This window comes from Puntigrus tetrazona, chromosome 3 (genome assembly GCF_018831695.1).
Source record: "Puntigrus tetrazona isolate hp1 chromosome 3, ASM1883169v1, whole genome shotgun sequence".
NCBI classification, from domain to species: domain Eukaryota; kingdom Metazoa; phylum Chordata; class Actinopteri; order Cypriniformes; family Cyprinidae; genus Puntigrus; species Puntigrus tetrazona.
In genome coordinates this window covers 12,564,104-12,852,461 of record NC_056701.1, presented here as the reverse complement: position 1 = coordinate 12,852,461, position 288,358 = coordinate 12,564,104, and the positions used below count along the sequence as shown (strand labels likewise).

The 288,358-nt window shown below is 39.0% G+C and overlaps 5 protein-coding genes and 3 pseudogenes across 11 annotated transcripts; 4 read left to right on the top strand and 4 right to left on the bottom strand.

Moving 5' to 3' along the window:
• Nucleotides 1–12,773: 12,773 nt before the first annotated feature.
• LOC122332176 lies at nucleotides 12,774–17,827 on the bottom strand (annotated as a pseudogene).
• Nucleotides 17,828–73,159: 55,332 nt separating this feature from the next.
• Nucleotides 73,160–76,866, top strand: LOC122341300 (annotated as a pseudogene).
• A 72-nt stretch (nucleotides 76,867–76,938) lies between these two features.
• On the top strand, nucleotides 76,939–79,245 carry LOC122341299 (annotated as a pseudogene).
• Nucleotides 79,246–80,279: 1,034 nt separating this feature from the next.
• Nucleotides 80,280–81,890, bottom strand: alkbh7 (alkB homolog 7). Its single transcript, XM_043235716.1, is given in 10 exon segments — nucleotides 80,280–80,321; nucleotides 80,324–80,394; nucleotides 80,397–80,401; nucleotides 80,529–80,650; nucleotides 80,740–80,757; nucleotides 80,760–80,846; nucleotides 80,848–80,916; nucleotides 81,595–81,625; nucleotides 81,627–81,778; nucleotides 81,780–81,890. Coding segments are annotated over 10 exon segments (693 nt in total). The 5' UTR covers nucleotides 81,876–81,890.
• A 7,481-nt stretch (nucleotides 81,891–89,371) lies between these two features.
• cacna1aa (calcium channel, voltage-dependent, P/Q type, alpha 1A subunit, a) lies at nucleotides 89,372–170,472 on the top strand. Its single transcript, XM_043228204.1, is given in 50 exon segments — nucleotides 89,372–90,392; nucleotides 103,353–103,458; nucleotides 103,650–103,789; nucleotides 113,129–113,220; nucleotides 113,860–114,012; nucleotides 114,128–114,315; nucleotides 117,252–117,355; nucleotides 117,706–117,821; nucleotides 118,054–118,110; nucleotides 118,463–118,537; nucleotides 119,271–119,477; nucleotides 120,587–120,699; nucleotides 121,081–121,193; nucleotides 121,307–121,438; nucleotides 121,582–121,654; nucleotides 121,743–121,860; nucleotides 121,962–122,029; nucleotides 122,391–122,497; nucleotides 123,817–123,949; nucleotides 124,628–125,133; nucleotides 125,549–125,886; nucleotides 125,980–126,118; nucleotides 126,471–126,600; nucleotides 126,836–126,895; nucleotides 127,146–127,252; nucleotides 135,152–135,248; nucleotides 135,708–135,868; nucleotides 135,946–136,086; nucleotides 136,190–136,391; nucleotides 136,522–136,686; nucleotides 137,095–137,205; nucleotides 138,428–138,511; nucleotides 141,455–141,571; nucleotides 142,372–142,437; nucleotides 142,564–142,661; nucleotides 142,753–142,903; nucleotides 144,060–144,187; nucleotides 145,984–146,080; nucleotides 150,099–150,204; nucleotides 150,447–150,554; nucleotides 152,157–152,257; nucleotides 155,652–155,761; nucleotides 156,405–156,540; nucleotides 158,491–158,604; nucleotides 161,110–161,151; nucleotides 163,480–163,678; nucleotides 163,773–164,017; nucleotides 166,085–166,172; nucleotides 166,175–166,223; nucleotides 166,225–170,472. Coding segments are annotated over 50 exon segments (7,023 nt in total). The 5' UTR covers nucleotides 89,372–90,120; the 3' UTR covers nucleotides 166,685–170,472.
• Nucleotides 170,473–172,704: 2,232 nt separating this feature from the next.
• Nucleotides 172,705–174,066, bottom strand: ier2a (immediate early response 2a). Its single transcript, XM_043228192.1, has one exon. It carries the CDS (start codon nucleotides 173,949–173,951, stop codon nucleotides 173,382–173,384), a length of 570 nt encoding a protein of 189 aa, XP_043084127.1. The 5' UTR covers nucleotides 173,952–174,066; the 3' UTR covers nucleotides 172,705–173,381.
• A 1,732-nt stretch (nucleotides 174,067–175,798) lies between these two features.
• On the bottom strand, nucleotides 175,799–190,781 carry LOC122329583 (nucleus accumbens-associated protein 1). Of its 4 annotated transcripts, none has more exons than XM_043225909.1 (6): nucleotides 190,648–190,781; nucleotides 185,491–186,528; nucleotides 184,286–184,456; nucleotides 182,885–182,990; nucleotides 182,704–182,801; nucleotides 175,799–180,731 (listed from the first exon to the last, which is right to left on the bottom strand). In XM_043225909.1, the coding sequence occupies exons 2-6, from the start codon at nucleotides 186,497–186,499 to the stop codon at nucleotides 180,424–180,426; spliced, it is 1,692 nt and encodes a 563-aa protein (XP_043081844.1). In that variant the 5' UTR covers nucleotides 186,500–186,528; nucleotides 190,648–190,781; the 3' UTR covers nucleotides 175,799–180,423. The 4 variants fall into 4 exon arrangements, with proteins under 4 accessions (XP_043081844.1, XP_043081853.1, XP_043081824.1 ...); XM_043225918.1 differs by lacking the exon at nucleotides 190,648–190,781 and adding an exon at nucleotides 189,955–190,176 and having other exon boundaries at nucleotides 184,286–184,453; XM_043225889.1 differs by lacking the exon at nucleotides 190,648–190,781 and adding an exon at nucleotides 189,955–190,163.
• On the top strand, nucleotides 190,614–281,434 carry LOC122329559 (protein phosphatase 1 regulatory subunit 29). 4 transcript variants are annotated; one of them, XM_043225878.1, is made up of 6 exons: nucleotides 190,614–190,667; nucleotides 190,742–190,803; nucleotides 224,855–225,014; nucleotides 258,997–259,157; nucleotides 259,505–259,588; nucleotides 269,962–281,434. In XM_043225878.1, exon 6 carries the CDS (start codon nucleotides 270,220–270,222, stop codon nucleotides 272,920–272,922), a length of 2,703 nt encoding a protein of 900 aa, XP_043081813.1. In that variant the 5' UTR covers nucleotides 190,614–190,667; nucleotides 190,742–190,803; nucleotides 224,855–225,014; nucleotides 258,997–259,157; nucleotides 259,505–259,588; nucleotides 269,962–270,219; the 3' UTR covers nucleotides 272,923–281,434. The 4 variants fall into 4 exon arrangements, with proteins under 4 accessions (XP_043081813.1, XP_043081804.1, XP_043081792.1 ...); XM_043225869.1 differs by lacking the exon at nucleotides 190,614–190,667 and having other exon boundaries at nucleotides 190,719–190,803; XM_043225857.1 differs by lacking the exons at nucleotides 190,614–190,667; nucleotides 190,742–190,803 and adding an exon at nucleotides 195,628–195,787.
• The last annotated feature ends 6,924 nt before the right edge of the window (nucleotides 281,435–288,358 follow it).

Below are 288,358 nucleotides of genomic sequence, written 5' to 3'. Positions count from 1 at the left end.
AATAACTCGTGTTGTTACTATACAAATAACATCGCTTTTCAATTGTAGTAATGCAGACAATCAGCTACAACCTTATTTTCCTGGGGAAAACTGATTTTAGATTTTTTATACATTTTTATTAATATTAATAAATATTCAATAACTTCACTGTAACACACTGTTCTGTCACCAAATTCAGTTCACGCATCACTGCAGTGGTGCTCAGTGATACCAGGAAAGTGATACCATTTGGTACTTTTGTGTAGCATCCATTCATTCATTTAAGTTTGCTTTAAATTGCAGATGTTTTTTTTTTATTATTATTTGTTTTATTTTTACATTGAGCAGTTACTACAAATTGATTATTAATTGAATGTGTTACCAAATGATATTTATTTGATATATCTTTTTTCACAATAACAGTTATATTTAAATGTTATTGTATGTTGATGGCATGACTGTAAACAATATAAAGATTGCAATAAACAGTTTTGAAGAAAAATCTGCTAGAGAAAAAATATAAAAATAACCATAATGCTACAAGCTACATTATGATAGAAGCAAAGTTTTCGACTGTGTTGACATATTTTTATAAGTACAGTTTAACTGTATTATTTGTGTCCCCTTCAGAAATTACTAGTGAGAAATTATAGTTTGTTGTTCATCACTAATGCTAAAATAAATTTACATCCATGCATGTACAGTAAAAAAAACATACTTTCCAAAAAGCCAACAATTCATTCATCCTCAGTCTGTGTGCATTGAATTTATTTAACACACAAGTTTTACAATTTGAGTTGAGTTACTGAAATAAATGAACTTTTCCATGACATTCTAATTTATTGTTCATTTACTGTATGATCATGTTGAAAGAAATAGTTCTGCCTGGCCAAAGTCACTGTTTGTATTTAAAAGCAAATGCTTACGATTTTAGGACTGCAATATTTTTTCCTGTAATTACTGGCATGTTGTTTGTTTGGCAGAAGTTCTCTTAACCCTGATACAGCGTGTATCTTTTTATTTCTCAGACAACCATGGTTTGATTCTCCCAATGCCAGTGATAACTTAGAGCATGCAATATTCAAACTCTTATTAAACTATGCATATTGTGAACCCAGACAAATGAGGTGGAACCAGGGTGCTACTGAGCAGAAATATCCATGTTTTTTTGGGGTTTATAAAGTAAAAAGTTTGACTGTGGCTATTCCATCCACGATGATGCATGCTTCACATGTGACAGACTTTACAAACAGCAGCACATTTTCTTTCTGCTGCGGGTTCTTTTAAAAGCATAGACTTTAAATGCACGGTTTAGCCTTGTAATGTCTTTTAAACTACAAATGATAGTGATCCGAAGTGATAGTGATCACTAGTGATCACAATGAAGTGATCCGAGCAACAACAAATACACGACAATGTATTTCATAATTCATAGACTGATAGATTGGGATTTTTTTTCAACGTTCTTTCAAATTTAAATGTTAATATAAGCACAGTCAACTATAGCCTAGCAGATTCTTTATTAATCATACGAGGAACGAACATTTACTGAATTCTATTGAACATTTCGGGCCTATATTTAATAATAGGGTTATTAATCGATGTGCTCCTTTTGATTCGTGGACTAGATATTTCGTTTAGTCTCGGGTCTCACAGTGTTTATGTTCAGGTGTAAATCAGCGTGGTTGTAGTTATCACAGTAGTGTGAAGTCAGACAATAACTGTGCTACGCTATAGTGTTTATAAAGTTGAGTACGAGAAAAGTTTCAGACTTACTGTTACTGCTAAGATGATTCAAGCAACAATTAATCCCACATGCAGAAAAAAATAATATGGAGATTTAATTATGGAGCTTCAAAATAATAAAGGGGGGGATATATGCCGAAGATCGTACTTACAAAGATTCATTTCTACCGAACTTTTCCACGAACCGTTCACACTTTATTGACTTGGCTTAATATCCCTGAATGTCATGAAACGTTCGTTTTGAAGATTTAAAAAAAGTTTAAGTATCAAAATCGCATCAAAGGTGAATTAATAAACTATCGGAGAAGACGGAGCAGTGGATAGGCTACGCGCTGCCTTTTAGCTCCGCCTACTGGCGCGTCGCGGTACTGGAGTAGCCTGCTTAGAATTAAAATCACTAAAATCTACATTGTGATATGTATCGTCTCTTGACAACGGCAGCTGTCAACATAAATCTGCAGGTAACGGACTCATTCATTTCAAAGTTTTGTCGTTTGTCGTTAGCTTTGAATATCCATCTCGGTATCGTCGCTTCCTATACGCAGAATGAGCAATCTGCATAGGGCACCAACTCCCAGGGGGGCGCCATCCCAGTTACTCAAAACAAAGCAAAAACGTCTATGTTAATAATATATACATATGTATAAATACAAAATGTAAACACGAACATACATGTATTATAGGCTAAATGTATATTTGTATAAATATATATAAATGTATATTATAAAAATGTAGGCTTTTTTTTTATGATGAACGCAATGCCATATATGCACACGTGGCACGCATTCCCGCCTCATGTTAAGCGCAACCCTGCACAAAGAAAAAAACAAACAAAACACAAATAAACCCAGAAATTTCAGGTAATACCTTCTTAATCCTTTTGAAATTTTTTAACTCCAACAACGAAGCATGAGGGTTAATATTCCAGTTTCCGTTATCTAAAATGTATCAAAAACAACGAGGCAATATATGGTATATGGTTTAATTATGTTTTAATTGAATTGCACTGTTCGGATATATATAATGTAATACAAAATAAACAACTTAGCTACATTATTACAAATGCCTACAAAGGGCACCAAAGACCTGATAATTGATGTTATTGATCAAATCTTTCTTTAATATTGACCAGAGATTTAATTCCGATATCTATTTTATTATTATTTTTAATTTTGCAAACTGTTTGCGATACAAATGCTACAGCCTATTTAATTTCTTCAACATCACATACATTTATGGGACATCACAACCCTTACCAAAATTCACCGTTGTTTTATCATAGGATTTTTATCTATTCTGCTTATGGCACCCAGCCCTGATCCATCTTTCCATGCACTATCCTATAGGGAGCATATTCTAGACATTTATATGTATAGAGCAATGAATAAATAATTCTGTCATAACTAAAGAGACACAAATTGATAAACACACACAATACATGATGTCTCATATATATGTCACGCCCACCGGTTGCCCCCTCCTGGCTCTGCTGCAGTTGCTGGCTAGGCGACAGGTGACATTAATTCCTCATCAGTTTTGCCGGAGAGGGGAAGAGGATACAAAAGGTCCAAGAGGTAGACAATGAAAGGTTGTTGTTTGTTTTCTGATGCTGTTCTTCCTTTACTTAACACCCATACCCATGTTTAATGATTTAATTTCAATATTTTAAGAAGAGAGTGGATTTTAAAAAAGGTTAGAGTCATGGAATTAAAATATTTTGAAAGGCCAATGTTTTGTGTAATTATATGAATTGAGACAATCATGAGACAATCATGTAATATTTCTCTCTCTCTCTCTCTCTCTCTCTCTCTCTATATATATATATATATAAAAAATGACATTAACACCTGGAGCCTGGTGGAGCTGGTGGACTGACGGACCACGGTGGAGAGGAGGGAGCTAGTAGCCTAGGGGGAGCCGACGGGTCCATGAGCCGAGGTGGAGCCCGGGACTCAGAGGTGGGACGGCGAAGTGAGGGATCCTCCACCCACGACGGCGATGGAGACCGGCAGACCCGTGGCGAGCACCAGCTGGTGAGCTGAGGGTGAGCGCAGGGGCTGCTGGGATCAATCGACGGTGTATAGTATAGGCAGGAGGGTGGGAAAATGTGCTCTGGAGGGAGCGCACGAGGCGCGGGCAATGGAGGGAGTTTTTGGGGATCCGGCAGCCCCAGGTGGACAATCAGCTCACCCTCAGCCGTGGTGCAGTGGGCGGAGCTCTACTCCGCGCTCTCCTTGCAGTCGGCTGTCTCCACTGTGGCGAGCTCTGTTGCCGGCTCACGCACCTGGTCTGACGTAATCGGCTCGGGTCCTGTGACGCTCCACGGCTCTGTCGCTCTCTCTGGCGATGGGTCTGTGGTCGCGCTCGACTCCGCGCCTGTGTTAGCGGTGGGCTCAGGCTGGGGCTCCACCATGCAGTGAAGTGCTGGGCTGGGCTCTGGATCCTGAGTGGGGCTGGTGTCGTTGTCCTCCAGCGCAACAGTCATCGACGAATTGCATGACACCAGCACCCACTCGACTTAAGCGGCGATGCTCTCTCGAGGACCGCTCCCGGACAGCTGCGCCTGACTGGAGATGTTTAGTCCACGGAAATAAATTCCGCACAGAAAGCTGTCCGGGTAACGGGAGTCGTTAGCGAGGTGGAGGAATAGCTCGGTATACTCCTCGAGAGAGCAATCCCCCTGCTCCAGCAGGAGGATGAGGAAGTTTGGGTCTTGATACGGGGAAAACATTATCAAAATAAAAGAAAAATAAACGCTGCTATACTTTTATTGGTACTTTTGTATGGTCCGATCTTCTGTCACGAGTGTGGTAGGCAGGAGAGCACGCAACTTGTATAAAGGTAACAAAAAGGCTTTATTCTCCTCAGAGATGAAAATAAACTATATAATTACAGGCAGGCAGGCAGACAGGACAATATCACACGTAAATACGGACGAAATCGGACACACAGAACTGAAAACACAAGACTTAAATACACTGGGTAAATGACTACATTAACTATACACAGTTGAAGACAATTAACTAAAAGTAGGTTGAACGGAACACATGGCACATGACACAAACAATAACAAAGTCCATAGAACGTGACACAAATGTGATATTGATTTTATACAACAGTTAAATGAACTATGAGTTAATATCAAGAAACACATCCAAACACAGCACTTGTTTTGTGTCTCTGAACAGTGAATGAATCAACCATTTAAATAATTTAGTTGCAATGACTCATTTATTTTATTTCATTTTACTTTTTAAATAATTTCCAATATCAGTTTTTAAATGTTTCCTTATGAATATGTAAATGCCCATGCTGCATTAACAAGTGAATATACATGTAAATGCCGTAAACTTTGGCAAAGATTATACTCATTTTAGATATCAAAAACTTTAGTAGTCAGCTGTCCATGACAGTCCCTAAGATATCAGCACAATAACATTAGTGTCTAATTTTATCTATAAAATCATATTTTAGTCAATATGCAGGTCCCTAGTACATAAAATTATTTTCAATGGTTGCTTTGTCACGTCCAGTGTAGACAGCCTCAAGATGATGGATTATTCTCTGTTTTTTTTTTTTTTTTTTTTTTGCCTAGCGGAAGTTGTGTATAGCCGGTAACACCTTACTAGTACTCTTTTCCCTTCAGAACCACATTAATCCTTCGTGGCATAGATTCAACAAGGTACTGGAAACATTCCTCAGAGATGTTGGTCCATATTGCCATGATAGCATCACGCAGTTGCTGCAGATTTGTCAGCTCAGAAATCGAGACTAGGCAACATTTTTCCAATCTTCTGTTGTCCAATTTTGGTGAGCCTGTGCGAATTGTAGACTTAGTTTCCTATTCTTAACTGACAGGAGTGGCACCCGGTGTGGTCTTCTGCTGCTGTAGCCCATCCACCTCAAGGTTTGTGCATTTATTAGAGTTGTAATAAGTTGCTATTTAGAGTTGCCTTTCTATCAGCTCGGACCAGTCTAGCCATTCTCCTCTGACCTCTGGCATCAACAAGGCATTTGCACCCACATTTGCACCCACAGAACTGCCGCTCACTGAATATTTTTTTTTTTCAGACCATTCATTATAAACTTGTGTGAAAATCTACACTAAAACACTACCAGTCATAATATTTTTTATGTTTTGCAAAGAATTTTCTCCCGCACACCACTGGTAACGAGTTATGTGCGTACTCAACCCACGAGAGTTGTTGACACCAGGAAGCGGGATTCTGCGCCACCAAACATCGCAAACACCCTTCCAGATCCTGGTTAGCCCGCTCAGTCTGGCCGTTGCTCTGAGGATGGAAACCAGAAGACAGACTAACGCTCGCCCCAGCAAACGACAAAACTCTTTCCAAAATTTGATACAAACTGGGGTCCCTGTCGGAAACCACGCCCATCGGGAGGCCATGAATGCGAAGACGTGATCAACGACAGTAACCGCTGTCTCCTTAGCAAATGGTAATTTAGGTAAGGGGATGAAATGAGCCGCTTTCGAGAACGGTCCACTACGGTCAAAACAACCGTATTGCACAGGGAGGTGGGAGGGCCGTGATGCAAAATCTAGCGCGATGTGGGACCAGGGTCTCAAAGGGACAGACAGCGGTTGAAGTAATCCTCTGGGGTCGATTGGAAGTCTTACCACGAGCGCAGACTGAACAGGCCAAAACAAAATCCCGAATGTCCCGAGCCATGGCGGGCCACCAGAATCGTTGGTTAACTAGGAAACCTAGTACGTCCAATTCCTGGATGGCAAGCCACATTGGAACAATGACCCCACCGATAACGCCGGACCTTAACCCCTCAGGCACGAATAACCGGTTCGGTGGGCACCCGGACGGAGGCGTTACCCCTTCTAAGGCTGTGCGAACCTTCGATTCGATCTCCCAAGTGAGTGTAGAAACAATGAGTTTCTCAGGTAGTATGCACTCAGGAGACAACAGGCGTTCTGAAAAATCAAAGATACGGGACAGCGCATCGGGTTTGATGTTTTTGGACCCCGGGCGGTATGACAGAGAGAAATCAAAACGAGCGAAAAACAGTGCCCACCGAGCCTGCCTGGAGTTGAGGCGTTTAGCGGATCTGATGTACTCTAAGTTCTTATGATCGGTCCAGACGATGAAAGGTACCCCCGACCCTTCTAACCAATGACGCCATTCCTCCAAAGCAAGCTTAACCGCCAACAACTCTCTGTTATCAATGTCATAATTGCGTTCAGCAGGGGATAATCGATGGGAGAAAAACGCGCAGGGGTGCATCTTGTCATCCGAGGAAGCCTGCTGGGACAGCACCGCACCTACCCCCACCTCTGAGGCGTCGACCTCCACAACAAACTGACGTGTGGGATCAGGGGCAGTCAGAATGGGAGCCGAAACACAGCGGCGCTTTAGTTTGGCAAATGCAGCCTCAGCTGCATTGGACCACCTGAACGCCGTCTTGGTGGAGGTCAAGGCCGTCAGAGGAGCGGCTAGTTGGCTGAAATTACGAATAAAACGTCGGTAGAAATTGGCAAACCCCAGAAACCTCTGCAGGGCCTTACGGGAATCAGGGGTTGGCCAATTCACCACAGCCTTGATCTTGTCGGGGTCCATGTGAATTCCCTCGGCCGAGACGATGTACCCCAAAAAGGGAACTGACTGTGCATGGAAAGCGCACTTATCCGCCTTGACAAAAAGCCCATTCTCCAACAGCCTCTGGAGCACTCGCCTGACATGCTGCACATGTTCCTGGAGAGATGAAGAAAAAATCAATATGTCATCCAGGTAGACATATATGAACTGATCTACCATGTCTCTCAGCACATCATTGACGAGTGCTTGGAAAACTGCGGGGGAATTAGACAGCCCAAACGGCATGACCAGATACTCAAAATGCCCCCTTGGGGTATTAAAGGCTGTTTTCCACTCATCCCCCTCCCTTATGCGGACCAAATGGTAGGCGTTACGCAAATCTAATTTGGTGAAAATGGATGCTCCCTGCAACCTCTCGAATGCTGAAGACATTAACGGCAAAGGATAGGTGTTCTTTACCGTGATGTTATTCAAGCCTCGGTAATCAATACAAGGTCGCAGAGAGCCATCCTTCTTCGCGACAAAAAAAATCCTGCCCCCGCTGGAGAAGAAGAAGGGCAAATGATCCCGGCTGCTAGAGAATCAGAAATATATTTCTCCATGGCCTCCCTTTCAGGAACTGAAAGTGAGTATAACCTGCCCTTAGGCGGAGACGTATCTATCGCACAGTCATAGGGACGATGTGGAGGAAGAGAACCAGCCCTGGACTTACTGAACACTTTCTTCAGGTCGAGGTACTCCTTGGGCACGTTTGACAGATTCACCGTCTCATCCTGAAATGAAACACAAGACACAGGAGAACAAGCAGACACAAGACAAGAGGCATAACAGTTCTCGCTCCACGCAGTAATTGAACTCTGGCCCCAATTGACCCTAGGGTTATGCCGAACAAGCCAGGGATGGCCTAGCACCACAGGGATGAGAGGTGAATCAGTCAATAAAAATTTAATTGTCTCTGTATGATTTCCAGATGTGACAAACGTAACAGATATAGTGGCGTGAGTGATGTCAGGAAGGGCTTGTCCATTGAGGGCACTGACAGAGATCTTGTGACATAGAGAGACAGTGGGAATGTGAAGTTGACGAGCAAGAGTTCGGTCCAAGAGGTTACTTTCAGCCCCCGAGTCCAGCATGGCTGAACAGTCATGTCTTCCGTCAGCCCACTGTAGTCTTACCGGGAGGAGGGTGGTGGTTGAGGATTTGTTCAGTGATACTCCACCCGACAGTAACCTCAATTCTACCGCCGGGCTTGTGCTTACCGGGCAATCCACCAAAAAATGGCCTGATGCCCCACAGTACATGCAAAGTCCGTTGGCTCTACGACGATCTCTCTCTTCCCGGGAAAGCCGAGCTCTACCAACCTGCATGGGTTCGGTGTCAGATGAGTGACTGACCATGCGTCCAGAGTCAACAGGAGAAATTTCAGTAACTGGTGGTAATAGCTGACGACATGCTCGCTGGTCGCGTTGCTGTAATCGAGAATCCACACGGAGAGCAAGATCAATCAGTCCATCCAAGCTGTTGGGTAACTCCAAGGTAAATATCTCTCTCTGGATCCGGTCAGCCAACCCATGCAGGAACATGTCCCACCGCGCCTCCTCGTTCCATTTGCACTCAGCCGACAGGGTTCGGAACTCGATGGAAAAGTCTGAAACAGATCTTTCACCCTGAAGGAGATCGGCCAGTCTGCGTGCCGCCTCACGCCCCGACCACTGCACGATCGAAAACTCTTTTCATCTCCTCAGACAGTGCTTGGAACGAGGAACAACAGGGATGGCGATTCTCCCACACCGCCGTTCCCCATGAGGCTGCCTTCCCAGACAACAGGGTGAGTACCAACGCTACCTTGGACTCTTCAGTAGCAAAAGTCTGTGGCTGAAGTGAGAAAAACATTAAGCACTTAACTAAAAACGGTCTGCATAAATTAGGCTCACCATTATATCTTTCCGGTGTCGGCAGCCATGGGGGTGGCGCAGTGGGCATCCGCAGTTGTTGGAGTTGATTGGTGAGCTGGGACACCTGCACCACTAGCGCTTGCATGGCTCGTCCAGTCACGAGCATTTGCTCGTCTTGACGATCCAATCGTGCATTGTTGTTCTCAAGCAATCCTTGAATATTTAGAGCTTCCGCTGAATCCATATATGGTCAGATCCTTCTGTCACGGGAATCAAGAGAAGGATTTAATTGCGGTTAACAACAGTTTATTAGGCGATAAACAAGAGAGAAAGTCACTGATGGCGGTGGAGCTCGTGCAGCTGAGGACGGAAAGTGGGTGCAGGGATGCCGTGGACAGCCAATCCAAGCGGAATCTTCTGAAGTCAGGAACAATCCGGAAGACCGACAAACAGAGCAACATCAAGACAGGAACTCAGGACAACGGTGAGGATCTGACAATGAGAGCGGCGTTAGCTGGTCTTAAATAGCCCAAATAATGAGCCACAGCTGGGGCTAATCAGATCGCAATCAAGCTCAGACACACCCAAACACTCAGCACATAACAAACAGACACACAAGATGAGAAAATGAATCCATGAACCGTGACACAATCGAGACAGCAGCAAGTAGACATGGAAGTAGACAGGGCCGCGGACTCTCCAGGAACTTTGGTTTATAGTAGATAGTATGTCTGAGACAAGGTTAATCTACACGTAAAATGCATTGTATACTGTTAAATCTCACATGGGTCATAAAATGTCAATGCCGTTGGCTTTACCTGACGACTGTCAAACATTAATGTAAATTGTTTTCACCACTGAAGGGCGCAAGGGCCTTACAATTGCTGGTCATATAATTAGAATATCATCAAAAAGTTCATTTATTTCACTAATTCCATTCAAAAGATGAAACTTAATTGTATATTATATTCATTCATTACCCATAGACTGTATATATTTCAAATGTTTATTTCTTTTAATTTAGATAACTATAACTGACTACTAATGAAAACCCCAAATTCAGTATCTCAGAAAATTAAAACATTACCTAAGACCAATACAAAGAAAGGATTTTTAGAAATCTTGGCTATGAACATGAAAAAATATGAGCATGTACAGCACGCAATATGTTGTTGGGGCTCTTTGTGCCTGAATTACTTCTAATTATATGGCCTGCATCTGGAAAAAAAAGAAATAGTTTTATATATTGTGTATATCTATCTATCTATCTATCTATCTATCTATATATATATATATATATATATATATATATATATATATATATATATATATATATATATATATATATAATAAAAATAAACATTGTGGTGACTTTCCATAGACTTTTATTCCCTTACCCAACCCTAACTTTAAACCCCCTCATGGTGACTACAGACTGGCCCCAACAATATAAAAATGTCAGATTTGACTACTTTTGGTGGGGACATTTGGTCCACAATGTAGAATAAACAAATGATTGAATTATTCGGAATCTATCCTAGATCTTACCTTCCATTTACATCTGGAAGAGAATTTCAGTATATTCTATCTGCACAACATATTGGCTGCACTTGCATCGTAGGAGAAAAATTTGTGCGATTTTTGAATCCATGTTTGATAAGCTCCTATCTCAACAAGCCTCTTCTTTTGTGGCTGGTTTTGTTGTTCTGGACCACCATGTCAACAATGATTAAATTCTGAAAAAAACGTCTGAACATTTACAGTAAATAACAGAAGTTGCCCCAGGGGGATCATAGTACAACACTAAAGTATAATTGTTCCGAACACAACTAATGCAAATTCATCTGAAAGGCAGGCCAGATAGCCTATTTTAGTATGTTAATACTGTGTTTGTTAACCTGGATGATCTGGGGTTTTTTGTTTAGTTTTTTTATGACTGTTGTTCATGAGTCCCTTGTTTGTTCTGAATACTTAAACTTGCATGAACTTTCCAAATAAATGAATGGGTGAACATCATATACAAAAAGTAACCAGGTGTTAATTTGCTCTAAAGCATTGTTTGTCAAATCTTCCTGCATATTAATGTTGTTTTGAAGTAATTGAAGAACTATGCTTTATTAATTGAAACTCATTTTCATTCATTTCATTTCTTGGAAACTGCAGTGATACGCACTTATGCAGAACCTGATTTTGCTGAGTTTGACATGTAACTTAATCTTTGTTGACCCTGAAACAAAATTGTGATTAGCCGATCAGATTTGAAGAATCTTTCGTTTTTATGAAGTTTAGACTTACAATCAGTGTTTGGTGCTATGGTGCCAGCCGGCTGGACATACAGATCATTTTAACCTTTCTAAGAATTGTTAGTCATTAACATAAATACAGTTTCACTTCAGCAGGTGTGAGAAAAAAGAGGAAGAAAGAGAGACCTGAATACACAGATGATCTCAAATAGATCTAATTTTGACATTCTGAAAATTCCTTAGAGTGTACTTAGTCAAATGAAACACACGCCCAACATATTTTCATATACCAGCAATGCAAAATTACTTTCAAATATATAGATATTGAAATAACTGTATTAAGTTGTAAGGAGATGTTTGTAAGTTTTATTGCTAAAATATTAGCACATTATAAGCAGCATCATTTTAGATAGACCACAAAATGTAACTAAATAAGTTTTTAAGAAAATTTGAGTTTGGCTTGTAACGAAAGTGGATTTTGACTGTGTTAATGAGCATAAGGATGTTGTTACAGTAAATCAGACTACAGATTGAACAATGTTTAAATAAATAGTATACATTACACAGCATGGCAATTTGTTTTGAACTGTCTGTAATTCATCAAGCTAGTTTGCACATGGCTTGTTCAGTTTAATAACAGTTAACTATTATTTTAAAAGAAATGTCCTGGAGTGCTCAACAAGTTGCAGCTGTTGAATGTGAGTTATGCATCTGAGCTAGTGGATCCCCAGAGATTAAATATTTAAATACATCAACCGAAAAAAAAACTGAAATGCGATGGTTAACAGATTGAGGAAGTACTCCAGCTTTTCTAGGAACGTGTAATTAATTTAAAACAAACAGAAAAATAATTTATAAAAATACAGATTTTTATGATCTGATGGAGATATGACACACTCAAGCTTTACTTTATTCATCTTTTTAATTAGGCAATTCTTCTAAAATATACAGATTTTTGCCCTCATGCTTTTAGATAAGCAGCAAACACATCAAGACTGAGGTCATGACTATATGTCAGCTCATATTCTCAGTTTTATATGTCCTGACATTGCACCTCAAATATGATAGTAACATGAAAATGCAAGTTAATATTCTTTGTAGTAAGAGGCTGATATTATATTTGAAGAAATTAAATCTACATGATTTGACAAATACATCTTTATTGATGATGAGTGAGTACATATTTGTCAGTGTCTTCAGGAATGTGTAAAATATGTAAAATATGTAGTTTTAGCATCTTAATGAGTCTATAAGTTTATCAAACAAACTTACAGAAAGACAGGAACATACAGAGTAAGAGAGATAGCTATAGAGACATGGCTATTTCCATTTTGATTGAAAAAATACATTTAGACTGACATTTAAATAAAGTCACAAAAAATAGGAAACCTTGAAGTCTTCACAAGTTCTTTTAAAAAATAATCACTGCTTCACCTGGGAAGAAATGCATCTATAGTTAAAACATATTAAAGATACAATACAATCTAAATTGAAGCATGTTTATAACTGCAACAATACATATAATACAGTCAAGTAAAAGAGTGCTTGTTTAATATTTGTATTACCTTGAAGAAGCTGAGTACAGCGCTGTAGGTCAGAGAAAAGAGGAAGAGGAAGATGAATGAAGTGGCAGTGGACCAGAGACTTCTGAACTCATCCTCATCAAGAACATCTTTATTGCAGTCCAGAGCAAAGCCGTTCTCTGGCTCAGGTGGTTCCTCTGAAAACACATATGTATAGTAAGTACATCCCATGACACATATTTGAGAACGTAAATCAAGCATCCTGAATTTAAAGTCCAGTATTATTTAGTGATATATAAACACCTGAGCACATAATAGCTTTATGTCCTACATACATAGACACCTAAAGTATTCACTGAAGAGACAAACATACACTATATTATAGTCCTGTCTTTTAGACACTGTTGGTGCTCTTGAACATACAGTTTATAAAGTATATAAAGGTATATTATTACATTTATGGTATGCTTAGCAAGTACTATACTATTTTTTTTAACTTGGCATTGAATACTGACATACTAATCCAAGTGCACATAAAAACATATCCTATATAACATATGCATGTTTTATTGATTAAAAGCTCAATAATTCCACCTGACCTTGATATTTACCTTTAGAATTAAATAAATGTCTTTACTAGAGACAGAGACAAAAAGACAAAAACGGAAGAAGAAAAAAAAAAACAGGAGCAGAAAGTGAAGCACAGAAAGTTTCTGATTAGGAAAACCACATGAAAGCTGGACTAAATCATGCAAACACAAATATTTATTGCTCGTAAAACAACACAAAATGCCATGTTATATTAAAGAGGAAAGATAAGACTAACAGCAATACAGTAGGCACATAACAAAACACGAACAAGTTATATGATAATGTTCTGGCAATAATGACTTGCATGCACATGTAAGTAAATATCAAATTAAACAAATAGTACTGAGTGTAATCTGACTTTGATGTTTGACCCATGCAGTAAAGTGATACAGACGTCCAGACAAACATATGCACGAAAAACAACACACAAAGATACATAATCAACATAATAAGTGAGCAACAGGACAAAAGCAATGAAACACGTAAGAACAAATAAAGAGCTTGAACATTAGTCACATGATAATTCTGGCTCTTTACTTTTGCTTGATGACTTTTGTAATGGAAGTCTTCTATTGTTTATGCTGCCGTGAATGACTGCACAGGTGACGGCGTTGATGCTCTTATACTCATCTTGTGTTATTGTTAGGATGCTGAGGACAGAAATGGAGCCCTTTTTCTTGATGGGAGCACTGGTTGTGCCCTCTCCGTGAAGCTTATCCCCCAGTTTCCACATGATATAGACATCACCAAGTTTAGGGCTGGTGACCTCACACACATGAGAGACATGATCTGTGTCAGTAGGATCAGGGTTGTAAACGTAAATACTGGGTGTTCCATCTGAATTGGAAGAAAGGGATAAAGGTTTATTAAACAAACAGAAAATTGCATAATATTACACAGCAATAGTGAATCGAGACGAAAGCATTTTGAAAGGTCTTGCAGGCAAAAAATATTTACAACCTTTTAGATTTTATAACTGCACATAATAATATTTTACATTCACTTACCTCCTTTATTAAAACTGATCTCCTTCTTGGTTTCTTTATTATTTTTGTCACGGATGGTGCAAGTGACTTTCTCACCCTTAAACCATTTATCTGTATCAACAGTGACATTGTATTTTCTTGTAGACGATGAACTGTAAGTAGAAACAACTTTTTGTTTCTCAACATTCACTGCACATGACATATCTGCTATATCTCCAGAAAAAACGGCTTCAGCTTCCAGGACAACTTTATCATTTATAAATATGTCTGTCGGAACTGGTGGTTTCAGTGTGAGTGTAATTGGGGCTGATGATGGGTCTGATGGTGGGGCCGTGGTGGGGCCGTGGTGGGGCTGATGATGGGTCTGATGGTGGGGCCGAAGATGGGGCTGATGGTGAGGTAAAACATAAAAGAAAAAGGAGAGAGGAGAGCGTGTTAAATGTTGTTATTGTTATTAGCTGTTATTGTTGTTGTTGTTATTATTTACTTTATATGGAAAGAAGAAATAAAAATAATAATAACAAATTAAATGTAACTTACCTTTTGGAGCAAGAGAAGATGCTTTCGCGCCTTGAGAATTTGACGCTTCGCATTGGTAAGGTTTTTTGGGATCCCAATCGCTTTTTCTCACGCGCAGATGGCTGATTTTGGTATAGTCTCCGTCTCTCCCCCGAACGCCGGATACTGCACGACATCACTCAACGATTTCTTATCAAAATCCGTCCATTTGAAAGAAAGAGAGTCCGCGGGTGAGAAACCACTCGCCATGCAGCCGATGGTGATAAACCCGTCTGAATCAGGAGAGCACTGGGACATGGCGAAGATCGACTTTGGCGGAGACGGTTGAGCTGTGGAGACAGTGCATCGTTCTCAGACTAAATCTATATGCCTACAATGAGCTCACTTGCATAAATTCATTCAGTCTTTCAGTAGGTAGACCTACTTACACATGACCTATTAGACTAGGCTGCATGTCAAATGAATGAGTGGAAGGATACATCGATAAAATAATCACACGAATAAATCTGAAATAAATCGATTATAAAATTTTACATAAACGTCAAATAAAACAAAACGGTGCGATTTACTATTTTTACGCAAGAAGACGTAACTGAGGAGCCTGTGGAAGACTCCCGCGGCTGGTAACTTTGCAGATCCTATTAAATCTTGTGCCGCACACAAGCTAGGGCTAGGCTTAGCACGTACTTGACGTCAATTCTAAATATTGACTGAACTTTTTTTCCCGGTCTAGCAAAACCTATTTTACAGTTTTAGACGCAGGATGCTCGACTGACCCAATAAAAGTATTCTGACGAGCCAATAAAACACAAAATCTTGAGAATTAAGTGAAACTATTTATTTTTCGTCGACGCTATATGCTAATAAATAAAGCGTTAGCCTGTTCATTTAAACAAATGTAGCCTATTACTGGAAAATGCGACTGCATCGATTAGGCTGCTTTGCAGTTGTTTTAAAACGAATCCTTACACATAACCTATAAATGACACGTGTAAGTTAAAACAAACATATAGCCTAACACTTTAATACAGGAACCAATTTTCACTATTAAAATAAAGCGTGACCCAAACGAGCAGACGGTAACCTTACATTATTGTAACACAATGAACTTTGTAATAATTTGAAAATGAATAATTATTTGTAATTATTCATTAGCTTAAATATCGGCCGGGTATGGACCTACGTCGGTGTTTTGCTTGTTTAGATTTGAATTTGAATTATGAAATTGTTTTTTCTTAGTAATAGCGGACGTTTATTATTGTAAAATATAATCAGGAATCGCCATAGCAGTGCAAAAGTGCAAAATTAAAACGCATGAAACACGTTGCAGTCTGGTTACTATTTAGTCACATTTCGCTGTTTTCAGCTTCTAATATTCACATTTTAACACTACTTGGTTTTTGTTAGTTTTCTAGCACAACAAAACATTGTAAAATGATGTAGCCCTTATCTTTAACATTTTCTAATGAAATAATCATTTGACAACAATCAAAAGAACTCTTAAGACTGTAAATACTGCAAATAAAATGACATATACATGTGACATTTTGTCTTATTTTACGATACAACTGTCCTTACATTTAATAAAGTGATCTTACTGTTTGTTACGGTGACCTTAGTGCCGCTTCCCCAGTAGTCGAAAGCCCAGGTACACAATATTATTTTAATGCTACAGCGCAGTACAGAAATGTTTTTCACAAATGCTTAGGATTAAATGCCACGTGTCTGATTTGTTGTTTTATCCGAATACGTGGACGCATCAAATTATGTAAAATGCAGTTATTCATAATTAATGCGAATCTTTGTGTTTCTAGCAAAACTCAGAAACATACCCCGACTTTATTGGCCCTAATCGTAGAGTAAATAACCATTTAAATGTTGATTAAATATAAAAACTTTCTGACAACTTAGCCGATCTGTCACAATTGTTTGCACTTATATCAGATTTAGTTTAAAGTGTTTTTCTTACCTGATGTGACAGTGACCATGGTTCCTTTCCCCCAGTAGTCAAAAGCATCGTCACAATGACAGTTTCACCCACAGATATTGTACAAAATCGTATTACGGGTCATTTTTATTTATTATCCTACGCCACAAAATCGACTATTTATCATTTTTATTATAATTCATTCTTGCAAAACGGACAAGCGGTCTGTATATTTTTCCTATTATTCTATATTCTATATTATGAAATATTAAATATTTCTTACCAGATGTCACTGTGACCGAGGTGCCTTTCCCCCAGTAGTCAAAGGCAGCGTAGTCACAGTGATATTTTTAATTTCTTCAATGCACAAAAACTAACGATTTTTAAAATATCAGCAAACCCAGCTACAGTCCTTTTTGTTTTATGATTAAATGCAACATTGTTCGTGATGGTTTTTTTTCTTTGCATTTTAAAACAAGTGGACTAAAAATATTCTTCTACTACACGTTTTGTTCTTTCTTCTTGTAGTTTGGCTTTAACTAAACAATAATTTACGTTACAGTCATCGATAAGAGCCATAATATGACCCTAATAGTACATTTAGGTTTCGCCATATAGACCTAGATTAATCAAAGCGACTATTTTTGAGAGTTTTAGTGCGCACGTTCTTTAGGTTTTATTCGATATAGTTTACGATTACCGACGACCTTTCCACTATTAGCTCGGTCAAAAATTATGAATATTATTATTCCGTGGCAAGACCACTCTACCTGATCTTCAAAATTGTATAAAAATGGAATAACAGTAAATAGCAACAACATCTTACCTGAGGTAACGGTGACTTTGGTTCCTTTCCCCCAGTAGTCAAAGTAGACATCACAGTGACTGGTGCCTATGAGTTACTAACCAAAAACCCAAACTTCATCAAACTTCAAATTCAAAGTCATTTCTTATTCTACCTTCCTTTTAAATGGATTTAGTAAAACTTGCCTGCCTTTCTAGTATGTCAGAAACTGGATTTGAACAAAAGATATAGCACTAATGCACTAAAAGACCATCAGACAGCTGCAGCTCATCCAGAACGTTGCTGCAGGATCCTGACTCGAACCAGAAAATCAGAGCACATCACACCAGTCCTCAGGTCCTTACACTGGCTTCCAGTGACATTTAGAATTGATTTTAAAGCACTTTTACTCATTTATAAATCACTCAATGGACTAGGACCTAAATACATTGCAGATATGATCACTATTTATACACCTAACAGACCACTCAGATCACTAGGATCAAGTCAGTTAGAAATACCAAAGGTTCACACCAAACAAGGAGAATCTGCTTTTAGTTATTATGCTGCTCGCATCTGGAACCAGCTTCCTGAAGAGATCAGATGTGCTGAAACATTAGTCACTTTTAAATCCAGACTCAAAACTCATCTGTTTAGTTGTGCATTTACAGAATGAGCACTGTGCTGAGTCCGAACTGTTTGCTTCTTTTATTTTAAACTGTTTTAAATCAATCTCTTTTTGCTTTAAATTCAATTTATCTTAAATCAGTGTTTTTATTTTATTTTAATTTCTTTTATTGTTATTTAAATCTTGTAATTATTTTATTTCCTCTCTTGTAAAGCACTTTGAATTACCACGGTGTATGAAATGTGCTATATAAATAAACTTGCCTTGCCTTGTCTAATGTTTGTTGCTATTCAAAATACACTGATATTAAAACGTGAAACCATTTTTAGGCTAAACCTTTCATTCATCTGCCCCTACTAATAATTAAAACTCTGAGACATTTAGCTTTTACATAATTATCATACATTCATTAATTCATTGCGGTCTACAAACACAAGAAATTGTCATTTTGAGTAGTCTTCAAAATATAAAATGCTTTTTATTTAAAGAGAGACTGAATGTAACAAAAGGGCTTCAGACAACAGGTAAGAAAAGATGTTAGCTTAATTACAACACTGAGCAGCTGTGATTGAAGCTGGAGAAGTTTCAGTTAAGTGAAAACTTTAACTGATAGTTTCCCCGGAGAAGATCTTGCAGTAATTTATCTTTGCAGGTTATCGGTGTAATGAACTGGACTGAGAGACAGAGGTAAAGTAAAATTGTAAAGATTTTTATTGACAGATGAAATTAGCAAAATGAAGCCTGGCTAATCCATGACAATAAACCCTTAAAATCTTCTGTAACAAAATAGACTGGGACACAGAGAAGTAAAATAGTAAAGATGTTTACTGACATAGATGAGGTTGGCAGAATGAAGATGATTGATGACAGGTGAGTAAAGAATCTTTGCTCAGTTGGAAATGGCAATGGCTTGGTTTGACTTTTCGTCTTGACAGGAGCTTATATCAGGACCGGGAGCACACACCACAGACTGGAACCGGGAACTGGAGGAGAAGACGAGAGGCAAATATCAATAGACTTAGATTCAATGGATCTTCAGCAGTAGTCCACCTCATGTAGCAATGAGACCAAACACTGAGGGAACTGGGGTTGATGATGGTGGTGATGAGGATGATGTGCAGGTGTGACAGATTAGTACTCTGGTGATTAGGAACATTGTGGTTGGCTGGTTGAAGAGCATGGCAGAACAGTAACAGTCTGGATAGCACCCACCACACCACACCAAGACACTGGATATACTTAGAGGACTGGCTAGGAACACAGTTTTGTGCTTTTGTACTTGATCTTGATTGGTTGATTGTATGAGTGCTCCGCACCTGCTAAGTCTGGCCAATCAATGACACTAAAATTGTAAACAAGAACATTAATTTTACTTTTAGCAACACCTTGTAGGAGCAAACAACAAACATGTTTTTATCATGGGAAATCCTCTTAACAGCTCAAAGCATCCTACAACATAGATATCTGTGTCTTCAAAACGTTGTTTAATTGTGAATATGAGACTGGGCTGATGAAAGATTGCTGTATGAGATGCAGGTGATGCTTGCTCAGTGCAGTCTCTCTCATAACATTCTACATAATACAATAAGTTGTTCACTTCAGTGAAGAAGCCCAATATTCCTTTGTTAGTTTTGAAGTAGTCTGTAGACTGATGGCTGAAGGTCTGGAATCGATGGCAGCGTTGTTTAGTCAAGGTCTGTCCATGAGAACGTTTGACAGACATGTCAGCCAATCACAGTATGTTACATTCAGCATGACGTTTTGGAGTGTGGAAATGTCACCACAATTACAGACATATTTAACGGATCCTATGCCGCAAATGTTAAATATTTTGGCTTTCTTATTTCACAAGGGGCTTGTAGTCAGCGCAACATTGTTTTCAGGTGATGTTAAAGAACATGATGCATGTTAGATCATTTTTCAGACTCAGACCTTTGAGTCTTGTTCAGCAAAATAAATGAATATGAGTCACTTTGTTCATTTCTTTCATTTTTGTCAGGGGTTGGCAGTGGCCTGTTGTGTTTGTCTTGTGTTTTGTTGTCCTGGAGCACATGGCCTTTTTGACAGCTTGCCATGTGCTTTGCTGTTAACTTCTCCCCTCTTGTTAACCCTAATCGTTTCACACTCCTGCACCCCATTTCTGTTAATTATCCTCCCTACTTAATCTCCTTGTGTTTTCTGTCCTTTGTCAGTCTGTTGTTTGATGTTGGAGCATCCTGACGATGAACCTTAGTTTACTAGTTTGATCAAGTTTTTGTTTGTCCAGTCTTAGTCCTGTTTTTAGTCTAGTTAGTACTGTTTTTGCCTTGTCTTTTTGTTTGTTAGTTTCTCGTTTTCCCCTTTTCTGGCCCCAGCTCATCTTTTCCCTGGCTCAGGACTCTCCTCTCACTGACGACCTTTGGTGCCAGTACCTGTCTCGGCCCTCTAGCGGGCGGATGCTGGACGTGGCTACAGATTGAGGCTCCCCACTTACCGCTTTGACTGGCCACATTTTCACGCCCCACCGGTTGGGTCTGGTTCACCCTTCATCCCATCCATGGTGTCTGTTTGATGAGCCATCCTTCACCTCCTCTACAGCTGGGATTGTGGCTGAAGATGACTGCCAGTGATTTCACCCTTTTGGACTATTACATGATAACCCTTGTTTGTCAAATAAATTAACTTTTCTTCTGCAATTGGGTCTGCTCGTCTGTCCTGGCAGTACGGACTGACCAACATGGACCCAGCGGAAGACTATGTCTGTACCACTCTGACCCACCAGGTGGCTATGATTGGTTGTCATGCCAGTCAAATCTCAACTACCTCTCAGGAGGTTGATTCCCTCACCTCTCAAGTGGCTAAATTAAGCGGCTGGGTTCAAGATCTTCAGCAGGAGATACGATTCTCATCCCACATTTGCTCCAACCCTGAGCCACATGCCAACAATCCACCTCCTTATGACGGTGACTCGAACTCTTGCCAAGCCTTTCTGTCCCAATGTTCTCTGGTGTTTGCACTTCAGCCAGGTCGTTATGCCTCTGAACAAACTAAGGTGGCTTATGTCATCACTCTTCTCACGGGCAAGGCTTGAGCGTGGGGGACAGCCGTGTGGGATGCTCAGTCACCGATATGCTCCAGTTTTGTTAATTTCAGCACGGAGATGAAGTTGTTTGACCGCTCTGTCAGGGGAGATGAGGCGGCTGCCAAGCTTGTTCAACTCCGTCAGAAGAATCAAACCGTCACGACTACCTTATTCAGTTCAATACACTGTCCGCCGTGTGCAAGTGGGATGAGGGTGCGCTGCGTGCCTTGTTTCGGGAGGGGTTGGATCCGCAGATCCAGGATGAGATTGCGGCTCAGGAGACCCCGGCAGATCTGGAGGATCTTATCAGCTTGGCCTTACGCATCGAGGCCCGGATCCAACTTCGCCGAAAGCATATTTTCCCACGGTCAGTGAGGGACTTCACCAGGGACTCCCAGAGCATCGAGCGCCCACCATTCTTGCCCTCCAGTGATCCGGAGCCTATGCAATTAGGTCGTCTCCACCTCACGGCTCAGGAGAAACAACATTGTCTGGCTCGGGGATTGTGTTTGTACTATGGCAACTCTGGACATCGGGTCTCTACGTGTCCTTTAAAAAGCCAAGGCCCACTAGAATACCAGGGCGTCCTAGTGGGCTCATCTCCTATGCCCTCTTATTCCTGTACCCTCCTTCCAGCAGTAGTCACCTGTCTAGGAACCTCTCACAGTTGTGAGGCTCTGGTTGACTCCGGGGCCGAGGCCAACTTCCTCGATGCTCGGACTGCAAAGAATTGGGGAATTCCAGCCATTCCACTCACCTCCTCTGTTCCTGTCTGGGGTCTGTCTGGCCAAAGACTTTCCACCATCACGCATTCCACTCCCTGTGTAAGTCTTGTTGTGTCAGGCAATCACTGTGAGAACATTGTGCTGCTTCTCCTGGACTCCCAACAGGCTTGTCTTGTTTTGGGGCACCCATGGTTGAGGCAGCATGGTCCCCACATTGATTGGTCCCATAATTTAATTCTGTCTTGGGACAAGTCTTGTTTGGGTGCTGCTTCTCCTGTCTCTGTGTCTCCCTTTCCTCAGGATCAGGAGGTGGATGTCTCCGGTGTTCCGGTGGAGTACCACGATCTGTGTCGGGTGTTCAGCAAGTCCCAAGCTCTATCCCTTCCTCCCCACCGACCCTACGACTGTGCTATCGACCTTCTCCCAGGCACTTCTCCACCCAGGGGATGTTTATTCTCCCTGTCTGCTCATGAACGAGAGGCTATGGACACTTATATACAGGAATCTCTCCGTAATGGACTCATTTGCCACTCCTCATCTCCCGCTGGTGCTGGTTTCTTCTTTGTTAAAAAGAAGGATGGCTCTCTGCATCCCTGTATTGATTACAGGGGACTCAATGACATCACTGTTAAAAATAGGTACCCCTTACCCTTGATGTCTTCTGCCTTTGAGGTCTTGCACGGAGCTAAGGTCTTCACCAAGTTAGACCTCCGCAATGCCTACCATTTAGTCAGGATCCGGGAGGGTGATGAGTGGAAGACAGCATTCAACACTCCCTCGGGACACTATGAATATCAGGTCCTTCTGTTCGGTCTCACGAATGCTCCAGCTGTCTTCCAGAACATGGTTAACAGTGTGTTGGGAGACATGATTAACCGTTTTGTCTTTGTGTACCTTGATGATATTCTCATCATCTCCCCCTCTCTCCAGGTACACACCCACCACGTTCGCCTTGTTCTCCAACGTTTGCTAGAGAATCAGCTTTGTCAAAGCGGAGAAGTGCGAGTTCCATGCCAAGTCGGTCTCATTCCTTGGGTTCATTGTTTCGGAAGGGGAGGTTAAACCGGACCCTGTCAAGGTTAAGGCAGTCGCCGAATGGCCGGTACCCGACTCTAGAAAGGCTCTGCAGCGATTCCTGGGATTCGCCAATTTTTATAGGCGATTTGTCAGGAATTATGGCCAGGTGGCTGTGGTTGTTCCTGTGGGGTGTCCAGCGGGTCGGTTGTTCGTTCCTGAGCCCCTTCGCTCTGAAGTTCTCCAGTGGGGTCACGACTCCAAGCTAACCTTTCACCCGGGAGTCAGGAGATCGTTGGCAGCCATCCGTCAGCGATTTTGGTGGCCATCTATAGGCCAGGATGTCAGGCAGTTTGTTTTGGTTTGCTCAGTCTGCGCCCAGACGAAGACCTCTAACCAGCCTCCGTCAGGTCTGTTATGTCCCCTCCCTATTCCCACCCATCCTTGGTCCCATATTGCCTTGGACTTTGTTACTGGCCTTCCCCCCTCTAAGAGCAACACCGCTATCCTTACAGTGGTGGACCGTTTCTCAATCGGTCCATTTCATTGCTCTCCCCAAACTCCCCTCAGCCAAGGAGACTGTGCTACTGGTTATCGACCACGTTTTTTGGCTTCACGGGTTGCCTACGGATGTGGTTTCTGATCGGGGTCCCCATTTTGTCTCCCGGTTTTTACTGACAGAATTCTGTCGAAAGATCGGGGCCTCTATGAGTCTGTCTTCAGGTTATCACCCTCAGTCTAATGGTCAATGTGAGCGAGCCAACCAGGATCTTGAAAGAGCACTCTGCTGCCTGGCACTTCGTAATCCTGCCTCCTGGAGTCAGCAGCTTTCCTGGGTAGAGTACGCCCACAATACTCTACCAGTGGCATCCACAGGTATGTCACCCTTTGAATGTTCTGTTGGTTATCAACCCACTTTGTTTCCCATCCAGGAACCCGATGCTGCGGTGCCGTCTGCTCTAGCCTTTGTCCGGAGGTGTCGTAAGACCTGGAATAAGGCCATGGAATAAGGAGGGTCTTGGCCCAGACCTCTAGACACACCAAGGCAGCAGCCGACCGTCATCGGACTCCAGCTCCTCACTACATTTGTGGTCAGAAGGTATGGCTCTCCACCAAGGACCTGCCTCTCAGGGCGATTTCTCACAAGCTGGCGCCCAGGTTCATAGGTCCATACCAGATTACCAAGGTTCTCAGTCCGGTGGTTGTTAGGCTTGTTACCTTCCTCCCTTGGTGGGGTACACCCTGTTTTTCATGTATCCAGGGTTAAGCCTGTAATTCGCTCCCATCTTAACACTAATGCCTCTTCTCCCATTCCCCCCTCGTCTAGTGGATGGTTCTCCGGCCTACACTGTCCGGAGATTGTTAGACGTTCGTCGTAGGGGAAGAGGTTTTCAATACCTGGTGGACTGGGAGGGTTACGGCCCTGAGGAGAGGTCATGGATTCTGGCTCGGGACGTCCTGGATCCGCCGCTCCTCGAGGATTTCTGCCAGCGCAGGGATGATCCTCCTCCTTGATACGCCTGGGGGCGTTCCTGAGAGGGGGGATACTGTCAGGTGTTGGCAGTGGCCTGTTGTGTTTGTCTTGTGTTTTGTTGTCCTGGAGCACATGGCCTTTTTGACAGCTTGCCATGTGCTTTGCTGTTAACTCCTCCCCTCTTGTTAACCCTAATCGTTTCACACTCCTGCACCCCATTTCTGTTAATTATCCTCCCTACTTAATCTCCTTGTTTTCTGTCCTTTGTCAGTCCGTTGTTTGATGTTGGAGCATCCTGACGCTGAACCTTAGTTTACTAGTTTGATCAAGTTTTTGTTTGTCTAGTCTTAGTCCTGTTTTCAGTCTAGTTAGTACCGTTTTTGCCTTGTCTTTTTGTTTGTTAGTTTCTCGTTTTCCCCTTTTCTGGCCCCATCTCCCCAGCTCATCTTTTCCCTGGCTCAGGACTCTCCTCTCACTGACAACCTTCGGTGCCAGTACCTCTCTTGGTCCTCTAGCGGCCGGATGCTGGACGTGGCTACAGATTGAGGCTCCCCAGTTACCGCTTTGACTGGCCACATTTTCACGCCCCACCGGTTGGGTCTGGTTCATCCTTCGTCCCATCCATGGTGTCTGTTTGAGCCATCCTTCACCTCCTCTACAGCTGGGATTGTGGCTGAAGACGACTGCCAGTGATTTCACCCTTTTGGACTATTACATGATAACCCTTGTTTGTCAAAAAAATTAACTTTTCTTCTGCAATTGGGTCTGCTCGTCTGTCCTGACAATTTTAGCAAAACATAATTATAAAGATATGTGTCACTTCCCTAACGTATCTATTCATTTGAGTTGTTCGTTCATCATGTGACATCCGCATAAGCTTTAATGATTGCAGTATGAGCTGGAAATAGAATCGATTAGTTAACCTCTCCAGCCTTTCGTTCTTTTGTCACGTCATGTGACAGAGAAAGTTGAATAGAAAAAGTTCATTTATAACCTTCTTTACCCAACATCCAAGTTTTTAAATTAGATCTTGATTTTTATCTCTAAAAACTGTAATTAGCAGCATTTTTCTGTAAAATTCCATTAAATATCTGGATAGATCTTTTACAGTTTATTTTAATAGAATGGGAACTGTTAACCTACATAAACTTTTTTGTTTTTTTTTAAACAGTATTTTACAGTTAAAATAACAAATTTTTTTGGAGTGTACCAGTGAGTTAAGGCAACATACCACGGGGGTCCCATGGGGGAACTGATGGGAGTTCCAGAAGAGCTACTGGCTTTATGCGCCCAAAGCATGTCCCCGATGGTTACACTCATATGATATCGCTCATGTATAAGCTATGTTTTTGCATGTGCGCTACTGCTATTAATAATTCTGAAAAAGATAAAGTTCATTTGACATTTCTGGAACTCTCTCTCTCTCTCTCTGTTCTATAATTAAGTTGGGTCTACTGATAATTTTATATTAACCTCAACTGAATCAAGTCATAATTTTGTTTTGTTAATTTCTGCATTAATTTTGAGTGTTTATTAAACACCAAATGTCAGAGAGCATCTCGAGAAGAAAAGCACAGAGTTATTTTAACAGTTCAGTCAAGAGCTCAGAGGTTTGATTCTGACAGTATCACCAGGAAACACCTGTATTTCTGGTTAGAAGCATCTGTCCGTTCTGTTAAAAATTCCTCGAACTCATATACCACAGAACAAAGATAAAGCAACATGATTTTAGATTATAAATAAAATAATCTCCTGATTTACTGTAACTAAACCTGTTAAGGTTTAGGTGAAACTGTTGTTTAATGATGACATTATTAGGGAAGGATGTATTAAAATGCACACACCAAATAATATTCACAACAAGCAGGTCATGGTCACAGTGTATAAAAAAGTGAATCTTCACATCCGGCTTCCCCCATTGTTGTGCATTAATGAATTATTATACATTGTAAAGCCCTTATTTGACTTTTGTGCATGTTTGCAAGATATAAAAACTGCAAAATGGTTGAATGTGATGGCAGTGTAGTTAATATGGACATGTAATAAAAACAGATTTTAATTGTCTATTTTTGATTATTATTTCATTGTGTAAAGTCAAATAGAAAATTATTATCTATTTGATTGCACATGGTAGATTCACCAATCATTAATTTACTAACGCTTTAAAGCTTTTTGTAATGGGTTAAAATGTGCCCCAGTTAGAAGCAAAGAGATCTCCTCGATAAAAAAATTGTATGTAACATTTCAAATAAAAGAATGAATGAATAAATACTGAAAGTAAATAAATAATAATGCCTTAGAATTATAAGGTTCTATTGCATTTGAGCAGTTTTGAGATATTGAGCTTCTATACACCTGTGTAGATAGAACCCTTTTTGTTTTCTAAACTAAAGGCCAAAATATACACAGCTTAAAAATAAATATTGCATAATGTAAATATGTCATAGCATAAGAATATGAGAATAAGAATAATTCCAAGGTGAAGAAATATCAACAGATTTTTGAGAATAAAAAAATATGCTGCCTTACCAAAAAAAAGCCACTGTTTGAATTTAAACAAGCAAATACTTAAGATTTTAGGAATTAATTATTTCTGTAGTGATTAATGTGTTTTTGGCTACACACTGTAACAGTTCTCTGTGTGTAGCTTTTTATTTCTCAGACAACAATGTTGGAAGACGTACAGGATGACAATGACAAGATTAATAAACTCAGACTGTGAGTGATTTGCATGAGAAATTATTTTTATATGTGAATTAGGCACCATTTAATCACGTAATTTAAACATGTATCGAAAATAAAAGGTAACATGGCTAAATTGTTGAAATAAAGTGAGCATATCCTTTAAAAGAATCACATCTGATTAACACAAAATACTTCTATATAAACTACAAGAATGAGACAAATGATGTGGAACCAGCGGTCAGAATTCAGCTGATTCATTCAACAACAACAAAAGGTCTGTGTTTTCTAGGGGTTTATGAAGTAGAAATGTTTCACTGTAGCCACCCCATGCACAGTGATACATGCTTCCTCAAATAAGCTACTCCTTGTGCTTTACACACAGCAGCATTTCCTTCTGCTTCAAGATCATCTAAAGAATATTTTAGCTTTAAAATGTCATAGTTTTGACACTAAAGTGTGTCTGTTTCTGCATGATGTGTCTAATAGTGTAATTAAGAATATATTTCAGTTTTTAGATTTTGACTGAAACTGTTGTTTGACAGGGAAATATGATGAAATATTAGAAAAATATGCATTAAAATTCACACAATAAATGCCATCTATTTACTACATGAGGAAAATTGCACAAAATTGTCCCAGTGTTGTCAGCTTTCATCCCAAAACATTGTTTTACATTAATGTAATTTAATACACAATATAAAGCCCTTACTACACAGGTTTCAAAGGTTTGATATTCCCAGATAATAACAGTAAAACTAATAACACAGGCTCATCCTGGGAAATTTTTTTCTAATAAAACATTAATAAAACATTAAAACTCAATTTAGTATCATGAGTAACCTACAGTTACTTCATTCATTATGTCATCCTGGTATCGTGGACTTTTTTGTAGACTTCAATGCATTATATGATCACTAGCAAACAGGTAAGATTCTGAAAACCTTTTGTCTTAAATCACTATCTCACAATATCACCATCATTTTTTCTATGGTGAAATTCTGTGTAAGACAAATTTGTGTCTCCCTACATGTCTGTCTAGTTTGAACTTGATCTTCCTAGCAACGGCTTCTTCACCGAGGCTTTGCTTTCAAATATTTCAACTCGTATCAACGTTTTATGAATAATTATTTACTTTTGTGTCAAGAACGACAATAATGCTACTAAGTCTGTTGGGTTTTATTTTGTGATAACACCCTCCTGGATGTACACTATCTTACTTATTTTACTCTTTGTAAAATAGGTAAAAAAACCTGCCATTTCAAATAAAACAGAGACAATTTCTTCAAAAAAACATATTCATCTGCACTTTCAAAGACCTCACCTGGATTTTACAATAAATTTACAGTAAATGTAATTAAGTTTCTGTTTTAAGAGCTTGAGCATTCAAAGTGACAGATGACAGAACTGCACTCTATACTTAGAATACACTAATATAGTTAGTTTATAATTATTTTTTTCTTGGTGTAAACAAGCCTTAGTTACTTCACTGGATGGCCAATTTCAAATGCTGTATCTGTATTTATACACATTTTTCCACACAGTTCTATTGCATTTATATTTAATTAAAAAATTTTCCACTCTGTATTTTGTATTTTTATTTTAAAATAAAAATATTTATATATATATTTATTTAAAGCTCATCTTCGATGCGGTTACTATTTCTTATGTCATATACTTTAGCAAAAGTCGCCTATTGTAATAATGTAATATGTAACAGATGTACAATAACAGATTTAGTACCAGTTTTATTATTTACTATAAGCAGAAAATTACATTACAATAAATTCCAACAGTTAGCACACGCGCCGTAGTAAGTATCATTCGATCTTTCTGACCTTTAATGGGTTGAAATATTGTGCCACCTTCTCGTATATTATACAGATAGAGAGTCCATACCAAAAGTCAAAGACCTCGGAGTTGACTGATTTATTTTTTGCTTCGGCATGCTGTATGTATTACGGTGATTGACAGCACAAACCATGAAAATGAATCGCTAACAAAAATAAGTTTCAATGACCGAATTGTGTTGTATATAGTCGTTCTTTCAACATTATTAAACACATACTTTCGTATTTAATAAATTCGGTCATCACGTACAGTTGTTATTTAAATCGTATGAATGAGAGCGGAAAAGCATGCGCAAACAAAATCATGCAGCAGTCTCAGCAGCCAGAGTTAAGCAAGTGACAAATGCAGATGTTTTACAGAGTGTCACATCATTTAGCAAACGACGATTGTTATTGTGCCGTAAAATACGTTATTTTTTACTTTTGTGCGTAAGATATAAAAAGCGTAAATAAGTTACACATTTAATGGCATTTTGTGCTCATAATCATCACAATGTTAATTTGATCAGCTGCTTGATTATTGGTTTCATATTACTTTTTATGTGAAAAGATATAGAAAATATATTTATGTTGCACATAATAGAATACTATTGCATTTATTACTTATAGATGCCTTGTATTTGTTAGTCATTGTGTCTCCATAATACACAGACAGATAGTTCAGCAAAATGTATCTGGTCAGAGCATCACATTATTATTATGACTTATTTTTAAACAGAGGAGGTTGTTTTGGCTCAGCTTTTACTTCTTAAATTTTTTATTTAGTTTTAATGTTTTTAATGAGACTGAAAAAACTGTTTGTTTAAATGCTAAAAAGACTACAACATCTTTGCTATTACATTAATGTTGAGATGCGTATTCCATACGGCTAAGTGAAATTAGCATGAACTAAAATTGCTGACATTGCAGGCATCTCTCACAAATTAGAATGTTGTGAAAAGAGCACATTTCAATAATTCAACTCATTGTGAAATCTTAAAAATTAGTCGCATTGACAGACTTAGGTTAGTTTAAAGGCCTGGTTTCAGAAGATTTTTTCTATTTCATTATCTCTAACAAATTAGAATAGCAGACAGCAAATGATCATTAACTGGCCTTGAAACACTGCAGCAGGTTTCTGAGTTTCTTTCTGAGTGTTCAAAGCTTGGTTCACTATAGCTTCACATAAAATCTGCGATTCGTTACTCAGAAGACAACATTCGACAGTTTTTCACAAGAGGTTGTTAAACATTTCAGCTGGTTAAACACAGAGCGTTGCAGCCCGCGAGCGTTAACAGAAAGTTGAGTGGAAGGAAATGATCAACAGTTTTATGATTTCAGAAAGTTAAATGATTCAAGAATTTTAGTAAATCTCTCATGGCGAATACTGATTGAGGCCAAAGCATTGTAGCTACCACACACAGATGGTCAGTTCTCCGTACATTCCTTCTGTGAAGTTACTGCCGAAATCTGAGCAGCACAAGCGCCGTATGTTATATCTTATCGCTAAAGAGAAGGTTCGGATCGTTTCTCTCCTATTAAAGTTCCTTTTCGTAGCAAAGTTTTGGTATTATATTGAGGTCAGTTTCGAATTCGAGTGAAGAGAAGCTCATAGCCAATCGTCAACATGACCGAATTAACTGCAATTACCATACAAATAACAAAGACGCAGCACAATCAGTTACAACCTGCTTTTCGGGAAAACTGATTTTCATTTTTTATTATGACATCATCACTGTTTCGTCACACCAGTTTCTTCAGTATTTTTGTAGGCATTCATCTATACTCTAAGTTTGCTTCTTTAAATTGAAGATTTTTTTTGTCATTTGCCTTATTTTTACATTTCGAAATAAAAGACATAAAGTGATTGTTATTAATTGAATTTGTTACAAAATTGCAGCTTATTTGTGTACGCCAATACCAGCTAGATTTCGAGTTTCTGACTGTCAGCCTTCCTCGTTTTTCCACGCCCACTTTCCGGCACATTTTAACCAGGCTCAGTCAACAGCCTGGCGGTACAGTGCCAGCTCATCACTGCATACATTTTCTTGAACTTTCATCGCAGTTTTCTCGATCTATTGCTCGTTTTTCGACTATCGCTTTTTGATTGTTCTCATGCTTTTGACTTACCGATTGACCGACATTGTGCGTTTGAACTTGCTCGAGTCACCGTTGAGTTTGATTGTGTTTGCCACTGTCTCTCCATTAAACTCGCGATGCGGCCATTTCCGCCTCGCTTCAGACGCCACAGAATACTCGTCATCGACCAGCCGAGCCTCACAATTGGCTAGTGTCGCATAAGCCACTCAGAAAGGAACTTACGAAGTTAGTTCATCAGGAACAAGCCGCTCGGGCGCGCAGTAAAATATCATCTGCTTCACATAATCGCCGCCACTTCACGCCATCTTCTGGACGTGGTAAGACTGAGCACGTTGCTCTGATGCGATGGTTTATTTCAACCGCTACCTGAAAAGTATTAATCGAGCTCGGCAGATAAGTGTTCATCGATCATGTCAACATGTTCGGCAGTATTACTGATATGTCGTTTGGGAGACAGACGGAATTCCAGCGCATTTCGCCGAATATTTATTAGTCCAACTGGCATGCTGACACGGCCAGATATCAACGCCGATCTTCGTCATTAATCAGAAATGCGACAGCAGCAGACTATGCCATTGAGTTTCACATTCTCAGTACACAGTGGAATGACACCATTTCAAAGTCGCTTTAAACAAAGTTCAATCCGGACTGCAAACCGAGCCTGCAGCAGATACCTTTCGACGAGCAGGCAACACGCTTGCTGCTGATACCCTGCAACGACCATGCGAGAACCTCACATCGCTTTTCAATACCTTCGCTTGCGCCTCCGCACCAGTCAAGAGCACTCCGAACACCTGCTGCAAATTGGTTACCAGCTCAGCGCCCGAGACCGGCAGAACGGGCGCCGGTAACCGACCGTTTTTGCTGTGAGAACAAGTGTTGGTCAAGAATAATAGTGTTCACGTTAGCGCTCGGAAGAAGTAGTTGAGTCACCCCGGTGCTGTGTGTTTTCTCACAAATATACCAAGGTTGTTGCCGTATCAGTTCAGAGCAATTGTTTATTTAACGGCTGCAATGTTGGCTACTGAGCTGGAGCAGCATTTCGTTCATACCGTATTCATTCGTCGTCATCATAGTCTTCACTGATACATACAGCTATTAGCCACCGTGAAAATAAACCCAGCAAAGTGCACACAGCATGTACGCTTGTTCGGCAACCGGACAGCCATACAAATCAGCTTTCGTAGCGGCTGACTGCCTGGGTATGAAATATTCCCGATATTCATGGCTTTTCATTATGACTAAAGTTTTTCTTGTTCAATGGGGAACTTCACACTGAAACTAAAGTTCTGCCGAAACTGGTCGTTCGCCAAATCGCCCATCATTGCCATGTCTGCCATTGCGGAAAGCTCCCTCAGCTCTGCTAAGATCATTTGCTCCCGCCAATGCCATACGACCGCGAAAGTTTTGGGTAAAACCGGGCGTCACCACCGCAGCACACACGGTCTTCTGGGGATCGTGCCATTGAGCCTCGCCTGCTTAAAAGTCATTCGGGGTGCAAGATTTATCATCTGCCAGGAACTCAGTTGTGAAATAGTCATATCGGGATCGTTCATCCATCTTCGCTGTACTGCTTGCCGAGAAAGATGTAGGTCGAGCTACTTCCAGGTGTTCAAATCATGTCAATGCTAGTTCTCAAGCACCATGAGCCACCGTCCTGCCGCAGTTGGAATAATTCTGGGCCAAAGATTTACCAAACTTATCTGGCAGCGCCTGCTTCATCAGAATCAGTGAAAGGAGATGAATGGAAAACCGTGCATCTGTGGGCAATTACAGCAGCGCAGATTCTTTCCAGCGCAGGCTTCAGTCCTTCATCAACGAGATCTTTCAGAGAGTCGCTTGTATCTACATGATATGCCTTCGATCTACTTCCAGATTCGAGATGAACATGGATCATGTGTGAGACGTCTTCTCGTTCTCTAAACATGGCTTGCAGCTATCAAGGCAGAAATGTGAGCTGCCTCTGCACGTCTCTTTCAGGACACAATATGTCATCACAGGCGTGAAATGGACAATGCCCATTTCCGTTGTCACGACGGTTCAGCTCATTGGTCAAAATTGCTGGTCTGTTCTCAGATTTGCCATTTTCTATGCCAAGCTCATCGAAATGTTTGATATTTCCTCTGTACTCTCTTCGATCAACAGCAGATCGCCTTCGCCCCGAAACCACTTTATTGTTAGCCCATCTCGGTATTCACTTTATCTTCCATTCATCCCGGAAAGGACGCTTCCGATTGTGGCGGCCGCGCGTGAAAGCCACAGTCAACCAAAACAGTCTTCAAAAGCTTTTTCAGAAAGCGTTAAAAGAGCACACGATGTCGGGTAATGAACTTCATGGCAGTTGAAAGAGCGGGCATTGGGTTGTAGCGTTATTCAGTTGCAACACGACAAAACCTGAATATAAATAAAGTTAAACAGTTATCAACTCCACGCCGTTAACGATGGTCACTTTTCGATTAGTTCATCAAACATTATCGCCTGGTGTTATCAGCAAGACGCCAGCAACACGAAACAGCGACTTCACGACACATACCAATCAGGCCTGAATTGCCGATTCAGTCAATACTATAATGATGAAACTGGCCAGTTACTTGTCATTTGCCGTCGCCATCTAATGTTCCTCTCATCAGAAACACGTTTCACAAACAGCCAGTTGAGCGATGCAGTGGAATAGCCAGGCCATCCAGCCGATCTATCGCTACCATTTCCCGGTGTCTTCTTTTTATGACGCGTAAGAGTCATCACAAATATGCTGCACCAGTGTGCTCAAGCTGTTACTCACCTTCCGTTACCAATGAGGCCTTCTCATTCCATAAAGACGTTCGCAGACTTGCCATTACCTCTTCACCACCCGATGGACTACCACCATCCCGGTGATGCTGACGATTTCTCCAGTGGTCGCTTGTTCACTGTGCGCTCAGCCACAGCTGCTGAAATAGCTCAGCCACGTTTTCATCATGCGCTTCAGAAACTATGGAATACCGAGATTATCGTACCAGCATAATTACGTCCTCGTGTTTGGAGAAAGCCTTTGGGAACATTGTATTATATCAAAAGTCAGTTATTCGTTCATCGCCCAACGGGCAGAAGATTAAAGATACTGGGAGACAGCCGCCCGAGAATATACAGAAATGCAGAGCAACACCGCTGACAGCATCTTTTCCTTTCGGATCGAATATGTCAAATTACTGACTGATCATCCACAGAGCTCACAATCTCTCAAACCGGAGAAATTGTACTCAGCACGACTGGATTATGAGAGGGCGTGGGGACAAATATAAAACCATCGCGCCGCAATCGCACTGGCATCAAGAAAGCCAGTAGTAATGACGACGTCACCATTATCCTCCCTAATAGACAGCCTGGCTCTCCACGAGGGACTAAGTACATTTCAATGTGTTAGAGTCAGCCTGCGCTGGTTCTTTCGTCATTCGACAACACGAGGTCACATACAGTTGTGAGCTCCTCGTCAACTACCGCATTCTTCACGCACAAAGCCTTCTCAGCTCCCAAACTACTGATGTACACCAATGAGGCCAGTATTTAGTGAAATCATCACATCGCCGCAGATGATCAATGGCACATTGGACAAAATTTCACCAGAAAGACCAGTGGGTCAGCTCAATACCTGGTGACTGGGCATCTCCGAAGATGCCTGCCGACAGCTGGGACCCTCTCACCGCAGGAATACAGAGCCAGACACCTGCCTGGCACCACGATCACGGGGAGCCTGGTCACGCACACCGGTGAGGCAAAGCCTCAGAGGGTGTTGCAACGCCACATCATAGAGGGAGAGCCTTCCCCAGAGTTTCGACCGTCAGCTCTTCCTCCGCTTCCACGCTTCACCTTCTTATGCCATTTTAACGCTCAACAACAGCTCGGCGCGAAGCAGCCGTCAGCTCATCACTGCAGCGGTCACATTTCTTTGTTCGCTCAGCTTCTATCGCGTTTTTGACCCACGTTCGTTTTTCTCGACCATCGCCTTTGGGATTGCCCTCAGTTTTGACGCATCGACCGACCGATTGCTGCGCCTTCGCGATTATTTGGACGCTGAGTTGGATTGCTGGATTTTGTTTGCCGTCTCCACAGTCCTTCAAGATACGGGAATTTCATCGCTTCTCGCCTTCAAATGCTGTCAATAAAGTCATATTTTAAATGTTATTGAAGCAAGCCGAGGCGGCATTTATCTTCTTTTAAACAATAGTAAACATTGCAATAAATAAAGCTTGAAGAAAATTGTAGCAGCATGTGTCAATTGAGCACGTTACAAGCCGGTTACTGAGCGATAGGAAGTTGTGTTTTTGATTGTGCCGACATTAGCTTTATAAGCAGCAGCTTCAATCAGAAGTTGCTTGGTAAACCCTTCAGACACAGCAGAAATTGAGTAAGTTTGTTGTTCATCATCAATACGTCAGCCTCTACATTCATGCATGTACAGTAAAAACATGTTAAAGCTGGAAGAATTATTCTTCATTCGCCAGCATTGGAATTTGTGGTCACAATGTTTTTGCCAATTTTTTCACGAACTTACGACATTTACTTATTGCTCATTTACTGCGCGATCGCAGTTGAAAGAAACAGCTCGTCACTGCTTGGTAGTTTAAAGCAATGCCATGATTTAGATCGCGTTAGTTTTTTCCCGTAATACCGGCATAAACAGTTTGTCATGGCAGTCTTTCTTTACCGATACGAAGCTTTTTATTTTCAGAAACCACCATGGATTGCCTGGTCGCCATTGATAACTTGAGCATGCAATACCAGCTCTGTTAAACTGAGCGCATGTTGTGAACTCAGCAGTTTAGTAGTTCAGGTGTTATTGTTAAAATATCCATGTTTGCTGTTTATAGCAAAAAGCCACTGTGTTAGCTTGCAAGCCACATGCATTGCACTCACAAATAGCAGCACATTTTTCTTTTCGTTGCGGGTTCTTAAAAGAGATTCTTTGTGTCAGCAATGAAAGTTTGGCTTTTGTATCACCTTTTAACCACAATGAAATGTTATGCAGCGGACACACAGGTTGAAACATTTTTTTAACCAGTTTTTGTCATGCTTTTTGTCACCGTACGTTACAGTTGCACAGCAACAAGTTAAATATTATATTAATGGCTTCATAATTACAGACCGATAGACGATTTTTTCAACGTTCTTCAAATTTAAATGTTATAAGCACAGCCACCGCAGCTCAGTTGCATTCTTTGCTAATTACATGAGAACGAACATTTCACTAGTTTCCTCATTGAACATTATGATCCATGAATTCGAAAATGTTAGGCTCATATTTAATAATAGGTTATTAATCGATGTGTTCTTTTGATTCGGTGATCAGATATTCTTTCGTTTATTCGTCTCACAGTGTTTATGTTCAGGCAACGCGTGTTGGTCACAGCAGCGTGAAAGTCAGACCGTGCTGGCGCCATAGCAGTTTATAAAGTTGAGCGTTTATATTAAGCGTGATTCGGAATGACATGCAGAAAAAGCATAATATGGAGATTTATCATGGGACATCAAAATATCAAGGGGGATATATACGAAGGTCGTACTACAAAGACATTTCTATCGAACTCTTTCATTTAGTTCATTATCTTATTGACTCTGGTCATCTCAGATGCTCATGAGTTAGTGCCTTATTTAAAAGCTTAAGATACCGTATCGAATATGATTAACAGATAGTAGAAGGGTTGACGCGTCGGGGTGACCCTTTAGTTCGTTTTATTGAAGAAGGTAAAAACAGTGGCATTGAGTAGCCTGCCTAGTAATCAAAATCACCAAAATCTACACATACATATATACATATATGAGTTATTAAGGTTAAGGACACATAATATATACATAGCATAAGCATATATACATATGTTACATATATTCTAACATGCCCACGTGAAAGTTGCTCCAGCTGCATATTGCTGGTTGTGTTTGACGTGACAGCTGCTAGAAGAGACTACAAAGGTCTGTAAGAGGTAAAAGTCAATGCAAAGGTTGTTGTTGTTTTTCGATGCCGTTTTCCTTACTCAACACATGTTCATGTTTAATGATTTCATCAATAGTTTTAATAAATGAATTTTTTAAATATTGTTTGTTCTTATGTTGTAAAGTTATGAGTCAATTCCGCTGAATAATCGATTGTTGCTCAATATTGTGCTGACTAGTTATAGTATTATTAAAAGCAGGATGTGATCAAGACAGTAATACCGTATCAAAGCTAGCGATACGAATAAAGCCATTTCAAACTTCTGATGCGCTAGTGGGTTTTCGCGAGATGCCTCCAGCAGCGCACTGCTTTGAACGTCGTGAGCCATGGTTATATCTTCATTATTTTCGACCGCTAATAAGAAACTAGCGAGACACGCCAACCGTGCCGTTCGCTAAAAGCTACGCTTGTGGTCGAAAGAGTTACTCATGTTAGCGGTGCGTTCTCGGAAGTTGGCTCCAATGAAAAACAAACCAGTTGAAACCAGCGTGAACTGAGCAAAACACAAAGCCGCAGTTGAAGATGTTGAGTTCGAACAAAAAAATGCACCAATTCTCAGCTAGTGCAGAGGAGCAGCGAAATTAGTGAAACCGGAATTGAATTAGTGTTGCTGAAAGCCGAAGCTTTCAGACTAAATTGTGTGTCTTTTACTGTAAGCCGATAAATAAGAGGCCCACTACTTGTAGCCGGATGTAGATCACGCTGCTTCTTTTCAGTGGGATCACTTTAGAAAGTTCAAGAAAGTTTGTGTTCCTTCTCAGAAAGAAGAGTGATTTTAAAAGGTTGAGTCATGAATTAAAATGTTTGAAAGGTCATTGTTTTGCGTAATTATGAGAATTGCATTAATCATGGTCATTTCTCTCATATAATGCACATTGGCTCTTAACAGCTAACCAATCACCATGTGGTAAAGAACATCACTAACACAATTACAATTAAGAAACACTATTTAAAACTTTTCATGTTCTGAAGATTTTGGATCGCTGTCAGGTGTGTTCGATTGAGTTAAACTTCAGAAATGATCAGCAGCCTAAGGTTGGCACACGCCACAAGATATCAGGTGCAGATGCTTTGAGCTTATTTATCTCTCTTCAGATAGCCTGTTATTCTTGGTGGTTCTAAATATTACTTATCAGATTTTTCTCTGCAGCAGTAGATTCAGCTTTTGAAAACAGTCAGAGTTGCCATAAAGTGGTCAATATTTAACATCTCCATGTGTGGGGAGCCAGAACAAACGCTTGATCTGGGTTGAGTTATAAACGAACAATACTGCGAAATGATAGAGCATCAGCATTGAAGAATAAATGGTGTAGCAGCAAGATAGACAGCAGAGATCATTGTTTATTTGTAGCAGAGTTTCGGTCAGTTCGAGATATTACGCATTATTTCGTTCAGCACGGCAATAGCCTTCGATAAGCGTAGCATAAGAGTATAGTTCAACTTTTATCAGTGTACAGAAATATCGTTTTAAATAGAAAGTACCGAAATTCTGGTAATTTTACGAGATAGGTCAACGGTTGAACCAGATTCTGATATCTGTGTTAAGTTTCGCAGTTAAGAAGAACAGACCGAGATGGATCGACGTTCAAATATTGAACAGTCGAATTTTCAAATGGTGGTATGTTCCTTTTAAATGGGCAAATGTTTCATATTTAATTCTGCGTGTCAGGGAAAGCTCATGTGCAACACGTTCTGAGAATATGAATTAATTGCCCATTTTTATTCAATTATAGTTAAACAAAGTTATCGTTGTCTAGAGCGACGTTTTCTTTAAATCGCTTGTTACAAATGCATATTGATGCAATAAACAGCAAAGAACTATGATAATCAAGATTACAATCCGAACAAAGCGGTTTGTTTTGCGTTCAGAATATGACGAATCACCATTTTAAATAATTTAGTTCAGTTGAAATGACCATTTTTATTTCATTTCCAATTAGTCAATTCAATATCAGTTTTCAAAATGCTCTCATGAATATGTGCTGCCGCATTAACAAAGCGAATACACATAAACGTCGCGAAACTTGGCAAAGATTATACTAATTTTAGATATCAAAAACTTAAAGTCAGCGTCCACACAGTCCTCAGACATCAGCACAACATTAGTGTTCACTTCATATCATATTTTATTTCAATATGCAGAACTTAGTACATAAAATATTTGCAATGGTTAAGGAACATGTCCGATTAGCCCGTTAGATGTTTCGTATTTTTTTGCTCATTTGAGTTGTGAATAGTTGGTACACTATTTAGTAGTCGGTTGGCCCTTTTCTCCTGTTAATGCCAGGCATGATTCAACAGCGTACTGAAATACTGAGATGCTGGTTCATACGACATGAGTTAGTATCACGCAGCTGCTGCAGTATTTAGTAGCTGCACATCAGTGATGTAAATCTTCTTTCATTCTGCAAAGTTTATTGACAGATATCTGCGAGCCGTAGAGGTTATTTGAGCATAGTGAACACATTGTCAAGCAGCTCACAAATTGCCTGAAAGTTGAGCTTTCCGCGTTGAGTCTCGGAAGCTGGAAGTGTTATCAGAGCGGTGTACCGTGGTCGTTAAAGGGATGACATGGTACAATTGGCACGAGCTCGTGCGTACCAATAGTAAGGTCTTCACAATATTGTTGCTCGAAATCGTTGATAAGGCAGATGATTCATAGCGTTGTTGACACGACTTCATTGTCGACGGTCGCAGTGCAGTTCCAGACCATCAGTACTGCAGTTTTTCCACCGCCGTCCGCTTGGCGAGTTCTTCCGGTGCACCAGCTCAGCTCTCATTTTGCCGAAAGAGCCAGCGTGGAAACTCGTTGCCATAAAGCTCCACACTGCTTGCGCACAAGATGCCCATCGCATACCGTTGGCCAGCGCTCATTGAGCTGCCTTCATTTCTGAAACATTTTCCTTCGAGCCTTCGGTTATCAGCGCATTGCACCATTAGTACCACCGAGCCACGCTTCTTTCGGCATCATTTCGCCCCAGAGGTGCTGTGCAGTGGTTCGCCAATAACAAATTACGCCACGCTCAAAAGTCACTTAAATCACTCTTTTCCTTCTGATGCCAGCGCATCGTTTTGACCATACCACATGCCAATGGCTAGTTGTTGCTTGATGTGATTGCCGATTAGAAATTTGACGCACGAGCAGTTGACAGGTGTACTACTGTGCGGTTGCGAGATGTATATATAGCGACCGGTGTTTATGACGCACACTGCTCAATATTTGACTAAAAATATTGAATACCGAAATACTTTTTTAGAATTTGGTAACAACTGCTGCCAGCATACTTTAAAATGTCATTTATTTCGTGATCAATTATAAGGGCTGTCATTTTGTGACTATTTTTACTGCCGACCGTTGCGCAGGGGTGGGGAATGTTCATTGTTCTCGCAGTTTGAAGTTCAACTGATCAAACACAGTCTGGATCGCGTTCGATGGTTAGTCGGAAGTAGACAGAAGCGATTTTCGCACATTTTGCAAAATGCATAGTATACCGTTAGTTCACATGGGTCATGTGCAACAATGTTGGCTTACTTGACGATTGTCAAACATTAATGTAAATAAAGCCAATACTGGAGGGCGGCTCATTCGTCTTTTCTGACTTTACGATAACAACAATAAAAGTTATCATTATTTCACGTCATTAATATATATGTTGGTCATAATTAACAGTCATCAAAATGACATTCATTTTCATATTCATTTGATGAAATATAGTTCAGCTCATTACCATAGACATTATATTTTCAAATGTTACCTTCTTTTTAATTTGCATACTCACCGACAATTGTCGAAACCCCAAATTAGTGAGGTTCAGAAAATTAAAAATATAACCCAAGACCGACTAAAGAAAGTGATTTAGAAATCTTACCCATAATATGAGCAATATGAATATTGGGGTTTCTTTTGTGCCTCATTACTGGGTAAGTTTCGGCATCTGAAAAAGAAATAGTTTTATAGCATGTGTATGAGCTATACATATCTATATATATCTATATATAGTCTTATATATTCATCTATATATATATGTTATATACATATATATATATATATATACATACAGAAACATATATATATATATATATATATGTTAAGACTCACAAAAATAAAGCGAACATCAAACACATTAGAGGTTAACAGATCTTCAACAGAAGTTGACATTCATACAAATAACGACAGGTAGTCTAGAACAGCGATGCCAAGCTTAGAATGGAAATAAAGCTTTTCAGCTCACAGTAGGCTTAATTGTAGATTATTCATAAAACAGAATGAAACAGATGGTACACAGTTCATTTTTTCAAAACTGGTTCTCACACGATGACACGTCGCGCATGTTTCCACACGACGGATTTATAGCCTGCAGAGCTCCTAGACTAGCAAGATCCTTGAAAGCGATGAAGAAAACTAGTAAAGATAATCAAGGCGCTTGATGGATCGAACAGATGAAAACCAGAGATGTTTATTGCTTGTGAGTCATTGCCATTATTCAATTGTTTTATTCTCTTCATTCTTCCAGGTATAGCACTATTTCTGGGCAGTAGACTAGCCTCCATGAGCTATGTCTTCTCAGACCACGACCATTCATTAAACATGTTTAGGCAGCACATTTTCCCAGCTTCCAAGATCTTTCACGTTTGTCACAGGCTCAGTGGCTGTTCCGCAGTAGCAGGGCGCCAGTGGCGACGCCACCCTCTGGTAAACTTCTGGATAGCATCGGCTCACGGTGCCAAGCAGAGCCACAGGCCCACTACAGATGCCGGGCCCTGTGTCACTCATGAAAAGCCTGGTTTTGATTGCTTGCAGTGGTTTGTGTTGGCCGCAGCAGTGCCTGCATAAAGGTGCAGGTATCTGTCCGCTGAGGTTGAGGAATTCTTTCACGTGCTCTCTGTCTGCTTCCCCGAGAATACCGCCCTCTCTGAAATCTTCTCCATGTGTTCCTGGAGATTGTGCTGGGAAACACATTAAACTCTGCTTTTTAGCACATGTGATGTGTTATCTCTAGTTGACTGTCTGCATTTCGTAGTTGAAGAATTGACTGCCAGTAGACATTATGTAAATAGAACAAGACGTAGTGAAATCAAAGATCACAGGGCAGTCTGACCTCCGGCCACAAAACAAGTACAGGTTTTACAGGAGTGTCAAGTTTCTCCCTCTGATCTTTTTGGCTGGTTTTCCACTAAAAAGGATTTTGGCTTACATAATTATCTCTACTGGCAGTATGGGAGGCAATTCTTAACTCCTACAGTAGCTGGCACAGGTGGTCCAACTTCTCCAGGACACATCCACATAAAGCAAAAGCAAGAAGGTTTAGTCAGGCTTGCACAATCTCCAGAACATGGAGGAGATTTCAGGAGACTGGTTGTTATTCTGAGAGCTGGACAGGGCCAGAGAGAAGATCTCTCAACCCTCAGCAGGACAGATACCTGCACCTTTGTGCAAGGCGGAACAGACTGGCACTGCTCGTGCCCTAAGCAGAATGACCTCCAGAGGGCTACTGGTGAATGTTCTACCCAAACAATCAGGAATAGACTTTATGAAGGGCCCTGAGGGCCCGACGGCCTCAGAAGTGGGCCCGTGCTCACTGCCCCAGCACCGTGGAGCTCGACTGCATGCCTTTTCAAGAACACCAGAATTGGCAGCCGTCTGCCACTAAGCCCCTGTACTTTCACAGACGAAAGCAGGCCCAAATTTCTGGAGCACCTGTGATAGACGTGAAAGCAGCCTGGAGAAGAGCAAGGAGAATGTTATGCTGCCTGCAACGCCGTTCAACATGACAGGTTTGGTGGTGGGTCAGGAGGTCTGGGGAGGAGATCCATGGAGGGACGCACAGACCCTACTGCCTAGGAAATGGTGCTAGAGTACTGAGGCATGAAGAATGAAACAATTGAATGGCTCGACGATCCCTTCACTGAACCCAATAGAACATCTCTGGACATTATAGCTTGGTCCATTAGTGCCGCCTGCTGCTCCTGACTGTACACAGCTCAGGGATGCCCTGACACAGATCTGGAGGAAATGCCACAAGACACCATCCGCTGCTCATTAGAGCATGCCGCGACGTTGTCGCTACGCAGCAGAAATTAAGTTTTGGAAAATGGACTGGCCTGCCACATCTTCATTTCAGTCTGATTTTATGGTGTCTACACAATTAAGCCCTCTGTAGCTGAAAAATTTATTTCATTCAAAGATTCTGGCATCCTTTTTGTTCTCAAGACACTGCCCTGTCGTTATTTGTATAGATATCCAACTTCATATTGAGATTCGATGTATCTAATGTGTTTCTTTAGTGTTCCTTTAATTTTGTGAGCAACTTCTCTCTATATATATATATATATATAGGTATATATATATATATATATATATATATATAGATATAGATATATAGATATATATAGATATATAGATATAAGTATAGATATACAATATATAAAACTATTTCTTTTTTTTCCAGATGCAGGCCATATAATTTGAAGTAATTAAGGTACAAAAGAGCCCCAACAACAGTATGTTTTATATTATGTTCATAGCCAAGATTTAAAAATCCTTTCTTTTGAATCGAACTAGTTATGTTTTAATTTTTCTGAGATACAATGAATGGGGTTTTCATTAGTTGTCAGTTATAATTATCTAAATTAAAAGAAATTAACATTTGAAATATAATAATCTATGGGTACGAATGAATATAGTTTCATCAAATGAATGGAGGAAAAATGAATATCATTTTTGATGATATTCTAATTATATGACCAGCACCTGTATATTACAAATGAAGGCTGAAATGTGTGTTTGTTATTGTTAATGGTCATAAAAGTTTAGAAAGACTGAGAAAATTGTAAGGCCCTTGCGTCTCCAGTGGTGAATCAGATGATACATTAATGTTTGACAATCGTCAAGTAAAGCCAACGACATTTCTACATTTTATGACCCATGTGAGTAGATTTAACAGTATACAATGCATTTTGCAAATGCTCTTGCAGAGATCATTACTGTTCGGCTTCCATTTAACCATCCAGACCTTGGATTAACTTGTTCAGATGTGTTTGTTGATTAGGGTTGAACTTCAAATCTGCAGGGCTGTGGTTTCTCCAGACTGACATTCCCTACCCTGCTATAGCCTATAGTGAGTCAACAAAAATATATCCAAAATAAACACCAGCCTTATAGATTTGATCACAGGAATAAATGACATTTAAATATATGAAAAAGAAAGCAGTTGTTACAAATTCAAAGATATTTCAGTATTCAATATTTTGAATCAAATGTAGACTTGGTGTGCATTCATAAACTACCAGTCATATATATACATACACTCACTGGCCAATTTTATTAGTTTTTACACCCGTCCAACTGCTCATTAACGAATTTCTAATCAGCCAATCACATGGCAGCAACTCAATGCATTTAGGCATGTAGACATGTGGTCAAGACGATTCAAACCAAGCATCAAAAAATGGGGGGAAAAGGTGATTAAGTGACTTTGAACGTGGCATGGTTGTTGGTGACAGACGGGATTTTCACACACAACCATCTCTAGAGGTTTACAAGGAATGGTCTGAAAAAGAGAAAATATTCAGTGAGAGGCAGTTCTGTGGGTGCAAATGCCTTGTTGATGTGGAGGTCAGAGGAGAATGGCTAGACTGGTTCGGATGATAGGAAAGGCAACCAAATAGGCACTTATTACAACCGAGGTATGCAGCAGAGCATCTCTAATGCACAAAACCTTTGAGGTGATGAGCTTTATAGCAGCAGAAGATCACACTGGCTGCCACTCCTGTCAGCTAAAAATAGGAAACTGAGTGTGCTACAATTCGCACAGGCTCACCAAAATTGGACAACAGAAGATTGGAAAACCTGCCTAGTCTGGATGAGTCTCGATTTCTGCTGCGACATTCGAATGGTAGGTCAGAATTTGGTGTCAACAACATGAAAGCATGATCATCCATCCTGCCTTTGTATCAACGGTTCAGGCTTTCGGTGGTGGTAATGTGGTGTGTGGGGGATATTTTCTTTTGGTACACTTTGGGCTCAAGAGTACCACTGTGGCTCATGTCCATCCCTTTATGACTACAGTGCAACGATCTTCTGATGGCTACTTCCAGCAGGATAATTTAATTCACGTCATAAAGCAAAGAATCAACTCAGATTATTGGTTTCTTTGAACATGACAATGTTCACTGTACCTCAAATGGCCTCACGGCCACCAGATCTCAACTAATAGAGCACCTTTGGGATGTGTGTGGAATGTGAGATTTGTGATCACTGGAGCGTAGTTAACAAATCTGCAGTAACTGGTGGATGCTACTGGCATGCGAATATGGACCAACATCTCTGAGGAATGTTTCCAGTACCCGTTAATCCATACGAAAGATTAAAAAAAGGTGTTCCCTGAAAGGGAAAAGGGGGCCAACCCGTACTAGTAGCAAGGTGTTACCAGCTATTCACAACTCCGCTAGGCAAAAAAAAAAATCCAGAATAACCATCATTCCCGAGGCCGTTCATACTGACGTGACAAAGCAACCATTGCAAATAATTTTACAAAAATACAAGGACCTGCATATTGAATAAAATATGACATGATAAAATTAGACACTCAATGTTATTGTGTCAGATATCTTAGGACTGTCAGTGACAGCTGACTACTAAAGTTTTTGATATCTAAAATTAGTATAATCTTGCCAAAGTTTACGGCATTTACATGTATATTCACTCACGCAGCTTGGGCATTTACATATTCATAAGGAACATTTAAAAACTTGATATTGAAAATTATTTAAAAAAATTAAAATGAAAATAAATGAGTCATTTCAACTGAACTAAATTATTTAAATGGTTGATTCATTCACTGTTCAGAGACACAAAAACAAGTGCTTTGTTTGGATGTGTCTCTTGATATTAACTCATAGTCTTCAGCTTAACTGTTGTATAAAATCAATACTGCATTTGTAATCATGCTGATTTAAAAGAAAACATCACTCTAAGGTGATACTGTTTAACTGTATAATTGAATAAAATGGTTAATTGCTCACTGATTCTCAAAGGGCATGGCTCTCTCCTGTACGCAGAGGAATCACTGAATTAAATATAAACATTTACTTTACATTTAAAGGAACATACCACCATTTTGAAAATTCATTTTCCAACTGTGTCATCGTTTTTGAATCCATTCCAATTATCTCCGGTCTGACAATAGCACTTTAGCTGCAGCTTAGCACATTTAAATCTCAAGTTCAAATCGTTAATATCTCAATAAAATTACCAAAAAGGTTTCAGTACTTTTTCCCTATTTAAAACTTGACTCTTCTTGTAGTTACACTGAGTACACATAAAAAGTTGGAACTATACTTATACTACAATTTATCAGAAATATTGCCATTGTAATTGAAAATGTCACAATACTTCAAGACTGTTTTCCAGGACACTCTGCTTCCACAAATCGACAAGCTTTGATCCTGAATCTCTGCTGTGCAAATCTTTTTCTGCTGCACCCGTTTGTTCTCATGTTTGGTCTTCTGTCAGCTCTACTTTCTTGATTGGATATTGTTTCCGCTACATAATAGCCCCAGATCCCAAGAGCCGCTTGTTCTCGAGGCTCCTCACACATCAGAGTGTTAAATATTTAGGATTCACTTTTATGTAACTCTGATGTTTTTTCTCAAGCAGATTCAGTCCTCTTAACACATATTACAATTGAGGAAACTTGATACATAAATATTTAGAACTACCAAGATAACAGGAACATCTGATTGTCAGAAGGATAAATCGGCTCAAAAATCTGCCTGATTATCTTGTGGTGTACCCAGCTCAAGGCACTGGTCTCATTTCTGAGAGCTAGTTCAACTCTAATCAGACACAACCTTGATCCAGCTGATCATTGTCTTCAGAACATAAGAAAAGTTTTTAAATGAATGTTGCTTAATTGTACTGGTGTATTAGTGATGTTCTACCACATAGTTGATTATTGTATTAAAAATTAATGTCATTATATATAGAGAGAGAAATATTACATGATTGTCACAATTCATATAATTACACAAACATTGGCCTTTCAAAACTATTTTAATTCCAAGGACTCTTAACCTTTTAAAATCCACTCTCTTCTCTTCTCTGAAAGGAATGACAAACACTTTGAGCTTTCCTAAAAGTGAAGTCCACACTAAAAGGCAAAATACAGGATCTACATCCTGCTCTACAAAATGGGTCGACCTCTATTTATCAACCTATATTAAAAGATTGAGACCACCTGAACAGGCCCAGAAGCCCAACTTCATCTCAATCAAGTTCCAGTTTCTAATTTCATACTCTCCTCTCACATGCAAGCTGGGAAATTGGGTGCAATTTTTGTTCAATTTCCAACCTCTTTAACTGCAACTGTGTTTGTAGTTCCTTATCTCTTAATGTCCAAGACCTATTTAATGTAGATTCATCAGTTTCAAATAGTTTGTTTTTCATTTTAACGCTAACTCGAGACACCACTAACATAAGTAACTCATCTTCAGCCACAAAAATTTCCTTTAACGTGATTTTAACAGTTCAACGATCCTCCTGGCGCTTTATTACTAGTCAAAGATGGGAATATTTTCCAAGCAAGCTCTGACTTGTTCCTTAGTGCACTTCTAAGAACACTCTTACAGCTCTTTACTGCTTACATCAAAGTTTAACACATTCAGTATCACACTAACTGATATCGGTAATTACTCATCTTGATCACATCCTGCTTTAACCAATACTATGCTATCTAACAATATTAGACAACAACCGGTTAACAAAGCCGTTGGCTCATAAACCGCAACATAAAAAGAACAAAAAAACAGTATTTAAAAAAAAATTCTATTTACATTAAAATATTGAATGAATCATTAAATATGGGTATAAAAGAATTAAAGAAAACAGCATCAGAAACAAACAACAACCTTTCATTGTCTACCTCTTGACCTTTTGTATCCTCTTCCCCTCTCCGCAAGACTACGAAGCACTACTACCTTGTCGCCCAGCCAGCAACCGCAGAGCCAGGAGGGCAAACTGTATGACAGGAATAGCAGAGAGAGAGATATATATATATATATATATATATATATATATATATATATATATATATATATATATATATGTATATATATATATGTAGATTTTAGCGATTGAATTCTAAGCTTACTCCAGTATCATGACGCGTCAGTAGGCGGAGCTGGGCAAGGCAGCGCAATCTCCAGGTCACCCCTGACGCGTAGCTTATCTACTGTTCATTAATCCACCTTCGATGCGATTTTGATACTTAAGCTTTTTAAATCTTCAAAACTAACTTTTCTGCGACATCCCGGGATATTAAGCCGTTTAATAAAGTGTGAACGGTTCGTGGAAAAGCCTGGCAGAAATTAATCTTGTAAGTACGATCTTCGCATATATCCCCTTGATTATTTTGATGCTCCATAATTAAATTTCCACATATGCTTTTCTGCATGTGGGATTAATTGTTGCTTGAATCACCTTAGCAGTAACAGTAAGTCTGAAACTTCTCGTACTCAACTTTATAACACTATGATGTAGTGATGAAGTATTGTTCACTTCAACACTGTGATAACTACAACCTGCTCAGATTTACACCTTGAACATAAACACTGTGGGAATTCCGGGAGACTGCCCAAATATCTAGTCCACGAACTGCAAGGAGCATCGATTATCAACCCTATTATTAAATATAGGCCTAAAGTTGCCAGTTCATGGATCGCAATGTTCAAATAGAATTCAGCAAATGTTCACCCTCGCATGATTAATAAAGAATCTGCTAGGCTATAGTTGACTGTGCTTTATATTAACACTAATTTAAAAGAACGTTGAAAAAATTCAATTCATTTGGGGTCATGAATTATGAAATACATTGTCGTGTATTTGTTGCTGTTTCGATCACTGTGCAATATAGCGGCCACGGTGATAAAAAGCCATGACAAAAAGCTTTTCCCACTCTCTAAAACTGGTTAAGTGTTTCAACTGTATGATCCAGCATGCAAATTCCCAGACACATTTAGTTTAAAAGACATTACAAGGCTAAACTGTGCATTTAAAAGTCATGCTTTGAAGAACCTGCACATAAGAAAATGTGCTGCTATTTGTAAAGTCTGTCACATGTGAAGCACACAGGAGAGCCACAGAAACTTTTTTACTTTATAAACACCAATAAAACATGATATATTTTTGTTCACTAGCACCCCTGGTTCCACTCATTTGTCTGGGTCTACAATATGCATAGTTTAATAAGAGTTTGAATATTGCATGCTCTAAGTTATCAATGGTATTGGGCGAATCAAAATCCATGGTTGTTCGAGAAACAAAAGCTACACGCTGTATCAGGGTTAAGAGAATCACAAAACAAAACAACACAGTAATTACAGAAAAATAAATGTAAACTGAAATCAAGCATTTGCTTTAAATACAAATGAAAGGACTTGGCCAGGCAGAACAATTTCTTTCAACACGATCACAGTAAATGAACAATAAATTAGGGAATGTCATGGAAAAGTTCATGGAAAATTGTGAAACTCTAGTAATATATAAATTCAATGCACACAGACTGAAGATGAATGAATTCCTGGCTTTTTGGAAAGTATGTTTTTTTTACTGTACATGCATGGATGTAAATTTATTTTAATATTAGTGGTGGACAAATAAACTATAATTTCTCACTAGTACTTGAAGGGGACACAAATAATACAGCGTTAAATCAAATTTATAAAAATATGCCAACACAGTCTAAAACTTGCTTATCATAATGTAGCTTGTGGTAGCATTATGGTTATTTTTATACTTTTCTCTAGCAGATTTTTCAAAACTGTTTATTGCAATGTTTATATTGTTTAGCATCATGCCATCAACATACAACAACATTTAAATATGACTGTTATTGTGAAAAAGATGTATCAAATTGTAATGATACAGAGGGCGGAAGCCGAGTAGATTCCATATGCGGAGTTTAATGGAGACAGCAACAAATCCAAACGAATCCAAACTCAACGCCAAATAATCAGGCAAAGGTTCAAACACAATAATCAGTCCAATCCGAAGCCGCCAAGGCAAGGTAATCTAAAAACGAGGTCAGAAAAAACAGGCAATAGGTCAAAACACGATAGAAACAGACAGATAAAGGAAATGCTTGGTATGCAGTGACGAGCTGGCAATACTTCGCACCAGGCCGTTGTTTGGGCCTGGTTAAAATGGCCGCCAAAAGGGAAGTGGGCGTGAGAAAGGAGAAGAGCTGACAGTCAGAACTTGGGAAGGCCTCTGCTGGTGTGGCGTTACAGCACTTCTCTAGGAGCACCTGGTGCTCTACGTATCGTCCTCGTGGTCGTGGTGCAGACGCTGGCTCCGGGCTCTGCGAAATTCCTCGACAAGGAGGGGTCCAGAATGTCCGGTTATATCCATGATCTCTCCCTCAGGTCCGAGCTTCCCAGCCCACCAAATATTGGAGCTGACCTCGCCTTCTGGAGTCCAGGATAATATTGACAATGTACGGGTGATCCATCTACATCCAGCGGTGGTGGTCCGCCCAGCATTGGGGTCAGCAACTGAGGAGATAATTGGAGATGACACGGGAAAGGAAGGAGAGATAATGAAAGGCAGGGAGTCAACCTGTATGGTGAGACTCACGATTTGTCGTAATGATCTTGAAAGGACCAACATACTCTTGGGCTGAGCTTCCTGCTCGGCAGATGTAACTTGAGGTCCTCGTGGAGAGCCAGACCCTTTGTCCTTGGTGACAGGGGAGGATGTGGGCGACGCGCCGATTTGCTTGCAACCTGAGTGCCAATTGCACGTTGCAGGCGGACATGAGCATTGTCCCACACCCTCTCACTGCGCTTGAATCCAGTCATTAACGGCGTGGTACAGAAGATGCACTGACCACGGAACAAGGGGGCTGGTAGCTGCCACACACTGAAACGGGGTTAGTCCTGTGGATGAGTGAGTCAATGAATTTGGAGCATATTCAGTCCAGGGAAGGAATTCTGTCCAACGTGCTGCTCTCGACTGCAGTATGTTCTGACATTCTCAATCTCTTTGATTTAGTCTCTACCTGCCCGCGACTGTGGAGAAAACCAGATGTTAAACTGACATTTATGTCTAGTAATTTACAAAAGGCTCTCCAAACCTGAGACGTGAATTGGGTTCCTCGGTCTGGAGACGATGTCCGGGTATTCCATAGTTTCTAAACACATGATGAAACATGGCTTGGGCTGTTTCATGGCTGTGGGTAGACCCTGAGTGGAACTAGACGGCATGCTTTCTTTGGAGAATCGGTCAATAATCACCAGGATGGTGGGTGAATCCAATTGATAGAGGTTGGTAACAAAGTCTACGCAGTGAGACCATGGTCTTTGTGGAATAGAGAGGTTTCAGTAGGCCAGCTGGAAGGTCTTGGGGTCTTGGCTTGAGCAATACCACTGACAGCTACACACTGAGAGAACTGCACTAAAGGGCCACCAGAATGAGTTCTGTGTTAGCTTGATGATCGAGATATTCCTGGATGGCCTGAGCTCAAAGATGTGTGAACCCACTGCATCACTCTCCTTCTTAGTGTTTAGGAACATATTGCTTTGCTAGAGGACAATTAGTTGGCTTACTGGTTCGTTGTTGGGTAGCTTGTTGGATTTCATCCATTATATCCTGTGCTGATAAAAGCGGCGATTATGGCTGGGTTCAGGGATGGGTTCTGAGGTATGTGTCTGATGAGGGGGATCATGTCTCGTGGACAATGCTGCCTGCTTTGGTTGTTCTTGCTTCTGGACGGTAAGTGACAGTGAACTGAAATCTTGAAAAGAAAAGGACCATCGTGCTTGACGGGTTGAGTCTCTTAGCAGCTTTGACATATTCGTTTTATGGTCGCGATTACTTGAGCGGGATGAAATTCCCTTCGGCTACGTCTCCACTCTTCAATGGCTGCTTTCATAGAGAGAAGTCTATTGCCTATTACATCGTAGTTTCTTTCTTGTTAGGAAAGCCAGAAAAAGCAAAGCACAGGATACAATTTTGCAGGTTGACCATGACGCTGCAGGAGAGCATCAAGACCAATGCCACAATCAGAGGCGTCCACTTCAGGATGAATGGAAGGTCGGGACGGATGTCTCAGGATTGGGGCCAGTAAAGTGGCTTTCAGGTTATTGAAGGCGGTGGTTCTGCTTGTTCGTCCAATGTAACCTGAGGGTTTACCTGAGTAGGAGGCCGAGGCGGCTATCAAACTGTAATTTTGATGAACCGCGGCAGAAATTAGCAAATCCGTAGGAACCGTTGTAGTTCTTTTTGACTGTGGAGGGCTGGGCCATTCAGACAGCAGTGATTTTTGCATTGTCCATTCCCCACGCCGTGATGACTTATATTGCATCCTAGAAAGGATGTCTGGAATACACAACCTTACATTTCAGTTTGATGTACAAGTTATGTTCTAGAAGACGGGAAAGGACAACTCACATGATCCACATGTTCATCCCCTCAGATCTGGAGACTGTGAATATCACTGTCAAGCGATTACAAACTTCTGGGTGAAGAATAATATCCCCTGAAGATCTCGTTGATGAAGGATCAAGAAATACTGCTGAGCGCTGGCAAGTCCATACGGCATCACCTGAAGTAATCACAGCCCTGAGTGGTGAAACGCAGTTTTTCCATTCATCCTCTCCTGATTCTGATGAGGTTGTAGGCACTTCTGAGATCAGTTTGTGTAAATCTTGGCTTCAAGGAAGTTGTTCCAATGCAGCTGGGACCAGTGGTGTAATGGATAACGGAATTTAACAGTGACATGGTTGGAGAGACTCGGTAGTCATACATGGTCAGAATCTCCATCTTTTTCCTCAACAAAAACCCAGCTGCAGCGGGAAGGGATGGACGAATAACCAGAGTTCAAAGCCTCATGATATATTCTTCTCATAGCTTGGGACTTGAATGCGAGGCAGGAATAAATCTTTACTTTTGGGTGGCATAGCGCTGGGCAGAGATCAATGGCACAATCCCAGGCCGGGATGGTGGCACTGAGTGGCTCTGTTTTACTAAAACTTCCTGCAGGTCATTATAGCATTGTGGAACTGGAAAGTCTGAGCTGAGGGGACTTTCCACATCGGTGTAGCGAGACACAATGATGGCAGCTAGAAGACAGTGATTTCGGCAGAACTGAGACCAGTGTGTGAGTTCCCCATTGAACCAAGAAACTGGCCATGAGTGGAAAGCCATGGGTATCCGAGGATGATTTACACGGGGTGAGTCAATTAAGGCATACAGGAAATGAGTTCTTGATGAAACAATCCAGTTTGTAGACGGATGGGCGATGTCTGTCTGGTAGATACTTCTTTATGGGTTTATTTTTCGCAGTGGTAATTCTAATGGCTGCAAACATGGTAATGGTGAGATATGGTAAGATGGAATGAGATCCTGTTTAATGAGATTAAGTGCTGCTCCAGAGTCAATTAGTGCTACAAGCAGAATAAATTCATTATTGCAGTTATCTGACTGGTACAGTAACAGCCTTGAATATTTGTAAGGAGAACCATTACAACTCACCCGGTTGAACTGGGGCTGCCTTCTTCCGGCCTTGTGTGGACACCAGGATTATGGCGGCCTTGTTCTCCGTTGTGCAGAAACAGAGATCTGCCTCGGCGCTGATTTCTTCCTGGCCCCAGATAGGTTGGCAGCTCCACCTGTACAGGTTCAGAGCCAGATTCTGCCTCAGGTGCAGCTGGCTGGACACAGGTGCAAAATGGGGTAAATGAAAGGCGTGTGGTTCTCCTACCTTGGTGCACTCCACAGTGCTGGTCCAACTTTAATGGCGGTATTGACATACCCGTGAAAGACAAACTCTCTCTCTGCAGGCCATCTCAGTTTGCAATTCCGGATTGAGACTTTGTTTAAAAACGGTTTCTTGGAGTGAGATATCATTCCAATTCTACTTAAAGGCATAAAAGAACCCAATGCATAGTCTGCCACAAAGTATTTCCTGAGTTAAATGCAGAATCCGTTGCTTGATAGACCCAGCCTCTGCAGCAGGATATCTCAAACACTAACAATTTGGTCCACAAAGATCAGCAGAAGTACGCAGATTCAATGCCTGTCTCCCAAACGGCCGCAGCCCAATCAATTGCTCGCCGACACAGTGACATGATCAGTGAACACTTATCTGCTTCCGGAATGATTAGTCATACTTTCCAGGTAAAGCAGTTTTGGCGAATAAACCTTTGCATTGCTCAGCAGAACTATCAAATCTCTGGCGGTGCCAGTCTTACCGTGAGAAAGTTGCGCGGGGTGGGAAGAACGGATATAATGAAGCAGATGAGTGTTTGCTGCTTGCACTTGAGCCAGCTGTTCCTGATAATTCTTCATAAGTTCACTCTGGTAAGTGAACGCTGGCCTGTAGTTGTGAAACCTCCGCTGGATTCGGTGAAGGCGAAGTATTTCTGTAACGATACAGAGGCGAAGCCGGAGATTCATATGGAGTTTTAATGGAGACAGCAAACAAATCCAAACGTAACCCAAAACTCAACGTCAAATAATCAGCAAAGGTCTGAACACGCAATAATCAGTCCAATCCGAGCCGCCAAGGCAAGGTAATCCAAAAATCAGAATGGAAAAACAGGCAATAGGTCAAAAACACGATAGAAACAGACAGATGTAAAGAAATGCTTGCATGCAGGATGAGCTGGTAATACTGCAGACCAGGCTGTTGTTAGCCTGGCAGCCGGCCGCCAAAAGGAAGTGGCGGAAAGGCAGAGGAAGAGCTGACAGTCAGAACTCTGGGGAAGGCTCTCTGCTGGTGTGGCGTTACACAAATAAATATAATTTGTAAATAAATTCAATTAAATAATCACTGTAGGTAAGAGTTCAATGTAAAATAAAACAAATAATAAAAATCTTCAATTTAAAGCAAACTTAAATTAATGTAATGATGCTTCACAAAAGTACTGAAGAAACTGAATTTGGTGACAGAACAGTGTTACAGTGAAGTTAATGAATATTTATCATAATAAAAATAAAACCAGTTTTCCCCATGTTGCTGTAGCTGATTGTCTGCATTACTACAATTTAAAAAGCGATGTTATTTGTATAGTAACAACACGAGTTATTGATTCAGTTTACATGTTATTGATTAGCTATGAGCTTCTACCCTCCCTCCAGAGATTCGTGAACCTTGATTTCCAAATACACACAAAAACTTATTTCATCTGAAAAGAGACTGGACTACTAGGAAGTAAAGTCCAGTTCTTCTTCTTTAGCCTGTGTGATGCTTTCTCTGACGCTTGTCTGTGGTTCCAGCAGTTTCCACAAGAGGAATGTACCTGAATCTCACGCCTGTGTGTAGGCTCCTGATGCTTGAATCTCAGTCTCATTCATTCTTTGTGAAGTTTACTAAAATTTTTCGGTAACTGATTTAGCTTCACAACTCTCACAAGGGCCATGGTTCTCTCGGCTGGTTGTGCACCTTTTTCTTCCAGTGACTTTTCCTTCCACTCAACTTTCTGTTAACATGCTTGACACAGCACCTGCATCAAATCCAGCCTGAATGTCAGGCTTAACCTCCTGTGAAGGCTGTCAGTGATTGTCTTCTGAACAACTGTCGGATCAGCAGTTTTCCCATGATTGCGTAGGAGTATAGTGAACCAAACTGGAGAGACCTCAGAAAAGCCTGGTGAAACCTCTGCAGGTGTTTTTAATATTGATTGTTGATCGCATGTCACCATATTCTAATTTGTTGAGATAGTAAATAGAAAAAATCTCAATTTAAAGGAACCAAAGACTTAAACTAGTTTCCAGTCTTGTGCATTTAATTTTTTAAGTTTCATACAAATGAGTTGAATTATTGGAATATCTTCTTCATTAAATATCTAATTTACGAGATGCACCTGTGTGTTGGCTTAGACTATGCTGAATTTCACGAAGCTGTGGAATACGCATCTCAAACATTAATGTATGTAAGTTGATTTGTGCGTTTTAGCATTTTAAATAGAGCAGTTTTTTTCAGTCTGTTAAAAGCATTAAAACTGGGAAATAAAAAATTTAAGAATTAAAAGCTGTTGAAACAGCCTCCTCTGACAAAATAAGCCACACAATGTGCGTGTTTCCATAACAGGGTCTGTTTTGCGTGACTGTCTGTCTGTGTATTATGGGGACACAGTATTTCAACTCATTACTAAAAAGGTCAGGCATCTGTAAATTAATAATCACAATAGGATTCTATTATGTGCAACATAAATATATTTTCTACATCATAATTTTCACCTTAAAAACAAGAGTGGAAATAATCAAACTGAGCTGGGATTAAATTCTGTATTTATTGTATTAGATTCATACGCAAACATTCATCTGTAGCCATTTTGCAGCTTTTTATATCTTACACACAAAAGTAAATAGTGCATTTTGCAACAATGCAAATGGTAAATCGTTCCACTTCATGATAATAAACCTCTATAAAACATCTACATTTTAATCACCTTTAATCCTGGCTGCTGTCTCTGCATGATTTGTTTGCACACATGTTTTCTCCATCTCATTCATACAGTTTAAATATAACTATTTTGTGTTAATCAGATTCTAATTAAATACAAATGTGTTTAATGTGCATGTTAGAGAACATTCATATATCCTAAATACAATTCAACATTGTAAACCTTTTATTTTTGATTATGATTCATTTTTTCATATTTCTTACTCCAGCACATCCATGTGCTTTCACAGGCAGACTGGGACTCCTATGGTGACCAAGGTTCATGGATGAATATCATTTCTCATGCTCCTTGAATCACTTTTTTCACAGTTTAAACCTGAGGAATCTTGTCACTGTCATCCTGCATGAATACATACAACATGCCAGAAATAATTCCATCTTAAATTATTTTTTAATCCTAAGCTATGAGTTTCCTCTTTGGCCAGGCAGTGTATTTGGACAATTTCTGATAATGTGATCAAACTATTTTGATGACCATGCTGAATTTCATATAGACTTTGCATGTTTTTTTGAGTCAGTCAAAAATACTAAAGCTGATTTTTTAAAGCTGTCCTCACAGACATTTATACTGCAGAATATTAGTCAGGTTTAGAATATTTTTTTATGTGTGTATGTTTTGACTTGAAATTCTACCCACATTTGAAACATTATTTTTAGGGCGTATCACTAACAGTGTCACAAAGAGACTGCACAGGAAATGTAGTGATCTGGAAATCACTGATTAAAAATACAAAAATAAATCTCAAACGTGCTCTGATACTGGGTCTTTGTTTTTGTTATGGACTCTGTCTGTGTATACGGGGTGTACAGTATTTCAAACTCATTACAAAAGGTCAGAAAGATCTGTAAATGAATGATCGCTACATCGCAGCTGTAATGTGCAGCCTAAACATGATTTATTATGTCATAATTTTTCACCTTATGAAAAGTAAAATAATCAAAAAGAGCAGACAAAAATCTGTTATTTATTACATCTGTTACATATTACATTATTACACAGACTTCCATACTAAAGTATGACATAAAGTGTAGCTTTCATCAGAGATGGGCACAAATACAAATATATATATAAATATTTTTATTTAAAATAAAAATACAAATACATAGTGAATTTCTTAAATTAATTATAAATGCAATATAACTGTGTGGAAAATGTGTATAAATACAAATACAGCATTTGAAACTGGCCATCCAGTGAAGTAACTGAGGCTTGCTTTCATACCAAGAAAATACGATAAACCAACTATACTAGTGTATTCTAAGTATAGAGTGCAGTTCTGTCATCTGTCACTTTGAATGCTCAAGTTTCTTTAAAACAGAAACTTACTACATTTACTGTATATTTACTGTAAAACCCAGGTGAGGTCTTTAAAAGTGTAGATGAAGATGTGTTTTTCTGAAGAATTTATTTGAAACTGCAGGTTTCTTTCTTTTACCTATTTTACAAAGAGTAAAATAAGTAAGATAGTGTACATCCAGGAGGGCGTTATCATAAAATAAACCCAACAGACTTAGTAGCATTATTGTTGTATAAGACTGAAAATGTACATTATGTATATATTATCCTGTTTATTACATGGCTTCTTGACACTAAAGTAAATAATTATTCATAAAACGTTGAAATATTTGGAAAGCAACGCTCGGGTGAAGGTGTCGTAGCTAGAAGTTCAAGTTCAAACTACAGACATGTAAGGAGACACAAAATTTGTTCATACAGAATTTCACCATAGAAAAATGATGGTGATACGATAGTGATTTAAGACAAAAGTATTTTCAGAATCGTACCTGTTTGCTAGTGATCATATAATGCATTGAAGCTCCATAAAAACTATACCAGGACATATAATGAATGAATTGCAGGTTACTAATATTACTAAATTGAGTTTTAATGTTTTATTACCAAAACGCAGTTTCCTACGAAGAAAAAATGTTCCTGCGGATGAGCCTGTGTTATTAGTTTTACCGTTGTTATCTGGGAATATCAAATCCCTGCAATGTGAAACCTGTAGTAAGGGTCATTATGATTAAATGACATTAATGTAAACAATGTCAGATGAAAGCTGACTATGAAGATTCACTTGTTGTACACTGGGACAATTCCTGTGCAATTTTCTGCATTAGATGGCATTTACGTGAATTTAATGCATTTTTTTTCTGATACGCCATCATCATATTTCCTGTCAAACAACACTCAAAATCTAAAAAACTTAAATATATTCTTAATTACAGACACATCATGCAGAAAAAAATGCAGTGTCAAAAACTATGACATTTTTAGCTAAAACATTCTTTAGATGGATTTTGAAGCAGAAGGAAATGCTGCTGTGTAAAGCACAAGGAGTAGCCTATTTTGAGGGTAAGGCATGTATCAGTATGGGGTGGCCACACAGTGAAAACATTTCCACTCATAAACCCCAGAAACACAGACCTTTTTGTTGTTGTTGGAATGAATCAGCTGAATTCTGGACCATTGGTTCCACATCATTTGTCTCATTCTTGTAGTTTACATAGAAGTATTTTGTGCTAATCAGATGTGATTCTTTTAAAGGGTATGCTTCACTTTATTTTCAATAATGTTAATCTTTATTTTCGATACATTTAAATTATGTGGTTAATGGTGCCTAATCTAATGATAAAAATAATTCTCTTGCAAATCACCACAGTCTGGAGTTTATTAATCTTGTCATTGTCATCCTGTACGTCTTCCAAACATTGTTGTCTGAGAAATAAAAGCCACACTGTGTGAGTTAAGAGAACTGGTGCTACTATGTAGCCAAAAACACATTAATCACTATAAAATAATCTTATTCCTAAAATAATTAAGCATTTGCTTGTTTAAATTCAAACAGTGGCTTGGCAAGGGCAGCGTATTTTTGTATTCTCAAAAATCTGTTGGATATTTCTTTAGCCTTGGAACTATACCGTTTTTGTCAAAATGAAGTTATTTACATAATCTTATCCTATGACATATTTACATTATGTGATATTTATTTTTAAGCTGTATATTTGGCCTTTAGTTTAGAAAACAAAAAGGGTTCTATCTACACAGGTCTATAGTCAATATCCAAAACTGCTCAAAATGCAATAGAACCTTATATTTCTACGGCATTTCATCGAGGAGTCAGGAGATGTGTGCTCTGACACGAGTCTTTGGTTTTGTTATGGTCTGTCTTCTTGCTTCTAACTGGGGCACATTTCATCCTAATATTATAATTGAACAGAACGGACAGATGCTTCAACCAAAAATACAGGTGTTTCTCGGGTGATACTGTCAGGAACTCAAAATCGAGACTGAACCGTTAAAATTAACTCTGGCGCTTTTCTTCTCGAGATGTTCTCTGACATGTGCTGTTTAATAATCACTCTGTTTTTTTAATATATTTTGTATTAACTATTTAATATTTTACTTTAAATCATACTCTGTAAACTTCTTTTTAATCATGCAACATAACACTCAAAATTAATAATGCAGAATTTTGTTTCATAAAATTATGACTTGATTCAGTTGTGGGTTAAGATAAAATTATCAGCAGACCCAACTTAATTATAGAACAGAGAGAGAGAGAGAGAGTTCCTAGAAATGTCAAATGAACTTAATCTATCTTTTCAGAATTATTAATAGCAGTAGCACAAATGCAAAACATAGCTAGTAGCATGAGCGATATCATATGAGTGTGGTAACCATCGGGGGACATGCTTTGAGCGCATAAAGCCAGTAGCCTTTCTCTGAACTCCCATCAGCCCCATGGGACCCTGTGTATTCATGTTGAATTAACTCACTGGTACACTCAAAAAAAAATTTTAACTGTAAAACATTGTAAAAAAACAACAAAAAAAAAAACAGTTAATATGTATGTTAACAGTTCCCATTCTATTAAAATAAATGTAAAATCTAACCAGATATTTCATAGATTTTTACAGAAAAATGCTGCTAATACACAGTTTTAGACATAAAATCAAGATCTAATTTAAAACACTTTGAAAAAAAAGCATTTGCATAAATAGTCATGTTCGTACTTTTTTTGTTATATGATACTTTTTCTGTTGTTGGAATAGATTTTAGGCAAAGAAGGTTATAGATGAACTCTTTCTTTATTCAGTGCTGCTACATCATGTGACAAAAGAATGAAAGGGCTAATCAATTTATTCCCAGCCTACTGCATTCATTAAAGCTATGCGGATGTCAACACGTGAAGAACGGTCAACAACTCAAATAAATAGATACGTTTAGGAAAGTGACACATATTCTTATAATTATGTTATGCAAAAAAAAAAGAAATGAACAAAGTGGCTCAAAAATATTCATTTATTTTGGTTGAACGAAGTCTGAAAAATGATCTAACATATCATGTCCCTTTAACATTCCACCTGGAAAACAATGTTGCGCTGACTACAAGCCCCTTTGTGAATACAGTTCGAAATATTAAATATTTAAGTGTATAGAACCAGAAACACGCTGTAATTGTGGTGACATTTCCACACCCAAAACGTCATGCTGAATGTAACATACTGTGATTGGCTGACATGTCTGTCAAACGTTCTCAAGTGGGCAGACCTTGACCAAATAAATGCTGCTCGATTCTGCAGACCTTCAGCCATCAAATATCTACAGACTACTTCAAAAAACTAACAAAGGAATATTGGGCCGTTTACCGAAGGAACAACTTATTGTGGCTATGGAATGTCATGGAGAGAGACTGCACTCGAGCAAGCATCACCTGCATCTCATACAGCACCTTTCATCAGCCCAGTCTCATTCACAATTAAACAACGAAGAAGACACAGATATCTATGTTGTAGGATGCCTTGAGCTGTTAAGAGGATTTCCATGATAAAACATGTTTGTTGTTGCTCCTACAAGGTGTTGCTGAAAGTAAAATTGATGTTCTTGTTTACAATTTTAGTGTCATTGATTGGCCAGACTTGTAGCCCTGTCATCTCATGCAATCAACCAATCAAGATCACACAAAAGCAAAACTGTGTTCCTAGCCAGTCCTCTGGCATATCCAGTGTCGCGGGTGTGGTGTGGTAAGGGTGTCTGCTGCTGCCTTCCACCAGCCAACCACAATGTTCCCAATCACCGCAGAGTACTAATCTGTCACACTCAAACATCGTCCCCATCACCACCATCATCAACCTAGCCCCCAGTGTTTGGTCTCATTGCTGCTACGAGGTGGACTACTGCTGAAGATCCATTGAATCTAAGTCTATTGATATTTGCCTTCTTTGTCTTTCTCTCCAGTTCCCGGTCCCAGTCTGTGTGTGTGCCCCGGTCCTTTGTGTCCAGATATAGCTCCTGTCAAGACGGGAAGTCAAACTGTCATTGCCATTTTAAATGAAACTTCCTTGAAAGCCCTTACTCACTTGTCATCCCATTTTGCTAATTTCATCTGTCAGTAAACATCTTTTACAATTTTACTTCTACTCTGTCTCTCAGTCCAGTTCACATAATCGACAACCTGCAAAGATACATTACTGCAAAGATCTTCTCCGGGAAACTATGAGCAAAGTTTCACTTAACTGAAACTTCCAGCTTCCAATCACAGCTCGCTCAGTGTTGCAACTGCCAACATCTTTCTTACCTGCTCCTCTGAAGCCCTTTGTTAAATAATGAATGTATGATAATTATGTAAACCTAAATGTCTCTGTGAGTTTTATTATTATAGGGCAGATGAATGAAAGGTTTGTTTGTTATAGCCTAAAAAATGGTTTCACGTTTTAATATCAGTGCCTTCGTATTTTGAATAGCAACAAACATTATGCTATATCTTTAGTTCAAACTATGTTTCTGACATACTAGAAAGCAATCTTACTAACCATTTAAAAGGAAGGTAGAATAATGCAAATGACTTGAATTTGAAGTTTGATTAGTTTGGGTTTTTGTTATAACTCATAGGCAATTCCAGTCACTGTGTTACTGACTACTGGGAAAGGAACCAAAGTCACCGTTACCTCAGGTAAGATGTTGTTGCTACTTACTGTTATTGCATTTTATACAATTTTGAAGATCAGGTAAGTGGTCTTGCACGGAATAATAATATTCATAATTTTTGCTCGAGCTAATAGTGGAAAGGTCGTCGGTAATCGTAACTATATCGAATAAACCAAAAACGTGCGCACCAAAACCTCGCAAATAGTCGCTTTGATTAATCTAGGTCTATATGGTGAAACCTGAATGTACCATTAGGGTTATATTATGGTTTTATCGATGACTGTAACGTAAATTATTGTTTAGTTAAAGCCAACTTCAAGAAGAAAGAACAAAAACGTAGTATGAAGAATATTTTTTAGTCCACTTGTTTTAAAATGAAGAGAGTCAAAGAAAAAAAACATCACGAACAATGCTGCATTTAATCATAAAACAAAAGGACTGTAGCTGGCTTGCTGATATTTCAAAATCGTTAGTTTTTGTGCATTGAAGAAATTAAATATCACTGTGACTACGCTGCCTTTGACTACTGGGGAAAAGGCACCTCGGTCACAGTGACATCTGGTAAGAAATATTTAATATTTCATAATATAGAATATAGAATAATAAAAATATACAGACCAGTTTGTCCGTTTTGCAAGAATGAATTATAATAAAATGATAAATAGTCGATTTTGTGGCGTAGATAATAAATAAAAATGACCTGTAATACGGATTTGTACAATATCTGTGGGGTGAAACTGTCATTGTGACTATGCTTTTGACTACTGGGGAAAGGAACCATGGTCACTTCACTTCAGTAAGAAAACACTTTAAACTAAATCTGATATATGCAAACAATTGTGACAGATCGGCTAAGTTGTCAGAAAGTTTTATATTGAATCAACATTTAAATGGTTATTTATCACGATTAGGCCATTGTGTCGGGGTATGTTTCAGAGCTTACAGAACAAGATTCGTATTAATTATGAATAACTGCATTTTACATAATTTGATGCGTCCACGTATTCGGATAAAAACAACAAATCAGACACGTGTCATTTAACAGATCCTAAGACGGCGCATTTGCAGTAATTGCGCTGTAGCATTAAAATAATATTGTGTAACTGGGCTTTCTGACTACTGGGGCGGCACCAAGGTCACCGTAACAAACAGTAAGATCACTTTATTAAATGTAAGGACAGTTGTATCGTAAATAAGACAAAATGTCACATGTATATGCCATTTTATTTGCAGTATTTACAGTCTAAGAGTTCTTTTGATGGTTGTCAAAATGATTATTTAATAGAAAATGTTAAAGATATGGGCTACATCATTTTACAATGTTTGTTGTGCTAGAAAACTAACAAAACCAAGTAGTGTTAAATGTGAATATTAGAAGCTGAAACAGCGAAATGTGACTAAATAGTAACCAGACTGCAACGTGTTTCATGCGTTTTAACTTGCACTGCTATGGCGATTCCTGATTATATTTTAAAATAATAAACGTCCGCTACGCTAAGAAAAAATTTCATAATACAAATTCAGATCTAAACAAGCAAAACACCGACGTAGGTCCATACCAGCCGATATTTGGCTAATGATTAATATAATAATATTCATTTTCGTTCAGGTTACAAGCCCAGTGGTACAATAATGCACTCACATTATTGTACACTGAACTTTTGTAATAATTTGAAAATGAATAATTATTTGTACCGTCTGCTCGTTTGGGTCACACTTATTTTAATAGTGAAAATTGGTTCATTAAAGTGTTAGGCTATATGTTTGTTTTAACTTATACGTGTCATTTATAGGTTATGTGTAAGGATTCGTTTTAAAACAACTGCAAAGCAGCTTCTCTAATCGATGCAGTCGCATTTTCTACATTTGTTTAAATGAACAGGCTAACGCTTTATTTTACATAGCATATAGCGTCGACGAAAATAAATAGTTTCACTTAATTCTGCAAGATTTTGTTTTATTGGTCTGCTCGTAGATTTTCTTGGGCTGGGTCGAGCATTCTGCGTCTAAAACTGTAAAATACTATCTAGCAGGCAACACTTCCTATAGGCTAGGCTTAAAAATAAATAAATAAATAAATTCAATCAATATTTAGAGTTGATGTCAAGTACATGCTAAGCTCTAGCTCCTAGCTTCTGTGCGGCACAAGATTTAATAGATCTGCAAAGTTACCTTCCTTTGCGTAAAAATAGTAAATCGCATCATTTTGTTTTATTTGACGTTTGCGTAAAATTTTATAATCGATTTATTTCAGATTCAATCGTGTGTGATTATTTTATCGATGTATCCTTCCACTCATTCATCGGACATGCAGCCTAGTCTAATAGGTCCTGCAAGTAGTCTACCTACTGAAAGACTGAATGAATTTATGCGAGCTCATTGTAGGCATATAGATTTAGTCTGAGAACGATGCACTGCTGCCTCCACAGCTCAACCGTCTCCGCCAAAGTCGATCTTCGCCATGTCCCAGTGCTCTCCTGATTCGACGGGTTTATCACCATCGGCTGCATGGCGAGTGGTTTCACTCCGCGGACTTCTTTCTTCAAATGGACGGATTTTGATAAGAAATCGTTGAGGATGTCGTGCAGTATCCGCGTTCGGGAAAGACGGAGACTATACCAAAATCAGCCATCTGCGCGTGAGAAAGCGATTGGGATCCCAAAACCTTACCAATGTTAAAGCGTCAAATTCCTCGCGCGCGAAAGCATCTTCTTGCTCCAAAAGGTAAGTTACAATAATCTGTCTACATTTTACATTAGCTATTTCACGCGTCTGTGATGTCGGACTAAGAATGCGTTGCTGTTTTGTGGAGGCTCGTGCTTGATTGGAAAAGTTTAGCGCAATCTTTGGTTTATTTAACTATGGAACTCACGCCAGAACTGTGGGATGTCACAGCTTTCCCTATCAATGCCTGATGTCAGTTAATGTTTCACCAGCAAGGCTGAGGTCTAAAAATGCTTGTTTATAAGCACATTGCTATATGATTTCTTTAATCAACGAAATGCACCTATGGGCTTTCAGAAATACTTTAGGCAATACACACCTATGAGAATTTCCACTGTATAGCAAACAAAACGGGAGAAGAGGGGGGAAAGTACGCACAAGTTTGTCATTGACTACAAGAACGTTTATTTGCTTGCTTTTAAAGGTATGTTGCACTATTTTCTTTGCTTTTCACGTCCCCTCTGCTTTCTCCTGTATGTTGCCAGCCCTGACCGCTCAGATCTGCATGCAACCCTGTTCTTAACAGAACCTACAAAAATGGAGTTAGGATAATGAAACAGCAACCTTCATGTGTTTAGCTCCAGCGGTTTTCGGGCTTTCAATGAATACACATACACATTTCAAGTGGTCTCTGAATGATAAAGAAGTGACAAATGTGACAGACACACGTGACAAAACTGGAGAAGAAAGAGTCAGCAACTAAATGAGTAGCACACAAGCATTTTGCAAATCAGTGCCGCAGACCGGAAGAAGCAAAATACGAAAATGAAGTGCTAGGTTCTGCACAAGGCGGAAATTTAGCAAAAGAGGCTGAATACTCAGGTATGTTTTTTTCAAGAACACGCAACGTTTGAAAATAGAAAGATTTTTCTGTGTTCATATTGTTAACGCTTCCCCAAATCTGTCTTGTTTTCCCAGCTTCCCATGTGTAGAGTTCAACGAAATCACCAAGTGATATTGTTCCTCCTTCACATAAAGACATGTTGAAAAACAGAACAGGAGTGCTGAAGGCAAAGTTTGGCAGAGTTTTGGGATCCTTCAACATAATAACAATACAAATCACAAGGACATTGCCAAGAAACCATTAGTGGACAAAATGTGGAACTTGACGTCTAATGTAAGGTGAAGAATGGAGAAACGTGCACTAAATTTATGCAAGGTTGAACACGATGACTTCGCTGGAGCCCACGCTGAAAAACGCGTTCAACAGAGAAAATGGTATGTTTTTTCTTTTGTACAACATCATGCAGTTCACTTCATACAACTGACTTTGATATAGAGTTTGATCAAAAATAATGGACTCATGACTCATTCTATACTTAATCAGGATTCATTACTAGTCCAGAACAGCCAAGAAACCTACAGTTTACATATTAGCGCCCCAGAGCACAGACCAGACGAACCGTGACCCTGACATGTTACGTGAAAGACTTCTTACTCCCAAAGAGGTGTTTGTGTCTTGCTTGCTGACGCATGAACCTGCGACTTCTAAATACACCACTAGCCTGCCAATTCAGAACGATCAAACTCAGTCTACAGTCATTAACAGTTAATGTCTTCCCAAATGGAAGAATGGCACAGTGTTCAGCTGTGTCGTGTATCACGAAAGCATCGGATGACAATATATGCTGCATCGAGACCAGACTCCATTACTGACGAGCACTGATAAGGCAGGTGTAATTAATCTAAGTGCATGAATACTGCATCTTGCAAGGCCTAGAGCATTGTGTATGTGGTGTCCTCCCTGTTATGCCTGTTATGCCCATTTTTGGTTTTCCTTTTGTCTTCTTTTGGGTTGCATGTCCATTTTTGTAATCGTGTTGGTCTTTAATGTTTGTGGCTTGCTTCTTTGAGATACTTTCTTGCACGTTGCATTTAGGAAGAGACTAATAAAAAAGAAACAAAGCATAATTCCTAGCATTTAATTTTTGTTATTATACTTGTTTATCGTGTTTTGTCAAAGCGGTACATGTGGAGCATTAAAGATATTAAACATTATAAAATATCATCACATAAGCTGAAATAATAAGACAAAAGTATGTTTATTGAATGGTACAAAATGTATTCGAATTGAAAGATAAAGCTTTAGCTAAAAATATCAAAAATAAAAATAATGAATCAAGCAATTTTGAATAATCATAAATTAAAAATAAATATATATATTTAATATATAAAGTCTAAATATATAACTCTGCAGTAAAATTAATATCGTTAAACCATTAGCTGGCTTAATAATGGAAGTAAATGTTTGTCTGTGTGTGTATGTATGTGTGTGTGTGTGTGTGCATATTTTTATGTCATTTGTACTGTTTGATATTATAATCACATGAAATACACTATGCTCCCATAACAGTTCAAAGACAGTTTACAATTTATAGTCACATCAGCTGATCTACAGCATGCCAATATCGCCATTAGCTGACTTGTTTGAGGCTGGGTTGTGGTCAATTTTCTGCTAATATTTTATTTCATTAACAAGACGAAGATGACAGATGAAAAGTCCCAAATTCAAAAACTGCATAATTCAATCATGGTTCTTTCTCTTCATAAAATTGCAGCTATGCCCTTTACTGAAGGGCAGGCAAAACGCTTAAAATATTGTAATTATAACAGAACATGTTGGTGCTGTACAGTGAGTCATTCAAATGTGTTCTTGTCTGTTCCTGCAGAATGTATTGTGGGGCAAGAGAATCTCTTGAATGACACCACTGAAACAGATGATAGGAGACATTGGTAAACACCGCTGTAACCTTTGTTTTCTGTTCTCATCACCTTGTTCACAGCATAGGGGCTACTATTGTTAAGGTATACATTTTAGTTTTTTGTAATTGATTTTAGTTTAGATAAACGTGAAACTAGATTTATAGGTTTATTTTAATTTGTGGCGATTATTTAATCGTTTGATGAGAGATTATGCTAAAAAGTCCATTTCACTTTGACATACATTGAGTTTTTTCTGTCTGTAATTCGTGTCAACTTGTGCTTTCAGGTGAAATGATAGACTTTCAAGGACATGCAAGATTTCTCAGAAAAACAGCCTTCCTATTATTTTTTTTCATTACTGTAAATATGTGATTGTGATGTTTGTTTGTTTTTAAATTTTGCTTTTAATAAAAGAAAGAAATCATTTGATTGCTCTTTGTATTTTTTTTCTAGCTTACGTGCTTTGATTTGCAATGATCACCTCTAACGCTGCTCTAAAGATGTTTATGTAAATCTACATATGAGTAGCATTTATTAACACAGAGAAGTATTTAAAAGCCCTTTGAAATATAATCTGATAATAATTTCTTAAATCCAAAGGTTTTGGCTTTTTCTCTCTCTCTTTTTAAGCCGAAGCGCAGCTCTTCTAGATGTGGATATTTATGAGTTCAAATATTTCATGCTGCAAAGTATATTAAAACTTGAATTGCATAACAAGCAAAGTCGCTTTATGTAAATGGCAGGTGCCCTTCCTGTGCAGATGTGCTCAGCCATGTCTCAGAGATGCAGATGGTTTTCTAGTTCTGCTTTTGGGTATTATTTCAGCTTGACTGTTACTTAACATTTAATTGCTATTTGCTATGTTCATTGAAGCATGATTCTGATTTCCTCTCTTCTGTCCATCTTGTTTTCAGTATCTGCAAGACGGTACTCCAAACAAATAACCGCCACTAAACATCAGCAGCATTCATTTTCATCAAGCATTTTCATATAATGTGTACATTTCTTTATACCAAACTACGGGTTAATTGATGTTGTCTATTTTTTAATAGTAAACGTATCACAAGGCCTTACTATTACTGTGCTGAGTAGCAGGACGCTAACGGATTATTGCGGAGTGCTGAAGGAATTATTATTTCAGAAAAATTAGTGTACAATGGCTTGAGGGGCAGAAACGCTTGTCGGGAATCAAATTGATAAAATTCTTCAGAGCATAGAATCAAATGAGAAAAACTACACTTACATAAGTCAAATATTTATCCCAGCTATTTATCCACATATCAAAACAAAACTATGCTTGTAAAGCCACCCACAATTCTGAAGTGTTCAAGAAAGAATACAACATTAAGGCAAAGGTAAGCTGTAAGGTAAATAATGAACTTTAAAATTTTATATCTGGCTCACTGAAATGTTTAAAAGGTAATTATTGTTTTGGCATCATTAAGCTTGATGGCTGAATGAAGGTAATTTTATTTTTTTCTACCTGAACCTACAGCACACCTTTCTCCAAAAAAAAAAAAAAACCCTGGTCAGTCCGGACACAGAAAGTCAATCTCAGAGACATTACAATCGAGAATGGATCACACCGGCTGTGATGTTGAAGCACCAGACAACACTGAAGTGTCAAGTGGTTAACAGAGACGGCATAAGTAAAAGAGCCACCAAAGACATCAAAGACCTGCCCACAATAATAACAGCTACTTGACTCTTTGTCCAGAAATGATTGGTTGAACTTCCATGACTATTGTTTGTACGCCAAACATCCATGTTTGAAGCAAAGGATGAAATTCACAAAAGTAAGTGATTTATTTTAAATTGATCTGCATTTCAATGCACTTGATGACATTTTTAGCTTCTAAAAGTCAAATATAATGTGATAAAGAATATTTTTGCTCTCAGATAATACAAAGACAGATCCTGTAGTGGTGGATCAGGAGGTCTCTCAGAATTCAACGCAGACAGACAGTGCTAGTTGAGTGTGTTGTAAATGGTCTCCATCTGGTGAAGTCTGAAATCAACTCAGGCCAATCATTTGATATCTCTAGATTTAATTTGTGTGGATTGGGCCTCGTCTGGTGAATGATCTGGTCCTTGACTACACATTTTACAATACCTAAAGAACACCAGAAAATGGAAAACCTTACCTGTACAGTTCATTTGCTCTTCGAATCCTGGACATCGAAAACCTACAGGAAATATTTTTGGTGAGGAATGAATATTTCATCAATTCACATTAACCTTTTCTGGGGACAGTATTTGATGTAATGTATCGAATTTTATTCATGATGTTTTTATGTTTTCTTGACTGAACATTTAACACTATTTTTTCTCAGGCGATCCTACCATAGGAGCTTGCTGTTGTTTCCAGTGTGGGTCAGTCTAGTCCAGACACACAGAAGCCAAGGTGTTCTCATGCACAGGATTCAAACCCAAAATCAAGTGGTTTTCACAGTCTAGTGAGAGATTCAGCGCTTTAGAGCCCAAAATAATGGATGATGGTCTTGTGAAAGCATACAGTGAGATACTGCTGGACACAGAAAGAGTGGAATCGAGGGTTCACTTTACACCTGTCAGACTGATAACGGATAATAGTGGAACACTCATTGAGAAAGTACCAGTATCTGCACAGGTAAACATGCCAGATGACAGGAACCCATTCTCTGTAGTCAACATTATAATGAGATACCGATATTCGATAATATTATAGTCTATGCACAATGCAAATGTAATCTCTCAACACGTGTTCACTGTCCAACAGTAATCGCATTCATCCAGTCAGCAGGCAAAGGTCTACCTGGTGGGTCCATCTCTAAGTAGTGTGAGATCTGACACCTCCTGTGAATGTGAGCATGTCGGATTGTTGGTCAGAGAGTCAATTTATTCTCCATTCAATGGAAAGTGAATGGCATCGTTTCCAGTCCAAATGGCTTAACAAAAGTTTCCAGAGTTCATGACAATGACCCAAAGCAAAGGAAGTACGTTGAAGGTTTTAGTTACAGACTGGGATTCATACGCCTCTTACCTGTGAGGTTGGGTTAATTTTGCTCAAATGGATACACAGCAGAAGAGCATCTCAAAACCTGAGGTAAGCACTCACAGTTCTGAACACTGCCCTGGCGGAAAATATTTCCTGATTTCTAATTGTTGCTTTTATATGCCCGCAGACCCAAACAACCTCTCTGTAAAATCTCTGACCCTCAGACAGGACTCTCTGGGTCCCAAATGCCAAATTAGTTTGTTTGATCAATGGCTCTTTCCCCATCTGATATCACCGTGCAGTGGCAACTAAATGAGACACAGCTGATGCATCTCAGTTCATTAACAGTCCTGGGTGGCTGCCTGCTACACTTCAGGAGGTTTTACAATGCATAGTGCCCCAATGCTGCCTGGGCATCAGAGTGGAAAGATGGCACATTCCTCATGTGTTGTTTCTCATGAATCATCCCAATATCCATTCAAGGCCACTATAGAGAACGTACGGTGGGTGCCATCTGGAAGAAATTGATGATCTGATTTAATTTCTAAAACTGTTTTCATTTTAGTTGGTTTTGATAAAACTTGATGCATTTGCAAAGCAAGGCTTAAATTTAAAGGCAGGTGAAAGAGGCCATTACTTTTGTTAATTTATTTCTATTATTTATGGGTATGATAAATCAGTATTCTGGTCTGTCCCATAAACATGTAACTTACAGTGACAGAGAAATGAGCTGCATGTAATATGAAAGTTTTAGATCTAGACAGTTTCCAGATCTGCGCATCGACTCAACCGCTCTTCACCCAAATTCTAAAAGCTGTCGGTTAATGACGGGCTTGATGAAAGAACTTGAGGCTCGATTGGACTTTTGTCATGTCAGAAAGTAATAAGACTTTCAGTTTTGGCGGATGTCGCCATCTTTGATATTATTTCAGCTACCGTCGCTATGGTTAATGAAAGAAATATGGGCTTGGATGAATTCATTGCGCATTCATATACAGACAGTATTTTAAAGACAAATGTTAGCTACTGTGTGAATGAGGCACATAATGTTTAAGAAGATATGGTTGTCCATCCCAAATGCAGGTATTTAGGAAAATCTATTAATATAATATATATAGTGTAATATATGCAAAACAAATATGTAGCTATGTTTTCATAGGAATCGTTATGTTTTATTAGATTAGAAGGAGGTATTTATATCTGCACACACAGCGAGTCAGACATGTGTCTGGATCAACACTGCTGTCCAAAATATAGACTTATCCCAATCTCTACTCCTTAAACCTAACCTACCTAATATAATCAGTGGGAAATGGTAGCTTATTCCTTTCCATAATTTCTGATCATGAGCCTAAAACAGATATTTCCTGAAAATGAAATCAGAAATCAGATTGATTGGAAACATTCATATTTGGTGAAATCTAGCATTGCTATCTCTACTGTCTTAGACTTAGTACGGAAACAGACTTAGGCCTTATGCACTTATACTTAATTTCTAAATGTCAAGCCCAAGTTATATAGCCCAATTTAAATGATTTTGTGTATGTATGGCTACAAAGTAATACTGTACATGTATACGAATATAACTATAAAACTCTTAACATTTATTATAATTTTTTTTTTAGCCTCGTTGACTCCACTCTCCTCCCTGGGTCTGTAAAAGCTGCTGCAGGGTACTAGTGTGCCTGGAGCTAGTGTGCTTGGTATTTGTTTCAGCCCACCTGACATCAACATCACCTGGTGGCTAGGTGAACTAAGATGTCTGCCGACAGCATCACAACTCCCTGCAAAAGGCCCTAATGGAAAATTTAGTATCCAAAGTCGCCTGGATCTCCAACCTTCAGACTTGACACTCCGGGTGGGTGTAAGACTTGCAAAGGTCTCTCACGTTACTGGTATCTTCAACGAGAACGTCTCAAATTTTGAGAACAAGCACACTAGATTTAAATTATTAAAACTTTTTTTTTTTTTTTTATCGTATGAAATATTGTTGTATGTTGTTAACCTATTCTTCTGCTTTTTTTTTTACAGCATTGTTTGAAGAGGCTATATTTATGAATGAGAACAAGCCCTGAAACCTTTTAAACAGGGGATACAGTGCAAAGAGACTTGGAATATGGCCTGTGTTTTCCTCATCCTCTTCTCCTCCTCTCTTTTTGCCAGGTGCACAGTGACTTTGGTTAAAATCAAGCCTACATGAACAATGTGTGTGTGTGTGTGTTGGTGCCTACTAGATTGCTATGTTTTTTTGTTGTTATTATTTTGTTTATCTTATATGTTGTCTTATAACTGACTTAGCTTTGCAAAATTAAGTGGTAAATTCAGCGCTTGGGCCTATGAATATGAATAAATAAGTGGTTTTAATACACACACTTTTAATTATATATTAGCAGTACATCACTAGATTTGTCCTTTTTCAGATTATCAAGAATGCTATCTCAAATTATGTATTGTTTTTGAATAAAAAGATCCAAATCTATTAGTCTTATTGTTATCTCATACTTTAGTTAGGCCTTACTGTTGAAATTAATATATTTTTTGACAGTTTTAACTATTTTAATCCACAAAATTACAGCTTAAATATTATTTTTGCTAATAAAACATTGGAAATGCTTAAAACATTGCTGGGTTTTTTAAAATTTCACGCATTGTTTGGATGGATTATTGTCTAAAATGTCTGTTCATAAGTTCATAAGGATGATTTTTGCAGTTTAGGATTAGCTTAAGAAAGAATAGGCACGCTATTATAGAGGGCTTAATAAAATGTAGAATAAAGAGTTAGTTAGAAAGAAATATATTTTAGGCTTTTTCTGAAGATGGCAAGGGATTGAGTTCTAATGGTAATTTGATTATAATTATAATAACATTAAACCTATTTACATTTTCTAGTTCTTCTTGAATATTAATATAGAACATCTGCTCCATACAAATAAAACACTCTGTGTTTCAGTATGATTTATAATTTAAGCATCATAAACGACCCTGTGTGCTTAACAAAAAATTTAAATGAAATAAATGATTTAATAACAAAAAATGTGTTTATTGTCTCACTAGCCTAAAGCCTGTTTACCTAGCCTTCAAAAACGTCTTATTTAGTGGTAAAGTATTGCATTACTTCTAGATTATATTTACACTGCATGTATGTCTGTTAATTATTAACATTCATCGACAACTTGTTTTTAAAAGGTAAATAATCAAGAAATACCATGATAAATGACAGAAATTAAACTTGTCATTATAACGCAATATTTGTCTAATAAGTACTTTTTCCTTTGTAATGCCATTTTTTCTAACCTTATTGAATAGATAGATAGATAGATAGATAGATAGATAGATAGATAGATAGATAGATAGATGGGATAGATAGATAGATAGATAGATAGATAGATAGATAGATAGATTCTGCAAATGCTCATTTGTGCAGCAGGTGGCAAGTCTCCAAGGAGCCATTTACGCTACAGAGAAGAAGACCTAGTTGTGGACGGTGCGGCTGTACGTATTATATCCTTAAATTTGTTTATTTTCATTTATTTATCTATTTTAAAGGCGAATTTACCTATTTATCAAATACCGCAAAGGGGAACAATATCAGCAGCCGGACGAGGATATGTTATAAAGTGAAGCTACGTAAAGCATCGGATGTTATCTGTTAGCCGGTTGAAGGTACGTCTAATTCTTTTCACACGTTCATCAACATCTTTACAAGTAGTTGATTGCGGCGAGCGCACGCGTTTTTGCTATGTTCAAAGAGGAATATCCTTGTTGGTGAATTAATACAGCACAACAAGAATATTAAGGACCTTGTCTTTAATAAAGGCTATGTAAAGTTTAAATCATTTAGATAGCCAGGTTCTGAAATATATGAATATGATATAATAAAGGGGGCTATTATATTGTTTAGAAGACGGGAAAAATTACAAATGCTAATGGACGAACGTTCAGAATTACTAACAGTTTGTATATCATTTCTAAATAATTTTTAATCTGAAATGAATTCATTTTTTCTGTAAGAATAATGTAACACATTCAACTCTTAAAATGTGTTATAAAAACATTGTTGAGGAAAAACTCAAAATGTCAGCGGCAAAAAGCTTTAGGCCTATAGCCTAATTGCCCAGAGGAAGTCAATATTAATAACATGACCGGCTCACTACATTTAGGTAACTCTTTGCTCTCCAACACTTCGGCTGACAGAATAAACTACATATGATATGTGATATTTTCATTATTTTGTTTTAGGTTCTGTTGGCAACCAGCACAACAAGAGACGTGAAATTGCCCTGTTGTACATGTATTCATACCTTGTATGTTCTCACAGGTTATTATTAATCTTAGCCTCTTGCTCTGCAGTGATGACGCCGCTGGTAAAGTTAAGGGCGCATTGGGCAGAATGCAGATTGTGTGTCCTTTTAGAAATTATTTCAAATTTGTATCTATTAAAATCATTCTACTGCACCTTGTGTGAGTGTTATCTCTCTTAGGCCTCCAAGAGATTACTTTTGTTTGGTAGGTAGCAGCAGTCTCTCCACAACAGAGCATGTTGTACGAGTTCCAAGTGTTTGGTGTTTTATTTATTTTACAATTGTACTTTAATTTGAAATTTAATTACAGTTTCTACGGGCTCTAAAAAGTGTTGACATCAGATTTTTTGTATTTGCCCAACAGAAACACCAGTAAGAAGTACAACATAATGGCTTTCAATGCTGGTGATAGCCAGTTGTTCCACATGGACTCAGGTAACAGTCATTATATGGCCACTGCTTACTCTTTTCCTATTACTTTTAAAATTTGCCTCTTTAATTTCTTGATCGCCTGTGTGTGTGTGTGTGTGTGTGTGTGTGTGTGTGTGTGTGTGTGTGAATGCAATTTTCAGGCTCGTATGGAGTGACAGAGCAACAGGCGTATATATGGTGAGGGAGGAGACCCAGGAGGGAAGTAGGCAGTGAATTTGGAAAGAAACAGAGAGAGGAAGCACGAGGAAGAAGTATGGCATCGCTACAAAGGAGTTCATGTGGAGGACCAGCCCTGGATCCCCAGTTAATGGCAAGGCAGGAAGCAAGAGCTGCAAGTTTCTGCTTTAGCTAAATTAGCTGCCCATGCATACAGTAAGCTTAATAGTTAACAATTGTTGTTCAAATGATTTCATTCAGATTTTTCTACTAAAAATAATTATTGCATATTAAAAATGCAATTATAGAACAATTATTTTAACATAAACCAGTGTGTTTATGATTGTGATTATAAATTCAATTAATATGATAACAGATACCAGTTATATCACAGCATTAGATTTTAAATTAAACTTTTCATACGGGTGATTTAAGATATGTATGCTATATTTATATTGTTATACTACGCTCTAATTACGTTGTTTTTTATGAGACAACATCTCATTAAATCACTGCCTCTATTGTTCCTCTTATGACTCAGATTCAAGGGTCTGGAAAAAGGTGGAAAGTCACAGAATGCTTCCACTACATCTTCACACAGTGTTCCGATGGGGCTCTCGAGGCGTTTCCTGCGCACGCTTTGGTACAACCCACACCGCAGGCCAAACACCGCACGCTCACAGCAGAGAGGCAGAAGAGGAATGGGGAAGGTGGGAGGGCAGGATGAGTGGCCGCTACCATCGCTGCCTAAATCGCAGACGCCACATCGCTCTTATTGTTCCATATAGGGAGAACAAAGTGGTGAATCACTTCAGCATTTGCGCTCAACGACGCCTCCCAGAACAGGAGCGCAGGAGAGGACGATGGAGAGGAAGGAGAGAAGGGGGAAAAAGAAGAAGGAGGTAGGAGGAGACTTATGACACATGACCTTTGAGGATGATTTGGGAAATGAGCAGCGAAGATGGATGGGCAGCAATGGAGACGGTGGAGTTTAAGGCTGTGGAGAATGAGGAGGAGGTCAAATGGTGGGCTTTTTCTTACCAATGCCATCTTTCAATGCAGACATGGCCAAGTCAAAAGCCAAAAGGACAAAGGCCCCAAAGGCAAGGGAAAGAAGAAGAAAAAGGGCAGACCTGAAGGGACTGAGTGATAGTGGATGATGGTGACCTTGAGGGGCTGGAGGTGGACTACATGTCTGATGTGAGAGCAGGTGCCTGCAAACTTTATGGACTGCTATCTTGCCTTATCCAAAAGTCTCTCTTCACGGTTATCATGTCTAATCATCATCATTCTTTCTTTGCTCTTAGTTCTGAGGAAGAAGAGCCGGAGAAGACCAAACCCAACAAGGGAGAGGATGTCCCAAAGGTTAGTGACTCTGAAAGTGTTTTGTTTTGAAAGAATGCACTTTGTTTTTTAATGTTTGGTTAAACTCCATGAAGCCTCTATTTTTTTATTTTTATTTTTTACAGGATTGATGAAATGTCTGACAGCGAGAAGAGAGTGAGGAAGAAAACAAGAATGAAGAAGAAGGCAAGGAGGAAGAAGAGGAAGAGGATGGAAAGAAGACACTGTGCAGGGGAAAGAAGAAAAGAGATAAAGGCAAATGTCTCTTTTTGCATTTTTCTTTGTATTTGAAAGAGTTATGACGGATGTTTATTGGACGTTAGTATGCCACTAGAAAATTTTTTGATTATGGGATTAATTATAACTTTACACTTTTTGTAATATGAAACCTTTAAAAAAATCAATTATGCTTAAAAAATAGACATTGTTAATTTAGTTAAAACATACTGTAAAATAATGCACTGGAATTATTTTAAAAGTAACTTCTAAGTATACTTAGTGTATTATTATTATTATTATTATTATTATTGATAATGGTTTCATTTCCCAAGGCTATTCTTCATAGTCCTATACACTGCTGGCAGTCTCTATATTTGTACATTTATTAATTTTTTCATTTTGTAAATATTATTGTGTATGTTGTTGCAGACAGCAGTGGCAGAATCCATTCAGCTCTGAGGACAGCGATATTGTGAAGGGAGAGGCAGCTTCAGCACTGTTCATGGTGGTAATGCTTTATATTTGTGTGTGTGTGTGTGTGTGTGTGTGTGTGTGGGAGTGAATGATGAGAAGAAAATTCTGATGTTGTTTCATGTGTGTATGGTACAGTACTCTCTTGTTGTCTCCTCTCTCACAGAAGCACTCCTCCTCTAAGCACGAGGGTGATCATGGCTCAGCAGGTAGTTCAAGAACAGGGAAGTCGGCCTGGCACCACCATTTCTAATGACAATGCTGCCACTTCAACACTCTCAGTACGCTGCCAACAAACTGGAGCAAGGTACACTCCTTATGTATCCCTTATTATCCATTAAATATTCTACTGCTTGATGTTAATGTGGCAAGAAAATATCATGAAATAGATTATTATTATTTTTATATTTAACACACTTTTGTCAAGTAAAGTGATACTTAAACAAAAAATAAAAATTCTCTTATTCGCTCCTCTCATGATGTCACAGATGTTTGTGACTCTTTCTTTCAGGTGAATATAAAAGATAAAGTCCTTAAGAAAAATAAACTATATAGTCATCATGCAAGTGTATGGGACCTACAAAGTTGTTCTTGTTTTTCTTTCTCTTTAGTGTTAGATAAGTTTTAATTTCATGTATCTTCTCCTCTGTCTCAGGTAGCGTCAGACAACTGTGCCTAGCTCAGAGACTCCAGCGGCCAAGAGGTTAAAGATGGAGCCCAGCCTCAGAGCTCTTCGGGAAGAGCACACCCCAACTTTCAGCATCAGGAAAATCCACTCCCAGCTCCAGGTACTTTTAGTGAACATCATTTAACTATTAGCTCATCAACTCCGCACTCCACATCTTCGGGTCCTGGGTTGACTTTTCCCTCTAGCCCCAGAGATAAGGACTCAGTTAAACTTGCATACGGTGCTGTATCCAGTAACACTGTGTGTATTACACCCATAAAGCAAACTTTATGCCAAATGTCTCAACATCACAATTTTTCACGATGCCTATTTTACCTCTTTAAAACAATGCCATCATTGGCATTATTTCACAGGGTGTATAATATTTTGCCATCTCCCTTTTAGTGATGTGCAGCTGACAGAGGATGCCGTGCGCGAGGTATCTCATCAGGAAGCCCATGACCACTAAAGACCTGCTGAAGAAGTTCCAGACTAGCGCACAGGCCTTAGCAGCGAGCAAGCGGTCAACGTGCTCGCCCAGATCTTGAAGAGAGCTCAACCCAGAGAGGAAAGAGACATCAATGACAAGATGCCTTCTACCTCACCGAGTGAGCCCAGCTTAAGAAGAGTGAAACCGAACCCTCGTCACCAGCAGCACCTCCTACAGCTCGTTTAGGTTAAGGCTTCCAGCTTGATCTGATATTTGTCGTTTTGCTTGCAACCTTTCACAATAAACAGTAGTATTAAAGTGCTGCAAACTGAGTTCCAGATGAGAATGCTGGAGGTCCGAAGAGTGAAAACACATAGAAGACTGAGAAGCAAGATGGAGTAGGTTTTGTATTTTGTAATGTGCATAGGAAAGATGTGTTTGTAAATCCCACATCTATGCCTGTTAATGCCTGACATTTCCATACACTTCAACATATCAACATAATGATTTTTTCATGAAAACCTGCTGAATTTTGAGAGAGAAGTCTTTACACAGAGAATACAATCATCATATTCTCTTGGTAAAGAATTTGTTGTTTTTCTTTGTTTTTACTGGTTAGGTAAAACTTTTGAAGGAAATTTCTCCTTTGGTAGTCCATTAAATTTGTTCCAAAATTAATGTGTTTGTATTTGTTTATATTACATATTTTATACAGCAGTAATAAACAGTATTGTTAGAGAACAAAGCCACAATAGAGAATAGCAAAAAAAATATTTATTAATAGACATTGTAAAGCAGGGTGTCAGAAACTCCTGGAGGGCAGAGTTCTGCAAAGTTGAATGCAACCCTATTTAAACACACCTGATCCAGCTAATCAAGTACTTCAGACTTACACAGTATATGTGTTTTTAGCTTGGGTTGAATCTAAACTTCCTAAACAGGAATTGAGTTTGGCACCCGTGTTGTAAAGACATTCTTTTCCCTGACTTATTTTACATTGCATTGCATCAGTCAAAACTTTGCCTTTCATAAATCCAACACACCATTTCAAGTTTTTCAGCAGTTGTTTCTTTGTAGGTATTCAAGAAAATGCATGTGATTTATAAGTTTTTAGCTACTTTGTGTGTGTTGGTGTGTGTGATTAACTGAAAGATAAACAATTCTCATAAAAGTCACAGCTTTTAGAAGAGCGAGTTCTAAGGTCAGTCCAGTTCTTTTAAACAGGCAGGTTTTGGCAGATGACAGAGATGCGGCGATGCCACGTGGTACCTTCCGTCCTGAGAAAAGGATTCTTCTTCTTTCCAGGATTTCATGGGTGAATTTAAATCGGCGTCATCCCTGTTGATATGAACACACATTTACCAAATTTTGAATCTAAAATATATGGTTACATTGTGGAAACCAAAATATTCTACAGTCAGTTTTGTGAGAAATTAAAGTAAATAGAAATATACTGGGTATATACTTTACAATATATAAAGTGGTATGACTCAGAAGCAAGTCCACCCAGTCTGTGGATTTGTTTTCGGGACCAATCGCATCACTATCGGACAAAAGGCTCAGTCCTGCAATGGTGCTTCCACAGAACTGATGAGAGAACAGGCGACAGAGAGAACATTAATAGCATTACTAATAACAGGAACATCAATATTGCTGCAAATAACTGACAGGCAGACCTTCACACTGTCGATGCTGAGGTTTGATACAAGCCCTCTCTGTCCAGGTCCAGAACATGAATTGGCCCAAGCAGTGGACTGCCTTCAGGAAAAGCTACCTCTCTCACCACGCTTTAGGATACTTTCACACTTAAGTCCCCACTGCAGCGCTCTGTTTCCTGTAGCCATATGAATAGCCTGAAGCGTTGAAGAGAATGGACCGAAAAATTGGAAAATGGGGAGAAGGTAACATTTTTATAAAATAAATGTCCAAGAAATATGTTTCCAACCTTATTTAGTTTTCACAACAGTGTTGGTTTTTATTTAAAAGTGGAAAATAACTACAGTCAAAAGTTTAGTTTAATTTAATTGTACACTGTATATGAATTGTTAATTTAAATTGTGTTTATTTATTTATTTTTACTTATTTACTTTATATGTTAGTGGGACGCCCTTAATACATAATAAACGTGTCTATTTTATTATGCTTTAGGATTTTTTTTGGACAAAATCTGAAAGCAAAAATCGACAGAACGACTGTTTCAAGCAGGTTTCCCAAATACCTCCCTCTATTTGATTGTTCCAACAAAGTAATCCTGCCCAAAACACATAGGATTGGAAGAAAGCCACCCGCAAGATTTCTGATTTGCTAACACACGCAGTTCGCGCTCAAATTCGCCGCTTTATTGTTATTAATCAGCAACAGCAAACCTAATTCACGTATAGTAGTAGTAGGAATTGTTTCAACAAAATTAGTAACTTGCACATAAGCTGCGACCATAAAAACGTTGGTAGCAATCGCCAACAACAGTCACAAATGAGTTTTGCTATGAATTGTCGCTGGATGGCAGTGTTTACACCTTGTCCTGGTACCACGTCGTCCCAGTGGTCAAACTCGTATCGTTTTTCTAAGTCCTGTCTCCACTTCTTTGAAAAGGGCATTCTCCTCTTCCTCGCTGATGAAATTATGTCTAACTTCAACATGCCCACGCACTACGGATAAAATTTCCTGCGACGATCCGTACAACCAACTACAGCCCTCTTTGCTCTCGGGGCCTTTTTCGTAAATCCGTGCTCTCCGATAAAAACCTATACAGTAAGGGATTATGGAAAGCTTTCCTCTGTCCTTGTTTCGATACTCTAATTAGCAGTGTCATTTTGTCGAGGACATACGATGGCATAAAGATCCACAATATTCAGCTTACTAGTGTCATTACTGTCATTGACAGGGCGCCATTTTGAATTCGCTAAGATTTCTGGGACTTGAAGTATTTGAGCAAAATTGGAAAATGGAGAGAAGGTAACAGTCAACGGACAATTAATAGTAAAATTTTTACTAATTAATGGTCCAAGAAATATGTTTCAACCTTATTTAGTTTTCACAACAGTATTGGTTATAATAAAAAAACGGAAAATAACTGCAGCCAATACATGTAATTTAAGTTTTGTTTAATTTAATCGTAGACTGTCTATGATTTTTATTTCAGTGGAAATACTTTGGTTATATATATATTTTTAACTTATTTCTTTTATAATGTTGGTAGGACACCACTTAGTACTTCGTAATAAAACATAATAAACGTGTATATTTTATTATGCTTTAGGATTTTGGATAAAATCTGAAAAGCAAAAATCGACAGAACTACGGTCGATCAAGCAGGTCGTGGGGAGTAGTGATGAAATACACATCTAGTTGCAGTTTACAATAAAATAATTTCAAATAAAATGTAATTAAAAATTGAAAAAGTTGCATTTTGGAACGCTGTTATTTATTTGGCAAACAGTGATGCATTCACCTAAAACGAGCTTCATTGGCGCTCCGTTGTTACTAGTAAGTAAAGATTAAATTAAATTGTAATTGCAATTCTACTTTTCAACACTAGAGAGCACTAAACGACTATTGCTTGCTTTAGATGAAGACAAAAAAAAAAAAAAACTTTATTTCTGGGGCAGACGCATCCTTTTCTGATTTCCTCCTAAAATAAGCACGCTAAATGTTCAATTTTTCCCCGCCTCTTCCTCTTTTGCCCATTGGCGGACATTTCACGTTTAAAATACATAATGCAACCAACCTCCATTTCTATTGGCATGCGTTAGTTAAATGTGAAATAGCTCTCCTCTCCTCCCCTGCCGGCTATTCAGTATTTCTGTGTTATATATTATAATCCAGACTTGTAACACTGCAATCTAAACCCATCTCCAATGACTCTGCTTTTTCAGGCTATTATGTCACTGTTCTTTTGGACGTCTCTCTCTTTCTCTCTGTCTCTCTCCACACACACACACACACACACACACAAACCGCATTGACTGGTTTCTCTCATCAATTAGCCATAAGACTGTAATGATGGTAATTATTTGTAATTGTAATGGTCAGGCGGTGCTGTTTGTGGCAGTAAGAGGGCATTAAACAGTCTGTAAGTAAGTGAGATTTACAGGCAGTAAGACGTTGAGTGCTGATACATGGCTCAGGGAATGTGCAATATATCCACCCTGCAGCCAATACAGCAAAGTTTAGAAGATTGATAGCCTGAAATAACTCAGAACCCAACATCTGAATAGTTTATTCTTATTCTCATACCAAATATGTTCTGGTTTACATTACACATTAGCTCAGCATTTTCAGAGGGAATTCTGTTTAATTTCTTTAAGAAGTTTAAATCACTTTTAGAGCCAATTTCAGGTTTGACCCATTTACAATCACTTTTACTTTTGAAAATATCCTTTGCTGGGCCTCTCCCATGGCTCTTGCTAACCCTAACCATCCTATAAAAAAGAACTGGACATTCTTTAAACGGCGTAATATTCAGTAAAATGTCCCCGTGAAGCCAAAAAGGCATTATTGCTACACCTGGCTTAAATAAAAGTTGAAAAGTGTTTCATCAGCTGTTTTAAAAGAAATTGTGAAATTTAGCAATAGCTTAATTTAAAACAGCAGAGACTGCAACTTATAATTGATCAAATTGACCCAAAAATGCTCATTTGAGCGGTTGACAATTAGGGTTGCAAAGGGATGAAACATTTCTGGAACGTTTCCCCAACGTTTTGAAAATGTTTCACTTTTTTGCAACCCTAATCAGCATATTTACCATGTTTTTTGGTAATTTGGTATTTAAACTTAGCCAACAAACAGAACCTCCAGAGGCGTACATTAGCAAAATGTCCTACAGCAGGCGTTCTACGGTAGGATCATAAGCAATCTTCTTAAGGCGTGGCTAATGAAAGTTCAATTCACAAGGAGAAATCAACACTGCAGCTGAACATTTACATGCATGCGCATGCAGACAAACACAGCTACGTATCTATCTCACTGAGAGGTCCGTCTGGCCGCCCTCCAAGCCTGTCGTCCCGCAAGAGCATTTTCTCAATGGGCTTCGAGATTGACAGCAGCTGATCTAAAAGAACGCGGAAATCGTTTAAGCCTCCAGGACTGTTTGTCAGCGACTATATATCGCCCAGTTGATCGTCATGTAAACACAGGCTCATAAATGAGTAAACGAATAAATAATTGCAAGGCACGGAGAGGGGCGCAGAGAGAGTTTTAAAGATTTTTTTAAATTATCGGCGACGACAGCATTTCTCAGAAGATCCACACAAGAACGAAAGTCATGTAGACTGGAGCGAGAATTTTCATTTTGGGTGAACTATCCCTTTAAGTTGAAGGATTACAGATGTAGCCGAATTGCTTGGATATGAGCGGAAAAGAGGCACTGAGCTTGGGAATCAAGTTAGGGAAGCAGAGCGAAAAGAAAGTATGACAGATGAGTGAAAGCATATTGTGATGACAGTTCTGTCCCTTTGTGAAGATGCTGGCCTACTTACTACTAAAGGATGTTTGGAGCAGTTTACAAGCGCTTTGAGTCAATGTTCAAGGGCTGTAAACCGATCGACAAAAAAGACATTCCACTTTTCTGTCCATTACCGGCCTTTTGATAATTTTATGGTTTTTACTATTTATTTCATGTAACAGTGATACATTAATTGCACAATAGTTCCTTTCAGATTGTGAGAATGTCATGTTAACATTTTTATATAGAAATGCTCCATCTGCTAATCTCCACTTGGTGCAGTTAATAAGACCATCTATATGTCGGTAGAAGGGTTAGAGGCACTGAAAATAGTTGAACGGGTGTTTTGTCAGGCATTGGGGCTTTTAATAATTCTACGCTGTTTAAAAATGTATTGTACCTACATCAGGCTCTTCCCCAAATAAAACACTCCGCTCAGAGGACGATGGCCCACTTACGCTCTTCCACAGTCTCAGTATCACAGCTACACATTCATCTTCTACCTGTGCCAAAAAGTGTCTGCTATGTGTGTTTTAATGTGTTTTAATTGCATGAAATATTAAACATAGATGAGCCTCTAAAGCAGCCCGTGAACCCAAAAAGCAGTCGGCGTGTTCAACTCTCTTATTTTCTCCAACGCATGCTTATTGCGTCTGACACGTTAACATTAAGAGGAGCGATATGTTGCGATGCTGCCCCTTCCACTGACCAATAGGATTTACATCCGGAAGATAAGGTTAAATCAGGAGCAGAGAACCTGGTATACATGCCGTTTATGAATTATTCAGTTTTATGAGTCACTGAGTTTAGCTTCTGCTGCAAATACACAGCAGCATTACTTCAGAATTCTTGAGCGGCCCCCGTGTGCGTGCGTTCACATTTTTGCCGTCTTTTTATCAACACTATATGCAGCTTTAACACGACTTCTGCGTTATGCTGTTGCTTTTGTTTTGCGGGATCTACGGCGTGAACTTTTATGTCTGCGCCGATTGGGTTTGATTCAACTGACAGCAATACTCACGCCACGTTTTCTCTGAATCGGAGCATAGCTCGTCTGTCACAGGACAAATCGCGGTCTTAAAGACCGGAATTTACTCGTAACTCAGTTTTTGGCAAAAAAAAACGTGCCGCTCGCTTTGCCTTCGTAGAGCAGTGCAGCGAGACGTCTTATTGACTTCTCTCTTTCTTTGGCTGGCTGTGGGCTTTCTGTGTGCTGCTGTGTTAGATTAGTGTGGCATGCTTTAATAATGCACTAAGGGAGGGGTGTTTCTGCTCGGCAGCAGGGGAGAGGCTCTGGCATTCAAAAGCAATCGCCTCGTGAACCCCGACTGTGTGACAAGGCTGGCACAACAGGACCACAGCGTGCATCGCAGCATACGGCCCCACCGAGAGCGCGTTTGCGATCGATACGTAAACATGCACAATGTACAGAAACTCTACATCAAGAAGATTAGCGGTAGCACAAGAATAACTTCATCAGATGAACATGCACACGCTTTAAACATTCATTATCTTCTAAAAAAAAAAAAGTGTGCTGGTCCCGAAAGCCTGCATTTGTGCCGTCTAAAATGTTTTAAATGTCTTTTAGCGATGTAATATCACAGCTGTGCAAAATTCTCGCGCAGAGGCAGCTGTCAGCACGATGAGCAGGATTTGTCTTGACCGGGGTTTATATGGGGTAGGAGCTGATAGACTGTGTAGGACACTCACTAAATTGGCAGTTTTGATTTCGAAAGATAACAAGTCTCTGTTAGTTTCGCGTTTTTAGGGGTGTTCGATGGCTTTGCTGTGGAGATGCATTCTTTATATAGCATTTAATTTGCATGTTTTCCTCTGTTCGCAGTTTGATTAATGAATTTAGGCCACAGTTTAGAGCTCTGACTCACCGGTTCTCAAGCTTCTTCACTGTTTAAAAATTTGAAAGATAATTCTACAAATCTTAAGAGCAGCACGTTGCACCTTTGCAGGACATAATCTATTCTCAGTGTTCTGCGACAATAGCTTCAGTCTAACACTTTGCTGGTATTAGTGGTAATAAACTAATAAAAAGGGTAAGAAATTGTTGCAAAAACACTATGACTCTTGTTTTATTTAATTGGAATGTAAGTTTATGTTATCGTAGAATCCACACTGCCTTTACATGAAGCAAATGCTCTGCATGTTCTGATAAAGGTTTACACTGTAGCTGTTACATGTTTATACCTTACGTTATTTGCTTCATCGTTTTGGTTGTATATATAATATAGGTGTATTATATTTTACATTTAGATCCACGGCTATGCACAGTTTCTTCAGAACCATGGACAGCTGCCTTCACGGCTGTCATCAGATCGAATCAGAGTTTACAGATCAAGCTTTCTTTGTTTTTTTTTTGAGGTTTTAATAATGCACCCCCCCAAACCAAAGGCCGAGGGTGCTTTGAATAGCCCAAATGCCAAACACATTTATTTCTAATAAATTTAGGTTCCAATTGTGTTGCAGATAGCGTTTCGATAACAGCATGAAGTTATATTATAAACAGAAAATTTTGCAAAATAAACGCTTTCTAACAGAATGTCGCTTTATTATAGATTACTAAACGCATAGCGTCAACAGGATGCCGCTTTAAAATTACTCATATATTACCAATAAAAGCCACGGCGCTCACGCATGTCGTTTGCTCTCTGCATTGGGTCGACTGTGGCTTGGCCTGACTGTTCAGGAGAAAGTCTCAGCCGCGGTTGATCTGTTGACTGAAGCCTAGAGGCTTGGAGGCTGGTGCCTGTTGGAGCTCTTGACCCCGTGCTCTTCCGGACTGACGCTAAACGCGCGCATACGGTTGATCACACGCGTGCTGGTTCAGATAGTGAACAGCTTGCTGCACAAGATCAAGGCATGAGCAGAGATCCAGATGATGTTTCCCCCCCCTCAAGTTCACATAATTCTTTTCGCAGCAGTAGGAGGCCATGTGGTTTTGTGCTAGCCTATTTATTTGATTTGTTTCAGAGCGATGCGGCGGGCAAAGCAGGGATCCAGCTGATTAAAACTACACATGGGAGAGAGGCACTGTCCGCCGTATCACGACTGTGTCCACTTCTTTTAGACATTGGGATGGGATTTGGGAGGACACGTACTGTATATCCTCCTCTGCTTTCTGCTTCCTGCGATATCGGATAGGTGGGCGCTGTTAAGGTCGCGCGGTTCTATTGATTTTTGCCACTCGCGGCAAAACAGCCGCGTCCTAAAGCGTATCGCTCTTGCTTCGTTCACTTTCAAACGTTTTTCAACGCACGGTCGCACGGCTACTGTATCGACCCGATCTAATGGAAGTGCGTATCAACAGCGAGAGTTAATGTTTTCATTCGGCGTACTATTTATACACAGTAACTGAGCGGCGAGCGCACACGCAATTGGTAGGGTTAGGGGTGTTGGGTGGATGCGGATCAGGGGCGCGCAAAAACTGCTATTAAAGGCACGCCAACAAATTGCGAGGCGTGCACGCGAAAACTGCGTATTATATGCACGTCAGATGCGTGCGTATCACACGCACTCCAAAGTCAGTTTCTGTGTATCAGTAGCGCGATGTTTGTATTTGACGTACTTGATAAGTTTTAAGTATTTACTGAAATTTAGTAAGTTAGTAACTTACGTTTAACTTGAAAACAGTAGGCTATCGGTATTATTTTTGTGCATTCCCACTTCCTATTAGTGAACCTCACACTGGACCTACAGTTTGCCACCAAAATGCCATCTCCGTACGCTTGATGCGTAAAACATCGTGTTTTTACGGCATTTTTCTGTAACGTAGCATACATTTCACAGCCGCCTTTATAACAAGCCTTAATTTAACGATATTTTTTCACTGTTGTTAAAAAACGGGTGGGATGGAGGAGAGAGAGTTGTCAGCTGCACTGATGGGAAATCTCCGTCTATTAATTCCGAAATGTCTGCGTCTAAGAATAGCCTGTCGGTCCTCGCCCTGCGTGCCCTCGCAAAGCGGAGCCGTTCCCGAGAGACGCGCGTTTGAATGCGCAGCTGTCTCCCGGCGCTCACATCCCCACCACTGGCACAAACAGTCCATAACCTGACAACGCGCTGTCAGCTTGTTACGTTCCGTTATCTCTAAAACCGCACAACCCCTCGGTGTCTTATAAACAAGCCCCGGTATTTTCATGCGGCAAAGGCAGGTGAGCTGAGGCTGAGAACGCGTTCGGTGGAGACTCAACAGTCGGTACAGGTACAGACCGGAGTCAGATGAATAAATTAGTCAGCGGGGTGCGTGCGCCGTGCGTCATGTGCTGCAAGAAGAACTGGCCAGAGCGCCGAATTGATCAGTGGCTCATTATAGCTTAGCTTGCCAGCTGATCGGAGCTAACTGTTTCGTTCGGCTTGTGTTTCACAAAGCTGATATCCTGCGAGCCCCCACCCCGCACTCGTCCTCAACTGCCTCCTCCCCCTCTTTTTTTTCCTCAGGGGCGCTTGACGGAGAGTAACGAGGCTAACAGACAGCTCAACATTGGCAGAAATAAGGAATAGAGGATCAAGTGTTCTCACGAACGGATTGCCCTTACGCTCGGGGAAGATGAACGGATCCAACGCGGCCCAGAGCCCAGTGCAGGGGAACACGAGCGGCTATGGGAACCCAGAGATGTCGCCGTTGTCCCCTCGCGATTGATGCTTCTACTTTCAGTCACCGCGCGTCCTTCATTGGATTTTATGACGGTTGGATTGGTTCTTTTGCAACTGAAATGCCGGTGATGGCTCTGGCGAAAAGGATGACACCTTGCCACTGAGCACAGAAAAAAAACCCATCAAAAACAAAACAATCGATACTTCTGATGATCTGCATCCGTATTATTACCCGTGTCTTGCGTGAAGAAGGAAAACGGAATTAACATCGGATATCGCACATCTTTCCGTAGCTGAGATGCAAATACATGCGAGTAAACGTGAGCGCGAGGTGACCGAAGGCAGATTATAGCTATACCGTGCCAAATATTGCGGATGTTGCGAAATAAATAAATAATATTTTTTTTTATCCTATTTCCCCCGTTTTAAATAGACATGGCTACCGCAGTCATCAGAATGTACAGTTAAAACTGAACTCAAACGATTGTTTTAAATGTTTCCATTTTTGTTCACTTGGTTAGCCATCACACCTAGATCGAATAAATGATTGTAGCTATGATAATTGCAACCTGAATTTTTCCAAGGAAAAGCGCGGATGAGAGACAGTTCCGGAAAATATGAGGATGGAGCCACAGAATACGAGAGATTTAGCCAAGAATTACACGGCCGTGGAAATATGTTGATTGTGGACATAAAATGAGGTGATGATGGACCATTTTGTGTGTTGAAGTGGGCAACGAACCTGAGAACTACAAAACATAAGGCACGCTTTTTTTGTTCGAATTTTTGTTTGTTTTTTTTTCTTCGTTTTCTTTTCGTTTGCTTAAAACCTAACCATCAGCTCCTGGAGCGCAACATCACGTATAAAAGCCATGAAGACAAATGTGTGCTCCAGTTATACACGTATTAAGTTTTGAAGCAGATGGGATGTAATGTGGTGTGGTCGCGTTGAATATTCGCCCCCTTTTTTCCTGCTTCGTGAAGACTGGCATTTGGTGTCTATAGAATGGCTCGGTTCGGAGATGAGGTGCCGTCCAGGTACGGCGGAGGACCGGGACACGCTCAAGGGGGCCCCGGCCGCGGCGGCAGCAGGCAGGGGGGCCCGCCAGGTGCCCAACAGAGAGTGTACAAGCAGTCAATGGCCCAGCGAGCCAGAACTATGGCCCTGTACAACCCTATACCGGTGCGGCAAAACTGCTTCACTGTCAACCGATCTCTGTTCATCTTCAGTGAGGACAACTTCGTGAGAAAATACGCCAAAAAGATCACCGAATGGCCATATCCTTTCAAACCAACCCCCCCCAGTGAGTACCCTGGGGCCTCCGGTTGCAGGTATAGTGCGCTTGAGTGTGGCATAAGTAAGGTCACCTGAAAATGTCTTGAAACGCGAATCAAATCGCCGCTGGTTTAACGATAGCTGCGCGAGCGGGCGAGCGCATGACTCGCTCGCGGGCGTTTCATTAGAATATTTGCAGGCGTTTATTTGTCAAGTTATTTCGGTGGCGAGATGAATCCAGTCTATTTCTGGTGTGTGTGTTCGTTGTGTTACGCACGGTAAGGGCGCGAGGTGAGCGGTGCTGTGTGACGGTAACGGGCGGCGCTGTGGCGCGCCGAGGCTTGCTGATGTCAGCATGTGCAGTCTCTCAGCTCGGTCTCGTTCGAGAGAAAGCGATGGTGAAGAGGTGAGGGGAGGGGGGAAGCCACCATTTCCCATATTCTAAAAGCTCCTGGAGAATACTGGGTGTATATGAGCGCGTGCATTTTAGCGATGCGCCTATTTAGCCTCGTGTTTAACGGCAAAAGGGGTTTTGCATGAAGAAAATCGGAAACTGTTAAAGCAGTACCACAAGGCCGCAGCAGGTAATCGCAGCACTGCTGATGTTCCATGCAGTGTGATGTACATCAGCTTAGTAAATGTTAAAACCGGTATCTTGCAAATTGGCTACAAATATAGTTTGTAACGACACAAAATGATGTTTTCTTCACAAGGTTGGGGAGGAGCACATTGAGATAATCAACCAATGCAGCGCAGGTGGAGCTCCTGACAGTTTTCTGGCATCCCTCCTCCACCCCAGCGCCTCACTCTTAAATTATTCTTATCCCATACTACAGATGGGAGGGATGGGTGAGTTCTTCGGGTTCAGGCTATATTCCAAGCTCACACACACTTTAAGACAGAACACCAAATATGCTTAATATTAGCAGAATCCTGTTATATGTGAGTGCAAACCCCTGAATAGTTTAAAAACATCAAGCAGCACAGACACCGAAAGGTAATACGGAATGGCGCATGTGAGTGGAGCAGCTACCTCCAAAATCACATGCTTTTCAGAGCAGGCCTATGTATTGCATTTGATGAACTACATTTTATATGCATGCATGTGCGGTATTGACATGTGGCTCATGGCATCAGCCACATGTTCAGTGCTATTTAGGATTATAACTCCCATGAGTTTATGGTAAAGTAAAGTGCCTATCAAATGTATACACACACAGTACGTTACGCCTACGCCTAGCGTTTTATGAATATTGATAATTAGGGCACACTACTCATTTAGCATACAGGTATTTGTTTTTGTCTGCCATATAGGTGTGCATTATTATGTATGTGAAAGTTCATGAAACCCTGGAAATAGGTACTGGGCTTCTTATTCAGTTTTGTGTTGTTTTTAAACGGATATTTATTTTGAAAATCAAAACCACGCACATCTGCTGAGCAGATTCATCGAATCATTTATGACTCAACCCTTGACAGTTCACTAAAGCCTTTATTTTTGACAGACCTTATTGTTAAAACCCGATCAGTAAAATGGCAGAACAACCCCAATAAGTGTTAGTGTTTCATTTAGACAAATCATTAGCCACAGAAAAAGCAGACTCCACAAAAGCCCGCTCCTGCCTTTTCTAACAGACCCCTTAGGATTTCAAATCATTAAATGTGCACAGAACTGCACCCACACACACTTCTTTTGACACTGTATTTTGATCTGCGGAGCTTTCAGTGACCTTTAACCTTGCACTCAGCCTAAAAGCCCCTCTTCTTTATAAACCTCATTCTTCTAAATCGATTCGCGTAAACATGTAATGAGGCCTTGTGATCTGAGTTCCTTAAATTAGCAATCTCTGCTCTATCAGAAGTTTTTTTTTTTAGATGCTCACAATATATCAGCCTTTTCCGGTAAATTTAGTTAACTGTGATTTGTATAATCCAGATGTATTTGAATTAAAATTGATGAATTGCAGAAGTGCGCAGTAGTGTCGCATATAGATCAGTTGAAATACTAAACCTAGTTTATGGTCGTCAAACATTGCATCCTTTCTGTTATCTTCTTTACAGAGATAACACGAGTTCATTTGTGATTCCTATGTCGTCTCAGCCTCTCTCCATTTACAGGCCGTCTCTCTGCACTGTAAATGGAACGTAACTTATAGCTCTGTTTTTCTAATTTTAGTTTCATTGACGACGATGAAACTACAGACTGTGTGGAGTGCAGATAAGAATGCTCATCTATCCGAAGGGACCTTAAACATATATGAAGCGTGTGTATTGAATCACGAAACATGTTTGCGCCTTTGAAGTAAGAGAAGCGCGTGCGTGTTTTCAACCACGAATAAGTTGACTGAGTGTTCTGAACTCATAGTTAAACCGTCAAACCTTGTTTTCCACCAAAGAATGACAGATAGAAAAGAATGAATAATATAAAAGACACTATGCTATAAATAGAGGAGTTGGCGGAGAAGGCAGAAAGAGTGGTTGAGTGGACACCAGAGGGAGACAGACTGATAGAAAGAAGTTGTCGTGAGTCGTGAGCCCTTGCAGTTTTCTTCCATGTGTACAGGCAGTGATCTACATTCAGTCTGCAGAATTTCAATTATTTATTCTCCCTTTCTTTCCGCTTCTCTCGCAATTATTCTTCCTTCTCATTTAACGCAAGCAAAACTAAGCGTGCGATTTTTTTTCAGTGCCGATCTGTGCCTGTATTAGCATCAAGCTGGTGTTGTGTTAGCGGGTGCTGATATATCCAGGTCTTCATTTGCGTTTCAAACGATTACGAAACTCAACATTTTTTGACATATCGAACCTCTTTTTCTTTTATCGCAAGCATGTTTCTTGCTCTTTCCTGTTTTCCGAGTTTCCTGTCAGGCTAAAAATAACAGCGGTGGACTGAAAGAGCAGTTCTCAATGGCATGTTCTCCTTCCCTCCCGCCTTTCTTCCTCCTTGGAGTCGGTCCTCTGTTGTATGCATACAGATGGGCTACAGACAGGCATCCCTGTCTAACCGCATGCTCCAATGCCAGTTTGGAGGAGAAATGGAGACTGTAGTTTTCTAAGAGGGCTGCAGAGCCTATTTAAGTTAGAAAAGAGAGCAGGCTGCTTATGCCACTGAATCTACATGTAGTGTTTTCCATAAGCATGTCCGCGTATTATGCACTCAAATATTTTTCTTCTCTTGTCTATTTGGTGGAATCTGACAAATTACAAGCTTTAAATGTAAAGTGGTTTTGATTATGTGTACCGGTTGGATTTCTTGGCAGGTCATGTTTACTCATTCTAACACTTTCTATTTACTTGCTTGTGCTTTGTATTTGCACAGATGCAATGTGTTAGTTCACACAAATACAACTCCAAATGAATACTTTTAAGTTTTATTTATAAGGTTTAAGGTGTCTACAGCTGTGAAACACATACTTGACATTGTTGTTCAGGGTTGTTGTGTTGTATATTGAACAAAATTTAAAACCATAAATACTTATATAAAATAATTCATATAAAATTAAATTTTAGCCTACATAGCTGCTAAGGCAACATTTCTCATTTTCATTTAGTTTAACATGATATACTAAAATAACTACAACTAAAATAAAAATATATAATATATTTATTAAATAACACTGACAGCACAAGCATTTAATTATATCTAGAAATACACACGTGATCTAATATTAAAGAGATTCTGAGAACTGAAGAAATAAGTCTTCAAAGAAAAAGTCTTTAGAAATGAAAAAAAATATATATATATATATTTATGCATTTTTGCATCTAACTCCATTCTAATATATATATATATATATATATATATATATATATATATATATATATATATATATATATATATATATTAGGATGGAGTTAGATGCTCACCTAAAAAGGCAACTTTTTTCAGTTAAACATTGATTAGATGATTGTTTTTTTTTTATTAGCAAATTGGTTTATTAACACAGGCTTCAATGAACACTTCAGCTCTTCTTCTCTCCAGGTTCACAGCATCACAACATGTTCCTGTTTGTCTCAACAGTGGGTATGACGAGATATGATGGGGTGATAGAACTGTCTCGTCATCTTAGATCCTCTCTTCCATTTGGGGAAGCAGGGAGTTAAATGTGTCATCCTAGATTCATTCACACAACTGTCACTGCCACTCACTCCTCTTTCTCTGTTTATATACACGACTGTAAAAGATATAAATATCGACAAAGGACTCAACTAATCCTATACATCCGTGAGACAGTTTGGTCAAAGGTCATGAAAAACGCTGTTGGTTAACCTGTTTGTGTGTGAGGTTTTGAATGTGCTGTATTACTTATGAATGTGTATTGAAAAGCTGTGCAACAAAATGCAAGTGTCACATGGCATTCAAGTCACGTTTTAGCATTAGACCTGTTTGCAAATTATATGAGCACCAGTCTTGTTGTTTCAGCGATGCAGTGTGTGTATATGTGCATGTCTGTGTTTGCCTTCCAGGCCTAATCTGGTGGTTTCATACCTCCTAATGTCTGGGTCTAAATGAGTGTAGTCATCCGTAATGTTGCAGCCCCATGCTGCTCAGCTGCTGCTGCAGACGAGACTACTAGACCCGTCGCTAACACACTCTCACTCGTCCACACTCACAAGGTTTTAATCTAGAGATCTGTATCTCTTTACCTGTCCGCTTTACTTATCCTCAAGGTAGTGTAAGGAGTAAGGTGTATGAGCCTTAGAAAGTATAAAAGTGGTCCATATGACTTCTGTAGTCACGTGATACCTTTGTTTAAGGAACATACCACTTGTACTATATATATATATATATATATATATATATATATATATATATATATATATATATATATATATATATATATATATATATATATATATATACAGTATCCCAGTGCATGGAAAAGAGCAACCAGTAAAAAACACTAGGGATCTGGAACGATATGACAGATACATATTTTACCTTCCCTTTTTAAAATGAGGTTTGCCTCTGTGATGATATGTACAGTATATCCTTGTAACAATGTAGCTATATAGGTGTATAGTCAGTTGTTTTATTGGCATTGTTTGCGTCTTAGGTTAGCATTGCACTTCACTCCCGCTCATGTTTTCCTCTTTCTCTCTGGTTCTGTATCTTGTGTTCTAGTAGTGAATTATTCATTTCTGTGGCTGGGTGGTATGTGTGTGTGATGCTGACTTGGGAGAAATCTATTTTGGGTGCAGAGTGAGGAAAAAAGATGTGGTGGCTTGAATTTTCATGCTGGTGCTCGCGTCACATGCTTCTGCTGCTGCTAATGCTGTTGCCACCGCTACACACACCTTTACCTACTACCTGTTTGCTAACAGATACACACACAAACACTGAGCTGTTGTTTTACTATTTCTAGGACATACAGAGACATAATAGTACTATAAAGACAAGACCGTTGCATTGTAGTTTCTGGTCGCTGCTATAGCTTCTCAAATATGTTGTTTTATAATATAGTACAGTATGTTATTACATGGATGCACTACTGTTCAATTAGCTGTAAGCAAGATTTTTTATATTTTTGAAAAAAAGTCTCTTAAGCTCACCAAGGCAGCATTTAATCAAAAATATCATGTTATTATATGCTATATATAGCATATAAGTCTTATTTATTCCTCAAATTTTACTCCTCAAAACACAGCCTTTTTTGTAATATACTTAATTTCTCCACAGAAAGGAAATTCAAATGGCAGAAAGTGACATCCTATTTTATCTATTTTATTTTATAAAAGCACAATGTTTTGTTTTCATTGTAAGTGAATCAAAATAAAAGGGGGGATTCTCCAACTAATAATAATAAGTTAAATTTTACTGTTTTTAAATCCATTCATCTGATCTACGGGTCAATGAAGTTTGCTGCTGTACCATGGCCACGGCAGACAATAATCACTGCGTCTGCCGTGGCCATGGTATAGCAGCAAACATTTCCTTGATTATTACACTGGATTGGGAGTATAGTTCATAATCACATCGACCTAGAAAATCAACTTTTCACTTCCCGCCGGTCTTAGTACACCATACAGAAGAGTCGTTTTAATTAGGAAAAATATTGAAACTCTTTGGTCATTTTTGAACACGATGCTACTGGTCTAATTGGAGTGTTCCTTTTATACAGTAAGCGTTTAAACCTGATTCCGCTGGTAAGGATGCAGCTGAAGGGACACACACTCCAGCATTGCTAACTTGACAGCGCAGTTGGTACTTTATCAAAACAAAATACAGTAAACCAGACATCAGTGCTCCACCTGTTTCTCGCCGCTTTGCATATTTGCATAATAAATAATAGTTTAGCATTCAGATGCTACGTTGCAAATATGAAAATATTACGCAATATTTGCATTTGTGCCAAATAAGAGAGGTAGGATACGCAAGCACAAAGCTTAATTTGCAAACACAAGTTTTTAAAGTATACTCCTTTGTCAGGCGCATTCAAAATTAGCACATGATGGCTGTCTAAGGGCTTTGTTTTCAGGAACAACTCATGGCATTCACTATTCTTCTGCTGGCGGTTATCAAACAGTGTTGCATTGCTGCAGGCTCCCCCTTCTGGATTGAGGGGGAGGAATTGCCTGTATACATTGTAAGGCCTCATGCACCTACAGTAAGAATACATGCATCGTGCCAGGCCTATTTGTAATATTATTAAAGGCCTTTATTTTTGATTAATTTGAAGCATTCCTACTTTTTTGAACGGTTATTAATGTATTATATGTAATTATTGCATGATTCTCTCTCTCTCTCATAAATGAACATGTTTGAGTGATTATAAGTAGGCTGATACAGGAATTAAGGGGAATGTTCCACCTAGTACTTCCTGTAAAGTTAATTAGCCCACTGCACTTTTCGTTTATGCTGCTTAAACACGCACACACACAAACAGTATCTATGTTAATCCTGTCCTAACAGACTGATTTCTGAGCACTAAGGGTATATAAAGGGTAAATGAGCGATTAGAGTGAGGGAAAGAGATGGAAAGAGTGTTAGCGCTTGTAACTACAGACCTATCTTTTATAGCTGCATTAAGAGAGGAAAAAACACCGCTGTTTCTAGTTAATAAATTATTCAGGCTGCAGTGCCAGAATGCAAGAGATAGAATTAGAAAAGCAAACAGCCTGGGACCTTACAGCCAGATGAGGAAATCAATACATATTTACATTTCACTGGCTGGGCTTCTCGGGTCGCTCTGTAGAGCGCTTCGCCGTCTACTACTGCTAATTACCACACCAGTGATTCTCACACACATACATTCACTGACTGACTGACTCACTGAATCACTCATGTACTGTATTAGCGGATTAGCGTCTAGTATAGCTGTGTGTGGCTGATTGCTTCAACTCATTCTGCTTCTGTGTATCCCAAGGTCTGATATGTCTTGTCAGCCATTTTGATACCGCTACCCGTATAGGGTTTCGTGGGTTGCAACTCTTCAATAAAAGCAAGTAGCGGTGGGGAATGCTTGATGAGCCAAATCTAAGTTTTTGTCATATTTAGTCAACTTGTCCTGTTTTAGGTTCAGTCAAGTTTTATTCGATTCATTTCGGATCATTTTAGTCAGTGTACACATGCAAATTTCCATCATATTTTCGTCTTGTTGGTTAAAATTATAACAAAATATTATTTAGCTGAATTTTAATTGCAGCGATTGTTGTAATGTGGTATATTTATTTTTACATTTCATCTGAAGTTTCTCTTTCACCATTAAGCACAAATCAATAGAATATTGACTCATGCATGCTTTATTTTCCTCATCTAGTGTACAGATTTTTAACAGGATATCAATTAGAAGCTAAATAAACACCAAAGACTAGATATAGAAATACACTAGATATACACTCACCCTGTCTACATTATGAAAACTGGTCTAACAGAAAACCTACTTTCCAATATTGGAGAGATCCCTAATAGTAATTTTAAATTATTCCAAATTGCCTTAATGTTTAATTGTTACATTTTTGACACACAGAGGCTGAATATATAAGCCTACAGTCAATAAACCACAATCTCATGTCGTGATTCATGATAAAACAGAGACTGGCTAAATGACACTTTCATTTAAACAGAATACCTCTAATGGAGGTCGATGAAGTCCTACTTACCTGTGTAGTATATGTCTGTGTTTTCATGGCGCCTCTGCAGAGAGAGAGAGAGAGCTGAAATGGTTGCCAGATTGCATAAAGCAAAAAGCCGGGTACAGGATGTATTTTTTTAACAGAACATCTGGCAACCGCAAACATGAACGCTCGCATAATGGAATCTTGAACAGCAGTCTGAAATTTTGGCCTCCATTTTTTAGTTTTGTCTTTTCTTCAGCAATATTGCATGTTCATATAGTCTCAGTTATCATTTAATGACCTTTTTATCTGCTCGTCATTGTCTCATTTTTGTCATTGGAAAAAAAACATACAGCACCTTTAAACAAAAAAATACAGTCGAATCCATCAATTTGTTTCATGCCAACTTAAACTTTTTTTAGTCCATCAACACTTGAACACAAAGGTGTTCAAGGCTCAAAATACGCCTCTCTTGTTAAATGCTTCCCTGTGTTTGCCCACCACCTTCATCTGCGTGTTTTTGTCTTTTGGTCAAGTTGAAGATTATATTCTTTTCCTTCGCTCAGTCTTCTTGTCTCAACTTGTCTCTCCATCTCTCTCCATCCATCTCTCTGTGGAGCGTTGTGTCAGGCGGCCTGCTGACGGTGCAGACTGCACTCGGCTGAATGAAGAAGAGCTGATGGAGGGAGATGATGAATGCACAGGTTCAGTGGGAGAGGTAGAGCGAGGGACAGGGCAGAGAGATGAAGGGATGGAGAATGAGAGACTGACGTGATGCATAGGATGCTGGGAGAGTGTGAGAACAACAGATTCACAGGGAAGAGATGAGTGCAGGACTTTTGAAGGGCACCTGACATATGTGTGTGTACGCTACTGTTAAAAAGTTTGTTTTTTAAAGCATCATATGCTCACCAAAACTGCATTAATTCATTTTTTATTTGAACATGTTTTAAAATGTCATTTATTTTTATGATAAAGTCAGTTATTACACCAGTCGTCAGTGTTACATGATACTTTAGAATTCAATGCTTAAGAAACTTTTCTCATATAATTGACAGTATTGATGAATACATTTACATTTAATCATTTAACAGAAGCTTTTATCAAAAGCGACTTACAAATGAGGATAACAGATAACATCTAAACCAACTAAGAAAGATAATTAGTCTAATGCGGTAACCATAGACAGTTTCTTTTGATAATTAATTAAAAAGAAAACAATAAAAAGAGACTAGAGAATGCTATAGTGTTAGAGGATCAATTGTGTTAATAAATAAAAAGAAAACAAGTAGTTAGACTAGAGATAGAATAGAGAGTGCTAGTGTTAGAGGGTCAAGTGTAGATGGAACATACGTTTTTGACTGTTTCTGAAATACAATGAATAGAAAAAAAAATGACATGAAATATAAATATTTTTGTAAAGTTTAGTGCTGTCAAACGATTAATCTCAAATAATAACATCCAAACCAAAACTTCAAAAATATGTTATTTATATATATATTGAATTATTTATTTATAATAAAAATGTAACCTGATATATAAATTCTATAAATATAACATATATACTGCATGTGTGCATATTTATATATTAAATATACACAGAACACACAAATTATAACTGATTTTAAAAGGTAGTGTAATTCCAGAAAAACTGAAATTAATTACCTTCCCAAGCCAGAATATTATAAATCATTTTATGAAAAATCCATTTTTTTTTTTTGGATTTGTATTAATGTTTTAAGTATTGTAAAGTATATTTATGCTCAAAGTTTTCTTTGCTTCATCCAGCATCTTGGATCTTATTTTTTTCACTAATCTTTGCACATTGCGTTCTCAAATTGCTTACATTTGCTGCTGCTGTAGTGAAAACAAGGTATTTTGATTTTGCAACAGAATAACCTACCATGTTAAGATCCCAGAATTATGAGATTTTTCCTCATGAACTCACGTACCAGCTGTCACCTCGCTCCTAACAGGAATGACCTCTCAAAACATCCAGATAGCATTCACGAACCCATCGCACACAGGCATAAAAAGAACAGTGTCTCCCTTCCTTTGTCTCCCGCTTTCTTTTATCTCAGTGGCATTGCTATATATAGTGTTGTGCAGAGGGAGGAAGGTGGGTTCATAATTAAAGTTTTCTGGCTGAGCACATCATAGCATTGTCTCATATTCATCCTGTCTTTAAATGGGCGCCTATTTCACAATGCAAGGGAGTGAGAGCAGGACGGGTCTTCAAAGCACCAAAACACACGCTTCGGCCACATCACACTCTGCGGCCATATCACACACATGGGCCTCCAGAGCTGGAACAGGATGTCTATTCATCCACCCTACTAGAGACGGAGGAAGAGTGCGCCACTTTTGCTTTCATCATACCATCCCGGCGGGCGCTTAAACGCACACAACACCGACAGTAGTATTTAAATTAGGCACTAGAATGATCACACACAACAACACTGATATTATTACGCATGCATGTGGAAGAACATACACACACACACACACACACACACACACACACACACACTCGGAGCAGAAGCCAGGCAGGCTAATTAAAAGGCACCGAGGGTGTTAATGTGTTGTAATGCTGGACGGACTGCCGGGTATTACAGGAGCTGGAGTCTTTACTGTACAGAGCCTTTGAAAGCCCGCCAGATCTCTCTTTCTCTCACTGCCTCGACAGATATTTCAGCTTATGCCACACTAAAATGAATCATTCTCCTTTTTTTCCTCCATAATGCCTCATGCTGTTTTACACACTACACTTTGATTTTTGTCTGTGGAGGTCAGCAGGCCACTGTGATGTGGGCTTTGTCATTCAAAACTGAATTAAGAATGCCTTATATTCCTGAATTTGAATTGAGGTAGCAAATGGGATGTAAATTTTAAGAAGAATTTTTTTTGAGATACATTTATTCAGATAAACTTTAAATGTCGGCTTGAGGAAGACTTGTTCAAAGTATTTATGGTATAACTGATTTTTTTGTGGACCGTTGTCATATTTGAATGTTTTCAGTAATTCAAGACACAAATGAGCCATAAAAATGTGTAGCGTGCATAAGTAAAACAAAAAACTAAATTATAGGATGTTTTGGTATTGAATGGATTTTCATTTTAATTTACATTTCTCTTTGGAAAGACTTCTGTATTGAGTTCACTGCAGTGCATGGGATCATGTCATAGCCATAAAGCAAAGGTGATATTCTGTCTTAAAAGAAATGAACCTACCTTTTGTTAAAGCCTTTGCATCAGGAACGGGAATATGATACTACAAAATCAGCATGACAAAAAACTACAAAAGAAAAAAATCTGGCCAAAAAATACTTTGCTGAATCGCTGAAAAAACTAAAATGAAAACTGACAAAAAAAGAATAAAGAAATATGAATAATTATTATTATTATTTTTTATTATCACAGCTCTTTATTTCAATTAGTTCTCTCATATGATGTATTGGGCTTATCCAATCAGTTTAAACCACGCTGAACTTCACTTAAACCATTCATCTAACAAAAAACGCTCAGAATCAAAATGTTTTTTTTGATAATCCATTTCACTCGCATGTATGTCAAAATACAAAATAAGTACCTGTTGCTACTCACGTTGCGTTACGATTTGAAAAAACATCTGCGTGGCTTTCTAGGTTTTGTAACCGAGCTTGTTTGTGTGTGTGTGTGTGTGTTATATCAGTCCTGATAGCCAAATCCTACCCTCCCTTAAGTTCTTGTGTACACTGAGCCAAAGAGGCATGTCACATTGAATCACACAGCAGGCTCTAACCTTCTAAGCTCGTGCTGGCTCTCAACACACATGCATGCATACACAAACTGGCCTGCAGTAAATATGAGAGTCGACTGATGAGGTCATTTAAAGCATACAGAATCTGCCTGACTCATACTCATCCACAGCATGTATTACTTCAGCATGAATACCAGCTTATTCGCCACAGGCTCAACCAGCCGTACAAGGAGATGGTGCGAGATGTTTTCTGGCCCGTGCAGCGTGAGCATGATGCCTCGCTCACTTCATGAAGCTTTTTCTCAGTGAGGGTAGACTTGATTCTGCAAAACCACTGCTGCATTTTATTTTGACCTGTATTTAGCAAAAAGGGCTTAATGCTGTTTTGCTAAGTAATCAGGTTAGAGCAATTGTTTGAATGCCTGCCCTCTCAGTATCAGATATATTGATTCTTCACTGAGGTTTAGGAGAGCAGTTGCTCATAAATTTTAATACCCCTTAAAGAATCTGTAAGTTGTAATTTTTAATAAAGGGATGTATTTATAGGCTAGATATGAATGATCATTAATACTGTATGTCAAAGCATGTTTTATAAGCAGTAAAAATAAGCATTTATTTGATGGAAATTACAGAACTGCATGCATATATGATTTTCAGCCAATGGGATGCTGCATTTTTTTCTTTCTGGCATCAAACAAAGAGTTCACCTAAAAATTTTAATTCTGTCATCATTTACTCACCCTCAGGTAGTTCCAAATCTGTATGAATTTCTTTGTTCTGCCGAACAATAAAGGAGATATTTTGAAGAAAGTTTGTAACCGGGCTGTTTTGGGTCACCATCGACTCCCATAGTAGTTTTTGGCTGAACTATTGCTTTAAAGCACTTGAATATAAAAAAAAAACGTGTAAAAATGATGACTTCATTAGTGGGAAAAAGGACATTTCCGGTGGCACTGATAGTACTGCTCTTTAGAAGCTGCAAAATACATAAATCCCACAATTCAAAATGCTTGTTAATTTAACAACTGTGATTCTTTTCAAGATTTTATGTTGTTTTTAATGTATATTATTATATATTTCCGGGAATCTGTAAATTACAGTCATTTGCAAAGCTATTGTAGCATTCGTGTAGTTTTAAACGTTTTCCTTGACCTGTGATTCTCACTCCATTTGAGTACATGATCCTGGCTACCATCATTGCTAACTGCATCGTCCTGGCCCTGGAACAGCACCTTCCAGACGGGGACAAGACACCCATGTCCGAGCGCTTGGTGAGTTCCGGTTGTGTTGATCAGTGTGTCTTTGTTTCCGTACGTTGTAATACCAGAAGGTGTAGCTCAACAGAAAACACAGCAACTAATCAGTCTCTGATGTATCATTCCTTTCACAGACTCCAGTGGATAATTCATGTTTACGCACTCTTATTTCTCTTTGTCCGTCCCTTTGTGTTTCACTCTCACAGGAGGACACAGAACCCTACTTCATTGGCATTTTCTGTTTCGAGTCAGGCATTAAGATCTTGGCTTTGGGCTTTGCTTTCCACAAGGGCTCGTACCTACGCAATGGCTGGAACGTCATGGACTTTGTAGTGGTGCTTACTGGGTAAGTCAGAACAAACACATCCGCATTCTTAAAGCTTTCGCTAGCAGCTCTTAATTTGCTGGTTACTAATAATTAGTAAGGTAGTTGTTAAGTTTAGGCATTGGGTAGAGATGTAGAATATAGTCATGCAGTATATGTGCTTTGAAAGTACTAATAAACAGGCAAAATTAAAAAAATAAGCAATTAGTTAATAATAAGAATCAGTAATTGCATAAACTGATACTACTTTTGTCATCCCAGCCACGTGCTTTAATGCAGTAATAGCATTAATTGCATAAGACAGTATTATAATGAGCCTAATTAGCATAGAACAAAGGTGTTTGTACTAAAAATAATGACAATGAGTTCATTAAATACACCTGAGCAGTGCTAAACCAGCACAGATAATGCCTGGTTAAACTGGATTACAGGTGGCTAGTGAAGACGACGCAGGTGCAAAAGTGGTGCAACTATTCAGTGAATTTACCACACTCGCTTTTTAATATTGCTGTGTTGGTATTTTAAACATGCACATGATATGGCGTATTGCCTGCTGTTGTATTCTGCTTTAAAATGGGTGAATGCTTTGCCTTTTTTCCACCATGAATTCTGCATGTGTTCGCGTGGACGTGTGTGTATGTCAGCTGTAACTGTTGTGTTCTCCTGACCTAATGAGCTCATGGTGAGCCCAGATCAGAGCGGCACTGCGGATACAAGCGGTGAGGACATGCTACAAATGTCACCAGAGAGAGAGAGAGCAAGACAGAAAAAAGAGAAAAGACAAGGAGGAAGGATGATGGGACAGCGCAGGGCTGTAGAAAATCACGTTTTTTTTTCCAAGGGAGGGGGGAGAAGCAGAAGAAAATCTTGTGGTTAGATACACTTTATCTAGATGGTTGTCCTCTTACTCCAGTATCTAAGTTTCTGGTGGAATTTTCTCGACACATCTTGATTTGTTGTAAGGAGTGCTTACACAAAACATGGTGAAAGTTAGCGTGTTGGTTTTAGTTAAGGCAGAGGGCAATTTACATTAATATACACTAAGTGAAAAACTGACAATAGCATATTATCTTAGCGATAGGAACTATTTACTCTAAGTACAAACAGCGGTAGTTTATATTTACGCTATGCTAAAATAGCAGGATTTTGTGCAGTTTATATTACTGATTGCAAACAGTGGCAATTATCTGCACTAATTACTTATTGCAATAATAACACATTGAGTGTAAATTGATATTTTAATTTAAATAATTAAATGGAAGCTCTCCCTACAACTTTTATTAAAAATGCTGCTCTGAAATGTTTCTGTATTTCTTAAAGGGTTAATAAAGGTTAATAAAACATTCTGTGAAAAAATCTGTAAAATTCATTACTCATCCATATATTGTCCTGAACCCATAAGACCTCGTTCATCTTCAGAGCACAAATTAAGATATTTTCTGATGAATCTGAGAGCTCATTCTGATCCTTCATAGACAGCAACACAACTGACATGTTCAAGACGCAGAAAGGCAGTAAGAATATTGTTAAAAAAATACATGTGGCATCAGTGGTCCAACCATAATCTTACGAAGCTAACAAAGATAACTTTATATTCGACAGTTCCTCTTTTCTATTCTTTGCCAGCGTTCTTTTTAACTGTGCGATGTTTTTGTGGTTATTTCAATATGCAGTAAAAGTAAAGCATTAAGCATTATTATATCTTTTTTTGTAACAAACTTGTTAAGTGTTTTTTCGATGAAATAATTTTTTTCTTGTTTATTATCACTGGACTGGTATGAACAGCCTTTTATGTTAAAGTTTATGTCGCAAAATATTCAGAACCGTAGACGCTAATAATTAAGCTCATATTCTAGAATTCATATTCACCAGTTTGCCAGATTGAATATGGATCTCATGAGGATCTCTTTCTGTATCTGATGATGTACTGTATGCTATTATTCAACGGTTTATATATATGAAATTCAGTCTATACTATTATGATGTCCACACTGCCTACCCTCCCACAGTACAGACTTCTAGAAGCCCCTCTTCTTCAGTATGCATGCTAGCTGTAGCCTTTCCATCCCGTTCTTCACACATCAAATTCATCCTATTTAGTCTGCAATTTTGAGAACTAGGACTGAACGCAGAGGTGCTAATAGGTTGCCTCAGACAGATATTGCCACTTGACCTACAATCCACAAGCTTGATTGATCATCCATAGTAGCTCAGTTAGCATTATCGCTAGCACACTGCTGGGTCTCATGTGCTGTTATTGGTAGTTTAACGCATGATGGGTGTTGTGAAGAATGTGCAGGAGGTATGTACGGCCAAAACATTTATCATGTGACGAACTCCGTCACATCAGCAGTGAACTGATTCTCAGTGCTGCCGTCTTCTGAGTTGTACTGCATTTTACCTGAAGAGTGTATGAGTATGTAGATGTGTCTAGTGAGTTTTTAATGGCGTTGTATGAACCCAGTTCTATTTCCAGTAATTTTTTGTAAGATTTTATGTTTTATGTGTTAGACAAATAAATAGTTTTGTATCTTCTAACAGTAACAAGGACAGATAATTATAAGAAAAGGTGAAGGTATGAGAAAAGGTATAAGAAAAGGTCACAGGGTTGGTTTTTCACATTATAAACCTTGTGCTCAAGGGCATATAATTATTGGGGGGGGCAGTTATATGTTTCAAGTTATGCATTATAAGCCATGTGCTAAAATACAAGGCTGATATTTTTGCAGACCTTTACTTTTGAATGATCCAAATGTTGCTGTAGCAGTTTCGACATTATGATTGTGCTATTATGTATATAAATAATTGATATTTACATTTCATATTTATTTACACTAATATATTTAAAAACATTAGTGTCACAATTATTTTAAAAATATGCTGGAAAAAAGGATTGACATGCAACCTGAGAACACAATTAGAATATCATCAAATGAAATCTTAAAATATATGAATAAAGATGTTAGTTTATATTGTATACTACTCATTACTCCACTGTTAATTTATTACTACACTATAAACATATTTGCATTTCAGTGTAATTGAATTGAACTGTAAATGTTACATTTCCTAGTAGTTTTTAAGTGAAAATAGTTTCTACACCAGTTTGTGTTTTCAGTGTAACATCAAATAACAACAAAAATGACAGCAACACTTTATTATTATTATTATTGCTGTTGTTGATATTAATTGATACTACTTCTTAGTTATGATTATGTGCATATATATTGATAATATTTCAAATAAAGGGGAAAAAATAAGTGTTTGGAAAAGGTCTGTATTAACACTATCCTGTGAATACAATGTTGTATATTTGTAAGGTTAAAAGCATATGTGCGTGTATACCGTGTTTTTTCTGTATATACAGTATGTGTTTATATGTGTACATACAGAATTATATTCTTCTGTTTGATCTTTCTGAGACTGTGTGTGTGTGTAAATGGGTCAGAGGGTGTGTTGGCTGCAGTAGGGAGGAGAGCTATAGCCCTGTTTGCCTGCTGCAGCCATTTTCTTTCCTCACTCCAGTCTTTATCATGTGCACAGTGAACGTTTCAAATAGGTTGAGCGGTTGTCCTCTTTAAATTGCCTCACAGTTTATTAGAAGCAAAACAAATGCATCACGAGCAAGGGTAAAGGAGGAAAGGGAAGCGAGTGGGAGAAACTGAGAAAGAAAGCGAGAGCAGCTGCTGTGGCTGGTGGAATGGACTGCCGTGTGATATTGGGTCTGACTTTCCGTGTTTCCAAGGGTTTAGTGAAGAGAAAGGAAAAAGAGGAGAAAGAGAAGAGAAAGATGCAACTGGAGAAGCAATAGGTTAGAAACAAGCAGTGGCTTGTGTGTGTATATGTGTGTGTGAGAGAGGACAGAGAAAGAGAGAAAGAGAGAAAAAGAGAGAGAGGGAGAGAGGAGAAATAGAGCAAGCCAATGAGAGAAGTCTGTGCAGGAGCTGCTGCAGTAACCTGTTTTTCACTACTGCAGATGATCAATCATCCAGCAAAGCCTTGAGACACAAGAACTCTCTCTCTCTCTCTCTCTCTCTCTCTCTCTCTCTCTCTCTCTTTCCTCACACGCTGATATTCTCTCTCTCTCTCTCTCTCTCTCTCTCTCTCTCTCTCTCTCTCTTCACAGCTGTTCTCTCTTTGCTGTGGTAGGTAAATGGCGGATGTGTCTTTCAGTTGAGGAGCACTTTGAAGATGAAATGATCTGTCCCCTTCTCAACACCTCAGCCCTTGTCCTTTGATACAACACGCATTGATAGCCTTTTCTCTTTTCTCGTTCTCTTTATTTTTTGATAGAATATGCTAAAAACACATTAAAATTTGATGTAAAACAGCCGCAACATCAAGCACAGAGTGCACAAATGCACGATTCACGCACACACGGTATGGTTAAATGTTTCACAAAGAGCTTGGTTGACAGGTGATATGACTCATAACACCGAACTTGTCCGACAAAGAAACTAGATAGGATGGCGGATTAATGTGGGTGGACTTAAACTCGAAAAATGGTTGGTAGTGTTGGTGATGGTTCATGCTTTAAAGGCTTGTTTTCACTTCACGGTACGGTTTTCACTTAGCGCTATGCGCAATTATGTGCGTTTTCATTATCAGAAGTTGTGAATGGTACCGAAGTTCCGTTTTCTTACCTGGTACAACTCACATATCTGTCTCTGTCTGGCTAAACTCTGCTGAATCTTGATTGGTCGACTAGAATCGTCACTTTTGCGTGACACAAAGGGAAATAAACACATTCACACGTTCCGCTCTGCTGCTCTTGAGTGTTGGGCTATTCACATCTGAGTGGGCAAACACACGCAAAAATACAAAAGTGCTTTTTTATAAATGTATATTTCACGCAGAAAAAAGCCGTTTCTCAATATGCATTCTTGTCTGTTCTTGTGGCCTTGTGAAACACCATTGACCAAAAAACTGATAATTTCGAATTTATTATGAATATGTTATTGTGTCATGAAATGTAGCTTTAAAATAGCTGTTTGAAATTCAAATCTGCTGTTTATTTATTAAGATAGTTCCTATTTGAAAATTTTCTATGCCGATTTCAGAGCTTCAGGCGATCACCGGGTGCTTAGTGCTTATGTATCCTCTAAGAGCAGTCTCATGCTCGGCTAGTGCTAAAACCTTCCGACATTTGCTGCTGACTCTGATGTAGTTATTAAACATGAGATACTATTTGTTTGGGGTATATTTAACAAGCATGTGTGGTCTCATCAGTCTTTTCGTTCCCGGTCATATTGGTTGAGCACAAAGTTATGCTTAACTTTAAATATTTGTTTTGAAAATTTTTATTTATTTACGATAGTGCAGCACTGACTTTGTAGCACGTAGCATTTGTAGCATTGCTTTTGTCTTTATTTCCTCTTAAGCATCTTATACTTTGTACTTATACTTTTATAATGGCTATTATTTTTTATTAAAATTGACAAAAAAGGCAAAATTGTCCTGCTTTATCACCGATTGCTGCTTTCCACCATACACAACGCCTGTCAAGTATGGATATGTTACTGATGACAGTGGAAAACCAAGCTGGATCAGGGTGTTCAGCCCCGAATCGTACTGTACAGTACCTGTACCGCTCAGTGAAAACGAGCCATAAGTACATAACAAAAGATGATCAGTTCACATGCTGCTTGAACTGAGGTGCTACAGCAATCTGTCACAGCAAAATTTGAATGCTGAGGCCTTGTTTCTTACCAGAGTGACATGACTTTCATTCATGAGTATGAGCTTTCAAATTTGGTCTTTGTTTTTTCACTATAGCGCCTCAGTTTAAGCAGCATGTGAACCAATCATCTTTTCATATTTACTTAAAGAATGAAATAAGCATGAATGAACATCATAATCTTATTTCAACCGCAGAAAGACGTCACAACCCTATAATTCCACCAACCAGTTTAAATCCACCAACAGTTAATCTACTTGTTTGTCAGAGAAAATATGTTTTATTACTGGCATTATGACTGGTCAGATCACCTGTCAAACAAATGTCATGTGAAGGGTCAAATTGCATGCAAAATCATGTAAAATGAATTTAAATAATAATACATATAATTATAATTACAAATGACTCTACTCATCATACTTTATATTTTTTATATAGATATTTTACAAATAAAAATTGGGCTGTGTCCTGTGGTGTTACAGCAAAAATGTAGAAAAAAATGTAAGAAACAAATACCAAGGGAAAAGTGTATCTTCATTCTTAGTTACAAATAGCATCTTCAATGTTAGAGAGTTTTTAGGGTTTTTATTTTACATTTTTCTGTCACACCATAGGACACATTGATATGCCAACTATCCATATATCTCATATTTGGTGTTAACAAATGCTTAGTTTTAACATTACCACTTAAAATGTACTCTTTGAAACAGATTATGCTATTTATTTATGCAGTTTATGATGTATATTAATATACACCACCATTAGGGTCCATTAATGGTACTAACTTGTTTAAATCAGGAAATGTATTAGTGTCAGGTTCACCTAATCATCTATGTAATGTGTGTGTGTGTGTGTGTGTGTGTACTTGGTATTCCCTATATTATAGAACAAATGTCCCCACAATGATAGCAATGGCAGTAGTCTTTGACCTTGAAGGGACATTTTTAGCTCTCCGTGATAAAACCAGCTTATAAATCATACAGAATTAAGAAATATTTAAAGCTGCAGAAATGTTTTGTGTGAGGGTTAGATTTAGGGTTGCGGGGATAGAAAATACAGTTTGTACTGTATAAAAACATTATGTCAGTGGGATATCCACCCCCCAGTGTGTGCAACGAGAAAAATAGGACAAAAGGGACACTGAAAAGCTCCTTCAGGGCGAGAGATTTAGACATGAGAATCATTTAAGGAACCAACTGGTTCGGATTTTGTTCATGCACATGATTTCTGATTTCTATATGGCCATATAAAATGATTGTTTTCGCGTTATATACCGTATACTGTATTTACAAAAATAATATCTGACTTTCAATTGGACAGACTGCAGAGCATGTGAATGTTGTATGTTTATAAACCCATCAAACCCCTCCTTTTGCCTTGTTAGCGCAGTGATGCTGAGATTCTATCAATGAGAAATGGCTCTTGTTCCCATGGAAACAGTTATGAATGAGAAGGCCCCAGTAACCGTAGAAACTGTCTGAATGAGGAATTGCCGGTTGCTATGGGGATATGGTGTATTGTGAGGAAGTCTATGGTGAGAGTCATCCTCATCTGCTCTCTAAACAAATAAAAAGGCCCGAATGTATTTTAGTTTGTACTGTATCTGTAGAGTATCGCTAACCGAATGGTAGTGCTTTGATGACAGCAGCACTGACCTACAGTTACATCCATTGTTACAAAAAACACTGCCACTTCCCTTCTGCTTTTTTTCTCATTCCCAGCCGTACACACATTGTCTCACACTCACAGTGTGTGTCTGAGATTGTGGTGTGATGGATTGGCAGATGCCTCCCAATGGGCTGCCCCCTGTCAGTGAGGTGTAAACACCTGTGAGTCCTTCTCTGTATCCCATAAACCCAATCTGCCAGGTTCTTTGGGAGCTCAAGCAGAGCTCACACACTCACCGTTCACCTTCCTAAACCCGCAACTCAAAACAGCAAGGCATCTCTCTCAGTACAGCCAGCCTAGTGGAAAGAACAGTTTATGTAGCTTTACAGTGGGGGTCTTAAATCTACCTGAGGCCTCTGCCTAGTAGTAGTAGTTGTAATTTATTTCATTTTAATTTTATGAATAGGCTTTCAGCTGAATGTATCAGATTTTATTTTATTATTTTAGAACATGTACACCAACTGCTAGGGCTGTTTTGTTTTGTGTTTTACAAACAAGCTTTCAGTTGAAATATTTGACATTAAATTGGATAACAAAGTTTATTTTAGTTTATTTGATGTGTAGTTTGATTGCGTGTCTGCCACTTCTTCTCCTTCTTCTTCTTTTTCTTTAATGCTGATCAGAGATGCTAACTCAAGCCATTAATTTTATTTGTGCTTGTATGTTTGTTAATTTGCACGCATAATGTAAATATGAAATCCAGAATCAGGATTTGCCTATTGTGTGGACCTTAATGTCCCTTTTTCCTAATGTAAATATCTTAATGAAAATATAAGGGATTGCGTAAAGGTTAGGAACAGGATTACGAACCAAAAGCGTCATTAGCTCATTATAAAACAGTGGAAGTGAATGAAATCTCCCCACCCTCATAGAAACACAAGCGTGCAAGCATGTTAGAGAACGGGGGAGAAAGTGTTGTATAATAAGTCAGGTACAGCTGACAGTGGTGGCTCTCAGACTGCAGCTCTATAAATAGACGAGGAGAGATGGGAATAAATCAGCCAGTCAGCATCTTCCTCTCACTCTCATCCAGCTCCTCCCCTTTCTCTGTTCCCTCTTCCCCTTCCAACCCCCTTTGGCTCTCTTTCTTCACCTCCTCCCCTTTTGCTCTGTTCATTCTCTCTCTCTCTCTTTCCCCTCCTTTCTTTCTCATTTCTGTCCATCCCCATTAATTTATATTAATATTAACTGCATAACCAGTCCTCCTTCAGCCTCTCCCATGTCCTATGTCATTTTTCTATGCATTTTTTTGGCTTTTAGTTTGTTCTATTGAACACGCCGATAAAGGCAGGAGATTAGTTTAGTTGACACTCATATCAAAGCAATTTTTGACAGGTTGTAATATGCCATGGGTCATTTTTCTACATGTCTATGCCCAGCGAAGCCACTTTTTAGGTTGTCAGCTGTGTCCAGAAACGCATATTGTTGAAACTGATATTTTACTGCTGTGACTGTGGGGCTGAATGTTGATTAAAATTCCTGTGTCACATGTTTCACTAGCAGCGGTGCTGTATCGATTCAGTTGGATTTGCGTCTTTGTTCCTCTCTGCATGTTATCACTGAAAAGAATCAGTTTCCAGTGACTTTCCTGCACAAATAAAGGTCATATGAATACAAAGCAGCGGTATCCACATTTATCTCTATTCTTTGCGCATGGACCTCTGACATTCACTCTGCGGGGGGACGGGCGGTGTGTGCCATCCTCTCTAAAACCATTAGTGCCCACTGCTTATTTTCCTGGACTCCATAGTCTTGGATTCACACAATGTCGAGTAGATGTCTGACTAGGGGAAGCGTTAATACTGTATAGTCATCTAGGATTTTCCCTTTATCAGTATTCAGAATGGACATTAGTTAAGTCCGGAGGCAAAAAAGCTTGGGTTAAGCACCTTTGTCAGCTTTCACACATGCATTTTCTAATTGCTCGCTAAAAGCAAGTCCTGTATGAGTGGAAGGGCTGGGTTTACCGCAATATCTCAGGTTAAACGTTTCACTTTCTTTTCTTTTCTCTCCAGAATCCTGTCCACTGTGGGCTCAGACTTTGATCTGAGGACGCTGCGTGCTGTTCGAGTGTTGAGACCCCTCAAACTGGTGTCTGGGATTCCCAGTGAGTAACATATTGTCTTTGTTTACTCGTGTACAGTATATGTGAAGGTGAGGGACAAACTAACTTGAACACTGACTATTAAAAGGTTTCATATAATTTGTGTAGGCTACAGCAAAACCAAAAACAACAACAACAAAAGAAACAATTTGCTCATGGTTAATTTTTTGTTGTCTATATTATGTAGCTTGTAAACCAGTGTAGTATACGTTCAGTCCTGGTCAATGTCCTGGCTCTTTCAAGCTATGTAATGGCAGTGGATTGTGAGGATCTGAAGCTCAAAAAAGTGCATAAAGCCATCATAAAATGTGTCCCACATGGCTCTCGGGGTTAATAAAGGCCTTCTAAAAATCAATTACTGCGTTTGTAAGTAAATATCTGTATTTACAACTTTATAAACACTGGCTTCTGCTTACTGTTGTACATGCAAAAAGAGAAAGAGAAAGAGAGAAAGAGGTGTCCAGCAGATGATGCTTATATCAAAGAGTCAAAATTCCTTTACAAATCCTCGTTTTGCACGTGTTTATACATGTATTGTGGCTGGTGTTTTCTTTTGCTCTCTCCAATTTTATGCTGCAGAAAACAAAACAAAAATTTTAAACCTTCGACAATGTAAATCTTCCCCTGTTTTCTTTCTTCCAGGCTTGCAGGTTGTGCTTAAATCCATCATGAAGGCTATGATCCCTCTGCTGCAGATTGGTCTGCTGCTCTTCTTTGCCATCCTCATGTTCGCCATCATTGGTCTAGAGTTCTACATGGGCAAATTTCACACCACTTGCTTTGACAACATCACCGGTAGGCCTTTATGTGCTTGTTCTCACTAGCAGATTTCTTCATTCATGATCTCAACTGTTCCTAACTATCGTTCAATTTGATTGTGTATGAAAATACACCCTTTTCTTTCTGATAGATGAGATACGAGAGGAGTTTCCATGCGGAAACGAAACGAATGCTCGGACTTGTCCTAATGGAACAATATGTAAACAGTACTGGATTGGACCCAACTACGGTATTACCCAGTTTGACAACATCTTGTTTGCCGTGCTAACAGTCTTCCAGTGCATCACCATGGAGGGCTGGACTGACCTGTTATACTATGTAAGTCACATTGTAAAATGTCACTACTACCAATCTTTAATTTTTTTTAATTTAAAAAAAAAAAAAGTTTAATTCTGATTGTTCTAAAGTGCTTGTGTGAAACAACAAATACATGCATGCATGTATGCACACTACATGCACACACACAATACTGTTAATTTACTAGTTATTTAAAAATGTGAGACATTTTAAATGTTTATGTTTTCTATTTGAATATATTTTATAATGTGTTACAGCTGAATTTTCAGCATCATTACTGCAGGATTGAGTCACAAGTTCCTTCTAATATGTTAATTTGTTGCTCGGGAAACTTGATGCGTTGCACATAACAATCAGCGTTGAAAACATTTGTGCCGCTTAATATCATGGAAACTCTGATGCTTTCAGGATCCTTTAAAAAATGTAAAATTCAAACAAAGCATTTATTGGAGTCAATCAAATGGATTCTTGCTGAATAAGTAAGTAAGTATTATTTTTGTTTAATATGTATTTTATAGCAGCACAGCAGTCCTTGTGCAAGATGCACAAAAAAAACACTTTTGTCTCAGATGTGCTTAGAATTGGTGGGCCTCACCTATTAACATAGACATCTTGTATTATTATGGTTTTGATTAATCCTCCGAGCAGAGGATTACTGATTTTTTTTCCTTAAAGATTATCAGAAAGCATCCAATATAAGGGACTGAACAGCCCCACCTAATCCACATCCCCTGTACCTTTCAGTCACAGACATACAGTAAGCAAAATCTCGCCTATAGAGTCAAAGACGGTGCAGTGCATTTATAGTCTTATCGCTCGTGGCCAGCCTGTCCACTCTGAACAGACAGCGCTGCTTCCGGGGAGTTCACCTGCCCTCTGCGACAGAAAATAGGGCAGTGAAGTCAATGCTGTGTTCAAGATTTTCACAAACTAATGATGTTACCTCAGGGGCCAGTTTAATCCCAAAGCCACGTCAGTCCATCTCGCAAATCAACAGCAGGTTTGCCTGAAGGATGGAAAGTATATTTTAGAAGTGATCTTGACAATGAGAATTAGTCTGAAGATGGTTATTCTTTAGGATTAAGGCTTGCAGTTCTGTACAGCCCAATCAGACGTCATCATCTTTTTATTTGGACTTACTGTATTTTTATCCCTTTTTTATTTTTATTGCTGTTGCTGCTTGGCTCGCTGTACCCCGGATTTTTACTTGCCCCAGCTTTTTTCTCCCTCCTGTTTCTCTCCAGTGAACGTGGCTCTATATATAACAGACCCCGCTCAACTGAAGTTATTCTTACAGCTGCTGAGAAAGAAACCTATGAAAATTTAATTGCAAAAAAGCTGCAGTACATACTGGGGCTTTCAGAGCTCTCAGACATGCAGAGAGAGTGAAGGAGCGGACGAAAAAGAAGTGGGGCAGATAAAGGGAGACAGGGGAAGGGACAGTGAGGAAGATCATGGAGCATAGCAACACCAAAAGCCATTGTATGTTTCAAATATTGACAAATTGCTGTGAATGTAAAGATCTCAGCAGATTCAGCTAGGTTATTTTAAAATATTTTCAAAGGATTGGCTGGTCTGCTTCAGATGTAAGTCTCAGACAGGGCTGGAACAATAAATCGATGCATTTAGATTCGTGGATCGGATCTAAAATTTTAAGCATCGCGATTTGCTCTGAAATTGATTTGCAGTCTTAAGCATGTAGTGCCATCTGCTGTTAAAAACTAAGCTCAGTACTGATTCAAGAAAGAATCGCAGTGTATTCCGAAAATCTCTGATTCGATGGCAAAAAAAGTTTTCGCAATTCATGATGCATCGATTTATTTTTTCCTCCCCAAGTTCTAAACCCTTATGAACATTTATTTATTTATTAAATATTTTTTTGAAGGCAAAAGGGCATTTAGCCTTGAATTTTGTATATATTCTGAAATATAATGAGTTTGAACCATGGCTCCATTGCCCCATCCCCCCACTTTGCTTCCTTTCTACTCTACACATTCCTATTTTAATAAAGGTAAAATGCCCAAAAATAAATCTTTCAATGCAAATATTTTGCACAATGTTTAAGCTGATTTCTACATTCACTGAAAGTCTAGGAATTCCAGTGAATAACAGCTTTATTTTCAGTTTGTTTCTCATACACAGCTGTTGCAAGCTTCAGAACACAGAATAATTACTGAAAATGTGCCTATTTTTTATATATTCTTTAATGGTGCTTTTGTCATTTTGAGCTTGACAGTCCTTGTTCCCCTTCCACTTTCACTATGGAAGACAGTAGCTTGGACATTCTGCAAATCATCTTTTGTGTTCCCTGGAAGAAAGAATGTCATACAGGTTTTGAAAGACATAATGTAAATAAATGATGACAGTTTTCTTTTTTGGGTGGGGTTAACTATTCCTTGAAAACAAACTGTGTCCCCGTGAAATGCCTGAATATCAAAAATGCGCAGAGATTGTAACATCATCTCCAGTTTTCCTAAAGCTGCACTTGTGGGCTGTTTCAATCTGGGCTTTCATAGCCTGGGCTTCTTCCCTAGAGGCAGCCAGTGGAGCAATGCCACACAAGATGGCTGCCCATTTGTTCCTCTCTGCAGTGACAGGGTGCAGCGGTGCTGAGCACCCAGCTGTGTGTACCACAGATGAAGCAGCCCCGGCCAGATGGTTGCCATTCTCAGGTTGCATGCCGCATGGAACATGGTGTCCTAGGATCTGCCACGGTTCTGTCATAGATGTTCTCATCCTCTGTTAGCGGGGTCAAATTCTCCTTCACCTTACAAAAAATACCAAATAAAATTCTGAGGTCTTTCTACTTCACACCATTGGAAATGAGCTGTGATAAGTCTTGGGAAGACAAATACAAAGAAAACCAGATGAACAAACCGTACTCTCAGCTAGAGTGAGAAAAAAATGTTTGGATGTGTGCCTCATAATACTGACTGGGCTATTTTATGCCGTTATAGAGCAATGACGCTTCAGGGAGTGCATGGAACTGGATGTACTTCATCCCCCTCATCATCATCGGCTCCTTCTTCATGCTTAATCTTGTGCTGGGTGTGTTGTCAGGGTAAGAAATCTCTCTCAAATCTCTCTCTTTTTATTAAAAAAGATCTTTAGAAATATTTAAAAACACCACATTTATAAAGACATCCAAAGCTTAAAATGCATAGCCTAAATATGTTATGCTAATTATGAAGTTCTATGCCTGACATGCAGAAGAAAAAAATAGATGTAATAAAATTTTTGTAAAAAGTGGCCACACTTTCACCAAAATGGGGGAAATTAATTAGGTAGTGGGTATTAATTGTTAATTTGTGGCCAAGCTGTCTTGTTTTTTTTCCCTTTGCACAAATCTCCAAAATAACTAATGTGTATGTTCCATTAACAAGCAGTTGTTTGCATGTGTATGTGATACAGAGAGTTTGCCAAAGAAAGGGAGCGTGTGGAGAACAGGAGAGAGTTTCTTAAGCTGAAGCGTCAGCAGCAGATAGAGAGAGAGCTGAACGGATATCTGGAGTGGATCTGCAAAGCAGGTAAATGCCATAGAAAGAGCCATTAAATACACCAGAGAGAAGCTAAAGCCAAGAATTCAGATAGTAGCTTGTCTCTTTTGATACGGATGTCTGTACACTTGTGCGTCTCAGTATTGGAACGTGCTGATAACGTACAAAATGTTTCATTAGGCTTCTTTTAAACACTAGAAACTGTCCCCGTTTTCATGACTTTTCCAGTGGTTTGATTTAAATCTTATTTGATTGGGTACAGAAGAAGTGATTTTGGCTGACGAGGACAATGACCCAGATGACCGGATGCCCTTTGACGGTATTTACGTGAACTCCTTCATCCTTCCTTCCTTTTCATCCCCCTCTGCTTCTGTCTTTGCTCCCTCACTGGGACTAGGTGTTGATTTCCCATTGTAAAAGAAGAGAGATCAATAGCGTGCTGGCTTTGCTGAGGGGGTGATATTGTATACTTCTTGTTCATATGCACAGTTAATGTAGTGTTCATGAGCACATTTACATGAGCCGTCAGTCTGTAGCTTAGAGCAGACATGTGATAGACACACTTCACTTCCTATTTGTCTCGTTTAGTTCTTTCTGTTCATTTTTTTTTTTATGTATGTATGTATTTATCTGTATGTTAGAAATGTGTGACCGTGGTCTCTTACACACAGGCTCGCGAAGGAGGCCTACCATCAAAAAGAGTAAAGCAGACCTGCTTGATGCAGAGGATGGAGATGGAGATATAGGTGCATTTGAATTACATAAAACCACACTCTTGTACACTTTTTGCCTCAGGGTTTATCAATGGGGTGTTGACATAAAAATTACCATAACAAATATGTTAGTTTTTGGTGTGTGTATGTGTGTGACCCTGGACCACATAACCAGTCATGGGAATTTTTATAGTAATAGCCAACAATATATTGTATGGGTCAAAATGATAGATTTGATAGAAAAATCATAAGGATATTAAATAAATATCATGTTCCATGAAGAAATTAAAAAAAAATTTAAAGGCATAAATTTTTTTCAATATTTTTATTCCCTTAAAGTCCAAATGCTCAGATCAGCCAAATATTGTTCTAACAAACCAAACATCAATGGAAAGCTTATTTGTTTTATTTATTTCATATGATGTACAAATGTCAATTCTAAAAGGAAATCATATATGAAATATATACATATATTAGTTAAATAACCCTGGTACTACTGTCTTATACAATTGTTTTTTTGGTTTGGCTGAATAGCTTTGTTACCTTTAAAATGTCTTTTAAATGTTCCACAGAGATTCCAAAAGATTTATATTTGCATTTGTTTTGTAAAATTAATATGTATTCTGATTTACAAAATTATTAAATATTTCTAGCAGAACAATTTGTGTAAAAACTTTTGATAAATTTACCAAAATTATCTCCCCTAATGTCAGCTTTCATTTAATTTCATTGTATTTTGTCTCCTCTTTTCTTTTCCGACTGTCAGGTTCTCCGTTTGCACGGGGCAGTCTGAAGAGCTCGAAACTGGAGGGCTCTTCCTTTCATAAAAAGGAGCGTCGGCTGAGATTCTTCATCAGACACATAGTGAAGACGCAAGCGTTTTACTGGACCGTGCTGTGTCTGGTGGGACTCAACACACTGTGTGTAGCTGTTGTGCACTATGACCAGCCCGAAAAGCTCTCCGACTTTCTCTGTAAGTCTGTCCATCTGTCTGCTCACTCACTCGGTAGACATGCACAGAACACACAGACTTTACTTCATTTTTGTGCAAAAATCAGCAATCTTCAAAAAATCTTTTTTTATTGCATATAGCTGAGTTGAGAGATACTGATGTTTTAATGTTGTTTCCATTTTTTTATTTTCATATTAATGGTTTGCTACTTTACTTTCTGAAAATGTTGTTTTGTTTTCCTTGTTGTATCTTTGTTTATTTGTTGATTATTATTCATAGTTTTCAATCTCATCTCATCTGAGCACCTAGCAATGCATCCTTCATATCTCCAAGGAGTCTTTAGTCTTGTCTGAAAACAGTGGAGCTCCTGGAGGCCTGGTGTGGGCAGAGCTAAAGTTTTTGTGTAGCGATCTGCATGCAGACATCGAGATAAAATACATTCACCTTATTCTTCAGTGCGGAAATAAACCTATGGGCAAGACTTTGGTTCATTGGCCGCTGTAGGGAAATAACGAAAATAATACCAATGTGTAGTAATGGGTAAAACTGTTTGAACTAAGCCAGTGTTCATAATTAGGAAATGCATTAAAATAATGGTACGTGGTATATAATAGGATACACACCAATTTTTATTATCAAGCAGCAAAAGAAATGCTAGACTCAAATGCTAAAGGTGGATTCAAACCCAAAAGCTGTGGCTCTTTTTTTTAGACTTTGGTCATGTTTAGCATGAGAATACAGCAAATAAGTAAAAAAAAAATCATGAAATAGTAATACCCTCAAAAGGATTAAATTTTGGACACTTAAAAATAGTGTTTTGCTCATATTAACAGTGGATGTTCAATTAGTTTGTCTACCATTATATTTTCTAATTGTTGCATTAACCAGCATACAGTATCTATGATTTGAACAGTATATGTAATTTGAAATCAGCAATATTCTTGCTGTGAATATGGCAAAATACTGCACAACATATGAAAACATATGTTTATGCAGTATTTATTTAAATATAATGCATTTACATATTTGGACATGTAGCTGCACAAATGGATTTCTTTCTTTTCACTGAATCTTTGACCTTTGCAAACGCTCTTTGTCTCTGTTTGTTTCCCTCCCTCTCCTCAATTCAGACTTTGCTGAGTTCATCTTCCTGGGGATCTTTATGTCAGAGATGTGTATTAAGATGTATGGGCTGGGGACCAGACCTTATTTTCACTCCTCCTTCAACTGTTTTGACTGCATTGTGAGTTCCCCTCATCCCTTTTCAAAAAAAAGTAAAAAATAAACATTTTGAAGGAAACCAAAATGTTATACCAGCCGTTTATTGCTCTTTCAGTTCTTAATGTTGATGCAGTTACCGAAGTTGTTTGTAAAATTTGTAATTCACTGTGCTAAACCTTCTTAATCAGTGTTTCAGTGTTTTGCATGTTAGAATAAATCATGATTTTGCGAGAATTGTGAGAAACAAATATGGGCTAGTGTTTGACTTTGAGTAAGGGTTTTTGTTTTGTGGCTTGCTGTTATTGAACGAGTTTTAAATGTGTGTTTTATATATATACATATATATATATATATGTGTGTGTGTGTGTGCGTGTGTCTTTGTGTGTGTATGTGTGTGGGACAGGTCATTTGTGGCAGCATTTTCGAGGTGCTCTGGTCTATGATCCAGCCAGGAACCTCGTTTGGGATCAGTGTGTTACGAGCTCTCAGGTTACTGAGGATCTTCAAAGTGACCAAGTGAGTCTCAAACGTCTCAAGTCCCATGTCTGTCTTTCTGTCCCACTCTTTGTCCCTTTGAACTGTTTTAAGAAGGACTAAGCATTTTAAATGCCCTTCTTTCCAATTTCCAGGTATTGGGCGTCTCTAAGGAACCTGGTGGTGTCTTTGTTGAACTCCATGAAATCCATTATCAGTTTACTCTTCCTCCTTTTCCTCTTCATCGTGGTTTTTGCTCTCCTGGGCATGCAGCTTTTTGGAGGACAGTCAGTATAACACTAAAATACACATAATTACAGGAAATGTATTTATTTTATTTATTTTAATGGATCACCAGAGTCATTCCGGGCCCTGAATAAGGCATGGCATGGAAACTAACAATAATATAACCACCATTTCTTCTCCTCAGGTTTAATTTTGAAGCCGGCACACCACCAACAAACTTTGATACTTTTCCTGCAGCAATAATGACAGTATTTCAGGTGAGCAAATGTGACCATCAAACAGCGTGCAATCATTCTGTGTGCTTTCTATGGCTTTGTGATTGTGGACCTTCTCTCTGCACCTTAGATCCTGACGGGTGAAGACTGGAACATGGTCATGTATGATGGGATCGAGTCTCAGGGCGGAGTCAAGAAGGGCATGGTCTTCTCAGTCTTCTTCATCGTTCTCACACTCTTCGGCAACTGTATCCAAATGCATTAGTTTCACTGGCGTGCTGTTTTTGCTTTGTTTTCACATAAACCGGTGAAACGTGAATATGATGTTCCTTAAACCTTCTGTGAACAGACACTTTGCTCAATGTGTTCTTGGCTATCGCTGTGGACAATCTGGCCAATGCACAAGAGCTGACCAAGGTAAACACACTCTTTGTGTAATAAATCAGGGGTTAAAAACAAACAAAAAGTAACATTCAGTAAAAGTAAAAAAATTGATATTAAAATAAATGCAAACTGGAATTAATCCCTTCACAAAACTGTGTGTGGTTTGCTTTCTGAGTGAAAGTCAGTGTTAACTCTCTAATAAATATTTATTAGATAAGTTAAAAGTTATTATTTTCTTATGGTAGTTGCATTATCTTACTAGCATGGCACTAGTACGAGAGCTCTCAATGACCATGTTTCTCCTTCTCTCTCAGACTGTTTATCCTTCACACTCCTACGCATCAGCGTGCATCACATTTGAACCAATATGCTTCATGTTTCTCTCTATGTATAGGATGAACAGGAGGAAGAGGAAGCAGCCAATCAGAAAATGGCTCTTCAGGCGGCCAAGGAAGTAGCAGAGGTCAGCCCACTGTCTGCAGCCAACCTCTCCATTGCTGCGTGAGTATATCTCTTTTATATCTCTTTCTTTGTCCTGCTGCCACATTTTCTCTCCCACAATTTCTTTGTCTTCCTTTTATGTTTGTTTTTATGTGTTCAGACTATGTGTTGTATCAGCCAAATAAACATAGGGATCAATAAAAAAAACAACAACACTTACAATCTTGCTTTTTTGGTTGTCATCAAACAATTGTCCCAGCTGAATTAAAGTATCCATTTCTTTTCACAAAATTTCAAATAAATACAATTTTAACCGACCCCAAAGCTAAATTATAAGTTACAAAGTCCAATTTTTTGTTCCCTGGCCAAATTATTTGTTGGATTCGTAAAGTATATATACCACTCAGAAGCCTTAGATCCAGTTTAGGTTGGTAAGTGCGTTTTGGAACATATAATTTTTTTTAACATGGTTAGCCAGCTAAAAACTAATGAAGTCACTATGTTCCAAAACACAGATAGCAAAGTTTTTACTTTAATTTTTGGTACTATAGACCAATAATGCTGTGTTTCCTGTCCATCAGCAAGCTTATCTGTGATCTTCTCACAGTTATACACACACGGCTTGCATGCAGAGGCACAGACCGATTGAGGATGATTCCGGTTTGTCAGTGTGCCAGTGCATCCAAGTGTTGGTCAGGAAAAGAAGCGAGAATCGTGAGAGAATATGTGTGCATTAGCGAGGACGAGCTTGTGAATGAGGGAGAAGAGCAAAGAGATGTTCTGTGTTTCTCACATGCTGTTTTCCTCCTCAGCGTGACAGTAAACTCTGAGCGTCTCGATGCAACAGAACACTTTCTGGACTGGTATTTATTCATTTATACTCTTTCTGTTCTTTTGAAACGCCTCTCTGTTCGCCCCACACCTCCCACTCTTCTCCCATCAGCCTTTTCGACATGTGCATTTCCTCCTCGGTTCTCTGTGCTGCTCCCCGCTCTGTTCTCCAGACCGCTGGGTGGGATGGGACGGGTTTGTCACTCCTCGTCTCTTCTTCTCTCTTCATCCTGCTACTCATCACCTGCTGTTCTCCTCTTATCTCCTTTACTTTCTCTCTTTCACATGCTTTGCTCCAAGGGTTGGGCGCCTGTGATGTGTTCACTCCCAGAATTATTATAGTTATCTTTTTCTGTGTGTGTGTGCTCTGTGAGTGAGTTTGACCCAAGCGGTGCAATCATCCTCTTTAACAAATGGTAGCTGGTAGCTTGTAGGTGGGCATTTTCAGCCTGCGGTAGCTGCAGCAACCTCACTTTTCCCTCTTGGTGATTACTAATCTCAGATCTACTGTAAATGTCTCTCTCTCTGTCTCTCTCTCTTTTCTGCAGTAAGGAGCAACAGAAGAACCACAAAGGTTGTAAGTCTGTATGGGAGCAGCGCACTAGTGAGTTGAGACGGCAAACCCTGATGAACAGCAGAGAGGCTCTTTACAATGAGTTGGACCCCGAAGATCGCTGGAAGGTGAGAAGAAATGACAGAGAAAGACATCAAGCATGAGGATGGATTCAAACATCAATTATCAGCTGGAAAAAAACGTTTTCATTGCATTGGTCAATACTGAATATTTAATTTTACTTTTACATTATTTTTAACATTTAGATTTGCCAACATCTTACTCAAAAAAAAAGTACAAAATATTATTTTATAAAATATACTGATATACTGATATTTGTGTTTTTTAATGTTTTTTCTAATAATAACATATGCAGTGCCCCAATTTACTGATTCGCCACAAAAATAATCAGTGTTTTTTGTGTTGTGTTTTCCATTATACTTTGAGGCAAGATATACTTACAGAATAAATTAAGCAATCTAAACAATTAAGAAACAGAAAACGGAGAAATAATTTTCTCACCATGTATGAATTTTTTTATCCTGCTAAAGACAACCAAAACCAACTGGTAACCAAAGAGCTTCTGGTCCTCATTGACTTCTATGTTATTTTTCCCTACCATAGAACCCAGCAACTGTTTGGTTACCAGCATTCTTCAAAATACTTTATTTTGTATTCCACACAAGAAGGAAATTACTACTTTACTACTGTCTCAGCTGTAATATTTTGGTTGATTTTTGTCTTAAATTAAGTTCTTATTTGGTTGAAATGTGTGGCTGTTTATTTTGTTCTTATGCTGCCTCTAGGTCTCATACTCTCGTCACATTCGTCCTGATATGAAGACACATCTGGACCGGCCGTTGGTCGTGGACCCTCAGGAGAATCGCAATAACAATACTAACAAAACTCGTCCTGGTGACGGCCAGCCCCAGCGCACTCATCAGCTCCTGCACAAACAGCCCAATTTCAATGAGGGAGAGAGTGGAGGTGGAGGTGGAGGGTCTGAGCCCTGGCCAGCGTTGGAAAGGGGGGACTCCACGGGATCTCGGCGGAGTCTTTTAGGTGCAGAGAACCATGGGGAGGGTAGAGAGTCTCACCGCAGGCATCAGCATGGCGAGCGCTGCAGCCAGGCCCGTCAGCACCATAAAGCTGCAAAGGATGAGGGAGAGGGCGGAGGGAGGAGACACAGGAGTAAGGGCAGGGATAGAGGACCTGAGTGTGAGCATGCAGATGGAGGAGAGCGGAAACACAGACATCATCGCCATGAGGGTGAAGGAAGAAAAGAGAGAGGGGTGCGACATCGTACCAGGAAGTGAGTTTAGCTGAAATTAATATATATCAATGTTTTTATATACATATATGTATATAATGTGTGTGTGTGTGTTTGTGTATATATGCATATTTCTAATCCAAAATCTTTTTTTTTACGTTTTGATATATTTACGGTAGGAAATTACAAAACATCTTTATGAAGCATGATCCTTACTTAATATAATAATGATTTTTTGTTTAAAAAATATAATTTTGGCTATTACTACAAATACATCAATACTACTTGTGACAGGTTTTGTGCTATATAACATAACTGTTAAAAAGGAACATCATTTTGTAAAAAATTTACAAAACATGAAAAAAAACATTGCCATCCTCAGTTTTTTTGTAGTATTCTACGTATTTATAAGTGACATTTTCAAAGTGGCACACTAAATGCTGCTGTCTTTCTCTAGGGATGGTCATGGCCCCACTCTCTCCACCACTCGTCCCATTCAGAAAACCCTGTCCAGGCAGGACAGTCAGTACAGCGAGGACCTGGACAATGCCATGAACAACAAGCTTGCTACACAGCCGCCTAGTAACTCAACTCCTCATGACAGTCTGCTCAATCTGGCCAACAGTGCCCACACTGCCGGCTTGGCACATACCGGCACCGAGAGCAGCCTCATTCTCACCAACCCTTCTTCTACCACTGCTAATGTTACCAGCACTGATCATCTGGGCATGAACCCTGATTACACTGCCGTAGACATTCCCCCGATGTTCCCCTCCAGTAACGCCATCCTACAGGGTGAGAGGAAGACCTAAGGATAATAACTCATCTTTTTATTTATTGTCTTAATCATGCCTTACTATACTGATTCCCTTCCTCATGTCTCCAAAGTCAACAAGAATGCCAACACAGAACCCCTGCCCAAGAAGGAGGACACAAAGGGTGATGATGATGATGATGAAAAAGATGATGGGGGGCCTAAACCCATGCCACCCTACACCTCAATGTTCATTCTGACTACTACTAACCCGTGAGTGCAGAAACGTGCTAATTTACTGACAGTCCTGGAACTGTGACTCTGCAGCTGGTCGGTATTAATAATCAATCAATAAATATCAATAATATCTGGTTTAATAAGATCACTTTTCAAAGTCCAGTTAATTCCAGTGAATGAATCAAGTCCTGCCCTGCTTATTTTCTACTATTTATTATCCTGTTTTATTTCTCCAGTTCTCTAATTATTGAAGTAAAAACACTCTTTCATGGTAACATTAAACAAAACTAAAAGAGTCAGAGTTCTTCTATTAAATTAAATATGCTTTCTTTCAAAAGACATTGCTGTTTTTGTTATTAACAGGTATTTGTATGACTTTCCATCGTAGATTTCGGAGGTTGTGCCACTACATCGTCACGCTCAGATATTTCGAGATGTGTATTCTTCTGGTCATTGCAATGAGCAGTATTGCCCTGGCGGCCGAAGACCCTGTATGGCCCGAATCCCCCCGCAACAACGTAAGACAGTCCCACATCTCAGCAAACTTTATTTAAGTCTCTGTGGTTCAGTTTATTTTTGTCTACTGCACTAGAAAACATTTCATGTATCTATCCATCTTTTGCTTTTAATCATCACCTAATTTACTAGCTTCTCCATAATTTGCATCTATTTATACTTCTTTATATTCATCTTGTCATATTAATAATAAAGGGCTTAATTTTATTGCTAACAATGCCTTTTTTGTGATTGCAGGTCCTGCGGTACTTTGACTATGTGTTCACTGGTGTGTTCACCTTTGAGATGCTCATTAAGGTACGTATCTATCCTGCACAGCTGTCTCTGCTTCACCTTTCAACAAATTACACTCATGCTTTTTATACTTGTTGTTTATTGGTCTCCATGTTGTGTCATGCAAAAATCAGAAAGTACTATAGGGTACTATACCAATTTTGCTACTTTTGATCAAATAAATGCAGCCTTGGTGAGCAGAAGAGACTCCTTTCAAACACCCCAGACTTCTGAACTGCAGTGCACTTACTAAATATTTCTTTCTCTGTTTCAGATGGTAGATTTAGGTCTTGTCCTGCATCAAGGCTCTTATTTTCGTGACCTGTGGAACATCCTGGACTTTATAGTGGTTAGTGGTGCCCTGGTGGCGTTCGCCTTCACGTAAGTGTCATCAAGGCCCCAGCGCTCATGCCTCACTCCCCTCTCCTCTCCTGCTTGCTGCCTCTCCTTGTCCTCTCCCGTCTTGCTCTCTACAGGTCAAACGCCTGTGCAGTCGGCACAGCTCTCTGCCACCCTGGAGCGCCAGCCTGCTACCCATACAACCCAGCCCCCCCCCTCTCTCTTTCTTTCTATCACCATTTCTCTGCCTTTCTCTCTTTCCCCAACCCAAGTTCTGTGCGTTTGGCATATCTTGACCCTAACTTTTCCTCTCCTTAACCCCCAACCCCCACATTAAGCCCCGGATCTGCTTTTGGTAACTTTTCACCAAATATCCCCACCCTGCCCCATCATGCGCAACATTTTGCCCAGTGCCTACCCAGTGGGCGCGCTTGGGCCCATTTCCATGAGGGTGATGACCCTACCTGGGCACCTTTAACCCTTTAGTGCCCAGGACTCTTTGGAGCATCCAGCCACACTCACCTCAGGTATTTCTACACTCCATTTTTATGCCACATACCTGGAAGCAACGAAGAAAACAGAAAATAAGAAGAAGCAAACGAAAAAGCAAGGGGGAAACATTTAAGACACCATATGCTACACTTTTGTATCGTTGATCGTCTATTTATAGTTAGTTATGTTCCTTCTATATTCAGGATTTATTTCTGTAAATAACCTCTCTTGACTGTTGATGATTTGCATGTGGAATGAGTTATAATGCTTAATCGTGTGATGAGGGTTTATAGTTGGGTCTAGAGTAGTATGTTTCTGTCATAATCCATGCAGAAATTAACCAACGTGTGAAGATCAAAGTGACATGATCAGTTAAATAAATTACTGTAAATAAGGGCAGGAACAAATAGAAGGGATTAATAGAAAGAATAGCTGACACGAGGAATAAAGGAAAATAACTGTTCCAGGTTGTGTATCTGATCGCAGCGGAAGCACATAAACCAGCTGCTGGACTGACTGAGAGTGTTGCTAATATGAGGGAGAGGTCAGAAAGGTGCATCTGTTAATATGAAACTGGAAAAAAAATGCATGTTAAAGCTCTTTTCCAGACTTAGCAAAGAGCATGAGAACAGATTCTGGGAATCGACACGTCAGGTGACCTGAATGAAAGCATGAATGGAAGAAATATGAACCCGGATCAATTTTTTTTCTTCCTGAAATACCAGAATCTGAATGCTTTGAAACAGTAATATTATATGGTTCTGTCTATGTGTTTGTGTACATCCTCCTCAGTCCCTGAACAACTGTAAATGTGATCACACACATTTTCTTTTTCCACAAGAAAGTTTTTTAGACTAGGTGGACAAACACACAGCACATGACATGTACCATGCATAGCAATGAATGGCTGTCAGATTTATATTAATAAAGACCTGCTCACACAAGTCTGACATGATTGAATGCCAGATACTTAAACAATATTTCAGACCTTGTGTGAAGTAGTATAAAGATATAATATATTGTTTTTATGCCACATTTTAAGACCTGATTGCTATAGTTTTTTATATATATACAATATTTATAGAAGTTTCTATAAAGGCATAAAACAGTAGAAACAATAACATTTAAGGAAAAATATAAGTAACATTGTTTGAGGAGAGCTTGCAAAATGCACTGATTATCTTTCCCAGCATGACTTTCTTAAAGAAACTGCCTTGAATCCTTGAGCATTGTTTTCCCCACCACCAATCACACCAACCCCATTTCCATTTGCACCCACGTCTTTAGCTCCCGCATGAAACAAGTTTATCAGGCGATTCATAAAGAGGCATTTGGATGTGCCTGCCTGTCCCAAAAACACTGTACTCTTTGCTATCACGGCTAGATTCTCCAGTTTTCCTTTCTCTCCCTCCCTCTCTCCCTCTCTCTGCACACAGCGATAGTGCGCTCAGAACGGCAGGCGCTCTGGGGTGACTGGCGCTCCCTGGCTGTGAGCGTGGGAACAGTTCCCATATCTCTGCTGTCTCTCACAGAGTCTGTTTTAACCTTTTACTCAATTTCAGGGAGTGACTCATATCTGTGTGTATGTATCTGTGCATGTTTATTTAGTACTTTGTGTACAGAGTCCAAAATTAGCACTTGCAGAAACGTCAAATGCAAGTAAAAAGAAGCTTTGGCGAGTAAATGAAACTGGAAACTGGAAACTGGAAAAATGCAATTTCATGACCACCACAGAAGATAGTTAAATATCACTGAAGAGGTCGTCCTTCATTTTATTTCATTTTTTAAATACTTATTTTATTTATTATTTATTTATTTATTTTATTTCATTAAAGGAGCGAATACATGAATGTTTACGCGAATGTTTCTCAGTCTGCATTTATGATCATTAAGTCAGGCAGGTGTAGCAAAAAGTTAATTCTGGACTCTGTTTGTATATATGGTTTTTTTTTTTTTGTATTTGTATTTAAATTGTTTCAAGTGTTCACACTAGATTAGGTGTCCACATATAAGCCAAACTGGGAGCTCTGCCATTATTTTGTGATTGTATTCTCTGTCTCATGTTGATATTTTTCCTGCTTCAAAAACCCCATTCTTTCCCTGTGCCTTTTTCTGTCTCTGTGTGTGTTTTGTGTCTTTGTATGTGTCTCTGGCTCTGTCCGTCTCTGTCTTCCTGTCTCTGATCATCTCTCAACACCTACAGCGGAGGAGGCGAAGGGGAAGGAGAGGGGTAATGTCTCTTTCTTTCTCCCTTTCCCCTCTGTTTGCTCTTATTGCCTGTCCTTCTCATCACACGCCTGTCCTCTCCTTCTATAGACTGATCTGTCTGTCTGATTGTCCGTCCAAACGTCCCCCACACATAGGACACAAGCCAAGGGCGAGGTCATGTCATTTCTTTAGCAAGCTGCAGTAACTCAATCTTACAGCTAATCAACTCTTGGTACATTCTACAGTATGTGGACACCTAAATGTGTTAACATACGTGTTTGTGTCTATGTGTATGTGTGTGTCTCTTTGTTTCTGTGTCGGGCCTTCGGATACGATTTCTCTAAAATGTGTAGCAAGTGTGGTATGACTGATTTAAAGCAGGTTTCTAGCAGGCGCGTTTAATAATTTGGAAAGGCAGGTTTTAAATATATATTTATTTTTAAAAAAAGTTTCATTTCAACAGTAAAATAAATAAATAAGAAACATTGCCTTGTTCTGAACTTGTAATGGGACGTTTCAAAGCTAAAATGGCTGCTGCTGTCCCTGTTATCAAGTTTAGCAAATCTTTGTTATGTCTTTTAAAATCACATTATTTTAAATATTTATTATTTAATATGAAGTGTGACGTGCAGGAAACAAATAAATTATCCTTTTTTAAATTAACATTAATATTTTTATATAAATGTGATGGGTGGTATAAACAGGAAAACCAGTGTACTTTATTATGGGATTTTTTTTTTTTGTTTTAAATTTTTAAAGAAACTTCTCTAAATACAGATCACTTCTGCAGAGCTGCCCATGTACAGCAGTGAAACAAGACAACACAGAATGCATTAGGGCCTATTAGGGCTGGACAGGGTCTTTGCCCAGAAAGATAGCACAATAATGGGATTATAGACAATCAAACTGCTCACCTCCTAGAAGGGCACTGTCCAACTGAGATGTGTATCACCATTTTGATCAACGCAAGATCCAATTAGGCAGTCTATTTATTGCGGCAAAAAGTCAGCTGAAATAGAGAGAAACAGAGAGAAAGTTCAAAGAAACAGATGCCAAAATGTACTTCCCTGTGCTGACATATATCAGAAACAAATATATAACATATGGGTTAAAACATTGCGAATCATGTTTTCAAGCAATGTGGCAACTCGAAGCGATAGTAGATAGAACATGTGATCACCGTTTTTTTTTTGTGTGTTTTTTTTTTTGGTGGGCCATTTAGTATTCAAAGATCTTTGCATAAACATCTCATCCCAGCTTACTACACAAACCTTTCAACAGGTGTACTCTACTTTTACTAATAGGGATGATTGGCAAATAAGACATATTGGAATAGGACAGATGCACCGCATGGTCTAATACAGCATGCTTGAGTAAGTTAGTGGCACAGAAAATACGAAGTAAATCTTTAGTGACAGAATTGATCCCGAACATCTCTAGAGAATAAAAAGAGAGTCTCCAGAGAGATGTTTGTTGAGAAGGTCTGTGTGTGTTTAGGCCACACAGTTGTACACATTTCCTGATCTGAGCCTGTGAACTGCTTGAGCTGACGGACTTGAGGCTGCTGGGAGTCTGTTTTGATTTTTTTTGTGCTGAGTGCTGGATTTGGTGTTAATAAATCGGAGTGAAAAAAGGCTTTGACAGATAAAAGTACCATGTAGAATAAATCTGTATGAATCACAGACCCCAGCAGAGATTCGGGTCTCCATTGCCCTGCAGGTGAAGTGCTTATGGTCATATGACAATGCCATGTGACATACTATCGTATGCCATGTGACAGTATGATCTCTAAAGCACTGTATCATGAGATCATGAATAACAAGGAGGCATGGCAACTAACTCCAGAAACTGTCACCACAGCGATGAAGTCACGTGCAATATGGCAATGCATGTTTACTACTCAAATAGATTTAGATTTGTGTGAAAGTGTGCATACGTGTATGTTAGCCAGTCTCAGCCTCAGACGACATGCCTACAGATCACCCACAGTCTGTGCACTATCTATGCTTGTTGTACACTTAAAAGGCAAGTTCAGAGTGATATCAATACACTGTAAAAACAGTTATGTCGTGAAATGATAAATGATAACAAAACCTATTAAAAAACACTATTTAAGCAAAATACTTTCAAATGTAGAGTCACGCGGGGAGTTCTAGGGATATTGTTTTTTTTATTTTGTATCTGTAAATTTTACATTGATATATTCTAACTACTTTTAAAACTCTACAATTAACAATGTTTTACTGTAAAATTAACATTAACAATACATTTACTTTTGGCTAGATGCTTTACAGTTTTTCCCTGTATATAGTATGGGAATTTACTGTTTACCTATTAAAAAAAATTTCAGTAGCATTTTTACGATTTTACGTAATTACACTTATTTTTTTACAGTTTAATCAAATCTTTAAGATTAGCTTGAGCCAGAAACATACATTCCACATTGTTTTCTTAATTAGATGGATTTTTCCTTAATGCCCAGATGGTTGAGAATCCTCTTTTTTCAACAGCTTTGGTTCTGGTAGATTTATCTCATTCTTTTTTTTCCCATAGGTTTTAGAAAGTATTTATTAAACAATTAAAAGTCATGACCCAATCCAACCATTTTCGATGTGAATAACAAAATAAAAAAATTTATTTGAAGCAAATAAATAACTAAATCTGGAAAAAAGGACAATACAAGACTGCTTATATGGCTTTCATGAGGGAAAAGACAACTGATAAATATACTAAATTGATTCTAAATAAATTCTGTGCAATTCTCAGTAATTCGCGAGAGTTGGCATACTCTAAAGTGTTTTCTTGGTGCGGTTTGCTTATATTTCATCATGAATCGTGTTTTTTACAAGGATTACTGATGTTAAACCTGATTATTTAGTTTCAGTATAATAATCCAAGAGGAAACAACCTCGTAGCTAACAGTAGGTCAGTAGTTATTTTAAATATCAGTTCCTCTATGGAGAAAATGAATGTTTGTCTTACTTCTGAAATCTGCTGCACTCCATTGTGGTCAAATTTATAAAAAGATAAGTTAAAAGTTAAAATGTATTATCTGCACTTAAGCGTAACATAAATTCAAAACGGACTGTGGTTGATCATCATGTCAGTCAGGCGGTCACTTCCTAGAATAAGTTGCGAGGAAAACCAAACGATAGAAATGGGTAAGTGAACACAGACGTATGGGTGTGTGGATGTGCAATAATTCACAAGCTTGCATCTCTTTTTGATTTATGTGTCTCATATTAATGTTTTTCTTCCTTCTAACTCCCTTTCTCCCCCATGTCTTTGTGTGTGTGTGTGTTTGTGTGTCTGATTCCTCTTTCAACTGCTTACACCTACAGCGGTCACAACGGGTAATGTCTCTCTCTCACTTTTCTCTCTTTTGCTCTTAATGCTTGTCCTGGCAATTACACAGCTTTCCTCTCTTTCTTTTTTGGATTTGTCTCTTTGTCTGTCTGCAAGTCACCCATGTCCTTCTATCACTCTGTCACCGTTTCTGTGTTAACCACCCGTGGATGATCATTCAGTCCACGTAGTTCTAAAGGGGGGTTTGAGAGGTCGCTCACCTCTGCACCCGTCACTCTAACAGCACTTCTCTGATGGACGCTTGTTTATGCTTGACAGTGTGTAACTACATCTGCTGAGAGGGCAGGATTCGGCACGGCGCTGGAAATCTAGAGCGCTGCCCTCTGTCCTTGACACTGAGACAGAAGAGGAGAAGAGAGGACAGGGGAGACAATAAAGATGCAAAATATATGAGGGAGAGAGAAATATATATCTATATTTTATACAGTGAGGTCTAAAAGTGTATAAAAGCCTTTTTTATTTAAACGTGGAAATGAACAAAGTTGTGAGGACACATTTTAGACAAAAAGTCTAAAGAAATGTTTCCTTTGGCTGCGAAGCAGAAGCAAATTTAAGTTGTTACTCCTTTATGGAATTCAAGAACACATCAGTATTACAAAAAAAAAGATAATAATAATTAAGAATAATTTATAGCATAAATTTATAGCATAAAATAATTAAATATTTTGATAGCATATTATGTTCAAGCGTTCATATGCGCTACCATTTATCATAAAGTTTATTCAGCAGGAATGCATTAAATTAATTCAAAGTGACAGTGAAGATATGCTTATGCAATTATTTTAAACTGTAATGTTTCACAGTATTACTGCATTTATTATGCTAGGCGAGCGTAAATGACTTCGTCCAAAAACATTTCCATTCAACTCTAAAAGTTTTTTAATCGTTTTTAATACAGAAATGTTGAATTAATAAAGAAAAAAAACCTTTAGACCCCACATGTATGTGATTCTTAAAAAAATAGTAAATGTTTTTCAGTAATATAAGTCAGTGTACAACCACACATTCGCATGGTTTATTCTTTAGTATATGAATTTTGCGTTCAGCTTGCTTGTCACTAGGCACACATCTGCCGTGCAACAGCTGTACACACATCTGGTGGATGGTTATGCTTGGGTACCACAAGAGCGACTTGCAAATTTTGATAATGTAGGCCAGAAAGTCTTCAGATTGATTAGCTTCAGAATGACGTGGTTCATCAGGCTACAGAGCCAGGGCTGATTGGTGGAAGCTCCTCCCCTCCGGAGTGACTGGATGTGTTTTTCCAGGTCCTTTATATGTTGTGTTTGCTAATGAACAACCCCAAAAACAAGAAAGAAAGAGGTTTGGCTGGGCATTCTGCAGCAGGGATGCCTGAATCTGCTCCGTATGTTTCATGCTGTCATCATGGCAATGTAATGAAACCAGCCAGTGTTCCTTGGGAAAAGAGGTACAGTGGTGGTTCCAGCATGGGCTAAGAGAGTACAGTGGATATTACATCCGCTGAGATAGTTTCCAGTACAGCATGAGCCACTCCAGCAAGCGTGTCTGAGAGTGTGTGTGTGTGTGTGTTGTGACATTGACTGTGTGCATGTGTTTTAGTATGTGCCTATCCTAAGTGCTGTGAAATGGGCTTGATTGTCTTGCTACAACAGGCTACATTCTTAGCAAGGACACGGACGAGATTCCTGATTGGCTGGGAGTAAATGTGTGGATGTTGCAGGCGTGTTTTATCGCTTTAACAGCCTGAGCTACTAACTCACCCCAAATTGTGTGTGTGTGCGTGTGAGCGTAAGACCAATTACCCATGTAGCCTAACGCCTCCTGCCATTTCACTTTCTAACTCTGTTGTTTGTTTGTGTGTGTGTGTGTGTGTGTGTGTGTGTTCATCTGCAGAGGAAACAAGGGAAAAGACCTCAGCACTATCAAGTCTCTGCGTGTGCTCCGAGTACTGCGGCCTCTGAAAACCATCAAGCGTCTGCCCAAGCTGAAGGTACCTGTGTTTGGTTGTATTTTTCCTCCTCATTTTGAACGAGATGTTTCTGTTTTCAAAAGAGCTGTGTTGTTTAAATGCCTTTCGTATGTTTCATTTCAGGCTGCGCTTGATTTCCTTTTTTTTGCTGGTTTGCTAATTCTGTTTCTGTTTTTATGATATTTTACTTACTTGTGTTTGTACAGTTTTGATGCTGTTGTGACATATCTCATAAGCTTGTGTTTAACCATTGGGCTATATCATTTCTGTTTTTATTTTTAAAGCGTGTTTTTGATTGTTTTATTGCTGCTTTTTAGGGGTTAGTGATTTAATTTAATTTAATTTAATTTTAATTGTTAGGCTTGTTTCAGTTAACGTTAACAAAATCTTTTATGTATATTTATTAGTATTATACAGTTGCATTTTTACATTTTTCAGGCCATGTTTGAATTTGTCTCTTCTCTTTTTTTCTATTTTCAGGCTGTCTTCGACTGTGTGGTGAACTCTCTGAAGAATGTGCTGAACATCCTCATTGTCTACATGCTGTTCATGTTCATCTTTGCTGTGGTGGCTGTGCAGCTCTTCAAAGGCCGTTTCTTCTACTGTACTGATGAATCGAAGGAGTTTGAGCGTGACTGCAGGTGAGACAAACACACACGCAAATAAACTGATGAACACACATAATGGCTTGTTATTCTAAAAGCATTTTGTTGTTTAGGGGCGAATATCTTGTCTATGAAAAAGATAACGAAGTGCGGGCGCAGAAGCGGGAATGGAAGAAATACGATTTCCACTACGACAATGTGCTCTGGGCCCTTCTCACCCTCTTCACCGTTTCTACGGGAGAGGGGTGGCCACAGTATGTTTTTTTTTTAAGTTGAAGTTATTTTAAACAATATATCTAAGGTCTTGTTCCAATTACAGCATATCACTCAATGCCTTATTTTTGTGCCACTCTCCAGGGTGCTGAAACATTCAGTGGATGCGACCTACGAGAATCAGGGCCCGAGTCCAGGTTATCGGATGGAAATGTCCATCTTTTACGTGGTGTACTTCGTGGTCTTCCCCTTCTTCTTCGTCAACATCTTCGTGGCTCTTATCATCATCACTTTCCAGGAGCAAGGAGATAAAATGATGGAGGACTATAGCCTGGAAAAGAATGAGGTGAGGACATATCAAATGGAGGGTTTTTGAGCTAAATGATTTTTTATGCATAGCGCTGGCACTGATCTCATTTATGTGGTGCCGCAGATTTTCAGCTCGATTAACCTCACCGTATCTCTTCTGATTTCAGAGAGCCTGCATAGACTTCGCCATCAATGCTAAACCGCTCACGCGACACATGCCTCAGAACAAACAAACATTCCAGTACCGCATGTGGGAGTTTGTGGTGTCTCCTCCATTTGAATACACCATCATGGCCTTGATTGCCCTCAACACCATTGTCCTTATGATGAAGGTGTGGCAGTATTTCACTTTATATATTTTGAGAATTAGCCTTTCAATGTATTATAAATTTGCTTTTAAAAGATTGTGATTGTACAAACTAACCATTACAGAGTTTATAATCTTTAGTAGTGTTGGGTAATGAAAGTAAAAACAAAACTTGGGACATTAGAGCATCCAAGGAGCATGTGAACGCAGTAATTACACTTACTCTGATGGCAGCGGATAGCCTTCCATTAACTAGCTGAGATAAACATGCTTCAATTAAAATCCCTAAAGCTAAACTTCCCTTGTGTTCACATTTTTATACCTGAGAACATTGTAACCTTTTTACTCCACAATACCAGCACAATATGCTTCTTTTTTTGTAGTGCAAAATTTGAGATGCTAAACACAGTTTAAATATGTTGTGTTTGTTTAGTATGATGGAGCATCAAATGCCTATGAAGCTGTGTTAGCCAACCTGAACATAGTGTTCACCTCACTTTTCTCCATGGAGTGCATACTGAAGATCATTGCCTTTGGAGCGCTGGTGAGTCTCCTGTACAGTTTTCCTCATGTTTAACAGAATGTGTGTGCAGGACAGACCTAGAATTGTTACTCACTAAGCAGCAAATGTGAGTGAAAGTGTGCAGTTACTTTAATAAAAAAAACATTTTATCATCAAAGTTTATATAAGATGCCTAATGATGCCACAAAACTCTGTGTACTGGCACATATTGCATTTTTATTGTATTAAGTCAACAAAACAAAAATCAAATGTGAATAAATGAAATGTGCCACATTGTTTGTTTGACTAAGAGACAGGAACTGGCTCATCTTGATGCAGATTTACATACAAAAATAACATTGTCAAATATCAACAATCATGTGGTCTTAAAGGGATAGTTCACACTAAAATAAAAGATATTTTTGAGCTTTCCTCCATAGACATCAACGTAAAGGCCACTATTGCCGTAGACGTAAATTTGGCTATTTAATTGTCTCACCTCTCTTGCTGTTGGCAGATGCGGCAACGTGTTTGACGTTTGATTTGATATACCTTTGTTGTGTGAAACAGGGCTGTAGGAATTGGGACAAAAGTCTTTAAAAACCACAGAGGTCAGAATTAGAACTGCACATGCAGATTTATGAACAGATCAAGCATGAGAAAGAGAGATCAAAGAAGCTGCGTTCTGAAGAAGATGAGAGGGTTGGGACTTGTAAGCGCAGGACACAAAAGAAATGGTTGTAGTCAGCTAAAAGAGACGCACATGAAGATAGTGAGCTGGAGGGCACATTGAAGTGATTAGGAGTAGAAAATGGAAAAAAGGAGGATGGTTTTTTAACGAAATGAAGATGATGGGTATGAAGGGTAGTTGATGGAAAGAGTCTCACACACACACACACACGCACACACACACATACACATTCTTTGCACCGGTGCCCCTGATCCAATGCAGCTGGTGTACTGAATGGCCCTAATGCACTGTTTTCCTGCAGGCACTCACTTGGCAGCTCACAAAAAGGCCGTCATGTTCAGCATCTGGGCCACCAGTCTTCTAGGCATCTACCCTTTTTTGTACACAGGCTGTAAACTCAATGAAGGAATAAGGGCTAAAAGGGGAAAAGGAGACGTTTCATTAGCACCAGAGAGTGAAAATAAATCACTTGCTCCTATTTCTTTTCGGCGGGTCACTGAATGTATATGTACGTGCCAAGCGTAATCCTCCTTTAGCCCAGCTGACAAACGCATCTATGTCTTTTTGCCACAGAACTACTTCAAAGACGCCTGGAACATCTTCGACTGTGTGACTGTACTTGGCAGCATCACTGATATTTTAGTCACAGAGCTAGGGGTAAGTGTGTAGCAGAAGGGCTGCCATCTGTGAGTGCGTATGTGCGTGTTTGTTTGTGTATCCTGTCTGTACGCTTGTGTGTATTTCCGTATGTGATTGAGAGACTCTCAGCAGGATCTTCTCTTGCTCACTGAGGTGTAAGGAACTCCTAAAAGTCTTATATAATCGTCCCAGTTGGTGTTTGAGGCAGATCAGTGAGCCAGTGGTGCTCAGTGGTGACGGGGGTCTGTTACTCTTCCAGCGTTGTCATCTATCCCCCAGCCAGATCAAACTGACCTACCAGTAAAAATGTTGCTCTCAAATGTTTTCATAATTCAGCAAATGGTGATGGGTGTTTCTAAGTATGAGCAAAACGTGTTTGTGTATGTTTTTTTCTTTTTCTTGTTTTTACCAGCAGATCATCGAAACCTGTTGTACTGGCATTTTAAAGACTCCATGGAATCAAAATTGACCTAAAATTAGACAAATTAAAATATCGAATCTACACATTCAAAACGTTCTGTAATTTTCTAGGTCAAAAGACCAAAAGTATTGATGACTTGTAGAATGCCCCGCCCCAAATGCGACTAGAAAGACATGGTTCATGACTGATATGTAAATAAATTATTTTGTTTGATTTTGATGATGTACTCCATTATGTCAAATCACACATTGTTAAAACAACTGCTGCCTAATAATAATAATAATAATAATAATAATAATAATAATAATAAACTATTATTAAATTATATGAAAAGATACAAGGATGCGTGTGTGTGTATATAATGAATATTATTTTGTTTTGTTTTTAACCTGGAGAGTTTGAAGAGTTCTTTATGAATTTTTGCATTATCTGTATGCAGTGTGCAATCGGTGAAAAAAGCAGAGGGGGGATAGTAAGGTTAATTATAGCCTAGTTAGTGTGATCTGTTAACAATGCACATGATAAATCCGTCTTTTTAGGCAAGTAAATGTCATGCCATTAAATGTTTTTAATACAACAGAAATTGTATCAACAGAGATTTTTGAAACTCAGAGTTAGTTAAACCACCAGGGATAAAAAATAATAGCAAGGCAGGGATGCATAGCCCGGAGGGGGGAAAATCCCCCAACCCCCTCCTTCATATCAAACCCTGCTTGTATGTGGTTTACTTATTTAATTTTATTTATGTAATAGCAGTAGTTTGCTTTTATGACTTTTTTTTGGAAAAAACATGATTAATTACTTGCTAATGCACCTTGATGGCAGGTTGCATTATGGAAAAGGGACTTTCATTTTCTAAAAGGCATTTAGTTGGGCCTACATTTTAGTCATCAATACTTCTGTTCCATTCCCCAGCAAAGAAAAAATGTGATTATTAAATTTTAATTAAATTTAGTCTCGCAGCTTTTGGATTACACAAGCATACTGATGACCTCAGTGCAAACACAAATAAGCTTTTATTTTAATTTCATGGTGTCTTTTAACAGAAATGTGATGTGAAATGCTGTATTAATAAGTGTTGTTTATTTATCTATTTTTATTTTAAACCCCAGTCCTGTACCTGGAGAGCCACCTGAAGAGATTAGTACTAAAGTTTTGCTACATTTATTATTAAAGACTGAAGTCAGATCTCCAGTTACAAGACTGTCAAATATAAATGTATTGCTTTTCAAACTGCATATGAAAAGTGTGTTGTTTTAAAAATGTTTTTTGTTATAATCAACCTTTATTTGAATCAAAAGGTTTGTTGATATGCATAATGATAATTCATGTCTTGTTTTATCTTTGTTTTACATGCTTTCTTTAAACTCTTCTTTATGGCGGCTTTGCCCTCTGATGACTCCATCCAATCAAAATGCACTATGAAACTCATGTGTATATCCATGACCCGAATAAACCAATCACAATGGTTGTTTAATCAACCTCCAAAAATACTGCTATAAACCATGCTTCTGCAACATCTACATGTAGATGGTTTGTAATTTTTCTTTTGGAGTAATGCATCTAATGCATCTGTTTCCCTGTGGCTGATGATGATATAACGATGCATGTGCTCGAGTCATGATGACCTCTCACCCCTGCTTGTCTAACAATATGACAAAACCCCTCGCAGCTGAGGCGTAATCGATCCTTTAGCACACAGTCTAGACGTTTAGTGTTTCTCTGCAGGTTTTCTGAATGCATGTTGTGCTTTTTTGCTGACAGGGAACGCTAGTAATTGTTGTTTTTAACACTGCATCTTCATACAGTCAAGTACATTCAAAGACATCAACACACACATAGATGTAAGTGTACCAAACACATCTAAACGTGTCAGTAATGAAGGTAGAGATGGAGTTAAATCCACATTGAGCTCTATTTTAGTTTCCCAGTATCTCTGTGCTGCTTAAAGGACAATGAGAAGTCATTTCTTCCCGACACATTTCTTCCTGAAAACAAAAGAAAAACAAAAGACAAAGCTTTCCCACAACTGACTGAAATATGTCCTTTAACCCAGCACGTGTCTCTTGTCTTTGCTAGTGCCCTCTGTTGGTCATTGTTTGCTATTAGTGTGGTTGGCATGATTCCACGTGAATCTAAAGATCAGTGCATTTGGTTGACTGAAGCAAGAAGTTAGGGTCTGTGCACTCCCTTCCCTAATGACAACTCTTTTACAGTATTTTATTTTATTCTATAATTATACATATATATATATATATATATACTTTTTGTATGAGTTGCTGCCTCCTCCCTTTATCTTTGTCTTCTCCCCTTTTCACCACTGGATATGCTGAGCCTGTTCAGTCTTGTTTGATTATTTGTTTTTTGGTTTCTCCTTGTTTGATTTAATTCCTATTTTCCTTCTTTTCTTCCTTTCTTAGTTCTTCCTTTTTAATTTCTTGACAGTTTGTAATCAAATGGTATGGACTGACATCATTTCCTTTCTCTGTCTGTCTGCCCCTTCTCTATTTCTGTCTACTGCTTCCTTTCCGTCTCTGTAGAACAACTTCATAAATCTGAGTTTTCTAAGGCTCTTCCGAGCTGCTCGTCTCATTAAGTTGCTCAGGCAGGGTGAGACCATACGCATCCTGCTCTGGACCTTCGTCCAGTCTTTCAAGGTAGACACACACACACACACACACACACACACAAAATAGTATGCAGGTGTTGTTTTGTTTTAACCGTACAGCAAACATTATCTTATTAAAGAAATTACTGGTGAAATATTGGTTAATAAAGGTTGTTTTTATTTTTTTAAAAACAATAAAGGTGTGAATACAAAATGTGTATTATGGTAATAAAAAATGTACTACTTTATTTTTAAGAATCTAGTACAAATACTCATCCAAAATTGATTATCAGTAATGCTGAAAATTGAATTGCTTGACCTGTGCATTATTTTATTTATATAATGTTATATAACTCTTAGTCATTTTATTAGATGCTTTTGTAAGTTGTATTAATTTTATTTTATTTATATTTAATTTTTAGTTTTAGTTCAGTATATTTTATTTAAAAAAAAATTTCCTAGTAAATTTACTACTTTAAAAATATTTCAGTTAGTTGCCATTGAACAGGAATAACTGTGTGAGCTGAAACCGAAGCTCTTAGCTAGCCTGTAAATTACTAAATAACTAAAATCTAAGCAAACCATTATACATTATATTAATCTGATATCCCACTTGCTATGTCAGACATTTGTCATGGAAAAAGAATATTTAACGGTATGTGCTTAAAATAGTGGTCAAAGAATGACAAAAGCATAAAGAATTTAATCATAAATGATTTTTCAGGGTTAATTGGGCCTGTTTTCATAGTCGTCTTAAAATGTGTGCTAATTTCCCTACAGCAGACTACTCAGACTGTCAGTAACAGGTTTTCACACTCATTTAATTGATGGTTTATCTGCTGTGCTTAGGCTCTGCCGTATGTGTGCCTACTCATCGCCATGCTGTTCTTCATCTACGCCATCATTGGCATGCAGGTGAGTCTGTGAGAGAGTGTGTGGGAGGCTGCACAGGACATACCGAGAATAGGTAAATGGCTATATTTGCAGGTAGTGGGCAATGAGATTGTGGGTTTATGCTGGGGTGGGTTTTGTGTTTCACAGCTGTTTGGGAACATTGCGATTGAGGAGGATGGTGAGAGTGCCATTAACCAGCACAACAACTTCAGGACTTTTTTCCAGGCCCTAATGCTGCTCTTCAGGTTTGTGTGTGAATCACAGGCCGACTCTGTTGAAGGGTGTGCGTGGGTTACAAACACTGTATAACCGCAGTTCAACACCGTGTGTTTGTAGGAGTGCTACAGGTGAGGCATGGCACGATATCATGCTGTCATGTCTGGGAAAGAAGGTGTGTGATCCTCTCTCTCATACCAACGAGCCAGAATGTGGGAGCGAGTTTGCCTACCTCTACTTTGTCTCCTTCATCTTCCTGTGTTCTTTTCTGGTGAGAACGTCAGCACTCTTGTTATTACTACCATTGTAGTCACAGGCATCATTTATAGCGGGGACATTTCACTACAGCATTTTGCGGTGACTAATGTTGGCCCTGCTATTGCATAAAATAGCTTTTGGAAAGCTTCAAATTCAGATGAAAAGATCTCCAATTGTGAGCAACAGATTCCATTTCTTTAGTGGGCGTTTTATTATAGTAAGAGGGAATCTGGCACTAGAATTTATCATTTTGCTGTTTTTGCTGAGAAGCCGCCACATTTGTCATCAGTGGTGAAAAGTGACTCAGACATGAGACATACTTCTCTATTACTTTTCCATCTGTTCCGGTGATACAGCAAAACATAATGCAAACAAACTTCTGATTATATCTACTGATGTAAAGTTGTAATTTAGTTTTCATTGTATTATTTGTATATATATATATATATATATATATATATATATATACATTTTTTGCATTGTCCACATTTTAGTTGAGGACAGCAGTATAACACTATGCATATTTTTGCTTTTTTATTTAAAGAAGAAACCAATATGTATAGTTCACATTTGAGGCTCAATACTATAGGAAAGCGATAAATCTAAAGATATGGCATGTGGTTGCTTCAAGAAATTATATAAAGATCATTCAATGTAAATTATGATGATCGTAAATGATAATGGCAATTATCAATGATTTATATATATATATATATATATATATATATATATATATATATATATATATATATATATATATATATATATATATATATATATTCCAAATTTTACATTAATTATGATTTAATCAATGATTACCTTTTCATTAAACCCACTTACCCAATGGGAAACTTTGGCAAAATGCAATGTGTAATGCACTTCATGTTGTTAATTACAATGCATAGAATGCATTTTTATATCAGTATGTACATGATTATCCTATGTAAATCAATGTGATGAATGAGATCAAATGAAATCTAAAATTAATCATACTTTATATTAATAATAAATTATATTCCCTACAATGTGCAATGTAATGGATTACATTACAAAGTACTCTGACCACTTTTTAAATACAGCATAATTGTATACAGTACAGTAACACCGCTTAAAAGCTGAGAAATGTGTTAGTGGTAGACTTCTTAGTCCTGTGATTTACTTGTGTGTAGATGTTGAATCTGTTTGTGGCTGTGATCATGGATAATTTTGAGTACCTGACGCGTGACTCTTCTATCCTGGGACCCCATCACCTGGACGAGTATGTGAGAATCTGGGCGGAGTATGATCCAGCTGCTTGGTGAGCCTATGTGCACTTGCACACATAAACATGCTTTTTCAATATTTTATTATATACCACTATTGTATGTTACATACTAAATGTGAAAAGTACATAATACGTAGTAACATGAAGCAAATTCATAAAATGTATAATTGTGTTTAATTACATCTCCCTAAACTTATTAATACGCTAAATAGATACCACTCAATTGTCTATAACATGTTCTTAATAATTAATCAATAATGTCCTAAAATGTGAAACCATGGATTCTTTTAAATGCAGAATTGCATCTAACAGAGCCTTACTTTTTTCGAATTTCTTTGTCCCCTTAATTTGCTGGACACATCTTTTTCAAGAGGCTGTTTTAAATTTTTTTGGTCTTGTGTGCAAGGACAGTGTGCTTTAAATGTGTTGTACATTTTCACAACTGTGAATATAGCCTCTGTCCTAAATAACAGACCACATTGGCCCTCTTTTATGTGTTCGACTGGAACGCTTCGTTTTTGACATCGGTATAGAGCTGTGGCCTCTGGCAAAGTCTTTAAAGTACAGAGCCTGGCTTCATTGTACCACCTTGGACCAAACAGGGAGCAGAATACCACAGTACCAGCTGAGAGAAAGGGATCATGGATTTGAGCTTCTCAGCTCTGCTAAAATCCATCAATCCCCCCCAAACCCTCCTACGTGCCCTTCTGTGAGTCCCAGTCCTCCCACTCTGGAATACTGCATACTGCAAGCCAAACTTACTGTGCCAGCCCCCTCCCTTCTACTGAACACGCTAAGTTTCCCGGTATCTGCATTCCAGTGCCTGTCACCCTAATGTTGTGTGTTAGACAGTAATGTAGGCGGGCAACCGAGAGTTAATCAGATATTCGGAGAAGAATAGGAAGGACTGAATCTTAACATGCAAGCAGGATTAAAGCCTTTTTACCAAGGGAAATTATGCTGAAAAGATTTCGGAGAGGGAGGCTTCCAGAGAGTCTTCATTCTGAACGGCAGAATCAATCTGACATTAAGAAAGCAAGAAGGAAAAAGGACGAAAAATGAAGTGGAAAAAGGAGCAACAAAAGAAAAGATGTAGTAAAAAAAGAGAAAGGAAAAGTGAACCGAGGGTAAACTCAAAGGGAGAAAGAGAGAAAGGAAGGAGGAAAAAAAGCATGAGAAAGGGAAAGATTAAGGAAGGAAAACAAAAAATGAAAGAAAAGGAGGAAGGTAGAAGGTGGAAAGGAAAAGATCAACAAAGAAAGGACATGTACCGTGAAACAAAGGAAAAGGAAACACGACAAGGAAGCCAGAAAAACAGTAAGTAAAGAAAATAGTTCATGAAAGGAAAAGGGAAGGGGTTGGGAAAAGGAAGCAGGAAACAACAAACAAGAAAGAAAGGAATACAATCAACAAAAGGAAAACAGGAAGCAAGTAAAGGAAACATAAAAGAAGGAAGCTGTAAATGGTGATAAAGAGAATGAAAAAAAAAGATGGAAAAAAAAGAAATGCAAGTAGAAGAGAAAATTAGGAACTTAAAAAGTAGAAAAGAAGGAAAGAGTAAATAAACAGAGAAAGAGGAAGACAATAAAAGTAAATATAGGTAGAAAGCAGAACAAACTGAAAAGTAGGAATAAGGAAAAAATCAGAAGTGAAGCAGAGACGGTTGAGGAGATGTGTGTGAACAGATTTGACGGCACAAACGGGTGATGAGCAAATAAGAAAATGTGTGTGTGTGATTCTGTGCTTCTCTTCCTGTTCTTGTGCTCTTCTTCCTGCCAATGTCTCTGTTCTGAGTTGTGTTCTCTAACTTCCCTGTATTCTTCTTACAGCGGGCGCATTCATTATAAGGATATGTACAGTTTATTGCGAGTTATCGACCCCCCTCTGGGCTTAGGCAAGAAATGTCCTCATAGGGTGGCCTGCAAGGTTTGACTTCCACTTAAAAACTAATATTACCTGCTAGCATCCAGAATGCAATGAATGTCGCTTACCTCCTCTTCTTTTGTTCTTTTCAACAATGTTTTTGTACTCTCACCATTTCTACTTGCATTCTACTTGATATGACAATGAGAATGTGCAGGACAATGCCGACACTTACAGGAGCATGAACTAGTGCACTAGTGTGTATGGAACAAGCAAACGAGAAAACCACTAAAGTGAAAGACAAACAAACAAACAAACAAAAAAACGAATGAATCAGCCATCTTTGATTTTTGTTTTGCTTGCTGTTGAGGCACGGCTAGGCCTAGCTGGTATGATGGTAGCGTGCATTGTTCTGGGTGGAGGGGGACAGAAACTGCATTGACATTAAACTTCATTACAACGCCCTGCCAGCAGCGGGACTTTATGCCTGTTCTGAAGCCCGCATGCTCTTCTATGCAACCTGCCCAATTGCATAGAACGCCTTTTTAGCAATTCAAGACGTCCAGCACAACCCCCTCCCACCTACCCCCACCCCTCACCCACAAATGACCGATCATCAGTCTTACGGCAGCCTAGTTTACCAAGCCGCTCCTTTCGTCCAGGCCAATAACCTTCTTTTTGTTCTGTTCTGTTCTCCTCCCCTCCCACTTCCCCAATCTCCTTCCTGAACCCTTCTTTTTTTGATTTACCCCTTTTCTTCTTCTCTTTCTCTCTCTCCCATGCACATTTCCTTTGGTTTTTGTTTTGTTTCGGTTGCCCAGTGGCAGAATCAGTTTCAGGGATATGTATGAGATGCTCAGGCACATGTCTCCTCCGTTAGGCCTGGGGAAGAAGTGCCCTGCACGGGTTGCCTACAAGGTAGAGGGCCTCCGAGTGGCCAGCGCTGTGTCTGTACTGTTGGTGTTTTCTCTTTATTTTCTCTCCTTCTTTTCCTCCTTCGTTGTCTGACGGAGGCCGCTATTGTGATTCTGGTGGCAGGGCCGGGTTCGAGGGTGTTAGACTGAGGCGGGCCGATCCACAGGGAAGCGGGAACGGACTAACCTTCTCAGCACTTTTGCACCGTATGAAAACATACACACACACACAAACACTGATGCACACTTTCATAGCTTTCTAAACGTCGGAGGGTGAAACGTAAAGGTCTCAGAACGTTCTGCACCTTTATCAATGCATTAAAGCAAGATTCGTATGCTTTAATGTACAGCACTGGTCAGTAATTAAATTTCAGATCTGAGATGCAGTGTGATGATAAACAAACAAACCCTACCCAAAAAATAAAGCTGTGTCCCAAATGATGCACTGCATACTATGCACTACTGTCTAGTTTATGAATTGTATAAGGTTGTCATCCAGCATCAGAGTCTGGTTGTCCCGGCGACAGTTGACTGCATGAAGTGTCCAACATTCCACACTTCGTTGTTTCGGTTAATTAAGCGCATCATGCATTAAATTTTCAGTGTAAACACACTACTACAAAATGGCATAAAATAGTGCATGAGTACGCAAATTGGGACACATGTGAATGCACATACATGTTCATATCGTATATTCACATCGTCACACACACACACTTTAAAAAAACACCCCCAAATGTGCGTGTGCAGCAGTGGTAGGAAGGCCTGAAGGACTTTAGTCCTCCGAGTCCCTCAGCTCTGTGGATGCCGCTCTCTTAGGGACCCTTTCCTCTTGGGACCAGCTCTCTGTCTCTCTTTTTTTCGCTTAATACACACATGCACACACATATGCAACAACACACATGTAATCTTTGGGTAGCGTTATGGCCCTACAAAGGAGTAAATCAAGTCATTTTGGTAGAATTCACAAATAATCCTTTTCCCACTTCTCTTTCTTCTGTCAATGCAGTTCTAATCTGTTTCCAGCCCCTCCTCTTTACATTCTGCCAATCATCTGCATGCCCTGCCTTCAAGGCCACTGGCCCCTCCCACAAGATACTCCCGTAGCCTTTTCTCTCTTTCTTCTCCTCTCTCTGTCTGTCTGCAACCGTACACTGACATTTCATCCTTTGGTCAGTGAACGACAGCTAGAAGGAAAGGAGATCTGTGCCCTTAATAAGTCCTCGACAAGTCTGGGATCTCCTTTCTCTTACCTTTGCCCCACCCCCTCCATTTTTCTCTGTCCCATTTGATCTCCCATTTGGTAAAATATTTGCTTCATGGAGTGTTGTTTAGTGATCTCCACCGACATAAACATGTGGTGGCAGACCAACAATCTCTGTGTATTCAGTCAGACAGATCACTTCCTGTCTAATGGGGTCTCTGCTGCCCCCTAACCTCAGCAGAATGAAGAACAGTGACCACGACCATTGCATTCACCCTCTTTCTCCCTGTTAGGGCCCATAATAGAGGATCGCCTGTAGAGAATGTGACCGGCCTGTGGTAGAGCTTTCTATTCTTATGTTTCCTATAGCTTTATCTTCCGCTTCATTCTCCTTCACCCTCGGATTTTCATGTAGCTTTTGAGCTCTCTTTAAATTTGGTGTCACTGTCTCTGTCCTGTCTCTTTCATCACTACCATCTCAGCCATCCAAACTCCTCCTGTAAAAGCTGTCAGTCCTAAACCAACTTCCTGCTCCGGTACTCCTCTCTGGCAGCCCACTGCTTTTCTCTTTATCATCCGTAGCATTAAAGTATTACCCTTGCGTAGCAGGTAGCCGAATCTTCACTCTTAGCTCATCCTCTTCACAACGACAACTCACAAAGCCATTTCCTTTTTTGTTTTTGTTCTTTTTTTTCTGGAGAATGCTGCTCTAACCTAAACCAATAGCCTGCACCCATCTTTTTTGCATTGAGAGACCAGAGAATCTGGATCGAGCTCTTGTTTTATCCAGTAGCCCATCTATGATTGAGTCTCAATGACAGCAACCACTACTAAACCTAAATGAATGAGCTGAAATGAACCAACTAGATGATGCTTTCAGTGTTGGCTGCTCTGTTGCTTGTCCTGTGATGCATGTTACTGCATGATGCATGCTGGGAAAGAGGGTAGTAGGGGTGGAGGGGTGAGTGTTTCTTCTGGGATGGAATGGGATGGGGTGACATTGGGTAATGTGGGTGATTGCATCGCAGAGGGTATCATGGTAACAGAAGGACTGAGGTAACATTTAACCCTGTGCAATGCAATTATGACTTTCTGTGTTTAAGTATAATCTTTCCCCAGATCATTACAGGATGAATTATACTTTAAAACTCTGACGTTTACGTAATGATGTTTTAATTTATTACTTCATCCACTGGTCTGAGTTTATTATGTGAACCTCCTCCCGGAAAAGCTCTTTGACTGACAGCTCAGATGCTGATATGAAAACAAAATACATCATACAGATACAAATTTGATTTCTGGCATATGCTACTTCAGTTTCATGGACATCTGAATCAGTGGTTTTTGACTGTTTTTTTTGTTAGGACCCAAGTTTTACAAAACTATCCTTAAAATCAAATATTTAGCCAACAATTCAATTTTCAAAATGCTTATCCTCATTGAAACTGTATTTAATTTAGTATGATTTATTTTACTTTATTGACATACATTTGTTCATGATATTTTGTAGTCATGTCAAACCAAATTAGAAATGAATTTACAGAAAAATACTGCAAAACAGCCTTTGAGGTCAGCAGCAAAGAAATGGGAATCATTTCCTACTCAACTTTAAAAGTTGATACATCTGACTATATGCAATTGTATTTGTATTAAATGCATTTTTTGCTGTTTTCAGAAAACAGACCTGCAACTCATTTTTGGGTTTTGACCAACCAGACCAAACCACTGTTCTGGACCACAGAACTGTTCCTTATATATTAACTTCCACAGTCTCCTCTTCCAGCTCTAAATTAATTTTTGCACTGAGTATCAAAGGTCACAGAGCTAACCCTGAAAATCCCATCCTTCCTTTCCCCTCCTATTTCCTCTCACACACCAAAAGCACACCCTACCTGGAGGTTCAAAGCACACATATATCTCAGCAGCACTGCTCTTCTAACTGCTCCTGATTGGCTCTCCACAGAGACTGTTGCGGATGGATCTGCCAGTTGCTGATGACAACACAGTGCACTTTAATTCCACACTTATGGCCTTAATCCGAACTGCTCTGGACATCAAGATCGCCAAGGGTGGGGAAGGTTTGGCATTACTTTCTTCATTCATTCCTGCTGTTAGAACGGTTGATGTATTTGCATATAGCGATTTAAGTACATATATGTAATGACTTGTAAGATTTTGTGCACAGCATGTCTACGGAAGATTGGATTCTACATTGTTCAAAATTTAACAAATGTTGCGTATGTGTCTGTGTGTGTTTGTGGAAATACGTATGCATATGTGTGTGTATGTGTACCTGTTGCTGTGTAAATAGGAGGCGTAGATAAGCACCAGATGGATGCTGAGCTAAGGAAGGAGATGATGGCGATATGGCCTAATCTCTCTCAGAAGAATCTGGACCTTCTGGTCACACCCCACAAGTGTAAGTTACCCAGGAGGTTGGTGTGTTCATAACGTGTCTTTTTTACCACCCGAGGACAGCTTCTCTCAGCCAGCCCACTCACTGCTCTGCACCCCCTGATGGTCCAGGCCCTAATAGATATAAAATGCACACATTTAGACTGCAGACCGATCACAGAGGAGAAAATCGCTTATAATGGCGCAAACAATATAATTGCAGTTTGTATAGGGCAAACGTTTAAACAGATGGAAGGCGTATAAATGCAGATGAACCAAGAGAGTAGTTGCAGAAGGTAGCTTTATTATTGTGAACAGCTAAACACATAGCCTTTCGAAGTATGCTCCATTTCATACCCTGATGTTAGGCACATGCACACTAGAAAGTTTAACCTCTGTCTAGTGTTTGGACTATTTATTTTCCTAAAATTTAGTTATCTTGGAACACATGCACATAAGTGTTTTCAACGTAGTCATCTATTTTTGTGATCTCCAATAGTTTTTTGGTATGTACTATCATAATAACGGTATTTATAAAAACTTAATTACTTTGCATTTATGCAGTAAAAAAAAGTGTTGAATAATGTTTCACAAGCACCTGATGTGTTGCCATTAGCGTTGTTTAACTTTCATCCCACTATGGTCGACTGCAACACACTACCATATTACACTTATTAACAAAGACATTTAAGAGAAGTGCAACAAAAGACATTAATAACAAACAATGGTTTATGTCCAGCTCAATATGCCTGAGACCAGGGGGTGCCTTACTATAGATCAACCCTCTATAGATGTCTTTTCACTACAGGGGTTTTGAGATTCCTGACAAGATGTACGTAAAACAGTATTTTTAAAAATATATATGTACATATATTGCACCACTTATATGCTACCAATGAGATGTGTGTGCTAACTCGCTGGTAAGACATGTTAAAAACATGCTTAAAACTAACTATCTTATGAAATATGCTTAAAACTAGCTAGCCTAATGCTAGCTAGATGCTACAAAAGAGCATGAGATAATGAAGTGGCGCTGCTGTCACACATTAGATAAAGCTTTTGACAAAATGATAATGCTAGTAATATGCTAGTATGTTTAGATGAGTTTGCAGCAAGCATGTAGTAATTTAGAACTGTATTGTTTGATGCTAATTTTTATCTTCATTGTTCTATGCAGATCCTATTCAGAGGTGGTGACCATGGCTTTAAACACCACTAAGCATGGCATGTAAACCTAGTCTGAAGTTACTCTTAGTAACTTCTCCATGTGAACTCGGTTCCATGAAGCGGCAAAGACCGTTTTTGGGAGACTTTGTTTATTGTATCCAGGAACGATGCTGTAGTTTGCTGTCAGTTCTTGCAATACTTTATGCTTAAATCAGTAGAAATTAAGTATTTCAAATATTGATCGTAAAAATAAAGTGCGTAAATAGTTTTAGCCATTTTAATCAGTCTGCTTGTGAAAAGACCACTGGCTCTGTGTGTGTCGATTCGACACTCTTTGTGCATGTGAGTTTGTGAGTCTGCGTTTGTCTTGTGCACGTCTTGTCCTCACTCCCATCCCCCTCGCTCAGGGTCCATCTCACCTTGTCTAATCGTGCAGGGTAACTTGTCCCTTTCTCAGCAGCGACAGACCTGACAGTGGGAAAGATCTACGCTGCCATGATGATCATGGAGTATTATAGGCAAAGTAAAGCCAAACGGACACAGGCTCTCCATGATGAACAGGTACGCCGTCTTCCTCTCACCCTGCAATCACAATCTCAGACCACAATGAGCTGTGACAAACATCTTTCAGCTGTGCTAAATAGTCATTTTCACCATTGACACACTTGTATCTTTAGTAGTGAGTCGGTTACATGGCAGCGGAGGTGCTGATGCTGTATAAAGAACATTCTCAGTGAGAAGCTATTGAGAAAGGGAAAAAAGAGATAATCGAGGAACCACAGTAAATATGTTGTGTTCTTGTGGCTTGTCACAGTTCATGTGGTATATGATAATAAATGTTTTACAGTGCACTAAACTTTCTCATTTTGGGACTAAGCAATAACTTGCTTTGTATTTAGTAGTCAAATATGTCTGCCTAGTTTGTTTGCCCTTTATCTTTCATCATGACCATGCTGATGGATGACAGCTCAACATTTTACTGTAACTTAGAACAACCATTAGCCATTAAAGTACTACATTCACAAATCCATCCCTGCCTTACACAAAATAATATATTTATGTGGAGCTAAAGATGAAGTGTGTAATTTCTGTAGTTTAACCAAATGTAATTGTAAACATAATGGGTCCTATCATACACTCGATGCAAGTGTTCATCACGTTGTTTAAATAGCAAATGTATTTGTGCACTCATGGGCATGCTGGTCTCAAATTGACATGTGTACAGGCGCATTGGCGTTTTGAGGCAATTGAAACAGACTGTGCCATTGACCAACTAAAACTGCACACACACAGCAGCACACAAACATGCATTTTATTAAAACTGAAAGGACTACGATGTAAAAAAAATTATTGCGTAGGCTACATAAATGTAAAAGTGCCTACGTGTCTCTGTAAAGACTCTGATTGGTTTATTGCACGTTACTCCCAAAATCCACCCATTACTCATTTAGAGAATAGGGACAACCCATGTGCCCAGCGTTACGACTGTTTTTCCTATCATCATACTAGCTAAGGAGGATTTGAATAAGCTGTAAATGCACCTACGCCTTGCACTTTAGACTATGCGCTTAGATCGTTAAAATAGAGCCCAGTGACTTCTTCACACTTTGCCAAATGTGCAGACAAACAGGAAATCCTATGTAACTCAATCCAAAAACTCAATCTATGTGGCCTCACAGAATAGAATTAGAGTAAAGTATGTAATGTCTTCTAAGTCCAACAATTTCATAGCTGAATTTTGAATTCGGAAACATTAAATTGATCTCTTCAAATAGTAAAAGCAATCATAAATGCTAAAGGAAGGCCACATCTCATCTCACAACTCATCTTTCTTAGAAAACTGGACTTATAATCATAATATAAGGATTTAAATCACATTAGTGACTTTAAAATCACATTGAAGACATTTTTGGCATTCTCTCAAGAAGTGAAAAGAAATTGAATAAACCTGGGATGTCTTGTAAGAGGCTGCCCCTTAAAAGGTTTTTACAATCTGTAAAGTATTGCATTGCATGATTACTCTCTTGCACATGAACCTCTAGATTAATAATTAATTGCCAAACTTATTGACTGACTGACTTAATTCCTCATTTTATGAAGTCACTTGCAGTGTGTGGTTTAATATTTCAGTATGTCTGATAGGTTGTTTTAATTATGTCCATTCATTCTTCCAGCTGAATAAAGGATCAGTGTGTGCCCTGTGGTAATTGAATCCCACTGGTTCAATGACTATTGATTATTAACAGTTACTATGTTTTTGGTTGCAGAAATATTTCAAAATCTTTGCCTTGGTTATTTTTTAGCAGTTAAACACACTTTAATTTTCTCAGTGATTTATATGAAGGTGGTATATACATGTGTTTTCATAGATGATGAATAGTAGTATGAATAGAAGAGTGTAATGCAACATGGGCCTGATCTGCATTTTATACTGTTTTGTTCTTATATGATCCACAACTATACATCCACGTGAAAGTTGAAGACAGTTTTATAGACAAAAGCTGGCCTGTACAATCTTTGTGGTAACTGCAATGTTTCAAGTGGATGTAGCAGTTTTGGCAGATACCATTGAACTTGCTAAGCTTTTTCTCATATAGTCTCCTAACTCATCCATTTGATATAGTGTTAAGTAAACAAACTCGATCTGTGCGTGTCACAGATGATTCCTTTTCTTTTATAAGCTGTCATTCTTTTATCAACTATTTCTTCCTCTCATGAAATTTGAATATGTAACCTGCCTTTACATAATACATGCATTTTGTGTTTCTCACTGGATAGGTTAATTATTATTTCTTTCTTCCTTCATTTTCCAAATCTCAAGGTGTCATTTTGGCTGGTGGTACCAATTATCTGCTTTGTGGGTTAAATACACACAAAATAATGGCACTAAATAGTTTTACAAGCTCTGGAGTTGTTAAAAAATGTGTCATCTTACTGATACTTTAAAAACTTTCTTCAAAAACAGAAAGTTTGGGTGGTACATAATCAAAGTGTTTGTCCCTTTTTTATTAAAAAATAACCTATTGGCTCTAATATACTGGGGGAGGGACATTCCCATTCTATGAAACATTTGATTGGACATTAAAATCTGTTCAAAACAGAATGAGAATACATTTTTTCCTAGAAGAGGTAGACCCTAAATTTGAAGTGTTTTGAGTCAGTATGATTTTAAGGGTTTTTATTTTATTTTTATTTTTATTTTTTTGAAAGAGTCTCTTATATATGTTTGGCTAAAGACAAAAAGTAAAAACATTAATTTTGTGAATTTAGTTTTCTACAGTTCTAAATGACAAAGCTGCATTTTCAGCATCATTACTCTGTGTTACATTATCCTTCAGAAATCATTTTAATATGATGATTTGGACATCAAGATTTGCAACATTTCTTATTATCAATGTTGTATTTTTGTGGAAACCATGATTTCTTTCAGGATTGTTTTAATAAATAGAAGGTTCAAAAGAATTTCAAAATAATTTTTCAAAGTAAATGATAAATATCTTCACCGTTAATTTTATCGGGGCCCTGCTGAATGAAAGTATAAAAAGATCTTACTGACCCCAAACATTTGAAAGCTCTGCAAAAAGTATTTGCTAAAAATGAATTTTGACTAGGTGTACACTAACATACAAATGAGCTCATAGCTAGCAATCTACTGTCTACTGAATGACACCAAGATTTATCACCACTCTTTAGCAGCTAGTTGGTTACAAAAACTCTTCATTTACTGGGACAAAGTAAATGAATTCCCAGCATGGTACCATCGGCAGATTTCAGCCAGTTCAACTCACAGGAAACCCATTTACCCATAATGCTCCTGGAATGCCTCCTGACTGACCGCTGCTGGATTCCCTCCCCATTCGCACATGGGATGCTCTGCATCCCATATCTTTTCCCAACCCCATTTTCCCATCAGCTTGCCTGATACCAGCTGTAGGCCATGTTGTATCTTACACAGAATCGAACGCCATTAATGTTTCAGCGTCTGGAGCCGCCGTCTCCAAGCCAGGATGTGGGACAGGGACTCACTGGCCTTCCTGAAACACAGCAGCACCCTGCAAATCATCTGTGAGTAGCACCCTCTCCATTTTCTCCTCAGTCTCTCTCCCAGTGTTAAGAATAATAGTTTCATTTACAATAAGGAAATTGCTAATGTAAATGTAAGCAAAGGGATTTTTTTAGTATTTTGTCAATTAGATTAATGCATATATTGTAACAATAATCAAATAACCCAATCATGGGTAAGAATTAACCTTTTTTGTGAAAAGTAAAATGTATTCGAATTAATAAATATGATATTATGAAGTACGGAATGAAAATAATAAAATTAAATGTTATAAAACATACAAAAAATTAAAGCAGACCAATTTTTATCCTCCTCTTATTTAAAAGCCAAGAACTGTGATTAAAACTACAAAAAAAAAAAAAATGCATTGGGGAAAAATATTCAATTATTTTCTATAATTTACAAAATACACAAACTGATTGATTGATTGCTTTATGAATAAATAACCTCACTTTTTATTCTATATACAACAAAACAAATGTTACCAAAGATCGTACCACTGTATACTATTTTCTTTGTTCTTGACTCGTGGAAGTGACTAATGAGAAAGATCGTCTAAACCACAACGAGTGACAAGCCAGAGCCTTAAGCCCTACACAGAGTGTGGAGAGATTATAATCTGACTAAATACGGGTGTGTTGTCAGGCCTGTTGATGAAAGGATCCCAGAGAGCCAATCATGGGTGACGGCGCGAGCCCAAGAGATGTCTCAGAAAGCAGGAAGCTGGAGTCCTGAAGGCCAACACCCAGACAACCCCGCAGATAACCGCAGACAATCTCAGGTACACAGAGCCAACCCTGTCTCATTTACAGGGTATTTATGTAAATAAATAAAGAATTAAGTTCATGAAAATGACATTTGGGTAGTGCATAACTGAGCTCTTAACCTCAAACATTACCAGATTCGTATGATAGTGCAACATTAAATGCAAGTAAAATTATTTCCACACACTACTGTATGAGAAAGCAATATTTTTGTGATGTGAGAGCCACTGTTTCATCAGTTATGAATTCTCCAGCAGCATTTAACTCCCTCACAGCATGATAATATATGTTATTAGAGTTCAGAACGTTCATGTAGTGTCAAACCATTGGACGTCTCAGTGGATCAATAATGTTTTCTCTGCCTTTATAAAACAGCAACTCAGACATTCACAGTCTTTTGTGGAGGGTGTCCATTGGAGCGGTTTGTTTTCATAACCCTGAATGGCTGGTCTGTCTATGCCTCATCCATGTGCATCTCATTGGCAGACAGCAACAGAGGCCCTTCTCTGTTGCTGAGTAAAAACTGAATTTGGTGGACTATCTTCCACTTTCTTAAATGTCCCCTCAGTCTGTGTGTCTTTCTGTTACTGTTTTTATATTCTTTTATTACTCTCACATGTCTGCTTTGTATGGTGAAGCTCATGTCATTGAATATATGCATCCATATTCGACTGTCTGGGAAGAGTGTTGAAACCCTTCCGCAGTCCTAAGTGCCATTGTACTGTCAGGAGGTGAGACACTCCTGCCCAGCTCAACTATTCTTTACATTTATGACAGGCACAGCAGCTATTTTTTCTAAAGCTCATCAATGAGGAAGGCAGCGTAAAAAGCAGGTAACAAAAGAAAAGTTGTAAAACACAGTTCCAAAGTTGATTATAAAATGCCTTCTTTTTTTTTTAGAAGATAAAAATCAGAAACAGTAAGATAGTATTGTTCAGTGAGAACAGATTTTTCGATTGCAAGAGCTTCGGCATAGCTCACCCCTCAAAAAATTTAAAATCATGCCATTATTTAATCACCCTCATGTCAATCAAGGCTCATATGACTTTCTTTTTTCTATGACAGTAATGAGGACTGGGTTGTTGATTTTCGAAATGACCAAAAGAGAAATAACAAACTTTTTTTTTGAAGGCATAGGGTAGTTAGGTGACAAAGATTCAAGTAACTATTTTCTGGGAAATCTTACCGTCTATACTCATACAAAAAACAATGTCTGATTTATGTTTGAATCATTTATTTGAGTCAGATCTTATGAATGAAGTTGATAGAGTTTACAAAACCAGTCTGTTTGAATGAGATCAATTCACTCATGGACTCACTGATCCAGTCACATCATTTAAGACTTCTTTGTAAAAGAGACTTATAAAAACTTATGTTTATTTTTTTTCCTGTTGTCATATGGCATCAGAACATTTTGAATTATAGTGCACAGATCCTCAGTCCCCAGAAGCTTCAGTCCCTATTTATTGTATTGGCACAGAAAAGGAGTAACCATCAAACTATTTAAATTCCTTCATTTGTGTTCAACTGAAGAAAGTCATACTGTTTAGAAGAATGTGAGGGTGAGCAAATGATGTTTAAAACTTTAGTGATTAGTGTGCTTAGAAGTGAATAATTGAGTCAAGATTTGTGTGCGTATGTATTTGAAGCTGGTTTACAGAATATCCTGTTTGTGATCTCAGAGAGAGAGAGAGAGTAGGTTGTAATACCATCATCTCCCGATCTTCTCTGAATGTATTGCGTATGCGTGTACTTTTTTGCAAACCCAACAGCAGTGGCATTTAGAACAGAGGCTGGGGCAGGACTGTCCTGCTACTCTTGCATCTCCCCACAGGGTGAAGGGAGAGATGAAGGTGGAGATGTCCTCCTTCCATCCACTGTGCTTAGGCCTGTCTCTCAGGCCCTTGGCATTCGCTCTTGCCTGCTGTCCCTGGGCAGTCATGCATGGTCTCCCTCTGTTTCTGCAGACAGTAGAGATGAGAGAGATGGGGCGGGACGGGTACTCGGACACTGAGCACTATCTGCCGATGGAAGGCCATGGCAGGGCTGCTTCCATGCCTCGACTCCCAGCAGACAACCAAGTGAGCGCCTCATCCTGTCATTCCTTCGTGTTTTCCCCCTTCCTTTTCTTCAGACCCCCTTTTCACATCTGTCCTTCCTTTCTCGACCCTCCAACCCACTTTCCATTGCTCCCTTTGCATTAAACAAATGTGCCCATTGACCAGATAAAGCAAAGAAAACCCATTATAGCATCTGCAACGGATTGATGTCCTGTATGAGCAAGCGTGACACTTAAGTTGCTAAGTCATAACAATTCTAGATGGCTAAATGGTGCAGTATGCAACGAGCCTTATACAAGTCAAGTATACAAGTCAAGTATACAACAGTGCAGCCTGTTGAGTTGGAATGTGTAAGATGCTTTAACACATGAATTAAAATGTTTTATTAGGGACATATGTTGCATATTTTGGAACATGTAGTATATTAAAGAAGATTTTACTTTCTAGGGATTATGCTTTTTAATGTTACACGTAAGAGAGAAAGAAAGATGTTGGGCCCAGAACAGATCCTTGAGGCACTCCACAAGAAACAAAGCTTGATCGTTCAGTATTAAATAGTTTTGTCAGCATAATTACCATAAATATGCATTTTAAGTATTTGTAATTATCAGAATGTGTGTTTGAATATATGTGATGTATTCAAGAATACATTTTTGCATTCAAACACTATATTATTATAATTGTCTAGATATAATGATATCTAGCATATTACAACATGCCCCCATTACTTATGATGCATATTTGATGGTCTAGGTGGTCTACAGGGTATAATTTAAGTGTTTTTTTTTTCTTTTTATGTTTCTCATCACTGACCCTGAAGTAGCCTCCTTCTCATTCATACAGACCCTAATATAAACCCTAATAAACACACTTCCCTGCTACACATTAAACAAAAAGCAGGATGTCACACAAAAAGGCATCTGAAGGCTTTGTATTCATATAACACAATACTCACATGGCATACTGCATTCACTGGGATTCTAAAATCTATAACAAGTGCACACTTGGCTATCCCATGATGCTGCGGGAGCTGAAGAGCTGACAGATTAGAAGAGCAGGGTTGGGTTTGCTTCCTTTTTTCTGAATAAACTCTTCTCGTGCTGTCTCCTTGAATTTCTATGAATATGTATTTCCTTCTCTCCTTCTCTTTAGCTTTATTTTTCTTTCAATTTTTATTTTATTTTGTTTTGCTAACTCTGACTTTCTCCCTCAGTAAAGAAGTTCAACAGTGTTTTTTACATTGTCTGTACTACTAAAATTAAGTTCTGTCTTGACAGCCTAGTATTACTTTATGTGCTTCCCTTCTATTTTTTTTGTTACTATATTTTGGCCAATTTTGAATTTTCATTTAAGGTCATAAAGCTCAGTGAAATTTGAGGTGAAGCAAGCAGTGACTTGGGAGTTGGTACTGAGATTTGTGTGAGCATGTGTTTGTGTGCGTGTTAATGTCTCCCAAGTTTATGTAATTACAGTACCATTTAAAGGTTTGAGGGCAGTGAAATTTTTATGAATGTTTTTTTAATTGTTTATTTAACAAGAATGCAGTAAATTGATCAAAAGTGACCTCAAAGACATTCCTGTCACAAAAAACATTTCTTTGTCAAATGAACACTGTTTAATCTAACTTTTGATTAATCAAAAAACATTTTTGGCAGCAAAAACTTTGAACATTGATAATAATTGTTCACAAACAATAACTGTGATAATAAAGAAGCAAATCAGCATATTAGAATATTTTCTGAAGGATGTGACGTAATGGAGTAATGAGTGCTAAAAAAAAAAAAAATTATAAAACAGAAAACAATAACATTTTAATAATGTTTAACAGTAGTACTAATGTCACTGTTTTGGTCAAATAAATGCAGCCTTGGTGAGTATTTGTGATTTCTTTAAAAAAAACATTAAAAAATCTTACCGACCCCAAACTTTTGAACGGTAGTGTATGTGTTGTATTTACACAACACTCAACATGTACTAGCGTGAGAGTGATTTACATAAATTTCTGAAACAAGTACAAGAGAGTTTTGTTGTGGTCTCATGCTTATACGTACTGTATGTGTGCGCAGTGTTGTAGTAGTATACCTCTCTATGGCCACTGTGTCTCGTGATCACTGTTCTTCACCGAATCATTCTGTGTGGTGCTCTGTGACGTGTCTCTTAACACTGCCTCTGGTCCTCAGTGTGTGTGCTGCTGTGGTAAGTGTCTTTTTTTGTCTCCACTGCTTCTGTGTCTAACCAGGTTCTCTGTGTCTCTCTTCTCTCTCTTTATTTATATCTCTCCCTCCTTATTTCCTCCCCTCTTTCACTCTGTGTTTTTGTCCACCCCATCCTCGTTTACTCCTGCACGAAACCCCATTTCCAACTTTTTCTTCTTTTGAGTGCATTCTCTCTTTCTCTCTCCTTTTCTCTCATGCCTGGGGTCACCCACTGTTAATGTGCTTTTGTCTTGTGTAAATGCGGCCCTGTGTGCTTTCTTTGTGTGTATTTGTGTGGACATATTTGTGGTGTCTTGAAATGGCTGTTCAGCAGCCACGGAGGAAAGGACGGCACCGGGGAGATAATCTCACTGTATGTGCAACCTCTCTCGTTCATTATTACCTTCTTTCTATTATCACTCTCTGTCTGACTTCTTTCTTTCTGTCCCCCTGAAAATCACATAATTCATGCCTGAAAATATCAGGGAAGAAAGTACTAGAAAAATCTTTAAATATGGGTTTTATTGGTATTTTGACAATGTTCTCTTTTTTTCCCTAAATTTCAACCATAATACAATAAAAAATGAAAGTAAAATCAACCAAATTAAAAGCAATTAAGGAAAAGGAAAGCTCATTTAATATTTCTGTTTATTGCTATAATGGAAATCAAATTAAATATTAATGTTATTTTTACTAAAACATTTTAATATACTATGGGACTTTTTTTAGACTTTTTTTAGTTTTGAAGCTAGTCATTGTGCCAGTGAAAACGCTCTATCTAACAGAATTTTCTTGTTACTCAAGTCAGCTTTTGCATACTGAGGGATTATTATCTGTACAGCACAGACATTGTTTTTCAAACAGATTTGTGTGCAGATCAAAACACATATAAAAGTCCTTGTCTGCCTCCTACTATGTATATGCTGTCTGTGTGCTTTGCAACACTCATTGTGTTCTGTGTTCGTGTGCATGTTATATGTTTTTGTGTGCATATGTTTCCATAGTCCATAGTGCGCAGTTTTCTGTGCTGGTGTGTGTGTGTGTGTGTGTGTGTGTGTGTGTGTGTGTGTGTGACTGTGTGACTGTGTTTTTGAGCAGAGACGTGCAGAGATATTTTGGTGTTCAGTGGGTTGAAGGGAGAAAGGAGAATGTGTCTTTCTAAGGTTTCTTTTTATTATTATTATCATTTGTTGTTTTATTCTTTTTTATTTTAAGCGAACTTTGAAAGTGTTATTGACACCTACATCTATAGCTGTTGAATGCAATATGTTATGAAGAAGAAAACTACTTATCCAGCAAATAAATAAATAAAAGTACATGTAATATATTAATATTAATTAAAAAATGTACATATATAATTATACTACAATGGAAGTGGGTGAGAAAATAGCTTATTCCCATGTCTTTTTTCCAGACGAGCCGATAACTAAAAAGCCTCAGTTAGCTGTATGCAATGCTGCATCCATGCCTCTAGGTGTCAGTGTTGATAGTGTTTGATAGCCAAAACAGTCAATTTCACGCTTTTATGAAGAACAGGTTCTAATGAGATTATTCAAGATCCGACGAGTGCAGAGGGTCCAGGGCTTGAGCCACTGCAAAACAACCCCCGCTCTGCACGTCCCTCTTCCTGGACCATGCCACACACATCCTCTCTGAAAGCCTGGACAGGCCTCTCTCTGCTCGCTCTGTGGTGTGCATGACTGTGAGTGATGAAGAGAGAGGCCTGCTGAAGAATCGTGCTTCCCTCAAATGTGTATTCATGGATGAGTTTTTTTTTTTTCTTTTTTTAGATTCAGTCCCGGATGCATGCAAGGCACGACCTATTGCAGCTATCTTTGAGTTTCACTCTCTCTTTTTTTTGCTTTTTAACTTACATATTTTTTTCCATCTTTCTCTTCTACTCTGATTCTGCATGGTGAATTTCTTTAGCTATTTGCTGGTATCGACTGAGTGTGTCCATCAGGTCATTTACACAATCAAACCACACCAACTCCCAGACCTACAGAACTAAACACAAGTTTTAAGTCATCATAAACCCCATTTACACCTGGTGTTAACATAAGATTGGGTACAAACTGTCAGAAGCACTGTATACAGATGAAGGGTGCTCGTCTTGTTTTCCAATTAATTATCTAAGCATCTCTAAAACAAGTCCTTGAGTAGCAAAAGTATCTAATAACAAGACTCGTTTTAGAGAAATGTGAATATATATTTTAGATTATAGGTTGAGTTTGGGGATTATTTGATAAAAAACAATGTTGTTAAAATAGTAGTATTTGTGAAATATATATGTGTGTGTGTGGCAAAGCTGAATTTTCAGCATTCAGTGTCACATGATCAAAAATCATGCCAATGTGCTGAAAAAATTTAGAAAAATCTTACTGACCCCAAACATTTGAACAGTAATGCCTATATGTATATATAGTCAAAAACAAGAGACCTTTCCCTCAAGTAGGATCATGGGTGATCTCAGCTGAGCACTCACTCAAGACAGATGTTAATACCAGGTGTAAACAGAGCCGTACATTCATACGACCATCTGCCTGCCGTTACGAGATACTATGGAAATGAAGTTCCCTTCTCAAATCTTCCAAACCCATTAATTTCCAATAAACAAAATCCTCTCTCTTCCTTCGCTCTCTTTTCTTTTCTATCCCTTTCCTCTTTCTCTCTGTCTCTCTTGTGCCGGCTTTCTCAGCAGACCATCACAGATAACAGCCCAATGAAGCGTTCAGCTTCGTCTTTGGGCCACGGGCGTCAAGGCCGCTCAATGCGGGGTGAGGACTACGTCATGGACAGGGTTATCCCAGAAGAGGGTCACAGACATGGGCATCGCCACCGAGACCGCAGTCACCGCGCATCGGAGCGCTCTCTGAGCCGCTACACTGATGCTGACACAGGTCAGACACAAACATTTTGTCATTTAGGCTTTTTATGAGAGAAGGAGAGCTAACAGTGTTGCCCTTTTTCCTCTCTCTGGCTGTGGCCTAGCAGGTCTTGGCACTGACCTCAGTACCACCACACAGTCAGGAGACCTGCCATCCAAGGAGAGGGACCGGGGCCGGGCCAAAGACCGCAAGCACCACCATCATCACCATCACCATCACGGTTCACTAGATAAGGAGCACTACGGACACGAGAGAGAACGAGGGGACTACGGCCACAGAGGGTCTAGAGAGAGAGACCGCCGCTGGTCCCGCTCACCGAGTGAGGGCAGAGAGTGCCTGACTCACAGACAGGTGGGCGATTCATTCAAAACATGTACTCGCTACACACATAGAGACACATTATAGTTCTACAGCACTGAAAAAAAAAAAATCCTTTATCGGTAATTTTGCCTTCAGTGTTATCCTAGTGAAAAGACAAAAAGTATATTTAAAGTACATTTATTTTGTGCTAAGTATACTACAAATGAATTTATACATTAATGCGCTTAATAAAAAATACCTTGCAACTGTAATTTTGTTATACTAATCCAGAATACTTGAAAACTGCTAAATTGGAAAAACTGCTAAAACTAATTTTTGTGCTGGAGGCCAGACTAAAAATATACTAAAGTACATTTGATTGTGCTAAAGTGATACTTTGGGATCACATAATCCTTATATTGATATAAAAACCCATTTTAGCTTAATATTTAGAAATGTGCATTTTGCAATAAAGAAATACTCCAAATAAAGTTTAATTATAATTTAATATCAGTAAGTATGTGATAATATGTTAATAGATTTGAAGTATGAAATAAATGTTTTTTGAAATAGATTATGGATTAGGGTTTGTTTGTTTTTTTACACTAGGGGTAAAATGAGTTAAACATCCATTAAAAAAAATACTTGAGAACCAGGTTATTTAAAGGATACATATTATGCCTCTTTTTACAATATGTAATACAAGTCTCTGGTGTCTCTAGAATGTGTCTGTGAAGTTTCAGCATAAAATGCCCCAAAGATCATTTATTAAATCATTTTGAATGTGCCTATTTTGAGTGGAAGCAGAAAAGGGCTGAGCAGCTAGTCCCCGCCCCCTTTCCAGAATAGATCTGTGCCATTACATCTCGTACCTGCTAAAAACATCTCATTCACACAATATTACAGTTACATAAACAGCTAATTTTGTCTGTGGCGGTTAACAGCTGGGAAATAAATTGCACATTTATATAAGATGTGTGTGGCAGTAGCAATATAATTTAAAGTAAATAAATCAATAAATCCACTGCTCTCTTGTCTCCTCTGAGGCTCTCTTAGCATGTTTTGCTCAAACTTTCTCTATGGCATTTGAACTGGTACACCATTTTCGCTTGCAAAAATCAAAATGACGGCGTCTTGTGTAGAAACTTACAGAGGTTATTCTCATGTTTGCTTGAAGGGTAGAGGCACCAGGGACCTGAGTTTAGCACTTAAAACCTGGACATTTTAGATTTTCATGATATGTCACCTTTAAAACATTAATTATACAATCATAATCTAATTAGGTTTATTGTTCCTAACTCATGAGAAAACTGTTGTTATTATTTAAGAATAAACATTAGATTAAACATTGTTACAAAAGGCAAGAAAAAAACTGTTTAGCATTTTTTAAACTTTATTAAAAATTAATTAGGAACTGAACTGTACTTCAGTTCTAGATTTTACACATACATTCAATCGTTTGGAGTCAGTATGATTTTTTGTTGTTGTTCTTGCTTCTCTAGTAAATCTTGTTTTAATTATGTTTTTTTGTTTTTTTTTTTACTGAAAATAAGGTTAAAATACTGAAATAAGTAAAATGATTTGTGCTGTGAACCCATCTGTTTCTTGTATTAAAACAGGATGTTTACCTTCAAGGATCAACATTTTATATCTGTCCCAGTCACTTTATGCTACTTATCTATATTGTGACAATATTATTTTAACAACACTGTGATAGTCAAGTCCAGAAATAACGTGACCAGTCTGAATGAATTCTTTTTCCAGTCTCGTTAGTATTGACAACCCCCAGCCTAATTTTATCAAGACCAAAATGAAACAAGTTACTTTCACGGTTGCAACAGAATTCAATTCTTTTTGTTGTTGTTCTTTTCTTCTTGTGTCCTCTCTTTTCCCTGTGATATGTTGCTTTCCGTTTGGTCATTTATTTTATGGCTGTTTGCATCTTGCTGCTTTGCAATGTCTCTCATTCCTGTTTCTCTCTCTCTCTCTCTCTCTCTCTCATGACTGCGCTCTTTCTTCTCTGACTGCGGTGTGTGTGTCATCTCCTACCGTCTCTCTTCTTGTTGTGTGGTTAATTTTGTGGTTCTGTTTTATTTGCCTTGTTCCATTTTCATGTAGGGCAGTAGTTCAGTAAGCGGCAGTCCAGTCCCCTCCACCTCTGGGACCAGCACGCCCCGCCGCGGCCGGCGTCAGCTTCCCCAAACCCCGCTACGCCCCGACCCCACGTCACCTACTCTCCCGTGGTCCGTAAGCCCATTGGCGGCACCCCCTCCGGGCCAGCAGAACCGACTCCCCACCCCGACCTCTCGTCGGTTCAGCCCGCCCGGCCCCGAGCCCCCGCTTCCCCCTCCCCACCACGGCTCTCCTCGCTCGGCCCGTCACGCGCACTGGGGCCCTGGCCCCACGGAGAGCGTGGAGGGCGACGGTTTCTACGACGACCAAGACTACGAGTTCAATCACCACGAGCCTCCGTCCTACGAGCAGAGCCCGGTGCAGGGCAACCCTCACCCACATTCCCCCAGGACTTCCCGCCACAGCACCCCCCCTCAGGGCCAGTCACATCCGAGGCGCATGCCAAACGGCTACCGCTCGTCCTCGCCCTCGCCCCACCACCACACCCCAGCCCACCCGGGAACTCATAAGCCTCCTCATCCCAGAGGGCCCAGGAAGGGCCTCCACGAACCCTACAGTGAGACTGATGAGGACGACTGGTGCTAGCCTCTGGGACGGGGAGGGCTGAGTCCTGAAGCGATACTTTGTCCGGGGAAACACTAGGCAGTGCGCTGAATGTCCACAGGGGAAATCAAGGCATGATTCCTTTCTTTCTATTTCTCATTTCTTTTCCGATTCCTCTGCTGCCGAGTGTTTCCCTCAAAGCGACGGACCGCTGGCAGTGAATACGAAGACTTACGAATACGAAATCCTGTTCTTAGCCTTTTTTCTGAAGAATTCAAATATGTTTTGATAAGGAGGAGGAATGTCTGAACTTTTTTTTCCCCAAGGACATTTCACGCAGTCCCTCCGGAAAAGAGAGGCTATAAACTCTTTAGCACTCGATTGCAAACAAACAAACAAACAAACAAACAAACAAAAAAAGGAGGTGGATCACTTTTTATTTCGCTGAACTTGACTGGAGATTCGTTTATTGCAAAAATCAGTCCAGATGCTGGGAAATATCGATGAGTTTTATCATCCGTGTTTACTGTTAATAATCATCCCAGTGAGGGGGAGGCGTTCGCCCGTGTGGGTAAGTTGTGGGTGAAGTTGGAGATGGGCGGTGGTGAACTCACCTGAACTAAAACGGGAAAGCCCACCCTGCACTTCAGACCCCCAAACGCAAGAAAGAAGAATCACAAACAAAAAAAAAGAATAATAATAATAATAATAATAGGAGAGAAAAAAATGAAAAGCTCCTCACTCTTTCTTCTTCTACGGCTTCGTCTTCTGCTTCTCATTGGAAACATTGGAGTTTGAATCTTCTGTTGCACTGCCCAGCTTTGTTTGAACTCCCAGAAAATAAATCCCTTGGAAATCCTGCATGATTGAAAAAAAAGAGAAAAAAAAAACGAGTTTAAAAAAAATACATAAAGAAACTTTGGATAAAAAAGGGGGAAGGGGGATCGATTCCTTGGCTCTTTTGTCATGTCCGTGACGTTCTCTCTCTCTCTCTCCCATCAGCACCCTCCCTCTCTCTCACGCCTCTCTGAGATCCCTCTCTCCTGAAGGAGAAAAGGGAAGAAGAAGCCATTGCTAAGGTTCAAACGTGACCAGAGAGATGTTCGCAATGTTTTCTACCAGATTTGGTGCCAAATTTGCGAATCAAAAATAAATGGATAGCACAGTTATTTTGAAGCTTGACATTTTATAACCTTTTTATTTACATTCCTCTATCGATGTATAGATGATTTGCTTACTTGCACAAAAAAACGCAGATATAGTAGCACATAAAATACACAAACATATAAAGGACATAAGCGATTCTTTTCCCTTACACCGCCGTAAACGTGCTCTTCCAGTCTTCCAGGGTAAACGCAGAGACAGCGAGAAGAGGGGGGAAAAAGAGAGAGAGAGAACCTCTCCATCTTTACATATGATTTCACGTCAATAATGACAATGTGTGTATAAAGATGATCGCATAATTGATGATGATGGTGGTGATGAAGATGATAATGATGATGATGATGCTTATAATTTGTTTTTTCTACCTGTTTTTGTATTTGACTCAGCTGCTCTTTGTATCGCCATACTTGTTTTTGTGTGAGTTTTGTGTAGATGGTGTGTGGAGCTCTGTGATAGTGATCCATTATGGGCCAAGACAGAAACCCATCTGACCTTCAGCCGACGTCCTCGGTAGCACGACGACTTCGGATGTTTCCATGGAAACACTTTCTCAGCCATATCATTGAGCGTTAATGACAGTTTGAAGCATGCATCTGATCTCGAGTCTCTGTAACTGTGAACACTTTTTATCAAGACGGAAAAAAAAGAAAGTAGAGGAAGAGCTGACTAGTTATCGACTATATTGCTATAAACGTGTTATATACATCTTTAAAGAGCATTTAGATATTAGCTAGGTAAACAAGGATTGGTTAGGTTGGCATCAAATTCTTTTTTATTTATTTACATTCACTCTTTTAATAATAATATTCATTTTTAAAGATGATTTAATTTATTTGTTTAAATTATTTTTATAATGATCTTTTTAGACTTGTTTTTCTTACTTTTAAACCAGTGGTTCTTAGCCCCCAAAAACGATATATTAAATGATGATTTTATTGAAATTAAATTATTGAAAGTATTAAAATTATTTATTAAAATTATCTATAAATTAAATAATATATTTAAATAGATTTAAGATATTACAGATTGAGAACCACTGCTTTAAACTGACCTAAAAAAAATTCCCAAGACATTTTAATGCGCGGTGAGAAGGTAACTGAGCTCCACTACCTCTACTAGATCAGCAGATGGCGCTGTGATCCACATTGTTCTGCAGCCAGTGGTTCTGGCTCTGTCAGTCTCACCTTTTTCTGTTTCATGTTTATGTCAATGAGCTGTACACTGAGAGTAGTACTATGTGTCTGTCACCGATGGTGCACCGTTCTGTGTTCAGGAAATGTAACACAGCCAATCAAACTGCACAGGAACATGTAACACAGCCAATCAAATTGCATGGGTGAAACAATGACCGGGCCTTTTCTGCCAAAACTTGTCTCTTGTGTCCCACTAATCTTTGTGTCCTTTCGGCCCATACGACCATCGCCATCTCCGTCTTCTTTACGAGGCAGATCCTCTGTGGAATGACTCGGCATACACAGACACGCTGCCGAAAGAGTCCAACTTTGCAGCATGTGCAAATTAGACGATGTATGTAGCATTCACTAACATAATATCACGCACAATCCCGCTCGCGCGAGTCCTGTATGTAGCATAACTGACGAAACTGGTAAGTCCGTGGCTCTCCTTTTGAGACCGTAGGTTTAAACGTGTCCACAGCCGGTGAGTATATTGTCCTTGAGGATGTAAACATCCGACTTTCATGTCTCCCCTTGCTAGTTGAGCGTTATTAGCGTTTGTTGTCATTCTTTCTTTGAGAACTACATTCTTAGGAATGTATTACTGAGATTAATCAGTGCCTTATTCGCCTATATTTAGACCTCACATCGCACCTTTACACGTTCAGCTTCATGAGACGACTTTATATATATATATATATATATATATATATATATATATATATATATAGGAGAGTACCTATATATGCAATACCAACTGGTTTTGAGTTCCAGGAAGCGTCGAGGAAACGATGTGTCTCTGTGAAAGGTGTGTGTATATGTTGTTTGCGATCAGTTCCATGATGTGTTTGACAAAATTCACCAAGCCAACGATTATCAGTCATCCTCATCTGCATGCACGATGTTCTCTCAACGTCTTGCTGTGCGTGTGGCTGTGAGAGAAAAGACGAGATAGGACACTGACATCTCTCATCGTCTGTCGTAACTGATCATCACTAACAACATCAGTTCACGTTTGGCAAAACAAGTGACAGGTAAAAATACAACGCCGATGTGGGAGTCACACTGTAAAAAGAAGAAACTAAAAATAAGCAAGTTTTTGTCAGAAAAAAAAAAAATGTAGAGAAGCATTTACCTCGAGAACTGCATGTGCAACGTGCATGCCACAGCGTTTGATAAAAAGTCAACTGCAGGAATACAAAAAAATACGAAATGTTTTGTAGAAAAACACACAAGTACAGATAAATCTTTTTTCTAAAGTAATATATTCCTTTATGCTCTATTTTTTAAAACAAAAAAAAAAAAACAACGGCATATACCGAGGAGGAAAATCACTTTGATGCAATTTGAAAGTTATTTCTTTTTTTTTTTTTTTAGCTGTTTTTCTGCCAACTAGAAGGAGAGACACTTCAACACTATGTTCAGGGCACGTCAATATGACTACTGTCACACACACAAAAAAAGAAAGAAATAAAAGAGTCAAGAATACAATCCTTGCTGTTTTTGATTCAGACCTGGGGTGTGCGTAAAACTGTGGTTTTTCGTTTTGAAAGCCCTGCTTTCACTACGGTTTAGAGTTTATGGTGTGGGCTTGATTGGGAGCACACAGGGCCTTTAGTCTTGTTCTCCGCTTCAGCCTTATCTGACACGGAGGGATCAGACCACAGGAGCAGTCACAGGACACCTCCAGAGCTTCAGGGGTCAAGTGCCGGCCTTAAATTGAGTGTGTTTGGGAGAAAGTGCTCTGAGCAGGATTGAACACTTTCCATTCACGGTGTCGCAGCTATCAGTTACACACCCACACTGTTGGCAAATATTTAAAAAGAACCAGCACATACAGTTGGCCTCAAAAGTCCCAGATATGTTTTTTTCTCTTTTCCTTCGTTGAACTATACTTCCAGAAATTAAATTGTCATTATTTATTCACCCTTACATGATTAACAAGTAAGGTAAGTGTGGCTTTTTATTTCACAATTTTGGACCAGAAAAAATGCAGCTAGAATATAAAATATTATCTGTTATCTATGATAACTTCAGAGTCCTGCATTTTACAATTCAGATTTAATTGAAATCACAAGTCTACCTTTGTAACACATAACTTGTATACCTTGTAAAATACCTTTTCTGCCCTGAAACATACTTCTATAAAGAAAGTGATGCAACAACACGGAGAGTAAATTACGACAGAATTGATTTTTTTGGTGAACTAACCCTTCAATATGGTCAGATTGTCGCAAGTTAAATATAGCCCATAAGGTCGCTTGATAAATGATTAGCTTGTCTCCTTTGTTTTTACCCTTGCTCTGTCCTTTTTCTGCTCCTGCGTCTTTGTGTAAATGTAGTTCTGCTGATCTTAGTGTTGTAAAGTCGTTTGGTCAGGAGATTGCAGGAGCTAACAGTGCATTCCTGTGAGATTTCAGACAGCGGAGGCTCAGGTTTCAGACTCCACGAGAAAAGGGAGGGGGAGCTCATTCCATTAGCAGGACAATCGATGGGCCACACAGGCATTCAGCAGCTCCCCTCCCCCTTGGCTGTCTGCTGTATGTCGGCCAGATGTGCGGATGTGTGAAGGGTGCTGTCCTTCTTCTATTCTATTAATACCTCCTTCCGCTCACTCGCACATTCCTCTCTCGCGCGCCTGCCCCGCTTCCGGCTTCCTGCTGCCTTACCCCTTCCAACATGGGGCATCATCTGCTGCGTCAACAACAAATATACACACGGCCCAAACGCAGATTTATGTATTTATTACACGTATTTGTTCCGTCTATTTCACGGTGTTTGTCGATTTTGAATTATTTTCTTTGCCTTTTTGGTTTGTCAATATAGCGAATCTGGTTTTGAACGAAATTAAATTAATTTAGTGTAGCCAATCTCTTTTAACCTGACATTAGCCTACATTGTGTGGGTCAAAATTATGGATCTTAATATGCATTTAAAAAATTATATATAGTGTATGTGTTATTATTTTTATTATTATTATTAGTGTGTGTGTTGTCTTTTTGCTTAGATAGATAGATAGAGCGGAAGTAACCATAGCAACAGTATGTTGTTCGAGCGCCGCTAATTATCGGACCTAAACGTGAAAAATAAAACTGCCATCACTTAATATATCCAACCATAAATATTCTGTTTTTATAAAATAAAATTAACGAGTTGCTAATTTGATAATTGTGCTCAAGTCTCAAAAAATACGACCTTCAACCGCCGAAAATTGTATCCCTTTCACTCATTGTGGTTTGGATGGTAGCGTCGTGATGTAACGTTGGTTGAATATACCCTCACAAATTAACATAATATACTAGGTCAACTTAAGCGTAAACTTAAATAGAACAAAAACAATCAATAAGGGCAATAGGCAATAAAAGAAGTGTTTGGGTTTAATTACACTTGCTAACATTACATTAATAACGTGTAAATGGCTTAAACGTTTTACTGCTTCTGTTCTTTTGTTCCCCATATCCTTATCCGGTACTGGGGGTTGAAAAGAAGTGGGAGTGTGAAAAAAAAGAGACGGTAGCGATCATCCGGCCTGATGTGTTCACCGCATCCTGCCTTCCGCGAACACCTCCTGCCCGCGAGCCATCCGCACCTCCGGTCACATGACCACTAACACTTACAGAGCGCGTACAACTACACACAAACCTAGCTAACTCGGTCAGGACATTTTCCGGATAAACCAGTTTGAACAAAATGCGTCACACACACACACACACACAGAAAGTATACGGTTTAGAATATTTTATTGTACAAAAGTGAGGTAGATTTACATCATAGCATCGCGATGTCTCTCTGTTTTTAGTAGCTTATGTCACGTTGAGCTGCTGGAAAATCCCTGGTCGTTACCTGACTGACCGGCTACAATGGTTTGCTTTGAGGTGGTCTGTTACATTTGGACCAGTAAGTAAGTTTCACAACAGCTTAAGGATTTTCCAGCAAAAAGCCCACAAAAAAATCCCAGTCAGCGTAAAGACCGGACAATCCTGACAGCACCTTAGACGAATACAGTCCGAACCACACACACAGAACAACCAGAAACCATTCTCGGTCAATAAATAAATAGTCAATAATGTTCAATGTTGAATATCCGTGGAAGTTCTCCCAGTCACACCTCTTGTAGAAGTAATAGTACCGCGTCACGCCATGAGTCAAGAGAAACACGGTGGTTTGAACGAGCACCATTAGTCACAAATTTCAAACGACCCTCTCTCCGATGAGTAATCAGCTGTCACATTGTTCCACTGTGAGCAATCACTCACAGACTCCTTCTCCACGTCGGCCAAGTGCCCTGAATGCTCCAGGAGGAACTCGGCGGCAGATACGCGCCACGGTTCACTTCCCTCAGTAGTGCGCAAAGTTCACTCTACTGTCCCTGCGTTGTGCCATTGCTCTTATAGTCTTTTTCAAAACGTGACGATAGTTCTTGGCATAGGCACAAGTGACAGCGAGTCCAGCGCCCTGCCGCAGTTAGCGGAGTTACTCTGGGTCGCCTGAAGAATTCCTCTGACCTCCACGAACTCCAGTTTGGCTTTTTTGCACGGCAGAAAGTCGGGGTCAGTGGCTGTTTTGCTCCGTCGCTTTCTAGAGTGACGGTCCGTTCCGGCTGGGTTGCAGTTCTCTTTGTCCACCGCGAGTCCTGCGGGGTCGTGTAGATGCGAATGACCCTCGAGTCCGGACTTCTGCTCGTCCTCGGTAGCCTGCGTCTCAGTCGAGCGCAGAGGTGCAGTCGTGGAGCTCGTTGTGTCCATGGGCTCTTCTGCTTGTGCTGCGCTCTCTGTGACACCGTGCGTGTCAAATTGCCCGTTTTTATCGCTCGTCAGCCGGGCAGAGTGGTAGATATCTCTTGCAGATTTCATGACGAGCGTCAACAGCAGGCTCCGGTGGAGACGGAGTCCACCGCGCTGCGTGCGCGAGCTGTACATTTTACTCAACGCCTGGACCATAATCTGCTTGGCCTCTGCTGTGACATCCATTGTTCTTAGTTGTTAAGTTAACTTTTGAGAATATACAAACACTGTTTAGGTTTTTTTTCCCCTGAGCTCAGTCCACTTTCACAGTCGTTTCATTCACCGAAGTAAACCACAGCGTAAAGACAGCGGGCTTTATATAGTTTTGGTGACGTATGCGGTTGTGATTGACACGCGGGCTCCTCCCATATGACTTGAGGCTCTGTTTGAGGAAATAAGTCAGAACGTGTGTCTTTCTGTTTCTGATGTAATCTGCCAGAGGGGTTTTTGGTGATTAGTTATTAATCATCAATTGGTTAGCACTAGAACATCAATGACCTTTCAAAAAAAAAAAAAAAAAAACTCAAGTAACTCAACGTCAATGTAATAGCGTGATTGTTTTTTGGTACCTTTAATTCATTTAGTAATGTTATTTTTAATAAAAAAAAATCGTATTATAATCTTAACCAAGACAATTGTATTTTAACTATTGCAATTTGTAACTATTCTATTCTATTCTATTCTATCTTAACTCAACACACTGACAGAGTTTTTGTTGTTTTTAGCCTGGGTTGGTAGACACACTGATTCTCGTGGATATTGTTAGCTTCCTAATTCTCTTATGCCCATATAAGGAACATCCGCTAGTTGGTCCGCTCTGTGGAAAACCCATGATGCGTGGGTGCGCTCAGGCTACTTCCTGTTGCCATATTTGCTTCTCGAGATTTCGTCATAGCCAATAACCTCACACGACACGAGCGCGTCAAACTTCCTCTGCCCATTTACGGATTGTATCCAGCTGTTTTCGTGTAAAACGCACAGCACCATTTTATCGAACAGATTCCCAGGTGCTGTTTGAATCTTGTTTTCCCAAAGGAGTTTCTTTTTTCTGAATTCAGTCCACATTCAGGTTAGTGTTTGGTGGAAGGAAGTATAAAATTACAGAGAGAAATGTCGAATGTGAATGGAAGTCTTTTATCCACACAACATTAGAAGCAGTGGATCTATTCAAGGCCATTTTATAAAACAAATAACTAAAGGTCAAAAGGGGCGCTTAAACTGAAGTTTTTGAATTGCAGATAGTGTGAAGAAAGGCTGCATAAGAACACAGTTCTCTGTGGCTAGATCCTAGTAAAACCCAAGGTCTGTGCGATAATAATTCCTGATAGAATAAGGAAAGAGTTTATTGGGTTATTTTGAGGTAAGAGTCTCATTGTAAGAGAAAATCTATATATCCACTCTGCTCCAGTTTAATAGTAAGTGTTGGCTGCAGTAAACCTTTGGATGTCCCGTGCCTTAAAAATTAATTTTATTTGACATTCGATATTTACTTTCCCAAAATGTACCTTAGTTTGAATTATTTCATAACATTGGGTCCAGGAAAGAACTCTATTTTTAGTCAAAGTGTACTCGCTTCAGAAAGAATGCAGTTTGGGTGCATTGTGTTAAACATGCTACTGTATACACTGTGGTTCTCTACTAGGTGGCCTCACCAGATTTCCAAGGGCTACAAGTCTTAAAAGCATTATTTAAAAAAAGAAAAGAAAAAAGAAAAAAAGGGAAAATCAAATATTTTAGGTAGTAATATTAAAACTACTACTACCACCACCACCTACTACTACTTTAAACTACTACTACTACTTATGCTAACTGTGGCTAAAATGGTTTTCTTGCGCTGTATATTGGTCTTGTTTTCCAGTACAGATAGCTCTTATTTTGAGGGGGAAAAAATTGGGCAGGAAAACGAGACTATTTTCATCCCAATATTATTTCTAGTTTTAAGGAAAAAAAAAAACCCCAACTAAAAATAAGACTAAGAGAATTATTATTTTAACACACACAAAAGACAAAACAAAGAGCCAAAAGACACAATCCTTTGTTACAAACTTTTATTAAGATATTCAGCTGTATCCTTTGACTTTTCTCTTACTCATTTTTTACAGTAGTTAATGTGCAATTACTTTTGATAATATTGGGTCACAGTTAGGGATTCACAAAGTTATTGGCACTTTGAACACAGACAGAATGGAGTGGATGAGCACTGGCGTTACAGGGTCACTGCATGAGCACAGCTGGGTATGGGTTACAACTCATGCTGAGAGTGCACGACTAACAATCAAACTTCATTAGTGCTTCTATGTAATATACAGTATATAGATTTGTATAGGGATGTATTCATAGAAAGTGAGACACTGCATCGTAAAAAAAAGGTTCACAACCAGTTTGTTGTTTTGAGTGTTCAAGCGAGCTGATGTCATCCCCATCCTGTCTGTATTTCTCTGTAATTCGTGATGCTATGTCCGGACGCCAATTTGTCCGGCTGTCACACGTTACTTTACCAAAACATTTGCAAAGTTGGGTTATAATCATCATCATCATCGTCGTCTCATTTCAGGGAAAGACTGAAAGCAGAGTGTTGAGGTGTGCTGGAAGAGAACGCAGCACGCAGAGAAAGAGGTGAGAGTATCTTTATGTGGTATGTCTGTTATTTAGAGTGGAATAGCAGTGCTGCATTCTGGGTAAAGAGGCTTAGGTTGACAAAAAAAAATAAAAATAGCGAAAACTGCAAGCCAAAGGAAAACCTGCAAAATACAGCCAGCCCGTCTCTCCACAACAGACGGACCCGGTTTCTGCCTTTTTGCAGAGAGGAGAGACAGTCACCGTTTATAAAAAGAGTTCAATTTTTAATACATCGCGCCGTACTCTTCTCTGGCATGCTGTCAGCGATCCACCAGGTTACAAATTCACAATGATCTACAATGCACAGTACCCCAACAAACTGTGTTACAAGGAAGAATGACAAGACTTATGGGCAGTAAAACTCTCACGCTCTTTCTCCACCCACTCAGGTGTCCGCCATCTATCTGCTCTCCGAGCTCCGTGACACAGTCAGACTGAATTGCAAGGTGCCGAGGAGTCTACGAACACAAACCCCAGAAAAAGGTGCTTTACCCAGGCACAGAGAACAGACAGATAGGCAGACAGATATGGACGTCCCGGCCTTTTTTGATCAACACTGGTCCCTTCATTCCCACTTTCATACCAGGCGAGGCTAAGTAAGTAAAAAACCTTTTAAGGTGAAGTGTGTAATTTAAAAACAATGATTTTGAACTTATCGTGGGTTGATGCTCTTTTGCGCTGGCTGCTCAAACAAACAGAGCAACTTTTGATAGCGTCACAGAGCCACAGTGTTACGCCTTTTGGGGGGGGAAATTAAAGTAAAACCAAATGGCTTACTTGTATTTTTACACTGAAAAAAAGCAAATTACACACGTCACCTTCAGCTTTCTAGTAAGAGAAAGGCCTTTTTTTTTTGTGGCCACCAAGAGTCATCTTTCTCAGGCATGACACCCCCTGGTGTTGACTGTAAGAAGTAAATCTAAGCTGCAGTAACAACACACAGACAGCAGGTGGCGCATGGACACAGCGGTTCCTCTCCAGCGACGCATGCAGCATATGTGATCTGTGCCATCAAAATGGAGGACGCATAAACACTGGCACAGTCATAGCCGGCGAGAGGAGAGAGAGAAGCACCGCCGCTCCGCGCCCCACCCTGATACACACGCAGTTCGTCTCCCGCAGTCCTCCTGAAAAGGCACCAGTGACCCAGCAGGCCTTTAACATCTAAAGAATAGCACACATAGCACCAGTACATCCCTCACCATGGCCCCCCACTTTCCCAGCACTTTAGTCGATAAAAAGAAATGAAAAAATACTCAGTACTCTATCATCAGTCAAACAACTCTATATTGTATCCTTAAAAAAACTTGGCAAGTCAACTCTTTCACCTTGAATTAGTAGTAGTTGAAAAGTAAATACAGTACACGTGGTCTGCTAAAAGAATGGAGAAATAAAACGGAGAAGGAAATGGATGCATGCACGTTCCCAGATGTTGATTTCGCAGGCTTCTCAAATGTTATACATTTCTACACAAGAGGCATTATTGTTTTCTGGTCCGAAAGAAAAGGAAAAGAAACAAGGTCACCGGTCAGACCTGAACCAGACTGCATTTAAGTAGTAAACTTGCCAGGAGTTCACTTTATTTGCTACGACTCTTAAGCCAGAAAAAAAAAAAAACTACAATTTCCAGATATACAAACAGCAGGTAAGCCAGACTTGGTTATGCAAATAAAAGAAATGAAATAAAAACATGAGCTAAAACAAGAGGGGTGAAAGACCTAATGTAAGCCATCAATTAAAAAGACGAGCGACCTGTTAAAAACGTGGTCAAAATCTGTTCAACAGTCTCTTCGATATTTACATCAGTATTCAGCACGGCTGGCCGCAGACGCAGGGGTGCATTCTGTTCCGGGCCAGATACCGACACATACACATCCATGAAGTTTAGTCCAAAAACCATCGATTACACTCTACAAAAAAGGTGCACAATCCACCACTCTCCTCTACAAAAAAGGTGCAAAAAGCTCTAGTTCAGTCTACGAAAAGGTGCAAAGAGGTCCATTTCCTCTGTCAGAAAGGGGGCGGCTACTGTATGTGTCCCAGGAGATCAGACGGGCAAAATAAAAAAAAACAAACAAAAAAAACAAAACACGACTTATACAAAGAAGCACAGCCTAATAACTCAGGCATGAAATATTAAAATAGCCTACCGTATCGAATTTCTGTTTTCGTGAGGCATGTGTGTTTAAAACCCAAGCCTGAGCACACATTAAGACATCACATGCAATCCCATTCAAATCCCGATGGAAATTTGGGATATGCAAAAGTTCACGGGTTACGGCAAACTTTCAGACGGCCGAATTTCCTTAAAAGCATCCGTATGGCGCCTTGGGCGCACAAACGCAGAAACAAACATACCCTAAATCCCCGACTCAACACATCACCCACATGCAAACGCACAGTGCCAACTATGTGCAAGGAATGTATACAGATGGTGACTTGTGCGGACACAGACATGCTTGCCTAAGCGAGCACAGACAGACACACACGCACACACAGCTGCCCAAACAGGGACATGGGCAACATGAAGAGACTTAATCATTCTGCTCCTCCTCTCCTGGGACACAGGCAATGTAAACCCTCCTCCGCTCCCAAACACACACAAAGTCAGGCCCGAACCTTAAGACAGTAAAGTGACTAACAATAAGAAGCACAACCTCCCTTCCCCCTGGGCTGTAAAAAGCGTGTTTGTGTGCGATAATGGGGGGGGAAGAAAGCTAAAAAGGTTTACAGACTAAAAACACTTTGTTTTTATGTCCTACACGATTTTTCTTTTCTCTTAAAGGGATAGCTTATCCGATTCGGGCATAATTTACTCACCCTCGAGTCTTTTTGAACCTTTCTGACTTTATTTCTTCAGTGGAACATAAAAGGAAGATATTTTTAAAGAATGCTTTTATGCGCACGCCATGAAAGTCGATGGGGTCCGTAACAGCTCTGAACCCCACTGGCCTCTCACTGAATGAAAATAGAATTGAGATGGGGGTGAGGAAACGATGACAGAATTTACATTTCTGGATAAAGTACCCCTTTAATCTGCAAATTGTACATCGCTGGTCTAAACGGCCAATCAGAATTCAGCTACGGACATGAACGTGATCGAGATACAAGCCAAGCACCAGTCTTTGAAATGCAAGATAATCCTTATGCAAAAATAGTCCTTATTTTTTCTCACTATTTCCATTTAAAGCCCAACAACAAGGTGTCTCTTGAGAAACATTTGAGGAAAAAAAAAAAAAAAGGTAAAAAAAAAAAAACACAAAAAGAGATTTTAAAACAATCCCTCTCTCTCGAGCTCTAAAGGTGCGAGCAGATAAATATATTTTTATCCTTTACAGTCCTTAATCATCTTTCATCATCTCTGGATTCATATAAATCTCACACAGTGGAACAAGTAGAAGGGGAAAGGAGAAAACGGCGACATAAAAAACAAAGAACGTGGCAGACTAAGATCCCACATATATTTTGGGAGGAATGGAAGGAGAGGAGGATATCAGATTCTTTCCGTTTTAGACAGAACGAGAGACAGAATATGCCACCTACTTCTCTTTCTCCTCTCCTCCCTCACTACTTTCTCCATCTGCTGTTCCTTCAGATCATTTTTCCTGTCTCCCTCCTGGGCCAAATACAATCGGCTAGTCTGACATAGCCAGGTGCTACAAAATCACAAATACATTCAAATTCAGTAGAGTGAGATCAGGGAACCTCGGCCCTCCCGCCGCAAGAACTTTTCCTGGTCCTAATTACGCATTCCTATAGCATCGGTGACTAGATTTACTTGGAGGCAAAGGGGATCTTCTGTGCAAAAGAGGGTTATTCAGCAAAACAAAAATGATTGAAAAGAAAATGGCGCCCCTGGCATCAACCCCTTGTGTTCCTCCCGACGCTAGACCGTGCAATCTCCTCCAATCCCCTACCCGACTCTCCCTTTCCCATCCCAGGCAGAAGCAGCAGAGCCCAGAGTCACGCAGCGGGGTGGGAGGCGGGTAGGTGGTGGGGCGGCAGAGGGGATGGGGCAGGGCTTTCCTCGCCAGGTCGCTCACTGAAACAAAGTGCCGTTGTCTCCGCCCACACCCTGCAGAGACTCGCCCGAGGATCCTCCGGTCTCCACCGAAGCGCCGCCCTCCAGGCTTGCCGTCTCGAAGGCAGGCTCGCCGCCGAGGCCGTCTGCTTCCATCTTGATGCTGTCGGGGAGGAAATTGGCATAGGCATCGCCCTCCGCCATCAGTAGCTTCAGCTTGGGGATCCAGCTCTTCCTCACCACGCGCCGAGCGTTAGTGCACATGTCCGCCGCAATGGCGTTCATCTCGCTCTCCTTAAAGCTGGTGGCAAAGTTCTGGCAGTAAACTGTTGACATAAGGGAAAAAAATAATTCTACAGGCCCAATTCACATCAAGAACGGTAACTTTTACCCATCATTTTCAGCACCTACACTAATGTATGTTAACTTTCCGTTTATTAGAAGCATGGGCTCAGGTATTTCCAGGTGGATTCTGATTGGCTGTCAATGTTTTAATCATTTATAAGATGGACAAAAAAAAAAAAAGTTCGGTTTACAAATTTCCAGGGTTTTTTTTTCCTTCACATTTTTTTTTCTTTTCTTTCCTATCAAAATGCATGCTACGGATGCGAAAACGCAGAAAATCTAACCTGATCCAACGTGAGGTTGCATTTCCTTTTAACATGTGCAATGACCTTAAGAGTTGGACTCCCCAAAGGACCTACAACATATCATTATATATATTTTCGCAATTTTAAACATTTTGCAAAAAACATATATCAAAGTCCCTTTGAAGGAAAGTCTGTTGACTCAGGGGTCATTTTTGCAATGCCTCCAAACAGCTCATACAATGCCAAGTCTCATCTAAATGGAAAGGACAAACCTGGAATCTCAAAAACTGCTCACTGAGCTTGCAATTAAGTTACAAATTTCAAAACAGAAACAAAATCTGAAATTAACTTCAATGAATGGCTTTCTTGTGTTTTTTATTTTAAATTTTGTATTTTTATATATATTTTTTTTAATCAGGCCAGACCAGCCAATGCGCATTTGTAATCACAACATGCTCAGGTTTTTAAGGGAATCGGAGCCTCTAACAGACACTGCAGTGACGCAATGACGTTTTCCAATCAGAGATTGGTGCTTTCATTTAGAAGGCAGGACTATTCTATAATACTGCGTGTTGTAGTTAATCAAATTCATAAGTATAGGAGTGAACAGACTTTTGGCGTTTTTCCACTGCATGGTACGACTCAGTTCAGCTCGTGTTTCCACTGCAGTTTAGTTACTGCTTTAGAGTGGGCAGAATTAAACACATTGCCCCATTAAGCTCTCGCCAGATCCTCCACTCAGCTATTAAAAAGAGGAACGTCTGTGCTTCCTCAACAGACCTGCTTGTTAAAAAAAAAAAGTGCGCTCTTTCAAAACAGTTGCGTTCATTAAAAAAAAAAGTTGATCGATAGTGCCTCTGTTGTCTCATGTCACAAGTTTAATGATGCAGTAACGATTCTGTCTGACCAATCAGTGATCAGCAGAGTGTACACATCACATTTTGATAACAGAATGGCTCACATGGAATCTCAGCCAGAAGTACCAAGTATCAGGTACTGTACCCAGTGGAAAACCACCCAAAACCATGCAATTCCATGCATAGAAAAAAGTAAAAAAGTGCCATTTATATTACTATATTTTTTGCATATATAGAAATGTATTTAGAATGAGAGAGCATTATAGAGAGATGTGAGAGAATTAAGACACCATTTGTAAAATTACAGTCTGAATAAAAATCTCAATTATTGATTTTATCTTTTTTTTCCTCACGTTATGCCCGGAGCTTGTAAAATGATGTGCAATACTCACAATTCTAACTCAGGCCCCGATAAAAGAATCATACTTGATGTCTGTGTCTCGATACAACATAACCACACAAATATTGCAATACTTTGCCATATAAATGTTTTTCCCAACCCCTAGCAAACAGGCCTTAAAGGTTTCACCTAAAAAAGAAAATTCTCTCATTATTTTCCCACCATCAAGTTGTTTTAAACCTGTGTATGTTTTTTCTTCTGTTGAACAAAAGATGATGTTTGAAGAATGTTGGTAACCAAACAGTTGCCACTGGCCACTGAATTCTATAGTACGACAACAATACTAGGAAAGTAAACCGCTAGCGGCAGCTGTCTGGTTATCAACATTCTTAGTCTTCTTCTTCTTCTAAAAAAAAAATCTTCTTTCATGTTCAACAAAAGAAAGAAATCATCAGGGTGAGTAAACTGAATTTTCATTTTTGGGTAAAAATATAAAAGAGCTGAAACTCACACTTGACTGCGTGCAACACTCGGCTGTCCAGCGGCTTACGGCTGGGGTCATTGGTGGAGGAGCGGATGCCAGTTCCACAGCTGTTTGCCAGAGTACTCCTGTACATCACACGGAACCCAAAAGTTAGACGTCATACAGTTTCACTATTACGGAAGGAGTCTTTAACGTCTCGCGGACTCACCTGTCGAAGAAAGCAGCCAGTAGCCTCCTCAGAAGGACTTTGTGTCTGGTCCCCGCACTGACGTGACAGTTCATCAGCTGAGCTCGTGAGATGTACACACTGGTGCCTGTCCACAATATACGTAAATCTCACTTTAAAAGGCGTGAAACGTCATTCATATTCATGTCCTCAAGATATATAAGCAGATACATATTGAATGACTAACGAATGCCTTATGACTCATCGAATCGCATGAATGCATAGAAGACCCAAAAATGAATGTTTAATGAATGAATACTAATCGCACAATGCTCAGAAAGAAATTCAGCTTTCTTTATTACCGCTAAAGCTCATTCATGCGTGTTAGCGTTAATAGTGACTTGTGAAGTTTGAGCGATGATTGTTGTATTAACAACTGTTTTTTTATGTAGCTTTTCTACACCTATGCCTTCATATTAAATGGTTGTCGTTCAAATACAGAATATAACAATGACCGTAAAAGACAATACAGTGAAAGCAATAATATAGTGAAAACTTTGTAAAATAACTTTTCTATTTAACATTTTAAAATGTCATTTATTCCTGTGATTAAGTCAAAATAGATGTTGGTCATTAGAATTCAAAAAACAAATCCTACCTCCATGCGTGGGGGTTGGGGCTTTACTAAAACTAATTCAAACCATTCAAAGCTTATTTTCTTGCTCTTAATTAAACATTTTTGTCTCATTTCCATTTTTGCTTGTCACTCCTCCAGCGCTTTGTATTTGTTCATCTTTTAATGACTTTCTGATGACAATTTTATTCCCCAAAAAACCTTTTTATCGTTAGTCTTCTCGTCTGTTTCAATTCCTCATTTCATTTTCCACTTTATATTGCTTCATGTCTGGTCATGTTCGAACGCTTGCTTTTATCGTATTTGTAAAGCACTTTGAGCTGCATGTTTATATATGCGACTGCTGTTTAAATAAAGTTCCAGCGATTAGCGGGATTCCTCTGTTATATGTACTGAACAGATCCAGTCGGTCGGCTCAGAGTCACTTAAGGCCATGCTTTACAGCTCACAAAAGCCTCCTCTAGCCTGCAGTCACTCAACAAAACCTGTTCTACACCACAATACCAAAACACAGCTTCTCCAAATACAGTTGACCCATCAATCACCACACAAGATCATTTGCTTTTCATGGGCTATTGAACATGACTCAGTTGTGCGATGCCAGTTATCCTCCCAATTTGACTCTTCTATAGATTAACTTTAACATTGTTTTCTCAGATGTTGTTTTCCTAAAACCCATACAGGATAATACGATATGATGGTCTGAACAACAAAAGAATGATTTATTCCAAGACAATACACCTTCGACTTAAGATCTGGTTGATCTGTTGCGCTTTGTTAATAAACGGGTACAGTGATTAGACTCGGACCTGAAACTAGCTCCAGTTTCTCTGCAGGGTCACCTTCTTCATAAAGTTTAGGGTGACAGCGGTTGCCGATCTGAGCGATGAGCTCAGCGGGGAGAGAGGCAAGATCCTGTCGGCCGCGCATCCTGGGTCGGGTCTCCGAGTGGTCCGGCAAGGCCTCCACACGCTCGCCTGCTGAGAAACGAAGGAACGAAGGAAGTTTATGAAGAGTGGAGAACGCGTGAAGACAAAAACGTGATCTTCCGCACACGCAGTCTAGACAGCTGTGAAGATTAAACTAGTATTCAAGTCTTTTGACTCTCAAAAACAGACAGATAATACAGAGCTCTTGGGACCAAGACTAATAAAAGACCTGTGAAATCCAAAGGCATCAGAACACATTCGGTTTTCATGCCTTCTGAGAGAAGATAAGAAGAACTTCTGATAAAATATTCATGAGCTCCAAACAGTTCAAGCATTTAACAAAAAAGTGTGAATTTAGCTATGATGATATTCCTATTTAAGAAGCACAAAAGAAAGCAGACAATAGTTAACTTGTTAAAATGGGAAGCAAAAAAGCAAGAGGCTGTATACATTACAACACAGACGATCAAAGGAAGTGTTGGGTTAGGAAGTGCTAATTTAAAACTTAGACATTTTAACATGGTTTAGTTTATGTGCAATGGAGCTGGATTTTGGGGTCTTTATTCACCGAAACGGCGAAAGTTGATGGGTCTAGCAGTAATTCAGTCATTCTTTTAAAAGAATCTGTTGATCCAGTTCACAAAACAGGTCTACATTACTCTAGGTCTATACTAACAGGTCTATAAATTAACTGGACTGATCACAACTGAAAAGATTGTCACTGAACAATAACGTAGTTGCAAAATAAGTAGCACCAGACATTTCATCTGTATTTTGACGTGCATAGTGTAGACAATTTGATTAAAAATTGCAAGGTCAAATAAATAATGAAAAGTATGCGTGGACAAATAGTTCAAGTTATACAGTTTTATGATAACATTTAATAAAAAAAATTCAGTCAATTTCTTGCAAAAAAATTAACTTAAACTTAGTGCCGAATCATATGGGCAACTTTTATGATGCATTTGCATCTTTTTTGAATTTTAAAAGCTGACGATAAAGAAGTCATACAACTTTAGAACAACATGAGGTTGAGTAAATGATTTATAGCATTTCATCACATGCAAGCAGTGCTGTGGACTCACCTGTAGCACCCACGTTGAGCATGCTATACATGGTGTACATGTTGCAGATCTGCCTGTACTGCTCTTCAGTGCCGTCATCCACCGCCTCTTCCTCTTCCTCATCATCGTGGTAAGAGATGGGCGAATCACTGGCGTAGGCACTCAAAGTACCAGGGCTGGTGCCTTCAGGGGTGGCACTGCTTGTGCCGTTGCCATTGCCATTGGTGCTTCCTCCTCCACCATGACCCCCTGTGCCCATTCCAAGACCCATACCAAGTCCCATGCTACCTTGCTGCTGAATGGCGCTTCCTCGTGCCATTTCTTGGGAAAAGCGAGCCGCCTTCCTCATCCCTCCTCCACCGGCCGCCCCCGAGCCTCCGCCGCCTTCTCGATTGCCTCCTTCCCAGAGCCGCTTGGCCACTGGCGTGCAAACCACTGAATACGGCGAGGCCTCTGGCTGCTCCGTCTTCACCCGAGAGACAAGGGGCAAGGGGGTCAAGCAGGAAGCGGGTCGACTGGCCGCCGTAGCCACCACCCCGCCTCCACCGTTAGCCGCAGCACCCGCCGCCGTCTGGGTAACAGGGCTCTGAGGCTCCGACGGAGGGGTTTCTTCAGTATGGAGGCCCTGCGAGTCGCAGCTGGGCGAGCTGACCTTCAAGAAGAACTCCGTGCCCTTTTCCATTATCTGCTGGATCTGGAGGAAGCCGGCCGTGTACATGAGCAGGAACTGGTCTCCGACGTTCATGCTGAGGCGGCCGGTGTAGCAGAAGGCCAGGATCTGCTGAAAGCTCTGCGGCTGTACGGCCGGCGGCAACTCCACCACTGTAGGGGTTTTGCTGCCCGCACTGCTGTTGAAAAGGTCACGGAAGTAGGAGCTGCTGGCCGCCAGCACGGCGCGGTGGGCTTTAAAGGTGTGGCCTTTCACCACCACGGACACGTCGCAGTACAGCCCCTGCAGCCGCTGCTCGTTCAAACACTCCAGGACATTGTTGCCGAAGTTTGGGATCGCCATCTGAAGGGTCTGAGCCATGGCGCTATGGCCAGCACCACCAGAGAAATCTGAGTGCCACCGGAGGAAGAGAAGGAGGGAAAGACAGATGGAAGAGAAAGAAAGAGATCTTTGTCAGCAGCATTCTCTCGGCAGCACAGTAGTTCATCCCTGAAGACTCATTGCAACCATCATTTGCTTTTAAAGCAGTAAAATCCACTGTATCCGACACAATTTATTGCAAAGACACAAACGGCTACCGGCAACAGACTGTTACATTAAAAGGTGAAATGTATAAGACCCCAGGGACAGGCCTGTGGGCACCTTTTAGCAGAGCGGCCTAGAACATGCAAACTCTGAAAAATAATAGGGGGGTTGGCGAGCCGCCGCTAAAATCCTGCGAGCGGGATGTGACTGCTAATCTGAATGAGATGGTGATTCAGCTGAGACAGAGATAAAATGGCACTCTTTACAGTACTACAGCAGGGAGGGAGAGAGGGGGAGAGCGCCAGAGAGATACTAAACCAGTGATTGAGGTCATAGTTGAGGAAGAGGGTGGAAAACAATGGGCTTTGACTGACACTGCAGTCAGTCTTATTACTGCTAAATGTGACACCATGAGCAAAGCCATCATTACAGCTTGCAGCCGTGCTGCCGGGGAAATTCATTAGAAAGTTAACCTGTGCCTTCTACTATAAAAAGGGCTGTCCAAAACTTTACTACAGAGTTTGAAACTGCGGTGCTTACGATTCCCTCCTTTTTAGGCAACAAATACGCTCATATCAGTCGGGGGAGGATTTTTGGCGAATCAGCAGAATGAGTGGCAGAACTTTTTTGCGAAGGCACAGATTGACGTTTTGCCGTCAGCGCAAAAATTGTGGCTTATTGTTTAGCAATCTTTTAGCGAAGTAAAAACAGCCCTCGAATCATGTCAGCTAAACCAACACGACAGTATAACACTGTGATGTGATATACTTCACACATTAAGATTAGACGGCGGTAGGCAGAACATCTGGGCACATGTTTCCCACACAAGCCATCACATTAAAAATCACTCAATCTGATCTGATCACACAGAACTAACAGGACGTTTGTGGTAAAAGAAGTACCCTCTTTGTCTGACTTCAGGCTCACTCCCCCTCCCTTGCATGCATGCACACACACACACACACACACACAAGCCATAGACATCAGACAAAACGGCTTGTTTACAGTTGGCCAGAGAGCAGTGGCACACATACACACTGAGAGGCCCAGGGTTTATTTAAGAAGCTTTCCCTCGAGGTGGGGGAGGAGAGGGACACCTTAAGTATGGTTATCATGGTGTGCAAGGGGGGACACAAACTTTTAAAGACTTTAACACACCAATGAGGATAGAACATCTAATCACGCTTACGTAAAAAATATAAAATAATAACCTCATAAATTCAATCTTATTTTACTAATGAACAGTCAGGTATCCATAGATTTCTAGCTCTTATTGTCAATGACAAATTATTTCTTCTAAATGCAACTATGATAAATAAAAATACTGTGGATGTTATCCTTTTTCAACAGTTTGGTTGCAAATATTCTTCAAAATATCCCATTTATCTGAAAACGGATCTAATACAGTTTTGGGACAACAAATGGTCACCATTTTCATTTTTGAGTGAACAATGTTAACTGGGTGACTTTTTGGGCAGTCAATATCAGAAAGTGTCCAGGTTCACCCCAAACTCACCCTGAAAGTCAGTGGTTTCTTAACCCTCGTAACTTCCAGGGTCCCCCATGGTCAAAGTCAAAGGTGCTTGCAACCCTTTTACAAATAGATGCTGTTGCTGCCAATATATATATAAAAAAAAGTCATGGTAATTGATCTAAACACATTTGTTGATTTGAGGATTACTAGTTGTGCCTTCTTTAAGGAAATATCCAATAAACACATGAATCTGTTTCTTTGTTGTTACAGAACGTCTCTGCCCACAACTTTTTTTAAAAATAAAAGATAAGCAAACGTGTACAGAGTTAAAGAACGCTGCTACAGATGTTTTATGCATGATTGTTGAGAGAGGAAAAATAAAGTCAATACTGTTCACCTAAGTTGTATGATGCACTAAAATAATAATAAAAAGACCCTGTCTTGAGTGGCAGTGCATATGAAGTCACAGATTTTCCATTAGAATAACATGATACACTTCACTATTTATATTACAATATATATTCTAAGCAGCTAAGAATTTCAACTGTTAAAAAACGATGATTGAGGAAGTTTACAGAGAGCCCTAGCGGCCCCCGGGCCCCCAGCTGAGAACCACCGATACACATCAACGCAAAAAGAAACATTTCAGCTTCAGAGACCCATCTAATATTGCGATGCCAAACCTGCGTGATGGAAGTGCAGACTCAGCCATTAAACACACGCCGATAACATAAACTAACACTGATCCAACAAAGCAGAATGGTGAAGTAAAATGTAATAAAAACAAAAGAGCAAACCTTTGGCCGCCAGACCTGCCAGTACAGCGGCGCTATGAGGCTGTGTCGGCGGCAGGCTAACCGTGTGTCAGTCAATCTGCCCGTCTGTCCGGAGTTCTCCACTGGCACGGCCCGTGAAGGGGTGAAGAACGATGGCAAAAGCGCACGCTATGAGCCACTCTGTGAGAAATGCAGCACCTACATGCGAGCGAGCACAAACGCAGCGGGGGGAAGAGGCGCGTCGCGTCGCACGAAACGAGCAAGTTTGCCGCTCTTGTCCCGTCTTTGCCAATGCACCGCACCGAGAGCGAGCGTGCCTACATCCTCGGGCCTAGACGGGTCCGCCGAAACGAGGGTTCGCCCCGTTCACCACGCCGCGCCGTTACAACGGTAACAATCAAGAATCTCCCAACGATTCAATGAGCAGCCGGTATTAGCATCCCAAAAACACCCGAGTGCATACTTTTCAGTCCGCGGGATTTCAAAGTTAATGTTCCATGGCGATTTCGCGCTAGTTCGGATACCCCACCTTATCTTATTTCACAGACATCAACAGGTCATCCCGGGACAAATGCACGAACTGGGGGCGAGCCAGACTGAACCAGCGCTGACAGTAAGGGGGGGGGGGTCAGCCAGACTCCGCCAATAAGAAAATGATTGAACTACTCCTCGCCACAACAACATCGATCACGCTCAAAGTGCCGTCTTCAAATCAAAAGCACAAATAGAAGCCGTTCGGCTGACAGATTAAAAAGATCCCGGAAATCGGGTTTTTAAATTAGCCAGATCTGACTCCGGAACATCTGCCAGCACGCGCGTTCAGCCATGTCAGTGAGGTCGGCGAAGTGGTTAAACTTTTTGTTGGTACCATTAGTCTGTGCCCATCCCCCACCGCACACCTTCCCCAAAACAATGCCCCCCAAACATCTCAAAGCCGCCGGATTTCGGCCAAAATGCCAGGACAGCCGCTCGCGCGCGGTCCTCGCATGTCACGCAACCTTGAGTGACGCGCAGCGCGGATTCAAAGGCGGGATACTCACCCCTTAGCTGGAGGCCGTTTCAAAGTGTTTCAATGGAGTCCGACGCGCTCGCTCTCCTTCACTCTCTCGCCTCGTCTGTCTCGCGCTGGAAACAGCCATTCATTGTGGGCATAGGCGCGGAGTCGATCGCAGAGCCGTCGAGCGCGAACTCTTTTTCCAGCGGGATGCGGAGCGCAGAGCCACTGATCATGCATAGACTAGACATGACTCCCCATCGTCACTCAATCGCATGATCATCACAGGCGCAGCCTCAATGCCAGGAGACCTATCCAGCGTCGAGATGTATTTGCGCATAGGCTGGCACAGCAACAGCGAAAAGAGCCACCGCCTCGTTTCCATACGTGCGCAAAAAGTAGGCCATGCCTCTACGTCTCGCCAGACAGATCCCCAATATAGAGCGCGCGGAGAACGCCATGAACTCAGAACTGTACAGCGCGAGACGACGTTAACGGGGACGTTAAATAACGCTAATTCAGCGTTTAGTGTTGGAGAATTTTTACAGCGTTCCGAAAGGATTGGCGCGTTTGCTTTTTAACATTTCTCTCGCTTGTTTCATTAAAATACCCGCATAACTCATTTTAACAGCCTTGCTTTAAAAACGATCCCTGGCCGCGTCAATGAGGCTAGTGGGCGATTCTTGATTAGAACTGTTTATCCATACATGTTTTAACGTGGGAATCATGAAATACTCACTGTATGCTCGTAAAATCCATGTAAGTTTGCCCGCACCGTGAACAAGGCCAAAACCTGCTTCAGGTCATAAACATCTATGTGTCTGAATCTACAGGGAAAACTGTACGACCGCGTGACGTCACATGCTGACCCTATAGATGTCCTTACATTACCCCGGTGAGCTATATTTCCAATTGCATTTTTTTGCCTCTGAAAAACGTGCGCACGGGCTTCCGTAGTCACGATTTGGTGAAAGTGAAAACACTGGGTTGCCAGATTGGCGTATGTGTATTATTACACTGCATTTTTTTTTGCCATACTTTTTTTTGTACGCTTCTACAGTAGCCCTAAAATCATACAGGGTCACATTGCATGCTGTTTGAAGTTAAGGGATTTACGTTGGGTAAACTTGTTTTCGTTTGTGTAATGGGAAACTAATGCCTGTCTGTTTTTGTATTTTTGTTACTTTCGCACCGAGCGCCGTCCCTTACGACCCTGATACACATTATACACAATCTTGATAACTGATGTGGTGTTTCACATAATTGCCACTTTATATTAACAGGATGATTTTTTTTAACTGACATTTTAAGAACTCTTAAAAAATACTTACATCTCAGTTCAAACTTTCAGCTTACAGACATGCTACTGTAATTATTTACAATGCAATATAATTACAGTTTGAATATTTAATATATGATAGAATCTAATTCATTTCGGGTTAATCAAACTACACTTAGACATATCCAAAATTTAACTCATCATTTGTTGAATGAATAAACAAACTTCAGGCCCCATGTTGTACCCATAGATTGTGGAACGTGATGTAAGATGTATATGTTGTAAAATTCAAACAAAACGCAGCACTGCCCTCTAGTGGCATTATTACAGTATTATCAGGATTCAAATGTAATATTTTCTCCTTTGAGAAGCTCCAGTCCATTCAAACCTTTATGTCAGCCAGTGTATTTTTACTTCATATAATGCATTTCAATACATGCCCGTTTAAGAGTCATCTTTTTAATTGTCATGTACTAAATTACTCATTTAACTAAAGTCTATTACAGTGTTAGCCACATTTGAGCATCAAGGGGTTCAAGTGCCTTATCTCAGTCATATTTCAGACCTTAGCCTACTGCATATCAGAGACCATCAGTCATTACACTGCATCCTGTGTTGATGTATGTTATGTAACTATGTGATGTTATTATATATATATATATATATATATATATATATATATATATATATATATATATATATATATATATATATATATATATATATATATATATGTGTGTGTGTGTGTGTGTGTGTAGTGATTTGTCAGATGTGTAGGCAGATCTATTTGTGTTAATTCATATGCAAGTACATTTCTTTTATTGATTCACTATTTTAGTTTTATGGAGCTTTTTAAGATTGCTGTTAATATTCCACCCCTTTATCTACTTCAGTAGTTCGGTCATATGCTATGTGTGTGCTTTATGCGCTTTAACATCTGCAGAAGACACTCACTAACCGTAAAATTGTCACCACTGTCGGCAAGCCTCCGTTGTGTGGCGGTGTTTGCTGCAGAAAACGACATCCATAGTTAATTCATAGCTTGAGCACAGATTGTCTGGAGAAAAGAGTCCTCAAATGACAGATGGTAGGGGTAAAGAGGGAAATTGCTCCAGTCGAGGGCAACCGTTTCAAAGCACAAGACGAACTGATTGATTACTTTTGTTCACCGCTTGATGGCAGCACTTGAACATTGAAACTTGGGAACTGCTGGGGGGAAAAACACTGACGTGCAGCGCTGGAATGTGGCATAAATTAACCTTATAGGTCACATCAGTTATGTAAAGACCCTGAAATCGTCAGAAAGCTGTTAGCTGTAGATTCATTCTCTCTCTCTTTCTCTCTCTCTACTGATTTGTACCTTTGAGGTACTGCACTGACAAAAAATAACTATATTGATTGCAACCATTTACCTTAAAAATAGTTTTCAGTGTAGCGTCTTTCAGTGTAATACGAGGCCTTTAGGGGAAAAACAAGGTGCAACTTTTGAAAGGGTACTGCCCGACTGACAGCCGTTTTGGAAAAAATGAATATTGCAAATCTGTAACAATATTATTTGGAAAATATTTAGCTAGTTTATTGCAGATAGTACTGTACTGTTAAAGGTATTATGTGTTCCTTAAATTCATTATTGAAATCAATTAATCTTTTTATTTATTTTATACAAATTCTTTATCTGCATGCTTAGTCATTTAATTTGAACATATTTGTATTACCAATTTATTTTTACTCGTTCGCACAATTTTTTCACAGAACACCCCTGCTCTAGAAAACAAACACATTCAGCTTCTGTTTACTTTTTTATCTTTTTCAGATCTTTTAAATGCGAACCAAATCTTGAAATATCCACACGTCAGGTGTCCGAACTATCCTGTTCTCCTCGCAGCCTTTTAAGTCTCTGCTGAGTGCTAATTATGTCTTCCCATTCTGGCAACAACTAACATCCTTTTTCCAAGAACAAACTTAGCATAGCTATTAAGTTCCTTGATGAAACACTGGTGTGAATTTAACAGCTGGCTAAGATTGGCCAGATGGGACTTGCTACTTAGCATCCAACACTATAAAGCAAGTAAATAATTCTCCTTCACCTTAGCAGGCAGAAAGACGCTTAGGTCGCAGATGTGAGTTTCTTGGTTGCTTATGAAGTTTTCAGGCTTTGTGTAGACCAGAATACTTCTGAAGACTTTCTAAAAGAGAAAAAAAAAGCAAGCACTCAGAGCCATTCAGACAGATGGAGCGAGTGGTGTGAAATGGACTTGTTGGTTAAAATTCACAAGTGAGCCGAATCTGAGAAGGAGGTGCTTGTTGAATGGATGATTTTGAATGGACGGAATGAACAAGTGATCAAATGAGTTTTCCACCACAGAAGAAGCCTGTAGTCTATCAACAGCCGCTGCTACTCATCCCAGCATGTTCATTTATTCACGCCATCATTTATTCATCTTTCCTCCTCTACCCTGGTCTCCATTTTCAAAGTGAATTTCTAAGTTCGTCAGTGAAAGACAGGAACATAATGTTCTTTCTCCAAAAAAGTCCTCTCGTCACTCACAAAATAAGACCTTCGTACGTCAGCATTGTGCATTTTTAGTACTTTGTCGGCCGTTTTACACACAGTTTGGGCGACAAAACACAGCGTCTGAGGCTCTCCCGCTTCTACAGATGGACGCGAGAGACCAGAGAGTGACAGTAATGGAGGGACGGAGTGAGAGCGTCAGATGAGAAGAAAGATCTGCCTTTTTTAAGCAGTGTCACACACTATCTTTTTCGCTCTACCTTGGCTCATTGCTTGTCTCACTTCTGCGGCACGTTGCCATGGGAACACAGCTGCAGCACTTGAGTCGTGAGTTGGGGAGGCTGGGGGTTGCTATTTAGTAAACACGTTCGCGTTTCTTCATTGGATTTAGCAAGTTGGAAGGAAAAAGGCGGCTTACAGAACCTACTGTCGTAGCTCTGCCAATAGCGTGAGCAAAAGTGTTTTTTGTGTTTACTTGGAGGCTTGAAATATTCTCATCGTGGAGGGGTTTACATGTCGGCTCTCTCAAGGATCATTTCGCAGTGCGTCCAACTCTCTCTATCACCTTTTCTGTTTGTCTAGTGTGTTATCATGTTAAACGTGTTAAAACGCAAGGTACACAGGCAGTTCATTGTGTGAAACACTGCATTTACAAAATCCGTTCAGTCATTCTTCAGTAGATCTTCGTTTGCGCTTTGCAGAAGAAAGTAACTCATGCAGGCCAGGAAAATAAATAAGTAAATGATTTGTTGTCCTTCAAAAAAAATAAAATAATAATAATAAGACTTTTTTGAGAGTATAGGTAAACTATTACCTTAAAGAGAATGAAAATTGAAAATTTTGTTATCATTTATTCACCCTCATGTCATTCCAAACCTGGATGAGTCTTAAGCTGAACCTAACAGAAGATATTTAGCAGAATGATGATAATCACTTAATAGCCCCCATTGACATATTTCCTTCCTAACTATGAAAGTCAATGGGGACCAATGATTGGTTCTTCAAAATAGTATCTTCTTTTATGTTCATAAGAAGGAAACGTTCAATTTTTTGTTGAGGTATTCCTTTAAACTCAACAAAGCATTTTCTCTTTTTATTCTTCTCTCATGTACATGTAGCATCTCTGGGAGCTTTAGTTGTGGTGAATAAGAATGTCATCACTAATATAAACCATAACATACATACAGTCCCCATACTATGTTGCTCTCTCGCTATGCACTGATTGAGTCCAATTCTCAGCAGGCTTGTTACACATTGCACATGGCATAATGTCGATAGTACTATGTTCAAATAGAATATGTCATCAGCCGTTCTTGTAGCAGTGTACAAGATATGCAGTCAATTTAAAGTTTTGCTTGGTGAAGAGAAAAATAAATACATATATATATATATATATATATATATATATATATATAGTGTGTGTGTTTGACTTCCTTCAGCATGTAAAAAAAAGTATAATAATTCTGAATTCCTCAAGTTGCTCAGTCAGAGCCACTTGAAAAAAAATACGGGTGCTTCAAATATTCCACTGGGTATTTAGTGAACTTCAGCATTTTCTATTTTCTATTTCAAGTACCTGAAAGACTTTCCTTTGTGATTTATGACTACCTGGAAAAACCGTTTACACACATTTAAAGACGTTTATTTTGTAAGTTCCTCAAAAAACTGAGCATTAAAGGTTCTCCAGGGGCTTTCACCAGTTCTGGGGTTTTAAAATAACAAACAATCTTGAATTTAAAAGAGAAAGCGACATGCAAAGCAGCTTCTCCAAGACAAAACACATTAGGTGAGTGGGTGGATAGTTAGCAGTCTTTGATTGCTTGTAGAAAAAAAAAACCAAAACAGAAATAACAGATGATCTTGGGGGGAGATGGCATCTTCCTGTAACATAACGGGTGGCTGCATATTGCGGTTGAGATCACGCAGGAGTGGCATCATCCCAGTGTAGAGAGGTCTACCCCGATCTTCACTCTCTCACTCCCCCTCCCTTCCTCTTTCTGTATCTCTCACTGATCCCACCACAGTGTAGTAAAGCGGATAGGCAGCTAAACAAACAGCGGAATCTTTTCAGAGAAGACGGCGACAGAGGTAAGAAACTTTTATGCGCGTATACCATCCAAATTCGCGATAATCGATGCCGGGAATGCCTGGGCGAAATAGACGGAGCACCTCGTTACGCTGGAACGGAGATCAGGCATCGTGGTTGCCCAGACTGCGCAGTGCTCTCACGAGAAGCCACCTGCACGCGCTGCGACTCACGCGCTTTATCCAGAAATCACGGAGAAGCCGCGAACGCGTTCGAGCGTTTCTGTCAAAGCGCGTTTTCCGTCCAAAATTCGTGCGTCTGGAAGCATGTGGGTTTCGAAGCTGGTGCGTGTAGGTTTGGAGTGATTTTTCGCGTGAACGTTACTTGTGTGGTGCCTCGGAGATCATGCATATTTTTTTTACATAGGTTGTAGTTGGAGCTGTTCTTAATCTATGGGCATGTAATAAACATGGAGAGCCACTGCAGGAGATGCACTTAGATCGCTACTGACAGATGTGCGAAGGGGATTTGGTATTAATATACCATGGCGGGGTTTTGTTGCGAACTGCGTGACACGGTTTCGGCTCACAGCAGCATGCATATGATGGAAGCCCCGGTATTTCATAACTTTTACATGACTCGCTTTTTTTCTCATGTATTATGCATGTGCATGTTTGTAAGAATGCATTGCGTCTCCGCCAACTGTGCGGTGGAATTACATTCACGGCTCACGGGATGTGCGCGTTTGTACGGGTGAGAAATTTTGAATAATGATTAGCGTTTCTTTAATGTGCTTCAACAGAAGTAACAGCGTGACGCTGACTGTACAGTTACAATGTCCATGAAAACCTGTTGGGCATTCAAAATATATCGTGAATATTCTATTTATTCTATCTATCTATCTATCTATCTATCTATCTATCTATATATATATATATATATATATATATATATATATATATATACAGTATATATATATATATATATATAGTATATATATATATATATATATAGTATATATATATATATATATATACAGTATATATATATATATATATATATACAGTATATATATATATATATATATATATACATATATATATATATATATATATATATATATATATATATATATATATATATATATATATACAGTATATATATATATATATATATATATATATATATATATATACAGTATATATATATATATATATATATATATATATATATATATAGTATATATATATATATATATATATATATATATATATACAGTATATATATATATATATAGTATATATATATATATATATATATATATATATATATATATATACAGTATATATATATATATATATATATATATATATATATATATATATATATATACAGTGTATATATATATATATTAGATGTAAACCACATGAGCAAAAATGCCATTGAGCTGAATATACATGTCAATTTGGTCATATGTACAAGGCCACTGGTAATTACAGTATTACAGTAGACTACAGCATAATTGTGAGTGTGATATTGCTCACGTGTTATAATTTATGAGTTATACTAATGTAACGTCAAATAAACTATACAGTTCAGACAGAAACTGAACAATTGCTTATATTAGTATATCTAATTTCTGTCAAAGAAAATAGGTGGCAAAATGTCACAGTATCGGTCACTAAGCAGTGCACAACTTGTAAATTGGTCTCGTGTAACAGCATTCGTTTCATCTCGATCGGAGTTAAAGATTTAACCGCGTACATTCATCAGTAAAACATCTCAATACTGAAAAGAAATTTAGAAATTGCTAATCAATGTCGCTAAATGACTTGAAAGTGACAGTGAAAGTGAAGTGAAGCAGAGCTTAGCAGGATTAGAGTCCCATTGGTTTGCACAGGTGGGTGCCACGGGGCTCGATCTCACGCTATCGGCCATTGATGCTCGGAGCAATTAGCTCAGTTCCTCGGCCACATGAGCGCATGTTTGCACAGACGGCCTAGGGCTCAAGCGGCTACGGACACAAAGGTCAAGCCGGGAGGACGTTTCGGACAATGCCTACCAGCATGACTCTGTTTTTACATCCCTCAAGCTTCATGGTTTAAGGGTGTACAATCTGGTCTTAAAATGGCCAAATGTGGCTGACGCTGCTTGGTGTGTGAGATGAAACTGGCGTAATGAAAGAAATAGGCACTGTGCATGATGTTGTTCTTGTGCGCTTAATGCATCTTTTTCCTCGCTGCACAGAGAGGCAGTAATTATGATGCCATGCTTAACTGTCCCTTTGCTCCAAATACATCCCTAAAGATCGGATCCCTGCAGGCTTTCAATGTGCCTTTTAATTAGAGCCTTATAATGATATAAGAGAGACAGAGACTGAGGGAGAAAGTATGTGTGTTAAGGGGGAGGGGAGTCTTATATTCTTCTTCCCATTAATGAATAATGGCTTTGATTTAGTAATGAAGACCGTGGCTGTGTTGCGTATGATGTCAGAACCGTTATGCTTTTGGGGGGCAGTAGTTGTTTTTAATCACATCAAGTTTAGGCAGCACATTAATTCTGTGTAAGATTAAATATAATTTAAGTCAAGTCAGTTTTGCTTTGATTCGGTGGTAAATTGTGTTGTAGAGAAGTAGAAGTAGAGAAGTGCTGACAACTGCTGTTTAGAAATCATATAACTTGCTGCCTAAGCAAAGAACATAATCTATAAACCTGAAGAGCCGAGGTGATTAGTCATTATGGTAAAGGTATCAATGAGAGATGATATCAGTTTAACTGTGTAACATGAAACATTCGTCAAAAATGTTTTCGTTATGTTGTAACTTCTAGGAAAGAATAGCAAGTCTTTGCCCTTGGCAAGTAAGAAACCGGTTTCATCTAGCTATTATCTTCCATTTAAGCAAATGTTGTCATAGTAATGAGGTTCAGGGTAATTACAAATTTTTTTTCTTTTTAGATTTAACTGAATGACGGTGACAATGCTGTGATCACAAACAAGTAACAAAACATTGCATTGTTTTAAAATTTAGACAGGGCTTAGCTATAAACCAGGATTAGGCCATAGTTCAGTTAGGACATTTAATTAAATATAAACATGCTTTAGAAATAAACACTTCTGGTGTGCATCAAAGGCTCTGACATGTTTTAAGATCAGTCAGCGCAAATTTTTTTCAGTTGGAACAGCTCAGATTTACATTTCAGTCTAGGACCAAGCTTAAGCCTTGCCTCTAAAACCGGGGGCATGTTTTAAATTCTATAGCTACTTGCCCCATCACCATTCCCAGATGATCGTAAGTATTCCAAGTAATACATAGCAAGAAACATTGTAATTTAAAGCAGTAAAATATTTGAAAACAAATATACATAATGTAATATGGAGTTTACTAAAGCACAAACTAGCAAATAATATTTTGAATTATTATTATTACAGTTTAAAATAACTGTTACTAGTTTAAGATATTTTAAATGTAATAATTTATTTTCGTGATAGCAAAGGGGAGGGGGTGGTTTTTTAGTTTTTCAGTTAGTTTTTTTGTAACAAATAGTGATTACTATTAATCTATTTAAAGCACCCTTGCGGAATAATATAACTTGTCTTTTAAACTTGTTTGTGTGATGGTGTGTATAATATAAGTTCCAAATACATAAATAAAATAACCTAACAACTCTTAAAATGTACCAATACTGTGTGCTTGTCACTTTCACAAATGTATATTAATTTTAAATGTATATTATAATCTGGTCATTTTGCTTATGCTTTTAGCACGTAGATGAAAGTATTATGTATATGGTTGTTGATTCGAAATTGTGTCATTTAACATCCATTTTCGTAGGCTCAAACCAATTTATAACCCCGACTGTGAATGTGAATGCTTGATATTTTGTACTATCACCTCAGGTGGATGCTGCTCGTACATAATTTCACCCCTGCAGTTCATTTCGAATTAGTTAAACTGATGTGTTACAACTCAAATCGTGTTACAACACTCCCCCTGAAGTAAATTTAGTTTTAAGAGACATGGAAATTCTTTAAGGCACACGCAGATGTCTTCCAGGTATTGTCTAATATGTGTCATTCTATACACACATTAGACCCACACAAATTCACACATAATTTGCATTCATTAGTATGAATTTGCACTTGAGTGTGTGAAAGCAGATTTGTTTCTGTGGGCTGGTATAGTGGACGCGTTGCCCACCTGAACATGCTTATCATCTTCACACATTTGCCCAACGATGTCAAGACTCTCCTCTCCAGATGATATACAACTTCCTGGCAGTCAGGCTGAGTGTGTGTTATGATGATGTACTGATTGTAATTGTTGTGTGTGTCTCCTCATTACGGGGTCTCACGATGATGGGTTAATGAGGCTTGCCTGTTTACCTTGCTGTCACTTTCTATTGGCTGGCTCAGGGGGCTAATTACACTCCCAGTACTATGGGGGGTCCTAAATTACCTTAAGCACTGCTATTACAACACAGTCTGTGGACATGTTTGTTAAGGCTTCGAATATTCATATATATAAATATATACAGTATATATAAGTATAGCACACTTCTCATCAGTAAGTTGCATGCAATGTTATGCACCAGCAGTAATAATAAATGCTTTTGCAAGCAGCACCAATTTATTTGAGTTTGAAAAGTATAGAAAATAAACATTTTAATTATGAGTAATTGTATGTGTGTCAAGTTGCTTGATCATAAAGTGGTTTAGTATCATGTCATCTATGTGTTCTTTAAGCTTTCATCACATCTAGACTGGGCCGCTCTTAGAGGTGGATTGAGATGGAAAATAGATTGATGCAGTATTTGAGAAATGAAGGAAAATGACAGAGTGTGGAGAAAGAATTGATTAATATTCTCTCTGCATATACGTAAACTAATTTTCTGAGAGCAGACCTCTCGTTCTCTTCCTCTCTCTCATTCCTTCACCCACACCATTCGCACCTCTGACATTTAAAAGAGCCATGTTACGATGTCCGTCTTTATACTTTACCAACTCCGAGAAAATGACATTTCATTCACTCACAACGGCACTTAAAAGTATCTAACACAGCAGGGACTTTTCACAGTAAGCTCTATGTTCGACATTTAGTAACAATTTTACATTACTTTATAACACAGTGCTCTGGAATGGCCTGCTTGATTCTGATTGGTCAATAAATCTTGGTCAGTGCAGGGCCATATTTACTTTTTGACAGGAATGAAAACGAGGCGATAAGGAATAGAAGTATAGTGAAGCAGAGACTAAAAATTCAGTCTTCACAGCCTTGCATTAATCCGAGTCAAATTTGATATGGTGTATAACCTGACTAAGGTCTTTCTGGTTGTTAAACATTTGAGCTGTTTTACATCGTGAAGATTCAGATTGGCTCAGATTTTTTATTTTTTATTTTTTTATGTACAGAAGTAACAACAAACTGTACAGTTAAATTATAGAAAAAAACAACTAGGCCTGTAATGATTATAAAATGATCAAATCAATGTTTCATATCCACATGTCTATTTATTTGGTGCTTAGCTGTGTAATTAGAGGGATAATGTACATCCACAGCGATCTTGTATCACCCGAAGGGGTTTATTTTATGACGGTACATTATCCCTTACATAATACGCATGTTTTGGCTAAGATCAGGATTTTGTTTAATAGAGTATTCCATCCAAAGAAAGAAAAAAAAAATTGGTCCATCACTCTCTCAGCCTCAAATTGACGATCACTGTGGCGATAATGTCCGAAGAGTGGTGTTCTACACTGGCAGCAACATTACCACACAACCTTGATAAGAGAACTAGGGACAGAGAGAGAGAGAGAGAGAGAGAGAGAGAGAGAGAGAGAGAGGGGAAGAGATTTGGAAATTAACATAGATATTCAAATGTGTCAAATATGCAGATGTGTCAAATGCACATTAAATTTAAGGTTACTGCAATTTGCCCCCTGTTGAAGCATTTGATTAAAATATTTTCAAATATTATGTTGCTGGTTATTTATAGGCCTCTCTTGCTATAACAAACAACTTACATTTTTATGCTTTGGTGACTATGAGCACTAGAAAACAATTTTGAAGAGACATTAGTGACTTGACCTGAAACTAATTGAATTGTTTTGTTTTGTAAGCGTGTATCATTTCTTCTGAAATAGATCATTATTTACCATTTTACATTTAGTGATATAATGCGTTAGCAGTAAAGGAATGATTTCCGTGAAAACCTACATCCCAGTTAACATCTGTTACAGCATCTTCATCATGCTTACTGATCTTTAATCACCTAGCTGTGTTGGGTTTTGCATCGCAATTATTGCATTATAATTGTTCTTTTTATGTGTTTCTTGCTTCTTTTTTTGCCGCAATATGACATATTTGTTTATCAGTGTCTATATTAGTACAGCTGTTCAACACACTGACTCAGAGAACTTGATCACGTAAATATATGTGAGAGACAAGCGCGCACACACACACACACACACACACACACAGGGTTAGTGTTCAGGCTATACATGCAGAAACTGACTGCGTGTTCATATATGAGCAAGAGAAGACATACGTGCTGAGAGACGTGTGAGTATGTGTGTGTAAAGGGGTACCATCTGCCATCTGCAGCACTCTATGCCAGGCCCGTTACCCCCCCATCATCAACTAGTGAGTGTGTAAAGCATACAAACCTGTGAGACAGAGAGAAAGAGACAGAGAAGCTGAGAAACAGAAGGATTTGTAGGAATATGTAACCAGGAATGTCTTGGAGATCCTTTTTTCTCTCTTCCCTGCTTCAGTTAGAACTACCACCGTTCTCAGAGCAGCTCCGAATCACAGATACTAGTGTTTTTGTTTTTTTTTTTTTTGCCTGTCCCAGTTCAGTGTTTTGGCAATAACATTTTTCTGAGTCTGTGCCCACATCTCAACTCCCACCCTCCCTCTCTCTCTATCTCTCTCTTTATAACCAACACCATGTAAGAATCAGTCTCAGTATGCCAAGCTTCCTGTAGTTTTACTGGTTAATCTGATATGTAGTTGTTCTCTATTGTATTTAATGGTGTTGGAGGAAGGAGCAAGACCTCACAGAATCTGCAGGAGCTGAATTCAGCAGGGGCTGCTTGCACCAGCTGTGAATAACTTACTACTGAGCCTAGTTGGAAATTAAATGAGCGGAGCTGTAAGATACAACTTTTTGCACACCTAAATATATGAACGTTACACTATTAAAGTTAGTTAAAACATAACCTTATGGTGTATCTAAATATCCACAGAAGCCTTTAACCATGAGTAACGTCTGGAACCAAATGGCAAGGTGATTGGATTACAAAAATGAGATCATGTTCTGTGTGAAAGACTTAAATCCTTCAGACACATACGCTGATGCTGACATTTACACTCGTATAGCTTTCAAGAGATTGAACACTGAATGAATAAATGACTTCTTAGCGGGTCTTGAGCACAAAACCTAAACAACACTCTTTCATATGTCGTCTGATATCATTTTTTCATGCAGGGTTTCATTTGCTACAACAAAAATGTAAATAAATAAATGTCAACTTTTCCAGTTAGTTTTCTTAATTTTTTGATTGCATTTCGTGGAGTATACTATTTATTTTCATTTTAAATTAAATTTCATCACCCTTGACTTTCATTGTACGTGCAATAAATAAACAACAATGATACATTTCTCAAAATCTCTTCCGTTGGAATGACATGGAATGATAAAATCTTCTTTTTTGGGGACACTGTCGCATTAAGAATTAAAGGTACAACCTAATTAAGTGAAGTCACTTTAGTATCTTACTTTAAGCAAGGCCGTACAAGTGGCAGCCCATACAGGTCATTTATATCCAACCTCCTGACAAGTGACACTTTCGCTGAACTGTAACATTCAAAGACGTTCTCTGTCTTCAGAATCTAACGATGCTTTAATAAAGTAGAAGCAAGAAGCAGGAAAATGAGAGCATGCAGCTTCCTGCCCCGCACAGTGGTGTTTTCATTACTTAAATCATAATGATTTTCCCAACCCTGGATCTGCGCACAGCATGGCCCTGAATAGTTAAGGGACACTTTATAAACAGAGTATTGTGAAGTGAGAATTAATTCACCACCCATTCGCTGCCTGTTTGCATTTTGTTTTGTTTGCAATATCACTGCGAAGGGGAAAAAAAAAGGAATGGTTGAGCCTGTTGTGTGCTTTCTGGTTTGATTCGATTCTCTCCCATACATATTTATACTGCCTGTGCACTTCAAGGCAGGCTGGAGTAATGTGTTTAGTGTGTTAAATGAGAATGCAAATGGTTTTAACGCTGGTTTTGTTTGAGCTTGATTGTCGCCGAAAATGGTAATGATATTCATGTGCTTTATTTGTAATAATGCGAACAATAACTGAAAACAAACCTGGGAAAGGGCTCGTTTTAGAGTAGTCCTCCAGAGAGCAACTTCAAACTTGATAACCTTCTAAAGCACATAATCCGTGAAACTGTGAGGATCCCACAACTCCCACTGGATTTGTCGCTTCCTTTTGGTCTTTCGTTAGTGCAGCGATTCTACAAGCACGACTTTCGCTATGTGTGTACTTTTTTCACAGCAGTCCTCTGTAGGAGTTTGAAAAGTTGAGAGTCAAACAGGATCCTGACTCTCTTCACAGAGCTGAAGCCCGTAAAAGAAAACTGACACACAGTGCTGCATCTGTTTTATAAGTTCGGTTGCATCAAACTGGCTTTCCTCTAAAATTGGTGACAAAACTATTGTTGGCTTAAACAGAAATACATATTTTGGTTTTCTCAAACTGAAATGGATATATCGCTATTTCTCTCCCTTTAAACGAATGTAAGAGGTGAACATCCATGTAAATAGCTCAGGACGTAGCGAATGGGAAGGAAGCACAGAGGTCATTGGTTTGTTTGCCTGGAAATGAATGAATTGAAAAACTTGAATGCATTTCGAGTTGATCTGGATGAAAGAAACTCTTTTCATCCACATGCGTAAATGTAATCTGTATGTGTGTTTTGAACATGCTGTAACACTCTGAGGTCACTCGAGTCAGCTTTACTAAGAGTTCATTCATTTGGCTTCACTGAAGAGTGAATCAGAAATGTTCCTTTCCTCTTGCATACACTCATTAGGTTTATATGCCAACTGTTGCTCAGCAAATATATATTTTTTTGTTTGTTTGCTTATTTATTTTTTCGAATTAACAGATTGACTGGGCACAGTAATGATAGTGAAGGGAATATACCGTAACTGTGTTGGTTTAATTACTTTACTTTGATTTCTAAAACCTGCCTTCCTATTTTGGACACTTCTTTATACGTTTACAGTGTGCAAATATATTTCTTCTTGATGTGATACTCAATAAAAATTACAGTACATTAGTGTATCTTAAGTGTTAATTCGGTCATTTTCATTTTGTAGATCAGTATCGTGATATTTCTGTTAAAGTGAAACGTCACGAGTGATTCTGTTTGAGGGAAGTGCGTCCTCAGTTAGTGGGCAGACACATGCAGCGGCACACATTTTCGAGTGTGTGAACTTGTGTACAGAGGAGGTCACTTTACTGGTCTGTACTCAGGCCCTCATCAGACTGACATGTTCACTCAAGCACAGCATGTTTGCAAGGTCAGCAGTCACCAATGGGACTTCCATTTCTAACTCTTTCTCCCTGTGGACCCACACTAGTATTATACAGTTACTGAGGCACATAAATGGAGACACAGCCGCTAGACTGGGGCTAAATGTGTCCGCTGAGACTTATCAGGACACTTTTCTTCTGGCGCTTTTTAAACTCAATATATATATAATTATATAATATATATATATATATATATATATATATATATATATATATATATATATATATATATATATATATATATATATATATATATATATATATATATATATATATAAAAGAAGTCTCTTATGCTCACCAAGGCTGCATTTATTTGATCAAAATACACAAAAACAGTAATATTGCAATTTAATTTAAAACAACTGCTTTCTATTTTAGCACGCTTTAAAATATAATTTTAAATGAGTGATGCAAAGCTGAATTTTCATCTTCCATTCGAATAATATTTAACTTTTTTTTTTCTGTATTTTGAGTGAATAAATGCAGCCATTCTGAGCATTAGAAACTTGCTCTCTCAGTCAGCGGAAAACCAGATAATCTCCAAACTATATACTCATGTATTACTCTATTAACCGCCCGAACTATCTTACTCTCATTTTCTGTCACTATTTCTCCGTCTGAGTCATGACTGACTTCTATTTTCAGAACCACGGACAGCTCAGTTACTTCTGCGCTCAATCAGGAAAACATCACATGCTGCAGACTTGCTCCCATCACGCAGAGATTAACTGCCTTCTGATTCTCAGGCTGTTACATGCTGAGCTGGGCGTACATATAAAAGACCACAGAATTCATTCATACATTTGGATCGCACAAGATATAACTTCTTGTTAAATTACCATCGCAGTGTTGCATTCATTTTCACTTTTACATCAGAATATAGAATTATAGAGATTTCACCAACCATGGAATTTCCTCATCTTTGCTATGATACTCTTTTGAAATTCATACTGCAATTCATATTGTTGAAAGACAAATTCCCTTAACCTGAGTGGTGCTTCATTGTGTGCCACCCTTCGCCCAGAGAAAACACATCAAAAAACCTTGATAATTAGATTTTAATTTAATTTAATTTTTATATTTTTTGTTGCATGTAGTCTAGAGCCAGAACGGATCACTTTACTTACTATTATACTGCAGGATGTTACATTTAGGCTTCCCGTTGAGCCAAATGTCTTACGAGGCATATAATGGATTAGAAGACTTTTATTTCCTTTCAAACGCTAATGTTCCCTTTAAATTTTGATGAAATAATCTTGGTAATGGAAGAGGCCAGAGAGATAATAGAATCCTATTGAAGATTGTAGATTCACAGTAAGGGGTGAAGTAGAGGGCTGATGCTGAACACTGTGATTCGCTTTACTGTTCGCTTCATGCAAAACCGTTCACCAGGATTAGCACAGACCTTGGGTGTTTTACTGAATTTGCACAGTTCCTCTGTCAGTGGCCAGCCCCTCAATAAGCTGCTCTTTGTGCGATCTCTAAATCTGATCTATTCCATGATTCAGCATTAGTGGATTAGTAATGATGTATTGCCCAATGGGCTTCCCTCTTGCATGTGATTGGGTCAGGGGATAAGGAATCAGGTCAACTCGTGTCTGGCACCGCAGCATTTCCCACAAATATCAGTAGCCTTTGTATTTCAGGGTAAATGTTGATTTTCATGCCAAAGCAGGGGGACTTGAGAGCCTTGGGGGCAGTGATTCTCCCTTACAAACACAAATTTCATATCTCTGCCTGACAACCAATCATAATGCTTTATGCTACTTGTGCAAGATGCATGCCTAATTTGTTCTAAGTGAGTCATATGTCACCCTGACACATCTGTTGACTTGAATTACTGTTTTTTGGTGTGTATGTGTGTATTTTCATGCACAGTGGGGTTCAACTTTTGTCCTTTTGACACTGAAAGACTGAAAATGCTCCTGACTAAAATACCAGTTCTTTTCAAAGTATCTTTCTTTTCTACCAGTATGCTCTGTAGCTACTAATATTTTATATTTCTTTTTTTTCTTATAGGGAATTTATAGGTCTTATCCATGTGAAGAATATTTAAATAGATACATTTCCCTATATTTTGCTTGTTTTCTGGTTTAAAAAAATTTAAATATAATAAGAATAAATACTGTATGGTTATGGCAGCAAAACCATATTGAATCACTTTTTCCACATTTTCCACATAATACCTTTTTTATAGGACTTAACCCTGCAAATAAAAATAAATCCTATAGGTTTAAGTGACTGAATATTGTAATCTAATTAATAATGTCATTTTTGAGATTACAAGTGTCCTACACTGAAATTTATTGGCATTTCCTAGGCCATATTTTTGTTTGTTTTTTAGTAGATATAAAATAAAATAAAATGTGTGGTTATAGCAGCAAGTTGATATTAAGTAACTTACATTTTGAAAACAATGATGCTGGTTTGTTGTTTTTTTTTGCTCTACCAACAAGTAGAGTTTCGAAGTCAAAGCAGAATATACCATTTAACATCGCCTAGTGTTTTTGAACAAACTTTATGGGTTATTTAACAACTCATAAAATAGCCCCTTTTTGCCATTCTTGAATGAATCAGAAGGTTATAATAATCATTTAATGCTTCACTCATAACCTACTGCCACCTACTGGCGTAATGATGTAACTCCAGAAAGAGTCCCTGATCATTCCCACCAAAAGTGAACAAGCAGTGAAAATCCCAGTGCTGTTAGGCCGTTTCAGCACTCTTGGGACGCCGCTCATATTAAGGACCGTAACTAAACATTGCATAATACGAAATAACTTTTCCCAAACTAAATCCAGCCAGTTTGTTCCTTTTTTTTTGTCCGCCAAAAACCGTTGCCAAAACATTAAGCTTTGTGTATTGCCAAGCAATGCGTAGACTGGAACTGTAAATTTAATTGAACTCCTTTTCAGTGACCGATTTCCTTTTTAATAGCTATACACCTCACTCTCTTCACACCCCGTTCACAGTCTGGTCATCCTTCCTCACTCCCACATTACCTCCCTGCGCTGCTTGACTATCACAGGCGAGCCGGCACTGGGCACGCAGCCGTATTCAGGCTGGTCGAGGGAGATTGAGCGTTGAAAGGTGTTTATAAGCGCATGCTGTCATGCTCTGCTGCTCGCAGGGGTTAGAATGGCAACAGTTGTGATGACTGTGCAAAATGGGATTATTGTAGCGTTGAGATTGTAACACGCTGTGGTCCTAAACAATACGAAGGCAGCAGGAGGAGGCAGTGCATGGGTTGATATGGTAGGCGCTGTTGTTCAACGCGCGCACTAGGTTACATTGATCTGGCTTACTTTGCTGAGGTTTATGAAGGACGAGGAAGCCTGCAAATGCAGCAGTTGTTTTTAGCATCGAAAGTGCTTTCTGAAGGGCTCGCATAAAAAGCTGTTGAGTTTGTTTGAGGTTTGTAAATGCTATAACCGGCGTACAGTAGTTTAATTAGCAAGTGTGGCCTGGTTATGTAACACTTATTAAATCCTAGCGGTTGGTTAGTGTAAGGCTTTAAAAACAGATGGCACAAATGGACAAGGAAGGGAGAGAAAGAGATTAACTGAGATGGAGGGAGATGCACACAGATTCAGAGTTGAGTGAAATCATCGGGAGAGATGGATGGAGGGCAGGAGAGATGAAGAGAGAGAGGAAGAGAGAGAGAGAGAGGCAGCCTGTTCAAAGCAGTTCACGCCCTACTGACTCACTAACACCCCAGAGTGCCACATGACCACATGCATGGAGGCGTCAGAGCGCCTGGGGACAATGGAAGAGAAGAAAAGATGGAGTAGAGAGCTGAGTGAAGTTCAGGTTCTTTTGAATATATTAAAGTTAACAAGTGAGTCCGAAAACCAACAGGGAATCTAACCAATCACTGTAAAAAATTGAACTGCGGTCAGTATTACTTATTAAATGTGTCCATTAGCATCCCATTCATCTCCAGAGCGACTGCCACACTGACCTCTTCGTTTCAACACACCAAAGCTGAAAACTGAAAAAAAAAAAAAAAAGAATGTTTAATTGCTGCTTTCAAATTAAAATCAGAGTAGTGCTAGTTCATAGTACATTCAGCCACAATTTATTTATTTATTTGGCTTGGAAAATCGAGTTGAAATTCTTAAAACTCAAAGTAGAAATGACAGTAATTATGGAATATTAAACGCATGCTAAATGCCTAAGTATCTTCAAGTGGCTGAAGAATATGAATGTGTTTTTTTTGCTTCATTCCAGCTCGTAAATGGCAAACTCTAGTTCTAGGTGGCTCGAACCCTGGAGATCCTTTCTCAACTGCAGTGAGAGGCCACTCCACAGCTGTTGACATGAGGTTGAAAACAGCTGGATGCCAGTTTCTCCGCTCTCTGCCTGTGAGCGCGTGTCACTCTTTATCACCTGCCCCGGATGCAGCGGCGCTAGAGTGATTCTGAATGCCCTTCACTTGTAATATTTTTGTTGCAAAAACTAGATTAATTAACAATTATTTATTGTGTCATTTCAATGTCAGTGTAATGCAGGAGGTTTTCAATCACAATTTTTTTGACATTTTTTTGTATTTTGTATGCACGAGGGTTAAGTGTGAATTGTTAAAAATGTCACTTTTTGCCCACTTTTATCTTGCAAACAAACAATAGAGGGAATCGGTTGATTTATTTTCAATAAGTTATCCAGCTTTAACATCACAGAATCATTTACAAGATATTTAAAAAGAAGTATATAAAAATAAAAGCAAAAGAAGGGTTAAAAAAATAAATGAATCTTATTTCAGCAACATTTTAATCAGCCTAGACTTTTAAATTGTAAACTTTAAAATGCCCCTTAATGATGAAGCAATGAAATACTTGTTTTTTAAAAAAGTCTAAAAGTTCTAAAGGCACTGAATTAAAAGACAGATCCAGGTAATACAACAGGCGACTTTCCTCTTTAAACTTGATTTAAACTCTATGCAATGACATTGTGAGAGTTTAAAATATGATAGTTCCTGGTTGATTAAAACCACGGGATGCTCTTGTCATTGAAAATTAAGAACAACCGGTTTTCAATCAGGATTCTGACTTGTGGGTTTGGCAGCCTGTCCGGCCCTTTGAAGCTTTGTCTAGAGATGAGGATATGCACTGATAGTCATTAGCTGTGTATAGAATTATTGGTCTTTCGGGGAGTGTTGGAGAGTCATGTTCCTGGTGCAGACCAAGTTGTTCACACATCTTCACGGTGTCATGAGTCCTCAGCAAAGTTGAGAATCTGGCTTTATTCACTTTATAAACAAGTTGACATAGCTACATCACATTTCACCGGCCAAGATGATGGACCCTACAAGTTTTATGTCATGAGCCTTTCATTACACAGGCAAGAGCCACTGAAAGAAAGCCAGAAATGTTGAATTCCACACAAATAGTGTAAAAAAGTAAAGGACAAACTGTCTACGGTCAGAATGAAACTCACATTCTGGATTTCTAGCATATGGTGAATAACCGAGCTGATCTGTTTCTTCGTGGCCTACATGATGGAGTGGCAGAGAGATGACGGTTATTGTTCCCAGACCTCCTTGGCATGAAATTCTGAAAGCTGTCTCTACCCACAGAGTAATTTAAATGGGGTCAAACTGATGGATTTCTGGGCAATTCTTTAATGCCAAAGAGGATGTATGGGATCCTGAGGTCCCAGCCTAAAGATTGAGAATATTCGAGAGCCAATGTTCCTCGCTTCACTCGCGTACCACATGCTTCTGTTTATTCACTGGCCAGGATGTTGAGTCATCTGCACGGTGTTTTACTCAGAGATGATTTACATACGGGGTGCCCAGATTCATGCCTGCTTCTTTATATGTGTTTCAATTATGGTAATTTAAGGTATATGTTACGTGTTCTTCCAACAACATTATATATATGTTTTATATATGTATTGTGTGTATATATATATATATATATATATATATATATATATATATATATATATATATATATATATATATATATATATATGTGTGTGTATATATATATATATATATATATGTATAGTTATGTGTATTTATTTATGTAATCATATGTTTGTGTTTATTATTAATTCATCTGTCTGTTCTGTTAATTAGTTTACAAACCAGTTTGTGCACCTGAGTCAGTGTTTTTTCATGTATTTTTGACTAGGAGCACTGTGACCTGCAAATCCAGCAGGCTCCTTGTAATGTCTTAATGATAGTGTTTTCTGAGTTTTATAATCATGCATTCGTCTGAAAATAAGTACATGCTTTTAAAATACAAAACAACTTAAAATAAGTCTTGATCTTTTGAAAAAGTTTTGCTTAGACAAAAATATTCATCAACAGTATATTTCAAACTAGTAAACCACGAGGATTAAATGGATGAGATGGTTTTGCAAAATTCAATATTATGAATAAATAAAGCCCTCATGTCACAAACATGCAGATTACTTGAGAGAGATGAAAGAGAGATAATTCTATGTGCGTGTTTCATACGAGATCGTGAGCTTGTTAATGCATATTTTTAGCAAGGCTGAAATTTGAACATGATGAGCAAAACTGTGGAAATAATGTTTGCAAAATTACTCCAGAATAATTTATGCACAAAACTTGTGTGCTAATGATCTTCCAGTGATTTTTTTAATGTATATTTATTGAATGTTTTTAGCGTGAAGCATTTAAAAACATTCACAGTAAGTGCCAACAAATTACCCCCCAAAAAAAGAGTTCATACAAAATAATGAGATACATAAATAATGCATTACAAATAATACAGATGCATAAATAAAATAGCCAGTGTAGTCAATGTGTTGGTGCAGGAGAAATGGGCAGGAATAAAGTTCTTTGACAGTGGTCTGAGTCCATGACTTGGCAGGTCAGTGTTGTTTTGGCTAATATTAGTAGGATTTATATTAGATGGGTAGTCATAATGTTTTGGCTCACTGGTGCATTTTATAATGAAATGTGAAATCACTGAACTCACACACATGCAGTACGTCCACACTATGAGGGTCAGTGTGATGCACCTTCTTAGAGTCTAATAAGGAGTGAAATTCGCTTTTTTCCTCACTCATTGTTCTTCCTTACGTCTCCTCCTGCACCTCATTATGCACCAGGGCACATGCAGGGTTAATTCTGCAGGTAGTTAATGAGTCACCCTCAGAGCAGAAGGCAACAGATTGAATCCTGGGTGCAAAACTGGATGAATAAACAATGTCTATAAACATTTGGCATGTCGCCCTGTGTATTGGAACAGTTTCAAATGTGATGTGTGTATTTAGTGATGGAACGTATATGTGTGTGTTTTTTAAGACCCCTGATGACTCGGGTGCTCTGAGATCACCTAGCAGATGGAAAAATACCGCTCTTCTTTTTTCTCTGCAGGGCTCACAGTTTGACTGCTGCTAAAAACCACCCTCCTGCTTTCCCTCAGCATTTCAGCACTCTCGCTCACTCCCGCTTTCGCTCTTTTTCTTTAACTGCAGTCTTCACCTACTGCAAAACAGATGCACATAATGTTTCCCTTCACGTTAATAAATCAAATAAACAAAAGTTGTTATATTTTTTACATGAAACTTTATCACCATAACGATGATCTTGTGAGCATGTAAGAAATACTGCTGCTGTCCACACAACATATATTAAATAACACCCTATAGCGCAGTGGTTCTCAAACCTGTCCTGGGGACACCCAACTACAGTGTATTGTGTATGTCTCCCTTATTTAACACACCTGATTCAACTCTTCAGCTCATTAGTAAAATCTGCAAGACCTGAACTGGGTGTGGCCTATGAGAGAAACGGAAAATATATGGTGGCTGTGGGGCAGGTTTGAGAACCACTGCTCTAGCAGGCCTATACAGGTGGAGCTGGGGAAGGCGGAGGTTTCTGAAGCGTGCTGCTACTGCTACAGCAAGAACTGCATTTGAATGTTGAGCAGCAGCTCATTGGCTGCTGATACAGAAAGACCAATCCGCTGCGCCGTGTGATAATGATGTCATCATGTCAGATTGAGTTAGGCCTATCAAACTGCGCCGTCGAGCTTTGGATTTTAACAATGTTTTAAATGAAGCAGCTTAGTATTATTATTTATTAATTTATTTTTCCCGATTTTACAAACCACGAGTAATAACACTCTTAAATAGTTTTTTTTCTGCTGTGTTTAATACAGTTTGTTTTTTGAGCAATGTATCCCTAAATATTTCAGTGAACGTACAATGTTTGTTTTTAATTCTTGACTCAAATGTTGAATGACTGGACAGTCATTTATAGCTCATGGTATTTTACAATTGCTACCTCGCATGAACGTATAAAACACTTCAACATTATGTGTCTGCGTTGCCTGCTGGTTTTTGTGTTTGTGAGCTGGGTGAACAAGTTAAAATAACAGCTGTGTTGTAACTTGTTTAAATATACACAGGGCACATCAATCACTCTAACTGCAGCTGCGGGCGATGCTAACAGGAGGCAGTAGTCATTAGCTGAAGTATGAACATAGTGGCTTATTGCAATTTCATTTTGTTCTGCTGAGAATTTGGACAATAATAGCCAATTAGTGTTGGGTCTTCTGAGTCAGAAACTCTGTTCCTCATTTTACCAAGAAAGAGAAACTGATGAGACACCACAGAGAAGCCATTCTGTGTGATCAACAAGCATTAGTGCTTTTTCACTCAATATATGGAAGCGGTGAGTATTTATTTTATCGTTAATATTAACATTATTGGCTGTTATTAGATATTTAACTGTGCTCATTTTTTTACATTTAGATTACTATCTACCGAATTAGATATAATTGAATGTTTCCTTAAATTTAATATAGCTAATCTTAAAATGGATATCCATTTGCATACTGTGGATTATAATTTTGTAGCATTCAATATAGTTTTATTTTAAACGAAATAGTGTACAATTTTAACACTGGTGATTTTATTAATTACCAATCATAACACGATAATAACTATAAGCTCATCTGTGGATGCCTAGTTTGGATTTTGGGTGCCGTTCTGTGAAAATGAATTACAGTACCGCTGGGATGCAAAAGTGATTTACATCTAAATTATAACATGGCCCGTGCATGTAAAATTAATGATGATCAAGTCACCCACCTCCAGTAAACATTTAATAATTTATCTCCATTAATAATAAAAAATACTTCATGTATTAACTTAGGAATTTTGTTTTATTCTTTTTGTTTGAACAGAAATGGTTCATGTACTACTAACCCCGTAAAAGAAGCACATAAGGACCATTGAGACTTAACAGCTCTGTGTTTGAGACAGCAGAGGGGGGTGTAATGATACTAAAGCCTCAGGCAGACTGAGACCTTATCGATAGCCATTGATCGGAGATGGAGAAATGAGGCTGATTAGATTAATGACATAATTAGTATGAATAATGAGTTTCCCTTGAGGGAATTTAGACCTTCTGAGTCTTTCGACATGCAGGTCATGTTTCTTCTGAGACTCCTGACAAAAGGTCCACTTTTAGGTACATGTATATCCTCACAGCTGGTTTCATCTAAGGCAGCATGTGTAAAATCAGACAAAAAAGCACAATCTAGGTTCTCAACCTGACCGTTCGTATAAAAAGCTCTTTGATCTGTTCATCGTCCGGGCCAAAAGCAATATCTGCAGATGAACTCCACATGGTCATTTTAACAGCAAGACGCTTTAAAGCATGGCAATCTCCACTCGAATCCATGCACTGTTGCTGAAAATTCTACATTTCACTCTCAAAGTACATCCCCGAGGACAGAGAGAACAAAATGGAGAACGCAACAGAAATTGAAGGGGGCCGCAGGGTACCAGACAGAAGTCAGAAGCCAAAACAAAGTTCACACTGTTGGAAAATAACCATACCTGTGCACCGGTCCGAGATTTGATTTGTCTGGAAATCATAGTGTGACTGAAGTTATTTTGCTTGTGGCTAGCAGAGGGCCAAAACACGGATCAGGACTGAGACGGGAAGTCAAATCCCTGTAATAACAGACACCTTTAACACTACCAAAGATTCCTAGAACTCTTTTCTGGCTGTTATTGTCAACATTTTACCAAGTATATCATTGTTTATCGCCGAGACCTTGGCCGTGAGGCATCTCGCGCATTTATTTAGCATGTCAGCGGCGATATAGTGGGTGTGCGGGTCGAATATATTCATGCGTATGTGTGAGAGAACGAGAGCATGGTATGCTGTGCCAGTGCACATGTCTGTGCAGATAAATTCAGGGATTAGTGTGTTAGAGATGCACAGACTGACTGACAATCTCTCCTCCCTTCAGTGCCACTGTGAGACAACTGAGAACTCATTAACTCACTGCACTCACGGACCGAGAGAGAGAGAGCGAGAGAGCGAATTGAGACTGAAATGAACATGATGGCGTAGAAATAGAAAAAGCAAATATGGTGTATTAGCAGCGAGGCCGTGAGCGATCGAGGCAGAAAGAGTGAGGGAGGTTAGGCCAAAAACAGAAAAGGCTAACGGTGAACAGCAGAGGCTGGAGGAAGAGGAGGTGTGGAAGAGAAGGATGAAGAAAGGAGAGCGAGAGAGAGAGATAGAGAAAGTGGCTGTTGCCAGGGACAACAGCATAATAGAGAGCGATCCTCCTACACAACCTCTGCCTTATTTTACTCCTCCTCCACTGTGGCTTGATTCTATCTCTCTCTCCGTTTACCTGCCTCAAGTCATGTCTGCCGTGGACCTTGTCAGAGTCAACAGTGCTTATTGGCATCATTGTTAAAGGGACGGCTCATCCACAATAGAACATGCTCATCCTAATGTCATTCTGAACGTGATCTTCTATCTTTTATTAAACACGAAACACTTAGGTGGGTTGGGCGTTCTTCTCTTTTCCGTGCACTGAATGTGAATGGTTATAAACACAATAGTCAAGTTGCATGATGAAAAAAAAGAACAATGCTATAAGAATAATACATCAGAATTTTACCTTTACTTAAACTTTCAAGTGCATTGCAATAAATAAAAATTAAATGAAGTGTATGGTGTTTTTTAAACAACTTTATTTGGAACTTAATTTGTATATTTTCATCTGTAATATAATTATTCATTATTATCATATTATATTTTTATATGATTAAAGTGTACTGCTAAATGTACTGTTAAGCATTTATGGAAATCAAAATGGAATTTCCATTAAAACCTGTATGTCACGTAATTAAATATATGTGTAAACGCATGCAATACTGAATAACACTAAAATTATACCCTACATGCGCTTATGTTAGTAAAAAAATCGAAATCAGTGCACTTTTTAAAGCGTGCACAATTCTTAAAACATGATCATTTAAAATGTTATTTAAAGTAAAACATTATTTATATCATTTTTTTTTAAAGTGTACTCAAGTGTGTTAAGAAACAATCACGAAAGTCATATACGCAAGAAATGAAATGACTCATCAGAGTCCCGAATCTCCTTGTATTTTTGTTGGTCTGGCTGCCACCCACTGTCCCTGCGTGCAAACACACGCTGATACACATCTAGCTGATATAATGGGGCTGTGGTTTCCTCTTCTAGAAGGAAGTCATGGGGAAGAAAACTTTTTTCATTTTTTTTAAGTAGTTTATATTTTGATTTAAAATTCTTTTACACTTCCACCCATGGCTAAAACCAGAATAGCATAATGATTTAACAGAACATTACTCAAATAAAGTTAATGACCCTAAGAAATTATTCACAAATAAGTTTCTATCTCATTCCACACCCACCTCCACCTCCGGTCTCTCTCCTCTGAATCTTTGCATCTCCTCTGTCTCCGCTCACGGTTGCCTGACTCATTGATCTGGGTGTGTGATTGATGGAAAGATCTGCCCCATCATTCCTGTCTCTCCCACCTTCCCTCTCCAATACCAATAGCAGAACTTTTGTTTGCTAAATTACTGCATCTACCAGGCAGGCGATGCACTGATCTCCCCAGGCTCATTCCAGCACACTTATCTTTCATTCTGTCTCTACAAAATACTTCGGTGCTTCTCTGTCTTTTAGCTCTCTTGTGTTTCTAGATTGAGTCTGGAGATTTCATTTTTAACTTAAAATGCTGATTGTGTTACTTGGTTCTATTTTGTACCATATTTTATGGTACCACCTTGTTTTTAATGTCTAACACAGGAGTCTTCTTATGTTTTTATGTATAGATATAGTATAAAGCATAGATTTCATATGAAACCTAAAATAACGTATATATTGCTGTATTATTTCTTATAACACTTATTTTGCAAAGCTATTGAAGCATTTATTATTGAGATATACTTACCTTTATATTTTGACCAAACATAAATTAGTAAAGCAAAAGTGCGCAAAAATGAAAATTCAAAGAAAAAGGATTCATCTTCAGGCCATCCATTAGTTAATTTCTTCATGTAGTTTAGTACATATACATATTATGCACATATCTTACTCACCAGCGGATCTTCTGCAGCTAATGGGTACCATCAAATTCAAACTGATTTATAAACATCACAATAACTCACAAGTAATAAACCTTACTACAGTCCATCAATTAATGTCTTGTGAAGTGAAAAGTTAGCAAATATTCCATCTCCTGACATCCTCTCACATCAATATTAACCTACGTATTTGTTTACAACTGTTTTCTGTTGTAAATGGTGTTTGATCTCTTCATATTTAATAATTCATATTTTTACCAGAAGCCACAGAATTAAGTTAAAAAGTTCTTACTGATCAATTGGTTATGATATTTTGGATTGCCTGGGAGTGAGTATATGACCTGTTTCTTTAATGCAACAGGAACTCTGTGAAACTTTACCTTTGTCCTCTTGAAATCAAAATGTACTATATTTATTTTGTTAGCGCACATTGATATTTTTGTGCTAAACAATTTGTTTGTGCAAGTCAGTCCACAAAAAAAGTTTGCCTTCGTAATCTTTAATTCTAAAATGAAGGGCCTTCTCAGATGATGTCAGTTTGATGGCTTAGGCATGATCATGACATCATTAACCACGCCCCTCCAAATGTCAGTTTTCATTTCAAAATGAAACGCGTGCTTTACTACATCCAATCAATTCACAGTAGAAAAACAAGCCACGCCCTCTATTTTCCTAATTCAGTATGTTGTTTCTCTCTGAAGCATGTCACAATCAAAGTAGAATCGGTCACGCAAACTTTAATGTTAGCTTTGGATGGATTTAACCCTCTTCCTTTCATTCTTCAGTTCGTTTTTTTATATGAAACATTGTTTTTTAGCAAAACAATGTCATATATAAACAAAGTATCTGAAGTTTGCTTGAAATCAAATAATAATAATAGCTGGCGGTCCACTAAGGCTTGGCAGTTCAAAGTATAAATGAAAGAAGAAAGAAGAAGAAAAATCAAAAGTCTGTCTTTGCTCAGTTTCCCCTGTACTTTCATACTCCCTTCACTCTTTCATCGCTCCCACTTTGCCTGTCAGCAGTTCTGCTCCTTTCTTTCTGTTCCCTTTCAGTCGGTCACTCCGAGTCACGTCGGATGACCGACGAATTGGGATCTCGCTTCGAGAGACCAATCTACTTCGAGTGTATCTAAACAAGCCAATTGAAGATTGGCATGCGCTAATCGCATCCAGCTGCCGCTGATCACAGCGCGTGTATAAATAAGCAGCGGGTGCAGCGCATATTCAGCTTTTCGCTTCGGAGCCGAGCGTGACTGTTCCGCTCCAAAGACGATCTACGAGTGTTGGAGTACGGCGTTTCAGCGGAGGTCGTTTTCCTGCGTCGAGTGGATTGCCACAATCAGGCTGCACTACCCCCCTGTTTGTGTGCAAAACGGCTATCCCCTGTTGCCGCAGCACTAAAAGAGCATTCGCGGGTGCGTCTTTTTAAAGACGACGTTACGTCTGGCAAACTCGACGCGTCTTGGAAGACAGCGTGGGTCTTGCTTTAGACTACGTACACCCGTGTGTTTCTGGATGCGGTTGTTACCTGGTGTTAGGTGATGGTCACAATCGTTGCCTCGTGTGCCTGGGCTTAGCACGCTGAGGTGGCGGTTGTGGATGAATCATTTCTCGCGGGAGATGGTCATCTCGGAGTGATGGGCGGGCTCTGTCGCCTTGAAAAAAGGAGGCGGAGCTTGTGTTTGCTCGACTTGGTTCTCATTCTGGCTGCAGACAGGTGGGCTCCATTTCGTTGTGACACAAAGCTTAAACTCTGCAACCAGTGGAGCTGCAAAAGGGGCAGTCTGGACCCTCACGTGGGGTATCAGCTGTACCCTCTTGGGCTCCCCCTGATGATCAGAAGTCAATCGCTGCATCGGAAGGTGAGCCAGACATTTCTGGAAGTGAAGATCCGGTTGCTCTTCGTCTACCAGGCGTTGAATGTACTGGATACAGATCTAGAAATGGTGGCTATGCTTGCCCAGGCCGTCGAGGTGATCGGGATCAAGTGAAACCTCCACTGCTTCCCGGGCTCTCGAGGCTGGGCGATTGGTATTTAAGGTGGCTTGCGCTGGTTCTCAGGGCCCCACCCTGGTACCTTTCTTCCCGGAAGTGCATGAGGAGCTTACTGGGATGTGGAAAGCACCTTTCACTGCCAGAAACTGCCCCAGTGGCTCCTCCTCCTTCACCACCCTTGACAGTGGCACAGCCAGGGAGTTACGGTGATCGCCCCCAGTGGAGCGGTCAGTTGGGATGCAGCGGTGTCCCAATGCCGTTTCCGCTTAGTGCGGTGATCCTGTGCTCCTCCCGGCCTGCAGGTACTGTCGGCTCTGAGCGGCAGTGCCTTGTGCGGCCTGTGGACAAGCTGCGTCTGCAGTACACGCTTTGGCGTTGTTGCAGGTTCATCAGGCCAAGGCACTGAAGGATCTGCACAGGGGTGGTCATGACCTGGAAGTTCTGAAAGAACTCTGTATCGTGATGGACCTCGCGCCACGAGCGGCGACGGCAAGGTCACAACGCGGTCTCTGGGTTGTCGCGATGGCCACTACGGTGGTCCAGAAACGCCATCTGTGGCTGTGTCTGGTCGACATGCGCGAGGTAGACAAGACACGTTCCTTGAATGCCCCATGTCCCAGACCGCCACTTCGGCGACGCAGTGGAGAACTTTGCCTAGCAGTTCTCCGCTGCCCAGAAGCAGACTGAGGTAAGAAACATCCTGCCTCGGCGTGCAGCTGCTGCCTTCACCCAGCCGCCGACGGCCCACCTCAGCCAGCTCGTCGCCGAGGGCCCCCTGCTGCCGCCACCGCTCCCGTGCAGTCAACGCAGCAGCCCCCATCTAGGCAGCACCGTGGAGCTGGCAGCAGGGCAGCCACCCAGCCTGTCCAGGCTCCTGCCAAACCTGGAGGAAAGCGCAGGTGCAAGAGGCCCTCAGATCCGGGATGGAGGGAGCTGCTCTGCCGGGCAGAGAATGTTGCCGCTACCTAAAACCTCGACAAGGGCGGTTTCCTCTGTCTCTGGGTCCCCAGGAGAGCGAGGAGTTGAGCGGGCCAGTTCCGCGCCACTCACGCTCTCCTTGGGCTAATATGCAGCAGTGGGAAGACTGGGAGGACGAACCAACAGCCTACCCGCCTCACTTCTGCGGGGATGCAGGTAAGAGTTGCACACACTCAGACCCCGCTCGACCGGCCACGAGGCGCCCGAGCCGGGTCCCTGCACTCCCCTCGCTGCCCCATCGCCTGCACGCGGTGGTTCCGCTCGAGCCGCTAGTTCGGTCTCTGGATGCCTGGTTGAATCTTCCCAGGCTATCCCGGTGGCTCCTGCGAACCCTTCGACTTCGGCTATATGATTCAGTTCATCCGGTGTCCCCAAGTTCAGTGGGATCCGCTATATGTCAGTGAACAATGCGTGTGCCCCTGTCTTGTGGGCGGAGATTGCTGTCCTTCTAGTGAAGGCACGATAAAGCCGCTTCCTCTAGCCGATATGAGGTCGGGGCTTACAGCCCATACTTCATAGTGCCCAAGAAAGGCGGTGGGTTATGACCAATCTTGGATCTGTGAGTCCTGAATCGAGCACTCCCGTTCAGGATGTTGACACAGAAACGCCTATTCAGTGCGTCCGTCCCCAGGATTGGTTGCAGCGATCGACCTGAAGGACACGTGCTTTCATGTGTCGATTCTTCCATGCCACAGGCCATTCCTGAGGTTGGCGTTCGGTCGAGCATATCAGTACAAGTCCTACCCTTCGGGCTCTCCCTGTCGCCACGCCTCTTCATGCAAGTCGCGTAAGCAGCCCTTGCTCCACTGAGAGAGTAAGGCGTTCGCATTCTCAACCAACTGGATGACTGGCTCAGTCCCGGGCTCAGTTGTGCGAACACAGGGATCTGGTGCTACAGCACCTCAGCCAGTTGGGGTTTCAGGTCAACCAGGAGAAGAGCAAACTCTGTCCAACGCAGAGGATCTCTTTTCTTGGGATGGAGCTGGATTCGATCGATCAGATGGCACACCTCACAGAGGAGCGTGCCAATTCGGTGTTGAACTGCTTCAATATGTTCAAGAGCAGGATGGCGGTCCCACTGAAATATTTTCAGAGGCTCCTGGGGCATATGGCAGCCGCGGCCACAGTGATGCCGCTGGGACTAATCCATATGAGACCGCTTCAACATTGGCTACACGATCGAGTCCCGAGGTGGGCGTGGCAAAGTGGCACTCACCGGTTCAAATAACACCGCCTGCCGCCAAACCTTCACCCCGTGGTCAGACCTCTCGTTCCTTCGGCCGGAGTGCCCTGGAGAAGGTCTCCAGGTATGCTGTGGTTTCACGGATGCCTCCACCACCGGCTGAGGGGCCACGCATAACGGGCATGCAGTGTCAGGGGTTTGGACGGGCCCTCAACTGCAATGGCACATCAACTGCCTAAAGTTGCTGGCAGTACATCTCGCCTAGGCAGTCTCGAGAACTGCCTTCGAGGCCAGCATGTACTAGTCCGCACAGACAACATACTGACCGTTCGCGTGCGTACATCAACCAACAAGGTGGTCTACGCTCCGTCGTATGTCGCAACTAGCCCACCACCTCCTCCTCCTATGGAGTCGGAAGTTCTGAGGTCGCTTCGCCATTCACATTCCAGGAGTGTGCAACCTGGCAGCCGACGAGGCTGTCGCGAGCTGCACTACCCGGAGAATGGAGACTCCATCCCCGGGCGGTTCAGCTGATTGGGAATGTTTCCGAGCCACTCAGGTAGACCTGTTTGCCTCTCCAGAGACTTCCCATTGCCCACTGGCACACAGCTGGCTGCGGGCCTTTGCAAGTATGTATTTCCCCAGTGAGCCTTCTTGCACAGACACTGTGCAAGGTCAGGAGGACTAGGAGCAGGTCTTGCTAGTAGCACCCTACTGGTGAAGACTTGGTTCCCAGAACTTGTGCTCCTCGCGACAGCCCCTCCTTGGCCGATCCTCTGAGGAAGGATCTTCTGACTCAGAGATGGGGCACCCCCTTGGCACCCGCGTCCAGACCTCTGGAAACTCCATGTCTGGTCCCTGGATGGGATGCGGAGGCTCTAGGTGACCTACCTCAAGAGGTAGTCGACACCATTTCTTCGGCTAGAGTGCCGTCCACGAGACAGGCCTATGCCTTGAAGTAGAGCCTGTTCGTCGAGTGGTGTTCTTCTCAGGGTGAAGACCCCGGAATTGCCCTATCAGTCGTGCTTATCTTCTTGCAGCAAGGGTTGGAGCGAAGGCTGTCTCCCTCCACCCTTAAGTCTACATGGCTGCAATCGCTGCAAATCATGACCTCATAGATGGGAGGTCTGTGGGTAAGCATGGCCGGATTATCAGGTTCCTGAGGGAAGCCAGGAGGTTGAATCCTCCACGGCTCCCAACAGTACCCTCTTGGGACCTGTCTGTAGTGCTGACAGCACTGCAGTAGGCTCCGTTGAACCCTTGCCAGCAGTTGTGCTAAAGTTCTTTTATCTATGAAGACATTGCTCCTGCTCGCATTGGCCTCCATCAAGAGGGTAGGGGACCTGCAGGCTTTTTCGGTCGACGATTCGTGCCTACAGTTTGGGCTCGCGGATTCCCAGGTACCACTGAGGCCACGGCCCGGCTACGTGCCCAAGGTTCCCACTACCCCTTCAGAGACCAGGTGGTGAACCTTCAAGCGCTGCCCCTGGAGGAGGCAGACCCAGCCCTGACGTTGCTTGTCCCGTCCGAGCACTCCGATGCTACGTTGACCGGACACAAAGCTTCAGGACCTCAGTCCAGCTCTCGTTTGTCACAGAGGCCGGCAGAAGGGGAGTGCCGCCTCAAGCAGAGGATGGCTCACTGGATAGTGGACGCCATTACCCTAGCGTACCAAGCACAGGGTATGCCCTGCCCCCTTCAGGTTGCGGGCACACTCAGCAAGTGTTGCATCGCCCTGGGCGGTGGCTCGTGGCACCTCGCTGACAGATTGTAGAGCTGCGGGCTGGGCGACCCCAACACGATTGCTAGATTCTATAGCCTACGTGTGGAACCGGTATCCTCCTGTGTTCTCACCTCAAACTGGTAGAAGCACTGAGAGGCCCGGTTTCGGTCGGCTTGTTAACCGCTCCAGAGCGTCCATACAGTAGACCCTGTCGAGCTCCTCCATTCCCCTCGGCAGCCAGATGTTGCGGAGCATCCGGCGCCAGGCCCTCTCGATGAATCCGTGAGAACCGGTGAGGGCTGGGAGCCATGTAAAGTACCCCAAGAGGACTTTATGTGTGTATTTCCACGGCATAGCCTTAGAGCCCGTGTTTCCCGGCAGACCTTCTGCCCGTCTAAGAGGGTTCAATCACCTCCAATTTTCCATATGCAAACTGAAATACTGTCCATATGCGTATTCGTTCCGAGACCTCCTACGGGAAGGCTGGACTTCCGCACGCCCCTGTTCACTAGAACGTGGGACGTTTCCCAGTGTTCCAGTCTTACGAATGGGTAGTGTTACAAAAGTAGCTGGCTTCTTGTGGTTGAGCCCCGGCCTACGCCGATAGACTGAGGGGGCTTGTGGGCTCCCACAGGACACTGGAAGAGGCAGCGTCCATGGCGTTTTGGTAGGGATCCCAATTCGTCGGTCATCCGACGTGACTCGGAGTGACCGACTGAAAGGGAACGCCTCGGTTACGTATGTAACCCTCGTTCCCTGAAGAAGGGAACGGAGACGCCACGCCCGTCGCCACGGTGCTGCACCTCTGCTGAAGGGGCCGGGTCACTAGCTCGGCTCCTCAGCGAAAACCTGAATATGCGCTGCACCCGCTGCTTATTTATACACGCGCTGTGATCAGCGGCAGCTGGATGCGATTAGCGCATGCCAATCTTCAATTGGCTTGTTTAGATACACTCGAAGTAGATTGGTCTCTCGGCGAGATCCCAATTGCGTCGGTCATCCGGCGTGACGCGTCTCCGTTCCCTTCTTCAGGGAACGAGGGTTACATACGTAACCGAGACGTTCCCCCCTCTCTCTCACTTTCGCTCTCTTTCTCTGATGTCTCTGCCTGATGCACTAAGTGACAGACTATGCCAAGTCTGCCACCTTATTTAGATTCAGGCTAATTAAGAAAGCCAAGTGGGTTTTGCAGCACCACAAACAACATTATTCAGAAGTTGCGCCAGCTCTTTAACTGTCTCTCCTTCTCCCATCATCTCTTATCTACAGCTCAGAGCTCATCGGTTCCCAGCTTCTGTTCCCTGCGACAAGTGGATTTCAACCAAGGTTTAAATACTGCAGCATCAGGAGCGCTTACACTTGACGTCTGCAGACCTGGTACGGCGATCACACCTGATTCGCTGCACAAGACGCCAAGGGGGGAAAGCAGGTGAGAATTGGCATAGTCACACTATACATGCAGACGCGGTGCAGTTTTTAGCCCTTCCTTGTGTATTGATTGTTTAACAGCTCCTAGACAACCTTGTTAAACAGTACATGTGAAAAACTGTCTGTGTGCAGATTCACCGCAAAAGCATTTGTTCCATCCGTTTGCAGTTTTCAACAAGCATCAGACCAGCCCCAAGCTGACAGGCACTGTGGTTTGTGTTTTTGTAAATGATGATGGACCTGTCATGTCTTTTCCTCTCTCTTCTTCTGACACATCGACACACACACACACACACACACACATTCAGCATGAAGAGAGATACCTGCTCTCTTGTGTTTCAAATACAGTCGCACAAGGCAATGTATTTTCATTTAGCTCGGCCTAGGAAGTGTGCAGTGGTTTTTAAGGGTCCCACAGATGATTTCCGCTCTCTTTAACACTAAAATGAAATGGTTAAATGGCCTTGCTTTGCTCCCTTGAAAAAGGTCCTGCTCACTCATGCTTACCGCAGTCAGCTCAATGGCAGCGGGAGGCTTTAATGAGTCTGGACCACTGGAGCTCAGCTGTGACCCTCTTTACCCCCTCAGTCTTATAATGAAGACCATCGTTATGGCGCAAGTCCACAAATCACACACTGTGCTTTCTCGTTGTCTTCATAACAAATACTTGCAGAAAAATATAGTACACTTAAATAGAGTCTGTTGTAGAACTGTAGTCTACTACAGTGGTTTAGTTTTTATTTCTCCTGAGGTTTTTTGAATGGAAACCTTGTTGATTAATGAAATAATGAAACAATTAAGAACTTGTATGTTATGAACAGGAAACTTCTTTTGAGTTATTGATACATATAGTTAAAAGTGTAAAAATAAATACTCATAACACTATCAGTTATACATTATATTATATTATATTATATTATTAGAAATTAAGTTTAAAACTGGTTAAATATTTTAACTTCATTAATTAACTCTATAATTAATTTTAAGTTTTCATTTTTATTGTTCAGTCTTTTGAGGTTGAATTAAGGTTAAACGTGTTACAAAAATGCATGATAATAATATTATATTATATATAACTCCCAGTTATATATTACTAATAATTAATTGTGTGTATATATATATATATATATATATATATATATATATATATATATATATATATATATATATATATATATATATATATATATATATATATATATATATATATATATATATGTGTGTGTGTGTGTGTGTGTACATATATATAGCACTGTGCAAAAGTTTTAGGCAGGTGTATAAAAATGCTGTAAACAAAGAATTCTTTCAAAAAAAAATAAAGTTTTTTTTGTCAATTTACAAAATACATTTTGCAAGAACAAAAGAAAAATCTCCGTTACCAAGGTGAGGTTGTGAAAGACAGTTTCATGTCATGGTAAGATTGAGCACAGCAACAAGACACAAGGTAGTTATACTGCTTCAGTAGCAAATTTCAAGATTTCCAAGCAGACTGGGGTTTCAAGATGTGCTGTTCAAGCTCTTTTGAAGAAACACAAAGAAACGGGCAACGTTGAGGATCGTAGACACAGTGGTCGGCCAAGGAAACTGCAGCAGATCAAAGTCAAAATGTTAAATATTTGGCTGTAGCAGAAGGCAGTTTGTTCATTGAAGGGCTGGAGAGTGGTACAATAATGAATGTCTGCAGGCAACAGTGAAACATGATGAAGGTTCCTTGAACGTTTGGGGCTGCATTTCTGCAAATGGAGTTGGAGACTTAGTCAGGATTAATGGTGTTCTCAATGCTGAGAAATACAGGCAGATACTTATCTATCATGCAATACCATCAGGGAGGCGTATGATTGAACCCACATCTATTCTGCAGCAGGACAACGATCCCAGACAGCCAAAGTCATTAAGAACTATCTTCAGTGTAAAGGAGAACAAGGAGTACTGGAAGTGATGGCATGGCCCCCACAGAGCCCTGATCTCAACATCATCGAGTGTGTCTGGGATTACATGAAGGGACAGAAGGATGTGAGGAAGCCTACATCCACGGAAGATCTGTGGTTAGTTCGGCCTACCAGCCGAGTTCCTTCAAAAACTATGTGCAAGTGTACCTAGAAGAATTACTCCTGTTTTGAAGGCAAAGGGTGGTCACGCCAATTATTGGTTTGATTTAGATTTCTCTTTTGTTCATTCACTGCATTTTGTTCATTGAAAATGAAAATACATTTTTAACAATTCCATCTTTGAAAGCGTTCTTTGTTGAAAGCTGAATTCCATTTTTGAAAGCCTGCTTTGCCATTTTCTCACACATGCCTAAAACTTTTGCACAGTAGTGTGTGTATATATGACGTAATGCAATTTCTTTCCCTCTGAATAAGTCTGTATTACTTAATTATTTATTTTTAATGTAATAAATGAAGAAACAGTTTAAAAGCACATAGCAACTGAAAGAGAGACAGAGAAAGAAGGATGCGTGATTTCTACATTGACGGTGTGTGTTACATGCACAGGTGACCTTCTATGTTTAGTAAGAGTCCACGAGGGCTCATCTGCCGATCTTCCCTCTGGCTGCATCACCGCAGGGGGAAAACTCATATTGCGTGAGGTGTCTCTCCTTGCTTAGCCCGTGAGAGCTGAATGTGTGTATGTATGTGTGAAATGGCTATTTTGTAATGACTGCTGTGGCACTCTGTTGACAGTAAAGGTCGGTCATGTGGAGCACATTAAGCCAGGACCTTTAGGGAAGGCACACAAAGAGTGAGCGAGAATGAGTGTGTATGTGTGGTTCTGTGTGTCGTGTGAGTAGCGACTGTACTATTGAGAAGAACATAATGGCTGCCTCTCCACCCACTGCGATTAACACAGGAACTCTATTATTACTGTCTGACAACAGTGCTTAAGAGTGCTGTTTCCACCCCTGCCCTGCCCTGCCCGGCTCTACTCACATCTCCTTATCCTTCCCTCCCTCCTGGATCCCAGCTGGAGATGGGCTCCTGTCAAGGGGGATTCACTAGGAATGTTTTGTGCACTTTGTTTACACGTATATACATAATTTTCTGGGTTGGTTGATAAGATGTTTTTAAAAGAAGTTCAACAAATCTGATCAAAAACTACTTTCAGATATTGTTATAATTTAAACTGCTTTCTTTTTTCAGTTACCCAAGTATTCTTTTATTTTTCAGTCTGCTTTTGCACAAAGCAAAAAATAACATTGTGTCTACAACATTTTTTTTATACAGACAATTTTATACAGTATCTGAATTAAAAAGTATGTTCAACCAAAAATGAAAATGACCCCATAATTTACTAACCTCCAAGCCATGCTAGGTGTATATAACTTTCTTCTTTCAGACGAACATAGTCAGAGTTTCTAGCAGTTCTAGAGTTGGGCATCTTGGCTGATCTCTGACTCGAAGTATGACTTTGCTTACTCTCTCGCAAATACAGATACAGCTGTTGCTTGAAGCCAGTAATTTTAAAGTAGCAATATTTTAGTTACAAAACCCCATCGATCTGCTTCAGAAGACATGTGTTAACCTCCAAGAGGTGTATAGGTTAGCTTTACGATGGATAGATGCGGTTCATGTAGCATCAAAATAATGGCATTACCAATCATTTCCAAGCTCAGACTATGTTTATCTGAAAGTCTTATGCACCTATTTTATAGAGCTAAATGTTGTGTAAAATACAATAATAATTTAAATGGAAAATAATGGTTTAATATTAATACTTTCAGTGCAGCACTATTTCAGCACAAGTAGCACTTCATGGCTGGTTGGTGAATAAAAACGGTTATTTGCACTGAACTAAGTGAGGCAGCTGTTGAATGTAGTGAATTTGACCCTCTGTGTTTCTCTCTATGGACTGTTCAAATCGGTGGCCTGAGCTCAATGAGTTTTTAAGAGGATTTTGATGTCGGACAGCGGGACTTACGTTTTATTTATCTACCAGGCTATATGCTTGCGTGTAGATGAGTCATTTAGATGTGGACATGGGCATCATCTGTGATATTGTCTCTCGGTGGGGGTTAATGGGTGACCCAGCGTGTGGCGAGATTGTGATGGCTAAATCATATTGTGTCTCTATCGTTGACCTTATTATGGGAACATTATGGTGCACTTTGACCATCTCTAATATTTTAATAGGTTTGATCCTGCTCTCTGTGAAGCCTGTGTGTTTGTCTGAAAGGCCTAATTTCACAGGAAATATTCGGCCCAACCTGCTCTAAAATAATTGAGAGGTCAGCTCTGGCAACAGAACAATCTATTGTATTGCACCATCAGAGACACATTTAAAATGAATCTGTCTCGTCTGTGACTGACAGTTAATTCTTTAAGTACACAGTGCTTTAGAAGCAACATTCAACATCATTCTGGTAAGTTGCTTTGGTTGGATGGCGCCTGACAAGAAAAGAAATGAAAATGCTGTGCAACTTGCATTGTATTGGTTTTTAGTCAAATCACTTTCTTTTTTTATAAGATGTACTTAAAGATTTCTAGAGGAAGGATGAACCAATTTGAGTCATTCTGTGCTCTCTCTTAAGAGACAAAAGACAGCAATTGAGAGTTCTAATGAAAGTATTGATCAGAAGCCCGTCTGAAGCCATTGAGGTAGATGGAGTTTGTTCGGTACATAGTTGCAGCTCTTGTTTTTTTTTTTTTTTTTGGTCAGGGTAACTTAATGGCTCTATATTGGGTAGTCATGTTGAAAACTGGCCCATGGCTCTCTGCTGATACATATACTAAGTCTATTTCAGGCTGATTCATATTAGCCTTTTTTCAATATTTATGTCTATTGTTCATTTTCCTTGCCAGCTGTTAACAACTGGTGGGCTGAAACTAATATATACGTTAGTAAATGTCCTGTGCATGGTTCAAAAAATTATTTTTGAGAAAAAATTAAGACATTTTAAATATTCAAACTAACTCGCTTAAAAACTTCATATACTGGACAGGATGTGATAATTTTTAAGGCTGCATGGCCATGTATTGGATTTTTATTAGTTGGAGGACTTCATATGAAGCTGCCCAAACTGGATTTTAAAAGATTGGATTTTTTTTATGTTCACACTGCTCAAATATAATCAATTCTATGTATTCTAATACAATAAATTGGATTTAGGCCACCACCATAATCCGACCTGCTGGTAATAGAGAAGATAGAGACCAGTTTGCTAGCTAGAACCATTTGGATGTGAGAGAATATAACTTTGTTACAGAAGGAGAAGTGCTTTCACTTCACTCACACAGAAGCAGTCACAGTCCGACTGTCAATGTGTGGCCGTCTGTGGCTATTTGACATGTGACTGAGTTAGATTGTACCCAGAGAATTTTATCCATAATGGCCAACCAGTCAGTCAGAAATGAGCTGTGAGTTCTGAAGGCGAGACTCTGTTAGAGCCTGCTCGCTCATAGCAGACATATAAGTTTTGAACAAGTCAAATTTAGGGATGGGAAGTGTGAAACCATTCTTCCGTTAACAGTTCTCACACATGCATTGGTTCACAGAATATCATACAGTACTTACACTAATTATTTGGCAGCACTGCAATACTAACACCGAATTAACATCATGAAAAACACACTGCATCAAGTGTAGTTCAGTTCCTGAAATAATAAATCTAAAGAAAGCAGCGCTTTTTAGTGAATCAAAAAATATACAGCACAGCTACTCTTTTCTACTTCTTTTTAGTAAATGAAATGAAGACACAACTCATTACTGACTGGCAGTATAGCGATGTGTGGTTAAAGATACATATTGTGCATCAGGGTACCAACATTTAGCACTTCTTTTTAAATGGTTTAGCTAAACTGATCATAACTACTTTTTGTTCATATTTAGCTTTGTGGGCTTACTCTCTTGTGTAGTCCTGTCATAGTCTTGTGTGACTGCTATTAATATATAGGCAGTGGCGAAAGAGGCTATTTACACAAAGTAAAGGTATTTACACAAAGTAAATAGCAATTATTTGCTATTTACACTAAGATAAAATAGCATATTTTCTTAGCGATAGGTGCTATTTATACAATACATACAGTAAGTGTAAATAACAATTAAATGGTATTTACACTAAGTGAAAATAGCAGCATTTTCTGCGACATGCTATATTTGCACTAAGTGCAAATAGCTATACATTTACACCATGTCAAAATAGCAGGATTTCTGGTATTTATACTACTTATTGAAAATAGTGGCAATTATCTACACTTTAGTATTGCAGTACATCATAAAACATTACTCAATATTAACTTACTGTGTGCAAATTTTTGTTTGAGTTGAGTAACAAATTATTGGGTTCCTTTGTTTTGTATTTTTTTGAAAGTATATGGTTTTCTGATGTGATCTAAATTTCATTTTTTTGCCAAAAGGTGGATTTGTACCCGGGTCGATTGTGTCTGATTTTTTGTTACCATCTGCACCACTGGAGCGAACAACAAACACTTGTCTTTTGTAATGTTGACTATCCCAATCACACGTTAGTGGGAGGAGTCTGTGTAAATAGCCTCTGCCAACAAGGTGGGTTATTTGCACTTGTCTGTGGTATGGTGTGCCATTTTGGGGTGGTTTATCTGGTGTTACTGATGGTAGTGAAGCAGACTCTGTTGAACCCTGAGTCTATGTGGTGTTATTTACTGTGTATAGTTAAGGCCAGTTATCGGATTGCATTTATGTGGCCAATAAAAGACTGTGTAAACACACATTTTTCAATGATCATTTTACATTTATTTATTTCAGTGGACTGAGAAACTTGGTGATAATGGTGGCCGTTAAGTGAACTGCAGCAATACTGAACATGATTCAAGACCCTGGTATATTCATTGCAAAGTTATTTTTCACTCTTCGCTTCAGAAGTAAACAGAATTTGCAAATACCTTTACAGCGATATGCTGTTAATGAACATCCCAAAACCGTACACGCTGCTGTGAGTGGCGTTTAGATGAATAATCTATGCGATATGCGCTTTCCTTTCAGTAACAAAATATGGCAGGAGTGAGAAAAGAGCAGTTAAGAAAAAAATCAGATCAAAGCTATGTGAATGTATTTGCACAAACTCTGCAATTCATCGGCATCGTGACGCCAGATGAGTTCATTAAAATTGCATTGCTATGATGGTTTGATTTCAAAATATATTTGAGATTATGTGCATGTGGAAATATAGCCATGTTAGACTATAGTTTGAATTTCTCCTTTTTTTGCATGACATACAGAATAAAAATCCTGCACGTGTAGACATCATATTTTTGTTTTCACAAAATATTAAGCAGCCCATCTCTTTTCAACATAATAATAATGATAATTGTAATAATAATTGTTCTTATGCATCAAATCAGAGTATTAGAATGATTTCTGAAGGATCATGTGAACAGATAATGGCTGAAAATTCAACTTTGCCATAAAAGTGATACAAAAATAAATCAGAATCATGGTGGTTCCATAAAGAATCTTCACCATTAATGGAACCATTTTATTCCAAAAAAGCTTCTTTACACACTCCTATAAAAACTCTTCACAGGTTCTTAGGTGAGCCCAAAATGAATGTTCTATAGGATCGTTGCAAAAAAGTATATTACATTTGAAAATACGTGAAAACGGGTCTTTTAAATTGCATAAAGATTTCTCATTAATATGGTTTAATAAATACAGCCTCAGTGACCATAAGAGACTTTGTTCAAAAACATTCAAACCCTTTGAATAGTGATGTATATATTAATTAAAAGTACTAAAAGATAAATAAATGCTTCATCTCTTGTAGTATTCCTCAAACCCTCTCAGATCTGGTGGATGTGTGCTACTTTAATTCGTGTACATCTCCATCCACTGATGAGAAGTGTTGCAACATGTGCTGTCTCTCTGTGTCGACGCGTAACATTAATCCGAGGCTTTGGTTTGAGCTACAAAGAACTGTCAGAAGAATAACAGTAATTCTTTATCCTCACATGTGTACCCTTGGTCCTGTGTTATTCTGGAATCCACAAGCAGATGGCCTTGCATTTAAGAAAGGTTTTGTTGGTGGGGGAGGACGTTAATACACAGAGCGCGAGGCTCAGTGATGAAACGACTAGTGGAAATCTCTCCCGAGAGTTTGTACGGATCGCGTATCAGTGTGACAGACAGAGTAAACAGCAGTTTCTGCTGTGATTGATGCTGTTGTGAAAGATGTTAGACACACTGATACACATGTTGTAGATTGCTGGGCCAAAAGTGACTGAACAGGCGCTTATAGACTCTTATTTTGTAAAAAATCAACAAGTCCTTAGAGACTCGATGGCAAGTAAAGTGCACAAACAAGCACACATCTTCTGAGGCGCGTCTAAACTGTGCTGTTCACACTCTCAGCCGTTCCACATGGTAAGTGACAGGCTTGCAAGGAGGGAGGGTTTTGTAATTGAATCGAAATGACAGATCGCTGGAGAAGCGAAGGTCGAGAGGACCCGAAAGCCTGCGTAAGGTTCTGGAGTAAATGAATGTGAGAGAAGAGGTTTGAAAGGCTGTGTCGGTGTTCGAGATTGACAGGTGTGTCTGTGAAATTGCCCTGTACATACAATAACAGACAGGAGCGCATCGAATGCTGTCGTATGAATGAATAACCAAAGTCAATCCTCTTCTCATGATAGCTTCGAGTAATAGCTGTAACCATAGTGACAGATAATGATAGTAAATATCAAAACTGAATTGCATCTTTGAATCTACCATTTCATCCTCTTTCGTGTGGTCAAAAACTCTTATTGTAAATGGTGTAATAAACATATGAACGCTGATAGGCGTTTTTTGTCATTTATACAGCTTAAATTTAACCAAATTCACTCTATGAATACAGTTCCGAGTGTTGAAAATTGGTCACGAGTGAATTGGTCTCCTTGAATATGTGTTTGTCACTTTTACGTGACTGAACAGTGTATGAATGTTAACTCCAAGCAGGACTGACAGCTGTATTGTACCGCTAGAAGGGCATAGCCTAAAACAGTAACTGCACTTTCTTGTCATGGAGTACATAATGAACGATGTGTACTTTATGCATGCAGTGTTATGAGAAGTTGTCCGCCGTTGTGTTTTAAAAATAGCCATGTGTTTACTCAGCCCCACAGGCCAACATTCTCCATTAGCGCTGTACAGCTCATTCTACAGCAGCTGATTTACACACGAGAACTGCTTATTCTCTCCAAACATATATTTAATGAGTACAGCATCGCTTGCCAGATTCGCAGGATGCAAGCCAGCCATTTTAACTGCTTGATGTGTAGCAATATAGTTTAAGTCACAGAAAGTTGGGACAGTACATTTGTTTTAAAAGTGCTTTCAGTTTTTTGTTTTTTTTTAATTTAATCATAATACTACGTTTGGAAAAAAAATCTCGAAACTACATCTTCTTTATACTCTCTGTAATCCTCTTCTCACCAAACCATTTTCATGCTGAATACATTCATTGTGATGTGACTGAGCTGGCTTTGACTATGTGTGATGTTTCATCCACAACAATAGGTGTCATTCCAGTGTGGCTTCCCAAATCAACACAACATGTACAAAAAGTACTAAATACACATTTAATCAGGTGACCAATAGCTTTTATTTACGTTAAGGGCTGTTGCTGGTTCAAGACTATATGGCGATGTAATATATAGTATATATAAATGGAAACATTCTCACCCCATTGAGCCATTGGACTGAAAGTTGTATACTTTTGGTTGTATAATTTCCAGATTAACAATTAATGTTTTAGCCACTGTAAAAAAATGTTTTCTTATGATTACCAGATATATATATTGATATATTGCAGATATATATATATATATATATATATATATATATATATATATATATATATATATATATATATATATATATATATATATATATATATATATATATATATATATATATATATATATATATATATATATATATATATATATATATATATATATATATATATATATATACACACACACATATATATATATATATATATATATATATATATTGAATATATATATTGATATATTGAATGCAATATATTTTAAAATTCATTTTATTAGTGTAATGTCAAAGCTGAATTTTCAGCAATCATTATTCCAGTCTTCAGATCCTTCAGAATTGATTCTAATTTGCTGATTAGCTGCTGAAGAAACATGATTTTCTATCAATGTTTATCTACTGTTTTTCTTTCAGTGCAATTTTCCTTCAGCCTTGATCTTTAATTTTATGGTCACCGTACTTTACAATAGAATCTACACCATACTTCCTACAGCACATGTCAAAAGAAACTTAAACTACTTTAAAAGTAACAGAATCCGGTCTAGGTATGAAATGATCTCTGATGTTGGAGCCAGAGAGAGTCAGGTGAGTTGAGCTCTTAGTGAGCGCTCTGAAATGACAGAGTTGTAGCTGCACGCTGAGACTGATCTTGAGGTGAGAGCACTTGTGAGATGTAGAGACACAGACTGTCTTTCCATAGCTGAGGTGGTAATTAATATCAGGGTCTGGGGAGTGTGTTCTGGTGTTTCATTAAGAGCTCCAAACTCTGTCGTGATTACTGGCTGCCCTCTCTGACTGAAGGTCCCTTTATGAAGTGAAGGACCAGAGAGCTTTTCTGCTTATTAATGGAGAGCATCTGAGGCCTGAAGGAGGTTGGTGGCTCTATTGAGCTGCTGTTTCTGAGAGCACTGCACAGGGGAGCGTTTGTGTAGTCCCTATAGCTCTCATGAAACAGCCTCTTTTGCATGACCTGACCGTTCGACAAGCGACTTTATTAGGCAAACCTGGGCTGACTAATGGTTTCGGTGGACCTGTGGACCCCTGAGTCAAAACACAAGTGGGCTGATGAGTCAGTGAATGTAGAACTGACTTTACAACACGAGCTGTCTGTAAGAGATGGTACATGATTCCAGGGTTGCCAGGTTTTCACAGATAAACACGCCCAATTGGCACTCAAAACTAGCCCAATAGCTTTACAGGGGGATTTCCAGTTAAAATAGCATTCTGGGGGGGAATGCTATTTTTTTGGCAGGGTTCCACTTATAAAAGTCGCATTCCAGGGGCTAAATATCACATTATTGGGTTTGCTTTAATCAGCAGACATGAAAAACATCCTGCAGAAAGAGCGTTGCAGTAGTCCAATTTCTCCGGAAAACCGCAGACTTGGCAACACTGCATGACACACTTCACTGAGATAGTATTTAAGATAGTAAAAATATTAATTCTGATTAATTCACATGCCATTCAATCACTCTAATTCACATGATGTCCATCAAATGTTTCTTTTGTTGATCATAATGTGCACCAGTGGCTATAATTTAAAAGATTTGTGGCAATGAATCTTAAAGTGACCTCTGCACTTTTCACACTCCTTTTTACAATGATGTGTGACATCAAACATCGTGAGTCATAAAGAATGAAACTCTGCTATAACATGACATTACACTGTGATTAAAAACATATTATACTGTACATATATACTGTATGTGTTATTATTTGGATAATATAATCGTTATTCACAGCGATTCTTGTTTAATGAAAGGCTTGAGACACACAGAATGATGTAAAGAGCCCAGTGAGATGGTCTATAAAAATAAGTAGATGATCATTTTCAGTACAGAGACACTTATCACCTAATGAACACTAGAAGAGTGTGGTGTGTTGTGGCTGTATCCGTACCAGCATACTGAATGATGAACGCCATAGAATAAATCGACAGCGACTCGCTGAGTGAAAACACGAGAAATTAATATGCCCTTTTTGCAAAGTCTGTTGCAGTAAATAATTTAGAAACATTGATCTGAACGTCAGGGATGTGCTGCATTCAGAATTGAATCAGACTGCTTTTTAAATTCCAGCTGAATTCCAAAATATTAATTGATGTTGAGGCAACGAACAGGATGCAGAATTACAGTTTGAATGCAGGAAAAGTATATATATATACGAACACTTGCATGTATATATTTAAGAAAAAATATGTAATGCTTATACTTTAAATATAGTTATATATACTAGAAATTATATGTATACATGTAAATACATGTGAATATTTTTAAAATACAAGCTGTATGTGTGTGGATTTATATGTACACAATAAATATACACAGTGCACATCCATATATTATGTAAAAAACTAGCATTTTGGATGCAATGAATCACGATTAATCATTTGACAGTACTAATTTATATATATACAGACACTTATGAATTCAAATTTTATTCTGATTATTTTTAGTGCTGTAAATGTGCTGCATTGGTTCCATGATTTATTATTATTATTATTATTATTATTATTATTTACGATTTTCATCTCATAATTTTCTTTTCAGAATTTTAAAAACCTATAGGTCTACACAAGCTGACTATGAGCAAGAGAAAGATAACCTAAAAGAACCCTGCTGAATCCTATACAATCTGAACAGGTTTGCCAAGTCATACATTTCCAACTAAGAAGATTTAAATAGGGATCTTATTACCCTGTGCATCGTCTGATTCATGCAGCACATAGACACACATTTGCACACACAGGCTTTCCAGGTCATGGTACACCTCCACGTCCTCTGTCTTTCTGCGTATCCACAAATACTCTCAGCTGTCAGCTAATTTACAATGCTTTGCTGCAGAATTTTGTACAGTCAACAAATGCAGTTTGTTCATCTCAGAACATCACAGTTCTGTAATGCTGCTTAAATATTTTTGTGGTTACGTCGCGCCAACTGAGAATGCTTAGATATTTGAATGTACATTTTCCCTCATGCCCTCATTAAAGAAGAATAAGACTGATTTTGTGAGACTTGAGAGAGAGCAGGGAGAAAGAGAGTGTGAGAAAGAGATAAAAACAGAGATGGAGGAAAAAGTGAGCCACAAGCAGCCGTAAACAGCTTGACAAAGCATGAAATATACATCCCAGATGAACGCAGACATCCTAAGGCATGAACTTCAATACCCTCAGCATCCTCAGCACATTTCCACGAGCGGGTTTGGTGTTTTTTTTTTCCCCCCTCGTTCTTTTTGGCTGAGTGAATTTGGCATTGTTTTTCAGTTGTTTCTGGATTATTATGTGTGCGCGCTGATCTGATTATAGCGAAGATAGGTCAGCTTACATAATGGCACAGCTCGCTAGATAAAAAAGAACCTCTCCTCCACGTTTCACACACCGAACATACAGAATACGTCATACACATCCATAAGAAAGAGAGATAGAAAGTATAGCATTTAATGTGAATAACCTTCAAAAACCAGATGTAGATGGACGCTCCAGAAAGATTGTCACTTAACGCATTCGAAGTCATGAAGCTAATTCTCTTCTCTTTCTGCGATCTTTCACTCCTCCACTCTCAGATCTGTCTTTTTCCATCTTTCTGTCATGTGATAGGCATATCTGTGCCATGTTCTTGCAGGCAGATGTATGCTAGAGACCCCCTACCGATCTCTCGCTCACACAACCTCCTGATCACTCAATTCCCATCATTTCCCAACTATTCACTCTGTCTTTATAGCTTTTAAAGAAATAACTCAGTTTCTCTATACTTCCATGTCAGTGATGGTAATAGGGCTGATAAAAAAGATCACTTTTGGTTGTGTATTCTTTTCATATTTATCTCTTTTTCTTACAATCCTTTTCAAGTGTTTGTCATCTAAAGCTGCCTTTTTTAAACGTATTTACTCCTAGAGCACTATTAGTGAGGTCTACGAAATCCAATCTTAAAATATAGTGCTGTAAACAAATACATATTAGCCTTTTCATTAATAGGGGCTATTATTCTGCTTTCAAGCAATCAATATTTTCGGTGAAAAACAGACTTGCAAAGCAGCTTTGTCTCTCTGTTTAATGAGACACCTGATCTTATTTGTCTAAGCATTCACCAGTTTTGACATTTCTGGGGGAAACCATGCAGAAAACATTTCTCTGAGAAAGACCTAAAGGCAAATTTATTTATGCATCCAGTCCAAATGGTACATTTAACAAATATCATTTGCAGTTTTTGTAAATACCACTGAAATATGAAATGTCACACTGGAGCGATTACATTGTCATTTGTATACATTTTTAACTTAAACATAAAAGTAAATGCATACCGCTTTTTGCGATTAGAGGTTATAAATTGGTCTGGTAATCAAAACTTTTTAGGCTTAAATAAGTTGCACCTGGAGGACTTTGTGGAAAATCATCCACTATAACCTTGTAAAAAAGAAGTTGAACTAAAAGCGAATGTGTGAATTTGTAGTATACTTCAGTATCATTAAACTGTGCTAATAATTCTACTGTGGTTATGTTTTAATTTTCCCGTGCTGCAGTTCAAAATTAAATGTAAATGATACCATTACAAATCTCTAATGATTGTAAATATGAATGTATATATGACAAGTTTTGATAAACATGACGTTAAAGTATGCTTTAGTTTACCATAAGTGCTTGTCAGTACATGTGGCAGTGCACTTTAACCATATTTCATAGGCAGTATTAGTAATTATGAAATACATAGACATCTGTCCTCCTTACAGTAAGTGGGTCAAAAAGCACTTCTGTTCAGCTAATTGCATTCATTTAAATTTAAACTACAATGCATTTTCATTAAATTGCAGTTAAAATGCAATTAAATGTCCAGAAAATTACATTCAGTTCCCACTTATGCCGTTTCAAAGCATTCTATTTTTAAAAACAAGTGCTCTTTTTAAAAGTGTACTTGTTTTTCAGAAGTGTTGGTCAAAATTTTGCTTGGGTCTCACTTTCTATACTAAAAAGGGGGAAATGGCATCATCTTGATCATGTTCAGTCCAGTTTCTTACAGAGGTGGAGGGCAAATGCAACCGTAATAGGACAAACATGACCTCATGACCGTCAGCTCAGTCATACAGTCAGATTAGCTTCTGTGGGAACAACAGCAGTGCCGCAGGGAACCCGTGCCGTCACTACGACAACACGAGAGATGGCCCTTACACAAGGGCCAGACACATAATACAGAGACCTGAAAACTCTGATGTCACTCTGACCCACTCTGAGCTCGTGCACTCACACACACACACACACACACACACACACACACAAAACAACACACTGCAGTCTAGGGACTTCTTGTTAGTTCAAGTTATACATACCTAATTAAAACAAGGAGGCAGCCAATTAGGCAAGAGACCTGATGACAGAATTAACATTTCAAAGAGCAGATGAACGAGGGGACGAAAGTGAGAGAGAGAGGAAGAGGTACGAGGCAATAAAAAGGTCAAAAGAAGGAAGCAAAGAAAACAAATATTGGGGGAGAGGTATGAAAAGAGGTTTAGGAAGCACAGCGAACGTCTAATATGACTTCCTCGTTGCTCTGATCTTGTGCTTCATGCAGTGCAGAACCCAGCAGGGTCTTAGCACCATTATTTAAAGAGGAGTGCTCTACACGCTCCACTTCTGAAGGGCGGAGGACGGCCGCTTCTCCAGCCGCATACTAAAACATCAGTTCACAGAGACGCACTTGAGAGGCTGAGGCTGGGAGGGTTTGAAATGTAGCGAGAGCTTCCCAAGATTTCTGAGGCAGAAAATTAAACAGATGGCAAAAAACAAAAACAGAGGGCCTGTTTTTCCCAGCTGTTTTCTCTTTCTTGTTTTTTTAAGTGTTAAGTGGAACTGTGCTTTTCTCTGCTTTTCTCATATCATCTTTCGTTTAGTATCCGTAGAATCTTTTCTTCCTCTTTATCAGTGTCTCCATTTTCGTGGATCTCCTTCTTCTGCCTTAAATGTGTTGGCTCTTTTTTTGCACAGAAGCGGAATACTAGCGTCAGACCTGTTTGGGGTGTTAATTTACTCTCGCAGCGCTGAATTTGGTGAGCAAGTTCAAAGTCAGAGTCACCTTTACTGTCATTTTTAGCACATCACATGGCGATGGATGAAAGTTCCTTCAGGAAAACAACAGTGATACATAGAGACTCGCAAGGACTAAAAAGACAACAGTACACACAGTAATACAACTATGTACACAGAGCAAAACAGAACTGACAACTAGTAGGCAATGTATAATTGATAGCAGCAGTTGTATATGAGTTGTCAATGAATAAATGCGTATACAGTTATTGCTGTTATTAAGTGAATATATTACATAAAGTTTTGCATTCAAGTGATGTAATAGAAAAATATACTTTCGAGTGTTGTCAGACGATTAATCATGATTAATCACATCCAAAATAAAGCTTTTGCTTACATAATACAAGATTAGTCATTTCTTTTCAATTAGTCTTTTTTAGGGTATCATCTCGTGGCATCGCTTCCCATGTCTGTGCCTTTGGCCTGTGTCGCATTTATATTTCAATCAAACAGCACCAGAGTTTCTTTTAAGTGGACCGAGATTGACTTTTTTCAGTGTGGTCAGTCCACTTGTTTGCTGCACACGCTGGCGTTCACACTTATTAAAAATGAACCGCACTAACAGAGCAACCACACCAGGGATTACTTTAATTAAACCAAACCTGCGGTCCTTAGTAGTGTACTACTACTTTCTGGCTGGAAGCACATTGGACTAGTTCTCCGTCACACCACTCTCGTGCCTCATATATTGCATTTTTCCATGCTGGGTTCTGGGAACTTAGAAAGGGAGATATGAACTGTGTGTATGAAGGTTTTAGATCCTGTTTCTGTCTGTTCCCTCCAGATTTGATATCTGTACATTCATAGCCACTGTCAGTTAATTAAGATTTGACAGATGAACTCTCAACTCGATTAATCTCGTTTATTAAAAATCGCTGCATGCAGAATTGTGATAAGACTTTCTGGTGTTGTAGAAGCTGCTATATTTGATATTTACTTTATTGACTATCATTGTAGTTACAGATGTTATTCATGGCTATCTCAAAAATAGGAAAGGGGTGACTTGTTCATACAGACCATATTTGATAAGCTTGGGTCTGCAGTTATAATTTGATAGTCTGTAGTAACTAAATAGCAAATACGTTTCTATCCCAGACATGTAGATTTTGTTTATTTGCTTTATTTGTTTTGTTTTTACTTAAAGGATAGTACATCCAAAAATGAAAATTCTATTTACCTTTCTATTTCTGTGGAGCACACAAAAGCTGTCTCTCAGTGGTTTTTGTTTTATTCGCAGTTAACCACATACTAAAATAAATGTTCATTTTCATAATATATATGTGTGTGTGTACTCTGTACATTTGTATATATATATGGTATCTACACAGAGGTATATCATTTAATATATGTAATATATTTTATTTACTGTATGTGAAATATATATATATCAAATATAAATATCTATGTATTTCTAAACATTTAAATATTTCTTAAATACATGTATGTTTGTGTAGTTATGTAAACATAAACTTTTATTTTTACAGTGATTAATCGCAATTGATCAATTTTACAGCACTTGTTGAAATGCATTTACATTAGTTTGACAGGCATATTTTCTCATTTTGTATTGTATTATCGGTTAAATATATTTTTCAGTTGACCAAAATGTTTCAGTCATAATAAAATATACTACACTTAATTCATATGTCATATGAAATTTGCACAAATGCTTTACATGTAAAACCCACCCCTTTACGCATGAAGTATGCATGAAATTGTGCAGAAGAAAGGGAGCTGAAGGAGGAGGAAGAACACAGGAGATGGGAAGGCAAAAGAGGGAGAAAGACAGAAAGAAAGAATCTCTTGTCTTGTGATCAGAGGCAGCTTGTCAAAGACTCCCCTGCCGACACCGCGCTTTAATGATTCCTCTCACATCAGAAACAAACTCCGAAGAAGATGATCATCGTTTCATCTGCTGTCTCTGGCCTCATTACTGCCACAGACAGCACTCTTGGTCAGCATTTGGGATCAGGAGAGGAAGGGAGAAAGACAGAGCCACAGAGAAGACTAAAAAGCGCAAACATTTTGATCTATGATCTATAATTTATTTCCAAAGCAATGCCTTTACTCAACATCATCTTAGGAACACGGGTGGGTTATGATCATTATTTCAGCAAGTCACAACCTCTCAGTCTCCTCCCTTTCACTCTTATTCCCTTTACGTGTTTACATTTTGGCCATGTTCTGTGGAAATCTTATTATTGATGTTTGCTAAGGCAAACATTGCCTATTATTAGAGTTAGCAATCTGAGTAGTTGGTAAACTTTTGTGTGTTATGGATTCCTGCTGGAGTGACCTGATCTATAGGGAATAGGGGGAAGTCTCTTTTGATTTGGCAACTAAGCAAAAATCAGTTTACTTAAACACATGCAGAGTTCATTTGGAAGGGGACTGAACATACAGTTCAGCTGCATGTTAGACTTTTGGTGGAGATGTACTGCTCTAGTGGACATTAGCTGGGTTTTCCTGTCAGACGAGGTGTCATGGAGGCTGTACTTGGGACAATCAGCACTGTCCCAGGTGAGACTGATGGCTGCTGTGCCTCGAGGCACCACACTCACCCGTAATGGTTGCAGCCGGGTAGTAGACAGAGAATAATCAAAGTTTATTCATCCAGGCACCCAGATCAACACACCATCTGGCCCTCTTGGGAAAGCAGAGAAGCTACTGTGATATAATTAATTATTCTTTCACTCACAGCATTCACCCTCGGTGTATTCTTTGGTTCCCACTTTTTCTTGTTAGGCAAGAATTTAGTTAAGTTCAGTCCACAAGAGAGTTTTGCTCAGTGCATGTGTTTGTATATTACTCCTGCGTTGTAGGAGCCAGATAATGAATCTGCAAAGACAAAAACCTATACTAAAGAATATGTGTATGAAATTGTTTAAAAAGGCATGTATTTTATTAAATGATTAACGAAATCGGAACAACAAAAATGGAAAAGAAAACGAAAATCTGTCTCATTCTTATTTTAGGGTTATTCATTTATTTTAGAAAAGAAAACTCTGTCTCATTCTTATTTCAGTATTATATATTTATTAATATTAATATTTAATTAAATTATCTTTTTAGCTTTTTTATTTGATATTTTTTAATATTTATATTTTTAATTCCATTTTAGTTTTATTAATTTTAGTACTTATACTTATTTAATTTTGTAGTACTCATACTATTAAAATCAGTGGTTTGTTTTCTCTGGTTACCAATCTTCTAAAGTATATCTTCTCTTGTGGTCCACAAAACAAAGTCTGGAACAACATGAGGCTGAATAAATGGTGACAGTATTTTCATTACAGGGTGAACTATCCCTTTAAGAGAAAGAAAGTATCGTTAGCTTATTATAAAATTACAGACATCGATGAGAAACCGTAAGCATGATGCATGTATGTGTGTGCGTTATGAGATATACCTGCTAATGTGAACAGTGTGCAGTCGTAGAGAGATCAGTACGAACAAATAGAGGGAATCTGGGGTCCTGGAGCTGAATGAAAGAGAGAGCCAGAATAGGAGGGAGAGAGAGAGAGAGAAAGCATTAGAGTGAGATATGGGGAGTTATTCTCAGTGATAAATCAAATAGATGCTCTTGTGAATGTGACCAGAGGATTGAGTGCTCTTTAATATCCAAACCTGCTTTTGGAAGCCCTCCAGATAGATGCTCTGTGCCCCCTCACACAGAGCAGTGCCTCATGCATACACACATGTACCGTCGTCTCGCTCAGCACAGCATGAGCAAGGGTGCAGGCTTGGTTAACGTCAGTCAAAGCGCACGCATGCACAGCTACAGATCCCGCACTCTTTGTTTATTTAAGGTTTTTCTCACCAGTCACTACGTGGGTTGTCACTATATCTGACTGCTGAGAAATTTAAATTTAGCTGAAAGAGACCATGTCATTCAAATAAAGAGTTTTTGGCTTCTCTCTTGATGTCACAAGGCTAAGATAATCATAAATGATTGAATCCATAAATCAATTGGATTTCGTAAAATGATTTTCAAAGTAAAAGTCAGCATTTTCAAGCTCTGAAATGTCAACTGTAAAAGAGATACTTGGAACCAAAGACACACAGCCAGTGGAGATTTAAGGAAGGTATGTAATAATTGATATTTGGAGAAAGCTATCCGTAAACATTCTCAGTCATCTTAATGGCAGTTACTTGGCTGGCGCACTTTAAAAGGAAAGTTCACCAAATAATTTTCTCTCATTGTTTATTGATGCATAATCATTTTTCCTAAATATTGAGGTAATCTAAACATAAAACCGCTACATTGCTAATAAAAATAGGCAAACTATTATTGGTGCACCAATGGCAAGATACTAGTTCATATATTTTTTTCTTTATTGTCTGCATTGGCCAGTTATTTTGACAGATGCACATAAGTTTATGATGTTTAACAGTTCTGACTTTGTCATTTAAGTCTTTGAATATCTAATAAACATTCATTGCTGTCTTGAAATTGGCCGCCATGCACCACATTAGCAGCATTCTGTGCGGTTGCTATTGTTCTTATAAACCCTACCGAAAATCTGCATTCATGCATATGAGATCCTACATACAAGTACGCATCTACTAGTTTGCTCATGTAAAAAAAAAATATCTCTTTAACTCAGGCCTTTGTATTTGTGGGGGTTGCAAATCATTTCCACGCACCGCATTTAAACTTTTCAGAGCTGAATCTTGCATGCTTAAATCCACAGTGTGTTCTGCTGCTGGAATGTATCCAATGGAAATAGCCAGATGGAATAAAATCACACACACACACAAACACACACACACGGGCCTCCACACGGCGATCTGAATGTGTAATAAAATGTTTAATTCATGACCACTATAAACACATATCCTTGTACAGCAATCGAAATTCACGGGAGATCGCTAAGAAACGTCTTCGCTCAGTTGGTAGGCCGTTTGTAATTGCATTCTGAGTTTGTGTGTGTGTGTGTGTGTGTGTGTGTGTTTCGTACGCTCCAGACATCCTGTACGCCTCACATCTGCGGGTCTCTCGCCGCTCCTGTGGTTCTTAACCCTGCCAACTAGTTTGGTGAGCTATTGTATCATTTGTTATCCCTGTCTTACCTCGCTCTCGCTGGCACGTTCCCCAGAGCGCTGGCACTATGATGGAGACACTAGACTTGCATTAACTCCAGGGTGATTTAAGCAGCTATGTGTGTTTGTGTGTGCGCGGGCCCAACAAATCTCTACCTCGCACACTTGTCCATCGAGTCCCACCGCCTCCCCATGCAGGGGGCCTCAGTTAGTTTTTTCCTTCAATATAAGAGCCCAAATATCCTTGTAATCCTCCTTCTCCTCTACCCAACCTCCCTGGCTGCAGCCTCCTGTAATTGAAAAATGGCAGACGAGGAGATTAAGCGAGGCTTATCCCTCTGAGGTGTGTGTTTTATCGCGCAGCAGCAAACAGCAATCTCTCCACCGCCCTCGTCCACAGGAAACTTTCGCCTTCCTTTCTGTACTCCTTCCTTCCTGGCTCCTTGCTCTCTCGTTCTCTCTGGCTCTGCAGTGATACGCAGTTTTGTAGTGTAGAGCCTCTGTTAGCACGGATGGATTAGAATTTAAAATGCCTTTTTTGTCTTTCGCACATCCACCGGTAAGATGAAGGAGCCCTTTTTGGACACCAAATCTGAAATGCTCTCTTTTAAACTTACAGTATTTTGATTTGAATCACTCACTCAACCAATTTGTTTCATTCAGGTGGAAAAACAATTATTTAACCAATTCATTTCAGAATTAAACCACTAGTACTGTATTTGTTTGTTTGTTTTTCTTGAAGGTAAATGCTGGTTCAATATCATGTGACTTAGTTTGGAATAATTTTTTGATGGTGTTGGTGTAAGAGAATAATTTGGGTCTAAAATTTAAGTGTATTAAATGGTTTTGTAAAAGCGCTATCACACTCGTAACCATTTTATTGAAAATTCTTAATTATTGTTAATATTAAAGTGGGACTTGGTACAACAATTAGGCCTACAACTAAAAACATTTGATATTGTGGGTGAAACCCCTAGTAATTTCTGTCTTTAATAAGACGTCTGAGCTTGTATTACTAAAATCTAAATTTGGTTTTTGATCTATATAATTTTCTAATAATTTCAGAAGCTCTGAGGGAATAACATTAATTACCATCATATACTTTTTAACAGGTATATAAAAGGAATTTTTTTATGGAAACTCTAAATAGGAAAGCGGATTAAGTGGATTAAAAGTGTTTTTAATTCAAATAATGATGTTTCTTTTATCAAATAAAATGAAATATATTTAAATTATATAAAATTATATAATTTGATAACAAAATTCTCATTTAGAGATAATTCTCTCATTAGCCAAATTTCTTTTGAACTTTATTAATTAGTGGGCTATAAATGGGAGTTTTTGGTCCTTGCATATCTTAATTCCTAAATAAGTAACATAGTCTTTAATTGGAATTCCACAAATTTCAGATAAGTTACTGGGTCTTCCTTTTAAAACAAATATTTCAAATTTCTTTATGTTTATATCTAACCCTGATGCTAAATAGAATTTATCAAGACACTCAAGAGCTACTTTTAATTCTTTTATGTCTTTTAGAAAAATTGCAGTATCATCTGCGAACAGGGAACATTTAATCACATTACTGTCCAACTGGATACCTTGAAATGGATTGATGGATTTAATATGAAAATATAATACTTGCATTATGAATAAAAATAACGGATAATGGATGTCATTGTTTTTGAACATTCTTAAATGAAGGCTACAAGGGGTTGCTGATGTGCTTGTTTTTTGTATATTATTACTTTGTAACAGACCATTTTTGCCTGGCACATGATAAAATGGGGGGAAATGTGGAGAAACCAACTGGCAAACCTGCTAAACAAGCAAAATTTGCCTTGACAGGGAGAACCAGAAAATACCAGCAAACCACCTCAGGCTGTTTTTTTCATGTTATGATTTAGAAAATTCTGCCTGCCTCATATTGTGTGCATTTCTTCAAGCATTTGGATGACCACAGCCTGTAGCTCTTCTCCTCGAGCAGCGTGGGAATCAGATGCCACCCCCAAGTATTTTTTTTATTGCACTTCAGATGATGCACCAGAAGGCAGTGGTTTTGCTACTAAGTGAGAGAGAAACAGAGAGAGAGGAGTGAAGAAATGGCGGGTTTGCTAAAGCACTCGATCACATGAGATGTGCTCTCAAAACTACATTGGCTGGATCTCACAAAGCATATGCGTTCCAACGATCAGGTTGCTATGTTCGTGTGACATGTACAAAGGCATGAAGATGTATCTTAAGGTTCACTCATGCCAGTGGTCCCTAATCCTGTGACTAAATGCTCCCTGCTATTGGTGGCAACGGCTCCAGTGGTTGTCTTCACGGTGGCAGTGGGTGGGTTTGAGGGGCAGTTGTGTGGGAGGTGTTTTCAGGATGGATGTTCACTGTCTGGCATCAATCTCAAGACCGTTTATTAAGCTGCTTGGTAAGAACATGTTGTTCTGAGGGTTTCACATTGGCTGTGCTCAGTCACATTTGCAAGGTACATTGCAAGAGAGGATCTTATTGCTTGTTTGTTAATGTGATGGAGAATATGGGGTTAAACTGCTGAAGTAGGAGGGGCTTTCTTAGCGGACAGTTTGTCTCTGCTTTTAGAGAGAGAGAGAGAGAGATTATGTAGCATGTGGGTGGAATATTCCCTATAGCCTCAGATATATTGATACATACACATAATTGTATTTATTTACTTATTATTTAGTCATAATGAGGACCTTTCGTTACCTTTTTAGTGATTTAAAAAGTCAAATAACCATCACCGAAAACTGTTAGCTTTTTTACATTTTCATTCAATTTATTCATTATGTTTATTAAGCTCTTTTTATTTTTGAGGGTTGGATGGTCTCCATAACATAGGCGAAATATAACTTACACACGCAGACAGCTATTATATTAGTAAAGATCTCTGCCATAGACCTAATGATTAGCATACATATTAAATAATGTTTTCATATTTTTTGCACAATTGCAGATTGTTGGAAACAAAATACTCTTATTTTATTCACGTATTATATGTCTCCTGTTTCATGCCGTGCATGCTTTTCATTTATTTCTTGCCTCGGTAACCAAGTATGCTAACTTTTGATAAACCAAAAGGCTTAAATTGCTCATTGTAGAGAAAATGATATTTATCTGTCCATCCATCCATCTTTTCGTCAGTCTCTAAGGGTTGGCATGTATTGCTGTATTTGTGAGGATTTGCTTTCACAAATACATCCACAGCAGTCAGAAAGCGATTAACTGCTGCAGGTTTGTCAGTGAACACTCTCAGATCAATAATCTGTATAAGGTCTGTCTTATAGGAAAAACTTTGCGTGACTAGTGTGAATAAGATCGAGTGAAGATATGCATGTGCATGTCTGTTTGCTTAATTTGTTTGTTTGATAGTTTATGAGTAACTGCGCCCGCTGTGTCAGACCCCGTAGCAAAGCAATCTCAGAACAATACATTACCTCTAAGGCTTTATGTGTTTGGCGACCTGCTTCAAGACAGAAAGCATGGAGCCGTTTGTCGTGTTTTGAAAAGGTCTCGCTTTATCCCTCACCTCAATCATGACAAAAACTCTATGCACATGACCTGCCCTGCTCTGCTCACAAAGTCATTTAAACTCTCATGTTGGGTATTAAACCGATTCCTGGATACTGTAAACGTAATGTCAGGGTATAGCTGCTCTGCAGGTTTTATTGCAGATATTGTTGATTACGGGGGTGTGCGGCTCGTACCGCAGCTCACGATCGGAGTGGGGTTTTTCTGTCGAGCCGAGCTCACCCTGACATCGCACATGACCCTGCTATCATTTTGCAGTTGTCTGTCTCAGCAAGCGACAAAGCCATGTTGACCTTTTCAGTCAGTGTGGAAATGTCCATAACTGACAAAAGAGTCTCAGGGTATCAATACATAGATGAAAAACTCCTTTTTAGATGGACATTTTGCAGTAAACTGAAGGATAAAAAAGAATGATAAATCCAAAGTTCCGTCATGGAACTCTAGATGTCGCAGCCTATTAACTCAATTTGACATCATCACATGTCACAGCTGATTGGTTCTTTCCTGTATCGGTAGCCTATGTGCTTGCTGCTCAACATTTAAATACTCAGCTAGTGCTTGCTCTGGCAGTTGTAGAGCATTTTAGAAGCCCTCCACTTTCCTCAGCTCCACCTGTATAGATCTGCTACAGGGTTATTCTGTGTATTCTATATTGGGGTTGTCTTGCACATGTTATATGTGCAGCAGCGCATGTTCACAGCAGCACATTGTGGATGTATTCAGTATCATGCCTCGGTACTAGCAGATCCATTCTGTCATGTACATTACCGTGACAATCCCTCCAAGAGTTGTCAAGACAGAACCGTATAGTTCCAAAAACATTCTTATTATTAAAGAATAGTCCACACCACTGATATAACAAAAAAATCAACATTATCATCAGAAGTAATCCTGCTATAACGAGCTGTAGAAAATAAATCAGCAGACCAGCTTGCGCTTTGGATTGAAACTGAAAGCCTGTATGTATAATGCATTCTAATTATCCATAATGTCCGTTGTAATACATTATGTCTTGTCGTACATGATTATAACTTAATTTAAAATGCATATAATAACAACGAATTAATACATGTTACAGGGCCAGTTTTGCTCGGACGCTTACCATATTTTGACATTAAAATAGTATTGTCAGAATAAGACACGCAGGGACAAATTAGCACTGGGGAAACATTATTGTACCGTAGAAATGTTATTTTGCTGATGTTCTTATGTCAGATATGGAGGATTCCATCACATTCTTGGCAGTCTTTATATTTTATTATGCATGTGTTAACAGCGGTGTTTCACATAATGCTTATATTATTAATGTTTTTCACTATTTTATATAAATTGCATAATTTTAACATTATTGAGTTCAAACTTGCTTCGTGAGGCAGGCTGGGGATGATTATAGGTGCATAAAGATTAAATTACAGTCTTTACAGTCTAAAGACTTGAAATATTGCACACAAATAGAATATATTACTTTAATGAACATTTCATATTGTTATTTTTTTATTTTTTATTTTTTTACTGAAATATTAAGAACACTTCTTTTGTGTCCCACACCAAACAAAATAAAAATGTAAATGATTAGTGATGATTAAATGATGACAGAAGCTTCATTAATTCTTAACATGTAAAGTTAAGCCTTGGGTGAAGTGATGGAATGCATTGAAACAAGTTGATTAAGGTAGAATGACATTTTTTGGGGGGGTTTGCAATGTGACTCTACTAACATTTAATCAGATTATCATTCTTATTTGGCTTAGCCTACTTTATTTTGCAGTTCTCAAAAACGTTATATAAATAATTGATTTTATTGCACCAACGCCTGTTTTTACTCTTATTTTTCCTGTTTGAACACGGGTGTTGCTGTGATGGAGACCCACTGTAGATGTTTCCTTCAGAGAGAACAAGAGAGACGTACTGTAAGCTGATTATGTTCTAGCATCTGTTGGCCTCTCACTCCACATCTGTGTGCTTTATTTCTCCTGATAAATGACAGTTCTGCACGCTTTTAGCATTTAGGCACGTTAACATAAAGCACATGTCACCACCAACCAAGGTGAGCGTGTTTTTTTTTGTGTGCACATGCGGTCATCTAATACTAATAGCCGTCATCATGCCAAATCAGGACAACGGAAAATTGCTGTTTGCTTTACAGTAATCATCAAATATGACCTCAGAGGATGAATACGCTTTTTTCCAGGCCAGTCTTTGCAGTCTAGGCATGATTCTCTGTAATTCAGCTCATGACTGTGTGTGCACACAATGCTTGTGCTGAACGGCATCAGCCGTGTTACTCATCACTCATCTGCTCTCTTTTCTTCTTATAGCTCTTCCTACTCTTACATCCTCCCTTCTTTTCCTTTCTATCTTCCTTTTTTACACTGTCCTCCTTTTCTGTCCTCTTCCTGACACATTCTTCTCTGGCCTACTTAAATGAGAGGCCGAAATCCAAACTGTTTGCGCACTGTACACTTTTTGCTGTCTGGACTGCTTTTCAATTAACTGCCTTTGCAAAGACCTTCATATGAAGTTTTGACAGTTTTGTACACAATATCTGAAAAATTATCTAACAACACTTTCAAAAATGTTAGCTCTGTCTTAGCATTGTGGCGGTTTTCTCAAAGGTAAACTTTCTCTATCCTTTATCCACTTTAAGGTGCTGAAATGTGCCTTTAAATGACTAATAATGAACTAATGAGAGCACAACAACATGTTTGTGGGTGTGAGAAGGAGATGTTCAGTTACAATGTTTATACTTGCATGTTTATATCATTTGCAGCATAAATATCTTGTTAGTTTGCTCTCACTTCATGGTTGGATCGTACTTGCCTCTTCATGCCTAGCCACAGACGCTACACATTCAGACAACATGACATCATTAGTGTAAAAGCTTGCTTGGGTCTATCAGTACCATTTCATATTCGCATGCCAATGAGGATTTCACCAACCGTGACACGAATGTTGATGGAAAATGCCCTGTTAATGCTGTCAATCATGAACAAAGTCATGCATACCTCTTGTTAAAAGTTGTGCACTTTCACTTTAAAAACAGAAATGAATATTTTGAACCCAGGAATATATTTAGCCATGAAATGAATGTGATGTTTTCAGAAACTTTATATTGTTTGCAAACGGCAGTTAGTTGCACTTAAGTGTGCTTTTTTGATACGCTTAAGTAGGACTTACGTGCGTCATTATTTGTAATTGCAATACTTTTAGGATTTGAAGTACACTACAAGTGCATAACCGACAGTCTGACATTAAAGACTCTTGCACCATCTGCCTTGGCTTCTACTCATGACTTTAGGAAACATGGCTTTTGCTTTCTCGTAAAGCCATGTGACTGACAGTAAGACAATGAAGGATGGTTATTTGTTGTTTTGGTCACATTTCATAATAAGGAAAGCAATTGGTAGACGTGGGAACTGTAGATGATTGTGGTTAATTAAAAATCCACTTAGGAGAATAAGTATTTACATTTAGCCGATTCGCAAGGAACCATTTGAGTCCTTATGTCTGATGTCTTACTAAAGCTATCCTTTAATAAACTGAATGTAGTTCACTTTAAGTTCTATTACATTGTCATGTTTGGTTTCTCTGTTCTGTCTCCCTTTCTTCGTTCCCCTCTCTCTCTGTTCTCTTTTCTTCATTTTCTCCTCTATGCCTGAAGACAGTCAGTGCCCTAGTTTATTAGCAGGTTTTCTACCATCACCCCTGAATAAAAGAGCCAAAACAATTGACTGCTATGAGAGTGCAGAGCAGAAACACACGGCAAGCTGTTTTCCTGCACTCTGAATCAAGCTCAAGTTCAGCTCACTGGGCTCTGGCCTCAGATATATGCTGCAGACGCATTTAGGCGCACCGCATTTCTCTGTGGTGCGCCTAAAAGGGCGGTCCAACCAAAAGTAAAACTTTCTCTGTTAAAAAGAAGGTTATGAATATTGATGGAAGTTATACTCAAAGTCTTTAAAAATGTGGCTAAATGACCGAGAGTCTAAAACTTTACTGCAGGGGCTCTGCCGATTATGTACAATGTACATAAAAATTTGTATGTTAAATAAAAGTACAATATTAAGTTATATTTTAACTAAAACTAAAATGCAGCTAAAATATCATTACCACATTAAAATATGCTGTATTTAGTACAATTTTTATTCAATTTTTGTAATTTTTGAAACATTATTATTATTATTATGTAGCAAATCATCTATTGCTCTGTTTGTTTACTGGCGCTCCATTTTCTAACAGGTGACAGAGATTTACTGCTAATCAAAGAACCTGCTTTACTGACGAGATGCGCATAATATTGATTGATATATATCGTGTAGCTCTGTCAATGCATTAGTGTTAATACTAAACCTCTATTTAGTTTAGTTAATATGTACGATACTTGCATGGCCTCATTGGTGAGGGTCCAGATGTAGTCTCGGGTGAAAATCTTGATCTTTCTAATGGTTTTGGACTCACATTCTTCCAGGTTTAAAGAGTGATAAACTCCAAATCTGTCCTGATGATTGGGGGTTTCTTTCCAGGTGAAAGGTGAACAGAGCTAAGAGAGAGAGATCTGCTAGTGATAACTATCTATCATAACGAGCTATCATAAACATTCATAAATATAGTAAATATTGTCAAAAATTTACCCAGTGTATCATAAGCCTAACTCAAGAGGAATCAAATCAAACACAGCTGGGATCAATGAACTAATCAGGGAAACAGGAAAGACCAATTATAAGCACATGAGGGAGGGAAACACAGGCCTGTCTTAAACAAAGTATAAAAATCTTCCCCCAGAGATTTGCGCTTCATATCAATGTAAATACATTCATGCATTTTATTTTGTATTTTTGTCCATACTTAAAACAATTATGCAATTTTATACAACACTGGTCTGTGGAGGTCTTGGCCTGATAAAGTTTAACCGGCTTTAAGGGTTTTCTGAATCTGTCAAAAACTGTACTCGTGTTTTGCTGCCATCAATGATGTCACCATCATTCTCTATCCTGTAACAGTGTTCAGGTTTGCCACCATGCTTTGATCCGGCAAAGCTGGCAATACCTTTGACCTTGGCTGTGTCGCTCTGATTGGTGACTGTGGCCTCAGGGTAGTGAGGAGCATTTCCCTGTCTGTCATCTCCAGTCAGACAGAAAATACTGCTTACAGACTTCTCATCTACCACCCACTCACGTCAACTACAAATCTCAACCTCTCTTTCTCTTGTAATCATTCTTTTCCTCTTTCTCACTCACTCTGTCTGTCTGTTTTAATCACCCTGTCTCTTTCTCTCTCATTCTGTTCAGAGGCCAATCTGCCCTCATGGCAGTACTGCTGTACCCAGATGGCCCACAATGCACCTGATCCGAGAAGTTAAGGAGCTCCTCTAATTCCTTAGAGAGCTTTAGACACATTTATGACATGTTTAGTTCATAAATGTAATTTGTTTAATTTATGGTCAAATAAAATGATCTCAAATAAGCATTCTGTGGTCAAGTACACTAGTGTATAAAATCTTGGGGCTGGTAAGGTATTTGTCTCCTTTGATCACAAAGGCCGCATTGTTTCATCAGAAATGTAACTACTTTCTATTTAATTTCATTTTAAAATGCAGTTTATTTCTGTGATGTGATCACTCCAGTGTTTAGTGTCACGTGATCCTTCAGGAATCGTTATAATTTGCTGCTCAAGTAACATTTCGTATTATTAACTATACTTTCAGATATTTTAAACTTTTCAGATATTTTCTAATACTTATTGAAATGTCCATGGTGGTACTGGATCTTTAAATCTAGTGAAAATGGACTACAGTATTAATATAACTGTAATAATCTTGCAGTATTCAACTTGCTGCTATAGACTGATTTGTTTTGTACTTTTTGGTGGATATATATTTTAAGATCATATAAATATAAGATTATAAAATAACTACAACTCAATAGTCTGCATATTTACTTGGCGAGTACTCTGCATCAATAACAACCAGCTGAATGTACATTATCTCTTACATAATGACAGTAAAATTGACCGCCGTCCAGAGTAAGTGATTTCCTGCATAGCTGCACTTGCTTCATATTTCTCTTGTCTCTCATGCCACTCTATGATTTATTTCTTCCCATGATAAAATGTAATACATAATCAAATAATAATTTCAACTCGTGTCCATTTATTTGGAAAGTAATAAGCTTCACGTCACCCTGATCGCCCCGCCGGGGGTTTAGTTCGCAATAATGGCCAGCTGGCTGCATATGATCTTTGAGATATTGAATCTGAATGACCAAAATAACCAAATAAATCAGTCAAAACATCATTGCTCTCTTGGCAAAGGTAAGTGAGCGTTTGGTTTCTGTTATGTCATGCTCTTTTCCATCAGTGAATGTTATGCTTTTTCAGTCATTGTGGCTTTGCTATCAGGCACAAATATTCACTGTATTGAGGAGCGGGCAGCATTAGGATGCTCACTGCACATTTAGTTGGATTGGGATGCGTGGCAGACAGATTAGTGAGGTATTCCCCCACTGTGCTTATGTGCCGTTGGTCCTCCGTGGCAGGTAGCGACGTGTGTGTGTGTGTGTGTGTTTGTGTGTCATGGAGGCGGATAGCATGCTGGGACCCACCCACTAATAGCCGACGATCTATCAAAGTCAAAGCACATCTCAGCTCTCCCTCTGGAACAGTGCCTTTCTGATACACCGCGGAAAAGAGAATTAATAAGAGCCATCATTATCAGAGTATGCCGTGTGTCTCCAGGGGAAGAGAGGAGAGGAAGAATGGTAGAGAGGAAATGGATGAAGACATGGGAAGAAAAGGAAGGGGGTTTTTAAGATGTCGATGCCGAAGCACAGAGAAAGACATGAAGGGGGTGTTAAAAACATTCTCATCCTTTCACACCTAAATTATCTTCCAGAGACATCAAAAATGTGACTATGCTTTAATTCTGCTGCATAGTAGACCTAAATGATCAATAAATTGGTTATTTAATTGGTTATTTAAAGTTTAGTTTATTAAGAAGATAGTTTTGATATCAATTACAGTATACACTGGACATAATATGGGTTACCCTATATATTGTTATATTATAAAATATAATATTATCAAAATTAAATGTTTATTTATATATATATATATATATATATATATATATATATATATATATATATATATATATATATATATATATATAAATTATAAACCTTTTATGTTTTGTAAATATATTCTGTATGTATGTGTATATTATACATATATTATGTATATTATATGTATATTATGTACACATATATTATGTAAATAAAAACTTTTATTTTGGATTAATTGCTCTTAATCATTCGACAGCACTAATTATATTACGTGTTGTGTTATTACTGGAATTCTGATTTCTAAAGGATCATGCGACACTGAAGTAATGGGGTAATGGCTGCTGATAATCAGCAATAAATAAATTTTTTTCAATATTTCAAAACAGTACGCAATTATTGTCATTCCTAATAATATCTTACAGTATTACTGTATTATTTATTTATTTACTTTAAAATAAATGCAGCTTTGGTGAGCATAAAATTGTCTTTCAAAAATCTTACGAGCCCAAACTTTTAAAGAGTGGAGTGTATAATATTACTGAAATCACAGATCACGTATGTATTTGGCCGCACTGCAGTATATTGACTACAGGCTACCGAACTGACTCGAATCATGACAAATGGCTGTACTTCCTCATAGTTTTCCCAATATTTCAGCAGTGTAGGGGGAACCTGTCAGCATCCCAGCGTGTGAGTGTATTAGTGAGTGTGCGTGTTATCTCATATTTGTGTGCTTCAGTAGACAAGAGCGGTGACTCACCCCTTCATTCCTCATTAGCATTCTTGGTCAGTAATCACTTAGTGAAGCAAAGGATGACGGGAGGGGGTTCTATCCTCTTTCTTCTATCATTTAAACTGCCTCTCTCACTCTTTCTCTCTCTCTCTTTCTCTCTCGCCCACAATTCAATTTGTATTGCCGAAGCTGAAACAGATTAGCTGCAGACAATAGATTGAAGAGAGTGAAGAACAGTAAATAATGAAAAAGGCAAGAAAGAACAATAATAATCGTAAAGAATGATAATGGAATCCCTCCCTCTCGCAACTTCTCAGCTTCTTTCCGTTTAATTCTCTCCAACATTATATGACTTTTAAAAGATATTGCTGTTTTAACCCGTCTGTCAAAATGGCCCTTCCTGCGGGGACTCAGTCCACTTTGAGCAGGTGTAACGGCGCACCAGGAGAGAGCTGTTATTAAAATAATAGATTTTCACAGCACTTTTCAGTGAATTTAATCAGCTATGAGCCTTTGGGCTCTTTTAGGAACCAATCTGACCCAAATGGCTAAAGCCACACAGAAATCCTTATCATCAGTGCCTTTTAGTACTTCTCACTCTGTAAATGTTCTCCTTGGTTCAAATAACATCTCATAATCATATCTGATCTCTGACCTCTGATATCACATTTATAAACATTTATATGCAAAATGTTGTTATTGTTTATTAAATATTATGTTCTTTAAAAGAAAACCATTTTAAGCTGTGAAATTACAAAAATAATTAATAATAATAATAATAATAATACAGCTAAAAATGACGTAATACAATGCCTAAAACTAATATTGTAATTAAATATAAAAATTAAGGTAACACTTTGTTTTATGTTTACACCTATTAGTTGCATGCATATTACTTGAATATTAGCCATTTGTTGATCTTATTCTACATCCCTAATCCTACACAATATCTAACTCAACAACTACCTTACTTACTATTAATAAGCAGCAAATTAAGAATTCATTGGGGGGGAAGTAGAAGTTAATAGTGTTTGCTAAAGTGTTACAAAAATAAAAGCCAAATTTAAATATTAAAAAATGTTGTAATAGAGTATAAATAATGCTATTGTTATTGCATTTTATTAAATGTTATGATTGCTATGCAATACATTAAATAATGTTGCAGGATAAATGAATGGTGTTACATCTGAGACTTCTGAGGATGTTAAAAATAAGTCTTTGAGAAAGAACAAGGCCTCTGTGATTTGCGTTATAAAGGTTAATTCATGGTTCTGTTTTCAATGCAAGCGCTCATTTACGTTAACATTTTTTTCTTTTTTTTTTATACATACGTTCTTCTAATTACAGGTTATTCACTTACAAGACAAGCCTCTCTTAAAGACAATGTGATGTATATAATTATGCAGTGCCGTATATGTGTATCCATTTAAAAGCATTAGCTACCATGATGCACTGGTGCATCGCAGAACAGTAACATGCACAATTTGATCATATGAATCATATAAAGAGTCTCTAATGTGAATTTTATAATTGTTTGGATGGTATTTTATTGATAAGATGGAAGTTTCTGTCTTGTGTGCTCATCATTAGACTATATACTTTTTGTCTATCTTGCATTATTACACAAAGGCAATGGGAGATTGCCTAAACTGATCACAAGCTCACATTCTCAATATGGGATGATTTAATTTCTCCTATTCTTCTATCTGACTATAAATATGAAATGCCTTCTCAATAAATTTGGAGTCTAGTTTGAACTGCACTCATTTGTGTTGTTGTCATTCTTGGCTCCCAGGGTCCCTGATTCCTCTGCTGAACAGCCTAAGCTTGCAACACGTCTTCGACTGTAAATCTATTCGAACAAAAGGGGGACATCTCCTATGAACTAGGAACAGAGGCGTCCCGAGATTGAGTGGGAAAGACGCATCGAGGATCAGGGAAGGACCTGCAAAAGGGGTAAGTTATGCTTATTTTCTCCTGTAGGTACCTTGTTTTGAGAATATACTGTAAAACGTATTTTATTTTATCATCACTGGTTGCTAGTGGAATTATTTCCATTGTTATTGCACTATGGCTGGCAACAGTAATTTTTAACATAAGAAGTGATTTAATATACAGTCCTGATCACACTGTATTTCTGATCACGGTGGCGTATTTTACCTTCGCGAAAAGAAATATTTCCAAACTGAAGGCACAATCTGGGGAGCTAAAATTGTAATTAAAAGATTGAGTCATCTCTGCCAGTGCCAACACAATCTGTCCTGTTCTTTGACAGTGACATATAGTTTCCTTTCCTGCTGCAGAGCCTCAGACAGCAAGGCAGCTGCATGTCCTAACCCTGTCATACCCCTCCACGGCTAACAAGACGAGCCAATACGACCACGCAGGTACACACAGCTAAAGATATGAGCACACACACACACACACCCTCAGAAGCACACCAGCCGATTTAAGAGAAAACTCCACGTACACTCTTAGGGAACAGACATATGCGCATCGGCAGCTGCTTCAGTTCAAGCTGTGCTGAACGCTAGACCTGAGAGTCTTCCTGTTCGTTTCACTGTGGCAACTTCACACACGGGTTTTCTCCTAACTACAGAAGTTAAAGGCATAGTTCAGCTGACAATTACAAATCTGTCATCTGTGACTTGTTTCAAACCCTTTTGACGTAGAAATTTAAGCTTTTAAGCATCCATTGGTGTCACACCAATCCAAACTTCTAACAGCTAATAAATAGCGTGTGGACTAAGACTGTGAAGGCTACAGCCAGCTGCTGTCTATATCAGCAAGAGGAAATAGTCTACATTTTTCATTTTAAAAAAGGGGGACTAAAACTAAGACTGCGAATGTACAAACTAAACAAACCATTTCGAATTTAATTCATCTCGATCACTTTTTTCATTCCAGACAGCCCGTGCTGTTATGAAAATGTATGTGTACTGAAATGCTCATTGGCATTTTTATCGCTTTTCTTCTTGTGCACTGGTTTATTAACACTGAACAACCAATTATAAATATCTTTCTCACTTATTGTGCGGCACCCATTCAAAAAGTGGCCAACAGGGTCCAACTAGCGCAGATGGTGTAGAACACACGCAAAAATGGCAATATGCTCAAAAACAGCCATTTTCATTGCATGGAAAAGCGCAGCTTGATATCCTGCTAAATTTCTCCTATTGTCAGTTTTGGAAGTATACCTTGCATGAACTATACCCATAACAGATTAAAGTGTTAGTTCTCCCCCAAAAAAAGAAAATTCTCACCCTTATGTCGTTCTAAATCTGTTAGACCTACGATCATCTTAGGAAGACCAATTAAGATATTTTGATGAAATCCAAAAGCTCTCTGACGCTCTGCTTTTAAATGCACTTAATGGCATGTCTAAACTTGTGGATAGCTGTAAAGCAAATTTTCTGTGTGGTATTTAATTTGCTGATGGTTCTCCCATTGTTGAAGAATCAATGTCTGTCTCTGCTCATTGCCATTTAAACAAGCGGAGAGCTGCATTTCTAATATTAAGAATACCTTATCATAGCGACTGCCAGGGGAATAATCTCTGTCTTTCTCTCTCTTATTTGTTTAGCATTATGCTCATCTTCTCATTTATGAGTATTCAGTCGGAGCTTTGAGATATCACTGCAGTGTTGCCATAACATTGACAAAGGAAAAGCTGGAACATAAAATTAGTCAGTGAGAAGATGAGTTTGCCAGCATGAGCAGTCTCTCCATGTGCTGCTTGTTTCTACACAGAAAAGGCTGCATTATACAGCCAAAATAATCTGTTATTTTAGTTATTAACAGCTAGAGTTAGCTGGAATGAGAAAGGTTTGAAGCAGTAGAAAGATAAGTATTGACAAGGAAAACCTAGAGACGGTAAGAGAGTAAGTGAATTAACTTTTTAACATTTTACATGAACTTGAGCTTCATTATCAGTAACGACACTGATGCCATACAATGTGGATGTGAGGTGATAGCAATGGCCTTTTCTCATAAATGTTGTATACCAAATAATGATACTTAAGGAAAAGCATGGTAATTCATTCAAGCGCAAGATGAAATCAGCCTCAAGAAAAAAACAACTACGTATGACTTAAGTAAAAGTACTAAATAATTGATATTGCATTTACTGGTGTAAGTAATGACATAGGCGATATTGCCACGGCAACCTAGTTGAGTGACTGGGCATTGTAGTCTGTTCCAATTCAGTGAGGGAATGTAAAAAGTGCATGTAATAAAAAGAGTACAATAGTAGATGTGAACTTTGATATTTGGGAAAATTTAATCGAATGAAGTTGGCTGCATATCTGCTCTCTGGATGTCAGGTTAAATGAGTAAACGCTGTCACTGCATTCCTGGCTGGCCTGAGCCAGATGCTTCACAGAAAACACAGCTTCCTCTTACAAATGATAAATTACACAACTATTTTGTAATCGTAACGGTTGTTAGTAAATTTATTAACCTCATCAATAAACCCAAGAGGAAGGCATGATAAAACTGGTGGGTGGGATCATAAATCCACTGCATCACGGGTATTGTATTTTGACGTACAGCAATGCTGCTAAGCAAGGCTATAACCATATCTATAATCATTGGATGTCACATTATTTAAGTGAATAAAAGGACAAATAGTAGTTTTAATTTTTAAGTAGTTTTAATTATTATTTGTTTTTATTACTGCAAAATAATACATTTGAACTATTTGCAAATATTGTTATTTTAAAATACACACGCATTTACTCCTAACTGTATACCTGATATGTTGAAATCAGAAATTTCCGGTCTTGTTCAATTAAGAATTATACTATAAAGTAATAATCAAAATGATTTAGCCTAATTTTATTTGAAAACAGCAACATTGGAATCCAATGGGATATATGAATCAGTTATTTAACTCTAACTTTAACTTAACTCTGTCGTAAAACAGTTATATATTATACAAAAATTGAAATGAAGCGATTGCAATAAAGTGTATGCATTCAATAATTCTCTAACAGTAAAGCCTGCCTTCTTTGATTTGATTGGTTGTCTCAGTCATTTTTAATTGGCAAGTGCTGTTAGACTGCTGAGTCAGAAAATTTTATATTAGATCTTTTGCCACTTTTATTGATACATACAATAAAAAAATTATAGGGTCAACTATAAGCAAATGATTTGTGTTTAACCTGAACCGCAGCACCCATATTAGCACCTGACCCCAAAGCCACGACTAAACAGTGGAATTGGTACTGAATGTGTGCTGTTATTCAGTAGCTGTAGATGCTGGAAAAGCGTTTGTGAACTTTATAATGTAACAGAGATGCTGTCAGTCTCACCTGTGGGATGAATTATGTAAGCCAAGCTACTTCAGTATGAGTACAGTGTTTCTAGATTATATCGGTTCATGAAAAGAGTTAAATACTGCCCTGCAGACAGAAAATGCCAAGTTTAAGAGCTGAAAGTCATGAGTTAGTTAGTGTGAAGTGTGAGTCGCTGTGTGTTAGACAGTGAAGTGCACATGGCATATGTGTCATGAAGTGTAGGTGAAGGGCGGGAATGTATGCTAAATACTCTCTGGTGTGGTTAAATGCAGGATTTGGGACATTCCTCGTCTCTCTGTGGACACCTGAGACGCTGGGAACTGGGTCACACAGCTCTGTCCTTTGGCGAGGCATGATGGGACATGTAGACCTCATTTCCTTCCCTTATCTGCTCGCTTGTTTCTTTCCCGTGGGGCAGTGAGTGCTGCCCCGGTCTGATCCCTGGCGTCTGGATTCCCCTGCTAGGCCAAACCTCTCCACAGAAGGGGCTGTCTCAGCAGAATGGGCGGCTGTCCCGTGAACAGCCCCTCGCTGCAGGAGATAGCCTCAGCTGCATTTTGTGTGCATGCATATGTAAGGCATCACTCTGCTTGGTTAGCGATAGATGTTGACTGTGGCTGCAGATCATCACGTGCGGAGTCTGTTACTTCATTTCAGCCAGGGGCTTTAGGTCTAATTTAGCTATTCATTTATTTATTTGTTTGGTTGGTTGTTTGATTAATTACAAAATCAAATCAAATCAGATCCAATTAAAACATAATAATTTTAATTTTAGTAAAACCTCCACCAATCAGAGGATTGTTTGGAACAAATGAATAATAACAAGCTTAGCAGTGACATTACATAGTTTCTTTGCACTCTCAAATCAAATTTCTAATAATGCAATGCAATAATGTAATAAAGAATAATAATAATGATAATAATAAATATAGAAATAAGTATAGAAATAAATACACAAAATACTATATTAAATATTTAATAAAAATATCTTTTATCATACTTATTAGTAGTTGTATATTGCCTATTATTTCTTCATAAACAATGCATTGTACATTTTCTTTCACATATTTAATTATGTTTTCCTCTTTTTTTATTTTACTTATTTATTTTCTTTACATCAGTTTAGTAAGATTGGAACTTTATATAGATTTTTCTTTCTTTATGGGGAAAAAAATAATCCTATAGCACTAAGACCACTGCGCACTCATTTATAAAAGACACAAATACTATATTCAAAATCCACTCTTCTGAGATGTATCAGGCCTTTGAAGAAAGGCATTAAACCCCAAATTTACATGGATGTGGCATACATGTTCATACCAAGGCATTGTATGTTGTGATTAAAGTGTACATTTTATCAGTTCTGGGAATTAAGCCCATGAATTTGATGTGGCAAACACCATGCAGCACTATTTGAGCTACAGGGACATTAAATGCTAGATTTAGTAGAAAGAGAGTTTCCCTTCCTTTTTGAGCAGAGTTCAAATTAAAGAATCAGGCACAGAATGCCCTCAACCGCAGCTTAAACAGTAAAACCTTTCACGATTAGATGAACACTTGCTCAGGGCGGACAAACCACTGCGTGTGGGCCAGGATTTCAAAAAGAAACTACTCATTCTTTCACAATCACACATACACACACGCACCAAAGCCTAGAGGCCAAACATAAACATGGTGCATGCAGTGGACCGTACAAAATCACAATGTACAGGGATCAATCTGCTCTAATTAGAGAAGGGAGCGCAGACCTCCCTGCTGGGGAGAACAGCACTGTGCCTCGCCATCCTACTGCGGGGGGCCCTGTGTGTATATAATGCAGTGTGAGAGTATTTCCAGGAGTAGAGGTACCAAATCCAAAGAAAAGGGTTGTGTGTGATTGTCAGAGTGTTGGCTGTTAGCGCTTTGAGTGCTGAACAGAACGCACTCCCCATGGGAAGGATGAAGTTGACTTACACAGTCTGCACCTCACTAACAGATCACAGGCTGAGCAGCTTTTCTCACTTTTGGACTCACTTTTTTCTCAGTCTGTCCTTTACTTTGTCTCTGGGGAAAGTATGAGCATTAACTGAGAGGCTCGTGGTCACAGGGTGGCGGTCAGCCTACTGAACTTGTCTTTCTTAGACTAGCATGGGTAAACTGTGCCACTTTTACTTAAAAGGCGTAATTCAGCCATAGATTATGAAATAATTTACACGTGCAAGTCATTTCATACTGGTATGACTTAAGGCTTTTGCACACTTAGTATACATTTTTTGTATGAATTTTTCGGTTTTGTCATTCAAAACAAATGCTCACACACTCTTTAAAAGAGGAAATACTGCAAAAAAGTATTTTGGACTTTTGTGCAATAACTTTTACTTTCTTCTTTGGAACATAAAAAATAGATATTTTATAGAATGTTGGTATCTAAACAGTTTTGGTTCCCATTGACTGCTATTGTACAGACAAAAACAGAGTAAAAATCAATTGGAACTCAATATTTTATGACAGAATTTAAATATTTGGAGGGACATTACTAAGTTGTGCTAAAGGCATGAAGATGAGAGGTAAAATATATATGTTTTACACATAAATTAGTTTCAAGATGTCATGTCTAATTTAAATTGATAGCCACATATGCCAAAGAGTCATAGGAAAATTAATTGTCAAAAACAAAGAAGTCATTACCATTACAGCCAAATCATCTGGCACACTACCTCAAAAAAAGCTTCATTTTGTTGAAATATTGTATTTATTAGCTAATTTAAATCATGTCATTCACAGTGCTTTGTGACCTTTTGATTTGTTGTAAATAATTATAACCAAATTTAAAATGTATAGTGTAACGATTAATAAGTGCTTTAATGTATTACAAGGCATAATTAATGCATTAAAACCACTATAATAATACATTTTACATAAAGTCTTTAAGTGTTACCATATTTTTTGATAAATAATGGTTTCATACACTTAGATCTAGATACGTTTTTAAAGAAAAAATACAGCGTACACACTGACACATCTTACCCCACTCACAAACACACTAGCACAGCCTTATCCCACACAAGCTCATGTTTTTCGTACATACTGTCACTCTCACATACAGGTGCCAATAACATAATGACTACTAATCATCCCTACTGACTAAACACAGTCTGTGCATGTGTATTTAGACAGACATCTCTAAAACCCAGCTATAAGTACAGTGATGTTGTGTGAGGCAGCAGCAGCAGCAGCAGGTGTATGATACACAAACATATGCTCCCTGTGGGTTTGTTAGAGGCTTGGCATGGCTCCTGCTGCAGATGTTAAGCAGTATTGGCTGAGCTCAGGCTCACCGCAGGCAAACAAACCTGACGAATCAAGCCACCTCACACAGTCTCAGATCACCTTACATGCCTCACACTGATTGATTCAGACTGTCTCACATCATGTTACTCTGCCTCACGTTGCTTCATGCCGTCTAAGTCTACTTCTCTATAGCCCTTATACTTCAAACTGCTTCTCATCACCTCACATTGCTTCAGAACAACTTGCGTCAAGCCACACTGCTTGACATTGCTTTAAACTCACTCTTATTAGTTTCCCAATATGCACAATAATAATAGAGGGTTACAATTTATTTTAAGGTGCATTCATAATTTATTGTTATATAGTACATGTAACGTAATAAGGACACCTTAAAAATAAAGTGTTACCTAATAGAGTTCTAGAACTCTTTGGTCTACATCTGTTTGTCCCAGTATACGTGACACATTTTAATTAAATATTTCCCATATATATCCCATAATGTAATTCACATTTCACAGTGTTAATTCACATTTGGGGTCTGAATTTTTTTTAAATGTTTCCGATGCTCATCAAGGCCACATTTATTATTTATTTATTCAAATCACAGTAAAATTAGTAGTATTGATTTATATATATATATATATATATATATATATGGATGAAATGTATTCAGCAGACATTACTTGCCTTCAGTGTCACATGGTCCTTCAGAAATCATTATAATGCTACTGGTTTGCTGCTCAAGTAACATTTATTACTATCAATACCGAAAACAGTTGTGCTGTGTAATTTAAATGCACTTTTTTCACAACAATAAATTTTAATTGTTATTCTTTGATGAATAAAAACTTCTAATAGAACAGTATTTTTTTGAAAATAATTCTCAATTTACTTAAAAAAACCTTACTGACATTATATAATTTTTATATATTTTGAAATATATTTTGACATTTAAAGGTTTAAATTAAGTATTTCTTTTAATTAGTTTAGTTTTTTCGTTTAATTAGTAATCACCTCTGTATTTCAGAGCAACTGCACAACAGCAAGGCCAACTGCAGTCTAATTAACATTTATAAATATAAATTCTACAAAAAGCTGAACTTCAACTGCATTATGTAGGTTAGTTTTTCAGTAAATAACAGCCAGGTAAGATTTCAATCTTACTAAAGCATTCACATGACATTTTATCACATGACAAATTATTATTTTAGTCTGACATAAACTGAACTCTTAAAGTGCATATGAAAATACATATGGCTCACATTGCATTAGACTGTTTCAAAGTTGCTCCACCTGCTCCGTATCACCTCACATTGCTTCAGCGTCGCCTCACGCTGCTTTCAGATCGACTCGTATCACTTCTCACCACCTTGCGTTGCCTCGAACTGGCTCACATCACCTCACACAACCTGACTTTTCCTCCAAAATAGTGGTACAGGAAAGCATGGCCAGCCCGCTCTTTTGCATCAGTGTCAACACTGTCCCAGATACCTGTCAGTGGAAACAATGAGACCACGTTGATGTGCTGTCCGAATAGCAGCTGGTCTCGGTGCTGTTCTAGTCAGCAGCGATGAGGACGAGGCTCCAGCAGAGGTACGGTGTCGTAACCCTTCTCCAACCATCAGAAGTCACCTAGAGATCCTCTCCCACCAACGCTACAGACCTCATGAAACATAAACCACTGCCAAATCTTTAAATATGCTGTTGTTTTCTTAACTTCTCTCCTCCTCCTCACATTTCCCACTCTATATATCTCATATACTTTAAAACAAAAGTAAAATATATGCACTTGAGTCTTGGGAAAAGTTAAAACGCATCTGAAACGTATAGCGCGACAACCAGATTGCCTGCATACACATTTGCGATGCATGTTTATATAGATGTTCTCCGGGGATTTCAAATTTAGCTTTCACCACCACACAAAGCAGAAACATGGAAAGGTGTGTGTTGTTGTGCGCCTACACAGTACATATATTATCAAAGGCTCTGTGTGTTGGTATGTCTCGCAATATCACATGAAATCATGGCACATATGGTCCCACACGCACCGATCTGAAATGAGACTTCTTACACTTCCATGTAGCAAACCACCCACTCAGGCCCTGCTAGGATTTACTCAAAGTATAGGCTGGCAGATGGAAAGATTAAGGGGGAAATAAAGAAACTTAATATACTTAAACACTGCCAATATAAAATGTACTTACCTGTACTTAAATTCAGGCCCTCTCTATGTAGACAGATGTCATTTAGATTTAGAGGAATATCATCGTAACTAATTAGGTAATAGTCTTGGAGAGACACCAATTAGTAATTGGCACTCCTAACGAGAGCACTTTCCAAGTTTAGACCAGGTGCCAATCTGTCTGTTGCTCTGACGACTGTACGAAATTAATGAAAGCAGGAGAGCAAACGCTTTGTGTGCAATCAATCAATATCTCATGGTGTAAAGGTATTGAGTCGCAAAATAAACAAGCGATTTCTATCCCACTGAGGTTGTTATAATTCTTCATTTATTTTAGCTGGTCTCGCTCGAACACATGCAGACTGCTCTCTCATTGGGATGCACCTCCTTGCGTTGGTCCCAGTCCTAATTAAAGCTTCCTTAGGGCCTCACTATGTGGAGCACCAAACCAGATCACATCTCTGGTGGGCTGAGGAAGAAAGCGAGAGTGAAAAGAGAGGAACAAGTGAGATATGTGGAGATAGGTGGAGATATAGGCATGATCAGACTGCAAATGCTGCCTGCTAGCTTTAGCCCTTCACTGCTTCACTGAAATTGTCATTGTTCTTGTTTCATTAATATTTCGCAATGTGGGTTTCGTTAGTGATCTAAAAAACAATAGCAGATGATCTCTAATTACTCTCAGGGCAATTACTCTCGATTAGCAAACATTTTTTATTCAATATTAGCAAAATAAGCTTTTGTACAATTAATTGAGTGACAGGGAGAAATTATTAAACACAGTGGGTGTGAGACAAAAAGACTGAAAGAAAATACAATGAGTGGAAGTGATGGGAGAAAAAAAAGGAATTTTATCTGTGTCAAAGAAGGGTTTAACAACCTCGGCCTTCATACTGGAGATAGCTTGGTTACTAGGACTTGCTGCAAACTTTTTTTACAACCTAGATTTCATATTTGAGGACACTCTAGATTGTTTGAAAGAAACCATAACATTTTCTCAGATGACATATAATCTTAGGATTAAGTCACATATTCTTGTAACTGTCACTTGAGTGTTTACCGATGGTACTCGAGGCTAGAACATAAAGAATAAAAGCTACTGTAAGGCTCATCAGGACTGAGCTGCAGATCAGAGTCTCTGCAAATGTGTTCCATTTTCTATTGCGTTCAGAGGAGGATGGCGCCTGGCACGATGCAAAAGCATTTTAATCCCCGTTTCTACACATATTTTCCTCTCTGACATACAGCGGGCCTGGAATGCTGCTCATGAAATGGAAAACCTTGCATGGCTGGTTGATTAATGATGTTTGTCATATCACGATCCCCTCTCGCTGTCTGTATGAAGGTCTGACTGATAGGTGGCAGGGTGAGATAAATGAGCTCTATTCTTGAAAGCCAGTACACGGCTCATTTACTACTGTCCTAATGATTAAGACAATGAAATCCAAGGGTAGGGCACTATTTGTTCTTACAGCTAATGAATGATTTGTTGGGAAATGGTCCAAATGGAAGTGGGTTTCCCTGGTTTTATATAGGGAGTATACCACAGCAAACAAGCACACATACACAAATTCATGCATTTCTGCCAGCTCGTACAATCGCTTGTGGCATCTCATCATTAGCTGTAATGAAAATATGGACCAATTAAATCTTTGAACTACGGCATGCATAGATAAGATTTGAGATTCTCACAAGTTGTTGAAGTGACTTTCATTATTATGCAAAATCCATTAGCAGATGTTATTGTCATGTATTATGACTCATGTTTATAGTGGCTGTTTATTTTGTTTTAACAAAACAAATTAGTTTTAAAAATAAAGCTATATTTCATAAATAGTTTGTAGAATTTGACTCAAAACTTTGTCAAGTTGATTTTTTTTTCTGTGTATATAAGTGTGTATATTAAAATCTGTGTATAATTGTGTTTTATTTGTGTATTTCAGATTAGATGTTGTTATATTTGTTAAATTTAACTAAATTAAATATGTTCTTTCTTTGTTTTGTTTGACAGATTCAACAGAAAGGACTCCAGCAGTTGTCCTTCAATTCAAGGTCAGCGTGTAAAATGCATCAGGCACTAACTCAGCTATACTGGATATGAGCAAATATGGGGACTCTGCAAGAAACCATGAAAAGTCAACAGCTTTGACAGCCCAAAAGGAAATCCATTTTTTGCATATGCGAAAGATCTGTACTCTCAATAGCGGACTTGCATAAGAATCCAGCCTTATTTCCCTTTATTTTAAAACAACTCCTCTTCACTACCATCATGAAGAGTGTATTGACTGCCCTCACTCCTTCCTGTACCACCCTCCTCTTCCTTCCCTTTTTCATGCTCTTATGCCCGCCAGCATTGGTCAGAGGTGACTGCTGGCTCATTGAGGGGGATAAAGGCTATGTGTGGTTGGCCATCTGCAGCCAGAACCAGCCCCCATATGAGACAATTCCACAGCACATCAACAACACAGTGCATGATTTGCGACTTAATGAGAACAAGATCAAAGCAATTTTTTTCACCTCCTTGAGTCGCTTCACCAATCTGACTGACCTCAACCTCACCAAGAATGAGATCTCATACATTGAAGATGGTGCTTTTGCAAGCCAAGCAAATCTACAGGTGTTGCAACTTGGATATAACAAGTTAACCAACCTGACTGAAGGCATGTTGCGCGGTCTGGGACGTATGCAGTGTCTTTTCCTGCAGCATAATCTCATAGAAGTCATCGCAACCAATGCATTCTGGGAGTGTCCCAGCCTCAGCAACCTGGACCTGTCATCAAACAAGCTTGCCCGGCTAGATCCATCCACTTTCACTGTGTTGGGCAGGCTCATGGGATGTGAGCTTGCAGGAAACCCTTTCCACTGCGGCTGTGAGCTCTACAGTTTTCTCACATGGTTAGAGGCCTTCAACAATGTCACACACACCTATGATCGACTTCAGTGTGAGACCCCAAGGGAGCTCTTTGGTTATCCATTGCTGAGTCCTGTGGCTGGACATGGACGGAGTGCTCGCTATATCCTTTCCTCTGTGTGCCGGGATGGGGTGCTGATTCCAGGGATGACATCTCTGCCACCTGATCCTGATTCTTCTGGCATTGGTCCTGACATGTTTGACCACATCGGACCATACTATCAGCCCACAACATCCTCCTCATCTGACAATGCATTTAGTCCCAGCATCAGACTGCAACATGTTTCTCTCTCCTCTGCATCTCTTCTGATCCAGATTCCAAAGCCATACAGCAAGATGTACATCTTGGTGCAGTATAATCAGAGCTTTGTGTCAGATGTGATGACCTTGAAGAATAAAAAGGAAATGGTCACTCTTAATAAGCTCAAACCAAACACCAACTACACCTTCTGCGTGGCATCTATACGCAACTCACAGCGCTACAACCACACTTGTTTATACTTCTCTACCAGAGCTCCAAATCCCGATGACTTGATGCCTCCACCCTCCACGACCACCCACTACATCATGACCATTGTTGGCTGCCTCTTTGGAATGCTGATTGTTCTCGGGTTTGTCTACTACTGCTTGCGAAGACGACGCCGCCAGGAAGAGAAAGAGAAATCTATATGTGTAAAGAAGACCATTCTGGAAATGCGATACGGACCAGAGGTGGCAGCGGCAGTTGCAAATGACCCCACGGCCGTCCAGAAACTTCATGAGCAAAGCCACCATCAGCATCACCATGGTAAACTACCCATGTCCTCCTCCTCCAGCTCTGCCATGCTTGGCCATGGTTCTGCCAACACAAGTTCCTCACGTCTGTCCTCCATCCCTCAAGTAGAGAAGATGGCAACTGCCTTCTCAGAGGCTATGGCCACTAAGGGCAACTATATGGATATTAGAACCTCTGTAGGAGGAGATGAAAGGGGGAGAGATGGAGCTGTGGTACACGGTATTCTTGAGGAAGACCTCAGGGGGGATGATGGAAGTGACCTGGGTGATGATTCAGATGATGATGGCCGTGGATCAGCATCTGAGATTTCAACAATTGCAATGGAGGTTGACAAGGTAAACCAGATAATTAACAACTGTATTGATGCCCTTAAGCTGGACTCAGTAGGAACCTCTACTGTTTCCACAACAGCAAGTGGTCCCACCTCACCCCCACCTACCTCTACCTCCTCCCTGACCAGAGGACTAATTCCCATATCTACCAGTGTCAGTGATACTTGTCAAATCTTGCCTTCCCCAAAAATTCCTCCTCCACCCCCTCTTCCCTTCACCACTCCTCTGTCCGAGAGACCTGGGATCACAGGAGGTGGCTTTGTGTCACCGCCATACCGTCCACCTCCCCCTGCTTCTGCAGTGAGGCCTATTCAAAGACAGATGAGTGCAGATGCAGCTGTTATCGTCTCTTCTTCCAAGAGGCACTGTCGCCCTTCCAGTGGGAAAGGTCGCGTTTACAGCCTGGATGTTCCAGAACCCCACAGCCCAGATCCCTGCCAGTATCCAGACAAGGGCAGCCCACTGGGCTGTGGTGAGCCCCTGGAGAGGCTTCCTTTAGTAGGTAGTGGTGGAGGTGGTGGCTGTAGCATTGATGGTGGTACTGTAGATGGGATGGCCCTTCAGCAGCACCTGGAGGTGCACCCAGACTACCACTGTGCAGAACATCGCCACTCAGTCCCTGCCCTTTACTATGAGGGCTCCCATGACTCCCCAGCCCAAAGGGTCTCTTTTCTCAAGCCTCTGTCACGCACTAAGAGAGACGCTGCTTCCTACTCTCAGCTCTCTCCCCGCCACCACAATTATTCTGGCTACTCCTCGAGTCCAGAGTACTCCTCCGAGAGCACCTTGCGCATCTGGGAGCGCTTCCGTCCCCACAGAAAGGGTCCGCGCGAGGAGTCCTGTTATGTAACAGCCGGAAACGCCTTGCGCAAAAAGGTCCAGTTTGCCAAGGGTGAGGACTTGCATGACATCCTTGACTACTGGAAGGGTGTGTCGGCACAGCAAAAGCTGTAATCTATGCGACTGCGTGGAAACACAGCGCAGGTCTCCTTCACTGCCTGATAAACTGGAAGAGCGACTATAGTGAGACGTTGGGTTAAGGCTGCAGTGTGCAAAACAGAGCCAAGTTTGTCATGGTTTGAGGACAGGTTGTTTTAATCTGTTTTTGTACAGTGAGCCAGCAAGAGAGTAAAAGAGCCTGAGAATAAACTATATACATAGGATAACATTCAGAGATTAATGTTTGTAATTTGACACACTGACCATTGTCGTGCTCAGTGAAAAAGGTCAAATGGGCTTATCATTGGTCAATAATAATTGTAATTTACTCAGCATTCATCTGTGTATTTATCGTTCATATCAATGGTGAGACCTTTATAACCTGAGTCCTCATTCTGGCTAAGACAGAATCTCTGTTTATACTCCTACTCGAATCACAGGCCATCGCATTCATTTGTTAGGCGGGAATGTGTATGAGTGTGTGTTTTTGGAGGATAAAATGATGTGCTGATTTTCTACTAATCTGTCAAAAGCAGTTTCCCCCTTCCATATTGCATAGACTATGCACAGAGCAACCAAATTTACATTTCAATAGCACTCCTCATGTGAAAAATAAAGGAATGGAGGGAAGGAAAAGATAAAAAATGAAACAGAAGAATATCCCTGGGGAGCTTTGGAATAGTCAGCCGTGTTTGGCAGCTGCTTGCTGTGCTGAGCAGGATGACATAAATAGTGCAAGGGGTGCTAGAGAAAATACTGTAGATTTACTAGGGTCTGAAAATGCGTAGATCTGTGTTGGAGATTAAATAGACATAGCTCTGTGCATCTCTCATCACTGATGCATTATTAATAGCATTTCCTTATCCGAGGTTACCTTGTCACCTGTATCACAGCATGAGCACAAAGTGGCTGTTGGCAGCAGAGGTTTATGTATTCTGTTCCTCTGCCCTAAGGTCAATTTGTTTAGTTCATTAATTGGCTTTTGGAAGCCTGTTGCTGACAGCTGAGACATTCAACAGGCAAAGTGACCTAGACCCTTTTAAACCGATGCTTTATATGACGTGCTTATCTGAGCTTTTGTTTGTTTGTTTATTTAAAAAGTGGGGGTATAATTATTTATGATGCTGACATTGAAAATACGACAAAATAGCAAGGAGCAAGAATTAATTAAGTTATATAAAAAATACAAATAATTTATTTTTTATGAATAGATATTTTATGCTCTTGTTATCACTTACCGACCTTGGGTTTTAAGCTCTTCCCACTTAATCTCAAATATAGATCTCATAGGACTTTTCATCTTGTAATACATTATTAATGGTGTGATTCATTGTAAAAATGACAAATATTATTAACTCCCAACACCTCTGTCAGCCATTATTTTATTAATGTCCAGTTAGATTAGACTAACTAATTAGCAATTAACCAAGGCTATATCCTTTAGTGTGCAAGGGTAAGCAGCCAAGACCTCCAATTTGATTAAAAGAGATCACTCTTTCTTCTTTTCTCAGCAACCACATTCAGTCTACAGTTTCATGGACCAGTAAACCAAAAAATTAGATTAGTGGCACTGTGGGAAAATATACATCCGTTTACAATGCACTCTCATACTGTAAGTATGAAGTGACAGGTGAGACATCCAACGGGCACATGAAATTAAATGAATGCTGTTTACTCTGTGACGTATCATTATACCCAAACCCCCCTCTAAATACATGGCTTAAAGGGACAGTTTCTCCTAAAGTATTAAAATTCTGTACTCAGTCTTGTGCTGTTCCAAGACTGTAGGAACACAAGAGGTGACATTTTGTTTTCCATACATATACAATGAATGTGGACTGAGCTTTCAAACTTCAAAAAGTCTGTTTCTCAATACTACTGTGTGTCCTCAGAAGACTGTAGAAGAATGTAGCATATGAGCCACATAAACCACTTTCATGATACTTTTATGCTTTCGCATCCTTTTTGGAGTTTAAAAGCTGTGCCATGATTCATTATAATTGCATGAAAACGAGCATGGGAAACTTTTTAGACTTCACAATTCATATGGGTTTTCTGAGAACTTATTAACATCACATTGTCACAGACCCTTAACTTCACCACTGGTGAAACATCTCTGAGATGCCCCATTTGAAAATCATTATATAAATTAGATTGCAAACCGTTTGTATGGGGTTTAGCATTAACCAGAAAACCTCTTAATTTTACCCCCTTTTTTAGCATCAGGTGTTTATGTGCCTTCATTAAAAAGGTCCATTATTTGTTGTAGTACCACATAAAGAGCTGTTCTTAATTTTTATGCCGTGTGGTTCATTTTCTGTAAATCCCTTTATTTAATAAGGGGTTCATTGTAAATATGTTGTTTATATACCATCTTTCTTGCCATTTCTCTCAATTAAGGTTTTTCATTGTAAATATGTGATAGATATCTGCCTACCTGCCAACATTTGACATACACTCAGGCACAATATCTCTTTGATTCTCTCTTTTTTGGGGGGGCTTTAAAAAATCAGTCCAAGATGTACAACGGCAGGTTGCTTGTAGGATGCTGAATGGTTTACACAAGGAGGAACAGCAGCAGCTATAACATATGCGGATTATTAGGGCACTATTTGTGTACTAAAAGAAGACGTTACAAAGAAATAAATTGGACCATAACTGGAGAAACTGTTCTCAGACAACGGAAATGAACCTATGAAGGACTGCTACCGGAGGCTTACTGTGACATTTTCCTTACTTTACGAACTTGATTTTAAAACCACTTGGACTGGTCTGAAGGAACTAACCATGAACGCTCAATCATAAATGACTGTTCGTTTTTATAACAGTAAAATCTGATGCCCAGCTTTATGTTTTTAGATCTGGTTTTTATTGTGCCTCCCCTCATTGACAAAGAAAAAAAGAAAGCAAAAAAAAAAAAACCTTTGCACACCTGTACAAATGCTTTTCAGCCATTTTTGCTACGAATTCAAAGTTGAATAGCAAAAGAGGGAAGTAATAATACTATGGGCATGGCATCTGTAAGATTTTTTGTTATGTATTATTTGTTCAAGAAAATGTGTACTTACTGCTTCTTCTTATCATACTTTGCTGGGGAGTAAGACTATGGTGTTCTCTTTTCTCTTTGCACAAGGCCAATCTCCTTGAATATTCCCTTAGTGTTTTCCCTTTCATTCAGGACAAACAGGCTATTCAGTTATTTCAAGGTATTTTTTTTATATCAGACCTTTATTCATATGCTATTTCATGATTTAATTCTTTCTTTATTTCTTTTTCTTGGCCTTTAACTTTTGACTTGACAAGTCATGCATATTTGCCCAGTTCAGCCAAACAACATGTTTGTTTACTACCCTACTACAGAGCTAACAGCCATTTTATGGCAATGCCATTTTCTTTACGCTGAACTGATCACAGCGGATAGTTGGGGGTCAGAGCTTCACCTCTTGGCATACTGCTTTTTTTGCGTCTGCCTCTTCTTCTCAATCCTGTGTTAAAGTATCATTATATTCCAGCTCTATGCTAGTTTCACTGTCAACAGTTTGATTTGTTAAAAATGCAGAAGTTCCTGAAGAATCTATTTTGGCCAGGGGTGTCAAGTCGATTGTTGATACCAGCTCTGCTTGAACTAAATGGTGATCTGTAGTGGACTGTATGCAGTTGACATAGGATATCTGTTGTTTGGTTATAGAGCCAAATTTTTAATAGCCTCATTATACTAATAGGTTCTTTACAAAGGCCCTCTCACTATAGTTGTGGTAAGGAAGTTGGTTGTACTAAGTGTAGAAAATACTTTGACATTAATCATTGTCAGCTTTCAGCAATATTACACAGAGCGTAAAGTGGATTACTCTTCTACAGCAGTTTTTACTTTTCTAAGCTCTTTAGCCTCCTCTTAGTGTTAGATACTATGGAAGGAGATTGGCTTGAAGAGAGCAAAAGAGATATGGTTTAATGCTTTGAAACAAGATTTTCATTCCAGCCTCCATTCTTTTTAATGGCCTTGGAATCACAGGAAAGTGGCAAAAGTGAAACTTCTGTAGGCGACTAACTAGTTCCGTTATATCATCGATCCCTATTATGCATTACTTCTATGAAACTATGGTTGCTTTGAGTCCAAATTTGTAATGCGTTTCTCAATTTGTAATGAACACATTTAAAATTATTACTTCTACACACAAGAGCAAAGTCCTTAATAATTACTCAGGACCAAACGTTGTTTTGTCAAGCTTATTATTGCCCCTTTAAATCCAGTGCAAACGACTACATGCAGTCACCGTGTTTTGATGTGTCTTTGTAGGTCCTCCTCGTTGGCTTTGCCTGTCTTTGTTCATGCTCAAAAGAAGCCTAGAGAAAATCACTCCGAGGGTCTCTGGAGTCAGGATAATTGTGCCTCTTATATGAAGCTTTTAAGTCGTTTTCTCCCTCTTTGCGCAGAAGAGCACCACACTGCCACGTTTTCCCTCTGATATTTTCCGCTTGTTTGTTCTTTTCTCTCAAATGTTCTCTGAGTTCTGGTTTGACAGCGGGGTGGAAAACACGGCAGGATTGCCGGAGACAGACTGCAGGATGGATAACTGCAATTGTTTAGAACTAGAGAAGACAATAAAAGGGCCCATTTCTGCGCTTCTCCAACACGCAGCCCATGGGCTTTGATAACCTAATCAAGGCATAAATCTTTATATTATACTGTGATTGAGAGGTAAAAACATGCATTGAGTGAAGAAACAAGTGCAGGAGAGAGGGGTTAACTCTGAACGAGATCATCAAAGTGAGTCAGAGAATGTCGGTATGATGATGAAAAACACATTAAACACTCAGGATCAGGAGGAGACAGTAAATCAGGGCTGGAGATGATGCAGCAAGTGTGTAGGAGTACTTTGAGAGGAGAGAGAAACAGAGGACTCAAGCTGCTTCAACCTGATAATGACTGGAGCCTTGAATGAATAAATATCTGCAATGCTATGAAGGGAAGGGGGCTACCTTAGATGATTAGAGTGTGTAAATTGCTTTTGCGCACCGATTTAGGTCCAAATGTTTATCTGGTTCATTGGTTCAGATCAAAGAAATAGTTCACCCAAAAATGAAAACAATCACCCTCTAGGGTTTTGTTTTGTTTTGTTTTATTCCACAGAAGAAAGCAAGTTAGTCACATTTCGCAATGTAAATAATGTCCGAATTGTCATTTTTGGATGAACTATTAACAGCTTTGCTCTTTCCTCTCAGAATTCATGGGAAATGTTTCAAATACACATGGGCATATCAAAGGAGCTAACTAGAATTTTCCCAGCAATTCACGCCAGGAGATCACACCAGTTAATCCTCTCCATCACTCACTTCTCAATTAAATTCAGACTCCATCAGCTTGCTGTCCTTGTAATCTTTCACTCATTCCCTCTGTACTCTCACTCTCCGTTTACAGGCCAACATATCAAGATATCACTGGAGCATCAGTCCCAGACACTGAGGATGGGAGTGATGCTCCAGTAACATGCTGTAAAGAGGAACAGAGAACATTTAATAAAGCCACTAGGACTCAGACTTTATTTGTTTGTTTTGATGGCTGGTACAACAGTATTGTTGGGCTTTATACCAGTATACTATTTTCTTGCAACTGCAATTATCCAACAATATTGCTTACAGAGAAATTAAGAATGGCATTTATGTGAAGGGGACCCTTCGTTACAATAATGTGACAACATTTTTAATATAAAACAGCTTCTTGTTAACCCCATTGGGAGTATTTTTTGTTTGTTTGTTTTAAACACAAGTCCAGCATGTTTTCATATAGAGGGTCTTATGCACTAATGAAGAGAATTCAAATTTTGTGTCAAATTTTTTTTGAGGATTCACAGAGCGTGACTTTGGCAGTTCATAAAGCGGGTAGAAATTGCATAGTAGGAGTTTGAGGGGGTGGTGTTTGGGTCTACCCTGACATTTATTTTATTATTTTTACAATCAACTTTGACACTCAAATAATGTGTTTTGCTGAACTTGAGGGTAAAATGTACAGAAGGGTGACCCAAGGGCTTTTTTTGTTTTGTCTTAATCATCCACTATAATGATCTTCTCACATGATGATGGCATGCGGTTAGTGGGTCTGTCTATGTGCTCTTGAGCATCTCTGAGCCCTCACCTGTCCCAAAATACGGCTCAGGAACTTTTAAGACAGTTATTAGCTTGCATCTTCTTTTCTTCTCATTTTCTTTAGTAGCCCTCCTTTCACAAATATGATTTCCTGTTCCCAAAAAGACAGGGGGTAAATAGTAGACATATAGCTATATTTGTGAATTTCAAACTTTGTAAAAAGATCGAAGTTGTTTTTTTTGTTTTGTTTTGTTTTTTTTGTCACTGAAGTTCTAGTTGTTATTGTTATTATTATGTTTGGGGGTGGGGAGGGTGGTTTCGGGTGATATTAGGGTAAAATGTATAGCTTTCGACTGGGTTAATGCAGTGATCCACGTTATCCAGATCTGATTCAATCTGAGGCCATAGAAAGTGGCAGAAAATGAAACAAAGTGTTATGTTTGCATGATTTCCTGTATTTTTCAAAGAGATGAATTATATTGTTGTGTATATTGAGTGGATATATGTTGCAAACAAAGCAAAAATTAGGCATTGAAATACTGTCAGAACTTGCCATCATTTTGAGGGATGATACAGAGGTTTATTTATACCCCAGTGATGCTGAACTACTTCCAATGCTGTCACTGAAATACTTATTACCGTTTTAAATCAAGAAAACAAATGCCCGAAACAATGCCATGGGAAAGCTTTGTATTCTTCCATAAAAAAATGGATTTATTGGTCAGTGTGGTTTAGTGCCAAAATAAGGCCTTTATCGCTTATGGTTATTTCTCATCAATGAAAAAGAAAAGCGAGATCCTAGCTGGGTCAATTCATCCTTTGCAGAACTCAGTGCCCAGCAGACTCCAGATCAATAAATGAGAGTATACAGCACATCCACTACATTAACCTTGCAGGTGTCCCGCAGTAGCCCCTCGCCTCGGCTAGAGAAAAACATTCTCCCGTGCACGGCTGCTCATTGGATCAATGATAAAGTAAACATCAGCGAATAAATGTTTCTGAAAAGCCAGTGGGTGGACTAGTCCACGGAAAGTGAAGGAGAGGTATTTAGAGAGGGGCTGGTCTGTTCGGGAGGCTTGAGTCTCTGGAGGCTGTAGAGGATGTCATTCTCTATTTGGCCCGACTGAATGAAGAGGCCTGCATTGATTATTTAAGGCAGAGAGGCCACAACGGCATGTCTTGAGCCAAACCACAACACCAGGCTAATCATGTCTGAACTCTTGCCAATGGCCCTTCAGTTCATTCTCCGCTTGGAACACTATACATATATAAATAATAGACTATATATATAACATTTAATTGGCATGGGAAAAATAAACATTTGATTGATTTTTTTGAAGTGGGAAGCAAAGTTTTTTTTCCATGGCAATGCACAAAACGTCTCCAACTATTGTACTCATAAGTATCTGAACCTTCAGCTATGGGATTTGACAGAATTGTAAATGAGTTTCAGTGATTTCAAAGAGCCCTTATCCACAATCAGAGATCAGCTGTATATTTCTTTGCCTCTCTTTTTCTATCTAAGGAATGGATCTCAAAAAGGACACATTTTCTTTGACATGAAGAGCAAACAAAGCCTCTGAAATGGTTTACTTACATTTATTTTGCTGGTAATTATATCCTACATCTTCACCACAAATTCTGTACAAAAGATCTATTTCTATATTTGCAATAAATTTGTAATAAAAAAAAGCTTCAGATGCATTAACTGGTTTATTTATTTTCACACACCCTTGAGAATGCATTGGTATTCTGCAACTCTCATCTTATCTTTTTTGTTTGACCATGTAGAGTTATGATTGCTATTGAAAGCTTCTAAGTGACTCTTTTGATCATTGCTTGAATCCCAGATAAACAAGAGTGAGAAATGTAATACATACAGAACACCTTCAGAGCCTTTTTGGTGCAAATGTGTGTTTGCTTTGCAGCTTATTCTGGCCAAAGCTGCCCACTTGAACAAGAGAGGCTATTTGACCAACATGCACAATATCTAACCATAGCCAATTTTATATGTGATGTTCTAAGAGTAACCTTAATTCAGTGATTTCAGTGGTTGATCATTTAAATAATGGCAGAGCAATCATCATTGTGCCAACGGCACTAAAGAAATTATTGGAAAATATGTGAACTTTGTCCTCACCATTTGAATAAATGCCAGATTATAATGCTCCTTTTCATCATATTATTATCATTTGCTGAATTTTAATATGACTGAATGCAACTTCGTGTCCCAGAGGACCAAAGAAATCATTTGCACCCTGACTTACTATAAATGTGTAAAAATTGAGAGAGCTGTTGTCATTTTCTATATGGTTTGTGAATTGATGAGATCAAACAGCTAAGGAATTCCGTATAAGCATAAATGTTTTCATTGTCAGTTATCATTGTTTGAGAAAAATCTCTGTCTGTAGTCTGTTGCACTTGAAGGGAAAACATTCATCCCAAACATACCCTAAAATATAATATTTGCCTTAAAAATGAAGCAGTGATGAGAGCAGAGATCAAAAAACAAAACAAAAGAATTGTAATTCCTTCTTGTTATTTACCTTTGAACACTCATAATTTGTGACCGATTCAATATTATTAATCTTATAAATTGATAACAATTAATACTTGCTTTTCTTAACATTAAATTGAGTTATTTATCTTTTCTCCCAGTCCTCTTATTTTTTTCATTCTTTTCATGTTTCTCTTTTGTTTCCTTCAGTATCGCTTTCTTTGTACATTTCCTTGTGGTCTTTGATCACATACAGTAAGCTTGTATAATGGCTCCATACATCTTTCAGGTTTTATAGAAGAAAATGCATGAGGTTAAGTCTTTTCTTAGTGAACTTTTTTTGTTGTTGTTCTCTTTCTTCTTTTCAAAACTGTGAGCAAAAGACATAAACAGAAATTCTGAAAATCACATGATTTAGCAACAAGAATGAACAGAGCTCCAGTAAGAGTCCACGCATCCTTCTCTGTCCTCTGTGCTGAGATAGAAAGCACTCTTAATACTTCAAATGTACATTAAGTCATCAACACACAAAGCCCACTAAATTATGAAGCAATTAAAAATGTTGTGTGGGAGTGCATGATTGATGAGGGGGTGATACAGCAGGCTGGATATGAATGTCCTGACCAGGATAAATCATTCATGCCTGTAGGAGAGAGACTTTCAGTCATGCTGCTAATGAAGACTTAAGACGTGCAACAATCTCTCCTCAAAGCCGCAGAGAGAAAGCGAAAGAAGATGGAAAAGAAGTCTTCTGAAGTGAATTTAGAAATTGTGAAGGCCCCTCTGGTTTAAAAGGCCCTTTTGTTTTGAGATTATTTGAAAATGTAATGACACCGCAGTGCCAGCGAGAAACGTATATGCTTATATTGAAATGATATGCACTTATATTTCACAAGTGCATATCACTTGTCAAATATACCCCCCTAAAAACCCACTGTGGTCAAAAAGCCACCCACAGGATGGAAGAGAAAGATGCTGAATGCTTCGGCTGCAATAAGCTGCTTTACATAATTGGGCAGAAATGGATCAGTTGTAACGAATGTGCAAAATGGGCTCATATTAACTGCTACGATCATAATGGAGATTTATTTGTAAAGAAGAATAGATTATGAAATGCTTAAAGTTATTAAATAAACTAAATTGGTGAAGCGTTTGCCGAAGTTATAAAACAATCTTGTTATGACAGTATTTTTCATACAGAGACAAATCTTATCACATTTGCCCCTGTGATCTGTTGAAGCTTGAAGTTTATTTGCAAAAACTCATTTATTGTATTCGTTTTTAGCTGTATTTATTGTGTTAGTAATTTTTTTTTAACCTAATCAAAATTATAAATAAGATTAACTGGAATGCACCATTAAAAAAAAACATTATTTTTTATCTGCAAATGAACTCTTCAAATATAATTTATTTATACAGAATGACATTTCTTTATATACAAATACAGCATACAACTATTCAAAAGTTTGGGGTCAGTAAGGTTTTTAATATTTTCATTCATGAAGATATACAGGAAAACCGTACAATGGTCCATAGAAACATTTTAACCAGTACAACTTTTTTCAGCATAACAATAATAATAATAGATGTTTAAGCAAATCAACGTATTAGAACCATTTTAGAAGGATGATGTGACACTGAAGACTGGAGTAATGGCATTTCTTTTTAATGAAATAAATGCATGTATGATAGGCATAAGAAACTTGTTACAAGAATTAAAAAATCCTGCCAAGCCCAAAACTTGAAAGTTACCAAAGAAATTCAGTGCCTTCTTCAGAGTAAACTTCAGAGTAATTTGACAAACAGAACATTAATCAGACTTGCAAGATGCTTTGAATCAAAGGTGTTGTACAGTCCCAGAACATGAGCACAGTCGGAGCAGAGTTGATTCATGGTTGACTTGTTGGAGCATTAACCTTTGAAACAGATGGAAGAGATCCCTGGAGGACGGTGAGGTGAGGTGAGGTGGAGAATGTTCTCCTGAGCTGGGAATGACCCTGCAAGACTTCATCAGAGCCCTCAATATTTCATACAGCGTGAAGACACTGTAAAAAAAAAAAAAAAAAAAGGATTTCGGGACAGACATGTTAAGTATTTATGATCATTTTTCATTGTTTTCCTCTATCGTTGTCACATTTATGAGGGGGAAAAATAACTATTTTCTGCTGTCTTTCTCTGAAGTGTAAATATCTAGTTATTGTCATTTGTTAGAAAGAAAAATGGTCATGAAAAAGTATTTAGACGCATCAGTCATACTTGTTTATTCCACAACAAAATGTCAAAACCAGTGACATTTATTCTAAAGAAATATAGCACACTTTATACAAAAAACAGCATTTGTTAGATTTGAAAACAATAAATGCTGAAAAGTAAAAAAATGTATTGTCAAACGAATGACAATAATGTGATGATGACACCGGAAAACATCGGTACATATACACTAAAATCACTTTGAAACCAGCTAGGTAAAAGCCATAGTAGAATAAATAACTTCTACATTTTAAAGTGTCAAAATATTTTGGGGCCACAGTCACAGTGTCTCAGCAGCACAACCTTAATGCTACTACTGCCCCGCAAACATTACCAACAATTACACAGTCAACTTTTCAAGTACTATTCATTCATTCATTGGATGCTCTCTTATGATTAGTGTTTTCACAGATATATCGGTGAGGTACGGCAGCAGCGAGGAATGATCTGCATTTGTACAGCCTGCAGTGCTGCCGGCAGCTCTTTTCATTCCTGAGGGGGAAAAAACGCCTCACTGACACCATGCAATTACTCTGAATATAGTGTGTCATTGTGCAAACGGTTTCAGAGGCATGGACAGATTCTCGTGCGCTCTTATGAAAAGATTATTGCTCATTTAAGATCGTCTTTGGGGTTGTTCTTACCCCTCATTTTCAGTCCGTCTCCTCCCTGTTCACCCTGCTGTGTTTTTAAACGCTGTTCCTGTTTTTTTTTTTAAATCCACTCACACTACTTCTGACATGATTTTACCTCAAGTTAATGACAATAATAATATTAATACGAAGTGCCAAACAGGAAATAACTACATAAAATCTGAATATGTAAATGTAAATTATATATTATTATATGTGTCAAAGATAAATTAGAATTTAGATAACGAAGACAGATGATGGAAGGATATCACTGCGCTGCAACAAATTGCTGTAGTTCTTACAGCGAAATTATACAGAAATGTACTGTTTTTACAGTCTATTACTGTAATTTGCAATGCATTATGGGTTACACAGGGTTTTACAAGTGTTAACTGCATAGTTCACTGTTAGCTGTAATTAATTTACAGGTCGGAGGTGCTTTCACTGTAACTTAAATATTTTTACAAGAACATACTGTGCTGTTGCATTATGGTATTTCGCGAGCTGATAAGGTTTGAAATCTGGTGGACTGAAACACGACAACAGATGAAGATAAACTGCTGAAGAAATTCAGTCGATTTTTCCGGAAGGTTCACTTAAATGTACGCCTATAATTATCGATTTGTTTAATTTAATGTTGTTTAATTCATATTTTGAACAGCCTACGCGTTTATCTGGGCGTTTGGATGTAACATAAAAAAAAAAGTTATTAAGTTACTGATGTTCCCCTAAAATTTATGTTTAGCTATTTTGTAAAGGACGTGTCGTTAACTCTATTTAGTCGTATTGTTTCAGTCAAGGAGAAATTTTGCGCGCCATTTCAGGTGGAGAAAGTAGCCAAAGCTAATGGTTGAATAAATCGTTATCGTCATGCTAATGTTGACGCCGGAGATTGTTCGTTTTATGAACCTTTGGTCTCTAGAGAGAATTTTAATTTGGCGGGCACAGGATATCGATCTAAACTATAATCGGATATGTGTGTTTAGATGTAGGTCGATTGTCCACATATCAGACGTGTATCCGATTGAAACCCACATTTGGAAGTAACACAGATCGGATGAGAAAAAAATCGAATCTCGGGCGGATTTTTGTGCTTACACGACAATTTCGATCTGTGTCAGATGAGAGCAAAACATAAACGCAGCCCTAATGTCATGCCAGTGTTAATGAATGCTGCGTTTTGTTACCGATTTATTTGCATTTGCTCTCTCTCTTTCTCTCTCTCTCTCTCTCTCTCTCTCTCTCTCTCTCTCTCTCTCTCTCTCTCTCTAGAGAGTATCTTTGTAGTATGGTAGGCACAGCATATCGAGAGTGCAAGAGACAAAACTATAACGTTAGACGAAATGCTTCGTAGTCTTTGTTGATGAAAAACATGAATGTTAACGTCTTTGGATGAGTTCTCCTGAGACGTTACATTTTAAACATGTCGTTACCTTAACTAACGTTTTTTACAATTTTTTTATCCCATGTGTCATCCTTCTGATTCTGTCACGCTTCAAGGAAAAACCTAATGCACTCATTCATCAGACTCATTCATTGTTGTTATGGGGTTATTTTTTAAAATTCTCTTTTCCCCCAATTGTGTTTTATTTTTTATTTCTTGTAGGTGTCAGCAACAGTGGCCAATGTGGAAAAGAGTCTTACACTTCCAGACTCTCCAATGATCCAAAATCTGTAAATTATTTAATGAACTTGGCCTGCTGTATTTTTAGCTTGTATTTTTTAAAACATGTTACTAGTGTTGTTCATTTAGGTGAAATTCTCACTGCAACCCATTGAATGCTGAGTACCAAGTGTTTGTGAATGCACACCCCAACTCTGTGGCAGGATTTGCTGCTGTTTTCATCATACTACTTCTTCAAATCTCTACCAGCATGAGGCATCCTGCACACTTGAATTTATCCAAAGGAAAAAAAAAAATACTTAAATATGCATATGTGTATTTATATTACTTAAAGGAATAGTTCACCCAAAAATGAAACTTACTCTGTCTTTTACTTACGTTGGAAGCATCCTAAGTGTAGGTGACTTTCTTCTTTTTAGACGAATTCAGTCAGAGTTTTTGACCTTGCAAGCCTTTCAATGGTCCACAGCTGCTGTTTCAAGTTCAGAAGATGTGAAATTTAGTGCCAAATTCATAATAAAACGTCCCTCACACAGCTCTGGGAGGTAAATGAAGGCCTCCTGAAGCAAATCCATGCGTTTTTTAAGTTAAATATCCATATTTGAAACATAATAAACTGTTTTTTCTTGTGACTGCTAACAGTTGAATCCGGAAGCTAATGGGGTATCATGTATGGGTCGCGTGCGTCATTCTGGGAAACGTAGGAATGTAGTTTCCTTATTTTAGCAAAGGAAAAACTTTGCTCCCATTGGCTTACATTGTAGTTCATAGTCTGCAGGTTTCCCTGTACATTTTACAGGAATTTACCAGTAACCATTTAACAGATTTTTACCATAGCATTTTCACAGTTTTTTTTACCATAAAAATCACAGCCATTTTTTACAGTGTGTTTTATTATATTACTATTTATTCATTTATTTATTTATTGGCCTGACCGAGCGCACATAAAGGCTTGTCAAATCCAAAGTCTAACAATGATACAAGCAACCCTCACTGTTGAGCAAATACCTATAATAGACTAAACAGCTGCTTTTATCTTGAATGGATTGAATTGTTAACTCAGCTTTGAGACTTTCATGCCTTATTCATACTCATATATGTCTACAGAATGAAGTAAAGCAATGAAAAAGTAAGAGAAAGTAAACTTCCCTTTGGCTCTAGATGTATTTTCATGCTTCACCAATCGATTGGGTTCACAGGGAGGCTGAGCGGCTGGAAACTCAGCACATAAATCAGTGCAGCTGTGTGCATGAGTGTGAGTGTTATTAAGACCTGGCCAAACGGACCTGCTCTTCCATTGATGTCTTCACCTCTGCTGGAGATGTTGGAAGCTCAGACGCCAAACACGCTGTCAGCCGTGGCAAAAGGGAGCATTTTCCAAACTGCTTGTCCTATATGGGATGCTGGAGCCTCTCGAATATATGATTTCCACAATATCTCAAATTATGTATTGCATTTAATAGTACTCTGTGCTTTTTTATGACTCATTTGTCTTGCCCTGCATTCTTAAAAATAGCGGTGCTTCATAATACCGTAGAAGAACCTTTTTTGTCTAAATGGTTCCATAAAGAACCTTAAACATCTGAAAAATCTTTCTATTTCGCAAAAGGTTCTTTGTGATGAAAGATTATAAAAAGGGTAAGAAAGAGATGGTTCTTTAAAAACCTTTGAATGATTGTTTGTGAAGCCAAAATGGTTTCTTCTTGAAGCAAATTAGTTTCTTTTAGGGAAATGTGTATAATTAAAATGAATTATGATTAATTGCAATTATTTATATCACACAGGTTATTCTCACAATACAAATGGTTCTGCTTATTTCACCCAGTTTCAGGTTACAAATGTTTTAAATGTAACAATTGGAACATTTTCTTAATGGGTTTTCATGTTTTAAAATTACATTTTGGGGCAGGGAAACAAAATGTATGCAACACCGCTCGTTTTGATAAAAAATCAACCCCATGGACTTAAAAAGGTTCCAGAAACATTTAAAATCCATTTAATAAAACCGTTTTCTTTTTTTCCAAATATTCAACCACACCTAAAATCACTATGTAATTCACACACTGCAAGGGAATGGATATATTCCTCAACACTGCTAAGCTCATTCCTCTCCTGCTCTTCATTTGATTTATATTAGTTCCACATAGTTTGGATCCCCTATGGCCGCCCAGAGCTAAGGCTGCAATTACACAATTATGGAGGGAGTCTTTCTCAAAATCTTATAATGTGAGTTAAAACAGAACAGAGGCAGCCGTGAGCTGCTTCATCCCGCTAATGAGAAGTTGATTTCACAGTGCAGTTGGTGTTTTTTTCGTGAGAGGTGGTTTATGAGCTAACACTGCATTATAAACTCTAATTATCTAT

What these genes read in the sequence shown, in the direction of transcription:
- ier2a (XM_043228192.1), bottom strand. Translation starts at nt 173,951, where the DNA reads ATGGATGTCACAGCAGAGGCCAAGCAGATTATGGTCCAGGCGTTGAGT.
- LOC122329559 (XM_043225878.1), top strand. Translation starts at nt 270,220, where the DNA reads ATGAAGAGTGTATTGACTGCCCTCACTCCTTCCTGTACCACCCTCCTC.
- LOC122329583 (XM_043225909.1), bottom strand. Translation starts at nt 186,499, where the DNA reads ATGGCTCAGACCCTTCAGATGGCGATCCCAAACTTCGGCAACAATGTC. An exon ending in CTGGCTGCTTTCTTCGACAG is followed by an intron (nt 182,802 to 182,884) that starts GTGAGTCCGCGA and finishes TGTGATGTACAG; the next exon opens with GAGTACTCTGGCAAACAGCT. An exon ending in AGTGTTGCACGCAGTCAAGT is followed by an intron (nt 180,732 to 182,703) that starts GTGAGTTTCAGC and finishes TTATGTCAACAG; the next exon opens with TTTACTGCCAGAACTTTGCC.